This window comes from Colias eurytheme, chromosome 20, assembly GCF_061535395.1.
Source record: "Colias eurytheme isolate Ceu_HAF_F1 chromosome 20, ilColEury1 Martin Lab GWU primary, whole genome shotgun sequence".
NCBI lineage: Eukaryota > Metazoa > Arthropoda > Insecta > Lepidoptera > Pieridae > Colias > Colias eurytheme.
The window spans coordinates 1,289,681-1,549,589 of NC_142999.1; the positions used below are offsets into that span (position 1 = coordinate 1,289,681).

The following is a 259,909-nucleotide window of genomic DNA, read 5'->3' on the forward strand; positions in this document are numbered from 1 at the left end:
TAATGGTCTACATAACAGGTGCCTACACAAGAGCTGGGGCAGATATGGCAGATCGCAGCGCAGAGCATTTTGTGTTGTCAAATTATTATCGTCAGTGTCCTCATTACAATAACATTCAGAATCAAGTTACAAAAATTTATTCCCGAGGAGCATCGAAGCGATCAGGTATCATGCTACGTTTTTGAATTTTATTTTAATGAGGACAATGAGGATAATAGATTGACAATGAAAATTGCTCTGTGCTGCGCTCCGCCATATCTGCGCCGGCCCTAACTCTAAATAAAACGTATTAGAAAAAGTAATAAAACGTAGTTGGAAATTCATGTTTCAGCATTAAGGTCAGGTATATTTTCTTAATAAATAATTGACTTCCATGATATTCCAAGAAAATGGATGTAGTGAACATAAGTTTATCATGAAATTTAAAACACATTATTAATAACACATGTAATCGAATCAGCTTAAATTTCATATCATGGACTATGGGAATAGTCTAGAAGACTATGCTGTAGTGGTTTTTAAAGAAACTTCCCTACTTTTAAAACTTAGTGTTAAATTATAGTCGATATAGACAAGAATTATGTTTAAAACCTAGTGTTTAGTTTATTTAATCTATACTAATATAATAAAGCAGAAGAATTTGTTTGTTTGAACGTACTAATCTCAGGAACTACTGGTCCGATTTGAAAAATACTTTCGGTGTTAGATACCTAGCCCATTTATCGAGAAAGGCTAGGCTATATTATATCATCACGCTTAGACCAACAGGAGCGGAGCAATGCGGATAAAACCGCGGGGCACAGTTAGTCTAATCTAAAAAGTGACATTAAGAAAGGTACTTTTAAACTAGCTGATGAATGATGTTTATAAGTTACTAGCGGTCCGCCCCGGCTTCGCCCGTGGTACATATGAAAAATAGATGTTGGCCGATTCTCAGACTTACCCGATATGCACAGAAAATTTCATGTGAATCGGTCCACCCGTTTCGGAGGAGTATGCAGACTAACATTGTGACACGAGAATTTTATATATAAGTTATTTTCCATAATAAATGCAACTAAAAAAGAACTAAAATACAAAACCGCTATAACTACAACCAAATACGGCTTCAAACCTTCAATTTCCTATTGAAATGTGTAATATTGAATTGCTTTGCCTGTAACATAATAGGCCTTTATTTTCTCGAAACACGTTCAAATGTAAATATCAACTTACTAGCTACGCCCCGCGGTTTTACCCGCATTGCTATGCTCCTATTGGTCTTAGTGTGATCATAAATAGCTTAAAGCCTTCCTCGATAAATGTACTATCTAACAGTGAAATAATTTTTCAAATCGGACATGTAGTTTCTGAGATTAGCGCTTTCAAGCAAACAAACGCTTCAGCTTTATAATCTTCTTATATATAAAATTCTCGTGTCACAATGTTAGTCTGCATACTCCTCCGAAACGGGTGGACCGATTCTCATGAAATTTTCTGTGCATATCGGGTAAGTCTGAGAATCGGCCAACATCTATTTTTCATATGTACCACGGGCGAAGCCGGGGCGGACCGCTAGTATTAGTATAGAAATACAACACAGTCGTTTCTATAGGCAATTATTATAGTTACCTATCCATTGAATTTATATAGCAAAAGGGTGTAAAAACGCCTATGTAATTATTTTTATATCTTTCCTAAAGAGCCGTTGTTTGTAATACGGTCAATGACTTTTGATATTTCTATACTATAAAAAGAATAGAATAGAAGTAAGAAGCTCAAAGGAATTCCAAAGGCGTTTCATTTTGGAAATGTGAAAATTGTGTCAAAGCGTTATAGGTCATTGACATTTCATGAAATATTTGGTAACTAGATTTCCGCCCACGGCTTCGCCCGCGTTTTAAAAGAAAAACCCGCATAGTTGCCATTCCTGTGTGATTTCCGGAAAAGTAGCCTATGGGTCTGGGTCTTCAGCAACATACCAAATTTCATTGTAATAAGTTCAGTAGTATTTGCTTGACAGAGTAACAAACATCCATCCAGCCATCCACATTAATAATTTCAAAGGGTGGTTTTTACATCTACATAATAAAATAAGTTTATGGATTTTGGAAGGAATTGATAAATAAAATATATCTCAGTTGAATTCGTATTTGTTTTTTCCTTCAATTGTATTAAAAATTAAAATCCAGCTTTTTCTCTGGCTTCGCTTGCGTGTTCTTGCATATTACATAATACACATATTATCACGCAAAAGCTGTTTTCCAATGTTATTTCACTATCATGTCTTATTTAAAAAAAAGGTAGTATCAATCTATTGCAAGATCGTAATTTATCCAGACACGTTCAGCAGTTTAGACCTGAAAATGAAATAGACAGACAGATTTATTCATTTATTTGTATTATTTTATTGCATAAAAGTGATATTAGAAAGTTTATCACACATGAAAATGGCACCTTATAAAAAATAACTTTTATATACTCTTTATATAAAAGGGAATGTCTTTATTACATATACTAGCTGTACCGCGCGGTTTCGCTCGCCGTCAAACCCGCGTGAGCAAAAATTTGTACATGTTTCTATACAATTGCTGTTTCCTAGCTAGATCACTGCCAAGCAAAATAAGCAAATAATTAAATCCGATAAGCGGTTTTCTGTTGAAAGAGAAACAAACAATCATACATTCTATGCTTTCGCGTTTATAATATTAGCAGGTTTTGTGATGGCCAATATATAATTCAAAAGTGGGATGACTACCTATTAGGTAGAAAGTTAGCCTGTATGTTTGTTCATATGTTCAGTCTTATATATTACTTATAATTTAACAAATTAATCGTTACAATGGTCTTGACCGTCAGCTGGTTATAATGACGTCATAGTACATTCAACATGGCGTCATCGTGAGGGTATGAAATGATAGGATATTTTTATGGATTATTTTGATTGTTTTATTTTGTAAATATCAGTAAGTATGTATTTTTGAAAAATAATAGTTTATATTATAGCTTAGTGAGTATACGTCCTTTTCAATGCATTTTTAACCGACTTAAAAAAAGAAGAGACTCTCTCTTCGAGTGCATTTTTGTTTGTTTGTAATATTGATATATATCGCTTTAATTGGAGATATTGTTTTCTATTCAAGAATGCTTTCAGAAAAGCTCACAACGCGATGAATCGTAAGTAATATTTCCCCTTGTTTATTTCCCTTAGATCCTATATAGCAGACGTTCCACAAAAAATATATTTACAGTCGACAATAAGAAATATAATAAGCCCGTATATAAAAATGTGATCCCATTTGTCTGTCTGTCACAGCTGACGCGTGTCGTTAACACGTACCCTATTAGTCCCACGTGGATATATCTTAAGTGTTTTATATGGGAAATATCTACAGATGTCTTTGTACTAATGAATGGCAGGTTTTGATTTACTTTTGTGTTATTAGTATTACAATGTGTACTATTATGGATGTAAGTAGGTTATGAAGTAGTATTTTGTGGTATTGTAAGTAGAATTTCTATTAGGAAAATTATTATTTTTGACAATAAACTAAGCCCCTACCACCTTGACAAGCTTTCAAATAAAAAAGAATCATGAAAATCGGTTCACCCACTCGAAAGTTCCGAGGCAACAGACCCTAAAAGTACAGACGAATTAAGAACCTCCTCATTTCTTTGAAATTGGTTGGCAATTTTTTCAATTAGAAATCTGTAAAACTGTAACTTGGTTGTTCGTTGGATCGTTGCTACATACTAGCATTTTTTCTGTTTATTTTTAGTTGTATGAACTCAGTCTGACAAAGAGCGCTAATTACCTGCTTTCCCGTAGAAAATCAATTAGAGGAATGACATAAAATGTTTGACGCAAAGAAATGTTTGTAAAATGAAAAAAAAAAAATAATAAAAAGGTACTACTTATTATAGTAATACTTATTATTTACTAAATTAGAGCCCTAAAAGTTTCTTTTTTTGTACTGAATGTCCCTGACAGTAATTATAACAGTCTATCGGAATCTAACGTAGTACCTAACTGAATTCGATATTGACTTTTTTATACCATTCAAATGCTTTATAATTATAAACTTTTAAGGAAAGAAAAAAAATCGATCATGAAGCGGGATTCGAACATGCGTCTTCCGCCATTCCGAGGCAACGCCTGAACAGTCAGCCACGTGATACTCAGAATATTTTCTATTCATATTTTATAAATTTATATTATGAATGTATATTTCTAAATTTATATTTTCTATTCTATAAAAATTTATAGTATCTAACTACAAAGTGTCATTGATATATTTATGTACTACTATTAGTGCATACATTTTTTACACACTAACGTCACATTCCAAGAATATTTATCACGATATATTAACGTCTTGTGACCGTAATGGGCCAGTTTCGGCTAAAAACGGTCCCCGGGTTATCCCGGCTCAGGGCTGCCATCTATTCTCATTTAGAGGTTGTCCTTAAGATGGAATAAATGTCTCTGAGTGACGAGGTATTCTACGTATAAAATTGGTGAGCTTTCTTTAGTGCATTGTTTTGGCTTGGATAATTGTTTGTGTGTGTGTTTGTGTTTGTGTGAAACTTGGCAAATAATTAAAATACATAAGCTTGGAATATTATTCAGCAAACATGTAGTTGTAAGTTTTGAAAACAGTCCAGTTATGTTCATTCCTTTAAATATATTAATAACTAGCGTTCCGCCCTGTCTTCGCCCTTAATTACATACCTATATTGCCTATCCTACGGTGCATAAAATTTTGAACTTGTCCAGCACTTAGCACGTTCAAAAAAGTAACCTCCTCAGTTTTTATATTATTTGTATACGTACAAATTGCACTAAAATATGTACTCTTTATTATATACTGCATATATATATTTAGGTATCAATAGAATAGAAGTATTACCTACACTTTGTAAGTACATATTTTCCTGTTTAATAAACGAAGAATACTTAGTTTTTATCGCGTGCAACTGAAATTACTAGAGACCAATAGCGGAAGACACAAAAAGAAACTAAATAAACATTCGTTGAAATATTTGCTCTTGGCAAATTTTTGTATCAACATCAAACAATGCTTTGTATCAATTGTCTATTTCACTTTCTATATTATTTGAAATACGAAAGAATAATTCTTGTATTATTATCAAAAGGTTACCAATATTTCAATTGTTAGGGTTTACTGAAATTCAGTGCTGGTCAGCGTTTGTGAGTCTTTATTTTTTGATGCAATTTGTCTTGTGTTTATTTTAACATCAATTTATGAATTAATCATATTTATTTAATTCAAGAGCAGTGGTGGCTCAGTTGTGAGACCTTCGACTTCGAATCGATTAGCCCGGGGTTCGAGACCAGGCGAGCGCGCAGGAAATAAATTTATTTTTCAATTTATCTGCGCATCTGCGCATCTGCGCACCACGGTGAACGGGAACGGTGAAGGAAAACATCGTGAGGAAACCGACATGTCGAAGAATAGAAAGTTCGACGACATGTGACATCCGCCCGCACTTGGTGGTGGTGGATTATGGCCTGTACCCTCATAGGAGGCGCGTGTCCCAGCAGTGGGAAAGTATATGGGCTGATGACGATTTAATTCAAATCTTTTATATTCCCAACAATCAATTGACACCGTCTTAATTAAAATGGATTATTGGAAACTTAATAAATAATAATTTCCATCCGCCCCAAATATCAGTTCTCGGAAAATACCCACGAATTTAAAGGAGCAAATTGAATGAACTCAAAGCCACACTTATTTTGCCTAGTCCAATATTTATTCTGACAACCCTGCTATCATATTTGCCTTCAGTCCTAACCAAATACAATAAATGGCCACTCACTTTATGGTTCTGTACATAACCGCTGAGCGCACATCCGATCTTTTAGAGTGATTTAATGATCATTTTAATAGTGAAAGTGGATATAGAAATAAAATAGGAGAGTTACGAGAAAGATACATTGATTTACCTAGTGATTCCTTGGTGAGGCATCGTCAATATGATGAAGTTATTTTAATTATTTTAATAAGAACAATTAGTTCATCATTGAGGTTCATAATATTCACATTTTTGATTATTGGTCTTCGACTTATTATATTGGTAAAGGTATTAAGTTTTATGAGGTTTCGCGTCCTTTCGTTTGCTAAATATACTTATGTTATAGATGTAAAATAAATGTTTGGATTAGGAGATAAACTAATTATTGTATTCATTTTTGTTTGTTCAAAAATATGAAGGAATCAAGCTGCGGTACGTTCGCATCAGTTTAAAGTCAATGTTTCCAAAATAATCCCAACTACAAAGATTGTTTAAAAACAAACAATTGTTTGGCGATTTGTTTGTTGTTCGAGACGTTTAAATCTTTGACCGAAACGGGAATGGAAGTCGATTTATTTATACACGTTTTATTGTTTTCTCTCTACAGTCGGCGACAGAAGTAATTTGAATGGGAAAATGCCATTTCTTTGGCCTGTTTGTTCAATATTAAAGTTTTTCTTTCAGACCTGATTGCCCTGCAAATAAGTTGGAGAATGTTTTTGCGCTTTGAGTATGGTATATTTTGTGATAAAGTTTTGTGTGTGTATTCTCTGTATATGTTTATGTAAAATTAATAATAAAATATTCAGATCTATTGATACATTATTGGGAAGGAATAAAAGAAATTATTTTCTTTCTTATTTTCTTAACTTAAATGTTAACAATGATAAGCTTCCTGTATTCTGCTATAAAGAAGCTTTTTGTAGAAGTCACCAATTTTATCGAACTCAGCCCGCATGATTCTCAATCCATAGCTATCCATTGTAAAACGTACCTAAGTTTTACCTTATCTGATAACTGTTAGTTGTAAATAAAAATTGTATATAGATACATATTTTATAGAAAAATAAGTGTCTTAAAATAAATTTTAATTTCATTAATCTATACTAATAACATGAACCTGAGTTAGTATGAACGCGATTATCTCAGGCTAAACCGCGGGGCATAGCTAGCAATCAATACATTTATTATCTGCATCTTGTATAAATCCGGCGCGAAGGACCAATTTGGAATTGAAATTAATTTTGGTAGTTAAATATTATTTTTTTTACGATTTATGTGTGGAACTGTACTTTGATAATATAATTTAGGTAAATAAAATGTACAGTATAAAATTATCTATATAGTAGGAAATTACTGGATTTATTAGCGCATTAGCGCTTTCAGGATGTAAACAGATAACTGTGTATTTTACTTACAGAAAATCTTACTTAGTTAATAGGTTTACTGTTACAGACCACATATGGTCAAAGACTACATATTATCAGTCATTACTTATCTAATTAGAAATATGACAGAAGTATAAAATAATAATTATATAGTAAGTATTAACATAGCATAAAAATTATGTACTAGAAAATGCTTCCAATATCATAAAATGATACAATATTTCCTTATTTATGTGATGCTCAATTTAATATTTAATTCAATAGATTTGTAATAAATAAATAATTGAAAAGAAATAAGCGAATGAAAATATATACTTAAAAAAATTTAAATTATAAAGAACATAGACTTTGAAATTATACCAAAGTCAGCAAATAATAAAATGTATTGAAACATTCTGAGAATCGTGATGGTTTATTTCTAAGGGCGCGGGCACACGATGCGTTGCGGCGCCGCACCGCAAAGATTTCACCGTGTCAGTGGGCACACGAGCGGTGCGGCGCCGCGGCCGTAACGTTGTTATATCGCAGCGGCGTCGTAGCAGCGTTGCACAGCGTGTCCTTCCTTGTGATGCAAAACAACTGAGCGGTGCCGCTCCGACGTCGCACCGCATTCACCCCTCCCCGCCTCGTCTTGGTGGTTACAAGTCCGGTGCGGCGCCGGAGCGCATCGTGTGACATGCCACATATATTTCTATGTAAGACGACGCAGCGACACCGCTCCGGCGCCGCACCGCCGCCGCAACGCATCGTGTGCCCCCGCTCTAACTGTCTTAATTTGTAAACACCAAAACATTGTCTTGTTTTAAATTCATTAAAATGTTCACTTTTACGAATACGAGTAATTGATTTTCTAAGAATAAATAAGCTTATTATTGTAAAACTTTTAAGATTAGAAACAATCTAAACTACGAATTAATTTGTTTTTCATTATATTTTAAAAATTTCAATCATGATTTTTGAAGTGAAACTTATTTAGGCACGTTGAGAGTAAAACTTCAAGGTTCAAGGGTCAATCATGTCGCGTCATGACAATACCGTCACGTCATGGAGAAAGGCGACGATTTTGGTATCTTTGAATCTTGCCAAAGAAATTTCACTTCTGACACGTGTGCTCGGCACACACGCTATTTTTTGAAGGCAACATTCAAGGATACCAAAATCGTTGCCTTAATCCATGACGTGCCGGTATTGCCATGACGCGACCTAGAAATTTTACTCTCAACGCACTTAAAGAAGTTTTACTTCAAAAATACTCCTGTATCTAATATCCATAAAAATGGAATAAACAGAACAATTACTTAACTATTTCGCATAACAAAAGCGTTTCGTTAAGGCTGCAGTCTAGCAAAATTGCGTTTTCAACAAGTTATTTGACAATTTTTTCCCGGCTAATGAAATGATAAACTGAATTTTTTTTTCTTGTTTATCAATAAGTGTTATATACGCAATGCGCGTGAATTTTTTCACATTTATAAAGTTACTTTATGTTACCTTAATCAGGCCTTCAAGATAAGTCTATTTCCCCCAAAGACATTTCGAGCTAAGTTTGTGCACTCACTACGTTGCAACCGATTACAATTTACACAATCTGATCAGCGCATTATTATCCTTATATAGTCGTTATTAAAAACTGCTGAACACAATTGCCGAAAAACTTATGATTTTCTTAATTAGAACGTTATAAATTCATTAAATTTCCCATTTTTTGCCTTACAAAATCTATTGATAAATACTGCTAAAAGTTATTTTTTCCATTAATTTATTCGAGTTGGTTGAAGACCAATGAGTATTAATCCTTTAAAAAATTTTTTTTTTGAATTTTGATAATTCCTTAAATATTAAAAAAATATTTAAAATAATTAGGAAAAATCCTAGCGAATTTCTTTAGTCGCGCTCCTTGGGCCGGAGCGTTCTGACGTGTGCTCTACGCTCGATTTTCCTTCATACCGAAGTGAAAGTTGCTCTACTTCATTAAATTTAATATTTTTGTTAATTGATTATTTTTATCTTAGTTTTGTGCAAATATTCGTATTTTTAAACATTTGATTTCGATATGGAAAATAAACGAAAAAAATACGCGTGTAACTATCTACTAGAAAAAAAATTATCTTCGAACATAAAGTTAATGAAACCGAATAGATTGCAAAGGTGATTGGCAACAATTTCTTTATTTTACGGGGTGTCAGTAAAGGGATGTATATTTCTTTAAAACTAAAGTAAGCTCATAAATTTTCTTATAATATAATTTTTTTGAAGTTCCAAAAATGTTTATTTTTCGTTTGAGAAATACGAAATATAATATAAACTTGTATTGAGAACTTGAACTTCCCAAGTTCATCCGGGGAAATCCCCATACGGGGAAAATGATTTGTTTACTCCAAAATTGATCCGAGGTGTTTTAATTTTTTCTTCTAGTCATTTTCAACGTAGCGGCATGTTGTTTGATTATTAATTTTGTAACTTAAATACAGGATTTGAATATATATATATCCTTTGATATTAGGATGTTGGTTTTATATTCTGATCTTACAGACGCGCTGACAAATTTAGTCCGCCATTTCTAGTTTAGTCTACCAACTCTAAGTACCAATATTAAAACAAATGGATTATCATCACATCATCAAAACTCAGATGTAATGGAAGATCACAATAACATAGAAAATTCAGTGGGTGTTGAGAACTAAACAAACAGAAGTAACAGAGACGCGAAGAATAAAAAAAGAGGACGAAAACGATAATTCGTTGATGCTTTCCCTTTTCGACGTATTGTTAGGGTACATCACCAATCTGCAAAAAACAAAACTGATGATTCCCAATTGCTGATTAAAAATGAAAAACAAATAATCGACAACAGTGGTGATTTGCTGATCACAATGAAACATCCTTCAGTGGTAGCAGATTTACTCATTTCAAATGTATCGGTGAACAGCGTAAAGGAGAGGAGGACAGGAAAACATTATGAATGTGGATGGTGGATTGTATACAGGTTGTAATCGATAAGTATGTGCAGGCGATTATGACGTTATTATTGCAGGTATCAAAAAACTTAAAACTGATATCGAAATTAATGTACCTAATGAGCAAAATGACAATAATAACTTTTTATAAGTATAACGAGAAATATCTAAAAAAATTACTTTATACACTCCCATATCAAAAAGGGAAAATGGGACTAGTAGAAGTTAAATGTCTAATTCCGGCAAAAGACATGAATGCGGAAGATGCGGTTAAAAAAAATTAAATATTTGAAATACAATGCAAAAAATAACACTTTTGTCATAGATAAGAATCATGACTATTTTTTCTAAATTTAGGGACAACTAAACGTTGCAGAAGCAGAAGTCTGCTTATTTGCTGTTTGGACTGGAGTTCGTTAAAAATAGAATATATAAAAAAGTATGTAACGTTTAGGCAAAATAAAATGATGGACCATTATCAAGATTTTACATAAATTGCCTACTGTCAGAATTGATTGATTCGAGACTTCAGCATTCGATGCACATCAAGGACCCATCCTATATCATTCAAGCGATTGAAAAAAAGAGATAAATCCAGTGCAACCGATAAAGCATCAGAATGCTAGCAAAAGATTTATTAGGTTTATCAATATAAATCTATATATTACACATAATATAATAAATCTGTAGAAGACGCGAAGACTGACATCCGCGCGGACGGAGTCGCGGGCGGAAGCTAGTCAGAAATAAATATCTTTTGTTTTCATTTAACACAAACATTACATTTTTTTTATTATATACAAAATTTGTTTATCCGTTTTATTAGTTAAACTGAACAACTTTCACTAAGAAACTTAGGTCGAAAAAAATGTATAGAGTTCTGCATTTTGTATGGAAAGCTTATTTTTTTTTATATTTCGTCCAAATTTCTTTGTAAAAGTTGATCAGTTATTTAAACATGAAGTTGAAGATATCAATAGAAAGTATTCGCAAATTTTGTGTACTGATAAAATCACCCGGTGTAATTTTCACGAAAATTGTTTCAAATTGTCATTTTTGGTACTTATTACGAATATTAAATAAATAAATAAATAAAATTCATTTAATTCAGGCCACATAGCCCATAAAGTGTTAGTAAAATCTTATCCTAGTGTTAGTATTACAATTACCTATTACCTACATACATTTATTACTACAGTTTAATTTACAAATCCAATGCTTACTGATGATATTATCCGAATAATTTAACACCATATTAAATTATGCATACGAATGATTTAATTTTTAAAAATTAAGTGGAGCAACTTTCCCTTAGTACATTTGTATTATTTACATATAGGATGACAGGATGCATTTGTTTGCACTACTAGACCAAGCCCTTAATATGTCCCCTGCGTCCGAGACGCCTGATCGATCGCCGGTAATGATTTCATGCTCCACTTATATCGTAGTTCATTTCTATGGAAATATTTACTAATATTGTTACTCTAGTTGTGCCCCGCGGTTTTACATGCAATGCTCCGCTCCTGTTGGTCTTAGCGTGATGATATTATATGCCATTCTCGATAAATGGACTACATAGAATTTTTGACATCGATAGAATTTTTCCAATCAGACCAGTAAGTAGTTCTTGAGTTTAGCGCGTTCAAACAAATCTTTGTATCATCACGCTAAGACCAGCAGGAGCGGAGCACTGCGGGTAAAACCGCAGGGCACAGCTAGTGTACTCATAAAGTAAGAAAAAAGCTTTTTAGTCTGCGCTGACATTCTTGAAAAAAAGGTGAATTATTGATTTGAATTTATTAATATTTATTTATTTAAAACTAATTGTTTATCGCTCATCGCTTGTCCCATGGACTCGCGGAAGCTTTCAACGCACTGGTAGTATCGACAATAAACAGTAATTAATTTTCATTATGTCTACTTTTAACACGACGCCAATTGTTATAATTTATTAGGTAAATACATATTTTGTTGATCATTATAAATTAATTTCACCTGGTTATGCAATTTAAAATAATTAATAGTAATTGTATTTTGTTGGAGTTAATTCAATGCTAACAATTGTGTTGATTGTATTTATTACAAGTAAAATAATTTATTATTAAGAAATTAAATATTTTAACGGATTTTAAACGCGATTTATTCATTATATTATTATCGCAAACTTTGCAGCGAGCGTGGTCACGGGGAGACTGAACTCAGTCAATAATAAATAATAAATCGCGTTAAAATCCGTAAAATCTTTAATTTCTAAATGTATAATACTCACGTAAAATCACTAAAAAATACTAGATTTTATTATAATCTTATTTAATACCAATGCGTGTCGAAATTCAATATTCTCATTCTAAAGATTCTCGCCTGGATTTCAGGCTTTCAGCACGTTTCGAATATACATGTGACAAATCTGTATTGTAGGTACTGCCGAAACAATGATATATGTGCCAACTCGATGTATTGATGAACACTAAAATATATACGAAAATACTTACTATAGACAGTGTGGCCTTAACTCTTAGGGCGCTTGTGCACTACAAGGAATTTTACTGTCCGGCATTCCGATTTTTTACGGTCCGGTGTGGCATGAAAAAACCGATGAATTGCTTGTGCACCTGTCCGTCTTTACTCGGATCAGTGCGGTACAGTTCAAGGAAGTTTGGCGGTATAATGCTATCATAAATGATTGTTTTTGCATTTTACAAGAAACGAGTAAAAAATATAGAAGGTGAAATATTATATTATTTCGTTATAATAAAAAGTAAAGTTCCATAAGAGATTTAAAATGCGTGTTTCACTTATTTATTTTAATCGGTGACGAGGAGCTAAAGCTATTCCCACTTAAACTTTAACTTACCAACACTTACTTAGATAATAATTATAGGTCAATGCTTGGTCAATGTATATAAAATAACAATACCGACTTCTCAAATCTCATTGCCAACTAAAAGAAAGTAAAACAAGAGCTTGCTTTCAATTGGCATATGCAGTAATAACAGTAAAATCCAAGCAAGTGGGCATTCGAAAACAATTATACCTACAGCGACTCGTAGACACAAAAAACCATCCGGAATAGGGAAAAGTAAAATGTCGGACAGTAAAATTACGTATAGTGCACAAGCTAGTATATAGATTAAGGGCGCTTGTGCACTACAAGGAATTTTACTGTCCGGCATTCCGATTTTTTACGGTCCGGTGTGGCATGAAAAAACCGATGAATTGCTTGTGCACCTGTCCGTCTTTACTCGGATCAGTGCGGTACAGTTCAAGGAAGTTTGGCGGTATAATGCTATCATAAATGATTGTTTTCGCATTTTACAAGAAACGAGTAAAAATATAGAAGGTGAAATATTATATTACTTCGTTATAATAAAAAGTAAAGTTCCGTAAGAGATTTAAAATGCGTGTTTCACTTATTTATTTTAATCGGTGACGAGGAGCTAAATCTATTCCCACTTGAACTTTAACTTACCAACACTTACTTAGATAATAATTATAGGTCAATGCTTGGTCAATGTATATAAAATAACAATACCGACTTCTCAAATCTCATTGCCAGCTAAAAGAAAGTAAAACAAGAGCTTGCTTTCAATTGGCATATGCAATAAAAAGAGTAAAATCCAAGCAAGTGGGCACTCGAAAACAATTATACCTACAGCGACTCGTAAACTCAAAAAACCATCCGGAAAATGTAAGAAGATATAATACATGATTTCTACGAACTTATTTGTAAACTTGTAGTAGGAAAACAGGCTTATACTTATAAGGATGATAACAATTTTTGTTACTTCTTGTTGGTTGTTTGTCAGTTAATTCAGTTTGTTAAAGAATAGAAAAAAAGGACAACGAGTCGGGATCGAATCGTTCAAGGATCAAATTTTTTCTATTTATAAAGCTTTTAAATAATTAAATGCTATAAAACTAAATATAAAATTCAGTGTGTATAATAAATAGGTATTATTGTTGTAAATTAAAGCACCTGATTTGCACCTGACTATCAGTGTTTGTAACTTTGTAGTATATCTGGGTTACGTTTATTTTCTTTTATATTCCTCTTTTATTTTCCGCCCAGTGTTTCAATTTACAGATAAGATACAAATCTGTTATGAATTCGTTCAGATTTCCTTAATTTGAACGCGAGCGGTTAATTAGTGTTAAAAATGTTTGATTTAATTATTATTTTAATTTTTATTCAGCAAGTAATAAATTATCATTTCCACTTTTTATTTTAATAGTAGGTATTATTAAAGTATCTGAAGTGTTTTACAATTTTTTGCTAAAGTAAATTTTCCTACTATATCTATATTTTCATTTGTTTTAAATATTATACGTTAAAAAATTATCAAATTCTGTATCATAGTTTAAGTAAGATATCGCCAACGTCCATACCACGTTGAATACACCGGTTCTCGTCCGATCACCGAAGGTAAGCAACGTCGGGCGCGGTCAGTACTTGGATGGGTAACCGCCTGGGAACACCGCGTGATGTTGGATTTTTGCAAAAATTAATGTTGTAGTATTTTTTTTTTATTAAAATAAGCTCTAGTGCTCATCGGAATTCAGAATCAAAATAGATTTTTCGTCAACGGTATATGGATAAAAAAAAATATTTTTTTTCGCAATTTCCTTATCAAATCTTATTCCTTATGCACTTAGCCAAAATTGCCACATAAATAAACGTGTAATAGAATGAACAATAGATGTAATAGAACGCGTTTCAAGACTTGTCTAAATTTTTTCTGTTATTATATGGTTATCATCCTACAATCCCATTTAGATAGTATCACAGCAGTGTTTTTTCGCTATATATGTTAAATAATAATATAAACAGAATACGTTCTATTTTGTTTTCAATTTTCAGGCTTAAGTTTTCTGTATGTTTTTAGTTAAGGTAGGTAAGCAGTAAAATTATTGGCAGATTTTTTTGTTACCGTTCCCCTGGGAGAGATCGCCCCTTACTGAAAAGGCTGAAAGTTTTAAAAGTTTAAGGTTTTTGTATGTGTAGTTGCAAAAAAATAATCCTGTAACTCATCAATTGTTATCATTTTTTACTTAGAGTAGGTTATCAATAAATCGATATATTAAATTATAATTTACTAGCGGTCCGCCCCGGCTTCGCCCGTGGTACATATTTCGCAATAAAAGGTAGCCTATGTTCTTTCTCAGGGTCTAAAGATTATCTGTGCAAAATTTCATCAAAATCGGTCCAATAGTTTATGCGTGAAAACCATACATACATACAAACCTTTCCTCTTTATAATGTTATTATTATATTATTATAATTTATCTATAATATAAAAATAAATCCCAAAATGTGTTGGTAAGCGCATAACTTGAGAACGGCTGAACCGATTTCGATAATTCTTTTTTTATTATATTCCTTGAAGTACGAGGATGGTTCTTATGTAGAGAAAACGTAAACATGTACCACGGGCGAAGCCGGGGCGGACCGCTAGTTTCTAATACAAATCAGAAAAAACGTAACAAACAAAACACACGCTTATAAAAATCACTTCAAATTGACCTTAAGCATTCAAAACTAACCTATATAAAGACAAAAAGCTACCACTTTAGTTTATTAGACCTGTATTAATAAAACGCCCAAGTCCCCTGAGACGTGTCATATTTTAAAGTCAGCGAGGTGGAATTCTACATTGGAATTTATTAGGATTTTTCTAAGCAACTCATTAGGTGAAGCGATGTTATTGTGACTTGAGCGCTTAATATTGAGATGGGTTTAAGTGTTATGACTAGATGAACTGCCGTCTGAGTTGATAAACCTTTTAAAAATTGTGTCACTTTTGAAAAATGATACACATACATAACTTACTGCTTTCTTTAGTCCCCAAAATCAGTTAGTAGTTCTTCAGTTAATTTTTAAGACGCTCAAAAATCGTACAAATTTTGCTCTATATTATATTATTGTGGATGAAAATGTACGTAATATTTTTGTGAGTTTATTTATAGTTCGTTCGATTTTACTTTATTTTTGCATAAGTATGAAAGATCCATCAATTATATGACACTCATGAAATATAATGAAATAGTCAAATAGATTAAAAAATAAATAATTAAATATCTATAGCCAAAAAGAGATATCATTGAAACAGATCTGCCTTATAGGATTTCAAATAGAAATATGACTTAAAATAAGTCTTATAAAAATGATATGAAAACACCCTTCAATATAATTGTACTTGAATTATACCCGGCAAGGGTCGCTTTTATATTTTGAAAAGAACAACTTCGACAGTCTTGCTCGCACGTGATTATATTTGATTGTTGAAAATCTATACAAATAAATAAAATTTTGAGGTGGTTGTGATGTGATGACAACCTTTTTTACCCGACTGCGGCAGAATGAGGGTAAGTTCGTATATAAATAAGTAATGTTGTTGCTTGTCGTATTTTTTGTGAGTCAATAGATTCATCTTAGTCGTTATAGTGAGTCATAAAAATAGCCGCCAAAAAATAATGTGTAGTAAAATTTTCAGTCGAGTTTTTTATTTTAATCATATCTTAGTTAAAGCTTTAGTCCTTAATTTATAGGCTTTTTGTATGCGGAGGTTAAATGTAATGCAGACCTGTATGGAACAAAGCCAAACAAAAACTTATTGTGGGTTTTATTTGACGTTTCTTGCCATGAATTAGTTTTTTGATTGCCTTGAAAGTTGAATCGATTAACAGACATATTTTTTGTAAGAGGCTTGTTTTGTTAGCTTGTGATTTTGTTTGTAATGAGAAATAAATGTAATATATAATAATTAACATTGTTAACATTGTTGTTTGTTTAGTTAACTAAGTAAACATGTTTTGGCAAAAATTATGATTATATTTGAAGTTTGTAAACAAAACAAATACTCGAATATTTTTATAAAGAAATCTGACCAATTTGAGGCAGTGAGCCTCAAAAGACTTCTTTTGCGATTTTAAACTTAAATAATGTGCATAAGAACTTAATTTTTCATGAACTTGTAACCGCTGTTGAAGCTTTAAAGAAAATTTCCTTTCCAGAATAATAAATCTTCAAGTTTAACATGTTATTTAAACTTGACGGACTAATAAAAGTATGTCTAATCAAGTATTAAAGGCAATAACAACTTCCCGGTCACATCGTTTAAGTATAACCCGGCCGAATAAAATTGTATACGCGTTTAAAATTCATGGAATATTTTCAGCGGCTCTCAAATTATTCGGTTAATACTACGGCATCCTGAAGGTGTAATAGTAAAGAGTTCAGTACGGTTGTGAACGTCGGGGTGGGTGCACGTCTCGCTCCAATTTTTCTTGAATAATTTACGATCGGAACAAAACTTTTTCGTGGTGTGTTTTGTTCAGTGTGTTTTTAATTTTGGATTTAACTTTTATTCTGTGAAGTGGGATATTTGTGTTCAGTGCTGTTAGTAAGTTTGTTTTCAAGTAAAGTTAAATATAATTAAATAAATAATTTCATTTTAGATTGTTGTTTGATACTTTGGTAAATAAATATTTTTGTGGAATAACTGACCGCTTTTTAAATTCAATTATAATAAAGATAATTTATTTTATGGGGAAACTAGTGACAGAAACATCAAGGTCGTTGAAGCGTGTAAAAATAAATAACAGCCTTAAAATATAATTCGTAAAGCTCTACCTTCTGGTAGAGCTTAAGCCCAATAGATTTCAATATTTATACTTTTCAATTAGTTACAATAAAAAAAATTATATAATTTAATATCTTATTTACCTAGAAACTATATTTTTATTTCATTACAAATTACATAGATACTGTCTCTAATAGTCTCTACCTAGAAAAATAAAAAGAAGAAACATCATAACATAAAAGTAACTGCTTTTATTAAGTTTTTAATTAATAAACAAATAATATAAGTCATTATCATCATCATTTATAAAATTTTGAGTGTAGCTGAGTATTCTTCATTCTAGTACTTATTTTTAGCATCTACTTAGGGCCGATTTTTCAATGCTTGGATAAAACTTATCCGTCCAATAAAGTATTACACAATAATATTAAAATGTCACGTAAACTGTCAAATACGGGCAATTAGAATACGTTTTTAAAATGGTAGTTTTATACATTATTCGACGAATAAGTTTTATCCAAGCATTGAAAAATCGGCCCTTAGTAGCTTCAGGCTTAAGCGGAAATAGACCTTTTATTCTTCACTCTTTCTGATAAGTGGACTCAATTTGATTCTATTTGTTTTGTTATTAATTGTTTTAATTTCAAATTATTTTAAATTAACGATAAATAAAATAAATATTGAATGCCGCGTTATTTCTAAGCAAATGTGTTATGAAATTTATGGAGCATTTTATCCTTACATCGTGTAATATTACCATAAAATAATTTACTCCATATGATTTTATTTACCTCTGATTGCGCCTAAGTGATTTTCAATTGTACATACTTAATAATAATTGCAGTAACCTAAATTATATGTAGCCAGCAAATAGTTCCTCGAAGTCATAATGTAGGGCAGTATTAAATTCTATATTGACTTATAAGCAAATGAGCTTTGAAATCACATAAAGCCCACTTTGGCAGTTATTTCAGCTACTCTATAGAATAGACAGTTTATATGATACACTAGCTTTTCGCCCGCGTCTTCGCCCGCGTTTTCCCGGAAAACCCGCATAGTTCCCGTTCCCGTGGGATTTCCGGGATAAAACCTACCCTATGTGTTAATTCAAGTTACCCTCTATATTTGTGCTAAATTTCATTATAATCGGTTTAGTAGTCTATGCGTGAAAACCATACATACATACATACAAACCTTTCCTCTTTATAATCTTAATACTATTATAAAGGCGAAAGTTTGTATGGATGTTTGTTACTCTGTCACGTAAAAACTACTAAACCGATTACAATAAAATTTAGCACACATATAGAGGGTAACTTGGATTAACACATAGGATAGGTTTTATCCCGGAAATCCTACGGGAACGGGAACTATGCGGGTTTTCCTTTGAAAACGCGGGCGAAGCCGCGGGCGGAAATCTAGTATTACATATTATAGTATAGATATCAGGGAGATATTATGTACATTGTACATGCCTAAAACTCAAAACTTAAACTCTTTCCAAATCGGTGGTAAATGTTTAAAATATGTTATGACGATTCAAAAGTACTTCTAGAAGAAGTCTTATTGAATGAATAAATGTTTGAGTTTGAGTTTAAATGTTTGAGTTCATATACCCGAGTAGGTACGTATTATCTATCTATACATTTAAAAGTGACGATTGTTACACCCATGTTAACACCTCTGGCGCGGGTCAAACACAAGCGGCGCGGGCGCGGGCGTGCCATAAGCGCACCTCTTGAATCTGTTTTGCACCACGTCCTTCTTATACATTTTGTATGAAAGAATTTTGGAAAGGCGTCGAGGCGGCACGCCACGGTCGTGCCACGGTTGCGCCGCCTTTCCAAAGTTATTTCATACAAAATGCCAATAGCACCCGATGCACGCCGGCAGTGCGCCCGATGCGCGCCGCGCCGCTTGTATATGTCCCGCGCCTTATATCGGTCAATTAAGGAAAGCTGGCATGTTCACAGTACTCACACTTATGCAATTTCACTTACAGTATGTTCAAAAATAAATTCGACTCTAGTTTCATTTTAGACTTGAATTGTAAAATGGGTGCGTTGTAGATAAATATATTATGCAAATATAATTACATACTTATGAAAGCTCTCATAATGTACCTGTAAAATTATAATTTAAAAGTAAATCAATTGATGAAGTTAATTATTTATTCTAATAATAATCAATTGGATAAAAGTATTAGTAATCATTCAATTATCAAATAATAATTAAATTTCAGGTCATAAAAACAATACAAATAACACGTGCGCTTACTCCCAACACACGGATGGTTGTTTTGATAATGATTTAAATAACGGGCGTTTTTTTAATAATGTGATAACTCTGATTAATTAGTAATTTGATTTTTGAAAAAAAAAATGCCGATTTTAGTCAAAATTTATATTTTTCTAACAAGATCCTTATCATCCAAATTTCCACCTTAATGAGAAAAATTGACATATTTTCTAATGAAAATGAACAAAAAATTAAATGATTTTATTAAATACTGTAAAATAGTCTATAATTCTTCCATTTACTGTATCACAAAATTCTTCATAGATTTTTAGATATTCGCACTACACCAATTACATCACCCTGTATTTATAAACAATTGCAAAATATGACACATACATAGGCCGGGAGATACTGACACAAAATTTCGGGTCATTTGTAACAGAATGGCGGTTCTACAGAGGTCTTATTACGCAATGACTAAAAGAAAAATGATGGTCAGAACTCAGAACGCTGGTACCGGTGGACTAGTCGCGTGGGCGTTAGTCGAACTCGTCGGATAAATAGCGAAAGTCAAACGATTTGTAACACAAAAATTTTAGAATTCACCGATAGCCCATAAAAAAGATGTAGGCGGTAGTGTCATGCCATACTTTTCCGGTGTAACTTACAGCCCCCCATACTGACGCGATGCGTTGATTAAAAAAAAAACAATTCAAACATTTGTACCAGGCTATCTTTTGCACAGGTAATCATCATCGTGCAGACATTTACGAAAATCGCCATGCTATACTTTTCGGACGATTCCAAATGGCCACCATACCGCCGAAAATCTGCAAAAAAAAAATTTTTTTCGCCAAACAATTTGTACCAGTATTGCATTTGGATTTTTGGAGAGTATTTGATAAAATGTGACCATTATTATATTTGCCATACTTCTAGTAGGGGGAAAAAGTGCTGCCATACTTGAAAATTAATTTATTCGTCACGTTTCAAAAATACGACTGTACAATACGTAAAATATTTTTTTACAGTATAGGATCATTATATTCTGTTTGTTTGTATACAATTCTACCTAGAAAAAAATATCGCAGATTGCAAACATGGGGCGGATGATTGACTTGATTGATGTAAGACTTAAGCCAAAACGTAAAAAAAAATGAAAAGAATTGGCGATTTGTACCAGTACGGCATTTTTGGAAAGTATATGATGCAACGTGACCATTATTATATTTGCCATACTTTTAATAGAGGGAAAAATTAGTGCCATACTGCTACAAATCGTTCAAACTACGAATAAAATCTTACAATAAGAAAAAATCTTATACACATACGCCACCTCCCACAGGTATGGCATTACCACACTTCTATTTATAATCATTCAGGAGTTGTTGAAAAAAAAATGTAGGGTGGTACAAATCGTTTGGCGAGAAAAAAAATTCAAAAATTTGCAGATTTTCCGCGGTATGGCGACCATTTGGAATCGTCCGAAAAGTATGGCATGGCGATTTTAGTAAATGGCTGCACGACGATGGTTACTTGTGCAAAAGTGAGCCCGGTACAAATGGTTGAATTGTTTTTTTAAATCAACGCATTCACGTCGGTATGGCGGACTGTAAGTCACATCGTAAAAGTATGGCATGACACTACCGCCTACATCTTTTTTAAGGGCTATCGGTAAATTCTAAAATTTTTGTGTTACAAATCGTTGGACTTTCGCTATTTATCCGACGAGTGTGACTAACGCCCACGCGACTAGTCCGCCGGTACCAGCGTTCTGACCATCATTTTTCTTTTTGTCATTGCGTACTAAGACCCCTCTAGACAGCCATCCTGTTACAAATGACCCGAAATTTTGTGTCAGTATCTCCCGGCCTAACATGTGCAATGTGTAAATGTGTTGACGTTCCAGCTCTTCTTAATATACCTATAACTCACACTGATGCCACGCGGACGGTGGAACGAATTAAAATTATTTTCAGATTGTTGGGTTCATCTTCGCTTCGATTAGGAAAATATAGAGGTGTAAATGCTAGCTTATTAATAAACGTGCTAAAACAACGAATCATATTAGAGTTAACCGCAGTGAAATCGGTTAAGCCATTTCTGAGATTAACTCTCACGAATTGATAATATGTATATGGGACTAGCTGCTCCGCGCGGTTTCACCCCCGTGGCTCTACTCCTGTTGGTCGTAGCGTGATGATACATAGCCTATAACCTTCCTCGATAAATGGGCTATCTAACAGCAAAAGAATTTTTCTAATCGGACCAGTAGTTCCCGAGATTAGCGCGTTCAAACAAACAAACAAACAAACTCTTCAGCTTTATAATATTAGTATAGATATGGGAATTATTGTGTTAATAAATTTGTTTTATAATAATGTGTTCCATGAACAAAAGTCGACCACCACATTTTAAATACAGCTTAGATAAAATTGTCGTTCAGTTAATTACTGTTAATTTTAACTGTTGAGTTAAAAACTTTCATATTTTAATTCATTACCAGATTTCCAAGTTATTTCACTATGAAAAATAACATGAAAAACATTAATAAACACATTAATCCTCGAAATAATTTCTAAGGAGTGTTTCTTAAGCTAATAATTATTCAGATAGCGTACAAAATGGCCAAGGATTTTAATTAAATTTTTTCGCTTCCTCTAATTATAGGAGGAATAAGTCAGAACCGCTGGCTGAATGCTCCATAAATGTGTTACGTTTTTATTTTTTTTTTGTTATTGATATTGTTCCAATTCCCGTGTAATTTATCTTGAACTAGAATATTAATTAGTGATTGAAGTAGTTAAATTTGTACAAACTTTTAACAGACTTGGGCTTCTGGATGACATAAAAAGCGGCTAAGATAAGCCTGTAGGCTAGGAAGAAAGGAGAATATTTTCTCTGTCATTTTTGATTAAAAAAAAATATTTTCGTTTTTGACAGTCAGGTATGCCAACATAACGGCAGGGGAACTCTTTCGTGAAACGCACTCTAGTAGTATATACTATACAACGTCATGTATGTACTTATACGCAGAACTATGAAATACTAGTGGTCTGCCCCGGCTTCGCCCGTGGTACATATTTCGCAATAAAAGGTAGCCTATGTCCTTTCTCGGGTATCAAAATAACTCCATACCAAATTTCATGCAAATTGGTTCAGTAGTTTAGGCGTGATTGAGTAACAGACAGACAGACAGAGTTACTTTCGCATTTATAATATTAGTAAGGATTATTACGTATTGTAAAAAAAAGCTCGCCCAAAACCGAACATCATCGTAGTCTTCGATCGCAGTTGGTTCGATGCTCGTCGATCGTCGCACTAGATTAAATAATTTATCACCAGTCATCAACATATAAGTTCAGGAGTTGTGGGCGCTCTTGTCGCTCCAGAATCGGGCTCTTCAGCCATGAACGATGCTGCCCTAAATTATAACAATAAAAAGACGTGTGGCACTCGGGGACTGCCGCGGTAAAGCTATTGCATGCTATGCCTTCAAGCCACACCTCCGCGCCCGTCGGAGTGGGGAGCGTGAGGTTTTTTCGTTACGGAATTTCTGGATTCGGTCCCCGCGCTCAAGGCCCACGATAGAAGCTATGCAATAGCTTAATAAAATAACTCATATTACAATTAATTAAAATAACTTATATACTAAATTGCTGCATTAATAGAATTTTAACTTCGTAATTAAAAATAATGTAACTGCATATAATATAATCTACCATAGATTAAATAGGCCAACGACGACGTCGATTGTAAATCTAATAAAACAAAGCTTGCCTTTTATTTAAAAACATTCTTTGAACATTAACATATTTATCTGTAAACATCAAACTTGAAACAAAAGCTTATTTATTTGATTATCAAAGAATCTAGAGTCTAGACATTAGCCAAAAATTATTGTTTTATATCTTTTAAAGAATCTTTTGTTTAAATATATATTGACTTTTACTATAGGTTTAAAGTAACAAAAGGGCCACCCATTGGATAAATAAAAACATTCTCTTGTTCTAAATATAAAACCATAGAGCTGAATAATCGATTTTGTTTATTTACTTGCGACTCCATTCCACATTGTTCTGTAAACGAACTGTATTTTGAAAGTTCAGTTTAATTAAGCTTCAAACAAATATGTGTATTAAATTACTGATGCTGGAGCCAATTGGATTAGAATATTAACAAATTTTAATTAGGCCACTATTTGCTCATTTAACTATTGTTTGGCTGGGTGCAATACATTTTGATGATACGCACGATATATGCGAAAATTCCTAATTAATTATATTACTATAATTATAAGCTACTTTAAATGATGTTAACAACAACGGTTTTACTAATTAAATATATTTTTTTACTAGCGGTCCGCCCCGGCTTCGCCCGTGGTACACATTTACGTTTTCTCTACATAAGAACCATCCTCGTACTTCTAGGAATATAATAAAAAAAGAATTATCTAAATCGGTCCACCCGTTCAGGCGTGATGCTGTGAGTCTGTGACCAAGGAAAACGGGTTTAATTTTTATATATATATAGATTACTAGCAGTCCGCCCCGGCTTCGCCCGTGGTAGGTACATATGAAAAATAGATGTTGGCCGATTCTCAGACTTTCCCGATATGCACAGAAAATTTCATGAGAATCGGTCCACCCGTTTCGGAGGAGTATGCAGACTAACATTGTGACACGAGAATTTTATATATAAGATTTAAATAAACAATGATCGAATCTAGCTTTGTTATATCCACTCCTATACAGATTTGTAATCATTCTCGTCAACAGAACATCGTCAAAGAAATTTAAAAACGAAAACATTGTAAACAAATGACAAAAAAATAAAAGAAACGCATGTACGGTTGTAACATGCACCTTTGTCTCAAAAAGATATACAAGTTTAAAAAATTTACGATGTATGTTTTTAAAAATTGTTAAAATATGGGATGCATATATCAGATATCTGTAATAATGCCATTTTAACAATTTTTCTCAATGAGAGATAATCAATATAAAATAAAGTCAAGTTGCTAAATTCAGTAATAGACTGAAAAATTGTCCCAGAGTAATTATCTGTGTTTAAAATATTATGTACTAGCTTTCCGCCCGCTTTTTCAAAGAAAAACCCGCATAAAAAAAGAACAAAACCTATCCTAAACTGGAAAAGTATATTCATAAAAAATCATTTAACATTTAAATTGTCATCAAGAGCAAACGGCCAATATCCTATGTGTTAATCCAAGTTACCCTCTATATGTATGCTAAATTTCATTATAATCGGTTCAGTAGTATTTGCGTGAAAGAGTAACAGACACACACACACACACACACATCCTCACAAACTTTCGCATTTATAATATTAGTAGGATGGGAAATCCATCGATTTCATATAAATAAATTCTGTTTTTACCCGACTACGGCAAAGCAAAAGGAGGGTTATGATTTTGACAGGCTATGTATGTATGTATGTATGTATGTATGTATTTATGTATATATGTATGTATGTATGTATGTATGTTCATCTGTTCCCTCGTAACTTCTAAACTACTTATCAGAATTCGACAAATGACATATCATTAGAAGCGTCTTAATTGTCCGCTGGTTATAGGCTATATGGGGTTTCACAAAATCTAATGTGGCGCCCTCTAGCGGACAAAACATACAGAGTAAAAAAATAAAGTTAAGATAAATATGCCGTGTTTGGTATAATTTGAAAGCTTTTTACTTGCACATTTTGAATATATATATATTACTAGTATTTGCTTGTGACTTTACCTGTATTCATGGGCTGATTGCATATAATTCACATCTTTTCGTTCATAGCTTCTTTATTAGTTCATCAATTTAACTTTTGTTTTATACTTTTTCAGCGTCGTTTTTTGTCGTAGTTGGGTTTTAGTTGTTTTACTTTTTATCTTGTAGCTATTTCTAAACTCAAAGAATAACCAATTTCATAATAATGTAACAAATTCGTTTAAATTCATCTTTGCACGAGGACTACTTACCTAGATAACCTACGCTTTTGCTTCAAACCAGTTTCTTAGAATAAAATATATTATGAAACTTACTCAAGTTAAAAAAAAAGACAAAAACCTTCTATGTTTTTAATGCGGTTAGCAGCATCTCTTCTGAGCTTTCTTTCCTCCTGTAATAGTTTGAAGTACCGTATTCTCTTGTGGGGTATTATACCTACCTAGATATGTTTTTCTGATTCAAAAATTTTAAGTGTAACATGTTCTTTCCTTTTTTTGTTCATACCCACAAGGAATATAACAGGTTCTATGTAGTATATTATAAGTCTTAACAAAGACGTAGGGTATAACATATTTTCAAGAGAAAAATAAAATATAGCGTTTTATAAAACCTTAGCGTGAAATGCAAATATAATATTTCATCTAGTATTTTCATATTCATTTAATACAACAGTTATTTTGTCATCACAAACAGTTATTTATTTTTTGTTATTTAATATCATTACCCACGACTAACAACACAACAATCGTAAATTAATATAGTAGCACTTGAAAAACCAATAAATAATACTAAAAACAACATTCTTAAAATGTAAAACTGATTATTTAAGTGAAATTTTATAGTAATACCGCCAAGTCATGGAGTAAGGCGACGATTTTGAATCTGTCAAAGAAGTTTCATTTCTGACACGTGTACTCAGCACACTCTTTTTTATATAAACAAATACCTACGCAACATTTTTCTCTCCCATATATTAAAATCGCTAGCCGTTGATTGGTCCGATATATTTCAATTTAATTAACATTACCGAATACATGATTCAATTAATTTTTGCCGTATTCAATGACCGGTTCATTTGTAGCTCTCGGTCTCAATAATTATTGTGGTTCACCGCTAACTACAATTATCAGGTTTTAAATATCATTGACACGAATAAAAATACATTTTGGTATCTCTATCAATAATATTATAAAAAAAGAGAATGCGTGCTGAGCACACGTGAAGAAGTGAAACTTCTTTGGCAAGATTCAAAATCCAAAATCGTTACTTGACTCCATACTTGACGGTATTGCCATGACCTTGAAATTTTTCTCACGACGCGCCTAAAGAAGTTTTACTTCAAAAAAGGTGTAGAAAGGTTGAAACACATCATTCGATCTTCAAAAATGGCACACCAACGCACACACGATTAGACGTCAAAGTAAGATGGCATGATTCAATTATCGTGAGCGAAAAACTGAAGTAAAATGTCGCTTATTAGAAGCTAATTAGCCACATTTCGACGAGTCACGTGGTGTCACTCACGGAGCGCTGATAACCTATCATTTTACTCTATGATATGTTGCAGGCAAATTGTATTATTTCGCCGCTTACAAACGCTCGGCATTTTGTAAATTGTCGAGAATTCGTAATCATAATTTTTTTGTCTGGATAAGGATGTGGGTAAGGTAAGGTTCGTATTTTTTGTAACCATACAGAAATAGGAGCACCCTGAAGCGGCACTCCGTCGGCTGGCAATCGTCTTTTTGTGGACGTTTAGAAAAAGTAAATCCTCAGCATATTAAAAAATGCAGAGCGTTTATAAACGGCGAAATAATACAATTTGCCTGCGACATACATATACATATCATTGATCTCTATAGAAAAGGCGTGAACCTTCACAGGCGGCCTGTTTGTAGCTGATATATATGCTCATGATATGATGTGATCCATGTTAAGACTAATTTAATTTACATCTTATTATTATTGAGGTAAAGCAAGCTTATAACTTTGAAAGTTGTCTTCAAAGTTATTTCGTATCTATCTGTATACATCTGTGTGGCGGTTAGTGGAATTGTATATCATAAATAAAATAATATAATGTCTGAGTTTGAGTTTGAGTTCCCGCTCACACTCTCACCCCACATTGCTTCCTCAGTATTCAATACGATGCAAATAGCGAGTCGCTGTCAGCGCGTGATAGCGAATATTAACATATATCGTATAAGCAGGCTGCAGGCTTCAAACAATCGGTTATTTTGTTAATTGGTTTGCGATTGGTATTGGTTAATGTTTTAATACATTTATAATAGTGTTGAATACATTTTTAGTTTGTTGTCGATTGAGTCATTATCGAGTTAATATTTGAGCTCTACTGTTTAAATCTTATAGGTATATAAAAATGAATCGCAAAATGTGTTGGTAAGCGCATAACTCGAGAACGGCTGAACCGATTTCGATAATTCTTTTTTTATTATATTCCTTGAAGTACGAGGATGGTTCTTATGTAGAGAAAACGTAAATATGTACCACGGGCGAAGCCGGGGCGGACCACTAGTCTTATATATAAAAATGAATCGCAAAATGTGTTGGTAAGCGCATAACTCGAGAACGGCTGAACCGATTTCGATAATTCTTTTTTTATTATATTCCTTGAAGTACGAGGATGGTTTTTATGTAGAGAAAACGTAAGTACCACGGGCGAAGCCGGGGCGGACCGCTAGTACTAAATAGTTTTGTGTTTTTGTTATACATATATTTATTTGATAAAAGCAATAAAGTTTTAAAGTGAAACTTGTTTAGGCGCGTTGAGAGTAACATTTCAATTTCATGGCAATACCGTCACGTCATGGAGTAATTCGACCATCTTGTTATCAATGAATCTTGCCAAAGAAGTTTCACTTCTGACACGTGTGCTCAGCACACACGCTCTTTTAAAAGTTCTGTTTTATTAATCCTTGTTTATTTTTAAAGATGAATATTAAAAGATGTGTTATTTTTTACAGAAATAACCTAGTAGGTATTATCTAAAAATAAAGTATAATACCGAAGATCTGTAAATAAAATACTTTACTACAACTACCAGACGGGGTTTTTAATACATTCTTATTGTAATACTTCAACCCAGACGGGGTTTTAATCCAGGGGTAATCCATGTCTATAGTGTATCCCCCTGGCCATTCTAAATGACGAGAAATCATGTCTGTCCTATTGTTTTTATCCTGCAATATGTAGCTGTGTGACAGTTGATAGATTACGATACTTACTAGCTTCTCATTGGAGCTTTAATAAGCTCGACTCTGCTATATAAGTTATATGGTTCATATGTATACTATCATCTACATTCTATATCCTACTAATATTATAAATGCGAAAGTTTGTGAGGATGTGTATGTGTGTGTTTGTTACTAACTGTACTGTTGTGTTGATTAGAATGAAATTAAGCACACATATAGAGGGTAATTTGGATTAACACATGGGATAGGTTTTATCCCGGAAATCCGGGAAACGGGAACGGGAACTATGCGGGTTTTTCTTTGAAAACGCGGGCGAAGCCGCGGGCGGAAAGCTAGTTCGTGTATAAAAGAGAGTCGTGTTAGTTTCACCACTTATAACTGAAGTACGGATTTTAATGAATTTTGTTTTAATATGCCTTGTCTAGGATTAGAATAATAACTTCGAGAATCTTGCAAAAAAGTCAAAAAGAGCATACTATGTGAGCATCTAAAATTGTAAAGGGTTTCTTAATTTTATATGTTTGTCTTAGTCTTCGGAAATAATGATCAGATCTTGAAAATTATTTAACTTAAATTCTTAGGCTTAAATTCTTTCGGGTTAATCCAAGTGAAGCCGGATTGATTAAAATAAGATATATTATGTTCATTAATGTTTTGCATATTACGTCGATCATTGTTAGCGGAATTACTAGGAAAATCTGTTATGATATTTTTTATACATATAATATTTCGCGTAAAGCGTTGAATATACGTGTTCAATTAAATTATTGATTTTTATAAATATCAATTTAAAGTGATATTTAAATACTTAGATACTGTTATTAAGTTTATATGCTTAAAGTAGAGAATAATTAGAATGAAATTATGTTACGTTTTTTAATTTTGACTTGGTGACTAAAATATTGTAACACACGTAAGAAGTGAAACTTCTTTATGACCTTATTTTTCAAAAAATAATCTTTATAATATAAAAATGAATCCCAAAATGTGTTGGTAAGCGCATAACTTGAGAACGGCTGAACCGATTTCGATAATTCTTTTTTTATTATATTCCTTGAAGTACGAGGATGGTTCTTATCCAGAGAAAACGTAAATATGTACCACGGGCGAAGCCGGGGCGGACCGCTAGTTTACTATATATGCAACTTTACAGAAATACGTCGAATCACGCGTGGTAGGGATAAGAAAAAGATGGCGCGTAACGAAAAAAATGTTACACTAAATTTTTTTCCAACCCCGATAAAGAAGTTTGACTTCAAAAAACTCTTAGCGTATAAATTACTTTCGTATATTATATTATGAAACCTAATTAATCTTACAATAATTTTCATAAAAATATATTATCCAATGCAATCCGCCAGCACTATGGCCAAACCCAGCCCACCTCGATTCAATACAATGCAAATAACGGCCTCTGTCAGTCCGTGATAGTCCGCATTAACATATATTTGCCGCGCGTGTTCGTGCGATACCCGGCGGACGCAAAAATTCATGACTACACTATTATTTTTAATGTGCGGCGCGAGATAAAATTTTAACGTTACTGTTGCGTTGAAAATTTTTAGCACGTGTCAAAATTTATATTTATTTTTTTTCTGTGAAATATATTTTATTAACTGGTGGGTTAAGGGATTAGTGGGTAATTTTCGTGAGATAAGTCTGGGCTAGTTTGTTGATAAACCTTCTTTTAAAACTTCATATGTGATAAGTGATGAATGATGATGATGTATCACTTATACACTTAGCTTATAGTAACGGATGGAAATAATTATTTTCTCAATTTTGTGAAAAAAAAGGGCGCATTTCTTTGAATATAATATCTATTATGTAATTGTAATGTTTGGTTTTACAATAAGCTCTTATTACTTTAAATGATGTTTACGCAAACGAAATAGCAAAGTATCTTACACACAATCAGTAATATAACGTAATACAGATTTCCCGTATCACAAGGTTGTAGCGCTACGCCTACGTCGTAGCTCTATTCCGTAGCCAGCCTACGAGATATACGTAGCGTTATAATAATAATATTATCATTTGTCGTCTTTCGCAAATCGGGATTATAACAAGTCGTTAATTGACAACTTAATAATTAAATGTAGATATTAAAAAAATATTTTAATTTAAATATTGTTTTTTGTATTGTGTACATAAAAAGATACAGTGTAAAGCAAAAACGCTTGTAAATAAAGCTTCTCTAGTGAAATATAAAAGCGTACTACTAGTTAGATAACTCAATTCGCGGAAAGGCTTTTTCTGCAGATTGTTTTCATTTTAATCTAGCTCCGAGTTTACTCGTTTTTGTTCACAAGCACTTAAGTAATTAGTTGGAACGTAAGGCGAGTAATAAAGTTTCTTAATAAAAATTTTGTGTTGCATCCATCTGACGTACAGTTTATTTTCGTCTTAGGGTTCATTTCTCTATAGTTAGTTATAATTAGTATAGTAAAGAATAAAGTAATAACCTTTTTTTAAATGTTCAAAAGTAGGGATAAAGTTTTTTTTATAAACAAGCTTGAAATCACGCTTATATATATTTAAGATTAAATTTACAAACATAGATACATATTCTCGTAAATATTAGGTTGCTTTAAAGACGAATATACTATAATGACTATATCTTAAACTACGTTGTTGAAAAATAAAACTACTTCTTTAACCACAAATAAAGTTAAGAACTGAGACTATGTAGAGATACCTACACATATTGAAATTATAACACTAACCCAATAAAATATAAACTTATTAAATAGTTTAAAAGTAGCTTCCAATAAAATTTTATTTACATTTCGTATACGTGTTTCAAATATCATATTTTTATAAAATATTTTAATTGAACAACAATAAAAGAATACAATTTTAAACAACATGATACATAAAAATAATGAAAACTGCTAAAGCAAATATCTATAAATATGTGCATTTGGCATCCAAAAATTTAACATTTTTATCATGATATCATTTTTAAATTAAATTCCGTTTTTTGTTTCAGGTAACTCGATAACATGGATTGACACTAGTGACATTTGGCGCCAATGTAAACAAGATGGCGCATATTTTTGGCGGCAAATTGATGGTGTTGCTACTTCTCACTTTCAAATGTTCTTGTTTACGAACCAGAGCGCTCACAAATGAAGATTCAGGTATTTTATGTTTGATGAAAATAAATATGTTTATTATAATTATTTTTATATTGTTTTATTTATGTAACTTGTTTTTAAAGTTGTTATGTACTGTATATACACGCCTTAACCATTAGAGGATGCATGGGGCCACCCAAGAAGGACTTGCACCTGTTAGCAATTGCGACATCGCGCACACCTGCGATTCCTGAGAGTGTTGCGGCAATCATCGCCACCGCGACGCTGTAGTTGCTCCGCCGTGGACGACGAGCACTCTTGGTTCCAACATTGAACCGGAGGGACGTAGTTTAAGTTAGGAATAATTTATAATGTAATTTTTTACAATAAATTATTAATAAGTAAATTTCGGTTTTTTTTGCGCCTTCGCGGGCCGGTCAATATAATTGGCGCAGTCGGTAGGATAATCCTTGAGAGCCGTCTCTCGGAACGCGAAACTACAAGCATCGAGTATCGCTATTCCATCGGAGGGACGACGACGGGGATCCAGAACCTACACCATTGGCCGCCGCAACGCGAAGGGTATCCAAACATTGATACTGCAGGAAAGGCCGAAATGAAAATCCTGTAAGTACACTAATTCTCTTAGTGTCTTGCCACTCCTAGATTGTAAGTTTTCCTAGATTACCCATTCACGGGAACCGAGGAACTGTAGTGCGTAGGCTTAAAATATATTAATTCATCGAGAATTAATTGTAGAATTTTACAAAATCAATTTGTAAAATTCAAATATATAGATATTAGGTTGATAAAAGATTAATAAATTTAAATATTAATTAATTACGAATTGATTAATTTTCGAATTTTACTAATTAATTCATTTTATAATTCAAATATATTAGGTAAAGATTATTAATTTTTTTATATTAGTTTAACGAAGTAAATAAATTTAATTAAATTTAATACATTTTATATAGGTAATACAGATATTTAAAATGTCAGATTTGGATAAAATTTTTAATGCACTTAGGCTTTTGCCAGAATTTGATGGTAATGTTAACGTTTTAACAAGATTTATACATTTAAGTGACCAATTAGCTGAGGAATTTATAGATAAAGATCCCGGAAATACTTTAAAAACTGCCGCGTTATGTAATGGTATTTTAAATAAAGTTACTGGGCCCGCAGCCCGAGTTATTAATGCAAATGGTATACCTACTACTTGGCACGGTATTAGAAGCGTATTAGTTAATAACTTTTCTGACCATAGAGATGAGACCGCCCTTTATAACGATTTAGCCTTATTAACGCAAGGTCGTAGCTCTCCTCAAGAGTTCTACGAAAGATGTCAGCATCTTTTTAGTACCATAATGACGTATATAGCATTACATGAAACAGTCGTTACTACTCGTGAGGCAAAAAGGGACCTGTATCAAAAATTAACACTACAGGCTTTCCTACGTGGTTTAAGAGATCCGTTAGGCTCACGCATACGTTGCATGCGCCCCGCAACCATTGAAAGGGCATTAGAATACGTTAATGAAGAACAAAGCACTTTATACCTTCAACAACGTAATGAAACTTTTGATAGGAAACCCCACGTACCTTTTAGAATGCCATACTCGCATGAACCGTTTTATAGACATAATGATTTTAGTGAAATACATTCGTTTAGACCGCAATTTAAGCCATCAAATTTTATTCAACCATACGGACCAGCACGTCCCACTCGTACTATGCAAATTTTCCGCGCTGCACCCCCTAACTATAACCCGCAGAGCAATACGTTCAGATTACAGCCTAAATATCCCGCGCAACCGAAACCGCATCCTATGAGTGGCGTTAGCCATTACGTGACAAAGACTTTACCACCGACACCTTTTGCACGCGCTCATGATTGGTCAAAATTTGGTAATCCACCCCCGAGTAATTATTTTAAGACTAGGGAGATGAATCATAATGAATATATAGATGACGAATATTATTACTGTACCGATTTATATCCTTATGAAGATGATTATTATAATAATGAATATTACTGTACGGAATATGAACCTTATGTACATTACGAACAGACAGACGCACCTGAAAATTCTGATGAAACGTGTGACGTACGTTCAGAACACGATCAGGATTTTCCGAATCCACCAAAAATTAGAAAAACCAAAATAGAATTAAATCTACACACGCAACGTCAACTTCCTTATATTCAAATTCATAATCCTCCACTTAAATTGTTAATTGATACTGGAGCTAACCAATCTTTTCTTAGCCCCGATGCAGTACAGAGATATTTTCCTGACGTTACTCTTAATTATGATCCCTTTGAAGTAAGTAATGTTCATGCTGTAACACGTAATAATTATTCTATAACATTACCTAGTTTTCCTGAATTTAATGACCCTGACGATATCACATTTTTCGTTTATAAATTTCACAATTATTTCGACGGCTTAATAGGTTCAGATTTGTTAGATAAATGGGAAGCATCCATTAATTATAAAACTAAAACTTTAAATACTTGCAATGCTACGAATCGGTTATTAGTATATGACTCACGGAACGCTAATCTTTATGAGGACGTCATACCCGCAGGAAGTAGTAAATTAGTTAGATTACCCGTAGATGTTGAGAATGGAGACGCTATTATACCGGAACAAATTATATGTAATTGTCATATTTCTGAATGTTTAACGAAGGCGAAAAGCAATCGCGCTATCGTGGAAATTTCTAATCCAACCCGTAATGATGTAATTTTTTCAATGGATCGACCGGTATGTGCCGAGGTTTATAATAACGAGTGCACGCGCACCAAACGTTCGTCCGACCGTGTGAAACAGGTATTATCTCGCTTGCGTACCGATCACTTAAATAATGAGGAACGTTTAAATTTAGAGTCATTATGTACACAGTATGCGGATGTTTTTTATATAGAAGGAGAAAACTTAACATTTGCGAATAAAATTAAACATTCTATTAGAACTAAGGATGAAATACCGGTTTATACGAAAAGTTATCGCTATCCATTTATTCATAGGCAGGAAGTACAGAATCAGATAAGTAAAATGTTAGAACAGGGTATTATTAGACCATCAGATTCAGCATGGAGCTCTCCTATTTGGGTAGTACCTAAAAAGGCAGATGCATCCGGTAAAGTTAAATGGCGTTTAGTTGTTGATTTTAGAAAGTTAAATGAGAAAACTTTGGATGAAAAATATCCGATTCCTAATATTACAGATGTCTTACGTAAATTGGGTAACTGTCAATACTTCACAACGCTAGATTTAGCAAGTGGGTTTTATCAAGTGGAAATGAACCCGGCTGACATTCCAAAAACTGCTTTTAGTGTAGAACATGGTCATTTTGAATTCTTAAGAATGCCCATGGGTCTAAAGAATAGTCCATCTACTTTTCAAAGAGTAATGGATAATGTACTGAGAGATTTGCAAAATTCTATTTGTCTAGTTTACCTAGATGATATAATAGTGTTTAGCACTTCTTTACAGGAGCATATCGTTAATCTTGGAAAGGTATTTCAGAGATTGCGCGAATCCAACTTCAAAATACAGATGGATAAATCGGAATTTCTTAAACTCGAAACCGCGTATCTAGGTCACATTATTAGCAAAGATGGGATAAAGCCTAACCCAGATAAGATATCTGCCATCCAAAAGTATCCTCTTCCGAAAACTCCAACCGACATTAAACGATTTCTAGGTCTATTAGGTTATTATAGGAAATTCATACCAGATTTCGCTAAAATCACGAAACCCATGACACAATGCTTAAAAAAGGGTTCAAAGATAACATTTTCTAAAGATTACATTGAATGTTTCAATAGGTGTAAAACATTATTAATGAACGATCCAATTCTTCAGTATCCTGATTTCAATAAAGAATTTATTCTTACAACTGACGCGTCGAATTTAGCTATCGGTGCTGTACTCTCTCAAGGCCCCGTTGGTTCCGATAAACCAATTGCGTACGCTTCACGTACACTTAATAGTAGCGAAATTAATTATAGTACGATTGAAAAGGAGCTACTAGCAATTGTCTGGGCAACGAAATATTTCCGCCCTTATCTTTTTGGTCGAAAGTTTAAAATTATAACTGATCATAGGCCCCTTCAATGGGTCATGAATTTAAAGGAACCTAATTCCCGTCTCACACGTTGGAGGCTCAAACTTAGCGAATACGATTACACCGTAATTTATAAGCAGGGAAAACAAAACTGTAACGCCGATGCTTTATCGCGAGTTCAAATTAATAATGAGGAAACAGATTCTTTAGCGGTTAATCCAATAGAGACTAAACCTTCATTAATAAAAAGAAGTTCAGATACAATTAGTGGTCATTCCAATTCAATTAAGATTACTGCACATTCGAAATCAGATACTCTTAAAGCAAATTCCGACACCGTCACAGTTCATACTGACGCGGAGAACCCAATTCTAGATATCCCTATAACAGATGTACCGGCTGATTTACCTATTCATATCTATACTAAGAAGAAATATGGTGCTGTTGCTAAATTTAGGCTTAAGAGGGTACCTAAATTGTTACAGAATCCTTCCTCTGATCCTGTGCCTGATTCAAGCGGAGGATCCCACCCTGAGTAGCTTGGATGATGGACCCGGTATACTACCATTTAATATTGGAACTGCAAGAATTGTCACTCATTATCATTCATTTTTGCAAATTATTAATTTAAAAGATATTCGCGATAGTATAACCATAGTAAAGGATCAATTAAATTCATTAACACCTAATTTGCACGATAGATTATTTTCGCTTTATAATTCACATATCGAACACCTGCATTATAAGATTATTAAATTATCAAATCAGTTAGAAACTTTTGAACCCAATCGCAAAAAGAGAGGTCTCATAGATGGTTTAGGTTCAGTAATAAAAAGTATTTCTGGTAACCTAGACTATACGGATGCAATTAAATATGATACCGCAATTAAATTATTACAAAATAATGAAAATAGATTGGTCACAGAAATGAATAATCATATAAGCCTCAGTAAAGATTGGATAAACCAACAATCTGACATTTTAAACAACTTAATTAAAAATCAGGAAAAAATTGAAATAGCTATAAATGATTTAAAGGAAAATAATTTAAACATTACTATATACATCGATTTAATTCAACGCGTAGCAATTTTATCAGATAACATTGATGATATATCTGAGGAATTACATAGATTAGAAAATTTATTAGGTTTTATTCGTGCGAAAAGTACGCATCATCTTATGTTCAATTCAAATTCGATAAAAGAAATGTTAAATAAGTTAAACAAATTTTATGGCAAAGATCAAATCCCTCAAGTTAATTATAGAGAATATTTTGATTTAGTTAAACTAGGCTATTATTATAGTAATAGAAATATAGTTATAGTTTTTATGTTCCCGGTTGTCCTTCCTGCTACCTTTGAATTATTTAAATTATCCATAGTTCCTAATAAAGATAGTAAAGTCCTAATACCACCCTATCCTTTTGTGGCAATTCACGACGAGGATTTTATGTACATGGAGGCAGAATGCCCGAAGTCTGGCCTAGGGTATCTATGTGAGGACAAGCTGAACCATCATCGATCCAAAAATGACTGCGTGTATCACCTTATTACCACGCAACGAGTCGTCGCATCTTGTCTCTTCACGCCTGTGGAACTCGGAGCACCCGCACTAGAAAAATTAGACGACGCCCACTACGTCATCAGTTTCCCCAAGCCATCAAAAATTCACCTATCATGCTCGCAAGATCAATATGACGTCATTAAAGGAAGCTACTTAGCCACAATACCCAAAAACTGCATTCTTCAAACGGAGGCTTTCAAGATAGTCAATAGAGAAGACCATATCAAAGGACAGATAATGAAAATTGCAAACCTGCCAGATTCCAGCCAATATAATACAGATGAAGAAGTTCTGAAGTTGAATTCGATAAATTTGGATAAATTACACGCTAGTAACAGAGCTATATCAATGGAAATGCCTATCAGTACTAACAACGGATACGAGATTCTCTATATGCAGCCTTCCATCATACCGATATATGTTATATTAATAACGAGTGCAGTTGCCCTAGTGACATGGTACGTCGTACGGAGAGTGCGTACATCAAAACCAAAAACTACGAGTGTTCATGGTAATCAAAAAGAAGAAATAGAACATCAATCGGCGGAGTGTGAAATTTCAGCGATATTAACGAGCCTTGCCCGCCAATAATCGCTGAACTTCAGGAGGGAGGTGTTATGTACTGTATATACACGCCTTAACCATTAGAGGATGCATGGGGCCACCCAAGAAGGACTTGCACCTGTTAGCAATTGCGACATCGCGCACACCTGCGATTCCTGAGAGTGTTGCGGCAATCATCGCCACCGCGACGCTGTAGTTGCTCCGCCGTGGACGACGAGCACTCTTGGTTCCAACATTGAACCGGAGGGACGTAGTTTAAGTTAGGAATAATTTATAATGTAATTTTTTACAATAAATTATTAATAAGTAAATTTCGGTTTTTTTTGCGCCTTCGCGGGTCGGTCAATATAATTAAGTAACGATCATAATTCTCATAGAAGTCACATGTTGTTGTAGAAATTAATTGATTTTAATGAACTTATGTTTTGTTTTCCTTCAGTTTAATTGCTTTTCAAATCACGCGCGGTTTAAATCACGAGCCAGGAATAAGTAAAACTTAATTAATGTTCAGGTAATTTAATATTATTGAAACGAACCGTCGCCATTGTTGAAGTTTATATGAAATGGATTGTTATGGATTTATGATGAAGATACGGTATTCAAATGGAAAATAAAATAAGCTGTAAAATGAAATTGCCCTGTGTTGCCGGTTCTGATAGTGGCCGCGGGAGGTTTGGTAAATATTTATAAGTCTTGAATATTTTTATAGTCGTGTAAAGTTTATCATAAGAAACGATCATTTCTTACCTAGCAATCTATACTTCTATAGTGGCTATATAAAGCTGAATATTTTGTATGGACACGCTGATCTCAGGAACAGGACCGATTTCAAAATGATTTCAACTTTGGATGTGGACGTGATTCCTGAGTGCTATAGGCTATAATATGTATCACGGAAGAAGCCGGGGAAGCCAACTAGTAGGTATGATATGATCAAATCAGCTTGAGCTACCTGTAACGCAAGAAGACATACAATTCTAGTTTTTGATTTTTACCTTTATAAGCATCGTGTCAGAAATTAATTTAGCATAAAGTAGTTCGACAAAAGCCCAAATTTTATAACCAGACGTAGCTGCCGATAAAAAAGCATTTGACGGACCGTCTCGTAAAATATATAGAAGTAGGACAATGGGGAGAAACTGACCTAACCTAACCTATTATCCGTTTAAAACGGCGGAACGAAAAATCTTTTTTCGCAGCAAATGAGGTGTGAAATCACTCGGGATTCGAGCGTAGTCCCCGTATTGGGATAGCCTGCTTTATTCGGCTCAATAAATTGTGCAAGATAAAGGTGGAATCGAGTTTTATGAATTTACTATTTCATGCAATAATAAACAATGGACGCTTATCGACTTACGTGGTCATACCGGTGCCGTAAACTGAATCTGGATTATTATCTTGTATGCGCAATGCTGAACTAAAATTTTATTTAATATCAAGTCGTTATGCAATTTTATTTCAATCGTGTGCGTATGTCTCAAGAAGTGTCTTTCCTTATAGGTATAGGGAAATAATAAGAGTCATGATAAATAAAACGCAAATATTTCTCTTTAGTATTTATTAAAAAGTCATTAACTAGCTTGTCTGGTTGAGATCGCTTGTAGCGATAAGGCCGCCTAACACAAATAAATCCACGGGAACAAGGGCGAAGCTGCGGCAAGTATTGAAAATTACAAATGTTTTATTACTTGCAACTTTACCGTGGTCGTCGTTTGTCGTGAGCACATCCTGCCTTATAACTCATATGAAGAACCTGCCAAAAGAAATTTACCTGAAAAAAGAAATATACCAGAAGGGTTTTACGCGGCAATCTAATAAATACACCCTCGCATAACTTTTATTGAATTAGTATTACCGAAATAAAGCAGCCCACCAACTGTTTTGTACACGGAATGGTCAGGAACGTATAAAAATGTTTCCATGAATCATATATGTTGTAAAAATGTATGTGATCGAATTATTAGGATAAAATAGTGTTTACGTTGTTTCTAAATATATTTTATGATGTAATACTATGTCTTTTATATCTTCTGCTTTCTATAGGACTTAGAATAAAAATTTAAGAAAACATATTTTTAAATATTGATAAAAGTAGTGTTACCTTTTCTTCTTGTCCTAATCCAATAGAGAGCAATTCTTTCAACGTTCAATGAAATAAAGAAATCTGAAGTTCGTTTTAAAAATAAATCTACTATTGCTTTTATTATGCTAAAAGTATATTTCAACTAACTAACTAAGTAACTAACATAGCTATGGAACATTAGCCAATGCTCCATTGCTATGCACTATGCATATCGAAGAATTTAATGGTTAAGTCAATTTGCTTCAGAACCCGTACTACATGACGTAATCAGCAAATACTGAGAATGCTTTACATAGGGACCGCACCTGCATTATATAGATATGATATCTAGGAATAACTTATTATTGAAGTGAAACAGTGAAAGTGGTCGCATCATGGCAATACTGTCACGTCATGGAGTAAGTTGACGATTTTAGTATCTTTGAATCTTGCCAAAGAAGTTTCACTTCTGACACGTATACTCGGCTCGGCACACACGGTCTTTTTTAACCTCATATCTCATATCGTAGATGTATGAATAGATAATTATTAATTAGTGAATACCATATTGCAGAGATGGCTTAGAGCCATAAGGCCGCCATTTGTACATTTAAATCAATTAAGATATTATAAAATAAAACCTAATGTACAATAAAGAATAAATAAATAAATAATAAATAATACCATATTACTTTTTTAGTAGTTGGAATTAAACCCGCTCAGGAGGTAGTGCATTAAATTAGGTTCATTAATCAAATTGCTACTGTGTCGAAAATTTCTTAAAAGTTAATATTTTTCTATTATTTGAAAGGAAATTGTAGCGCATTATATATCTCTTTACCCCTAACATCGAACAGAAACACAAATAGAACGTTGTATTCCACAAAAATCTGGTAAATACCCGCAGAATCGGTAAGCAATGTGTTCCAATGTGTTCCAATATATTCCAATGCGTTCCAATGCTTATACGAACGGTGGATTATTAGAAAAATATTCAAATAAAAAACACTCCGCTGTGAATAGTAATAGACGACCTTGCGAGTAAGTTTTTTGCAAGTTTTAAATCGATGTAGCTTTATCGAGTCCATTTACATGTTACAGAGAGATTCTGGAAAGTTCTATGTGTTTTGTTAAAATTTGTTTTTGTAATTTGATTTGGGAATTATTTAGATTTTTTATTATTGAATTAAAGACGCTTAGGGTGATGTTTTATTTAATAAATGTTGTTAGAGAAAATATAGCTTTTATAATGTGCAAATTCTTACTTTACTATTATAAAAAACTGAAACCTTTCATCTTTCTTCCTTAAACCCGTCTATTCTATGTTTCATATCACAGTTTCATATTATATTTATATTGCATTCAATGTCTTACTTGTTACTGTCAGATTTTAATTTAATTATGAAATCCGATATTGTTATGGCTAGTCAAAGGCTTTTTTAACGTAACCTTTATCCTGACTTTCATGCGTTTTCAATTTCGCTTGAAAAATATACCGCGTATTTATCGTATCCAGCCGAGTTCTATATCTATGCAGATCAGAAGCGACTTAGGGTGCTCACTTCAAAAATCCTAGTTCATTTTTCAGTGTGGAAGGAAGTTTGGGGCTAAAAGCCAGTCGGGGATCTTTCTAAGCGTATTTCGCCTCTCCGATCAAATTTGCGAAGCACGAATATTCAATCAAGTTGAACGGTAAATGTCAACAGTTGTATATTTTTAAGCGGCATTTTATGGACAAATATTTTGTGAGATGTTATCGTATCTGTACATTTTGCGTATCATAATCTCAGTAATCTTATATATAAAAATGAATCGCAAAATGTGTTGGTAAGCGCATAACTCGAGAACGGCTGAACCGATTTCGATAATTCTTTTTTTATTATATTCCTTGAAGTACGAGGATGGTTTTTATGTAGAGAAAACGTAAATATGTACCACGGGCGAAGCCGGGGCGGACCGCTAGTATTTCTATATATCTAACACAAATGCGAAAGTATGTTTGATTGTTTGTTCTTTCACGTCATAACAGAGTGATTTTAAGGTATTATTTTTGTATCTGCACGTATTATGTAGTGAGGACGCTAGAGAGTAATATAAGTGATCGAAGCCACGGGTAACAGCTAGGCTAGTTTTGTCAATTGTATCCGGATTGAATGCCATGGGTTGTGAATGTTGTTTCAGGTCACCTGCATTGAAGATAGTATGCGAAAACTGTTCAATAGTATTTCTGGGACTGAAAAATATATGAACTGTTTATTGTTTTATTGAAATAGGAGAAAAATTATAAGAGAAATGTTTTCTAAAGCAATAAAAACGTAGGTGGGTAAACAAATAGTTTTTTAAGTGTTACCATCTGTTTTCTGTCTGTTTGTAAACCGAACCCAAAAAACTACTGCACGGAATGTGATACTTATTTCACGACCGTATTTCCGTACATTATACTTTAAATTAAGCTTTAAATCATATATTATTTTTACCAAAAGCCAAGTTGTAGATGGATAAACTTTTCGAGTGAAGTCGGGGCGTGTCGTTAGTGTGACATAAAATCGATCTGTTTCCAGGAGGTCTTTTGTAGCTATTTCTTGTGAATCTTCTAATAGTTGAGTGAATTCCTGAACAGAAGAGGTAGCAAGAAACCTGATAGCTCAATTGGTAAGAATATAATACTGAGTTAAATATAAAATTGATATATAATAACATATTTATTGGCTATCTACATGTTCGGTGAAGTTTCAAAGCATCTTCTTTCCGTGAACTCATTAATAGAGTGTATCTATAAAAGGCTTATGAAAAGGGTGTTAATCTTTGGTTAAAATGTAATTCCAGTGATTTATATAAAAATACACGATAGAAGATTCAAAGAAGACAATATGATAATATAATGTTCCACGCTCATATGCGTCAAAAGTATATTAATTTAATAGTGGTCTCATTGTCTGATTGGGCTCGATTCCCGGTGGAGACGAAGAAAAAAAAAATGTCTTGGTCTGGTAGGACACAGAAGGCTGATCACCTACTTGTCCCTAAAGAAAATCGATCAGTGAAACAGATCTATAATGCATCTGCCTAGGGGACATGGACTTCACATTGTCGGAAGAGAATTTCGATGGGAATTGTTGTAAGGTTAATTGAGTCATATAGAACATATCTTCACTACATTGTATTAAACAAAGTCGTTTTCTCTGTCCCTTTGTATACTTAAAACTTTACAACTACCCAATGGATTTTGATGCGGTTTTTTTTAATAGATATTGTGATTCATTTAAGTAGATAATTTATTAGACAAAGCGGGCGAAGACGCGGGTAGTAAGCTAGTTTTATAATAAACAAAGCATACATTGTCACTATTTAGTATTTACACGGTCACTATGATATATAAAGTTGTCAATTGAACTATCATTTATTTTGTACTAACTTTACACCCGCAGCTTCGCCCGCGCATTCAAAGAAAAACCCGCATAGTTCCCGTTCCCGTGGGATTTCCGGGATAAAACCTATCCTATTTCGCGGGGTAAAAAGTAGCCTATGTCCTTTCTCGGGTATCAAAATATCTCTATACCAAATTTCATGCAAATTGGTTCAGTAGTTAAGGCGTGATTGTGTAACAGACAGACAGACAGAGTTACTTTCGCATTTATAATATTAGTATGGATTGTCTAGAAACATTACACTAGTTTTTTTAAAGACTTCGCTACGAAACTGTAGACTATAGACCTATAAACTTTTTTCTTTAGGCTTTAGGCTTTAAACCTTTACAAAGGGTAAAGGTCAATGTTATCCGTTTTTGTCGATCCTGTTGATTTTTCTTATACTCTAATACAATATAAAATTGGCATCAAAGCATATTTATTTTTTGAATTATTCGGTGGTTACGATTGTATTGTACTTACTTATCCCTAGAGAAAATTGTGAAATCAGTGAAACAGATGCATATGCCCCTGATACTCCACAAGACAGGGGATGTTACTTCATTCTTCATTCTTGTCACTCATATCTAAATAATAGTTAACTACTAATAATAGTTAGACACTAATCTATACCACATATACTGCATCACCATGTCTGTAAATTATACAATTTGCTAAACCACTATCCAATCCTAAATAATGAATGCTATCTTGCTATAATCGGCAGCAAACTCTTTCGCAGCAAGCAAAGCTACGGAGGCGTCTTTGTCCCTCCACGGAAGTCTTATTACCGAGCCCCGACCGTACAATAAAATTATTCTCTCTATTTTGGTTGGGTTAACGACCTCACCTCTACCAATAATTTATAGCAGTGTATAAGGCTTTACAAATAAACGTCTATTGACACCTATGAGTTGATATAATTGGAAAAATACCGAAAGCGTATAATTAAATTCGTTTATGTATTCGTTTATGTTTATGTATGGCTTGTGATTGAATTATGTTACAATGAATTTCCAAACATTGTTATGATGTTCCAGAATTTAAAAGTTTGGAGTGTCTTCTAACACGTATTTGGCTATGTGGTGGATCTAAGTCGATTTACGCCCTGTAGGAAATTATAGAAATTATGTATGTATGTGTATGTATGTGTGTGATGTTTGAGTGGACGCTTCCGTATTTTTTTTTACAAAATCAGCTTTCTTAATAATGTGTTCACTATGCTTAATAAAATTTTAACATTATAGTTTATAACCAAAACAGGGTGTTTTCGTCTCAAATACTAATAGTACTTGGAACCTTAATTTGCGAGCTCTCGCAATAATAAGGCCTTCATCGTATTAGTACCGTAGTAATCCACTAAAATTATAACTAAATCACAATTTTCGTAGCTTATCATCAAAGCAATAGTACCAAGAAAGAAAGCAATAAAACTAAGAGGCAATAAAAGATGATACGTACGTTAAAAAATTTAAAATCTCTTCATTTTCATATCTGTTTATTTGAAATGCAAATACGGACGTGACTTATGGGAGGTGTTCCACACTCGTAATATAATCTTAATACTAGCGTCTCGTGTAGGGCTGTCACTTTCGAGAAATTACAAAAAAAAATACCTTTTCATAGCTTTGCAATTCGCATGCAGGCAAAATTTGGCGCTCTCCGATATGGTCTGGTAAATCTCTACTAATATTATAAATGCCAAAATAACTCTGTCTCTCCGTTTTTCTCAATTTGTTGCCTAAATTGCTGTACCGATTTTTATGAAATTTGGTAAAAATATAGTTTGAGACCCGACAAACGATAGTTTTTATCCCGGAAATTCCAAGGAACAGGAACTATGCGGGTATTCCTTTTTCTACGCGGGTGAAAATAATTAAACTACTACAGTTAGGACTAAAGTTAGTTAGAATATAGAGCAGTATAAATATAGGTACGTAGACGAACAATAGCGTAAAATATATAAATTATGTAAAAAAAGTTAATATTTGATCTTTAATCAGCCGTATAATATGTAATCTATTTATCTTAAACTAGATTTCCGCTCGCGGCTTCGCCCGCGTTTTCAAAGGAAAACCCGCATAGTTCCCGTTCCCGTGGGATTTCCGGGATAAAACCTATCCTATGTGTTAATCCAAGTTACCCTCTATATGTGTGCTAAATTTCATTGTAATCGGTTCAGTAGTTTTTACGTGAAAGAGTAACAAACATCCATACATCCATACATCCATACATCCATATTCCATACATCCATACATCCTTACAAACTTTCGCCTTTATAATAGTATTAAGATTTATTTTGTAAAAGTAAATCCTTTTTAAGTTAAATGTAACTTTAAAATTAAGCTACAGTAAATTTCTTCTTAAAGTCGCTCAGTATTTGTGAATTTTCTAGTCTATTTAATCTACAAGCACAGATAATATTATAATACTATATTAGTATTAACATTTAAAAAAAAAAACTTTTATCTTGACTACATTGATTTTCTGTTAGTTTGTAGAGACACTAACTAATACTAACTACTAACTAACTACTAGAGAGTAATTTCCAGCTGTGAGCCAGCCCTAGCCGTGCTGTTTTATGACATTTTACTTAGAATAAAGCAGACGAAATCGCGCACACTTTCCTTTAAAATAAACGTAATTTTTGTTTTATCGCATACGATATACGTCCTCTCTTTCATTTCGCAAAGTTTTATGTGCGGTTTGTTTCTACTATATAGTAAGTTACTTAAATAAACTTATAAATACTGCTGTATTAACAAATAAATACTGAAAAATGAATTGTTAGTAACTCTACGGGTATTCATTGTGCGTATGTTTGTTATAGGATTAATAATTCAAATAATTATATGTTAAAAAAAAGAAATAACTGAGAAATTTTAAAGGTTACTAAAAATCGATCACGATGTGGGATTCGATTCCACGTCTTTTAGCCATGCCGTGGCAACGCCTAGACGCTCGGCCGGACAACCATGATCCCGCTTGAACAATTAAATTTCTTCTAATTCAACATTATGCCACAATTATGCTTCATTTACAATGAACTTATAACTTCACTTCTAGCGACAACGAGAAGGGACGTCTACAACGCTGAGTGAAATCTGCATATTGTGATTGTTGTTATGATTTCTATTACTTACAGTAGGTAGTAAATAAAACACATTTCAACGAAGTAAATAGTACGGCTAGTAGATTTAGTTAGAGCTACACTTAATAGAACATAACTTTACACACTCAAACTTCCTCATACCTTTTATGGGTAAATAAATCTGTTTGCGGACTTCAAATACGTTCTATCTTTGTATACATCCACCGCTAATACATTAACTGCGGTATAAATTCAACACAAAATGGCCGACGGCCCGTGAGCTATCCCTAATTCCCGCCTGGACCATTAGTACACACGTTTTTACGTTGTAAAATGTTTAAATATTTACTCGAACCGCTTACGGCCATTACACCTTAATTTGAAACTATTGTAGAGTCGCTCGGTTAAATTTTAGTCCAGTGTTTTGGTTTAGTTTTAACTTTTAGGCTCGGTTCAAACTGTTTGTGGCATTCACATATGGATCAATCTGTTTGAGTGCGGCTTTATTAGAAAGAAAATAGTTTTGAGGGGTCCCTCCGGTATCGCCCGTGGCCGTGGTACATGCGTTTTCTCTCCATAAGAACCATCCTCGTATTTAAGGAATATTATAAAAAAAGAATTAACGAAATCGTTTCAGCCGTTCTCGAGTTATTCTCTTACCAGCACATTTTGCGATTCATTTTTATCAAATAGATACAACGAAAGTAGAAAAGTTGCTATGAAATAGAATTTGTACATATAACCGAGTTAGGACTAACCTATATTTACGAGGAAATCCATTCAGTGATATACAAATGTAAGCACGAAGTACCTACTTACTTAGATTCTCTGCAGATTTTCAGTGGAAACCATATTGAGCCACTGAGGTAGGTACCTAAGTATTTGCAAACAGACGCAACCAATAATAGACGAAAATATCAAGCGAAGTGAAATTCAAAATCTATCTATAATCTATTCTATACTAATATTAAAGCTGAAGTGTTTGTTTGAATGCGCTAATCCTAGGAACTACTAGACCAATTTGAAAAATTCTTACGTTGTTAGACCATTTATCGAGGAAGGTTATAGGCTATATTATATCATCACGCTAAGACTAACAGGAGCGGGTAAAATCGCGGAGTACAGCTAGTAATGAATAAATCGCGTTTAAAATCCGTTAAAATATTAAATTTATAAATACTAAACTCGGCTTTATCATCAAATATGTAGGAATGTCAAACATCTTTGAAACAGCAGTAATTAATAATCAAATAAAGGAGTTTCACTTTAGAACTTATAAATTAATTCAATATAAAGTTATATTAGAGGATAAATAGGCCAATTTCTGATGAAGTCTAAATTGAATGAAGCTTCAAATATAACGCTCTCCCCATAGGGCGTAAAGCGAATATTAAAACGACACGATATCGATACGATTTGTCGTGTCGCTGACGATATTGTATAAAGGCAATTCTACAATAGTACATAATAATTTAAGATCTATTATTATAATTTAAGATTTATTATTATTTGTTATTGCAATAAGTATATTATAGTGTTAGAATCAGAAGTGGTAATTCGTTAAAAAAAAACACGCACACGAGACTTATCCAAACTTTTAATTGTTATTACAACAAAATTAAATCAATAGTTCAAAACAACCGACAGGTAATTCGTACTGCACTTATACATTAGAAATTCAGGTAAAGATAAACGATTAACACAACACAAAATGGCTCACGTATACCGGGTAGATGTCCGTCTGCCTTGGAAGCCGCGAAACGAAAAAGGAGGATGTACTAGTTAACAACTGTTTTTATACATCTACCCGACACAGTGTTGCCATTTTGTGGGGGTATAGTTAACACGGCCTCTCCTGACAGCCGATCGTCCTCGATCCTGTTTTTTTGATTGTGATGACGTCCTAGTCCAGTAGTGGCATCGACAATCCCACTTGGCTAGGTAGGGGCGTCACTGGTCCGTCGATCTCGATGACCGGCTCCCATCGTTGACATGTTCATCAGGGAGCGACCTCCGCACGGCATCTGCAGCAGACGTTGATGGCTGAATGGTCTCCCAGGGTTCGGCTTCACCTGAAATTATAAGGAGTAGTCTACAGCCACCTGCTATTGAAGGGTTTCAGTCCAGTACTCCTGGCTAGCGATTCAAACGCTACAGGTTATGCAAGGATTCTAATACACAATGTACAGCCGTATACGTGATTTAACACTTGTCAGACAACGCCAGTGCGACTAGAGCAGTATCAAGGCTTCAGTGACTTAGTAACAATTTGCTAGTTTAGAGAACATCTGGATACTTTTCTACGCACTCGTTAGTAAAACAGCGACTTGACAATTAGTCAACGCTCAAATCCGACTAGCGAGACAACTCACTACGGAAATACAGTCGGCGACTTGACAATTCGTCAACGCTCAAATCCGACTAGCGAGGCAACTCACTACGGACATACAGACGGCGACTTGACGGTATATCTACGCTCGTTCGACTAGTGAAGTACATCACTACGATACGCCAGCGACTAGACAATACCTCAACGCCAGGGTTCGACTAGCGATTTGGATCGCTACGAGCCAATGGTACTCACCATCAAAAAATGCGGCACATGCTTCGGGACACCACTCGCCACGCCAGGGCACCATATGCTGTGCCGCGGCTTGAGTCTTCTTCCCGTAGTCACCGCTAACGAGTTTCAGCTCGTATCGGCCGCTAGGCAGGATGTTCACCACCTTGTAGGGCCCTCGCATCCCCGAATCTAGTTTGCCTGTGGACTGAGAAGTTTTTATTACGAACACGAGGTCGCCTACATTAAACTCCCGTGGTGGTCGTCTTCGACGGTTCTCACGCTCATCTTGCTCAGTCCGGTTTTTGTCGAGGAGTTGTCGTGCTCTGCTCCTGGAGAGTTCTCTGAGCGCTTCCCTGTTAGGTGACGAGTTCTCGATCGCCACGTCTCGCACTAAAGCGCGAATCACCGGAGTCGTTGCTTCGGTTCCTATGAGGAGATTTAGCGGGGAGCTTTGTACGGTTTTGTGCTTCGTTATATTAATAACGAGTTGTAATTTCCACAACGTGTTTGTCCACGATGTATTTCTTTGACTGGCTTCTACTCTAATCATGTTGAGTACGGTGCGCATATACCTCTCAACCTGGCCGTTAGCGTGGTGCATCTCGGGTGTTATATGATGCAGGTCACAGCCTAGGTCATTAACCCACTTGACAAACACGTTTGACTCAAACATACGTCCCTTGTCGGTTATCATGACTTTCGGCACACCAAATAGCGAAATCATTTGCGTGACAACTTTCCTGAGCTCCTCAGCGTCTTGACGGACCATGGGGTGTAATAAACAGTACTTGCTGAAACTATCGACAATGATAAGAACGTATCTGTACTCTCCAGATGCGGGTAGTGGCCCCAATGCATCAACATGTACTGTGTGGAAAGGCGTGTCTGGTTTCTCCCATGAAGTGATGTATTGAAGAGGTGCCCGGGGAATTCGTTTCTTCGAGATACAGGTCAAGCAATGGGAGATGTATTTGGTCACAAACTGTTTCAGGCCAGGAAACCAAAAGTGTTTCAAGATGAGGTCTATAGTTTTCTCCACGCCGATGTGCTCATGCTCGTCGTGGAATATCCGCAGAAGGCTAAGCCGATGTCCTTTGGGTATGTAACACAACAGGCGTGGTTGTTCTCCGACTGGCATGTAACGATAATAGAGAAGGTCGTCACGAGCCACATACCTGTTTGAGTCTAGAGCCCCGTCTTGTAACTTTTGAAGCAGGTCCTGAGTTTCTTGGTCCGCTTCTTGCGCAGTGTGAGCCCAGTTACGAGGTTTCTGTATGTGGTTTACTCGAGTAACCGGGTTGCGGCTAAGGTAGTCTGCGTGTGGCATAAGCACCCCTTTTCTGTATTCCATTGAGAAATCGAAGTCTTGTAAATAAATCCACCACCTTGCAACTCGTGGCAGCAGATCTTTCTTGCGCTCAGTCGCCTTCAGCGCGTTGCAATCAGTCACGATGGTGAATTTCAATCCCACTAGATAGTGACGAAAGTTTTGGAGTGCTTTCACTACGGCCAACGTTTCAAGTTCGTACGAATGGTACTTACTTTCGGCACCCTGCGTCACCTTACTGAAATAAGCAATTGCGTGCTTCTTACCATCCGGGTGGATCTGTAGTAGGACAGCTCCATAACCAACGCTGCTGGCGTCTGTATGGACCTCTGTGGGATATCTAGGGTTAAAAATGGCCAAAACTGGCTCACTTGTCAAGTACCTGATCAAATCTTGACGGACACTTTCATGTTCCGGGGTCCACGAAAATTCAGAGCCCTTTCGAGTGAGTTGGGCGATAATAGCAGTCTTAGTAGCGTATCCCTTGACGTAACGTCGGAAGTAACCAGCAAGGCCTAATAGCTGCCTTACCTGCTTGACGTTTTCTGGTGGACTCGTGTTGACCAAGGCTTCGACCTTCCGTGGGCTCGGCCTCACCTGACCCTTACTAATGATCCTGCCAAGATACTCTACCTCAGTAACTAGGAACGAGCACTTTCTTAAGTTGATAGAGAATCCTGCATCTGTAAGAGTTTCTAGCACCCTTCGGAGCAGTTCGATGCCCTCTTCAATGGTGTCACTTAGTAGGAGCACGTCGTCCACGTAGACCAGGGTATTTCCCGCGTTTATGTGCTCACGTAGTGTGTCATTGATTATCCTTTGGTAGACGATGGGACTATTTGCCAGACCATAAGGCATCTTTAAATATTCAAAGTGGTCTTCCGGTGTTACAAAACCGGTCAAGTGGACGCACGATTCTTTAATTTTAATTTGGTGAAAGCCAGAAGCCATATCTAAGCTCGAAAAGAAAGCATGAGTTCCTAGCCTGTCTATTTGATCCTCTATTAACGGGAGAGGATATCGGTCCTTCACCGTAATCCGGTTTAGGGCTCGAAAGTCTACGCAAAGCCGATCAGAGCCGTCGCGTTTCTTCACTAGTATGATTGGACTAGCGTATTCTGATGTGGAGCGCCTTATGATGCCTTTTTCTAAAAGATCCGCCGTTATTTCCCTAACCTTCAGTTTCTCTTGGTAGGACAGTTTATATGGTCGGTACACTACGGGTGTCGAGCTGGTCAGTTTGATTTCCATCTCTCCAGTCTTGACAGTAGTTTCGGCCGTACCGGTAATTAAATATTTTGAAAACTTTCTAACTACGCTAAGTAACGCTTCGCGTTCGCTACCGTGTAGTGGTGTGTTTATTTCAATGTTATCTGACTGTTCTCTAATGACGTTAACACGGGCTTTCGATGCCGAATGAGAAAAGAACTGACGATCTTTTGTCCGCACATAGGTCACACCGTCTCTGTTTAATACATCCGTCCCTATTATAATCGGGGTTACCATGAGTGAAGACGGTACCACAGTGAGGTCAGTTTCGATCGATATACCGTCGAACTCTATGTAAACTGTGACGTACGAGGTGGATACGAATTCCTTGTTCCCGATTCCCTTAAGTACGCACCGACGAAATTTTGGCTGGCAAGGGAGGTACTTCAATACAGCCGAAGAGACTAACGAAACATTTAATGCTCCACTATCTATAAGAACATCCATTGGCACCCCGCATACAACGGCGGTAGTAATGTCGCTTTTCTGAGAATAGTTTGAAGAATCCGTACACAAGTTAATTCTATGCTCGTTGCGGGCTTCCGACCGATTCTTAGTGAAACAATCTTTTTCTGTATGTCCCGGCTTTTTGCAGAATGTACAAACGATCGTGGAACTCCGAGTCTCGACGCGAGGTTTACTAGAGTCGCTGCTAGCCGAAGGCTTTGTTCTTTTAGGACAATCGCGGCGTAAGTGGCCTCGTTGGCCGCAAGTATAACACTTAATTTCTTTATCATGATAACTTGGCCTTGGTGGTCTAGACGGCGGCTTCGGTGCAGAACTACGGGCTTCCTGTTTAATATGACTATGTTTTGTGTAGATTGACAGAAATGATACTACGTTGTCGGGGTTTAAGTCAGCGTTAGCTGCGGCCGCGCGTACTTGGGGATTAACAATGCCTCTTATTACGATAAGTATGCGTAGTTCGTCGCTTAAACCTTGCACAATACGTAAACGGAGTAAGGTTCGTCGGGCATATTCAGCGTAAGTACTATATTTGTCCGAGGTTTTATTCATAGTATCGTAAAGGATATTAGCAAAGTCGAGTTTAGCGGGGCAGAGCGGTTTAAACTCACGCTTAAAGTTAGACCAAGTCCTATCGTTGGTGACCCATTCGCTAATCCACGCCTTAGCGTCGCCCTTCAAACAGTTCGCTACTCGGGATAAGCACTCATGATCTGACCACCCGTTCATTTCCCTAGCGCGGTCTACTTCTTCGAACCACACATCAATATTGTTTATGGTAGGGTCGAAGTTGGAGACGAAGTAGTTGCCCGCACGCGCGGGTTGAACTGCCTTTACTGCGTCGATAATAGCCTGAGCAAGAGTGGACGTCTCCGAACAACGCATAGTCGAATTCGTGGCGCGATCTTTTCCTATCAATCTCGATTCACGAAGCTCACCACGTTCAATGGGAAGGGCAGACCTCAACGCGCTTTGAACTGGAGTGATCAGCCGCGGTGAAGGAGTCCTCGTTTTATGGTCACGATTATGACGTCGCGATGTCTTATGCGAATGACGAGACTTTGAAACGCTACGAGATTGACGCGAGCGATAGTAGTGAGGAGATCGTTTTGTATGACGCACCGCGCTGCGAGAACGATGTACAGCGGCGCTACGGGACCGGTCGCGACGGCGGTGGGAACGTGGTACTGTATCACGAGATTGACGCGAGTGACGTGACGCGCTGCGTGCGAGTTCTGACCGACGACTATCGCTTGAGCAAGAACTACGCGAGTGCGAAAACGACCGACGGCAACTATTACGTTTATTACGAGATCGCGATACGTCTCTTTCACGCGAGCCATTTTGACGATGCCGAGTACGTCCACGTGACCTACTTCGCGGCATTATTTAGCACAAAAAGTTCACACGTACACAGTCACGTTTATTATTCGGCGGTTAAGTCAGATCAACCAAAGTAAAACACAAAAGAACAAAGGAAATGTAAAAATAAGAAAAAAAAAAAAAAGTGCACTAGAACTACCTGCCGTACGCAATGTAACGACCGTTGAACAAGTGGGCTTATGGAGTTCACTATCCCACTTCTGATGTTAGAATCAGAAGTGGTAATTCGTTAAAAAAAAACACGCACACGAGACTTATCCAAACTTTTAATTGTTATTACAACAAAATTAAATCAATAGTTCAAAACAACCGACAGGTAATTCGTACTGCACTTATACATTAGAAATTCAGGTAAAGATAAACGATTAACACAACACAAAATGGCTCACGTATACCGGGTAGATGTCCGTCTGCCTTGGAAGCCGCGAAACGAAAAAGGAGGATGTACTAGTTAACAACTGTTTTTATACATCTACCCGACACAGTGTTGCCATTTTGTGGGGGTATAGTTAACAATAGCAATAATATTTGTTTATCTGAGAACGAAAATATTTCGTGGTGATAGATCTATTTTATTAGGTGATACAACTTGATGACAAATATAAATTTTGGTGATAGAAAATATAGTTCCCATAATATAATATACTAGCTTTCCGCCCGCGGCTTCGCCCGCGTTTTCAAAGAAAAATGCGGGTTTTTCTTTAATCCAAGTTTCCGTTAATCCAAGTTACCCTCTATATGTGTGCTAAATTTCATTGTAATCGGTTCAGTAGTATTTGCGTGAAAGAGTAACAAACACACACACATCCTCAAAATCTTTCGCATTTATAGTATTAGTACTTTTATAATATTATTACGCATTTAAATATTACCATGCCTGAAATGGATTTACGATGTAAAATCTGGAGATGACTGCTCTAGCTTCGTATCTACTGAACGAATTTTATCAATAGGTACCTTATGGCAATATAACCTACATACAGATATCAGTCACATTCAATTCTTTCGGAGAAATCGTAGGTCAAACATATCATTAAGTTTATTTATTTATACTCAATATTATAAAGCTGAAGAGTTTGTTTGATCGCGCTAATCTCAGGAACTACTGGTCCGATTTGAAAAATTCTTTCGGTGTTAGATAGCCCATTTATTGAGGAAGGCTATATGTTAATTATCATAGCGCTAAGACCTACAGGAGTGGAGCCACGCGGTTGAAACCGCGGGGCACAGTTAGTCGTAGAATAATTATCATTAAAAACTAACAACCAAACAGAAAAAAAATTTTTTTGTTTGATTATTATTATTCCGTTACCTCATATTATAGAACCAATATTAATTATACTTTCTTTATACACCTTATCTATAGTGTATTTTGTTCCTAAAAGGTGTTCTATGAAGGCCATCGATTATTATAAATTGAAATACGATGTTAGACATGGTGAGACTTCTCAAACTTTATATATTAACTTGATTGATGAAGCAGATATCAAACAAATATCTCATAGTTAAGGTATTTGAATCTAACTAATATTATAAATGCGAATGTAACTCTGTCTGTCTGTCTGTTACTCAATCACGCTTAAACTACCTACTGAACCAATTTGCATGGAATTTGGTATGGAGATATTTTGATACCCGAGAAAGGACATAGGCTACCTTTTATTGCGAAATATGTACCACGGGCGGAGCCGGGGCGGACCACTAGTATTATATAATTAAAAAAATAATAAGTTACGTGTTTTCAACTACACAAAAATATATAGGTATACTCGTCAATAAATCTACTTATATAAAAACCGATGGGAAACCCTTATATCATTGACAATAATTTTATTGAATAAGGCACTTGCTCGTATTTTTCACTAATTGGACCTCACGGCTTCATACGGGTGAAAAGCAACCGGTGCTAATCTATCTCACAGATCATAAGTTTTTGCGTAATAGAGTAACAAACATACACCCTTTTAAAATTCACGTTTATAATATTAAGAAGGATCTTCTTATTTATGTAAAAGGAGCAACTACAAGAGCTTGCAAGCTTCTCTATAGAAATTGCTTTCTGAAGCGAACTATATTGAATGTAATATAAGGTGACGATTCAAAGGCGCTTTTAAAAAGTATACGGACTTATGATCAAATCTTTGATTTCGAGTTAAAAAGTCAAGTATTTGTACATTATAATCTTTTTGAAGTGAAACTTCTTTATCGGGGTTGGAAAAAATTTAGTGTAACATTTTTTCGTTACGCGTGACATTTTACCGTTACGCGCCATCTTTTTCTTATCCCTACCACGCGTGATTCGACGTATTTCTGTAAAGTTGCATATAGTAAATTATTTTTTGAAAAATAAGGTTTTAAAGAAGTTTCACTTCTTAAAAACCTTGTGTACACACGACACTAGTACCTACACGCACACATTTTTTTGTAAAAAAAAAATATGTAAATCATTTATTTGCACCATTATATCATGTTACAAAAATTTAATGACCCAGGCTCCTAATATAGTTGTAAACTGTTTTTCAGGAGCCTGTGTTCACACTAATTATTTATTATCACTGTTACAATGGTGTATACACGAATTCATTCAGCTTATTAGACATAATGTATTATAATATTATTTGTTACATTTCAGTAATTCAATCATTTTAAATAATACTAAACTCCGTTTGCCATTTTCAACGTTAAATTTTATATTTAAAGTTGCAAATGGCTACTACTCTATTGCATTACATATATATTACGTAGATATATTTTCAGTTAGATCTCTAGCAATACTCTCTGTGAAAAACGCATTTTCACCGAGAAGAGGCTATGTAAGTGTTACGTCACGCAAAAATGTTAGTTTTTGTCTTTGCTTCTGTTGTTCCAATAAGTTATTAGTTTTCATTCAATAGATACATAATATTTAAAGTACATGCCATGCTTAATGTAAAAACATTCCTATTCCGCTTTAACCGACTTCAAAAAAGAGTCCACATCACTATTATTAATGTATACTACTAACATTCCAAACTGATACCCTACAGAATATCTAGGTACTTTCCGAACTCAAAATAGATACGACCATGACCCTTAAAGGGCACAGGGTCTTACATAAGCGGGTTATTGTCTTGAACCTTTAATCAATCCATACACGCCCGTTATTAGCAATAAGGCAAACTGGAAGTTTCCTTAGTAAACAAATTACGGGCTGATACCGAGTTTATGCGCTAACTTTTACGGATTATACTCGACTTAAGGTATTGTACCTATATTGTTTCGTTTTATGGTCAGTATTTCAGTCATATGAACTTCAAATAAAATATTGCAAGTAGCAAGTAATTCGACTCTTGAAGATAATCTATACTAATATTATAAAGCTGAAGAGTTTGTTTGAACGCGCTAATATCAATAACTACTGGTCCGATTTGAAAAATTCTTCCAGTGTTTGATAGCCCATTTATCGAGGAAGGCTATAGGCTATATAATGATCACGCTAAAACCAACAGAAGCGTAGCCACGCGGGTCAAACCGCGGAGCACAGCTAGTGGTATTGTAAATGTATTTCGGCTGATTGAATCGATTTGGATGTTATTTTTTTATTTGAAAAAAAAATATTTTTTTTTTGCCAACCGTCTCTTATTAAATATTACAAGTGTTCTTGTGAAAAGTAACAAATATTTTTAGAGGTTGCATAAATTATATAGAGCTATATTTTAAATGTAAAATACATTTTTTAAGGTGGTAAGTATTTAGCATGTTGCATTGTTTATAGTAATAAGAAATAATAACATATATTATTATGAAATAACTCAGTATGTAGCAAAAGTCTAGTCAATTTTATTATTTAACTAGCGGTCCGCCCCGGCTTCGCCCGTGGTACATATTTATGTTTTCTCTATATAAGAACCATCCTGGTACTTCAAGGAATATAATAAAAAAAGAATTATCGAAATCGGTCCACCTGTTCTCGAGTTATGCGCTTACCAACACATTTTGCGATTCATTTTTAGGGTTCCGTAGCCAAAATGGCAAAAACGGAACCCTTATAGTTTCGTCATGTCCGTCTGTCCGTCTGTCCGTCTGTCCGTCTGTCACAGCCGATTTACTCGGAAACTATAAGTACTACAGTGATGAAATTTGATGGGAATATGTGTTGTATGAACCGCTACAAAAATATGACACTAAATAGTAAAAAAAAGAATTGGGGGTGGGGCCCCCCATACATGTAACTGAGGGATGAAATTTTTTTTTTCGATGTACATACCCGTGTGGGGTATCAATGGAAAGGTCTTTTAAAATGATATAAAGTTTTCTAAAAAACATTTTTCTTAAAGTGAACGGTTTTTGAGATATCAGCTCTCAAAGTCGTAAAAAGTATGTCCCCCCCCCTCTATTTTTATAACTACGGGGTATAAAATTCTAAAAAAAATAGAGGTGATGCATGCTAATTAACTCTTTCAACGATTTTTGGTTTGATCAAAGTATCTCTTATAGTTTTTGAGATAGGTTGATTTAACTGTAATTTATTATATTTGCTGCTACGGAACCCTTTGTGCGCGAGCCCGACTCGCACTTGGCCGGTTTTATTATATATAAGACTAGCTTTAGCCCGCGGCTTCGCTCGCTTTGTCTAAAAGCTAATTAATTATATACTAAAACTTTCCTCTTGAATCACTCTATCTATTAAAAATAACCGCATCAAAATCCGTTGCGTAGTTTTAAAGATTTAAGCATACAAAGGGACATAGGGACAGAGAAAGCGTTCACTTGTTTTATACTATGTAGTGATGTGTTGTATCTTTAATGGTAATGTTACTGCTAGGCTATTAATTTTACTTCTGTTAAGAAAATAAGTTAAAGAGAAATGGAATAATTTGCGCTATACTCCACAAGAGGATACGAGATTTAAACGTATCAACTCCATAATGAAGGAATAAATGCATGCTCTCCTAATAATTATCAATTAAATTTATGACACAAAAGAAGCACAAAAGCAGTAAACATCAAGATCAAGTTCATTATTAAACCAATCCATACCCATAAACTAAACACCATAAAAATAATCTATTCAGAATAAAACCTACATACTAGTCTTATATTATACTAGCGGTCCGCCCCGGCTTCGCCCGTGGTACATAATATTTACGTTTTCTCTACATAAGAACCATCCTCGTACTTCAAGGAATATAATAAAAAAAGAATTATCGAAATCGGTTCAGCCGTTCTCGAGTTATGCGCTTACCAACACATTTTGCGATTCATTTTTATATATAAGAAGATTATCTGTGCCTACATTTTGTTACTATATCTAAATGAATAAATAGTAATTACGTAACGCTACAATTTAGCACTCAAATAGTGAATACATAAAGGAATTCATGCAAAATAGAAAATTACGTAACGAAATTCACATTGAGCGGGTTAGCGTAAGTTTATTACGTTTATGTAAGAACTACGAGCGCATATATTACCGTTCATTGAGCAAGGATTAAACGTACGGTTGAGGCCCTGGAATTCTAGGCAAATAGCGTTTAATGTGACCTTGTTTTAAGTACTTAACACTTATTTTATACAGATCACATAGAATAGATATGTGATGATTGATCTTTGTAAAATTAGTATGAAATACACGATGTTGATATACATAAATAGGTAGGTACTTAACTGCTTTTTTATGCTATCGGGTTTTATTTTCGTTTACTGAAAAACCTAAAAAAATGAAAGTAACCGTCTTACAAATATTTAAAATGGCTCAAGGCCTTTAGGAAGTTTTTACACAGTTTTAATAAAGAGGTAGATGACACTGCTGATGTATATAATATACCTACTAACATATATTTTAAAATGCTCTTAGTATGAAGCTGTTTGAATAAACACACAGTTTTATATACCTATAGTAAAATGAGTAGGGTTTACAAATTACACTTTATTAGCGAAATGAAAGTCCAACTGGTTGAAAGAAAACATACAAAAATAAATTTAAATGTGTAAGTTTGGGCCACGCTATTTTAGGGCCCTGACCGCTATTGTAGAGCGAGTCCGTGTAGCTTATAATATGATTTTAGGTCATAAAAAATGCAAGTTAGGTCAGGCGAGTCGAGGTAAACGGCCTAGTTGGCCTGAAACGCTTATTCAAAGGCATTTTTTCGTATTCAATTAATGCTAATTTATGAATAAACGTCAGATTGAATGGGCTCAGTAATTTCGAGACGTCTGGGATATGCCTTTTGATTCATTATGAATAAAAAATTTAAGAGTACTTGTTTTAGCCAAAGTTTGGGAGGAAGTTTGAATAATGATCATGGATAATATGATACTAATAGATAGAACAGCTGCAAAGTAAGGTTTTGCTTAGACGCCGTGAGCAAATAAAACCCATGTTATACTGATACTGTGTGTGTAGTCTATCCTTTCCTTTGGTATTATTTTATAATTGGTCATGTAGCTTCTGAGTTTGTCGGTAATGTATAACCTTCCTAGTCACCCGGGGGCAAGAGCTATTTCACCTGTTTTAACTAGGTATACATAAAGTAAAAGATAACATAGAAGTAATCTAGGTATACATAGTAATAGTTAAGGCAAATGAAACCGATATTTTGTGTGTTTGATTTTACGCGAGTATCTATTAAAAATAAATATTATTGTTAGTGCTCGTGTATTTATATTTATCAATAGTCCTTTTCACCTATGATGATTCCTGTGACACTTCATCGTGTTCCGAATTACGAATTTTATGTTTAAAAAGTCAAAATAATTTTAGTGCATAATATTTTTATTTTATGGCGGCATTATTACCAAAAATATAAAAATGAAACATCTTAAGCTTATAAATCAAAAACAGTATTGTTTAGTTTAATATAATGAAAAATAAAATAAAATAACACAAAAATATAATACCTACGCAATTCGTGTACATGAAATGGATCGTTGAAAAATCATAGGGTTGGAAAATCATATAATCGGCGCCCATCTTGTGATCATTTGTCAATCGAGTCAATCGTCTGTACGAGTGCGTCAGCCTTGTATGCAAATTGCATTTTTATATTGATACTTTACGTGGTATTCTGTTATTGTTACTAATTGTTATTGTTGACTTTTTGTTGCTGTTGTTTGCTAAGTTTCCTTAGTTAATTGTTGGCGAAATGCCGAAAAAACTAATTTTGGTACTTTATTCAAATCGATTTCATTTCCATATAGAATATTATCGATTATCGGAAACAATTGATACGATTTCAGTAACCGACATCTCTACACGTGTCAAAAATCGATGTGTCACAGAAATCATCTTAGGTGGAAAGGACTTATAGATAGAGATCGATATACTGAACTTATGAACATTATTGTCATTTTGTACATAAAACTTAAAAAAAAAACTTTTGAAGCAGAAAGAAATGTATATAAATTAAACTAAGGTTATAATTATTTTGAACTAAGGCTATAACGAGATAGGTAGGTAATTATTTTATAAAACTGGGCTCATTTTATACAAATTACGCTCCACATTAACATAGATAACTAGCAAAATATACTAAAGTACCCATCCATATTTATATTTCCTCACAGCGTCCATTCAACTAAATCATATTTCGCCAAATTACGTCCGCATAACTAAAGCCATCCCATTACATAAGATATTCATAACGCGGGCCAGTGGAAAAACAAGCGAGTTCAAAGAGTTTCTGTCAAGCAAATCATATTAAGTGACTCCTTTGAGAACTGGCTTATTACATATCATCTATAACCGGACCACTTGTAATCTTCCGATTTTTATATTCTGTACGTACATCGGCAGCATTGTATGAATTTTTGAGCGCCTGTGGGAATTGTATCGGCATAGACGCGATGTGTCAGATTTACTCAAATTATTCGGCAGGCGCGAGGTTTATGGTTATATAGTGCTATTTGCTGTCATATATTATGTAGTTTATTTCCATAAGCTATTTATGTGACTGGCAGTGCTTCCATCATACATTCTGTTTCTTGTCGTTGAGTTCGCATCTAGATTCCTTAGAGATGTAGCTGAAACTACCACTTGAACATGGTTTGTTCAGTAAAATGTTCTATTATTTCTTTAAAATTGCATATTGATGTTGTATGGAGGGAAACATTTATTTTTATCAGTTTTTTGGAATACTGGGAATTTCGAGAAAAATATTTTCACCGTTTGGAATTAAGCAGGAATAAATCTGAAACTTTTATGTTTAACTTAGTTACTAAAATTATAACATTAGGTATATTTGTTTTTAGTTATAAAGCTACTCTTGATATACTAGCCTATTTTTTAGTTTTGCAAATGTGATTATAATTCCCTTTTTCTTTATTATACTGAATCTTAGCAATTTATTTATTGACTAGCTTTCCACCCGCAGCTTCGCCCGCGCAGTCAAAGAAAAACCTGCATAGTTCCTGTTCCCGTGGGATTTCCGGGATAAAAGTAGCCTATGTCCTTTCTCGGGTATCAAACTAATGTAAATAATATATTGCTTAAATAATAACTCACGTGAATAAGTTTAAATTATAAAATTTAAATATTTGTATGCCAATTGTTGGCGAATTGTGCGGACGTGAAATTTATTATAACTTTGCTTTGTAACCACAATTCATACAAATAAATCATTTCATTTCATTTCATTTCATTTCATTTTCATTTCAAAATATCTCTATACCAAATTTCATGCAAATTGGTTCAGTAGTTAAGGCATGATTGAGTAACAGACACTAAGTAATAATATTAGTATGGATTTTAAGTAAGTTTAATTCATCACTGGTTTAATTAGCAAAATAAATGTAAAGCTTTGATTTTCTAAGATTTATTCATTAGTTAAATTATTGTACAAAATAAATCTTTAGAGAACAAATGAAGAGAAGCTCCAGCTCGGTTACCATAGCAACCAAGTACGTCTTAATTTTTAATCTTCCATTTTTGCATTTTTTCTTACTAGTTAAATAACTGCTTGGATCTATAGCCATATATAACGATATATAACTATTTTTAATTGTTTTATGTTACTTTTGCATTAGAAGAGTCCCTTGACCGAATAATAATGATGAGGCTTCGGATTTACAATATAACAGATACAAGATAACAGAAACAAATTTGTTGAAATAAAACACAATTAATATAAATACGATTTGTGAATATAATAGTTAGTCGTATTTTATTTTAACACATTTTGTTCTATATTTTATAAAAAAATCACTCCAATCGGTCCAGCTTTTCCGGCATTACACCATAGACATATACATAGAATAACATTTACGTTTATAAAATTACCGCTTCGCAAGCGTGCAATCATATTGTTGAAATACAAAACCCTTCCTCTTGAATCAGTCTTTCTTTTAAAAACAACCCCATCAAAATCTGTTCTGTAATTTTGAAGATTGATCATACATAGAGACAGACAGGTAGCGACTGCTATAAACTACGTAGTGTCCCTATTATATTGTGTTTACGTTTTTATTCGAACAAACACCAGGAACATATAAATTTGTTAAACCTTGCACCTGCAATTACATCCAGTGTAACATACGGGGGAGGGGGGGTGTTACTGGGGGGAGGGGGTGGTCTATAAATGAAAATCTAGTGCTAAGGAAGATTAACTGTAGTCGTTTATTTCCGCAGCAGTTTTGTTAACTATATCTGATAGGATAAAAATGTTTTAATGGATTTTAAAAGGGATTTGTTATATGATTTGTTATTGTTTGTGATAGTGATAATATTGAGTTTTAATAATAAGTTTTTATTTTATTTAAGAATAAGAAGAATAAGAATAAAATACATTTATTAGGATCTCCAAAGTACCACCACCACATAAAAAAACAATAACAAAAGCACTCTTAAAGACTATAGAAAATAAACAGGGATAAAAAAAAAGAAAAAATTAAGAGCTAAAAATCTATTATAAATATTTGTGTGGCGACTGGTGACCTAAAGGGTAAGGCCACTCAGCATATGCTACGCCGCACCACGGTCGGCATAGCGCTGGTTTTCAGGGCCCAACCAGACAACAGACGCGTAAGTCTAAAGTGTCCCGAATAATAAAATATAGTTAAATAACATAAAATAAAATGAAATACAATAAAACAAACTAGAAAAATTTAAATTAATAAGTAAGTGTTTTTACTATTTATATAATATTAAAATCTACAAATTAATGAAATAAACATCAATACCTATATTACATAAATAAATAATGATAAATTATATTACATATATATATTGAATGCATATTATATACAACGCAACTAAGGCTTCCCGACGAATTCGCTAATGAGGTGTGTTTTATACTTATACTTAAAAGAGTGTTTGGAAATCGACTCACGTAGCGGCGGCGGAAGGTTATTCCAACACTTAGTTGCGTTGTATACAAAACTGCCTCTAAAAGCGGTTGTGTGGTATCTTGGCATAACCAACATGAATGTGGATGCTCTTGTGAAGTGCGAGCCATTTCTCTCACCAACCCATCTAAGCTTACTATGCAGGTATTTAGGTATTTGAGACGTCACCACCTCAAAAAGCATCACAGCAAAGTGAAGGCGCCTGCGTCGTTCCATGTTGAGCATTTTTGCTTCGATTAGATATGGTGTAACATGATCTCTTGCAGGTATGTCCCAACAGAACCGAGCACACGCGTTCTGAACCCGCTGTATTGCATTCCTGGTCCTTGCAAGCAACATTGCACCGTACATGGTATCTCCGAAATTAAATTTCGAGAGAATTAGTGCCTCACAGAGCCTTATACGTAAGGGTGTGGTAATGTAGTTCCTGATGCGATAAAGTAGCTTTAACCTGTAGAAGCAATTCGATATAGTAGCTTGGAAGTGTTTTTCAAACCTGAGATGCTCATCGAAAACGATCCCGAGATTTCGAGCTTCGACGACCCGCTCTACAGCTTGACCATCAATGTTTAATATCGGATTGAATTCAATGACTTTTCCGACCGACCTCGGTGTTCCCAAAACCATGAATTTGGTCTTTGCTGGATTAAGAACAAGTGAATTTTTCTCCGACCATTTCGATATACGCACCAGGTCTGAGTTTAGTTCAGCAATGGCATCAGGAGTTTGAGATGGATGGAATGAGATATACAACTGTATATCATCCGCGTAAAGATGGTATCGGCTATATATTATCTCCTTGGTGATATCGGCAGTATATAATATAAAGAGAAGTGGACCCAAGATAGAGCCCTGTGGGACTCCTCTGGTAACGTGTCCTTGATTAGAATATACGACCGATCCATCCTCCTTGCGAACTGCTACCGTCTGAGTGCGATTGCTGAGATAGCTATTGAACCAGCTAACCGTTTCCTTGCCAAACCCATAAAACGACATCTTAGAAAGAAGTAAAGGAATGTTAATCGTGTCAAAGGCTCTGGTGTAATCAAGAAAGACGATAACCGTGCTCATGCCCGAATCTTGCGCTGTCAAAATGTTGTCGACAACTTCAGTCAAAGCAGAGACAGTACCACGACCTTTCCTAAAACCGGATTGTAGGTCTGGTAATATTCCGTTCTGCTCCAAGTACTGATAGAGTTGGTCGTGTACTATCCTCTCGATAACTTTTGACAGGCATGGGAGAATACTGATTGGCCTGAGATCCTTTGACGTAACTGGATTTTCTTTTTTTGGTATTGGCTGCACAAGCGCTTTTTGCCAAAGTTCAGGAAATTTGTTTGTCCTAAACGACGTGTTTATAATGTGCGTTATAGCTGGCAGAGTTTTGGAAATCGTGAGTTTTATCATATCAAGCGATATGTCGTCTACTCCTACTGCTTGTGATTTTAAGGTTTTTAAAGCCTTAAGAACAGTATTTTCTGTTACAGATTTAAATTCATATTATATTGAATTTAATATTTCTTGTTGCCGATGCGTCATGCAATAGATAACTGTGTAACATACCTACTAAAATGATGATACTAAAATGAAATTAGCATTTAATACTCGTGTGCAAAGGAAAGAACACAATTACTTAAATTTATTCTGGTTATTATTGGAAAATAGTAATTGCGTTGAATATTATTTCTTACTATCTGAGTGCCGCGGTTTTACCCGCATTGCAATAGGAACAGTCCTATTGGTCTTAACGAGATGATATAAAGCCTATAGCCTTCCTCGATAAATGTGATATATATCCTCTGGGTTACCACGGTAAATGGAATATCTAACAGTGAAATAATTTTATAAGTCGGACCCGTGGTTCCTGAGATTGGAGCGTTAAAGCCAACAAACAAACTCGTCATTTATATAATATTAATATAATATTAATATAATATTAATATAATATTAATATAGATAAAAAACTATTAATATTAAACATTTGTTTATAAGCGAAACGAAATTTTAAAGTTGTTAAAAAGCAGCTAGAGATTTCATTGAAAGAAAACTCACGTAATAAGGAATAATTTAGGTTGTTTTGCTTCAGAATATGAATTAGGATTATGCGGACTTCTGTGTGGAACTTTTTTATACATTAAAACTTTTTCAAGTGTTTATGAATAGTCAATTTTAACCGACTTAAAGAAAAGGAGGAGTTTCTCAATTCGGCCGGTTAATTTTTTTCACAACCACCATACGGAGTTATTGACGAAAAAAATTTAAAATGTAGGTATAATAAATCGTGCTTATTCACGTTGTATGTCCAGTATGGTCTCATGAACTACTGAACTGATTTCAATAAAACTTTGCACAATTTTACCAAAGAATGATAGGATATCATATCTCAATTACTATAAACAATAGGTTGACTGGTAGAAATCGCTTATAAACGATAAGGCCGATCATGATAAGTTAATGTTGTCTATTTTCCATTCTGTATTAAGTAAATTGAATTGTATTTGATTTTCTAGTTCGATGCCCGAAATCTTAAAAAATGAACAAATTGTACGTCAGCATTTCTTAAACGTTTATTAAAATAATAACTACAATTGAATGAAATATAATTCAATACAACATTATTGATATTCAATACCACACACTTAGCGGTCATCTTGTTAACTTGCCAAACACGATTGCCAGCAGCCATTTATTGTGGAGTTGGTATATTTTCTATGCGAATTGCTCAAAATTGTGTTTTATATAAAAATGAATCGCAAAATGTGTTGGTAAGCGCATAACTCGAGAACGGCTGAACCGATTTCGATAATTCTTTTTTTATTATATTCCTTGAAGTACGAGGATAGTTCTTATGTAGAGAAAACGTAAACATGTACCACGGGCGAAGCCGGGGCGGACCGCTAGTTCAAAATAAATTTTAGCTTATGAGGACTAATATAGTGCAATTTGAAATAAGCTATAATATGCTGCTGAGGACTAATAGCCTTGTAATATAAACATATGAAAAAGTTTCATCAAAATCCGTCTATTGGTTTTCTAGTGGTTTTTACGTGAACCTTCGATAATAGATAAAGTTCTATAGTTCCTCTATAATATAGCGTGCTAGCTTTCCTCCCGCGGCTTCGCCCGCGTTTTCAAAGAAAAACCTGCATAGTTCCCGCTCCCGTGGGATTTTCGGGATATAACCCTATCCTACGTGCTAATTAAGTTACTCTCTATATGTGTGCTAAATTTCATTGTAATCGGTTCAGTAGTATTTGCGTGAAAGAGTTAAAAACATACACAACTCATACATCCATACTCACAAACTTTCGCATTTATAATTGTACTAGAGGTCCGCCCCGGCTTCGCCCGTGGTATATATTTCGCAATAAAAGGTAGCCTATGTCCTTTCTCGGGTATCAAAATATCTCCATACCAAATTTCATGCAAATTGGTTGAGTAGTTTAGGCGTGATTGAGTAACAGACAGACAGACAGAGTTACTTTCGCATTTATAATATTAGTATGGATAGTGATAATATAGACTACACACTAGCCACGTCTTAAAACTACATAGAGCTCATTGCTCTATCTGAAGCCGGGATTAAATATTTTAAATTTAACACTTTTAAGTCGAAGTCAATTTTATATAACATCACTCTCTAAATTATTCATGACAATATAATTAAATTATACTGAATATAATGCTTTTTCAATCATTTAAATGGATACCATTATTCATCAAAAACAATATTTAAAATTACACAAAATATACAAATGACAAAACGCAAAAACCTAGTTTTTACAATACTAGGAAATTTTTATAATATTTATTTGTAACATCACCTGTCAATCATACTTTACATGGCGTCATGTTTTGACATGCCATTTGAAAACTTTCGCTTCATGAATATTGTTTTTGTAACACCTGAGGGCAGGTCGGATTTAAACAACACGTCGCGTTATTGAAATTCGTAATAAAAATATTTTATACAAAGAAAATATGGTTAAATTCGAGCGGTTGTGTTAGTGAGAGGTTCCGTAACAAAAATACATGTAAACTTTAACCATGGCTTTAACTCAGAATATGTTTAGAATCAAAAATAAAGTATCATATTCGTATAAGCATTCTTGGAATTACTATAAAATGTTATAGTCTATTTCTTAATCTTAAAATTATGAGTTCCCATTTTGCAAATCAATATAATCTTTGTAATTTTAACATAAAGATGGTTAATGAATTCAAATATGATAGAAAAATATAAATGCTACATTTATATTTTTTGCAAGGTCAGATATAAGCATTTTCCGTTTTATAGATCGATTTGCTGTTAGCAAATAGCTGAAATCCCTACTAATATGCGAAAGTAACTCTGTCTGTCTGTCTGTTACGCTTTCCCGCTTAAGCCTCTCAACCGATTTTGATGAAATTTGTCACAGACAACCTTTAGACCCTGAGACAGAACATAGGCACCTTTTATCAAAACACCACGCGGGCGTAGCCGCGGGCGGAAGCTAGTATTTCTATAATAATCAATAGATTTTTTAAGTCAAAATTCAGAATGAACTCTACATAAACAGTTATATTCATACACATAATGTCATAATTTCTTGCCATTTAACGAATTATTATTATTAGTTACCTAATATTTCAAAAGAAGTCTTAGCTTTATTAATTCTCTACCAAAAATAACGAACCCTAAACGCAAAATACATCCATTATCGACGACATTTTTTCACATATTTTACAAGTCTTCATATTTACTGTCGTGTATAAAGGAAACGAAATATTGAGATACCTTAAATGTTCTTTATATTATGACAAGTCGATTGGCAGAAAGGTTAAATATTTTATTCAGTTCTTTGGCATATTATGTTACTAGCCTTCCGCCCGCGGCTTCGCCCGCTTTGTCTAAAACCTAATAAATTACATACTAGAACCTTCGTCGAGAATCACTCTATCTATTTAAAAAAACCGCATCAACATCCGTTAAGTATATGGTTTTAAAGATTTAACCATACACAGCAGCAGACATGATTTTAAAAGAGCAACTTTGGAGTTTCTTGCCGGTTCATCTTTATAGATACTGCTTTCCGAATCGGTGGTAAATATTAAAAATATGTAATGACGATTCAAAAGTGCTTCTAGAAGAAGTCTTATTGAATAAATAAATGTTTGAGCTTGAGTTTATTTTGATCGATTTCAAAGGCCAGTATAGTTAATTATAAATGGTTATGAATTTGATGGTTATGTCCAGTAATTGATTGAAAGTCCATTATTTATTCATACAATGAGACTAGTTGTAGGACTTTTAAATCGAATTAAATAACAATTAAGAGCAATTAGACAACAAAATTGTTTCGAAAAGTTGGTAAGAAACTGATAAATTTGTTTTTAATTGCCATACATTTACCTATTAGATGTTAAATTTTAGTTTATTGGTATATAAATAACTAATCGTTATTACTTGCCTAAAAATAATAAGGAGGTTTATGTTTTTCAAGGACATTCTATCTTCCGCATAATCCATACTTAATATTATAAATGCGAAAGTAACTCTGTCTGTCTGTCTGTTACTCAATCACGCCTAAACTACTGAACCAATTTGCATGAAATTTGGTATGGAGATATTTTGATACCCGAGAAAGGACATAGGCTACTTTTTATTGCGAAATATGTACCACGGGCGAAGCCGGGGCGGACCGCTAGTAATCATATAATATCCAAATTATCAGCTATCTGGCTTCCATAAGACAAGCGAAAAGCTTAGTATGGGATCAGATCGTACCGTGTGTGAAATTGTCCTGAAATATTTATTTATTATAAGCCATATTTATTAATTATCAGTAACACACATTCCCATTATCAGATGAAAGGCGAAAGTTTGTATGGATGTATGGATGTTTGTTACTCTTTCACGTAAAAACTACTGAACCAATTACAATGAAATTTAGCACACATATAGAGGGTAACTTGGACTAACACATAGGATAGGTTTTATCCCGGAAATCCCACGGGAACGGGAACTATGCGGGTTTTCCTTTGAAAACGCGAACGAAGCCGCGGGCGGAAATCTAGTCTGTATATATACTTACAGTATATAGTAGGAACTAGACCTCTAAAGCTTTACCAAAGCAGTACCAAGATAGTTATCGACCCATAATATCGTATAATACACGCCCTAAAATGTGAAAAAACTCCATACATATTTTAGTGTTACTTTTCTCAAACGTGAAAGGTTGTTTTCGGTTAAGTGCCGCCGTTGACCAAAACCTGCGGTCAGCTTTGTTCTAGTTATCTGTGAAATTTAATGCTAATAAGTATTTTCATAGTACTTTTAAGTCCTTAAAGTATTCGTATAATGCTTTTATTAAATCCATACTAATATTATAAATGCGAAAGTAACTCTGTCTGTCTGTTACTCAATCACGCCTTAACTACTGAACCAATTTGCATGAAATTTGGTATAGAGATATTTTGATACCCGAGAAAGGACATAGGATAGGTTTTATCCCGGAAATCCCACGGGAACGGGATTTCCTTTTCCTTCCTTTTACTTTGCGGGTTTTTCTTAGACTGCGCGGGCGATGCCGCGGGCGGAAAGCTAGTAAACTATATTTCCGCCTGCGGTTCGCTCGTGTTTTCAAAGAAAAACCCGCATAGTTCCCGTTCCTGTGGGATTTCCGGGATAAAAATTAACTTATGTCTTATTCTGAGTCTTCAGCTACCTACATACCAAATTTCATTGTAATGGGTTCAGTGGTATTTGAGTGAAAGAGTAATAAACATCCATCCATCCGTCCATCCATCCTCACACACTTTCGCAGTTATAATACACACATCAACAAAGTCTAGGAATATTTTGTATCATGTAATCCATCGTCCGGTGCGGTGAGGCGGCTTGAGACGTGTTCCGCTCATGCCGCCAACGGGAGGGAAGAGCAGGCAAACCACCTTTCCTGTTCTTGGCTTGCGCCTGGCCTGGAGATGGGCTGCCGCCGAGGGGGTTGCGGAAGAATTCTAACAAATACCCGCGGCCCCATCATTAAAGCGGCTCGACGGAACACAGTGGGATTTTAGTCGGTAAGAATCCGACATAACCCACGGGCTCCTTCCCCGGGGGCCGTGGGTATCTTTGGAAGATTTCCCCACTATAAAAAAAGGAATATTTTGTATTGTAAATATCTAAAAAACTATGAAGAATTTTGTCATATGAAAAAGAAGATTAAAGACCTTAAAATGAGCTATAATTCTACAATTTACAGTATGACAAAATTCTACATAATTTTTTAGATATTTGTAGTTTGTACAATACATATGTTTTGATATAAGGTAGCCTATGTTCTTTCTCAGGGTCTAAAGATTGTCTGTGCCAAATTTCATCAAAATCGGTTGAGAGGTTTAAGCGGGAAGGCGTAACAGACAGACAGACAGAACTTTACTTTCACATTTATAATATTAGTGGGGATTTTGTACAGTTTTTCTTAATTTATTAATAACTTTGCTTTGCTCTACCTAAGTATATAATATTTTATTTTTATGATGACTAAAAAATAAAGAAAAAATAAGTTACGACAATCGACACACTTATCGATAAATTTCCAAGATCTAAAAGATATAGAATAAAAAAATATAAGAAAAAAAGGTTTATATAGCCTAGATGTAATATCGAAATGCGAAATAAATAAAAATTTCTATAATTACCTATGACTTGTTGACGGTAGATGTGATAAGACCCATGAAATAGAAAGTATGAAAGATATTTTCTTGAAAGTAAATTTTATCTTATATACCTACGTAATATGTTTATTTCTTCACTCAAACATTATTATAAAAGAAACATTTTTGCAAAATTTTCCGTTGCTGCTTTTCTGTTATGGTTCGTCGTATTATAAAATACTAGCTTTCCGCCCGCGTCTCGCCCGCGTTTTTAAAGAAAAACCCGTTCCCGTAGGATTTCCGGGATAAAACCTATCCTATGTCCTTTCTCGGGTATCAAAATATGTCTATACCAAATTTCATGCAAATTGGTTCAGTAGTTCAGGCTTGATTGAGTAACAGACAGACAGACAGAGTTACTTTCGCATTTATAATATTAGTATGGATTTCTAGTCAAAGATAAATACTTAGACTATCCGACATAAAAACATTTTTTAATTTGAACCAGTAGCTGCTGAGATTTACTATTTATTACTATTGTTTACAATAGTAAACAATATTACTATTATTTACAAACTACAACTTACAATATTTGTATAGTCTCAAACCATTATCAACTCATAAATCAATTCATTTAACTTTAAAGACTCACCAGTCACCAATCATCACATCACATTATCAAAATCGTATTTAATCTACAGGAAAAGCCATCCACATTTTTGCAGTCGAGTTATAATCACTCAGATTAAAAGCCAACCTTTCCTGAAACATGAATTATTTGGCCTGTAAAATGGGCGTCGTGATTGTATTTGATGTAATCCCTTTGAAGTATTCTAGCTCGGTAACTCCACTTAATCATATAGCTTTTAAATAAAACCTCTGATATTTTCTAGTCTGTGTGCTGTGGATATTTTTCGGGCGTGACCAGCAACGTTTCTTGATAATGCTTCTTGTTAAGAGAATTGTTTTTTGTCTATTTTTAATGTGCTTTTATATTATTAATGCTATGGGTAGAGTATCTAAATTCGTTTGTACTCAAAAATTTTATTTTTCGTTACGCCACGATTAAGTGAAAGATGCGATCATTTTTTGTAATTATAAAATTACATCAGTAGTCTTCGATAAAGAAACAAAAATCTATTTGTTAACTTAATTATTTATCTTCATATACGTCGTATTACCCACATTAAAGAAGTATTTATTTTTGAAGTACAGAGCAGATTTTCAACCTTTTAATGTTAAATTTGTTATTCAGTCGCCAGATGACTAACTACCTGAAACTCACATTATGCACGTAAAAAGTAAACAACTTTCAAACATATTTAATAATCATCAAACGGAGCTTTCCTTAAAAATTTGAATTATATGATAATTTTATTCTAGACTCTTCTAAACGATATATAATCCAGATGAAGCTATGATGAAACAACTCATCTCTCAACTTTATATAATCTAATCTGTTTCTCTTTATTATTTTCTTTGTGATAAAATGAAAGAAAAGAAAATAAAATTTGAAATTGAACTAAATAAAAATGAACTCATTCTTATCCTCTATTCCACCATTATAATATTTATACGTCAAGAACATAAGCTATATTTTTAAGATGTCTGTACAAATAGCTTCGAACATCTCTATATATAAAAATGAGTCCCTATTTCCCTTGGTCACAGCATCACGCTTGAACTGCACCGATTCCTATAATTCTTTTTTTTTATAATAATCCTCGAAGTACGAGGACCATCCTCTCTCTTAACTATACTAATATTATAAAGCTGAAGAGTTTGTTTGTTTGTTTGTTTGAACGCGCTAATCTCGGGAACTACTGGTCCGATTTGAAAAATTCTTTCGGTGTTTGATAGCCCATTTATCGAGGAAGGTTATAGGCTATATATCATCACGCTACGACCAACAGGGGTGGAGCCACGGGGGTGCAACCGCGCGGAGCAGCTAGTGATAAATATTTACGTTGAATACGTTGTCTCTTTATCTTTTACATATCAATTTAAATAGCTATACTATAATGCCGGAGCGACATATTACAGCTGTACGATTCCCACTTCTACAAATAAATCACATCATATATCTACAAACTGACAATACCTTCACAATACCTACTAGAGAATCGCAAAAAATCCTCTCCAATAAGTCAACATGAAACCGTTCATTTATTTCAGCCGATATTTCCGAACGAACATCCTGCGTTATAAATTGCCGCAGGGGTGTGATTAGACCGTGCTGATCGGATAAAGTACGGTGAATAAAAAATTATGGGACACTTAGCACTAAACGGGTATGGGGTAATATGGTGCTTATATGATTCATGTGTGTTTTACACGGTTAGGGAACAGATAGTGTAAGGACATATTTTTGTAATATAATAAGTAGGAATGGAAAATAAGCTGTATTCATAATTATGACACGTGTCCTGGTTCAATTTATACTGCTTATTTCTAAAGAATAAATGTCTTTATTTAATGAAAAGAAATATAGTTCATTAATCATAATTTCTTCAGGACAAGAAACTTATAAGAGATCACATTATATGCCGTAATATAACAGTCAGATAATAAATAATATGTCGTTAATTTCCGATTACTATATTTTACAAAGTGTATGCATGATTGTTTTACCACATTGTACCTAGTCCTTTTAATTGTATCTCTATTCACTACTTTAAAAACCCATATAAATTGTGAAAAAAGGACACCTCTAAAGCAGGGTTGATAAAAAATGCATCAGTGCACTGCATAGTTCCCACGAAAGCATTGAAAGTGTTCTGTAGCGATATGAGGTAGCTATCCGGTCTAGACGTGGGAAAGAAAATGATTTATAGGTAACAAAAAGATAGGTTATGTAGGTAATTTTAGTTTTTTAGCTACCTACGGTGTAGTGTATAGGTACACCGCCTCCTTGGTACAGTGGCTGACGCGTGAGCGTAGAACCGAGGGGTCCTGGGTTCGATTCCCGGTGGAGACGATGAAAAAAAATTTCTCGGTCTGGCAGGACACACCTACTTGTCCCTAAAGAAAATCGATCAGTGAAATAGATGTTATGTGATCAGTGAATGCATCTGCCCCTTTCCCCACTAGGAGACATGAGGTTTGGGTGTAGAAATATGAGTATTTTTTAATATATTTTAGTTCGGAATTTGTATTATGCGCAAGTCTATATGCTACGTTTCGTATTATGAATTGATCGCTTTTAAATAAGATTGTGAAGTCATTTTAATAAACACATGCATATTTTGATGAATTATAAGGCAGATTTCCCGCTTGATGCGTGAGAGAATTTTTGGATGTCCCGGATTTTAATGATTTACGAACGTATCAAGTTTCGTACGTATTAATTGTTTTTATGAATCTTTCAGCAGAACTAATATAGCGAAGTTATAATGAAAGATTTAAAATCATTCCTTTCATTATATCTATGAATAGAAATTGTTTAAAAGATCAAAAACTTCACCATCAATGCTAATGTTTTTGGCCGGTGGTGACCACTTAACATCAGATGGACAAACTAGTCCTTTTTTCCTACAAAATATTATTAACACAGTAGGGTTTATAATATTTTGTAAGAAAAAGGACTAGTTTGTAATAATTATGTATACCTACTGAGCACGGAAAGCTCATCATTTGCCCATAAACTGTGTCGAACAGCGACAAATGTGAAATTGGTAAATGTATCTGCCATATGCGAAGCTTTTAAAAGACATATGCAAAGATTAAAATAAATATATTTTGGCGAGAAACACGTTCTTGTAATTCTACCAAAATAGCAATATTTCATAGTAAAACCGTCGAACGATATTAAACCATCAATAAAGGCATTTATCTATACATATAATAAAATCGTAGGAAAGTCAAAACTGTACATTGAATATTTTTTTAAAAGAATACATAATCCATGATCTATAATCGATATAGAAGCCAAAAACATAGTTTTTAGAATTTTTGTCTGTTTGTCTGTTTGTCTGTTTGTCTGTTTGTCTGTATGTTTGTCCAGGCTAATCTCGAAAAGTACTGCATAGATTGACTTCAAATTTTGCATGAATATTACTAACAGGTCGAGTGAGGCTTTTTTAAACATATTATCATGCTATCACCTCCGGGGGAGGAGCTGTGAACCTTTTTTTTTCTTACGTATTCCGTATATTACGACAGCGTACAATCTAAAGACTCATGTTTAAATGTTGGTTTCGGGTAAGCCATGCTATTATCTAGCTTTACACAATAAAAACTATGTCATTTACGTAATTTGGGCAGAGAATCAGTTTAATGAATTTATTAGTATACAAATTTGAAACAGCGCCATCTATGAGATTTCGTAAAAATCAAATCAATTTACATGTTAACACTACTGGACACAATGTTAAAAATTAATAATTTAAATATAATTATGTTATTTATTTTATTTAACTCTTTAACCCATATCTTCCCTTCCCTATAAGGTGCGCTTATAATTAGTGTGAACTGTGAATATACTACATTTTTAAAAGTGAGGGTAGATGTTTATTATTTTAAGTCAAACTAGACACCATTACAGTTAATCTAATATTGATTGTGTTCATTGGTTACATTTTTAAAAATCTTCGTATTTTAAAAATTCGATAACGAGGCGGGACTCGAACCAGCATTCTTTAGTGGTCGAATTTTTTCTATTCTTTATAAATTTATTGTTTATGAATTTATATTTATAAACAATAATACAAAAAGGTTAGTTTGTTGATAATTATTATTCCTTCATCATTTACATGTTGTAAGTAAAAATATACTTTGACTGTTAATACTTTTGTTCAGTATTTACCTGTATGATTATTGCTTGGTAATTAATATATTTTCATGTCGTATACCTAATTAAAAACATAAGTTTGATGTGAAACTAGCTGGATTTATTTTTACACACTCACAGTCTTATATTTTGTGTTAATGTTAAAATAGTATTAATAGTGTACAAATCATAATATTTTTTCACAATTAAAAATATTTCCTTTTTTTTGATGGTGTTGGCATCGAATTAAACCGCGCTGTCGTTTCGTTCACGTAAAATGAAGTTATGAGGATGTAGCCGCCTCAACTTACGGAAACGAGAGTAACCTGAGTTGTCTGTTAGTTATTGTATAGTCGAATTTAACGTTACATGGAAATTGGAATCTAATTATATGTATACTTATATACTTATATTAAATCTGTAGAGGTCAATTCTGTACATGAAATATATTTCCTAAATAACTATCACGAGATGATTAGGGATCGACACTGACGCCAAAAATTTTTCCGTCTGTCTGTCTGTATAACCGTTATAGAACCAAAAACTACTCGACGGATTTAAACGAAACTTGGTACAATTATTTTTCATATTCGTGAGCAGAGCAGTAACTCCATTTTTAAGCTTTCGTCGCGTGTGCAACCTACGGGTTAAAGCTACACAGAAATCAAGTATGAAAGAAATGTTCTCCATATTATATAAAAAATATCTCCCGACATCATAAAAGATGCAGAAGCTCATATAGACTGTTTTTACGCTACAATGCGAAAGAGATGCACATCCCTGGTGCGCCGTGTGCGGGACAGCCCCAATGAAATCATGCGCTGTATAGCGAGTCGACTCGACTGCTGGTATGTGAACCACTGCTGCAGACTGTCTGCTTCCTTGATAGCTCTGTAGCGGTGGAGTACATTTCTAGCAGTCATAATAAATTTTATTTTTACTAACATAATTTTTAAGATTATAATTGTTACTAACAAAATGAGTCCTGGTTACTTGAATAAATGAATGAATTATTATATTATTATTATTATAAATGTCTATCTTTTATGGTTGAGCTTAGGAGTTCAGAGCTTTCTGATTATATTTGTCTACTAGCTGTGCCCGCGACTTCGTCCGCGTGGAATAGTGACTATGGGACCTATGACCATGGGCTCAGGGTGGGGCAAGAATAATTGTTTTTATTTTCATGCTTCCACTCCCACGCCCACTCCCAGGCCCACGCCAACGCCCACGCCCACTCTTCCTACACTTCACAATTGGTACCTACCAGATCAAAGCCAGGGTAAGCGCCCCACCCAGCCCCACCGTGGCTACGCCCATGCTGAATTACTACTTAACATACAATTATTGAGTAAATACGTACTACCATAAATAATTAAAAGAATTGTTATTAAAGTTTCTTACTAAACTGAGCTAAAAAACTTACGTACCAACTTATTAAAGAAAATCAAGAAATGAAATGCCTAACCTATACCAAATAGTTACTACATAATATTGTAATTAAAAATTATGATTAGTATATAATATCGAAAATCAAAAAAAAATGCCTAACTAATTCTACGTAAAATTTATTTTAAATTATGTCATATTATTTTTTAGGAACCAGGGGGGGAGAGGAGCAAATTCTATTTCCTTCCTTTCTTAAATGGATGTTTTTAATAATGTATGGTGTAGCCACTGATCAGCTTAATCGATACTCAATTTTTATCAAATCCAGCAACAAATCCAAATTAGATGTTTCCTGTCTCACGCACGTAACTAAAGGCTGAAGAGAGAGAGAGGGAGCACGTAACTAAACCGTTTAATCGAAGAAAAGTGTATAGAAAAAGGAATAAATAATTTCATAAACTTCCCGACGATCTTTAAAAATAAATTATTATATCATTTTTTTCATTCCCACTTTTACCCCTATGTAGGTATAATAAGTGGATGAACCGATTTTGATACAATTTATCTAAGAACCAGCGTCTGAAAATATGCTGCCTAACAAAAAAAAAGCCGCATCTAATTCGGTTTACCTGTTAGCCAGCTACGGTGCCATAGACAGACACACACACACGCACACACAGAAATACATAGCAGTCAAACACATAACACCCGTCTTTTTGCGTCGGGGGTTAAAAATATAATACGACATAATTTAAAGGACATTTTATGTGGAAAATTTACCTATTAGAAGTAACCATAATGTTAATTTGACCCCGCCCCCCCCCCCCCCCCCTACTACCTCAGCTTACCCCCAAACCCTTGGGGAATTTTGATATGATCATCTGGACATGTAAAGGAATAACTGTAGCGTATAACAGATAAATTACGTTTTATCGTACACTGTACAGTGTACAATAGAATGCCTTAGCAAATGTTCGCCGTGATTACTTATAAATTGTCATAACTTTTTTATTTATGAACCGATTGACATGAATTAAACACTAAATGTTAAATGAAGATTACCACAATACATTAGTGAAAACCGCATCTAAATCGGATAAGCCGTTTCTGAGATTAGCGTGCACAAACATACATACAAACAGACAAAAAAAAATTTAACTAAAGTTTTGGGTTCAAGATCGATTTAATAATAACACCTGCTAATTTTTTTCTACATATTTTCATTGTACAGACATCGCTTTTCCACAATTTTATTATATGTATTGATGATGATGATGATTGATGATTATAACACTCTCAGTCCGTTTCAACTTAATTTTTATTCACTCGCATCAGTGCCACCTAAAAAATCTTTATATCGAAATTCGAGCAAAGATAAGAAAATGAGAAATAAGAGTTCTCAAGGATCGTTAGAGGTAAGAGGCTTACTATTGACCGAAAACAACATGTGTTATGCCGAGAACCTGAAACCGCTTCACAACGAGAATTGCGGCTCACAACTGACCGCGAACGGCATGTACTATCCTGTGAGACCGAAACCTTCACTGAGAGGGTATAACGTCTCACAGCTGACCGCAAATGACATATTTTATCTCGATAATCTGAAATTTTTACTCAATATGAAGACCGTTTGACAAATGATAGGGTGCACCATAATATTATTCGATCTCTTGAAGATGAACATGAGCATAAGCAATGACTAGAGTAGGGACGCGAATATTACCATTATTTGAGACAAGTACGATTAATAAGTTTGTTTAATGAAAGATTAAGAATTGAAACTATTTGGTCTCTTGAAACGGACGAATAGCGAGAGGCCCGTCTTACTGTAGACAGATTTCGAGTCTTAATGACTTAGAGGTAAACATAGAAGATCAATCTACGAATTCGGTGGTGTGGTCCGACAAATATAAAAGTGGGTTTGCTTATAACCTCACAATTGATTACAGATCATCTTCTGTATAGGCGATATTAACGTAGTATGTTCTTTTTGTAATGCTTTAAAGAGGAGTAAGGAGTCGGCTTTCGTTTGAAGATACACCAGAACCTTTGAAATCACTACTTTTAGAGGAACATGTGCAATCTAAACAGTTCTTAGACAATATTCGCTCTTATAGTAGTGCGTTTTAAATGATCCTTTGGTGCTCAACAATTATCAGAGGATCCTTTCATGCTTACTTTTAAGATACAAGGTCAAGTTTATCATTTGATAGGATCCCTTTTGCCTGAAGGCCAACCTAAGTTTCTTCAAATATATTTTGTATTCGACTACAACGAATAGTCGAATACAAGAAATCAATATTTCTCGAATTTAAAATATTACAATTTTTCCTACGGTAGGGCGACGAATGTATTTTCGCATAGTAACGGAGGGGAACTCACGGGGGGTCGAGTGACGCGGGCCACGTACCACAAACATCTACAAACATGCTTAGTTTGTTGTACCGAGCGCGAAAGAAAGTCATCGTGTTTTTAGTAAAATTACTATGTAAACTAACGTAATTTAATACTTAGGTACATATTATATAATGATGCGCTCAAACTGTTAATCTACATTTAATTTAGATTATTATTTGAATTACTAAGTAATGTAGAATTTAAATCAAATTCACTCATGTTTTCCTCAGATTTTCGATGTCCTCCGATTTTAAGATTTTCTTATCAGAGTATTCAATTTTAATGTAGTTAATTTTTATAAGAGACAATTAAGAACATTCAAAAATAAAGTGTCACGTATTTTTTTTAAACGACGAATGACGAAAAACGACGTAATCGCGGACGAAGTCGCGGGCAACAGCTAGTAAGTAATAAAGCGCTATAAAGTAACAATAAATATTAAAGGATGAGAAAACGCACATCAAATATAAATTATAACTCCACATAAACCTGCTGGATACTCGAATTTTACCAGCCCTAGGTAGGAAGAAGGCACAGGAGATAGCGTTTTGAAAAATGACCTCTTCCATTTCACCAAAAAATCCCATGAAACTACTAACCCTACTACCACAGGTAACCTACTACATAATATTCACCTTATCATTTTCTTTAATTAATAATTTCATACAACATCTTATTACACAATAGACTAATATAGCAATGATTGAATTATGCATGTTAGAGTATACACATTTAATCGTAGTATTTATTTTTGCCACTATTACGAAGATTACGAATCAAATCTTTTGCAAAATTAGTACTATCTTAACTAAAGGACCAACTGAACTTCAAATATATAAAGCAAACTAAATTACTTTCACTGTACAACAACAATAAATACCTAAAATTAAATAGTATTTGAATTAAAATATCACAAGCATTGCATAAACTGCAAATCGATTATATACGAAACAATAAGAATCAAATCACTCGTACCTTGTACCACGCGTAAAAAATAAATAATTGCCAGCGGTCGGAGGGCAGTACTTTTATCTTTTCCCGCGTTACGTATTTGGCTATTTTGGTATCGCGCGATTTTCAGCCTTTTATCCGTGTCCGAAATGTCTCCTGCTAATGAAATAGTGTTTACCGCTTTTATAACATTTATTTTTTGTGTATTTTATGGAAAATAAAATGCTTTATCAAGTTCTGAAGGTATTCTGAGATAGTATGGAAGACCAGCGTCAAGCTGTTCGCTTAAGTCGTTGGCTTAAGTCAAAGAATATTTCTACTCTCTAAGATTAAAAAATCATACCATAAAATAGTAGTTGAAACATGAAAGACAGACAAACAAGCACACTTTAAAATTTAAATATTGGTAAGAATAAGGATAGTAATGTATCTATAGATTTTAGAGTAAATGTTACAATAAAATGTTCACAAGGAATGGAGAAATGAAATACAAAATGGTTAATCTGGTTAAAATGAAATCATAAAAGTTACTCCTGCGTTGTTGGTATTTATAATATGACCATACTTCCTCATTTTGGTGGACTGTAGCATTTAGAATTTAATGATGAAGGTAATTATTTTTGACTTCAGACAATTCTCAAAATTTTGGCAATCAGTTCTTTGCACACAGCATTTTATGAAAATAAAGCAAAATGTACACATATTTGTATACAAAATTCGCTGTTGTGATTAAGAACTCATTCTTTTTTTGTATCGACTTATATTGTAAACATAAATATCATTTATCTAATCCCGGCACTGCGCGCTTTGATCTATTAACGTCTTTTTTAAATATATTTTTTATACATTTTCCATTTACCTATAGGTATATTTTTAATTGGTCAATTTGACTTATTCAATAAGCAAAAAATTTTGCCAATTATTTTATTAATAATGATTATAATCGTGACAAAATATACAAAATAATGCCCTCCTAATTCCTAGAAAATAACAAAATTTGTACAATTAAAAATTATCCCATTTTTAGCGTATGCAAGAATGGTTATACTAACTACTATATCTAAGTAAGAGTTAGGAAAGCAAACATACATTCAAGTGGTTGATTGTATGCACTTTTATCCATTAGCTGATTTCCTAAAAGCTTATCAAATCTTTATTTTGTAATCGATATGATAGCCTTTATTTAACTAGCTTTCTGCGCGCGGGTTTCGCTAGTTTAACCTTGGTTTATGAGAGGAAAATGTGAATTTAATATCGGTTTAAACTATGGTTTAAACTGATAATTAAAAATATCTTGTGTCTTATTAGAAAGTATCACACATTTATATACCTACTTAAATTGACTCAAAACGATGATTATCAATTAATGATTATTATAACTTAACAAACACAACATAAAAACGCACATAACCTCTATTCCATAATTTTTTTTAATAAAAAAATACAATATGTGTTATAAAACAAAAAATAAAAACTCTTTATTATTTCATGTTAATCCAATACGGCCACATGGTCCAAATCTCCAACCACTGTCACACGTGGTTACACTGTAACATCAAAATAAAACCTAGTAGTGTGAAAAAAATAGCATAATTGATACATGAATGATAGACTGCCTAGAGTAAAGTGGTCGGTAAATTTGGTTCCATTAACTGATGGCTTCCATTTTTCAGTCCGATTTCGTGGATTGGATGTTAAAATGTTACCATTTATTGCTGTTTTTTGTTAGGGCTATTTGACCATGAATCATTCATATTCTTCTAGAATATAATTCTTCTAGCGTATAAGATAGTTGTAGAAAATATGATTGATGCTGCATAGGATACACACATTAAAATAACATTATTTAAAATTGATTTTGTATTATAAATACAGCTCTATCAAGAGTTGAATACGATTTATTTATTTAGAAATAGTGAAAAATCTACATTAAGTGATAACTTTTTAGATAGAGATACAGTGAAACTTGGTTAAGTGGGACCTGGATAAGTGAGAAACCTCCATAACTGGAACTCATGCTGAGGTCCCAACACTTTGGCACTGAATTACCTCTGTTAGTGGGACGAGGTAAACCTCTATATCTGGGATTTGTTCTTTCGATTTATCATCATACCTCTGTAACTGAGATAACATTGTTTGTTTACTCATTCTTATTCAACCCACAAATTCCACACGTAATTCCAAGTACGTAAGTACAAATTTTGAGCTTCAATTACCTTCAGTTTTAGTTTCGCTTTACTATCATACAGATGTTTATTTGAAAAATGTCAAAACGAAAGCTACAATCGTTATCACCCCTCTGTAAATGAGACAGATATTTATTTATACCTGTATATCTGAGACACTGGGTAAGTGGAATACCTTTATAAGTGAAACGACATTGCAGGTCCCTTGATGTCTCACTTAACCAGGTTTCACTGTAATAATTTAGACTTCGTTGATATGTATTAAATTAATACATGTTCATTATTATTTTAACTAACATCAAAACTCAATACACAACAATAAATTCGTAGAAAACAATTAATTGTACAATTATAATTTAGTACTAATGACTGTGCCTGAATTTTGCCGCGTCGAAATAAATAATTTGATTCGATATGTGCTACCATAATTTAGTTCAGTCTCAGTTGTAGTCATGTGCAGAGTTCTTTTATCAGCGTATTTTCGAGATTATTAGCGCTATAAGTACAATTCGTTCTTTCCCCTATTAATATTATATTAGAGCTTTCGCTTTTTTCGACTCAGAACTCGAAGCACGTTCGTACTTTTTGTATTGATTAGTACTTCAATGTTACATCGTGTTGAATTTTTCGCAAGCTAACATAATTTTAGGATGAATATCTGTAATAATTTCTTATCTGTATTCCGTTGAAATCGTGTTTTTTTATTGAGACTGAGATAGGCATTTTCTTGTTAGTATTCTAAAATATAATTACGGAATAAAATTTTTAAGTGTTAGTAAAAAATATACAAATAAAATAAATTTGACGCTATTTGGACACACTAAAACTTAAAAGTGTTAATAAAATTCGATTATTCGACAGGGAGAAATAGTAGACCTACCCATAATTACAGATGGAGCCCAAAATTACTTTTTAAATAACTAGCTTACCGCCCGCGGCCTCGCCCGCTTTGTCTAAAACCTAATAAATTATATACGTACTAAAACCTTCCTCTTGAATCACTCTATCTATTAAAAAATACCGTATCAAAATCCGTTGCGTAGTTTTAAAGATTTAAGCATACATAGGGACAGAGAAAGCGACTTTGTTTTATACTATGTACAGATTACTTTCCTAGCTGATAAAAAAATGACATTACCTTCGATAATTTTGGATACTCTTTTTAAAATACCAACCAGTTTTAATTCAAAATGCTCCTAAAAAGTACAAAAATATTAGAAATCCACCAGTATCTGCCACGGTCTCTACGGCCCAATAAAACGCTCGAATTTTTATTGTACCGTCCTTGATCTATATCGTTAACCTAGCCGAGTTTGCTTCGTGACCGAACTACATGCATTAGGAATTTATAAAATGTATGACGTTTTGAGTTTGGGTTCTTATGAGGTTTGCACGAATTATAAGAACGAAGACGGTTGGGCGGGAAATTAGGGTTTTCTTAATATTGGCTTTGAAAGGGGATTCAAAATAATTTTAATCTAATTCGGAAAACAAAAATTGGAATAATTTTCCAACTTTTCAAGGCTTAGTTAGTTTTAGTTTCATCTTGTTCCTCAAATATACCTTTCTTCTTTCCCAGTTAGTTCAACAATTGGCTGCAGTGATAGATAATATTATAATAATTAGATTCTATGAATAATACAGTCAATGTATAGATTTCTCTTTACATACAAACAATTGGAACAAACATAAATAAATAACTAATAAATAAATGAAATGTAAAACAGAGGAGGTTAAATTCTATTCCAACCGAACCTAACTTACATCTTACTGTAAGTTACCTAGTAGATAAAGGTCAGTCCTTTATCCTTGCAGTTAAGGATGTAAGAAAAGGAAGATGCAGTTTTCTCGTAAATCTAAACTTTAGGATACCACCTATAATATAATATTTACTTCCTAAATTTAGTAATCGTATACCTACTTACTTAGTAGGTATGCTTTAAGAAAATAAATATGTTAAACCTTTACCAAGACGGACCACCTTCTTGGTACAGTGGTTGACGTGTGAGCAGTGAGCGTAGCACCGAGGGGTCCTGGGTTCGATTCCCGATGGAGACGAAGAAAAAAAAGTTTGGAAAATCCAAAAGTGCACGCCTCATAATTTTTTTTTAATAATTATTTATTAATTATTATTTTTGTTTATTTAATAACAATTAAACCACATCGAATCAGACTCTGAAAAATGAAAGCGTTCTATTCCTGAGCATACTCAAGCGTAAGAGAAAAAAAAAAGACTCGATTAGTAAAGTACATATTTCGGTCGCTATCGTGTTAACAAGAAAATCCTCCGCACATACAGACACACGGACGTCCAAGACAGAACTTTTTTAAACTGTTTTTTAACTAGTTTAAATAACAAAAATGACATCAAAAATATCATGAATGTTAAAAATAGTGTTTTTTCTTAATATGTGTGTGTATGTATTATCTTACAAGTGCAATGTATGATACATAAAGACATTTTAAGTTTGAAAAATCAGATGTTTTGCGCGAAGTGACAGTAGTACCCACCTCAACGCTTCGCTTATTAGGCGTGCAAAAATGTCTCGGTCTGGTAGGACATAGAAGGCTGATCACCACATGTCTGTGCTGATCACCTACTAGTCCCTAAAGAAAATCGATCAGTGAAACAGATGTATAAAGCATCTGCCCCTTACCCCACTAGGGGACATGGGACTTCACTTGCTTACTTTACCAAGACGTATTAAATATCTCATTTATTTGTCTGTTTATCACGAGACTTAAGCAGCACACAATTCAAAGGGTATTTTCATTTTTAATTAGACGCAGTTGTTCTAGAAATTACTTTCAAAGTTCACAAAGAGCTCTATTATATCAGTACAGTTAAACATTTCAATGTAATTTAGTTGGCAAAAGATGGAAATGCAGTAAGCACTATGAACCGAGAGTCCTCATAGATCTAGGTTCTTCAAATAACTAGTTTCAGTGCAATCTAAATGCTATGTATTTTTCAAATTGGCTCAATCACAAACTTGCCGCAGTTGAAAATCGTTTGGGAATATACAAAGAGGGCCTACTGAATGATAACGTCATTGGAACTTAAAACGAACTATATTTCATTACTCGAGGGTCCAAAATCGCTTGGCACACAATTTGGTATAAATAGTGCATGCGATAATGATATTTGGTTGATAAGGAATAAGGGCGGGTTTCGTATTTGGTGGTGTGGGATGCAGTTGATCGGTGGCGCGTTGCCGCTCCAATAGTTCAGTTTGAAAGAGTGATGTAATGTCCCCTGGAAGTGTTTTGAAACAAAAGTATTGCATATTGGAATATTTATTTGAAGTAACAATGTTGGACCGATTGATGTAATGGTTATCGGCTTTGGCTTCTGTTTTGGTAGGATTGAGAAGCATTAATTCTTCTTTCCTATATGAGAAGTATAAATTCTTGAATAGGAAAGAAAAATACCTACTTACTTCTTTAAATATGCAATTATTAATAATTTAATATTGATTGCTTGGTGGGTACCAAGCAAAAACAATTTAGGTTTAGTAGTCTGCATTAACTAATAATAACCATTTTAAAGTGGGTATTGTCAAATGCTCTTCATCAAACATCTTGTGTACTGCAAATGTATTTAAACTACATACCTCATGCTAAAGTTTATCATAAAATATTTATTTTTAATTAATTAACCACATCCAGTAACCTAATTCCGTGTTCCCGGAAGCCCGGCGGCGGAACAAACGCTAAACGTTCACGTTTCCGTTGATATCGGCTAATGTCAAGTCGCTATCTGATATAGTATTTATACAACCGTCGTTACTGCGTGCACATTGGCGCTTCTGTGGCAATCAGGTTTACGCGGATATAGAGAAATGGATGTGAAATTTGCTTGAAAAATAAAATTGTAATATTTATTGCCTTTACTGATTCGTTTACGAATTGCCTGGTGCTCCATTTGGGTAGGCCCAAGAGTTTATTACTTGTAAAGCAATTTTAAAATCGGTCAAGTAGTTCTTGTGGTATTCAATCAACCAAAAAATATTCATGAAATATCATAGTTTATTATTCTGAAATTTTCTGAAATTCATTAGTCACTAAATGACGATTTTGATAAGTTTTAAGTTATACGAATATGTAGTTGTTGGAAAAAGATACGCTTCTAGTTTGAAAATTTGACAATTGTGAAATAGAGGAAAAATAATTTCGTATGCGGAACAGCTATCTCACAAACTCAAATACGAGCAAAACAACGTACAATAAAATCGTATATTTGTATAAACTACCATAAAGTTACACTTTTCCTCAGCTTACATAACACCCTGTATTTGTTTATTTATAAATATTTTCAGTTTTACCTTGAACGATACACCACTTACTTATTAAAGCCTACATTGAAGGCAAAAGGTATGCCATTACGGATATAATATACTGCAAGGGATATTGAACTCTATTCATTTGATATAATGGCTAAATTTGTGTGCCGAAATTATGTCTACCTACACGCGTTTTATTTGAAAATCGACACTTTTTTATTGGACATTTTCATTAATAGGGATATTCGGAGAGAATTTTATTATGGTGTCCTGGATTTATTTATTAGATACACATACAAATTCCTTGAAAAAATTATTAATCATATCCAACTTATATTATAAATACAAATAATTTGGAAAATCCAAAAGTGCACGCCTCATAATTTTTTTTTAATAAATATTTATTAATTATTATTTTTGTTTATTTAATAACTAGCGACCCGCCCCGGCTTCGCACGGGTGCAATGCTGATACTAAATACACTACAGAAAAACTGTGAACGTTGTATATAAAAACATAGCGGCCCGCTCCGACTTCGTATAGATAGCCTGGCGGCCGGCCGGTACCGCCGCAAACGCTACGTCCCGCAATTTTTAAATCTGTAATATCTTCGAAAATATTCACTTAAATCATACGGTGTAAAGGGCCATATAGATCTATATTAAACGAACAATGTATTCAAGGTATTTAATTGGTTAAGGATTAATGCTGTATTGGTTAAAATCGCATCGAAAATTAGCCATTATTTTTCGTAAAAAGTAAATGACAAAAAAATGTTATTGTGGGTTATCCATAAGAGATAGACATATACCATCGCGGACTTTTCTTTAGACCTTTTCAATGTGTATAATACTTAGTACATTATTTTGATAAAACTCGTAGGGTTCAGCCTGCGTTTGCAATGTAAGCGGAAAAAATGTAATTTTTTACGACATCACATTAGAAACCTCAAAAATAACAGTACTTCTCCACTATTTAATGGATGTTATTATACATATAAACCTTCCTCTTGAATCACTCTATCTATTAAAAAAAACTGCATCAAAATCCGTTGCGTAGTTTCAAAGATTTAAGCGTACAAAGGGACATAGGGACATAGGGACAGGGAAAGCGACTTTGTTTTATACTATGTAGTGACAATTAAACCACATCGAATCAGACCCTGAAAAATGAAAGGGTTCTATTCCTGAGCATACTCAAGCGTAAGAGAAAAAAAAAGACTCGATTAGTAAAGTATTTCGGTCGCTATCGTGTTAACAAGAAAAAGGATCCGCACATACAGACACACGGACGTCCAAGACAGAACTTTTTTAAACTGTTTTTTAACTAGTTTAAATAACAAAAATGACATCAAAAATATCATGAACGTTAAAAATAGTGTTTTTTCTTAATATGTGTGTGTATGTATTATCTTACAAGTGCAATGTATGATACATAAAGACATTTTAAGTTTGAAAAATCAGATGTTTTGCGCGAAGTGACAGTAGTACCCACCTCAACGCTTCGCTTATGAGGCGTGCAATACAAATTTAGGAATGGATGTATGTATGTATGTTAATTCACAGGAAAACTACTGAACGGATTTTGATAATACTTGGCAATGATGTAGCTTATGTACAAGAATATATACTGTATATTAGTTATTGAGAACGAAACGATTCGTTAAAAAGAAGGAATTTCAATAACTTTAATATTTGACAAAGCAAGTATGCAATATTTAAAAATTTATCATAAAATAAAAAAGTATATTAAATATTTCTCATTCATTTTTTTTAATGTAAAGGACTTATTAAGGTTATTTCTATATTGTAAATACTTAGCTGTCTCTCAGCAGCAATGAATTTTTCAAGAAAAATTTCGAATTGTACTTTATGCAATGGTCGTCAAACGGTAAACTGAAAACTTTATTTTTATAGGACGTGCTATACAATATATATTTAAACTAGCTGTTGCCCGCAGCTTCTCCTGCGTGGAAAAGATAAATTTTCATGGTACAAACTTTCATCCCCTATTTGAATTTGAATGGGGGATGAATTTTCTAAAATCCTTTCTTAGGGGACGACAACGTTATGACATCTACCTGCATGCCAAATTTCAGCCCGATACGTCCAGTGGTTTGGGCTGTGCGTTGATAGATCACTATATCAGTCACCTTTGAGTTTTATATATATACTAGCAATGCCCTGCGGTTTCACCCGCATAGATAGCGATATCGTTACAGTGAAAAGTCTACTATAGGTCGGACTATAGGTTTAATTTTTAATCACATGAAAATCACCTTTACCCCGTCCCGCACTACGGCCTTTTTTTTGTTTTAGTGGGGAAATCTTTCATAGATACCCACGACGGCCTCCAGGGGAGGGGCCGTGGGTTATCTCGGATTCCTACCGACCAAAACCCTACTGTGTTCCGTCAAGACGCATATTGGTAGAATTCCTCCGTGACCCCCGCACTACGGCCTGCTCGAACAGTATACGTACTATTTTCTGTAGATTGACACTTTCAAATTCGTTATATCTTTTGAATGGAATATCCAATTCTTTTCATTTAAAAAGTATTTTGCTGGTATTGAAACAGTCTGTAATAAAACATCATTTAATGGGATAAGGATTAATATATGTGTATGGATAACATGGTTTGATTACTGTCGGCACTTCTATTTACTTTGAAAACGTAAGAAAGTTGTTGTAGTAACATAACTACTGAAGATGGACATATGGTATCGCGGACTTTCTTGTAGATATTGATCCATTCTATAATACTGTAGAACATTTTTTTGTTCTATCTTCAATAGATTCCGCAGCGCACGCGATGACAGAAGTTTTATTGAGGATTTTTTTACACCTTGGGTTACATTATTGCATTTTTGGTAAGGATCTCTAATTTTTTTGAAAATGCAATATAGCCTATGTTGCTCAGTAAAGATGCAGCTTTCTAATGGTGAAAGAATTTTTGAAATCGGTCCAGTAGTTTTTGCGTGAAAACCATACATACATACATACTTACATACATACTTACAAACTTTTCCTCTTTATAATATTATTATTAGTATATTTTGTGGATGGCCACTTTCACGACATGTTGTCGGTACCTTTAAATACTCCGTCTCGTATCCCACGAGAATAAAAGTATTTAGAATTCCCTTAATTAAATCGTTATTATCATGTTTTGTAAAGGTAGTTGTGTCATAAAATGTAAGAAAGGTATATAGTACTATTCGTTCAACCTTCTTCTACGTCTTTTGTTCTGTTCTTGATTCCTTGGTGCATGGACTGTCGAAATTGAATCTGGTGTTATATTTATTATTTGTTCGTCTGTAGATATTTGATGTGGCTGTAATCGATTGACTGGTTCGTCTGTTTGTGATGTGTGATGTATGTTCATTTGTTGAGATGTATGTGTTGATAGTCCTATACTTTGTGTGTTATGATTTACTACTGTGTTTATAAATACGTTATCGCCAAGTACTTTACTTAATATAATTGATGAATGTATGGCTGCTTGTTTTTGAAGAATGCTGATGTCAATAAACGTATCTAATTTATCTATATATTTTATAATGCTTTTAGCTACTACCCCTGTGGCTCCTATGACAATCGGAATGACCGTTGTTTGAGTTTTCCACAAACGATTTACTTCAGTCTTGAGTAGTTGATATTTACTTAACTTTTCTATCTCTTTCGGCCCTATGTTGTAGTCTATAGGTACTGTTATATCTATCAAATATGTTTTGTTGTTAATTTTATCTATATATATTAAGTCGGGTCTATTGTGTGTGATTGTGAGATCAGTTTGAACAGGCATTTCCCAAAGAATTTTAGCGGTGTCATTTTCTTTTACTTGTGGCTGTACAAGTGTTTCTTTCCACCAGAGGTTTGAATCTGCCAGTTTGTGTTTTTTAGCTAAGCACCAATAGACGTATAGAACGAGGTTATTATGTCGCTTCATATAGTATGTTCCTGCCAACTTTTCACACCCTGATATGATATGTTGTGCAGTTTCATCTTTGCAGGCACATAAGCGGCACTTGCCGTCTATCGGTTCTTTCAATATATCGCGTTTATGTTGTCGGGTCATAACAACTTGATCCTGTATAGCAAATATTTCTGCTTCTATTCTAGGTGATACTTTTTGTTTTTTCATCCATTTAAATGAAAGTTCTGTATCTATATTAGCCTGATCTAATACTCTTTTTGGAAACTGTCCATGTAATTGTTTACTACGCCAAATCTCATTGTGTTTTTTTGATATTGATTCTTTAATTTGTTTGTCTGTATACGTATTTTGCTGCATTAAGTGTAGTTGCTTTTCTATTTCTTGTGCTTCCTTGAATATTGAGTATTTATTTCTGTGTTTATCATGATCGGCAATTGCTTTTATTAAATTATCAGTTTTACTTTCCAAATATTGTTTATACTTAATTATCTGCGTTTTATACATATATTCTACATTCACTAATCCTCTTCCTCCTTGTGCTACTGGTATATATAATCTTTCTACATCTGCTTTTTGTTGATGGGCCTTTTTTATGGCTAGAAGTTTTCTGGTCTTTATATCTATTTTCTTTAAATCGTTTATTTTGTAGTTTATTACACCGAAAGAATACAATAGAACCGGTATAGCATATGTATTTATTCCTTTGATAAGATAGCGTGAATTAAGATGTGTATTCAGTAGTTTTTTAATTCTTTTAAAGTATTCCTTAGTTATCTGATCTCTAATAACGCCGTGTTCAATTTTGCCGGATTCATGAACTCCTAAGTATTTATATCTATCACCTATTGCAAGATTTTCAATTGTTTCCCCACTCAATAGAATATGACCTTCCCCTATTGCACTTCTTCTATGCCCTGCGTTAATGTGTAATATATTACATTTATCCAAACCAAATCGCATGCCTATGTCTTTCGTTATGATCTCTACACTATCTAATAATACTTTAAGATTATATCTATTATTTGCATATATTTTAAGGTCGTCCATATATAGTAGATGATTGATATAAATACTATCTTTGAGATTATAACCCTTCGTTTCATATTTGTTAAGTACAAATGAAAGCGGGTTGACTGCTAAACAGAACAATAATGGTGAAAGGGAATCACCCTGAAATATTCCACGTCTTATGTAAATCGGTTCTGTAGTTATTGAGTTTTGGGTGCCCCGGGCTGTCATAATCACCTTCCAAGATGGCATCACCTGCTCAAGAAATTGTTTGATTACAGATGGACATTTGTAAATATCTAGCACTCTAAGCAGCCATTCGTGCGATACACTGTCAAACGCTTTTTGATAGTCTATCCACGCCATGCTCAAATTCTTCTGAGATTGATGCGCATCTTCTAATATAGCTTTATTAACCATAAGGTGATCCTTACAGCCCCGAGCACCCCTTCGACATCCTCGTTGTTCGATAGCAATTATTTTATTATCTTCGCAGTGATTGTATAAAATGTTAGCCAAAACGGAAGTTAAAAGTTTGTACATCGTGGGTAAGCATGCAATTGGCCTCCAGTTCTTAGGATCTTCGGTGTTTTCGGTTTTTGGTATAAGTATAACTTGTCCAGTGGAAAACCAGTCTTCTAATGTTTCTTTCTGTGTTATTATTCTAGTAAACGATAATGCCAAGTACCTGTAAATATTAGTGAAATTTTTCAAGTAATAATTTTGTATTTTATCAATCCCTGGTGATTTCCAATTAAGTAGTTTTCGCACTGCATTCTTGATATGACTTTCTGTTATTTCTTCTACATCTATTGTATCAATTGTATTTGATGAAGTCTCTACTTCTTTAATCCACTCAGCTTCATTATTATATTTTATAGGTTTGGATAATATATTTGACCAAAATAATTCTATGTCTTTTTTATCCGGCAATTTAATATCTTTAAAATTGTTACCTGCTAAATTTTTATAAAGTTTATGTTCATTTTCAGAAAACATCTCATTTTGTTCTTTTCTAATATTTATAGCTTCATATCTTTTTATTCTTCCCGCTAATGCTTTAATCTTCTGTTTTAGTATTTCTTCTACGTTTTTATGATCATCATCATTTTGAATATTGTGTTTACTATATAATTTGTCTTTGATTTTTAGCATTCTACGACTATTCACGCCTCTATTAATTTCTATTAGCTGTCCTAACTCTTTTCTAAATATTTCAATTTTATTTTGTATTCGTTTTTTCCATGGTGGATCAGACTTTGTTTTAAAAGAAGTTTTAGGTGCGTATGGAACTTGATTATTGTTAATTATGAGAGTTTTAGCTGCTGCATAAATGGTATTGTTTATGTCCCTAATGGAATTATTTGCTATTAGTATTTTCGGTAAAAAATTATTTATTTTATTTAGATTTTCTAAGAAGTGTTTATTTATTTTAGCTTTTGGTAATATAAATCGATCAGAGATTGGTGTTTCTTTTATTTCGGCTAATATTTGTAGAAAATTTAGGATAAGTGGGTCCTGATCTTCATTAACCTCAATATTATTCGTGAGTCGATCTATTTCTTCTGCCTGTTCAATTGTGTATTCAGTGTAATGATCGTTAAGTTCGGTGATATTGCGTGTAAGAGGTGTGCTTTCTTCTCTTTGGTCACATAAGTCATGCTCAGGGGTAACTGCTATTTCTATAAGGCCTTCAGCATTTTTTTGAATATGGTTCAATAGTTCTTGAGACATAATATTTTGATTAATAATTTTGCGTGCCTGGTTTGATAAGGTATTTCCATTAAACTTGTGTATTTTAGGGTTATTAGGATTTCTCTCTGTAAAAAGCTGTTCTAACCTGTCTATATACCCCGGCCCCCCCGATCTTGCCTTGAAATAACAAAACATCAATTCTTCGATTTCTTCTGTTGACCACTTTCTTCTTCTGTCTTGGTTGCTTGTTACATTATTTATTGTGGTCTCTACAGATGAGCCGGCAAAGTTTGTAGGTGAACCTCTACTCTGCATAGCATCATCTGTTCCCTCCCCTCCCCGTTGATCGGCTGTAATATTTTCGGGTTCCCCGGCTCTCGCCCGCCTGTTCAGCAGAGAGCCGCTGACGGCTTGCATGCTGTCACGTCCAGCGTCAGCTCCAGACGTGCCCCGACGGTCACCCCCGGGCAGCGGCCATATACGTTCATTATTATTTAATTGTCTCTCCATAGTTTCTATTTCTTCTGCCTGTTCAATTGTGTATTCAGTGTAATGATCGTTAAGTTCGGTGATATTGCGTGTAAGAGGTGTGTTTTCTTCTCTTTGGTCACATAAGTCATGCTCAGGGGTAACTGCTATTTCTATAAGGCCTTCAGCATTTTTTTGAATATGGTTCAATAGTTCTTGAGACATAATATTTTGATTAATAATTTTACGTGCCTGGTTTGATAAGGTATTTCCATTAAACTTGTGTATTTTAGGGTTATTAGGATTTCTCTCTGTAAAAAGCTGTTCTAACCTGCCTATATATCCCGGCCCCCCCGATCTTGCCTTGAAATAACAAAACATCAATTCTTCGATTTCTTCTGTTGACCACTTTCTTCTTCTGTCTTGGTTGCTTGCTACATTATTTATTGTGGTCTCTGCAGATGAGCCGGCAAAGTTTGTAGGTGAACCTCTACTTTGCAAAGCATCATCTGTTCCCTCCCCTCCCCGTTGATCGGCTGTAATATTTTCGGGTTCCCCGGCTCTCGCCCGCCTGTTCAGCAGAGAGCCGCTGACGGCTTGCATGCTGTCACGTCCAGCGTCAGCTCCAGACGTGCCCCGACGGTCACCCCCGGGCAGCGGCCATATACGTTCATTATTATTTAATTGTCTCTCCATAGTTTGCTTAAGATTTCTCTTTATACTCTCTATTGAAGGTCATGCTAGTGCTCCGTTGGCCATCATTAAGTGTGCGCCTGTGGCTATGATGTTCCACCCCTCACGTGGCATAGGTGTTGTTGCCGGACGTGGTTATTAGTATATTAGTATTAGTATTAGTATATTAGTATATTAGTATAGATAGATGTGCCGTAATAAATATTATAATGTGGAAAAAAAACAAAAAACCATGACGGAAGAATAATAATACTTTATCTATACTAATATTATAAAGCTGAAGAGTTTGTTTTAACGAACTAATCTCAGGAAGTACTGGTCCGATTTGAAAAATTATGTCGGAGTTAGATAGCCCATTCATCGAGGAAGGCTATAGGCTTATATCATCACGCTAAGACCAACAGGAGCGGAGCCACGCGAGTGAAACTGCGGAGTGTAGCTAGTTATCTATAAACAAAATACTCGCCTTTCCACTTAGGAAAAATATTGAAAAAAAAACGCAAACTCCTCTAAAAACTGAATGCTGAGTACAGCATCAAAACATAAAAAGGACCCAGACCTCGACATTTTAACGTAAATAAGTTGAAATAATAAATAATATGTACTTGAATATTATCGAAAGCGAAACGTTCCGTCCGCGTCGTAACGTTTTACGAGTTACGAAATGTTGTGCTGATGTGTTCACTTGCCAGCTGATAATAAATTCAACTATATTATTTGTGGAAATATATTTAACCAACTGCGACAGAGTTGGTTCATTTTTTGGAGTGAAACTTCTTTATCGGGGTTGGAAAAAAAATTAGTGTAACATTTTTTCGTTACGCGTGACATTTTTCCGTTACGCGCCATCTTTTTCTTATCCCTACCACGCGTGATTCGACGTATTTCTGTAAAGTTGCATATAGTAAATTATTTTTTGAAAAATAAGGTCATAAAGAAGTTTCACTTCTTACGTGTGTACACTAGTACACGCACAAGTTTTTTTCTATAGATATTAGGTAGCTAATAATCTATACTCTGTAGTCTATACTAATATTATAAAGCTGAAGTGTTTGTTTGTTTGAACGCGCTAATCTCAGGAACTACTGGACCGATTTGAAAAATTATTTCGGTGTTAGATAGCCCATATATCGAGGAAGGTTATAGGCTATACATCATCACCCTAAGACCAACAGGAGTGAAGCATTGCGGTTAAAACCACAGGGCACAGCTAGTAAAATATTAAGGACTAGCGATATAGCCATGAAGAAAAACTGACAAAATCCTATTTAAAATATCTACGAGTTGTTTTTTAGGGTTCCGTACCGAAGGGTAAAACGGGATCCTATTACTGAGACTTCGTTGTCTGTCTGTCTGTCTCCAGGCTGTATCTCATAAACCGTGATAGCTAGAAAGCTGAAATTTTCACAAATGATGTATTTCCGTTGCCGCTATAGCAACAAATACTAAAAATTAATAAAAATAAAGTATTAAGGGGGGGTCCCCATAGTACAGAACCCTTCGTGCGCGAGTCCGACTCGCACTTGGTCGGTTTTTTTAATCTTTATATCCTCTGTTTAACCCGTGGTCAAAAATGTATGACTTGTTGAAAGTCCCTACAGCTGTGTAACGGTCAAGAATTCTAGATACTTGCTTATTCTTCGACGCCATACTATTTAAAATTGATAAGACTGAAACTAGAGCTTCCAATAATTTTATCGATTTTTCAATTTCAATCATATATTTCACATTATCCTATAACCAAAAATTTGAAAAAAACCAGCATTATACAATATTTTTGTAGTGTCGCTAGTAGGGCTTCTACAGCTTAACTTGGCAAATAAACCACTAGATTTTCGCCTGCGGATTCGCCCGCGTTTTCAAAGAAAAACCCGCATAGTTCCCGTTTCTGTGTTCCTGGTTTTATTATGAATCACTAGAGTCTATCACACATTCAATTCATACCAAGACATAGCATGCAAGTTTTAAAAAGTTATAATAACTTGAATCATTCAGAAGACGCAATTTGCTAAAGCCATTGTGGTAGTGTTGACAGGAGTGCACGTGACGTCATTGTGCTGGACTCATTGTGTTGTTAATGACTTACCTGCCTTGTTTGTGACGTCACGGGACGGTTTTTAAATTTATACATTATAGTAGAGCCATTTTAATAGGCAACATTTGACAGTTCAGCAAAATTCAACAACGTAACCTAGTAACGACGACATAGAATAACATGATATTTCGTTTTGTTAGAACTGCACATTTGCTTAACTTTTTTCAATTACGATTACATATTTATAATAATAATGACCGATGCAACTAATTTTAGGATTTGATTTTACTGATAAACCATTCTAAACATAATAAACATTTTCTTATTTAAAGAACTGACGTCGCTACAATTTTGTGTCAATAAACCTTTTTTCTTTTTAAATACCAGAGACGTTACTCTAAAAATCGAAATCTGACATCTAGAATCGAATGCATTGATTACTTGGGAATAAAAATCATCATAAATTATTGACATGTGTTTCAAGTTCGATTGACAAATGTTTAAAGTCCGCGTCGATTAATTCGCTTTAATCGATGTTTTTAAGCAGGTTACCACCCTATGAAGATAAAATTGATAGACGTCAAATGTTGCCTATTAAATTGGCTCAACTATAATGGCATGATTAACGCCCCATTTGTTTTAATAGGTTTTGCATTGTTTTTTGTTGTGTGGTTTAATTAGTTTTTGTGTAGATTGTTGATTATAATTTATTAAAGATTAGATATAAGAAAATAAAGTAATAGTTCATTTCAATTGAGAATAGGATCGATTCAGCGCCATTTTTTTAAATAAAAAGATTAATAATAATCCGCGTTAAGAAATAACGTTTGCATTTAATTTTAATGTTAGAGTCAGGTAAAATAAAATAATCCGTTCTGAATGTTGAAATAATATGAAGAGGTTTCCAAAGAAATTTTATTTTTCAAATGAAATTGACACATGAAGGTCATTTCAATCATATCAAAGGACTTTCCTACTTTTAGTAGAATTTATGTTATTTATAAGGTCAGCGATAGATTTACCTGTTAAATATATTTTTCGTACAAATAATTATTATTTAAGATAAAGTTACACATCCTACTTATATGTATTATAAATGCGAAAGTTTGTGAGGATGTGTGTGTGTGTGTGTGTGTTTGTTACTCTTTCACGCAAATACTACTGAATCGATTACAATGAAATTTAGAACACATATAGAGGGTAACTTGGATTAGCACATAGGATAGGTTTTATCCCGGAAATACCACGGGAACGGGAATTATGCGGGTTTTCCTTTGAAAACGCGGGCGAAGCCGCGGGCGGAAATCTAGTTGAAATACATCCACGAAGTAAATCATTTCCTTATTCTTTTCATACGAAAATGACACTTTGTCACAATTATATAAAGATAAAGATAATTTATAAGAAAGCTTTTATGCGAAATTTCACAGATAGCGCTGTCAGATCAACGTTCGGAAACATTTTACGATTCATTAACCGAAAATAAATAAAAATATGTAAACGAGTCTTTAAAAGATTCTGTGTTTTCGCATTGTATGAAAAACGAATAAATTTAGCGGAATTATGATTAATGTTTTAATGCAAACTGTTTTTTACGTATTTATCATGTTTTTTGTTACATTAATTTTTATTTTTATAGGTTTGATTGTTTATCTAAAACTAAAATAAACTACCCGTCCGCCCGGGCAGACATTTTACAGTTTTTTTTTATATTATTTTAGTTATTGTCCTAATCCAAGATAATCCCAGCTCGTCCTTGCTTTGTTTTTGTTGACGTCAAATGTTTGACAGATGGTAACAGAGTTGTTTTTATGAGCAAAGAATTTATGTTTAACTATTTTTCACTTTTATATTTTATTTTTCTCCATAAGAACGTGAACGACTAAAGTTGAAGTGACCACAGATTATAAAATAGTCAGTACTCTAATTTACTTGGATTATACAGATACAATTCAAACTCAAACATTTATTTATTCAATTAGACTTCTTCTAGAAGCACTTTAGAATCGGCATAACATATTTTAAAAATTTACCACCGATTCGGAAAGCAGTATCTATGGAGAAGAACCGGCAAGAGACTCCATAGTTTCTCTTTTAAAATCATGTCAGTATTACAATTTAATTTTACAAAATATGTAACTGCATACCTGTATCATTATATTGCAAAGAACTGTCTTGTGGTTCTTACGTGACAATCCTCCATGGGTTTTCATCTTCCATATATTTAAGAATGCTGTAATAAGCTCTCTGAAGTACATAGTACAATTTTATTTAAATAGATATCATAAAATTGAGTACCTACTGAGCGAAAATATTTGTCGCAAATAAAGTTAATCACGCCCCTTATAAAATCAAAAGCCACGTAACGAATAAACCAGTAATCCAATCAGAAGTAATAAAAACGGACAAAAACGTCGATCGCTCGTTCATTCGCAATTCATTTCGGTCATTCATTCGTTCATTCATGATTTATTTGCCGTAATGCCGATATATATGAGCCGATCGGCCGAGACTATAAAATTTAAAATCAGTCGCGCGGGAGAACAATTTTCGCACGAATGGCGACATCGTTTTTTTTTTTTGGAATGGAATGGTAATGGAAACAAATAGTTTGAATTAAAAAGTTTTTGGTGTATCATATTTATAGTTATTGCTCTGTTTTACACGTGGAAAACCTTTATCCCCGGAAAAATGAAGCTTATGTTTTGCTCTAGGTATTCAATTATTATTATTCGTTTTCTTTTCTTTCTTTCTTATGTTATATGTAATTTTATAACTTACTCATATCTATTATATTTATTTGTATTCACTCCTTGTATATGCACTATCTACCTTTTTCAATCTTTTCATTTTCCTATATCCCAAGGTTGCCTGGAAGAAATCGCTTCAAAGCGATAAGGCCGCCAATTTGTACGGTGAAGATTCTTTTTGTATATTATTGTATTGTATATCTGTGCATTGTACAATAAAGTGTTTTTTATTTATTTATTTATTATTCAAAATTCCATCGTTATAGACAGCCAGGCGTATCTGCCTTTTGCATTAAAATATTATTATAGATTAAGAAACCTTCTCAGAAAAAAACATGAATAAGACGAAAGCTAATTCAAATATTTCCGCCATTTTATCTTTAGAATAGTATCTATACTAATATTATAAATCTGAAGAGTTTGTTTGTTTGTTTGTTTGAACGCACTAATCTCGGGAACTACTGATCCGATTTGAAAAATTCTTTCGGTGTTAGATAGCCCATTTATCGAGGAAGGTTATATTTCATCACGCTACGGGCAACAGGAGTGGAGCCACGGGGGTGAAACCGCGCGGAGCAGCTAGTCATTAATATAAACATTATGAATGTGTATTAAATAGTGAAAAAAGGTTACGAGTTTTCGCTTATCATCACTGACATTTTAATTAATAATAAGTATACGAGAATAATAAACCGTTTCGTGATATACCAACGGCAACGGGATACCGAATTATAATAATATTATATGATGTCAAATAATGGAATCCCTACCTCAATTAATCTTAATATATATAAATCTCGTGTCACAATGTTTGTCCTCAATGGACTCCTAAACCACTTAACCGATTATAATAAAATTCGCACACCATGTGCAGTTCGATCCAACTTGAGAGATAGGATAGATTAAACATGTAGGTACCACGGGCGAAGCCGGGGCGGACCGCTAGTAATATTATATGATGTCAAATAATGGAATCCCTACCTCAATTATTAATGTGTTAATAAATAATAAAATTTGTGTGACATAATAAATGCCCTATTGCTGAATTTCTCCGACCATTTATGCAGTCATTTTAATTATATTATTATTGTTTGCAATGAAAACTTGTCCTTACAATATAATGTGTAAAATTCTCGTATCTAGAACATAGTTATTTTTTATAAACTTTTTTTGTATATATTCACTAGGCTTGAGAATAGGTCGTTACCTTTTTTTTTGCACCCCTAAGTGATAAGGGTATTCTGGCAGAACAATTTCCAAGGCAGTGATATTGTCAACATAAAGATTTGTGTTTTTTGCAGGTTAAGGTTATAAGTAGATCAAATTCAAAATTTCAGTAGAAATTTATTATATTTCTGAATAACAATACATTTTTTTCAACGCGGGTAGAGCCGGGAAGTGCATCTAGTTGTTATTGTTTATCCACAATTATTCTAAGACCAAAGATTATATAAAACTAGCTGTGCCCCGCGGTTTTTACCCCGCATTGTTCCGCTCCTGTTTGTCTTAGCATGATGATATATAGCCTATAGCCTTCCTTGATAAATGGGCTATTTAACAACGAAAGAATTTTTCAAATCGGACCAGTAGTTCCTGAGATTAGCGCGTTCAAACAAACAAACTCTTCAGCTTTATAATATTAGTATAGATTGATAGTAAAATATTTTATGATTTATGATAGTGATTCCAAAAACTTTATACTTAATTCACGAGTTGAAATTGCGGGATAAAATGCGCTTTAGAGTGTATATTTCATGTGGAAATTTCTCACACATATTCTTTGAAGTTTAAAGCTGAAAACGTGTCGTATTAAAAGTTTGCTGAAGAATGAGTCTCAGCGGACCATCTGAATCAGTAATAAGTTTTTGTTAAAGGTCACGGCTTGACAGGTGTGCTTTCAATTGTAGCCTGTAGGTTTGAGCCTTTAGGTGGGCGAATGGGTGTGATATTCGAATTCTATATTGATACGAAATATATTAATCTATTGTAATCCTGATTGCTATCACTTATAGCTTAAAGCCTATCACCTAATAAAGATGGGTAATTTGAAAAGAAAGAGTATCGTGATGCGTTGTTGCTATAATAATCCAGAAACCATACTCAATGCAACTAAAAATGCGAAGCTTTCATGCGAATGATTTTTTTTATCAGAGATATAATCTGGTCTCCTGATTTAAATATTAACACTCATACAACCGTCCTAAGTTATTTTTTTGCAAAATTATCCCAAAAAATATTTTTGTTTTAATTGTTTTTTCTATTCCGCAGATTTTTTGCCAAAAAATACTTTTATGAATAACAATGTAGATATGTATGGAACAGGTCAAACAATTGAAGTGTAGTGGACTTTGTTCCAGTGTCCACCATGGACGTGGAGGCGGTGGTGGGGCGCACCGCGTCGCTGCCATGCGATATTGAACCTGACTCCCATGAAGATAGAGTCTATATGGTGCTGTGGTTTAGACACGCTGGGGGGAAGCCGCTGTACAGGTTTGTGGATTCTTTATTTTTTTGATACTAATAATAAGTAATAAAATTATAAAGAATATAAAAAAAATCGATTACCAGACGGGATTCGAAGTCGCCATAACCGTCATTTGAATGCTATTTAAAACTAAATATCAATATTTAATATAGTAAAAAAACACGCTTAAATGTGAAACGTGAAATTATATAGTATCAATCGCTCCTTGATAAATGTATATAATTTAAATTAAATTTGTCCGTTTAAAGTGGGTCAAAATCAAGTCCAAAAGAATCGGTTATTTACAAATATGCAGGTGAAGCTAACAAAAGTGTATTATTAATTGGCGATGTCTTAATTTATATTTGAAATACCTAGAACAATAAATTAAATACACACATTATAATGTAATGTAAATATTTAAAGCAGTTGATTTTGCAGAACTGTATTTTCTGCTCTTCATCCTTAATTTGCCTTAATTTTTACTACCTACTTGCTTGTTGAAAGGGTTAACAACTGACCTTGTGTCCTATATGTTTATGATTATGATTACGTATATATTGTGATCTCACAATTTTCCGCTCATATACTTATATAGGTTTAGAGACATTTATTTTCAAAGAATTTTACAATTCACTTATTCTAAAGTTTCACAGTATTTTACAAAGTTGTACACCTTGACAAAAAAAATCAAAAAATTTGCGGGTGAGTGGAGATTATTTTGTGCAATAATATCGTCTTATGACGGTATGGCTGTGTTCGTGAGGAATGTTTACACGGATATAAAGCAACTAAATGTGACATCGATTGCATGAACTAAAATAAATATTAATAGTAAGTTTATTTAAAAATTAGAGTAAATAGTAATTTAGTGTTGACTTAGCTATTTAAAGTAATTTAATTAATACAATTTTGTTTTTTTTTTTATAATATGTATAAGTATAATAATTCATAATATGATGTAATGATTTTTAATCTTTATTATAAAATAATCATAAAATATATACTTTTTATGTTATATTTAACACTTTATATTAGTTATATTAATTTATTTTTTTGAAGTAATTTTACTTTTGATTTTTTTTAAACTAGGTAAGTAAGTATGTGATCGTTGTTATTTTTATTTATATTGCTGATTTTATTTTATTCACTTATATTTTTAAGTTGTAATTTGTATACACGATAGTTATTTCAGGGCATATTTTCATTTTGTAGTATATGAAGTTTTAATTTCTTTTTGAATAATCCTAATGATTTTACTTGTTTTATATCTGTAGGTAGGCTATTATATATTTTAACTCCGTCATGAAGTAAATTTTTTGAGCCATAGTAGGTACGGGCTGGATGGATATTTAGGTGGTCAATACATATATTTTGTCGTAGATTAGAATTTCGCTTCCTCTTAGTTAAAGTGATATCTGTATGAATTTCCTTATTAAACAATTTTCGTATCAGAATACAAGTATTATAGACGTAAATTTGCGAAATATCCATTATTTTAGTGTCTTTATATATTTTCTTTGTTGGAGTGAGATAATTATAGCAAAAAAGGGTTTTTATTAATCTATTTTGGGCTATTTGTACTTTGTTCATGTTAGTTTTAGCGGATGTTCCCCATATCGGTATTAGATAATCTAAGTGGGATTTAATTAAGGAGTTATAAATTGTATATCGAACAGTATTTGGAAGACATTTTGCAAATCCTCTTAATGCACCAGACAATGAAACTATTTTTTTCCTGATTTTTTCAATATGCGGTTTCCAGGTCATATGACTATCCAATACTAGACCCAGATATTTTTCTTCATTAATCTGTTTAATTTGTTGATTATTTATAAAAAGAGGGGCATGTGTTGGAACTTTTTTAGATTTAGGTGAGAATATAATATAATTAGTTTTTTCAACGTTAATTGTCAGTAGATTATTTTGTAGCCAAGTGTTAAGGAGGGTCATATCGTGTTGAGCTTCCGATATCAAAGAGTGTATTGACTGTCCATAGTAGAATAGGCTGGTGTCATCAGCATATAGACTTATGTCACCTTTGAAGGGAAGCTCATGTACGTTGTTTATATATACTAAGAACAAAAGTGGACCTAGAATAGAGCCTTGTGGTACTCCATAACATATCAGCAAGGGATCACTTTGACATGATCCAATTTTGACAATTTGACAACGGTTTGCGAGGTAGGATTTAATTAATTCATGTGCTGTTCCCTTGATACCAATGCATTGAAGTTTTGTTAGCAACAAGTCATGGCTCACGGTATCAAACGCTTTTTTTAGGTCCACAAAAATGCCGACCGCGATATTTCTATTGTCTAAATTACTAATAAGTTTTGTTATAAGATCTGACGTGGCTGAGAGAGTATTGGATTTGGGACGGAAGCCGTATTGTTTCTGATAAAGAAAGTTGATTGAGTCAAGGAATTTTTTTAATTGAGTATGCAAGACCCTTTCAAAAATTTTTGATATAACAGATAGGACAGAGATTGGTCGGTAATTGTTAGGGTCTGTTTTGCTACCAGCTTTAAATATAGGTACGACTTTAGCAATTTTTAGAGAGTTTGGAAATGTTCCTTCTGATATACATTTATTTATACAACACGCTAGATCATGGCTTATCAAGTCTTTGGTACATTTTAAGGCTTTAACGCTAATGCCATCTAACCCTGAGCTGGTATTTGAGTTTAGCGAGTTAATAATGTTTTTAACTTCCTCAGCGTTAGTGGGATTAAACTGGGTGAATGAATTTTTGCTATCTAATGTCACATTAAGTTGATAGTTCTGAGTATTTGCTAAAATCGAGCCAACCGAAGCAAAGAACATATTAAAACACTTACAAATTTCCTTTTCATCACTTATTAAGCCGGTAGGGGTATTGATCTGTGGAATGACAGTATCCTTTATGCTATTCCTAGATAACGAGTTTATAAGGCTCCACATTTTCTTTGGTTGTTTGTGAACTTTATTAAATTCCTTTGTATAATATTCGTTTTTTGTTTTCTGTATTATTGCTGTTACTTGATTTCTCTTTTTTTTAAACTTCTGTTCAATGCATTTATTATCTTTGTTCATTTTGTGCTCGTAGTAAATTTGATTTCTGTCGTTGATTTCTTTAATGATATCTCTGTGTATCCAGTCTTGTCTTGGTTTGTTGAGTATTTTTGATTTTATGACTTTGTTTTATATGACTATCTGTACCTACTCTTACCGTGATTGAATATATTATCTATATTTTATAGCCTACTAGCTTTCCACCCGCGGCATCGCCCGCACAGTCAAAAAAAACCCGCATAGTTCCCGTTCCCGTTGGATTTCCGGGATAAAACCTATCCTATGTCCTTTCTCGGGTATCAAAATATCTCTATACCAAATTTCATGCAAATTGGTTCAGTAGTTAAGGCGTGATTGAGTAACAGACAGACAGACAGAGTTACTTTCGCATTTATAATATTAGTATGGATAAGCCTTATATTGTAATTTTTTTTTGAGTTGAGTAGCAACAGCCATCGCTTCATCACAAAATTGATAACAATCATAAAAAATAATATAAAACTTGAAAAAAATATTCATACGCCCGTTATTTGTTCTTAGATTAATCAAAAAATGGTTTAAATACGTTTATTAACATAGCGAAGGGCCAATAACAATTAATCACAATTCGATTAGCGATAGCATCATTAATTATGATCATTCAGTTAACATAAAATCGATTTTGAAGGCGTTTTGTGTTGGCTTTAATGTGTTCTTTGTTTATTTAAAGTTAACAGGATTTTAGCGTTTTTGAAATACTATGAGTAACATACTTTTCGATGTTATCATTCAGTTAAAATGCGCAATAAATATAAAAAAAATGTGTGCGTGTACTAGTGTACACACGTAAGAAGTGAAACTTCTTTATGACCTTATTTTTCAAAAAAATAATTCACTATTATATTATGTAACTTTACAGAAATACGTCGAATCACGCGTGGTAGGGATAAGAAAAAGATGGCGCGTAATGGAAAAATGTCACGCGTAACGAAAAAATGTTACACTAAATTTTTTTCCAACCCCGATAAAGAAGTTTCACTTCAAAACAACTTTATCATAAGAATTTAATTAACATTCTTTATTTTTTTTTTTGATACAAAATTAACTCCAATTTGTTGAAATATAACAATAAAGGAATTAATTCCTTAGGTATGGGGAGTATCATTAAAGCGTTCTCGTAATCTTTTAGTTTCAGACATTTTTTGACATTTTTTCAGACATTTTGGTGTTTCTACAAATAGAAAGCACATTATTTTTTATAGTGGGAAAATCATAGACATTAATAATATAACATGAGCTTTCTCATCAAATTATTAACTAACATTAATTGCAAAACCTATTGCACAATACATAATTTTAAAAACCTGGTATTTCAATAGGTAGGTATACTTAATACCTATTCTTCAGCCATCTTTACCTACAATTACACTGAAGATTTTAATGTTTTACCCTCATACAAAAACATTCTAAAAACCGCACACTCGATGAGGGTAACCAGTAACCAAAGATCAAATACTCTTGAATTATAAGCAGCATCATCGAAAACGCGCACGACATTAATAAAACAGGCTCAGAATCATTTGCAAAATCCAATAAAGCTTATTGGACGTAATTTCTCAAAGTATAGAAACAGGTAAGACGCGTAATAAGGCCTGTGTACACGTGGTTAGAAAAATGCTTTGATCCCGCGACTCGCTATAGGGAGCGGCCGTCGTGTGTACACATCGTTAGGGGTAGGGCTGTCACACGACTTGTTTGGAGGTAAACAGATGATAGAATTCGTATGCTGCTTGTTTATGTGTTTTTATCAAATTTTATAACTCTGATAATTTTTATAATGCTTTAGTAGACAATACGCTTCTGGTTTTATTCTTATTCGCAAGCTTTATAACTCTAGATAGATAGAATTTATAAATTTACAGAAGGCAATTTGTAGGTAAATATGATTTAATTTTTGAAAGAAAGTTAATCTTTTTAGCGAATAATAACTTTTTAAAAGGTTTTATACTTAAATGTCTTTGATATCTTAATGTACAATGTTTAAGTAAAATGAAACATAAGAATATATTTTATTTATACACTGCGATGTTTGTGCTTAAAAACCTTAATCAAATTTTTGGGATAGCTTTTATTTCTATTTTTATTACGCCCGAAAAACACGTTATGAACATGACAATAAAATGTTTCCAAGACATTAACGACGCTGTTGTTTTATTGGATTTTTAAGTTACTCCCACGTGGATTAAAATTAAGCAAAATACTAATTTAGAAATTAAAGATAACCACATCTTGTGGCGGGGAGCCGCTGGAGTCAGGCCGCTGGTGATCGGTCGTTGTGGAAATCTTTGGTGGAGTCCTATGTCCTGCAGTGGACGTCCTGAAAGGCTGGAATGACAAATGAATGAATGCCTGTAATGCAATTAGCCTCCCAGTAACCACGCTCGTTGCAAAGTGTGCGAAACGCCGGGATATTAATATAATGAATAAATCGCTTTTAAAATCCGTTAAAATCTTTAATTTCTGAATGTATAGTACTTGCTTAAAACCAAACCAAGAAAATATTACGTATAATATTTTAGGTGGCAGCCCTAACAGAGCTAACGAAGCGTGCTACAAAATGGATTATCGACAGCCAACACTCACATCGCCGACAAATGATCGGCCTTCGTACATGCTAAATTGTCACATGTTGCAACATTTAACATAATTATTATATGCTGATACTTGTGCCAAAATTACATCAACTATGTTTTAATAGAAAATTGATACGTAACGGTGCATTTGCATCAAACGAGCGAATGCTCATTCTAACCCCACTATGCCAAATTATTTTAGTGTAAACAGGCGTAGAGCATTCTTTTGTTGTTCTTAGTGGGTTCGAAATGATTTATTGTTCTACTAGGTACCTAACATACATTATAATTAGGTACTGTTTATGTATTAAGACGACTTCGCTTAAATATGGTAGGTACTAAGAGACACCCATCACCGGATTGACCGCAACGCGTAGCTTGCTTAAATCTCAGAGCTTCTCTGCAGATTCAGGCTTACTTAAAATGAATTGTATTTATTCATTATTAATTTACCGAAAATTAGAAGACCGAAATTTAGCTATGATATTGACAAATAGTTGTAGCTTATAGGATAATTATTATTAATGGATCGCTTATTAATATAAAGAATACGCTGTTCCATTAGCTTGATTAATACGCATGTGATAATTATGTAATAAGTAGGTATTACAAACAACTGATATTTACCCTAAAATACTTACCTACAGGTAAATTAGCTTGGAGAAATTTTTGCGTTTGTAGTAGTGTATGGTCAGCAAATAAAATAAAACAACATTTTATTTTTAGTTTTTATTTTATACAGGGTTACTTGTAAAACACCAGCAACCTCGCAGGACAAGATAGCTAACATCATAAGTAACAACATTTGTTCTACGACTTTTGGCATATAATAACGCAATAAATTATTTTTAAATGATTTTTTAAACTTTTATTGTACTCTCCTTACATTTGTAAGTCTATGTTCTATTAATTATCGGATGGACGACGCGACGCCCCCTTCCCCCTCTCGTTCGCTTTTTGTTTACGTAATTTTTGGGAGGCGTAGAGTTTATAATATTCAGACGGAAAATTAAATGAATATTTATTTTTGTATGAAAATAAAATCTAACAAATTATCAAAAGTCGAAATGTTGTTACTTATGATGTTAGCTATCTTGTCCTGCGAGGTTGCCGGTGTTTTACAAGTAACCCTGTATATATAAGGGATTTTAAATTAAACTATATGTGTTTCTCCTCTGAAAAAGATGAGACTTTATTTTAATATTTGCACATTTAACATACATATAACTTTTACATTAACAATGTTACTAAAATGAAAAATTTACTAACCTGAAAAAGAAACGACATTTAAAGTTTAATTCTTTAGTTTGAGAAGTCAAAGGCTTGCCTCGACCATGTTTTAACACTGGAGCCATATTGAATTAACAATATAAAGTTACAACACTTACACACAAATTAAACACTAGTTATGGCCCTGCCTTCATACAAAACTGCTGAATACGCCGTTCGCACGGGAATAGAATGTGGATACGATTTCCCTTAGTTAGCATCCAAGCTTACGTCTTTATAATTATTAAACTGTATAAATTCATTCTTTAACTCCGGTCTGCATCATGGGTGTAAAAGTCTCATTTTAGCTATTAAATGTAGTTTTTAAGTACATCTGAGTTTTCATTTGGGGCCTCCGGCTGCGGGACATGTAATTCACTTCAACAAATATTATAACAATAATAACAAATAATAACAACAATCAACAAATACAAAATTTATCAATTAAACTACGTACATAATAATTATAATTTTTGAATGAAATGTGCTTTATGTTCTAACGGTACCAAACGACTGCACGTGGCACCTGCGGAGTGCGGACAGCGTAAACTGGTTTATTCTGGTTTTGTGCGTGTTTCCACTTTCCACTATCAAGTGACGATTTATTTATTTGTTTTGTTTCGTAATTATTATGGTCAAATATTAATTATGAAACAAATTATTATGGACACGATATTTTATTGTTTCACGGTAGTCGCCTTGTCGTTTGCTCAAGGACGTAAAATTGAATGATATATTTTTTTTTATAAAGTCAAAACCATTTTCTTTCAAATAAAAACTTGTTTTTATTGAAAACAAAAGTGTTGCTAGGAATAAGTATAAAATTAAATAGTAATGTTAGGATATCGAAACATTTTTGTATAGGCCAGAACGATATAGTGGAAACGCGCTCTAAGATCTGAGTAATATACACACCACTACATATGCAAAAATTTCTCCAAGCTAATTTACCTGTACTTGAATATGACAATCATTAAATTAGTAAAACATAATATTATGTAATATTAATTTTAAATAATAGAAGGTGTACATTCGGCTAAACTGTACATTATAGGGCGTGGAGTTAGAATCGTAAATTTTTTTGTGGTTAGTTATTGTCCTATGGAACCTAAATTTGAAATTTTACTTTGAGGAAACTTTTAGTTTTTGAGTTACGAATTTTTGAAAATCGGAATATTACTATAGAAAGTTACTCCATCTTGTTTTTGTTACGCATATATTATACTAGCGGTCCGCCCCGGCTTCGCCCGTGGTACATATTTACGTTTTCTCTACATAAGAACCATCCTCGTACTTCAAGGAATATAATAGAAAAGAATAATCGAAATCGGTTCAGCCATTCACACGTGATGCCGTGACAACGCGAAACGGGTGCAGACCCGCCGCCTTTTTAATTTTTAATAGCTCCCGCCGCGCAGCGCGTCGAACGCGGCAACTGATACACAAAAATTATCCTTATGGCATGATTCTGTATTCACGCGCGATGACTTATAATGGCTGGCGTCCACTAGGCGGATCGGGCCGGGCCGCATCGCATCGCAAAAATACGCCGGCCTATGTTTTGTATGAAACATCGTCCATTAGCGACGGATCGGGCCGGGGCGGGCCGCAACGCATTGGCGGATATCGCTTCGCAGGCGGATTTCTGCCGGCGGTGCGCTGCGGCCCGGCCCGCCCCGACCCGTCTAGTGGACGCAGGCAGGCGGTAGGCTTGTTGAAAAAATATCGATACATCGATATATCGATATTTTTAATTCGAAATATCGATATTTTTTGCCGATATATTGTTAACCGATAAATCGATATATCGATATAAAATATCCAATATCGAAAATTGTATCAAAAACGATATTTTTATTTTATTTATGGATTTTGGCTAAAGTCGCTAGAATTCAAAGCCGTAAAACAAATGAAAAAATAACTGTATAGTCTATGACTTGTGTTGACACCACACTTGACAGTTGACAGTTGGCACTTCACTTGACAGTTGACACTTCACTACTTCAGTTGTTCTTTTGTTTCTGGTTTCAACTTTCAAGGTTCGCGTCCGGCGTCGCTAGTAATCAAATTCAAATTCATCAAAATAACCTGAAAATAACCTAAATCTGTTATCTCGTGAATTGTTTACTGTTTTCCAAATCAGAATTTATTTTTCACGACGTAAATCATGTCATCTTCCAGCAATTCAAGCGGCAGTGCTGTGTGGAACTTTTTTAAAAAGACCTCTAAAGGTAACGACAACGTTACCTGCAATCTGTGTGATAAAAACTATAAAACGAGTGGAAACACATCAAATTTAGCGGCACATTTACGAACCAAGCATTATCATGCATACTCAGAGTTTAAAAATGCTGCTGCTGGCAAGTCGATCATGGACTCGGAACCTGACTCGAAACTTAAAAAATCCGCATTGGGTCGACAACGAATGCTGCCATTTACAACTAGTTCTCCTATGCCGTCAACTTCTTCACCTGGTTTATGTCATCATGAAGTCGAAGCTGAAAATGAAGCGGATTTGTCTGAAACCAATCCCATAAATTATGATGTAAGTTTAACTAGACTAAAATAATATTAAATATCATTAACGAGTGATGTGAAGTTGCCAAAAAGTATCGATATCGATAAATTCAAAATATCGTGTATATTTTTTTTTCAGTCTGAATTAAATACTTCCGTTCAAAATCAGCATAAACAAATACCAAAACAACCTACACTCATGGACATATTAGAAAGAACTTCAAATTACGAAGGTATTTTTTTAAATTTATGTCACCTTATTCAGTATTCTAATATTCTTTATGGCTTTTTATTCTCTAAATCTATTTTAAATTTGTCCTTATCTGTTATCACAGAAGGGGGTCAAAAAACGAATGATATAAATCAAGCGTTGATTTACATGATTTGTAAAGACAATATGCCTTTTTGCTGCGTAGAAAAATCTGGATTGCGAAAATTCGTGCGCGTTTTATGTCCACGCTACAAGCTTCCCTCGCGGGCTAAGGTAATTAAACAAAAATATTTTATTTGTTTTATATTGTCTATATTAACATTATCTTATTTGTTCATTATTCATTGTAGGTAACCAGCTTAGCAGATCAGCGATACACTACTACTAAAGCCATCTTAAAAAATAAACTTAGTGAGACTGAAAATATAGCATTGACAAGCGATATATTAACACTAACCAACTCGACAAGGAGTTTCATAGTTATGACAGCGCATTTTTTTAACGCCACAGAAGACTCTGTTCCAGAGCTAGAGTCGGTGACGCTAACAGCTCAAAGAATGTATCAAGTAAGTAAACCATAATAAACAAAATAAACAGTAACACCGTATCCACAAAAAATATCGTGTGCTTAGCGCATGTTTCATTTTTGTGGTGTATAATTTCTTTTTTTTTCTCTAGGCGCACACAGCTGATTACATACGGGAATGTTTTGAAGACATAATCAAAGAGTTTTCAATAGAAAAGACAAGTATCCATTCGATGACTACTGATGGTGGCAGTAATATGGTATCTGCAGTGAAGAAATTCTTGGGAGACAACAAGAGAATCCCTTGTGTGGCGCATCTTATCAATTTAATAGTAGATGCCGCATTGACAAAAGATAATGCACCCGTTCTGGAAATTGCTAACCAAGTCAAATCTATTGTGACATATTTTAAGCAATCTGTCAACGCCATGGACGAATTAAGAGCAGAGCAACAAAGTCTTCAAAAAAAAGAAGGGGAAGTGCTAACACTCATTCAGTCGGTCAGCACTCGATGGAATTCGTGCCTAGATATGCTAGTAAGATTTAATAAGCTGTCAGCTATAGTGGCTAAAATTTTATCTGGCAGGAGAAATGCGCCGGATATGCTAACATCATCGCAGCTGAATGTCATCCGAGAGCTAATAACACTGCTTAAACCATTTAAGCAGGCCACTGAAGACATCAGCGGTGATCATTATGTGAGTGCTAGTCTAGCAATACCAATTACTAATTTGCTGGCGCAAGGACTGGAACACGAAAAACCCTCAACAATATTAGGTATTGCCGTTAAAACCAGTTTGTTGGAAGGGGTTACTACACGACTAAGACCCCTGGAGGAAAATGTATACTTGGCAAAAGCTACAATTTTAGATCCGCGTTTCAAGAGGATTCACTTCAGTTCCGCACTGGCCGTTTCAAAAGCAATAACTGAGCTTTCAGATGAAATACGCGCAGAACACAGGCGACGAGGACAGGTTTCGCCTAATCTTAATACTGACACAATGCCTGAAACTCAAAATTCTTCATTGTCAGAATCGTTATGGTCTCGACACGAAAAGCTCCTAGCTGATGCAGCCAGCAACATTGCAGCTAATCTAGGCTCTCGAAGTAACAGAATGCCGGACCAGTTGAAGCAATTCCTAGATGCTCCAAATCTATGCCGTAAGGAAAACCCGATAAAGTTTTGGATAGACACGAGACATTATACCCCAGTTCTTTCGAATCTGGCACTTAAATACTTGACACCTACGGCTTCCTCTGTACCTTCAGAGAGAGTGGCGTCTGCCGTAAATCTTGCGGTTCCTAACAATAGAAGCCGGCAGACAGCGGAACATGTAAAGAGCAGAGTTTTTCTACTTTCACTATCGGACAAATACTGGTTTGCCTGATTTATTAAAAGTTAGAAGATCGCTTTTTTGTGTCTGATATGTATGTTGTTTTGTCTAATAAAAACAATAACTATAAAAATTCCTTCGTTTCTATTGAGATATTTGAACATTAAAATAATTTACATTTTATATAAAAACTAGCGGTCCACCCCGGCTTCGCCCGTGGTACCTACATGTTTAAACTATCCTATCTCTCAAGTTGGATCGAACTGCACATGGTGTGCGAATTTTATTATAATCGGTTAAGTGGTTTAGGAGTCCATTGAGGACAAACATTGTGACACGAGATTTATATATGCATATTAAGATAAGATTACAATTGATATTATTGCGCTAGGCTAGCTAAATACACTGTTATTTTAAAACCACTTTTTTTTTTTTTTTTTTTGCCGATATATCGATATATCGATAATTTTTCCGCGATATATCGATGCCGATATTGATATTTTTTTTAAATATCGATGTATCGATATATCGATATTTTTTTTCACTTTCGACATCCCTAGCAGGCGGATGTGAGCGGCGAGCGTCTGTTAGATAAAATCCGCCTAGGCAGTCCGCCGCGCCCCGTACAGGTGGACGCAGGAGCAAACAGCGCGTCCATTAGAGACGGCCCGTTGCGATGCGACCCGCCCCGATCCGTCTGTAATGGACGCCTAGCATAACGTATTTCATGTATAACTTTGGTGTTTCTACACCGATTTACATGATTCTTTTACTATAACCTGCCCAGGAGTATGAAGAATAATTGTGCCAAATTTAGTTAAAATCCGTCGGGTAGTTTTTGTTTCTATAACGAATATACAGACAGACAGACAGACAGACAGACAGACAAAAATTTTACTGATTGCATTTTTGGCATCAGTAGCGATCCCTTATCACCCCTTCATAGTTTTTTTTTTAATATATTTCATGTACAGAATTGGCCTCTCTACAGATTTATTATTTAAGTATAGATTTATTGTTTTGACAGTGTCAAATTTGGCGATGCATTCAACGTAAAATAATTCGAGACGTTCAGCTTGCTCCGCTCGATTGTTTAATTGCAATTACAATAATTTCATTTTCTCTCACTAAATCAACATTCAATATCCACAACACATCCATAACACTATTTTTACACTCAAATGTAGTCTCAATTTCCTAAATTTTATTCTACGTAACAAACCGGTTAAATCCAGTTACGCTGCCACTATTAGCGCTGACAGTTAACTTGCAGCGCGCTCGTGACTGTCAAACTTTGACGGCCATATTTGTGACGTCAGCAGACTCGTATCGTTGATTTTAGAATGTTTTTCTTTGTGGGGTTTTGCTTGAAGTAATATTTTTTTATTGGAGATGAACGTTTCCGTTGAATTTTTATCGTGATTTGCTTGTAATAAATTGTTACAAAAATTTATAAAAAACTCGATGAATGCGACATTTGTTTAGGTGAATTTAAGGTTACCTATTAAGAAGGCAACTTCTGATGAAAGAAAACACAAACGATATCTAAACGATACTATTAAGTTAATAATTGCATTAATATTCACAAAAACCTGCACTGTTTTTCCTGCCAGATGCATTTAACCTTATCTCCATAAATGCCGAGTTGACTAACTAGTCTTTTTTGCTATATGTTTAGTTAAAAAAGCCATTGATTGTATTTATTATTTCTATCTACCCATAAAACTTTGAAACTCAACTAAAATAACACTAAGCACTTTTACACTCCATAAACTGACCGCACAGAAAGTTGTTTCTAACGAAAAGTTTACCTGCCAACTACTTACAACAAACACGCCAAGCCTTTTGTGCATAATTGAGTACTATTCTTATAATATACTAGCCTTCCGCCCGCGGCTTCGCCCGCTTTGTCTAAAACATAATAAATTATAATATACAAAAACCTTCCTCAAGAACCACTCTGTGACTCTATCTATTGAAAAGCCGCTTCAAAATCCGTTGCGTAGTTGCAAAGATAGCGACATTGGGACGGATAGATAGCGACTTTGTTTTATACTATGTAGTTAGTGATTTGTTTGCTGATTTTCTTTGTACAAACTTACTAATAATGTGTGAGAATGGATGGATTATATTTTTAAGAAAAAAACTACTCAATGGATTTTGTTGACATTTGGCACAATATACACATACACAATAACACATAGGAAGCTATGGTAAAACCGCGCGACAGATCTAATTTTAATATGTTATTTGATTAATTCAAACCAGAGCCAACTTAACAGTTTTATGATGTTCTTTAGAATAAATAATTCCAAGTAATAATGTCTGTTAAATTACCTACTGAAAAAGGAAACTGTGACGACAATTTGTGATAATTAACTGGACTCTCTCTCTCTCTTATTATGCTATAGACTACAGTATAATAAACTACAAGGAATATAAAACACACAAGAAATGAACCAATGTAACGGTATCATTTAGTTGGAACATTTTTTATCTGTACGTTTTTAATATTATTATAGTTTGAACAGGACGGCAGGATAAACGAAAGTGGTTTCTTAGACTCTATCTTAAAGTATACTAGCATAAATTACGATGAAAATCTATTCAGTAATTTTTAAAATCTAAGCATACAGACAGACAGCGGAAAGCGACCGTGTTTTATACTATGTGATACAAACTACAAAAATGAAAAATTTCCAATTTTTGAAGTCCATAAAATAGAGTCGAGTTGCAAAAATATGCAAGCAATTGATTTGTTTAAACGCTTCACAATCATTTTTACGTTTCACATAGGTACGCTTTGTGACTCGAAATACGTTAAAGAAATATGACACGCCTCGCGAGCACGATTTAGTTAAATTAGTTATTTTATTGGAAAACCGTTTTGTTTAAGCTCTGCGTTTAATCAAATTTTGTTGTGCCGTGTGCGTAGTAAATGTGATAAAATGCAGTATATTCGATTTTTGAAACTGGTTCAACTTTTTTTCTGACGTCATAACCTATAGCTACACGTAGTCAATATTTAGTAATCTGTTCGAATACTAGCATTAAATAAATAAAATAAAATCAAACAAATAGAAACAAGAAGAAATAAGTCACGTTTTATGAACTATATTTTTACTATAAAAACATATTTTGATATTGAAAATATGTAGTTATTATAATCTATGTTAAAATAATTAATTCTCTGTTAATTTGATCGCCGTCTATTGTCTGTGGTCGTCCTTTGTCTTTGATTCCTGCACGAGTATACGCTCTGTAAGTTTTCTGATAATAATTATAACTGCTATAAATTAAAGCCAAACTATATATTTTATTTATATTATAATTGCCTAAAAGTAAAGTTTTAATAGTTTTATGTGTGTTTTTAGACTTGAGCTCTACAAGGAGTTTAACTATAGACAAGGTATATTATTTCTTTTATTATCGTTATGTATGTACTAAATTATAGATAAGTATATAGGTAAGCGATTAATATATAATTCAATTTAGTTATGAGATATGCTACCAGAGCTACGCGGGAATCCCGTAGCACATAATATATTTATTAATCAATAGTTAAAAAATGTTTTTTTTTTACATATTTATTAGTATTGTAAATTCCTTTTTGTGTTTATTTATTTGAGAGAGAGTAGAGTATACGAACTATCTCGTATTCGTTTTTTTAAATAATACATTTATATACAAAGAATTAGATAAAGAAAAAGAATATTTGACCCCAAAAATAAAATTCATTATTACTTTATTGTTACTATTTTTGAAACCAAACTATTTTATAAGACGAAGCTCACACACACCATCCATCTCTCTCCGTCTTAAGTACCACAGATATAACCATCTCATGCTACGAAATTTCGAGAATGTTCCAATTTATTGCAACCATAAATTACGTCGATACTCGTAATCAACGTTGCATCAATTAGTATCAGATTGAAGTAATGCTATCTCAATTGCAAGAGGCTTCAGTTTTGACATACCAATAATTTCTTTTGAAATTAATGACGAAAATAATTATACAGTACTTGTGTTTCTCATGAATTTGCAAAGATGAATATTGATGAGTGCCTTGTTGAAAATTGAATTATTGTGATAATAACTGCAAGTAATGTTTTGAAAGAAAATTTGAATACACAGCTACCAGGAAAACATGTTTCACAGAAGGTTGTGGTCCATCAAACAATCTATTGCAATAGATCTCTTAACCATCATCGTGATAATTGTAATGGAAATTCAATTAATTATTATTAAAGAGCCGTAGTGTATCTTAGTTCTATCCCATAGTTCTATTCCTAGCTTCATATTGCCCCACGCTCGCGATATTGAAATTTCATCGGGGCACCAACCGAGACAAGTGTCTCTTTGGTTCGTTACCTGCATTCTGTGGTGTAAAATGTAACCTTTAGCGAGTAACGTACTAGAGTAATTTACTTTAGTTAACATAACGTACTTTAGATGTAGGTAGTATAAAGAGTTTAAATGTTCAAGTACAGGTCTCGCGGTAAATTAAGAGCGCTCGGGGAAAGAAGAAGTGTAGTGACTGAAATTAGCAAGCTCCAAACTCCTAATTGCATCGAGCCATCTTTTATTGCGTGAACTATACTGGGCACTGGCCGGTTGAAGTTATTTCTCACTTTAACTATTATTATCTGTCTCTATGCACGTATCTAGCAATACATACACTCATCAAGGGCCAGGTCGAAAGTAGATTTAATATAACTTCCCCCGTATGTATAGTGATGAAATTCGACAAACACTAAAATAACACTAGAATACAGAAAATATTGTGTCGGTATTAATATATTTACTAACTATTCCATGTTTTAAACTCGTCCTCGTGACATTGTAGTACATATAGTGTAAATTAACCCTATTATTATGATTTAACATAACTGGATACGGAGGCGTAAGTCTAGTATCTATAATAAAATATATGAAGAATACAGTAATATATTTTATTACACATTTTTGCTTGCGTGGGATGCTGAATGTGACACGTGCTTAAGATTTGATGATCGAATCTTAAGGACACTACCCACTACAACGTATCATACTAGGAACGTAATAGGAACGTGATAGGATCGCAAAGCAACACGATATGCTTTACTATGCCTATTATCCTATTAATAATATTTTAAACACGAAAGTTTGCGAGTATACAGTAGTACATACGAGTATATAGTAGTATATATATAGTACGTATGGATGTTTGGTACTATTTTAAGCAATACTACTGAACCGATTACAATAAATATTGGCACACACATGGAGGGCAACCTGTATTAACACATAGGATAGATTTTTTTCCCAGAAATTGCACAGGAACGGTAACTATGCGGGTTTTTCTTTGAAAACGCGGGCGAAGCCGTGGGTAAAAAGCTAGTCTCGTATAAATGTCAAAGTCGTATGTATGGGTAATTGTTGGTGCTCTGTGGTGATGAAGGACGGGAAAATCTAGTGGGCATAAGCTCATATTTTTCAATACAAAGATTATTTTTGTCTGACACCTTCCTTTTAAGGTCAAAGTATTCACGTTGTAGTGGGTAGAGCCCTTTATTCGCAGAAATTTATTTTAAATATAATAGATATTGTCTTAATTACTCATTCCTGTTACTGCGAATTTGTTCACAAATACTAGTAGTTGGAGAGGATCATTATATTAATAAAATTTTGAATATTGTAATGACGTAACACCGACCGCTTCAATATAATTTCTAATTAGTTCTTGGTGCACAGGATTTTATCTGTTTGTTGTTGGTTTGTGAAAGCTTCAATTCCTAAAAATTGAAAAGATTATTGCCTGACAGATCGCATTATATTTTGGTTAGATAGAAGTAGCTATTATCTATTCGACTAGATTTCCGCCTGCGGCTTCGCACGCAGTTTCAAAGAAAAACCCGCATAGTTCCCGTTCTAGTGGAATTTCCGGGATAAAAAGTAGCCTGTGTATTATTCTGGGTCTCAAGCTTCCTACATACCAAATTTAATTGTATTCGGTTCAGTAGTATTTGCGTGAAGGAGTACCAAACATCCATCTTCACAAAGTAGGATAATATGACGTCACAATAAAACGCCAATACTATTTTCCGCCATCAGCTTATAACTTGAGCCGTACGAAATTCGTCGCTAGCCATGCGTTACATCGTTTGTTGAGATGCTGGAGGCGCTCAAAGAGATCTACTGACTACACGATCACACTTTGTATTCCTTCTATCCCGTATCTTATTTTCACTTCGATAAGTGAATTTGGAAATCTTACTGATATACATACATTGTTTGAGTTTGATTGGATATAAGTTACCTATATTGGTGTTTTTACCGTACCACATTAATTTATATTTTGATAGATAAAAAATATATAACATTTTCTTAGTATTAATTAGTAGTCAAAGATAAACCCGTATAGTTCTCGTTGCCGTTCCAGATTTTCGCGATAAAACCTATCTGACGTCCTTTCTTAGGTCTATCTTTGTAAGTTTTTTTTCTATATCGGTTCAATAATATCGGCTTGAAGAAGAGACAGAAAGACAGAAATACATACAGGAGTTACTTTTGAATTTGTAATAATTAGTAAGGATAACTATTGTCTAACAAGATCATTGTGCAATAGTGTTTTAATAAATTTAAATTACATTAATAATCCCGTTTTAATTCGCAAACGATCCCTCAGAGGTCGCGTTACGCTTTTAAATTTCAACAATTCAGTTGAAATTACACCACGAATAAGACTTACTTTAACCACAAAGGAATTAAGTATTAAAATTTAGAGAAGACCCCGCTTTTAACTCGGAATTAGCACTAGAAATCTAGAAAATCTAGTATTTTTAAAGATGGTATGAGACTTTTAATTCTAATGACCACTTATATAATTTACAAATACCTGGTTTTCTTTACCGCAAATAATATAATAAATAATTTATCATAATTCATCAGGAACTATCCGAAACTACCGAAAGTGCCTTAATGAAAGTAAAAGCTCTGGGAAATGCCGTGGATAAAAAGAAAACACAATTATTCAATTACTTAAAAAAAAATAGAGATTTGTATTTATAAGAAGTATTTAATAGGCACAGGATACGTTAATTCATAAAATGTATAGATGTTTTCATTATCTTTTCAATATAACACAAAAATATTTAAACTAAAACAAACATTATACTTATTTCGTACATTTAACTCAATTGTACTTGGCAGGCGAGACGAAGGCGCAGCCAAAAGCAACCAACTTTATTCCATTTTAATTAATATCTGATATTTAATCTGTGGTTTAGAACGACTATTTAGCTGTACGTGTTTCCCGCTCATTAGTGCTATAGGATGTTGTAGGTAAAGTGTATAAGTTAGTCGATTTGGAAAGTGCCTAGTTTGAGAGCAAATCTTAAAGAAAGACGACAGGTTCAGATATCTGAATCCGAGTTCGATTCAGGTTCGATATAGAATCTTTTTGTTTTGTTTATTTTTAGTGATTCTATCTTTTCGGGAAAACTCATACAGCTACATTACTTAAGAAATAGGTACCTTACATGACGGACGATTTTATAGTTGGTACCTGTATTAATATGAAATTCTTAAAAAAAATGTACTTAATAGGTACAATTTTAAATTATATTTTTCAAGATAAGTTCGGAAGAAAGCAGTCAGTTAAGATTAGGTATGATTTAAGTATTGATTTCAACAACTCATAAAAAAAGATGTGTATAAAAATGTTATTTTTATCGTTTGGTCAGAATTCCTTTTATCTTACTATTTACTGAATATTAATATAAATATTAATTTAGGTCCTATAAACAGTCGATCCCTTCGCAAAAATATATCTAGAATTTTCTAGGAAATTCGTAAAACGTCCGTTCCGTACAACCTGCGACACAAGACGTGTCGCATAGAGCAAAGTAATGAAGCATTTAGTAAATACCACGTTTCTGTAGACCGTACGCTGTAACTACGCTATATTGCTACGGCGTCAATTATTCATGGATGTAGTTTTAGGTTTTCGATAATTTAACGAGACGTGACGTAATAGGTATATTTATTAATGGCAGTAATATACGTAGATGCTAGAAGTACCTACTCTGTTTCTACTAACTCTCAAAACTATGGTATTTCTAAATACTTGGTGTACTTTATATTGTCTAAAGCAGGAAATAAGGTTCCGAACGGTTTAGGAGTTGGCAGATTTTAGTTGCTTCGTGTGCATAATGTTTTATGTCTATTTTTATACAGAAAACAATATACATATTCCTAATAGTGTATTTTTTGTCATTTCACACAATTCAAGGAGATAAACAAGATTTCAGCATCACGTGTTCAAATTTTCAAAGTGACTAAATGCATTCAACATTTTATTCAACAGTTTTCTACGTGTCGTAATGCAAGTTTAATAGTCACGGAAAATAGTGAAAATTGTAGAATGAAGACGGTACAGATGTTTGTAGAAACTTGAAATTTCTTTACCCCTGAGTGTTCTGACTCTAGCAGTAATATTGCTGTAATTTCGTTTTGTTGGTATATAACATAAATAAAGAGTGTATTATTTGATAGAGTAGTAAATTGACTCTGTTTCTTTTTTTATTGGAATTAAAAACGTTGAAGTTTCGGGTTTAAGGCCGACTTCACAACTTCTGATCAATCTGTTAAACTTATCCGTCCGATATAATACAATTTAAACTAAATAAAAAGACGTGTGGCACTCGGAGACTGCCACGGTAAAGCTATTGCATAGCATAAACAGAATAAATTAAAATTAAAATTTAAAACTGGCAAAGATCATCTCACACGAGGACATTCAAATCAAAGCAAACTTCAATTCCATACATTACTCAATAACGATATTAATTCCTACAATTTCATGTAAATTCCTATAAATTCCTTATCGAGGTACATTCTATTTATACGGAGAACTTTGGCATTTGGAATCAAATCTCTGAGGTATTTACCTAACAATGATTGGAAAGTTTTCAATTATCAATGAACAATAAAGGTTATTGTTACTTTTTTTGTAAATATCAGTTGTGAGGTATTTTGCACGCCTCATAAGCGAAGCGTTGAGGTGGGTACTACTGTCACTTCGCGCAAAACATCTGATTTTTCAAACTTAAAATGTCTTTATGTATCATACATTGCACTTGTAAGATAATACATACACACACATATTAAGAAAAAACACTATTTTTAACATTCATGATATTTTTGATGTAATTTTTGTTATTTAAACTAGTTAAAAAACAGTTTAAAAAAGTTCTGTCTTGGACGTCCGTGTGTCTGTATGTGCGGAGGATTTTCTTGTTAACACGATAGCGACCGAAATACTTTACTAATCGAGTCTTTTTTTTTCTCTTACGCTTGAGTATGCTCAGGAATAGAACCCTTTCATTTTTCAGGGTCTGATTCGATGTGGTTTAATTGTTATTAAATAAACAAAAATAATAATTAATAAATATTTATTAAAAAAAAAATTATGAGGCGTGCACTTTTGGATTTTCCAAATTATTTTAACTATTGTATCGGAGAATTTAACTTATAATTATTAGAAAGGAAAGGAAACAAAGCATAGGTAAAAATATAATAATCTATAATATAAAAATGAATCCCAAAATGTGTTGGTAAGCGCATAACTCGAGAACGGCTGAACCGATTTCGATAATTCTTTTTTTATTATATTCCTTGAAGTACGAGGATGGTTTTTAATTTTTATGTAGAGAAAACGTAAACATGTACCACGGGCGAAGCCGGGGCGGACCGCTAGTAATTAAATATAAACAGTTAACATAAAGGCTTTTGCCGCTCTACATAAAAACCCATTGAAGAATACTTCATACAATAACAAGATACTCGAAATACGATTACTGATCCTGCTTTAAAAATGTTTACGTTCTGAGTTTTCTTTATAAGTCCCATAAAAGTCTTTTAAATGTTTCTTTTACACATTAGGGTAGGGCGGGGCTAGTTGAGCATAGGGGCAAGTTGGGCAATCGAAATATCTCGCAAACTATTCACCATACGTATAGGTATCGTATGGCGGAAAGAAGAAGTCGCGGGAGGGGTAATCACCACGCGATCACTAGCGGCGGCTGGACGAACGAGTGAAGCGCCCGTGGGTTTTGTTTATTTTGTGCCCAAAAAGTAAAAACGTCGTTTATTGCAAGTTTTCGTCTATATTAATCAATTGTTGTCTGTTTTCAATCAGGTAAGTGTTAATCTTCCAGATAATTATTGTACTTTTGATATGTAGAGAGGTTCTGGGTATAACTCTTACGATTTTTTTATAACCTCACTTTTGTTCTAAAATTCCGGGTTGGGGTTAGTTGAGCTATAGTTGCTCAACTTACCCCACGACTCAAACAACTGGAAAAAGTACGACCATACCCAAAGGCTGGCCCTAAAAAAGCAGCTAAAACTAACAGAAGAAAGAGGAAAGCTGCAATACTAACAGACAATCCCGAAAAGAACGCTTTAGAAGAACAGCAAAATAAAACCACAAAAAAAATTAAGAAGCCAAAGAAGAACATGGGTAAGAAAAGGAAGAAGGGTGTCTGTAAAAAAATACTCCAGTCAAGTGAAGAAAGTGATGATAATGATTATTCCTGTCTGATTTGTTGCGAAGGCTATGCTGAAAGTTTACCAGGAGAAAATTGGATCCAGTGTCAAGCTTGCAGGGAATGGGCACATACAAAATGTGTTCCAGGTGCTGGTCTTACTTTCGTTTGTGTCAATTGCAACAGTGACAATGACGATTAAGTTGCTAAGATCTTATTAATATATTTTTTAAAGATATTTAAGTCTGATTTTAAACAGAAAGACTGAATCTAATCCTAAAGTTAGTCTTAAGATACGTTGATGTTTTGTTTATTCTATTTTCAGTTAAAGAAAATTATTTTAAGTTTTGTTTTTCTGTCACTAAAAGACTATAAATAAAGAACTGATTGTCGAACACATATTTCACTTCTCTAGTCAACATTGAACCCATGGTTTGGTTAGACATTCTTAGTGCTCAACTTGCCCCATACCCTTGCTCAACTTACCTCACCTATGGGGTACATTGAGCGTACTTGACTTTCTGCATTTAAACAGCTGTAGCTCTTAAATTCGACTTGTTACAAAAAATTACTATGGACACTTTTGCTAAGGGATAAATTACTAATCCATCAAGCCGCATAACGACTCATTGAGACTTATTATTGAGGAGCTATATCCGCTCAAGTGAAAAATTGCTCAACTAGCCCCGCCCTACCCTACATAATATTATGTTACTCTGGAAGAAATCTCTGCTGAGCTCTGCTGAGTAGCGATAAGACTACCTACCGTTTGCACATATTTTTTTTTATAGCTATAGACTATACTAACTAATTAAAAAAAATTAAGAGTTGGTTTATTTGTCTGAAAGCGCTAATCTCAGGAAATACTGGACAGATTTCAAAAATTATATATTACTAGGTTTCCTCCCGCGGCTTCGCCCGCGCCGTCAAAGAAAAACCCACATAGTTCCCGTTCCCGTGGGATTTCCGGGATTGCGTCATTTTCCCGGTATAAAAAGTAGCCTATGTCCTTTCTCGGGTATCAAAATATCTCCATACCAAATTTCATGAAAATTGGTTCAGTAGTTTAGGCGTGATTGAGTAACAGACAGACAGACAGAGTTACTTTCGCATTTATAATATTAGTATGGATTTCAGTATTTCAGTATTAGATAGCCCATTTATTGAGGAAGGCTATTTGGCTATAATTATATCACGCTAAGATCAACAGGAGCGGAGCAATGCGGGAAAAACCGCGGGGCACAGCTAGTGTTTATATAAAGTGCTGCTTTTCTATATAAATTTTGTGTGCAATAAACACAATATTGCAGCACAGTAATTATAATATGCTCATGTTCTAAGGCTGTATCTAGACTGGTTTATCACACTTAATGAGACTCGAAGACGAATCACTCGGGCTAAACTCAGGCGTTTAGCACATATATCACTGTTTGTATGTTGATCTTAATTAATTTCTCCTTATAAATGTTTAACGATGGGTATTTACTGGAAGAGAAGAGTATGTACTAGATATAATTAGTTTAGGTGATATGATACATAATAGTGCAGCTAGATGTGTTTTAATAGTTAGATGAGTAGCCAAGTCCAGTTTATAGCAATACTAGCTGCTCCGCGCGGTTTCACCCCCGTGGCTCCACTCCTGTTGGTCGTAGCGTGATGATATATAGCCTATAACCTTCCTCGATTAATGGGCTATCTAACACCGAAAGAAATTTTCAAATCGGACCAGTAGTTCTCGAGATTAGCGCGTTCAAACAAACAAACAAACAAACAAACAAACTCTTCAGCTTTATAATTATAGCAATATAACCACTGCTCGGACGAACGAAGGAAAACATCGTAAGGAAACCGGCATGTCGAGTATCAAAAGTTCGAAGACATGTGACATCTGCCAACCCGCACTTGGCCAGCGTGGTGGATAATGATCCCTTACGGGAGGCCCGTGTCCCAGCAGTGGGAACATGGGCTGATGATAATGATTAGTCTTAGATTAGTAGTGTTTCTTGCGAATATTAGTAGAGTTATTTCATTATCTTTCTACTATATAAAAATAAGTCGGGTTTTCCTTCCTGACGCTATAACTCCAGAACGCACGAACCGATTTCCACGGTTTTGCATTCGTTGGAAGGGTCTCGGGCTCCGTGAGGCTTATAGCAAAGAAAAGGTCTCTGGTGGCGAAACGGAGTTCGCCCGGTTTGCTAGTCAAGTTTAAAGACGACTAATATAATTTTATATCATAGAGTTTTAGAACTTACCTAAAATATAATGCTGCACTATAACTCTGTTATGGTCCGGGAGCCAGCAGCAGATTTTATGACCAAGTTCCTCTCAAGCGGTAATTAGTAAAATGCATCAAAGTATAGTATTATGAAGCCTCGTGAACGTCAGCTGGAGCTCGGTTGGGGGGAAGAGCGGTTGTAGCCTCCCGTATCAGCTGACGGTTTTTCCACCAAGATACAGCCAGCTGACATATATATTTATCCACAGTTACATATAAGCTATCATCAGGTAAATTTTTGTTTGAGAGGAAATAACGGAAAATAAATTTTTCTTTAAATTTAACTTTCATGTTCGAGACACCAGCTGACGTATAATACACCATGTTGTAACCAGCTGACTATTTTTTTTCGTTGAGATATTGGGTTAGCTACAATTTGACAAATTTTTAGCTGAAAGGAAATGAATGAATGAATGTATTTTTTTTCCTATGTGCGTGGGAGGCTACAACCGCTCACCCCCCCAACCGAGCGCCAGCTGACGTTCACGAGGCTTTATAATACTATACTCTGAGGCGTCTGACGAATTATCTCTTGAGAGGAAATAGTTAACCAAATTTGCACCTGGCTCCCTAACCATTATAAAACTAATCGAAATGAAGTCCAGAAAGAAACGGAACACGTGTACAATCATAATAATAAACATGTCTTCATATATTTGTATTTAAATCAATCCTCTCTTTTTAATTTAAGTACATCGTATTAAGGACTAAATAAACAAACTTATCCCATACTAGCTGTGCCGCGCGGTTTCACCCGCTCCTGTTGGTCTTAGCATGATGATATATAGCCTATATTACTCGTGGATAATGTAGCTTTCGAATGGTGAAAGAATTTTGACAATCGGTCCAGTAGTTTATGAGCTTAATCATTACAATCAAACAAACAAACAAAGTTTTCCTCTTTATAATATTAGTGTAGATATACTCGACACCATTACCATTAGATAGCAAAATAGAATACAACTGTTTACTATCGCGTAGCATTAGAAACTTATCGGGTAATTTTAACACATTCGCCATAATCTAACGAGTAAGCGGCACATTTGTGCTTCCATTTCGATTCGGATATTAACCTGTGGGATTATCGCAAATCGGCTTCGAATACGGGACGTGCTGGGGCAGGGCAGGACTTGAGAAGTCGGGCCCCAAAATTGCTCCTATTTAAAAGAGGAGGTACGCTATTTGCTAGGACACCATTTGCTTTATAGATTACAGTAAGGATGATAAATGAAATGAAAATGCGGTTACGTTTGTTATTGCTTCATTTAAATTTAAATTTGTTATTTCAAATACAATACAAATTTTACATCTACCTGTAATGGAAAAAGATACTCTTAGTACACTGTATCGATGTGTACTTTTATAATTCTCAATATTTTTGCTATATTTTCAGTCATTATTTATATTCTAAAATGATAATGTTGCAGTTGCATCAAGTAGAAATACAAACATCGCAGTAAATCCTCTATTAACTTTCCTTAAAACATTACTTCTTCAGTTACCTCGTTTATCTTATATATAAAAATGAATCGCAAAATGTGTTGGTAAGCGCATAACTCGAGAACGGCTGAACCGATTTCGATAATTCTTTTTTTATTATATTCCTTGAAGTACGAGGATGGTTTTTATGTAGAGAAAACGTAAACATGTACCACGGGCGAAGCCGGGGCGGACCGCTAGTTTTGTAATAAAAACAAATGGTCGCATCTCCGCTTACTTTCTTGTATATTATGATATTAAAAATAAATAATTTTTAAATGAAACAAATCCGTCCCTGTTGTTTTCTGTAACGAGGTGTGCCCCAGCGCTGCTGATAAACGGGGCATTAGATAAGGTTCTGTTCTTTCAACTTCGAATAAACTTCAATTGCAAACTGAATCAAGTATTTTGGTGTGAGCTGAGTATTTATGTTAATGACTGCAAATGCATTTCACCTGAAACTAAGATCTGCTTTCACGTGTTTGTGGTGGAGAAGATTTATTATTATGTTTCGCAGCTTCATTCTTTGCGATTTATATTGACATGGTGTAGTAGCGTTCCTAGCCTGAGCCTTGCACGGGGTTTTTAAAGTTATATTATTAATTTAAATTTATATTTTTATAATTTTTAAATTATACCTTTTTTTTTTTTTGTGGCAACACTTTTTACCCCTACCATTTACCCCCATCATTTCTCAAACGGTTCGTTACGATGTGTAGGTCATTCTGCGTTTCCGTGCTCAAGCCTTCGCACGTCTCCGATAAAATCATTTTTGAATTTTAAAAAATTAAAATAATTAGTGCTCAATATGGGGAAGAAAAGGAAACATGAAAAGACGGACGAAGAAATTAGACGAAAGATTAAAAAACTAGAAAATCGGCTTACCAAAAGAGCAAATCAATCTACAAGCGATTCGTCGGAAGAAAATATGATAAGTAAATTGGTAATTTTTTAAAAATACAACGGTTTTTTGTTTTGATTAATTAGTGATGCGTACTGCTAAAATTGGGCTGTTACTATCATCAACATTAATCAATGCTTAGTGATGCGAGGATACCATACCTGGGTTTCTTCTATCACAAATAAAGCGACGCGTACTGCTATACTTGGGCTGATACTGTCGCTGTTTTTAAAAAACATTTGCTTCTATCACAAATAAAGCGACGCGTACTGCTATACTTGGGCTGATACTTTCGCTGTTTTAAAAAAAAAAAAAAACATTTGCTATATAGAAATGTTTTTGCAAATGTTTTCGCCACTGAGGGACCACCAAACTGATGAGGCACCTCGACCGTTATCACCATGTCCTTTGTCACCTCAAGAAATCGCGCCACGTCCCGACTCGCCACGACCTGATGAGTTTGTTGAACCGCAACCGGGAACGTCGGTGGACAGTGATAAACGAAATGAAGAGCTGGAGCTGGGTGAAGATGTCCTTCAATTGTTAGGAGACGCTCCAAAAACCGACACTTCGCTGGGCCCTGCGATCCATAAGGATGTCGCCAGCAGGTGGCAGGACATCCTTTCCCAAGGACTTCCTAAGGAAATAAAAGATATCCTTTACAAAGAATATCTAGTTCCCAATAATTGCGATTTGTTGCTGGCGCCTGCTCTCAACCCGGAGGTAAAGGCTGCACTGCCTGAAGCTTTAATTAAAAGAGACACGTCGCTCTGCTACAGGCAAAACAACTTGGGGTTGCACTGTCTGCTCTTGCAACAGTCACCCAAATGGTCATAGCGAATGAAACGTCAAAACAAAAAATTTTAAAGTCTTTAAGTGATGCGTGTCGTATACTGTGTGACAGCCATCATGCTGAAACGAGGACACGAAGAAAATTTGTAATATCCTAATTGATTGATTGATGTGATTAACACCAAATTAAAAGACGCCCTAATAGAAACCAAACGAGATGCGTTACTGTTCGGTGAGAATATCTCGGAAAAACTTAAAGCAGCCAAGTCTATCCAACAGTCAGGTGAATCTTTAAAGAATATACAAAAACCTAAAAATAGACCTAGTGTATCTGTGTCGACTAATGAAGTCAACAAGGGCCGTTTGAACTATGTTCCTCAGCAGCGTCAGGCGGACAACAAACGCCACGACAACCGTTTCTCTCGTGTGCCCAACATGGCGTCGCGTCCACCTCCGAGCAACAGTGCACGACGACCCCCCGGCCGGACGTATCCGCCTTCGAAGACACCAGCACCGCAGCGGAGGCAATAATCGACCAGGTGCGATATGCTGGAAGACTTCAGCATTATTTTAATAACTGGCGTAATATCACTAATGATAAGATCATATTTTTATCGTGGGTTAAAGGTTATTCTATACCTTTTAAGTCTTATCCGTTTAGAACCGATAAGCCTAGTGTGTATCCTAAAACGGAACAAGAACGACAAGATTTTGATACGTGTTTGTCGAACTTATTATCTATAAATGCGATATCGCATTGTAACCATGAACCGGGCGAGTTTTTATCCTCTATTTTCCTAGTGTCTAAACCAAATGGTGACAAGAGATTTATTCTTAACTAGCGGTCCGCCCCGGCTTCGCCCGTGGTACATGTTTACGTTCTCTCTGCATAAGAACCATCCTCGTACTTCAAGGAATATAATAAAAAAGAATTATCGAAAACGGCTCAGCTGTTCTCGAGTTATACGCTTACCAACACATTTTGCGACTCATTTTTATATATAAAATTTAAAATGCCTTAACAAGTTCATTGAAACTAAACATTTTAAAATGGAGGATTATCGTACTACGTCAAAGTTGATAACTCCAAACTGTTTTATGGCAACTATCGATTTAAAGGATGCTTATTTTTAGTGCCAGTTAATAAAATGCACAGAAAGTACTTACGGTTTGAGTATGATGGAGTCCTTTACGAATTTAATTGTTTGCCATTTGGTTTATGCACCGCACCGTTCTTGTTTACAAAACTTCTAAAACCTATATTTGAATTTTTAAGAAAAACTCATCGTGTGATATCAGTCCTTTATCTTGATGTCTTTTGTATTGGTAGAACACTATTAGAATGCCAAGAAAACATAACTTTGACCAAAACACTTTTTGAAACACTAGGTTTTTTGATTAACTTAGAGAAAAGTTCGTTCTAGTACCAAAGATGCAATGCAAGTATTCGGCTCCAATAATATGTTTTTAAAACTACCCGACGATAAGAAGTTAAAAATTAAAGAAAAAGTTTCCACCGTCTTAAGTAAAAAATGCAAATTACGAGAATTTGCTCAATTTATCGGTTTATTAATTTCAGCTTGTTCCGCAATTCAATATGCTTGGTTATATACTAAAATTTTCGAACAGTATAAATGTGTTTGCTAAACCCTAGAAGCCTAATCTATATAGAACGTACATAAAGCCTTAATATACGTCTCAGAGGCGTACACATATAAAAACCCTTATTTTAGGTATATTGTTTAATTATTATTATTTTAATAAAGCGGAAATTTGAATTTGGGAAATAAATTAAAAATAAAACCACACTGTTATCAATTATAACTATAATCACAGTTGTTTATTACAACATAAAAAACAATATGCATAAATTGGAACAAAAAATTAACTTCAAAATAAACTAAAACATAAATTATTTTTATAGAGTATCAATTTTTTTTTTTTTTTTTTTTTTTTTTTTTAACGCTAATTATATATTCTTAGATCAAACATTACAACTAACCAGACTTGTAAAGGACTAGATTAACTTTAGGAACAGTCTACACATAAATCAACCTTGTGCTCGCCACACACAGATTTTTTACATTTATTGCATACTAATTTTGACATGCATGGTTGGATTAGTTTCTTCAGAGGGCCCAGATTCTTGTAATGACGCAACGAACTCAAACACCTCATTATTTTCGTTCTCGCTTTGAACGTCGTCGATAATCTGGTCATCCACAACTTCGGAATTTGAATCCTCGTAAGAAGGACGTCTTCTCCGTTCAAAATCGCGATAATGTCGTCTTCATTTAATATATTGGACCGTGACATATTTATACCTGAAACAATTCCTAAAAAAGATATAAAATACACGAATAACAATCAAAAGTAAAATCACTTAATCTTAGTTAAAAATTACACAAAGCCACATACGTCTCACAGGCGTGCAAAACACTTCGAACAGATAATTAAAATTCCAGATAATTTAAAATCGGACATGTTTTGGTGGATCCGTAATATAGATATAGGATCAACCACAACCTACACAGAACTCTGAAGTTGGTTGCCGCGAAGCTTTCAGGCAAGCTTTACTAAGGAAAGGCTTGTCACCAAGTACGGTACAAACAATGTTATCATCGTTATCTGATTCTACCTACAAACAATACGATGGCTGCATAAAGACATGGATAAATTACTTCAGTACTCACAACTATAGATACATCTCGGCATCTGTCCCTCTAGTTATACATTTTCTTACCGATTTATTTAATAAAGGTGCTAAATACGGTACCATTAACTCCTATAAGTCTGCCTTATCATTAATTTTTATCTAATTTAGAAGATGATAGAGTAAAACAAATCCTAAATATCATATAACCTGGGATCCGAGCATACTTCTCGAATATTTAGCCCAACAGTGGCCAAATAATGAACTCAGTTTGGAAACTCTTTCCAAAAAGACTGCAACTCTATTGGCTTTGGTAACAGCGCATTGAGTACAAACACTTGCTCTTATTAAATTAAAGGACCTTGATATAAGAGGCACAAGTGAAATAATAATAATGATTTCAGATTTAATTAAAACTTCTAAGCCGTACTCGTTACAGCCTCTTTTAAGTATTCCTTACTTCAATAGTCGCTCGGAAATCTGTCCAGCCAAATGTCTATTCGATTCTTCTGTAGTATTTGCTAAGTTTTACAATAGACATGTAATTACTGATCCTACCAGCTTTGCTAAAACATTGTTATCTAATAATGATTGTAACCTGCCAGAAAAATAATTAATGGTTAAATTATGAAAATAATGTGTGATTAATAAGTAATATTTATATTGATTATTGCAAAAAAAAAAAAAAAAAAAAAAAATATGAAACTTACCGAAAGTTTTTCAATTTTTATCACCATTTCACATTTTATTTACTCTAAACATCTACACCATGTCAATATAAATCGCAAAGAATGAAGCTGCGAAACATAATTGAAAATCAAACGAACTTACCAAGTGAAGTTCGATGACAATTATGTGAGCAGCTTCATTCGAAGCGATTTATAGATACCCACCCTAAGATTACAGTTAATTCGACAACAAACGTATTACATAACATTTTAATATATTCCCTGCCCTATATAAAAACAAAATGTGAAATATCTCTCAACAAATGACCTACACATCGTAACGAACCGTTTGAGAAATGATGGGGGTAAATGGTAGGGGTAAAAAGTGTTGCCACAAAAAAAAAAAAGGTATAATTTAAAAATTATAAAAATATAAATTTAAATTAATAATATAACTTTAAAAACCCCGTGCAAGGCTCAGGCTAGGAACGCTACTACACCATGTCAATATAAATCGCTTCGAATGAAGCTGCTCACATAATTGTCATCGAACTTCACTTGGTAAGTTCGTTTGATTTTCAATTAAAAATAGTGTTGTGCTTAAGTTGAAAAGAAAATATAGTAATTCGAAAATTAATTATGACATAGATAAATATGTATTTCTTATTATGTAGATAATTTTAATAATATTAAAAGGTTTTTTTATATCGGGAACCTTTTTTTATATCGGGAAGGATTGCAGGCTTACGATACAATATGTCTTAATGTAGGTGTGCAGTTCATAATATCTTTTTAATTAGTCATGTTTTCGTTTATTATTAACTAGCGGTCCGCCCCGGCTTCGCCCATGGTACATATTTCGCAATAAAAGGTAGCCTATGTTCTTTCTCAGGGTCTAAAGATTATCTAATATCTGTGCCAAATTTCATCAAAATCGGTCCAGTAGTTTATGCGTGAAAACCATACATACATACATACATACATACAAACCTTTCCTCTTTATAATATTATTATATAGTATAGATTAAGATAATAATATCAAGTAGGTACCTGTTCTATTTCTCTTTTCTAAGATTTATATCAGATTTTATTAACTATTATCATCGAGTCATAAAAATAAATAAGAAGTGAGCTTGAACAGTTTAAAGCAATCTTAACACAAAATAGAACTAAAACTATATAATTAAGTGTAGCTATTGAAAAGTTGAACTCTCGATAGATATTCAAAATTTTATTCATAATTAAAATCTATTAGAAATGAAAAATGTTTACAAATTGAGCTAGTTATGCGAACTGTTTTGATTTGGATTCCATTTCAATGCACTAACAATTTTATCTTTTAATCGATATAAATATTGCTGCAAATAATGTTCAATGGAATTTTAGTTTTTAGTGTTTTATGGAGTTATTTTGTATGTTTATCAGTTGTTTAATTTCCATCATAATTGGCGTGGTGATTCCTGTGTTGAACATTTTATTATATATCACAAAACAAGAAAGATGAACATTTTAACTATAGTTCAGTTACAAATTTGGAATTTGAAATTTGAATTCTTGGAATTTGAAGGAATTTGAAAAATTCGATCACGAGTCGGGATTCGAATTTCGCCTTAAATTCGAATTCTTTCGCCATTTCAAAACGACGCCTTGACCATCCGTATTACCATCAAAGTATGGTTCACTTACTGAATTTACCATACAGCATAAGAAATAACCACTATAAAAATTGATCAACTATCAATTCCTTTATCCAGTTTCGACGTCCGAGGCCGTAGCTTCAACAAAGCCCTGCACTGGAGCGATCCCCTCGCCTTCGGCAAGCGAGCCTACTTCGTCACCATGTCCCGCCCGTCCTGCCTCACCGTGGACTCCGTGCAGCTTGATGATGAGGGCATCTACCGGTGCAGGGTCGACTTTAAAAACTCCCCTACACGGAACTTTCAGATACGACTTAATGTTATTGGTAAGTGGCTGTTAATCTGTTAATTATTAGTAACTAGCTTTCCGCCCGCGGCTTCGCCCGCTTTGTCTAAAACATAATAAATTATATACTAAAACCTTCCTCTTGAATCACTCTATCTATTAAAAAAACCGCATCAAAATCTGTTGCGTAGTTTTAAAGATTTAAGCATACATAGGGACATATAGGGACATAGGGACAGAGAAAGCGACTTTGTTTTATACTATGTAGTGATAATGAATTAACAGTAATATAAATAATTGTATTTTTTAGAAGCTCTACGCTTTGGCGCAGAAAAATAAGTGATGCTTTAAAAATCATTAGTTTACCTCATTTTTACAATTACCTTTAGTATATTACTGCAACAATTATCATAATTTTTTAATCACATTTATTATAAAGGGCTCGTACATTTAATGGTCCTTCGAATCGGACGTAATGCCAATTCATATTATTCATCCATGCCCTGTCTCTTATCTGGAAGATAATTTTGCGTGGTTGTAAAATGAAGCATACTATTTTCTTGTTTTGAATATTCAGAGAATTTGAATACCATTTTGGTCTCTGAATATTATGGTCAGTACAAGTAAGTTAGGACTTTCTTTAAGTTTGAAATTATTTATGGTAAAAAAAATATGTATGTAGTACATAATATTATGTATTATGTAACAAATAACCTAACTAATTAAAATTCTATGTCACGTAAACTTCTTTTTTTCAAGAATATTTTGTTCACAGTACCACCACATCAGTTATTACTGTACGACGAAGCAGGTCGAGACTTGGCTGGTGTGGTCGGGCCTTTAGAGGAGGGAGGCAACTTCACACTGCTCTGTGAGCTAAGAGGGGGTGAGTGTACGACTTTATTTAAATTTATTCTTATAAGATAGGATTTTTATTTATTTCATAACATTCAAATGCATTATAAAAGGGAACTTTTGAATGAGACTTCTTATGTATTTTGATATTTACAATTGTCTAGATTTTGATGTCAATAATATTATCTTTAATATAGTTAATTCAATAATTATTAATCAAAACATAAATCTTAAAAGACTTGGAAGCGCATCGAACAGCGAATAGTTTGTATAAGTAGATAATTGACATTTATAGCACAGATTAATAACGAATAGATCTAAAGCGATTAATATATTAATACGATGAAGCTGATTTTATTAAAATTAAACATGAACGTAATATTATTGCTTCCAATAATAATATATTAATATGCGTAAGTATTCTTTATGAAGATAAAAAACCTTTTATTCTTTAATTAATATAACATATATATATATGAAATAAATCCATCCAATTTCTAATACAAACAAAACATCAATTAAACCTAAAACACGCGATACGGAAAAATACACCTTAGCACAATCGAATACAGTCTCAAATCACATAACGATAATATGATACAGATATTGCGAAAAAGATAAATTCCCGAAGAATATGATATCACTCAAACAGACAGGACAAAAGGTACACTTGAAGTTGAAATAGAAGCGGAAATAGGTAAGCAAACTATTAACGTTACAAATGGCACTTCTGTTACAAGCTCCGGTTATTTATCAAACCGGTGCAAGCGATTTTGATCCTTAAGATTCGGCAAATAATATGTTCGGGTAAACATTGACGGAAGTCTCAATTTTCTATGAAAATTGCTACGAAATGGGATTGATTCGTATTGTATTGTTTGTTGGTTGAGATTTTTAACGTTCTAGAACAAAGTATCCATTTGTATTTGTGAAAAATAAACTCATATTTTTAAAGCTTTCTTGATATAATGTTGTTGTTAAATGACTTTGTGAAAATTCATGTCTAATGTTTGTTTATTTAAATTCAATTACTATGTCTATTCAATTTGCTGCGTTGATTTGTTTTGACATTATTGGATAAATAAATGTAAATACAGTTTATATTTTATATCAATTGGTGATTAAACATTGTTTGATAAGCAGATATAGCCTATATTGACATGTGTCAAATTATGTCAATATTAAATTGAATGTATAATACATTTATTATTTTATGTTAAACTAGCGGTCCGCCCCGGCTTCGCCCGTGGTACATATTTACGTTTTCTCTACATAAAAACCATCCTCGTACTTCAAGGAATATAATAAAAAAAGAATTATCGAAATCGGTTCAGCCGTTCTCGAGTTATGCGCTTACCAACACATTTTGCGATTCATTTTTATATATAAGAAGATAGCATACCTATATAGAACCCATTAGTAATTACGAAATAGAATATATTGTGATTTTATCTTTAAAGAATATGGATTTAAATATCTCATTGAGATAAATGAAAACTTATAGAATGATAAAGTGAATGCAATTATAAAGAGTACGATTTTTTCCAATTTAAGATTTCAAAGATACTATACATATGTACAATTAGTGAGTAAATTAACCATTTTGAAACTTACATCACTTGATAACAAACGCACAAAACGTAATTTGATTTGAAATTTGAATTATTCGAGTCGTGACACCAGTTTGAAAGAAGGAAATCTTTGGAAAGTTTGTACACAGACCCGAGCGAAGACGTGAAATATTCCAAAGTTAGAAACTCGAGCATTATGATCTTATGAGATTTAGGATGCAGTAAAGCGCCATATTGGAGAATTGTACAATTTTTCAACGATTATCATATTCATGTTTTTTTTTCGAGATTTTTCCTATAAAAGATAAACAAAGAAACTCTTCTTCTTTACACACTTGGGAATTATATTACACTAGCTGTTGCCCGCAGCTTCGCTTGCGTGGAAAAGATAAATTTTCATGGTATAAGTTTTCATCCCCTATTTTACCCCTTTAGGGGATGAATTTTCTAAAATCCTTTCTTAGGGGACGCCTACGTTATGACATCTACCTGCATGCCAAATTTCAGCCCGATACGTTCAGTGGTTTGGGCTGTGCGTTGATAGATCACTATATCAGTCACCTTTGAGTTTTATATAATATATAGATTAGTTAAACACTCTACCTATTCTAGTCAAGTAGCAGAGCAATTCGTTGATATAAAAACACTTTGAAAAAATTGTAGTAAAATTTAATACTATTTAATAATCCGTGGAATTACCACATTTTGCTTAAGATAATGCCACAATGCCATGTAAAAGATAACCTTCTCTGCTCTACAACGAATAAAAGCCCTCTCCATACTATGTAAAAAGTTAACAATCGAAATTAGAAAATCCAGCGATCCGTATAATTAACGGCAAGCAATTACAGATATTTCTGAATAAAACAAAAAGCGCTTACGATAATAACTTATTACGTATGTTTCGGGCCGCAAACTGCCGACTTAGGTGTAAAATTTAACGAGCTAACATAAATAACCATTATAGTGTGAGAGCTGCTTAATTGCTTATTTATTTTTGGTGCCAATATTTTTATTAACTTATATATATTTTTGGAATTGAGTAATTTGTCTTGTTGAGTATTTATTTAGCCGCTGCTTCTTTCACGATACTTGGATCAAAACAAGGTCAAAATGATATTTTATGCTAACGTGGAGACGTATAATATTTGTCAAACTTATCGAGATCCAATCAACAGCTTTTACGTGTGCACATATGGAAAAATCTTGGTACCTAATTATTATGCTATGCCCCCCTAGACAAGTGGCTTTCTATTAGCGTAAAGTTCAATAGAATAGATTATGAATGTATGAGATTGACGTAATCAATCGTCGTCGTCGTCGTAATCAAACGTCAATCTCATACATTCATAATCTATTCTATTGAACTTTACGATAATAGAAAACCACTTGTCTAGGGGGGCTGGTATCACTGATTCAATTACAGTCATTTGAAAGTTTATGTGTTTTTTAATTACTAGACAACATAATTTGATATTATATCTCATAGTTATGACGACCGAGACATTTACAAATATGGAAGTGTTATACATTCTATAATTTTCTTTTCACTAAGTTGTTGTTAATGTGTGAACTCCGGATTATAATATATAACTTCAACCACTTCATTTGTCATGTTGCTACTTAATTATACTTGCATAGTGTTCTTAATTAACATAACATTTGATTTGTATGCAATTTAATTATTATAGAATGAAACTAATGAAATAAGTACTTTACGTGTGGAAAGAATGCAACTAAATATGAATTTGACCAATTAATAGCTATAGGTTTTAATTAAAATATTTTTAAGTGTGTAACAGTGTAAGTTGGTAATAATATTTTAAATGCAATAATCTATTTTATGTAAAAAAGTGTTGATTTGCATTAAATACTTTAACGTACAGATATAAAAAACTTTTAATTCACACTAGCTTTTGGATGCGGTTTTTCCCGCGTAAAATATACAAACTTTCGCATTTATAATATTAGTAGGATAAAAAATCCTAATTATATAAAGTGTAAAAGTGAAGTCTCGTATCCCCGTAGTGGGGTAAGGGGCAGATGCATTATGCATACATCTGTTTCACTGATCGATTTTCTTTAGGGACAAGTAGGTGATCAGCCTTCTGTGTCCTGCCAGACCGAGACATTTTTTTTTCTTCATCTCCACCGGGAATCGAACCCAGGACCCTCGATTCTACGCTCACGCGTCAACCACTGTACCAAGGAGGCGGTCAATTATATACATACTTATTTTTATAGATGTAGCTTTAAATTTAGTATAGCTCTTAGCCTACAAGTTGAGTTAGTCCAACCTACGAAATACGCTAAGCTTATTCCCTTTGATGATATCGCGAAGGGAGTTTCGGCTTTTCTTAGATTTTTCTTAACAAAAGGCTTACAGAAATCCCCTTCAAGGTTACGTAATAGCATTATCCTCACCATTGTCCAAAATGTTTGAAAAACAACGATAATTCTTATCTTTGCCACGAGTTTATTTTATTTGAGGGATTTTGGAGTTCTTCAACCGCCTCGAAGGACCTTTTACGCCGATCCATATATTTGTTGGTGACAATAAAAATGCGCAGTTAGTAATTTTGTTATGAAATGTAAAGATATCACTACATAGTATAAAACAAAGTCGCATTCTCTGTCCCTATTTCCCTTTGTACGCTTAAATCTTTGAAACTACGCAACGGATTTTGATGCGGTTTTTTTTAATAGATAGAGTGATTCAAGAGGAAGGTTTATATGTATAATAACATCCATTAAATAGTGGAGAAGTACTGTTGTTTTTGAGGTTTCTAATGTGATGTCGTAAATAATTTCATTTTATCCGCTTACATTGCAAACGCAGGCTGAACCCTACGAGTTTTATCAAAATAATGTACTAAGTATTGTACACATTGAAAAGGTCTACAGAAAAGTCCGCGATGGCATATGTCTATCTCTTATGGATAACCCACAATAACTTTTTTTTGTCATTTACTTTTTACGACAAATAATGGCTAATTTTCGAAGCGATTTTAACCAATACAGCATTAATCCTTAAGCAATTAAATACCTTGAATACATTGTTCATTTAATATAGATCTATATAGCCCTTTACACCGTATGATTTAAGTGAATATTTTCGAAGATATTACAGATTTAAAAATTGCGGGGCGTAACCGTTTGCGGCGGTACCGGCCGGCCGGGCCGCTATGTTTTTATATACCTACAACGTTAAAAGTTTTTCTGTAGTGTATTTAGTATCAGCATTGCACCCGTGCGAAGCCGGAGCGGGTCGCTAGTTGCTTATAATCTAACATGACTTTTATTCATTAAATGAGTTACATACTCTTTTGTCGAATGAAAACTTAGCTATATTTTCTACTATGAAGATTTTTCAAATTTTTTTTTATATATAAAAATTGTAAAATTTAATACACAACTCTGATAGTAATAAACAAGGCAAATTATTTGGCAGATTTTGTTTTTCTATGTATTTGGTCAGAATATTCTAGAATTAGATTTAGACCCGATAGGAACATGGATGTAATTTATTCTGTTTCCACTTACACGAAACTGAAGAAAGCACATGGTTCTAAATTATATTTAAACATGCAACGATCTAAAACATAAGTTACGTGCTGGCCACGGACAATTCGCTATAGCGAAAATTCGCGCGGCGCGACTGGCGGCGCGTCTTGCGAATGAATCAAATGTATGGAAATGTACTGGGCATGCCACGCGCAGCGGCGACCAGCGAGACGACCGGCGAATTTCCCCGAGCGAATCGCGCGGCACGACTAGCGATCGAAACAAATGTATGAGTTATTACGGCGCAGGCCACGGAGTCGAGCGGCAGACGCGGCGACTACTCCCGGAGCGAACTTAATTTAAAATAGTTTGTTTTTTTTTCGCGAAAATGGAGACGGAAGCTTTTATTGCAGAAATTCTAGCTAGACCAGCTATTTGGAAGTCTAGCCACCCGCAACATAATTTTTCATCATGCCTATATTTTTCATATTTTTGGTGGAATTCTCCGTCTGTAACACGATTTCTATTTAATTCGTGTACTCCACTATATCTTCCAAACATTAAATCTTGAGCAAAAAAGCTGCTACTCTCCAAACAACGTCGAGCTAACTTTGATAAAGCCATCTCGTCTCCTCGTCTACACTGGTCGCGGCGGGGAACGCAACTGCCCGTGGCATGCTTACCGCGCCGCGCGAATTGCCGCGCCGCCCGTCGCGCCGTCGGTCGCGCCGCCGGTGTCCGTGGCCAAGGTGTTAGCATACCAATGCACTTATAGATATGCTCTTTTATTCATTTATACCTTTACCTACTAATAAAACAGTGATATATAAAGTTAAAAAAGAGCGTGTGTGCCGAGCACACGTGTCAGAAGTGAAACTTTTTATGCGACATAATACCAAAATCTAATATACCAAAATCGTCGTCATTCTCCGTGACGTAACGGTATTGCCATGACGCGACCTTGAAATTTACTGTCTATGCACCTAAAGAAGTTCCACTTCAAAAAACTTCTACAATCTTTCAATTTTCCTATAGTTTTTCTATATTAAATCTACCTAAATGTATATTTCGTGCCGAAGTCGGGGCGAACAGCTAGTCAAATCATAATAGTTTTTCTCATACCCTATTAATATTTCCCGTCCTGAAAATTCTTAAAATATATTACGAAGTCAAGATTAAAATACCGAATAAAGCATGGATGAGATAATATCGCAAAGAGTTAATAATTTTGTGAAAATTGCAGTTTATTTAAGCTAAGTATGGTGAAATATCTTTCAACTACATACTAAAATAAATTAAAGCCGGCTCTATTATTTAAATGTTATTTAAACTGTCTAAAAATAGAGATTCATCGTTCGTTTTCTTAATCACAAATTAAGCATGTAACTTTTTTATTGCATACTAGCGGTCCGCCCCGGCTTCGCCCGTGGTACATAATATTTACGTTTTCTCTACATAAAAACCATCCTCGTACTTCAAGGAATATAATAAAAAAAGAATTATCGGAATCGGTTCAGCCGTTCTCGAGTTATGCTCTTACCAACACATTTTGCGATTCATTTTTATATATAAGACTAGCGGTCCGCCCCGGCTTCGCCCGTGGTATATGTTTACGTTTTCTCTACATAAAAACCATCCTCGTATTTCAAGGAATATAATAAAAAAAGAATTATCGAAATCGGTTCAGCCGTTCTCGAGTTATGCGCTTACCAACACATTTTGCGATTCATTTTTATATATAAAGAAGATAACATTTTTTTATAGGATTCTTCTTTAATGATGTCAATAGGTATAAATAGGACAAAATAGGACGCAAAGCAATTTAAATAATACTCTATGGACAAAGTAAAACCACTCAATGATAAAATAAATCACTATTTGCATTATTACCTAGAATTTTCACTACATACAAAAAATATTTTAACAGTGCACCGACGTCTAAAATTGCTCAACTCATATCGATAAAATCTTTGGTAATATCCCAAAAAGTTCGCGGAGAAAATTGGAAAAGTAAAAAAGCAAAGCCTTATTTCGAAGTTAATATTCCAACGCGTCGAAGCATACAGCTATGAGTGCCTAAGTTTTAACTTAAACTTGCATACTTGGATACTCTGTTTAATGAACATGGGGATAAGTTGAAGTTCTGTCACGCTATGTGGTGAATAAAACATTTATCTGGAAGATTAAATTAATATACGACGACGCGGTTGGCGCAGTGGTAAAGTAACTGCCTACTGAGCCGACGATCCCGGGTTCGATCCCCGGTCAGGGCAAATTATTTGTTCTTGGGTCTGGGTGTTATTATCTATTATTAAATATTATATTTATCGTCGCCTAGTTCCCACAACACAAGCCTTAATTGAGCTTACTGTGGGACTAGGTCGATTTGTGTAAGAATGTCCTATAATATTTATTTATTTATTTAATATAAGTAGAATCAACTCCTTTGTTATAGAGGTGTTGGTGAAGGTGATGTTTATATTTCTTTCATTCAAAAGTGATAGATCGAATTGAGATCGAATTTGTCACAAAGATAGATGTCTGTATTATACTGTAGAATACTTTATACATATTCAGATAAAACGCGAGTAAAATCGCGGACTCTAGCTAGTGTAATAATTTCATTCTCTACGAAATTAAAGCGAACGTTTAGTCACCAATAATAAATTGATCGAAAACCAAAGTCCATTTTTCTTTACACGCGTCATACATGTTTTTTTTAAGTCGTTGCGACATTAGTGCGTAAGATTTAAGTGCCATATTTTAGAGTTCCTTACTTTACTAGTGCAATGTACATGAATACCTGTATTTCTATATTTTATCTTATATATGTTACCTCACCTTACCATACCTTGTTCCCAGGTCGTCCCCAACCATCTCTCTCCTGGCTCATCAACAACACACCAGTGGAAGACCACACGATCCTCAAGAACGACGGCAAAGTCATCATCAGTAAGATCAGCATCACCGGTGCGGAGAGAAGCTGGTTGAACAGCACCGTGCGATGCCAGGCTACCAACACGGCGCTGTTGAGCCCGCATGAACGGAGCGCGCGGGTTGAAATGAATTGTGAGCAGTATAATTATGTTTTCGTGTATGTTCTGTGTGACGAAATAATGAAAAAGCATCTGTTTCGTGATAAAGTGATGGGTTATGTAATGCCTTGTCTGGTAAATAAAATCCAGCCTATCTTCTTATCAGTTTATAACATTAAGTAGCTGTTCCCCGCGGTTTCAACAGCATTGCTCCGCTCCTGTTCATCTGAGCGTGATGATATATAGCCTTTCTCGATAAATGGGCTATCTAACACCGAAAGAATTTTTCAAATCAGACCAGTAGTTCCTGAGATTAGCGCGTTCAAACAAACAAACTCTTCAGCTTTATAAATATTAGTAAAGATAGGAAGAATGACGTACAGAGGCTTTTGATTTGATGCTTTCTAATGGTAATTTACATAATATTCCTATTTCATAGTGCGTCCAACATCAGTTCTAATAGTGGAGAAGCCAGGAGAACTATCAGCTGACTCAGAAGTGACGTTGGTTTGCGTCACGCACGGCAGCCGACCGCCTGCGCAAGTCACCTGGTTTAGAGAGAATAGGAAATATACTAGGGGAAAGGTATGAATATCTAGATTGAATTGTAAATTGAATAGTTAAAGTAGTTATAATAATTATTGAATAGTTAATGTAGTAGAATAGTAAATGTAGTTGTCTAGCTGCTCGAAATTAAGTCCTTAAAAATACGATACATCTTTCAGGAATAATGTAGCGTTGAGGAGGTAGATATCGATAGCGTAAGATATAAAAATGAACGATTTCGTCTCTGTAGTATTGCAGTAATCGTGCTTTTAGTATCTTGTTTTATTTTTAAGTTCTCTATAATTACTGTAAAAATATTAAATATTCTTTCTTCAGTAGAAAAGTATTTTGTTTCTTAGTAACAAAGATTATATTTTTTTATGATAAATGGTATGTTTTACTCTCTACTAATCGTACAAAAATTGGTTTGTTTATTTGTCTTAAATATAGGTTAGTGTAAAATAGCCTTATTGTTATATATCTAGCAGTCAGCTAGTTCAAAATTTTCATAAAAACCAGCTACCTATTCCCACAGCCTATTGACCGCCTCCTTGGTGGACAGTGGTTGACGCGTGATCGTAGAACCGAGGGGTCCTGGGTTCGATTCCTGTTGGAGACGAAAAAAAAAATGTCTCGGTCTGGCAGAACACAGAAGGCTGATCACCTACTTGTCCCTAAAGAAAATCGATCAGTGAAATAGGTGTATGAATAATACATCTGCCCCTTACTCCACTAGGGGACACGGGACTTCACTTTTTTTTTATTCCCACAGCACAGTGAGCAAATTAACGAAACGTCCACAATCAGCAAACTCACCATGCTGCCGCAACCCGAAGACGATGGAGTCACCATCAGGTGCCGAGCTGATAACCCAGTGTTAAGAGTGGCGTTGGAAGACTCGTTTCGGATGAGCGTTGTTTGTAAGGATCTTGTATTTTATTGTTTTGATTTTACGCGAGAGATTTAGAAATTAAAGATTTTAACAGATTTAAAACGCGATTTGTTCATGATATTATTTCGACGTTTCGCACACTTTGTAGCAAGCGTGGCAAATTATCTTAACTCTCTTATAATTGATAATAAGTATCTATAATCTATATAATAATATTATGATGGAATTTGCAAATAATTATTGGGTAGTTCCGAGAAATACCTACTTTATTTTATGGAAATAGTTATTATATTATGTAGAAAATATTGTTAAAGATTTCCATGCATAAAAAAGATTTTTGTCAATGGTAGGATAAGAAGGAATTTATTTAAAAAAATTATAATTTTTTCAAGTTTATTTATTTATAAGTTGCGTTTCTGGGACATGGACTAAATTTTGATGAAAAAATAAGAGTACTTATCATAAAAAATTCTACATTATTTATTATATCTTATATTATTACATATTTCTATAAACTGTGGCATAATTGCTATATTTTAATTTAGTATTTTTGTCCTTTCTATTAATTAGGTACATTTTAAGAGGCAATTCGCGTCCATTATTGCCATTATTCGAACCCACTTCACGTTAATACCATAAAATTCGCACTGTCTAAATAAATAAAACGAATCAACATAAAATAAACGTAATGTCCCAAAACAACAATTCCAGTACGTGAGATCTTCGAGATAGAAAAACTAATTTTCCGACTTTTATCTAAATATCCACAATTCTCGGTCGCCCTTATCAAACTAACTGCTCTATCTTTCAACAATGGACTCATTCACCACTGCTTAGAGTTCAATTTCGCGCTGACAAACCAAAACTAAATTAGTGAGCACCTAAACTTTAAAGACTTCAGAAATCTTAGCGATCTCGGCATACACAAATAGGATATGAAATAAACACCTCGATTTCGTATGACTCAATTCTGGAAGTTTCGAGAAATTGCAGTGAGCTCGAGTTTTCAACTGTGCGGAGTTTGTGGGATTGAATTTGAACTTTTAGTGTGGTGAAATAGAGTTTACTTTCGCAGATAGACCGGTCGTTAGTATGTCCCTGGGCAGCACGTTAAATCCAAACGACATAAAGGAAGGCGACGACGTGTACTTCGAGTGCAACATCAGGTCGAACCCTAAAGAGCATCGCATCTCTTGGTACCATAACGTGAGTGAGTTAAAAATTTAATTTTCCTTTCGTATTTCTTGAAGTTGTGAGACGTATGGAGCTCGTGTTTGTATTGATTTTATAGTTCACACATCGTAGCCTTTTTAGTTTAGTGGGTAAACTGTGCATATCTTTAGTCAGTTCTTAAGAGTCGTTTATTCGATGTTGTGACCAACAAAGGTCAATGAAAAATGAGTTTTCAATGAAACATGTGGTTCCAAAATGCTACAGATTAAATCTTCATTCATTTAAAGCATTTTTTTTAATATGACAAAATCGACTGACCGGTTGGTTTGGTTGTTAGTGGCCCTGCCTTCCAAGCCAGAGGTTGTGGGTTCGATTCCCACCCGGGGCAAATTTTGTTTGATGAACATAGATGTTTGCTCTGTGTCTGGGTGTTAATTATCTATATAAGTATTTATTTAAAAATTATTTAAGTATGTTTATCAGCCATCTGGTTTCCATAACACAAGCGAAAGCTTAGTATGGGATCAGATTGTGCCGTGTGTGAATGTCCTGAAATATTTATTTATTATTTAAAAAAATCTGGCTAGATCAATTTGCATTGAAGTTTTCAGTGTATTTGCTAGAATATCCTAGATATTAAGCCAACAATATGATATGTGGCTCTCCTGAGAATCCCGTTTAATGGAATAACACTTTTATTACCTGTTAAGTAAGGGCTTTCCTCATAAATCAAATCCCACTATTGAATAAAGTATAATGGGCTAACGGTCGAATGAGCTTTTCTTTCTCCCTTTCGTATAATACTTGTTGTTTTTGTTGTGTATACGAGTATCTTTAATTATGATGTGTATTAATGTAGTGTATTAATTCATATTTTGATGACCTTTTAGCACTTCGAATAGTTTGAATATCGCGATAAACCACTTTTAGTAAAAATAATTAATAAAAAGCGTGTGTGCCGAGCACACGTGTTAGAATTGAAACTTCTTTAGCAAGATTCAAAGATACCAAAATCTCCACGACATGAGGATATTGCCATAAAGCGATCTTGAAATTTTATTCTCAACTTACCTTAAGAATTTTCACTTCAAAAGAAGCGGTAACAACAATATACAGTTTCATTAGTAGGTAATTACTTTAATCAAATATAACAATCCCACATAAAGACTCTGATAACCACCACAAATTAAACTTAGGGCAAATTTTTCAATCCTTGGTTAAAACTTATTCATCGAATAAAATTGTCCGGATTTGACAGTAATTTATAGGTGACATTTTATTATGTTCGTGTAATAGTTTATTCGACGGATACATTTTAACCACGGATTGAAAAATCGGTCCTCAGTCAAAACAACCTACATCTTGTGTAGAAACCATATGTTTACAGGATGAGCAAGTCAGTCAGAACATGTCGTCAGGGGTGTTCATAAGCACCAAGTCGCTGGTCTTACAGCGTGTGACGAAACAAGATGGCGGCCTGTATTCGTGCAGAGCGGCCAATCAGATTGGAGAAACTACCAGCCAATCGGTTTATTTGCGAGTGCAGTGTAAGTAGATTTTTAGGTTATGAAATAAAATGCACTCATTTGACTAGTTTCAATAGTAAAATGATTGCATTTTTTTATTGACTGAAGGATGTTTTTTTTTGCCAAATTGCTTTTCTGTTCTGCTCTCTTTTTTAGCCCCCCTTCTTTAATTTTCTGCCTTTACGATGGACATTCTTGGACATGCAATTCTTCTTATTGAATGTTCCATATTGCAGTGCAGTACCGTTGGAACTGTAATTGTAATTGTTTTTAATGTTTAAAATATGTAAAGAAAGTGATCCTTTTTGAGTTTTTTAATCATAAAATATTTCCAAACGCTAAATAGGAGACGAATTTCGGCAAAATCGAATAACGTGGACTCACAATTTTCTGATTAACCAAGAATATTAAATTTAGAAAAGCAGTAAATTATTTAGGAACGATACTTAGCCACTCGAAACTTTGAAAGTTGACGTTTCTGGTAATTACCAAATTACTGAAAGTCCGTGATCTGATAAGCATTCAACTGCGTATCGATTTTAGCTTTGAAACATAAATTAGATTGCGATAATACAGTTACAACTATAGTAGCTTTAGAGAGTATTTCTTTCTTCGTTGTAGGTGATGTAATTAACTACAATAAAGGCATCAGGAACAATGCTAACTGAGTCGCCTATTAATCGAAATTCGAACAATATTCATCTGTGTTTCATTGCTCTTGAAATGAAGACGTATAGTCGTACATTTGACTTATTTGTATTCAATACGAAAACAATTGGTTTTGTATCATAGCAATAAGTGAATTAATACGTATTTAAGCAGACGATGCTCTGCGTCATAATATATTCGTTTACGCGAATATTCCTAATTGGTTTCCCCCTTACTTTTCTTATGTATTGCCTAATTTAGTTGTATTTCTCTTATTAAGTGAGGATGATAAATTATAATTCAAATAATTAATCATGAAGGTTACATAATATATTGTAGTAATTACTTGTAATCCTCGAGTGAGATGTCCAAAATTGGTAGGTGATTTCCACTTTATTGCCTTGGAGATTTTTGGATACTTCCTCTACACTAAATTTTTGAAGTGAAAACTTCTTTAGCGGCGTTGAGCACTTTTTCTGTAATGGGTATAAAATCTTAAACTCGCGTCAGGACACGTGGCCTGATCGAAAAAGCGTAAGACGGATACCATTTCAAAATATCAAACATGCTCAACGTTAATAATCAAGTTTTCACTTCTGCCGGCACTCCCGGAGTGCAACCCGTCTTTTTTTTAACATTGTAAGTATTCCTCTCAAAATAAAACGATTCTTCACCAGATGCACCAACCTGTGCACAAACCACACCGGTAGTGATCGGAGCTCGTCTCGACGAGTCCCTCCGCGTGCGCTGCGCGGTCAGCGCGGATCCCGCTGATGTTGCCTTTTATTGGCAATTCAATAATAGTGGAGAGAGCTTTCAAGTCTCACCTGCTAGATATGGTAAGTTTTTTCAGGAATGTTTGTTCAATGAAACAGAAGTTAAGCGCGTCACACACGGTGAAGATACCTGCCATCCTGTTACAAATGACCCGAAACACTCAAAACACAAAATTTCGGGCCATTTGTAACAGGATGGCGGTTCTACAGGGGTCTTAGTACGCAATGACAAAAAAAATGATGGTCAGAACGCTGATACCGGATACCTTAAGATACTGTAATATTTTATAGTAGAGAATCTTAACATAAAATATTATAGTATCTTCACCGTGTGTGACGCGCTTTATGCTATGATGTCTTAGAGCAGTATTATTCACAATAATGTGTGGAAAAAAGACAGAGATATATAGGTCGATTCAAGGGTCGATTAGTGCCATCACGTTTCCATACTGGAATTGATACTGCTTTTAATCGTCATGGTAACCATTCCAGGAGGCAAATTTATTTATTTACTAGCAGTCCGCCCCGGCTTCGCCCGTGGTACATATTTACGTTTTCTCTACGTAAGAACCATCATGTTAGTGAACTTAGCAGATCATTTTTAGCAGATCAAAAAAAAATGTGAGTTCTTATCGCGTGCAGTTGAGTTCTACAGTTCCTGATACTTTTCAGAAATAGCTCTGGCGTTTTTACCTTAAAAAACGACATTTGAAAAAATGATCTGCCAACTTCCCGTAGCAGATCATTTTTAAGCAGATCAAAAAAAAAAATGTGAGTTCTTATCGCGTGCAGTTGAAATCTACAGTTCCTGATACTTTTTAGAAATAGTTCTGGCGTTTTTACCTTAACAAACGACATCTGAAAAAACCCGCCCTGGACCCGGCTTAACGTGATGCTAAGACGTAATGCTACGACGTGATGCTACGACGTGATGCTACGACGTGATGCTACGGCGTGATGCTACGCTGTGATGCTACGGCGTGATGCTACGGCGTAATGCTACGGCATGCGTGTTACGGCGTGATGCTACGGCGTGATGCTACGGCATGATGCTACGGCATGATGCTACGGCGTGATGCTACGGCATGATGCTACGGCATGATGCTACGGCATGATGCTACGGCGTGATGCTACGGCATGATGCTACGGCGTGATGCTACGGCGTGATGCTACGGCGTAATGCTACGGCGCGATGCTATGGCATGATGCTACGGCATGTTGCTACGGCATGAAGCTACGGCATGATGCTACGTAAAAAGTATCAGGAACTGTAGAACTCAACTGCACGCGATAAGAACTCACATTTTTTTTGATCTGCTAAAAATGACCTGCTAAGTTCACTAACATAGAACCATCCTCGTACTTCAAGGAATATAATAAAAAAAGAATTAACGTAATCGGTTCAGCCGTTCTCAAGTTATGCGCTTACCAACACATTTTGGGATTCATTTTTATATAATAAGATGACACTTTATTGTACAGTACCAGTAAGAAAAACATATAATTTAACATGGAATACATGAACATGGTAAGTGCACAATAGGCGGCAAATAATATAAATCCCAGAAGAAAACTAATAGTACGACGGTAACCCGTAACTAATCTACGACTTATTATTTCTATATCTAAGAGTATTTTAGAAGCAGTAGAAGCAACATTAAGGATCTGTTTTGGTTTAAAAAGACAGATTGACTAGCCTCTTTAAAACTTTACTCACATGAATTAAATAAATTAAGTTTGATTTCCATTAGAGCTTTCTCCGAAGAAGTAGGCGTTGAAACTACTGTAGTGGAACTAAAAGTTTTTCTTTTCTTAATTACCTGTCTTTAACGCCTACGCAATATCCTGAGTTCTGACCTAGAATAATTAAGATCGAATAAATTGCTTTTTCAATTGTTGCTATAAAAACAATATTAATTGTTCTTAATTTCGCTTATAATTAATTTGTTTCTAATAAAATTGGGAATAATAAAGAGAATTAGTCTCTTATTATAGTGTGAACAAAAAATATACGTGGGTAATATTATATATTTTTTCAACTAAAAAAAATTGTTTTCTTAGTAGAGTTCAAATCACAACACAACTTCCGTATAAGGTTTTGTGAAACAAAGAAATAAATAGTATTAAATAAAATAGGCGTACTTCCCTTAATGGTAACAAATATTGGCTGATCATGATGATTATGATGATGATGATAACAAATTTATATTATTTGACTGACCGGTTGGCTTGGTTACCTGCCTTCCAAACCAGAGGCCGTGGGTTCGATTCCCACCCGGGGCAAATATTTGTGTGATGAACATAGATGTTTGCTCTGTGTCTGGGAGTTAATTATCTATATAAGTATTTATTTAAAATTATGTATGTTTATCAGCCATCTGGTTACCATAACACAAGCGTAAGCTTAGTATGGGATCAGATCGTGCCGTGTGTGAAAATTGTCCTGAAAATATTGATTTTTTATTTATCTTATTTTATAATAATGTACAGTGTCCACTGGAGGCACAGCGAGCGAGTTGCGATATCGCGCAGCAAGCGAGCGCGACTACGGGGCTTTATTGTGTCGCGCGACAAACGCAGTGGGCACGCAGCATAAGCCGTGCGTGTTCCAAATTGTTCCAGCAGGTACGTATCTTTAGTTCTAGAGACATTTTATGTATTGTGAATACGATAATAATTATTGTTCTGATTATTAAATTAAATAATCTGAATATGAAATGGAATTTATACTTATAATATAGGGTTAGGACGATAGTGGTAAATGTTAAAAATACTCATGTAATGACGATTCGAAAGTGCTCTTAAATAGTAGTCTAATTGAATAAATGAATGTTTGAGTTTGAGTTTGAGTAAAAAAAGTCAAATATCCGTGTAGCTCAGCTTAAGGAAAGTGATCTTCTTTCTTATATCTAAGAAATTAATTTACATATACTACGTTAAGAGATAAACAATTAATAGTCCTGAAAAGCGAAGTTCGCGGAAATTAAATATGTATTAACAATAGTTGGGACTTGAACCTTGGGATCTATTAAAAGTTGCACAAGTAGTTGGAATATTTGTAATGTCAAGGTTATTTGAAACCACAGTTTGAATACGTATTGAAACTTCGTGGAAAATAAGCTATGGTCTGTCTGCTAAAAGGAGGTTTTAATATTTTTGTACAGGTATATGTTTATTTGTGTAAAATATATGTTTCGCTAACTATAGCTTAAATGGTCTTTAGATAATTTTAATTTTGAGCATGAAAAAATATAAATGGCGGATTTTGGCGCCAAATTATGTTTTCATAATATTGAGCTCCAAAAGTTTAAGTTTATTATTTCGGATGTTGTTTTTATTTTAAAATGAAAAAAAATCTAGGACACTGCTTTTTTGCTTCTAAAAGCTGTAAAATAAGCTATTCTTAAATAAAACTAATTAAATGAGCATTTGAAAAGATAAATCTTTTGAAAAACATGAATGTATATTTTACAGTATTACTACAAAGACCTTGTTGGTACAGAAAGACATTCTAATTTATTATAAATTGCTTTCTTTATAAAAATGTAAAACTTTTACTTGTAATTTATTTTGCGGGTAGAAAGTAAACAGTATTCTAATCAGGGTCAATATTAGACCGGACTCTCAGTGGAGTTTTGTTTGCAAAAATAGCGGACCTAAATCTGACTTCTGATGTATATTGTATAGATCCCAGACATCCTATAGACAGATGTTGCCAACCAGTTTTGTGGTCCCCCTGCCCGCACCCCGGTAATTAAATATGGCATACAAAGAAAAAAAAAATTCCAAAACATGCCGTGTGGGGTATCAAATGAAAGAGCTTATTGAGTAGATCACGAATATATAGCATACTATAACATTTCTTACACTTTCTCTAAGATTTTTTAGAAAATTTACGAAAATGCTCCATTTTTGAGTTAACTTTAAACCACTATCGATTAAAAACTCATGAATATATTTTTTAAATTATTATTTTAAATAATTAACAATAGTCCATTGTTTACTATTCAATAGTTCGTACAGTGAAATAGTTGCATGGGGGAGTGGGGGGAGCATTCAAATATGGCGAGTATATTTTCAATATATATAAGTTACAATGCCAGAAATAAAGGCCTAATACAAAAATATCGGTGTCAGGGCTAAGAATAATTATCTCTGCACTGTCGTTGTGTTTGACAGAATGAAAAATATGGCAGAAAATTCTTGAATCAGCCTCTGTGTGATTAGATTTGGCATAAACTTGAAAACTTAATAATTAATACAGAGTAATAATATTCTAATGCTTGACCCTATTATAGATGTACACAGCATTACAAGAATTGCTTTCCGCCCTAGTTCTAAAAAATTCTAAGAAAATTAAGAAATATGTCAAAATCAGAAATAATTTTTACTACTGATTTCCCAAAAATAATAACTTCAATACCTTCCACTTCTTTAAATTCACAATAATTCGGCTGTATCTCAATATGGCTCTATTGAAGAAAGTAAGCTTACATTTACATTTTAAAAAGTTTTTCAATTTGTAAGTACACACATGAAATTATGCCATTTATTGATCAGTAGTAATACCAAGTACTACTATAGTATTATATATCTGTGCTAATGGTATGGCAGATACAGTCGACGCATTTCCCGCCTAAATTCACAACGTATTCACCACGCGTGCCGAGCGCTAACATACTCTTGCGGCGCGCCGAGTTATGCCGAAGCTTACCGAAGACTGAGCTTTTTGGTTTATAAACTAGGTTATAATCTGGAAATGCTCATATACCTAATATAATATGGTATATAGATAAATATATACTTACTGTTAAATCTTAGAGATTTTAACGAAACCTTATTATTTTAATTTGAAAGATACAGTCAATCATTGTATAGTAATTTAAATTCGCATTTTGGTATTAATGTGGGGAAAATTCAGATATTTGTAGAAATTGAAGCCAAAGCAAAGTTACCACTTACCACTTAATATGATAGATTAAATTAATCAATAATGTATGTACATTACCTGAGTCTAATAAAAATGCATTTCCATTCACAAAAATCACAAAATTGAAGCTGAAAGTAAAGCTATAATGTAATAACAATAAGACAAATAACGTGAAAATAAGCTTCGCGCAACGGAAACTTTTGTTCAATATATGAAAATTGCAAACTAAATTGAATTATAAACGAAAATCATCAATCTTCCGGGAGTTTGAAATAAAGTGAATAGGTTACATCACCGGGAACTTTCTAGGCTAATTCCAGGATTTAAGTAAAAAAGTTTTTATTTCATCGTTTCGACTTGAAGACATAAATCGTGAGGGCAGGGTTGTCACTTGTAATTTTGGCGTTTTAATAATTTAATTAAAAGTTCCTTTGGTTGTAAGTTTTGCTGTTTAACTTTCGACGGATATTACTTTTTACACTTGACGTGGGTACAATATTTTTGAATACTTTTTGCTGGTTTTCCAATGTAATACTTTGTACTTTATAATCTACTGTAAATGCTGGTTAATTATTGATATTGGCACTATTTTTAATTATTTATATTAATATTTCTGCTATAAAACTCAGGTTTTCTAAATGCATAGTAGCAGAAATACATTGCTACTTCCAATCTTTAGGAAACATTTAATTAAAATTAATTAAAATGTTTTATCAATTTTATAACACCTACACATACACTTCCTATTATCAAAATTGTTACCTTCTCTTTAAATTTAAACACACCAAATAGCTCTTATTAATTACAAAATATACTACTACACAAGATTAACAGCAAAATTGTAACAATCCCAAATAAATTATAATTGTTTCTTGCGCAGTACCAACCCTGAAGTGTCACCCCTGCGAACTTAATCCAATTGGTAAGCTGGCGTCGCGCCCGGCTAATATTAACACTGCTGCCCAACTATTGATGGATCACTTTTATATTATAATGTACAACGGATAATGTAATACAATCTTACTATTTGTGAATTTGGCTCAAAATAGGTGAGGTTAAAATAGGCATTGCTACAAATGTTTTGATCAACATTGTTATAGATACGGTAGGAAAGTTAACAGATATTTTCAACTCTATAGGTACTAGCTATTTGCCCCGACCTTGCCTGCATTGATCGGGGATAAAAAACCCTACGTTATACGTAGCTTTCATAAGGTTAAACAAATTTTTAAGGTGATATAGCAATTTTTGAGTTTACTCTTTACATACAGAAACATAAATCCTTCCTCTGTAACATTTGTGTAGTTAATTTATAATTTATGAATACACTTTAAAAAAACGCACCTTATCTAGACAGGTTAATCAAATCGTCTTACTTGACAACTAATCGATTTGCAAACGATATAAAATCCAATTAACCCATTGACCACCGTAAGCCCCGATCGGGGCGCGACACAATAGATTTTCTATTGTGTCTGTGATTCCGAGGACTGATGGATTAATCGAGATTTTACGCGACAACGAGTAATGACAGTCTACTCAAGTGTTAGCTTAATCCATAAAAACTTAAGTTCAAACTCTCAAGTCTTATGACTTCGTTTAAGTTGGACGATGTCGGAATATTTTAAGATATTCCACTTTACTATCTGTCATTACGTGTCTATAAAGGGTACATTTTAGTGCAGTTTATTTTTCCAAGATCTCTTATAACTGTTTATTTATACAACAAATTATTGTATGTGTGTGTATTTATTATTGTAGGTATTTTATCCTTGTTTGTCCTAATCAAATATGTAGGTATGTATGTGTTTTTTGTATACATAGAGTATTTATGTATTTTATATCACCTTTTTTGGATGCGTCTCATGAATACATACCTATATAAAAATAGGTCCCTCTCTCCTACAAAAGCAGTGAATAGAAGCAAGATTACAATTACAATATCCATTGCTTAAAAGCACACAAATAATTGACTCGAGCAGGATAAAATAGAACAAAGCAAAAATAAACCATACTAATGAACCGTAAAGTAGCATTTCAATTGCACATTTCTCAGTGTCAATATATCTTAAAATACGAGTCTCGAAGTTAATTCGTAAATTACTAATTTTACAACTCAATTAAAGCCCCGATTTCCCGTCTTGATAATCAGTTGGGCTATTCGCAGATGGAGAAATTTATATAGTTACAAAGTTAGTCTCGGGCTAATAATTTTAAACTTTTAATATTAAATAGTTGCCTTTGCTCGTGGACATAGAAAATTAGGACAAAAGTTAGCTTTTTATTACAAACTGAAGTTAGGTACATTGAAAAAATACGAATTTGGCGATTTAAAATATGAAAATGACTGTAAAATGTTGAAGATATCCACAGAACAGTAAAAAAAGATATCGAATAGAATAGGATTTCTTCTAGATAGTTCGGAAGAAACTGGAGTGCTAGAACTTAGAAGTAGTTGAACAAATAAATGGTCGAGTTTGAAGTCAACTCTGAGTGCACTTGTAATACCCTAATGAATGGATAAGGTGTAAGGTTTTTGCAGTTACCAAATAGTATGTACTTTGTTATAATGTACACTAAAATACACATGAGCTAATGAAGCGTTCAAATTAGAGGATTTCCCGATAAAATTATACTTCAAAGAGTTCCTAACAATTAGGTCACTTTTTCCAAGGAGCAGATTCTCTAGAGTACAAGATGCGTAGGCAGTTATAGGAAAAATTAGACATGAATATAAACTATTAACTTGATGGAGATATTAATGAACTAAGCCTCTTAGCAGAAATTTCAATTAAACTTGGAATTGCTATAGGGATGCCTTTTGCGTGGATTCTAATACCACGTTTTAATATCAATTTTATCAACTATATTACAACTAATAAATGTATTACGAGGTCCGGCTTAGTCTGATTATTTTATGAATATGGAAACAGGCTAAATTGGATTTGACGTTACTGTTTCGTTATTTCTACATCGAATTGGGTTTATGGTAAGTTTATGTGATTTTCTTTTGGCTTTTAGGTCAATTTTGGAATAGTTACACATTGCTGGCAAATTACATATACCTATTAGAAAACTAGCTTTCCGCGCGCGGCTTCGTTCGCTTTGTAGAAAACTTAACAAATAATATACTTAAACCCTCCTCAAGAACCACTATATCTTGTAAAAAAACTGCATCAAAATCCGTTGTTTAGTTTTACATATCTAAGCATACAGGCATTAGGACAGACGCGGGTAGGACTTTATACTATGTAGTGATACTGATAGAATAGAAAGTAACGTCTGACTTCGACCTATACCTTAAAATCTTCAACAGCTTAGAGTTTAGAATTTTAAAATCGAAATCCTATGTCCCTGGAGGTATGGGGCAAATGCATTTCACGTCTTTCTCAGGGAAGTAGATGTGATTTATTTACAGGTGAAACGGTAATCAGTCTTCGTTCTGTCATGCCAAGATCTTTAATGATCCTAACAATAAATGTTTGTTAAAGTTCTTAACGTTATTCTAACAAATCATTGGACATGTTGTACGAAAACAGTAGGTATATTTTTAAGTTGTAGTGAGTGTTAGTAGTTTAGTTCGAGCATACTTATTTAGGCTAAGTTGAGCTTCTGGGTCTTCAAGCGTAGAGTGAACAGATACCTTCTAGGGAAGCGCGTTCCATCTTACCACATCTAAGCTTAACATCAGGCGAGATTGTGGTCAAGTGCTTCCCTTTTCCCAATAAAAAAAAACTAAACAAGTATTGAAGTAGAATGCTAATTAAATTCTGATGACCCAATTTACCAAATGAATAAATAAAGTTAAGCAATATTTAAAACACATTTCGTTTCCAAAATTTTTAATAACTTCTATAGGTAGTATTTAATGTTCAGAGTCCTTATACTTATGCAGTGGCATGAAATATTTGCAATGCCATTCATTTAAAAGTTAAATAAAAATATTTATCGCATAGAAAATTGCGAAGAAAAGAACGACAACAATGCTAAAACCGCGCTAAAACTGCTTTTAGGAAATTACAACGAAACAAAGATAAACAATTGCACAAAGTAATAGAAAGAATCTGTGTCATTTTTATAGTGACATTGTCACATTTGTATGCAATTTCTCAACATTTTATTTAAGTATACTGCTGTGAAGTGAGAAAAAAGTTCTAAAATCTAATCCATACTAAAATTATAATTGCGAAAGTAACTCTGTCTGTCTGTCTGTTACTCAATCACGCCTGAACTACTGAACCAATTTGCATGAAATTTGGTATAGAGATATTTTGATACCCGAGAAAGGACATAGGATAGGTTTTATCCCGGAAATTCTACGGGAACGGGTTTTTCTCTGAAAACGCGGGCGAAGCCGCGGGCGGAAAGCTAGTTTTACATAAATATAACCTTTACCTACTTACGTAGATGTTAACTCAAGATGCTGAACTATTTCTTCAAATATAATTTACTGTTTAAGTCCTCATAACTGAAAATTGTTATCCTTCTTTCATATTGATTAAATAGATTATAATAATATTTTTAATAGAACATATAAAGAACGAAATCGATTTCAACTGAACCAATACTCATAACTTTCTAAATATATCTGGATATCCAACAACAAGCAAAAACAAAAAATATCAAGTCAAACTTCGCAATACCAAAGTTCGTCTAAAAACATGGCAACTTGTGTGGACCGAAATATTTTAAAATACGTCCGAAGTTCAGCAAACAGTCAATAAGTTCGGAACGAGAAAACTTACATGCAATTTACAGCTTCCCTTAACTTTTTACTTAATAGATACTTACCGTTGAGTGGAATTAATCGAGACACGTGGTCACGTATAAGGCTGGTTGAGTAAAATAAGAAAAAAATCTGTTCTGGACAATTTTTTTTTACTTGAGGTATCACAGTGCAGGATATAGAATACAAGTGAAAGAAGTTTGAATTTTAGAATAAATAAATGTATTATGTAATAAACATTTCAAAAACTCATTCAAATTGAGTGTTGATTTGTAGGAAATTTCAGTAATTCTGAGTCATTTGTGTGGTCTTATGATAAACTAGCTGTTGCCCGCAGCTTCGCCTGCGTGGAAAAGATAAATAAACATGATACAAATTTTCATCCCCTATTTTATCCCCTTGGGGGTAGAATTGATCAAAACCCTTTCTTACGGGGACGCCTCCGTCCTAACATCTACCTGCATGCCAAATTTCAGCCCGATCCGTCCAGTGGTTTGGGCTGTGCGTTGATAGATCACTATATCAGTCACCTTTGAGTTTTATACATTATATATTATAGATGATAATAATTGTCGAGTAGAATTCTAATCTCTAAGAAATCCATTATTAGAGTACATTGTAACTAAGTAATCCTACACGATACTGGCTCTTATCTTGAAAATTATGTCTCTTTAGGTTGGCGATGCTAATTAGAATTTATAATTTATATTATACTAGCGGTCCGCCCCGGCTTCGCCCGTGGTACCTACATGTTTAAACTATCTTATCTCTCAAGTTGGATCGAACTGCACATGGTGTGCGAATTTTATTATAATCGGTTAAGTGGTTTAGGAGTCCATTGAGGACAAACATTGTGACACGAGATTTATATATATTAAGATGATATATTTATAATTTTGCTACGAATACATACAATACTAAATCGACATTCAGTTCTAAATCCATCATGTTTTGATATCTGATAGATCCTGTTATGTAGATCACACATTCTATATCAAGTTGCAGATACGTTCTAAAATAGGATTTGGGATCCAATTGCGAATTGATACTATGGTTATTAATTAATTCTTATTGATAAATATATATATACTTATGTGATTTTAAATTCAATTTAAATGAGATTTTGGACGATATATGTAGAAAAGTTATTAACGCAATTCAAAACATGTGACCACTTTAACAGATACTCAGAAATATATCTGACACTAGCTGCGCTCCGCGGTTTCACCCGCGTGGCTCCGCTCCTGTTGATCTTAGCGTAATGATATATAGCCTATAGCCTTCCTCGATAAATGGGCTATCTAACACCGAAATAATTTTTCAAATAGGCCCAGTAGTTCCTGAGATTAGCGCGTTAAAACAAACAAACTCTTCAGCTTTATAATATTAGTATAGATTGGCCGTATTGGTACTGCGATAGATTTTTCCTTGTAACCGTTTGGTAGAACCGTAGAAAGCCTGATTCTTCAAAATAGCTTTATAGATTTTAATCTCCTGCATAATTCTTTCGCACTGAAACAGTTTCAATGCTAGCAGAATTTAGTTCCATCCCAGAATTTCGCAATGACCAGACAAAGGCGAGGCCAAGCTTTAGTCTTTTTTATTATTCACTTTATTTGCCAGTGACTTTGAATTGTCGCGCGTCCATTGAGTTTTCCGATAGATAGCCAGGTATGATGTTGCGAAGTGACGAGGAAATGAATTGTCCTCAACTCTTTGACGTCGAGCCCTTTCAAAGGGTACATGTTTGTGAATGTACAATGGTGCAATAAAGTTCTTAGTAAAGCGATATGGACGCTTTATATGTTTCTAGATACAAATAAAATTTTAAAGTTTAAGTATGTTTGTGATTTAATAATTGTTGTTTATTTTCTACTTTTTAATGTTCAATGTTATTTCACTACAGGGACAGAGAAAGTGACTTTGTTTTATACTATGTAGTATATGTATATATATATGTATATGCTTAAATCTTTAAAACTACGCAACGGATTTTGACGCGTTCATTTTTAATAGAACGAGTGATTCAAGAGGAAGGTTTTAGTATATAATTTATTAGGTTTTAGACAAAGCGGGCGAAGCCGCGGGTGGTAAGCAAGTATATTATAAAACACACAAACAAACTTTTTAATTTTGTTTGTAGCTGACATTCATTAGAGTAAGTTCTTTAAACTTGAAATTAGATACTTACGTATGATTGCAATTTTAGTTTTGATCACTTAAAACATCAGTTAACCAAGGTCATTATTTTCTTTACAGTTATTACCTACCTATTCTATTTAATTCAATAATTTTCAACATCTTTTCTTTGCCCTTGAATATTTAATAAGTTCTCGAAAGCTCCCGAAAGTTCTAGAACGTTCTAGAATGTTCCATCATTTCAGCTCGTCCATCCCCACCAAGGAACTGCACAGCCAATCGCGTGGTGACGAAGAAGGAGGTATACCTCTCTGTGAGGTGCATAGCTGGGTACGACGGGGGTCTGAACCAGTACTTTACGTTAGAAGCAGTTGGTGACACTAATAGACTGCTGGTCAATAGTACTGCAAGTATGCATGGTGAGAATGTAGATTGATTTATTATAGGCTATTTTTGAAGTGAAAACTTCTTTAGCGGCGTTGAGCACTTTTTCCGTAATGGGTATAAAATCTTAAATTCGCGTCAGGACACGTGACCTGATCGAAAAAGCGTAAGACGAATACCATACCAAAATATCAAACATGCTCAACGTTAATAATCAAGTTTTCACTTCTGCTGGCACTCCCGGAGTGCAACCCGTCTTTTTTTATGTTGTTTTTTTGATATTTTACACACCTTCTTGTAATTGTATGGAGGAAACGCTTATATTGTGAAAACTCGTTAACTTATAAACATATTACGATATTATGTTGTGTCTTAATACCTGAATGGTGACCATTTAATATATTGTACCTATTCTAAACCTCTTGCTCATGTTTACGTAAAAATATAAGTCTGTTTCGGTAGGTATATGAACACGTATGAATGACAGAAAAAAATCTAGTTGTCGATATCGAAACTGAAATATCGAAATATCGCTGGACCAATTAGATAGAAAAACTCTGTAAACGATAAAAAATAGAAACTTCAGTCCACAATACCATTTCATACGAGGAAACTGACATTCTTTTATACGAAATCTGATGACATCGACTCCATGTGGAAATAAAATGCTTATTTCTGCTTTTCGCTTTGAAAATATAACTGACTTATTGAAACAAAACACGTTTATTGAAATAGGCAATAAAATTCCAATATTTATGTAGCTATACAGGGTGTCCCACTATTGGTATACTAAGCTCATAGGAGGTTATAGTTTTGCAAACGCTGAGTACGTAAAAAATACTTATAAAATTCCAGACGCATTTTTTTTTTCAAATAGATGAATTCTTAAAACTCTATGTGTACACCCATAACAAGCAACCCGCCCAACTTTGCCACCGGCACGTGAGCTATCGTTTAAGATTATGTTTTCATAGACAAAATGCTCACATTAGAGAAGCGGTATATGCCGGCTGCGCGAAGCTAGAGAAGAAAACATGGATTTTCAGGAAAAATTTAGCAAAAAATTTTTGACGTAATTTTGTTGTTTAAGTATTTTTTACGTGATCAGTGTATGTAAAACTACAAGTCCCTTCGCGCTTAGTATACCGATAGCGGGACACCCTGTATAGAACACTTAAGAAATACACTTAACTCATATTACCTAATACCAAATTCACAATTTCCAACAGACCTCGTAGTATGGCTGAATATCAGCTGGTCAGTGCTAGAATCGGTCAGCGAAGACGAGTTGCTGACAGTCAGCGCTCGGAACAATAAGGGCGTATCCGACCCTGTACTGTTGAGGGAACTAGTCTTTAAGGACGCAGCTAAACATACTGGTAAGTAATTTTGACCTTTTAGCTATATGGTAAGAGATTTTTAAATAGGATCTTGGAATCCCTTATGAATGAAAAATGTGTTGGTAGAGCTAAGTATGGTAAAAATATGGTTTTGTGTAAAATGATGTGAATGATCGTAAAAAGATCGATCTATAATTTATTTACCTTTTTTATTAACTTAAGGTTGAGGATGTTTTGGAAGCGGCAGCTGGATGTAATAAAATAAATAATAATAAAAATCTTTGTTTACTAAAAAAGCAGAGCATTACAGTATTATTGGAGATCCAAACTAGGCTGTTGCCTGTGTCTTGGATCTAAGAAACGATATACAGGTCTCTAAAAAGTTTAAAGTTTAGTTACATAGGAAGACTCGGACATTAAAATAGAAATAATATTTATTTAACAAAAAGTTTGATTGTTTATAAGAGGTGAGTGTGGTTGAGTGTGAGTTTATACACCTGTGCATGGTATCAATGCTTTATAGTTTTGTTCCAAAAACGGACGAGAAGAAAATTTATTAATTGCTCTATTTTCATTCTTTCGTTTAAACCAGGTCTTCTGATAAAAACATTATGTCAATAATTATAATCTGCCTTACGATGAAAAGTTTGATTAATAGTATTCAGATGAAGATATACTAATATACCAGTAATATTGAATTTGTAATACGATAGAATGATAGGTAATCATAAAGATATAATCCTATTGTACCAGTAACCACATTTTTTGAAGTGAAACTTCTTTATCGGAGTTGGAAAAAAATTTAGCGTAACATTTTATCGTTACGCGTGACATTTTTCCGTGACGCGCCATCATTTTCTTTTCCCTACCACGCGTGATTCGACGTATTTCTGTAAAGTTGCATATAGTAAATTATTTTTTGAAAAATAAGACCATAAAGAAGTTTCACTTCTTACGTGTGTACACTAGTACACGCACACATTTTTTTTAATGAATGTCTTTACCAACAGAAGAAACAACAAGAATGATGGCGAAGTTCCCAGTAGCGGGGGCATTTGCTGCCGTAGTAGCGGTGCTCACTACAGCAGTTGCTATTGTAGCTTTGGTGTTTAAGAAGTAAGTTCATAATTTATTTGCGGTTTCCTTTAGGGCCGGCGCAAACGACACATTTTTTCATATATTTTGACGCGGACACTTTTGTAGTGGCGACTAAACGTTTGCAAACCTTAGACACATATAGACCGAAAGAGTAGAATAAATTCAAAGTGGTGGTGGCAAAGTGGCCAGACGTCTCCCTGGAATGGCGAAAGACAAGGGCTCGAATCCCGCCTCAAGATTGAATTTTTTCTTCCCCTTGTACCCGTTTTTTTACATTTTTGTCATATTTCCTAATTTTATTATTACCAATAACAAATTGTAAATATAATTTTATTTTAAACTCCAGTTCAGTAAAATGTAATATTAATATCCAAAACATGTCCCAAAAAATGGATTTATACAACAATACAATTATTAAAGTTAGTTTTAAAATCTGAAAACGTATCGGCCATGTTCATTTGTGAAATAGCTTGGTCGTACGTGTTGTACATTTTATATCATTCCCAAATTGTGATGTTGAAAATATTATATTTTTGCAAATTGCTTGTTTAACCTCAAAAATATTTAATGTAAGTATTCGTCGTTTTTGATTTGTGAAAATATATTTCGTTATTATTTATCCACAGGCAATATAGAGTACTATTGACATCAAGTCTTTTGTACATAATTTTACTTATAATTAAGCTTTATATAAAAAGCCTTTTCGTATAGAGCTTTCGTATTCTTTTGAAAGTCAAATATGAAGATTAATACTTGAAAAAGCTTAGGCTAAAAAAGTATTTTTTAGGACACATATGCGTGGCTAATTAAGATTCATTGATTAATTATACTTGCTATCTAAACAAACATACTATCCAATTAGGTAATAGAGGATATTGACATAAGTTATGGTATAAATAATTATCACGGAATACTAATCCTGTCAAATAAAATCATTCCCCTTAGTTTTGGCGAAGTCAGAGAACTTAGGAATTATAAGTAGGTATTTCATTAAGTTTGGGACCCTTACATTATTGTGTAAAACATTAAATTCAAACAAATTTAATTCATTTCATTTCATTTATTAAGCTATTGCATAGCTTCTATCGCGGGCTTTGAGCGCGGGGACCGAATCCAGAAATTCCGTAACGAAAATAACCTCACGCTCCCCCCCCCCACGGGGACGGGCACGGAGGTGTGGCTTGAAGGTACGCTATGCAATAGCTTTACCGCGGCAGTCCCCGAGTGCCACACGTCTTTTTTATTTATTATCTATCCAGGCAAGCGTTGTTCTGCCTTTCATCACTGAGGGGTATGAAAATAGATGTTGGCCGATTTTCAGATCTACCCAATAGGCACACTAATTTCATGAAAATCGGTCCATTCGTTACGGAGGAGTAGACATATACTATATATTATATAGATAGAGATGTTATGTAATATGTTATATTATGTCCACCTAGATAATATAAAAAGTAAAAAATATCTTATCATAGGCGCAACGAAACCTCAACAACCAGTAAGAGGCCTTGCCAAAGCGTGGTGCAAGTAGATGCTCAAGGGAGGAGGTACCTCATAGCCTACCCCACTACACACAACCAAGAGAAGTTGGAGACCAAACCTGATATATTGAACCCAAAACTTGGTGAGTAGAAATCCAATCCAAATTGTATGAAAAAAATTGATTAGAAAATTTGACTCCATGCACAAAGAATGAGTAAAAAATTTAGTTTAAAGTATGTACAGAATAGATTCGGTTAAAAAAAGCTATAATCTGTGTTAATTATAATAATATGTTATGGGAACTATTATAATGGTAAATACAAATATTGATATAACACTGTAAAATATATTGGGGAAACGAATTCCAATAAAGATGAACCATTGTGGCGTTGCAGTTGGCGTAGATTAATTTTGGCAATGTGAAAAAAAATGAATTTGTACATAAATGTAGTGTGATATTAATTGATATAGATATCAGATATATAGTTTTATGAATAAATATAATATAATATGATGTTTAATAAAAATATTTAAAACCCTCGAATTCCAATACTTTTGAATAGGTTCTTCATCGGAATTTCAATTGAATTACATTTCAGAATTATAATTAAAATGATTATTCCATCTTATCGCTACAGTTTTCTACGAATTAACATTTACCTATTAATACCTGGAAAAAACAGATACAAACTTTGTTTTTGTCTGACAGAAATAAGACCGCCCTCTGTTTTTACTTGTATCGCTCTTGTTTTGTAATACAGAAGAAAGAAATAATAATTTAGAATTCTTTCTTTCTAATACTTACAGTACGATACAAACTTAATGGCGGCTCGGAATTTCGTACGATCCGAACAAGGGACCTGTGTGCACCTGCAACTTCCGAGCCGCCATTAAGTTTAAAACAAACTATACCCTACTAAGTGTATAATTAATTTTTATTCATTCATTAATTCAAAACTTACCAGGAGAAGGCGAAGGGCCTCGTGTTGTGTTGGAATCCAGTGACAACACGAGCTACATCATCCGGGAAGCCAACCCGCTACCTTCCGCCATGCACACACCACATGATGATATGGTATAGTTTTATATTAACTTTTCATCTGTTTTTTTTTTCATAATTCTCAGACCGGCTGAATTGATTTTGATGATATTTTCATAATAAACTAGCGGTCCGCCCCGGCTTCGCCCGTGGTACATGTTTACGTTTTCTTTACATAAGAACCATCCTCGTACTTCAAGGAATATAATAAAAAAAGAATTATCGAAATCGGTTCAGCCGTTCTCGAGTTATGCGCTTACCAACACATTTTGCGATTCATTTTTATATATAAGAGAAGATATCGTGTTAGCTAGAGACAAGGACAAGCTAAACCGGCAAACGTTGTTCTGTCAGTAACTTATCAGTTATCACTTCAGTGTGATTACAACCTTTTCTATGACTAATACAATATTTATTGGAAAAATATCATAAAAATCGATTCAGCCGGTCTGAGGATTATGACAACTAATACACTATATTATACTATGTCGCTAATATGTCATTTTGTCTATATTAGTATTGTCTAGTGTTTTATTTTACGCGGGTATTATACATTTAGAAATTAAAGAATTTTGAACGGATTTTAAACGCGATTTATTCATTATATTATTTTGCCCGACGTTTCGAACACTTTACAGCGAGCGTGGTCACGGGGTGACTGACCAGTTAAAAAGTCATGTTTAATACTTGCGTAAAATCACCCACTCCCCATGACCACGCTCGCTGTAAAGTGTTCGAAACGTCGGGAAAATAATATAATGGATGAATCGCGTTAAAAATCCGTTAAAAAGTCTTTAATTTCTAAAATTGTCTTTATTATTTAAAAAAAAAACAACCGTAAAATAACCTTGTATTAGACCGATGCAAAATGAGTTAATTCCAACTACACTCTTGGCCACGGTTACATATTTCTTTGTCATGTAGTATATTGTTAATAGAAAAGTTTTATATTATAATATTAAGATGAACACATCCCCAACATACATACTAATTGCCGAGTTCTAAGTGTTTAATCCTAGGAATTGCTAGTTTCGTGTTGACTAATCGAAATTCAGATTATCTTGTTCGCTCAACAAGTTACGGTATTCACTATTCATGTTATGTACCTATTATTACAAATTCTATACATTTAATTAATAATAATGAAATAATTGTTATTTTTAAGCGCCTTCTTAACAATGCTTAAAATAATATAGCGCATAATTATTTTATAATTAATTCTTTTTTGTATTATTCTCTTTTAATGTCATTATAAATTATTTTGTAAATTACTATCTCTAATCATTAACTCTCTTATTACTTAGGAACATTTTTTTGTAAATACGTTTCACACCACTTAAATTCTTTTTTGATGGTCTGATGAATGATACAGTTAATTTTATACTGCTGCTTCATCATACACTTACATTATCTGTTCTCTTATCATAATGTCACCTATCTGGATATTTCTTTCATATACACAATTTATGTATTCAAAAATATAATTCCAAACTTTTATATTATCGTAACAAATGATTGAAGGGAACTTTATCTCCATCTCCAAGTGGTAATCTATATCTTTAATATTTGTAAGCTGAAGTTTGTTTGTTTGGTTGAACGCGCCAATCTCAAGAACGACGGGTTTGAATTGAAAAATTCGTTCAGTGTTAGATTTCCCATTTATAAAGGAAAGTTATAGGCTTATATATTATCACAGTAAGACCAATAGTAGCGAAACAATGCGGGTAAAACCGCGGGTCAGAGCTAATCTATTATATGTATATATCTAATACTAGCTGTGCTCTGCGGTTTTACCCGCAGTGCTCCGCTCCTGTTGGTCTTAGCAAGATGATATATAGCTTAAAGCCTTCCTCGAGAGAAGGGGTTTCTAACACTGAAACAATTTTTCAAATTTCAAATCGGAGCAGTAGTTCCTGAGATTAGCGCGTTCAAATAAACAAACAAGCTCTTCAGCTTTATAATATTAGTATAGATATATGATTGAAGGGAACTTTATCCCCAGGTAGTAGGCAATAAACCCGACGTCATATCACTGTGATAATAATTTAGTACGCTGAGTGGCCCCGCGGCGGTCGTTGAAACTTCAATAAAATAATTACAGTTAACATGATTACTAGTTCACTAATATGTGGTTAAATGCTGGCTTTTTGGTACAGATTTAGTTAGTGTAAATTTATATCGATTACAGTTATGTAATTTCATTATATGAATCAGTTAATAGTGATTTATTTTAAGAGAAAATGTTATCTTCTTTTTTGTTTCAGTGCATTTATTTCGTAGCAAATTAACATTTGGAAATGTTAGCGATACAAAAATAAATATAAGGCGAAAATGGCTGTCGTTTAAAATTTAGTAAAAAAATGTTTTGCCGTGTTTCAAACAAGCAGTTTTAATGCTCTAGAAATACAATTTTATTACCTTGTTATTTTCAAAAAGTCCAGTTCTCATAAAATTGAATAAATAGTATCGTTGCCTATATTTTGGTTAAATAACTAATTATTAAGGACTAGGTTTTCAACTATATTATTGAGTCATCTAACCTCCACTCTAAGAGAATTCAGTTATTATAACGTCTAAGTTCTAAACCTAATAGTTAATTCTAAGAATTAAAATGAATATTTGTTTCCAGATGCCGCCGAGATAACATAAGGGAGCCGGGACGAGTGATGTAAATAAATAAATTATTGTAAATGATGATGCCAACGCTTAGCCTAAGTGAATTTAGACGAATTCTTCCATATCATAATGCGTTTTGGAAACACTCAACTAAATAATAATATGGTTGTTACTTGTTAGAACATAATTATATGTATTTTTTATTTATTTGAAAACAAATGCGTGTATGGACTATTCAAAATTTATTAAATGTTGTTTCTATACTGCAAAACTGTTTCTGCAACAAGTCACTTAAAGGAAATTAAAGAACCTTCAATAATCATAACGATTCTTTTCTTTACAGAAATGGTTTTACAGTATAACTTAAGAGATGGAATATTTTAAGATATTATGATCATTTAGCTTAAAAATTTGTAAATTATTTCAATAATCTTCTACTATATAAAAATAAGTCGGGTTTCCCTTCCTGACGCTATAACTCCAGAACGCACGAACCGATTTCCACGGTTTTGCATTCGTTGGAAAGGTCTCGGGCTCCGTGAGGTTTATAGCAAAGAAAAGGTGTCTCTGGTGGCGAAACGGAGTTCGCCCGGTTTGCTAGTTTATTATAGATAGTAGTCACTTTTATTTTACTAGTCATTTAAAATGACAAAAATTGGGCTTCTAATTATAAAAAAATGGTTAAGTGTTTTCAAAATTTTAAAATTAAGTGATAATTATTATGTTATTATATACATATTATGATTAATTAAATGTTGAAATAAATGCTGAGATTTTTATTCTGTTGTTTTAATTATCCTATCCTGCACGATATCATACTACTTTAGTACTTTTTTAAATCTTACGATAAGGGAGCTTATAAAAATATAATTACGAAAATGTAATGAATGAAATTCTTTTAGAAATAAATAGTTAGTACATATTACTGTACAATGTAGCCTGTTGCGGTATCGCTTAAGTTTTAGTAGGTCCTCGTCGCGTATGAAGCAGATGGATTTCATACCACGATATTCTTGTACATTCTTCATGAAAAATATGCACCGGCTAAAGTTTAAATTAATCAAGTTTTAAATTTGCATTGAGCTAAACCGCTATAGGTACCTACTTATCTAAACAAGCATTTTAAAACCGGAAGAATGTTGTGATTGAACTCAAAAACTCATAATTTCTATTACTATATTTCTACTCATTTTAATAATTAGTTTGCCATTAGAAAGCTTCAAATTATCATTTATCTATACAGAGTACAAAATACGTTATGTTTTTCCCGGGTCAATTTGAACGAACTATTGAAAACATGAAAAGATTTAAAAGTATGAGGTAGTAATATATTTGTCAAATATCACATTGAAACTTGTATCCTGCTCTTTTCCTGGCCGTTTCTATTCCTTGTAGCGTCTAGAACGTTCTAGAATATTCTAGAATGTTCTGAAATAACAACTAAGCAATACAAACCAAGTATTATTGTACCTAGGAACCGACAAAGGAACGTACACGTTCAACAAATTGAATTGTCGCCCCTGGGAGTGACCAGTGATTGGCATCCTATACTAGGAATAAGTGAAAATGTTATTATTGTGTGGCTTTCTATGAGTACTAGTTGTTGTAGATTGTTTGATTAACAGTACCTACTTTTAAAGATTTAATTACCTGAACAAACGATTGACATCATAATAGGATACGATGTCAATTGTTCTAATTTATAAATTCTAAAGCGCGTCACACACGGTGAAGATACTATAATATTTTATCTTAAGATACTGTTATATTTTATATTACAGTATCTTAAGGTATCCGGTATCAGCGTTCTGACCATCATTTTTCTTTTTGTCATTGCGTACTAAGACCCCTGTAGAACCGCCATCCTGTTACAAATGACCCACAAAATTTCGCGTATCTTAAGATAAAATATTATAGTATCTTCACCGTGTGTGACGCGCTTAGGTAATGTTTGTAGGTAAAGGCTCTTACACGCGAAAACAACTGAATGTATTATATTCATGAAAGGTACCTACTTGACAGTGATGTAGCTAATATTAAACAAAATAACTCATAAACTATAGAAATAATTTTGCCCTTTTGCAAGTGAAACTGCTTATCACATATAGTAGGAAAATAATTATTTAAATAGTTAAATCATATAGGAACATTTTATATTTATTGACTTATATACTATCTAGTATCATATGACAAATTATATTATGTGTTAAAATAATATTATCATATCCTAAGAGCTGACTTAAATTTTTTTGTCTTCCTTGTATCCTTCAACTGACAAAAGAGCAAGCGAAGTAGCCACCGCCGTCTATTATCACAATGTAGACCACGCAAAGCCGCGGGTAAAACCTAGTCCTATTATAATCTTAACTAAATACCCGATAAACAATAGCCGAAGTTATTTAAGTGGTATCGCTCCGATATCTAGTGCTTGAGACGTAAGTTGAGAAGCTACAATATATATACCTGTTTGATATTTAGTTTGAAGTCTACACCCGACTATAGGAATCAAATTGTATAGGGATCGAAGTTCCATTTCATCTCTGGTATGGTACTTAAAATTAAATACGTGTGGTGTCTATATACATATGGATAGAGGAAATATTTGTCTGTTTGTACTAAATAAGCTCCGGAACTACTGAACCGATATTTTTTTCAGCATTAAAATATTATTTAAAGTAACATAAACTGTACTTATAACAATTGGAGCGATTAAACAAAATTTGAGTAGATCATCATGATTCTTTTGAAGAACCTCTATCCAAATAGCAAAGACTAAAGAGCCGTCTCATTTTGAGTAACAAAAATAATCACATATTATATTGTATGGAAGTTATGAAAAACAATAACGCGCGTCACACACGGTGAAGATACTATAATATTTTATCTTAAGATACTGTTATATTTTATATCACAGTGTCTTAACGCATCCGGTATCAGCGTTCGGACCATCATTTTTCTTTTTGTCATTGCGTGTATTCTACTCCTGTAGAACCGCCATCCTGTTACAAATGATCCACAAAATTTCGCGTCATTTATAACAGGATGGCGGTTCTACAGGGGTCTTAGTACGCAATGACAAAAAGAAAAATGATGGTCCGAACGCTGATACCGGATGCGTTAAGATACTGTGATATAAAATATAACAGTATCTTAAGATAAAATATTATAGTATCTTCACCGTGTGTGACGCGCTTTACGCAGTCGGTTAAACAGCCAAGACGTTTATTACTTACAAAACTAAGAAACTTTTAATGTCTCATGCGTTAATGGTGTACTTATCTAATTAACATCGAAACGTGACGTCATAAGCAAAAATTAACACGATCCTTAAGTAACTATTGCAATTTTAATTAAATTTGAAATTAAAGCCTTCACACCCGAAATACAGTTTTTATCTAGTTCGGTAATAATAAGACTATTTAAATTTGATTTTATGATCATCAACACGTTTCTATTGTATTAATTAAACCAAGATTGTTTTGTAACTGAACCTGACAAATATAAAATTATAAAGAATAGAAAAAATTCGATCACGAGGCGGGACTCGAACCCGCATCCTTTCGCGCCAATCCGGGGCGGATGCCTGACCAACTGTTCTTGATAAATTTATGTTAAGCATTTGAATGCCATAATACCAAACCAAAAATATCAAATTGAACCTGACAAAACCTAATATCTATCTTTTTAATAATAGTGAAGATTTTTTTTACGAACAAAAAACATTTTTACACGTTTTTATTATAAATTGACATTATATTTAAAGTGAAACTTTTATTACATCGTCTCAAACTTTTTGGTCTGTGTAGCGCATGTCGCGTGTAGCGCGGCTGCCGAGCCGGCAGCCGACCGTCACGCGACATGCGCTACACAAAGCAGTGTTCGGAACCGTTCGAACAGTTTCACTTTTACCGTGGTTTCATAAAACCACACAACATTTTTTGTTCACACATTTCTCTTTCAAGATCCAGCTACAATACAACGATAATTTGTTTTGTACAAGACAAAAAATCACAAAAACCTATTCCGCACTCATGTCCCCAATTAACGCATTTAAACAATTAAATTGGCCCCGATAATGTCCCACATAATCCCGGGGGCGTCATAAATAAGGTCCGAAGTGTTGGCGAACCAATTGTTAATTATGGCCCATGCCCCAAATTTGTCATAGCTGATATACTGTTGAAAGATTAACCCATTTATGACATTGTAACCACATACGTTATGCTATTAAATGTACTGTGACTTATATGCTATAGTCAGAAGATGTTGCAATACATCTTACGGTGCATTTAGACCAAACAGAGCATTATTTCGTGATCCTGTATTGTAAAATGAAAACTTGTATGTTGTGTTGTTAGAACATTGCATAGAATCTTTTCGAACGCAATAAGAACAACGAAAGAATGCTCTACGCCTGTTTAGAATAAAATAATTTGACATAGTGGGGTTAGAATCAACATTCGCTCGTTGGATGCATAATAATGCACCGTTACAATAAAAATATAATAAAAATCTGTAAACTTGACTAATCGTCATTAATATGAGACGGGAACAAAATGTATTTCAATATTTTACGAACCATAATTATTAATATTTTGTTCGGGTACAGTGTACCTACAATTGAAAATATTGAATTTTCTGGTTATATAGGTACAATTGTGGAATCTTTTGTTATAACTGTGACATTAATTTCAAAAAATTTAATTAAAACCACATTAGCTATTTCTCATGAACAGTGACTTAACACGTAAAGTACAACTTCATTACTGCGAACCCAGCGAACGGCTGATCAATTATTCATGAGCTTTCTTCCGGGTGAACTCGCCCAATCGGCTATTTCACTCACTAATATACATGACACATTAATTAGATGAGATTTTCTATTTTATATACCAAAAGGTAGTTTGATTCCATGAAGGCAATAAATAAAGACAACGTATTGTATCATTACTTACAAATTTTCGATACTATATATAGCTTTTTACAGACAAAAGTCTCCAAACACACAAATCATATCATAAAACTAGCAGTGCTCCGCGGTTTCTCCTGTCCTCGATAATGGACATAGTTCCTGAGATTATCACGTTCAAACAAACGAACTCTTCAGATTCTTTATAATGTTATGTACAGGTATATACTGTGGGTACCTATATATTTCGACTTGAAAGAAAATGTTGTATTTTTAAAGTGGTAGAATTCCTAAACAGTAGACAGGGCGAATACAGTCTACCTACAGAGTATACTTTTGAAGTTTTAAATTAAAAATTAAAAAAAAAACACTATAGCAAACCGTTCAACGATGCGTAATTAAACCGAAAATAACCTCAAAATCGCACGTGTATTATAGATGAATTTGCAGTTAAAATGAAAAGTGACAAAGTAAATCCCTCCATAAACTACGTGAGTTAAATTTCATTCGGATCGCTTAATCCGAGCCGAAAAGCGTAAATAATTAAAAACGAAAATAATAATTTACAGATTAACGGACGATTTTATTTTTGAACGAAAAATAGTGAAATTTCCGATCTCGGATATCTTTTATCAAGTTAACAATCGTTTTTAATCCATTTGCGATCAAGTTAAAAGGGGTTATTTTTTGTATTGTCATTTAAAACGGGGATATTGTTGCATATATAAATATATAAACTTTAAAGGCATTTTTATAATCATATAGGTAGGTATTATAGTTCACTAACAACGTAAAGTTTTCCAATTGATAGCAAAGTTTTTCGAGATCGAAATTTTATGAAAATTTCGTAGTAGATTTGAAATTAAGAATATTTTATGATATTTGTAACTTCTCACGAAGACAGTGGCATTTTGTATATAAATAATTTTATCAGAAACTTATAGACTTCACGATAATGCTAAGAACTATAATATTATCTGTTCTAGGGTATATAAAACTAATATTGTTTCAAAGTATTACTTTTAAGAAAGGAAATAAACGAAATTTGTATTTGTGAAATACAGAACTAGAATTGGAATTAATGTCGCAAATATGCGAAATTAATTCCAATTCTAATTTAACTAGTATGTTATTTATATTGTAAAGATATTGTAGTACTTACCTAATATGATTATCAAAAGTGTGAGTAGTTTCATTTTTATTCGTTACTGCAGACTCTTTATCAAATTTTATACAGTTTCGATCAGCCTTCAAAGAGCTCTAATATATAATAAATATTATTAAAACTATATTATCATCATCATAATAAATCGCTATAAACTTAACACAACAAGGTAAACTATAAAGAATTCATCAATTCCTTTTATCGCTCAAAATCAAATAAGTATCATATTCAGAAGAAAAAGCTGAGCTTGCGAATCATGGGCAATATATTCAGACGAAACCTGACCACAAAAAACCTTTGTGCCCGTCGTATATCTCAAATAAGAATATCGGTACAAGATATCGACCCGCCTTGAATACAAATGTTAAGGTATTAAGAACAGTTTAAGCTGAGTTTAACCGACTTAAAAAATAATTGTGTAGGTTGTAATGTGTTTGTTTTAGTTATGATTTGGCGCATGAGGTGCTTAATAAATATTTTTATTTCACTAGACTAAAGTTAAAATATGGGAACAACTGGAAGGCATCAGTTAAAAAAAATCATCAAAATCGGTTCACCCAGTCGAAAGTTCTGAAGGAATAAACCCAAAAATGCAGTCGAATAATTGAACCTATTCTTCTTCCTTTTTTTGCAGTCGGTTGTAAAATATAATGCCACAGTATATTTCAACCGCGGTTTTTTTGACAAATTAGACAAAAAAATCCTTAACCAACATTATTTTCTCGCATTCTGTTAGAAGAAGGCTTCGCAGGTAAATTGCGGTTAAGAATCAATCGGTACGTGATCAGAATTCGATGGCCGTGTTTCAGAAAGTACGAGATACTGGGCAAGATGTGGCTTTATCTGTCAATCATGTATTTCTGGGGAATATTAGTAGAGGAGGGAATTTATCTTAGATACTAATATTATAAAGAGGAACGGTTTGTTTGTATGTATGTATGTATGGTTTTCACGCATAAACTACTGCAGCGATTTTGATGAAATTTGGCACAGATAACCTTTAGACCCTGAGAAAGAACATAGGCTACCTTTTATTGCGAAATATGTACCACGGGCGAAGCCGGGGCGGACTGCTAGTTTACAATAAAAAAGTTGAGTGTATTAAAAAAAATACATAAACATGCAGCATGCTGTATATTAACACCTATGTATACCATGTATACTTGCAAAACGATTTATTTAAAAATTACTTACACGACAAAATTTGTATCTTTGACAATTTTTTTTTAAGTAAACGATTACCGTAAATAATGTGAAAAAAAATAAACCGGAAAACCCGGAAAATAATTATCTAGGCAAGCTACAAGATTTTAAGTGATGTATACATTTTTTTTTAGTTTCTAGGTTTCACCTCGGGTAAAGCCAGAGCCAGCAACTTATATTATAGTACTACAAACATTATAGACCATCACAACATAAGCTGTAGCCTGTAAGGCCATTATCCTCTTATAACATGTGTCTATAAGAGTTTCTAACTACGCCCCGAAGGCTTAGGATCGCACAGTACCATTATAGAGTCGTAAATTGCTGCCGGTTCGCACTTAGCCATATTGTATCAAGATTTGTGGGAATCCAACCAATACATTTTTTATTTCCTTCCAAATTTGTCGAAAAAATGTTTTACCAGGATGGTAATGTGGAGTTATTTACTTTCCAAATCAAGTTGAGTAGAGAAATAAGATGTCTAGACAAATATTTTTGGAAGCTTCTATCTTCGTAACGGTTAAAGCATTTGATTTCTATGTGTAGGTTATTACACTCAAGAATATTATTACACTAACTAAAACAATATCTAGGTACTTAAATTATATACAAAAAACCACAAAAAATAATTGAACAAAACAAATACCATATTCAGCAAATATCATCATCGAACCCCGGACTTATTGAATTGAAGTCCGAAGTCTCGCCACTGTATATATTATAACATGTACATATTATATAACAATATAACGAACTAAAATGCGGACAAAGCCGCGAAAACGACTCAGTATCAGCCCCATTTCAATCGTGAATAACATGTATTAGAATCACTGTCAAGCTGTCGAGTTTATCCGATGTCATAAGTGACGTCACAATTCATAAGGCCCCTTGTAAGGCCCTTATAAGAATTAAATTTAAATCTCACATATTCACAGAAATTATATAGATGACTAGCGGCCCGCCCCGGCTTCGCCCGTGGTACATATGAAAAATAGATGTTGGCCGATTCTCAGACTTACCCGATATGCACAGAAAATTTCATGAGAATCGGTCCACCCGTTTCGGAGGAGTATGCAGACTAACATTGTGACACGAGAATTTTATATATAAGAAGAAGATATTAAGAGGGTTAGAATGGGTTAAGAGTGTTGTAAGGTATGAATAGTAGACCCTTACTGGACTTTTACATAGTGTACTTTTGCACATTGTACAACTTGTAAGAATAATAAGTACTTATATTATATCATGTCTCTGTAAAGTAAGGTTTTTCGTGGTGATCGTCTAAATATTTTTTCTCTTGAAGTCCCTATAACTTATTATTTTTCTTGGCATAAGAATCTATGTTTGTCGGTGTTCAAAAATGTTATAGAAATCGCATCAATAATAATATAAGTACGTTATTAATTAATCATATTAAGAGTAAAACAATAACTCGTCTGTTTATAGTTTTATATTAATAATATTGAATTACTGCAATTTCATATTAGTCCGTTTTCTTATGGGCATGCTTGTATGGAAAGGTATACATTTTTGAGTAAAGCAATGCCATTTGGTACGAATGTTGTACTCGTCCACCTAAGCCCAAATCGCCTGGTAGCCAGTGTCTACTCCCCGGCAGAAGGGAGGGAGGGGGGGTTATAGAACAGAGCGCCCGGCGCTCGGAAAAAAAATTCTGGCGGATTCATTTGGCTCTTTGAGTCGAGTTTGGTGTCGTTATCAGGTAACTAGATGATGCCCGATTCATTCCCCATACCAGTTTTTTAGGGTTCCGTAGCAAAATATGTCACAATCTTTAAAATAATAAACTTTTGGCAGTGGCAAAATCCAAACAAACCAGTATATTTTTATATTTTTGTATGAAACTTGGTTTAAAAAAACGTTCGTCAGCGCAGCGTAGGGGACGGCTAATAGACCCGAAAAATAAGCAATAACATAAAACAAAAACCAGTCAAGTGCGAGTCTGACTCGCCCATCGAGTGTTTCGTACTTATTTGTCCTATACCTGCATGTTATCTTGTCTGGTAGGACCTGGTTAAGTGATACACACACACTTTCATCTTTATAATATTAGTGTGATTTTTAATCATCTTTAAATTATAAACGAAGTCAGGTAACATTGTTAAAAATAAAGATATATAATAATAGAACGTTTTTGTATTAATAATAATGACAACCACCTCCACAATTACATAATTCGGTACATTTGAGCTGGCGTATAAAACACTTCAATCTGGAATTGCAAGATTTCACGCACCGACATCTTATCAATTCAAAGCTTCTCTTTTCTTTGTATTTCAGATGGGCAAGGAATATTTTGATTTTTTTAGGTCCCTAAATATATACAGCCTGTAAAACTGCCCTTAAGGTGTGTTGTTTAAGGGCAGCTTCTGTGGGAGGCAAAATTTTGATTTGCCTGTCGTTTTTTGTTAAAAATTTGTTTGCGACCCTCATTTACTGTCACAGCGGGGTACAATGTAAAAAACAAACATGTACTTATAATAATTATAAAAAAAATATAAGTTCTGGATAAGAGTCTCCTTAAAATATCGTGACCGTCCTTACCTATCACGCATTGTAATCACAAAATTTTCAATTTCACTGTCTGCATAATGCATATTTGCCACTGTAAAGTGCTTCAAATCCTCGTATGACATTCGGATATACCTTCTATACCTTAAATGCAGGTGTACCTATAGTTCTTTTAGACCTTCTAGCTTTGGAACACACGATATAGTAGTAGTAACCAAAATAATGTTAAGAACAGTCGACAGATATGGCTAGTACAGAATATCATGTATTCCAAGGTAGAAGGTCTAAAAGAACTATAGGTACACCTGCATTTGAGGTATGGAAGGCATATCCGAATGTCACACGAGGATTTGAAGCACTTTACAGTGGCAAATATGCAGACAGTGAAATTGAAAAGTTTGTGATTACAATGCATGATAGGTAAGGACGGTCACGGTATTTTAAGGATACTCTTATCCAGAACTTATATTTTTTTAATAATTATTATAAGTACATGTTTGTTTTTCACATTGTACCCCGCTGTGACAGTAAATGAGGGTTGCAAACAAATTTTTAACAAAAACGGACAGGCAAATCGAAAATTTGCCTCCCACAGAAGCTGCCCTTAAACAACACACCGTAAGGGCAGTTTTATAGGCTGTATATATTTAGGGACCTAAAATAATCAAAATGTTCCTTGCCCATCTGAAATACAAAGAAAAGAGAAGCTTTGAATTGATAAGATGTCGGTGCGTGAAATCTCGCAATTCCAGATTGAAGTGTTTTATACGCCAGCTCAAATGTACCGAATTATGTAATTGTGGAGGTGGCTGTCATTATTATTAATACAAAAACGTTCTATTATTATATATCTTTATTTTTAACAATGTTACCTGACTTCGTTTATAATTTAAAGATGATTAAAAATCACACTAATATTATAAAGACGAAAGTGTGTGTGTATCAGTTAACCAGGTCCTACCAGACAAGATAACATGGTATAGGGTAACAATATATTTCGGGTCTATTAGCCGTCCCCTACGCTGCGCTGACGAACGTTCCTGTACTTTCTATAATTTATTTCACATTGAAAATGGTAAGATATATGTTACATGTTAATGTTTTTATAATCTGCATGAAATGGCCTTTCAGACAGTATTTTTTTTTAAACCAAGTTTCATACAAAAATATAAAAATATACTGGTTTGTTTGGATTTTGCCACTGCCAAAAGTTTATTATTTTAAAGATTGTGACATATTTTGCTACGGAACCCTAAAAAACTGGTATGGGGAATGAATCGGGCATCATCTAGTTACCTGATAACGACACCAAACTCGACTCAAAGGGCCAAATGAATCCGCCAGAATTTTTTTTCCGAGCGCCGGGCGCTCTGTTCTATAACCCCCCCTCCCTCCCTTCTGCCGGGGAGTAGACACTGGCTACCAGGCGATTTGGGCTTAGGTGGACGAGTACAATATTCGTACCAAATGGCATTGCTTTACTCAAAAATGTATACCTTTTCCCATAAGAAAACGGACTATATTACACATAACACAGCACGTGCAAAACAATAAAAACCTTAATGTACCTATTAGCAAATAAATTGTTGTCCTTATTTGCTATTAGTAATCTTACAGGAGTAATATTTTATTCCATCTTTATCAACATTATTCAGTAATGAGAAATATGAGGAAAATAACATTAAACAATAAATAATAAGTAACGTACATCGTAAACAAATAATTAATAGCTATTTTTTATATCCAGGAAAAAGGCCGAATGGCAATGAACCCAAGAGCCATTGATAATATTATGGATATAATATGTATATTAGATTATCAATGTATTTGTTTAGAACCTTATCCTATGTAGTATCTATTGGCTTATTATGAGTGAAGCATGCTTGAAAAGCAACTGCCCTAAACCTGAATGAGCAACGTCGCTACACAATGCATCTTTACGATTTATTTTTGTTTTTATTTTACTTATTTAATATGGTCTGTATATAAAAATGAATCGCAAAATGTGTTGGTAAGCGCATAACTCGAGAACGGCTGAACCGATTTCGATAATTCTTTTTTTATTATATTCCTTGAAGTACGAGGATGGTTTTTATGTAGAGAAAACGTAAATATGTACCACGGGCGAAGCCGGGGCGGACCGCTAGTCTTTTCTTATATATAAAAATGAATCGCAAAATGTGTTGGTAAGCGCATAACTCGAGAACGGCTGAACCGATTTCGATAATTCTTTTTTTATTATATTCCTTGAAGTACGAGGATGGTTCTTACGTAGAGAAAACGTAAATATGTACCACGGGCGAAGCCGGGGCGGACCGCTAGTCTTCTTATATATAAAAATGAATCGCAAAATGTGTTGGTAAGCGCATAACTCGAGAACGGCTGAACCGATTTCGATAATTCTTTTTTTATTATATTCCTTGAAGTACGAGGATGGTTTTTATGTAGAGAAAACGTAAATATGTACCACGGGCGAAGCCGGGGCGGACCGCTAGTTACTTATATATTAAAATCAGTCCACAAACAATCAGTTACAAATTCTTTATAAACTAACCTTCCTTCTATGAAAGTTGAAACAGACTTAATAATCTAAGAAATATTTGTATTCCTAGAACTAATTAATTGAAGACTGCTATACAGTGCACAAATATACATCTATGAAGATGTTCAATTTTCTAAGAACATCTTAGCCAAGGTATTATTGTATATTTACTAACCCGTTTAAGAAAACAATCTTATCTTAATACTATTTAAAGGCGAAAGTTTGTATGGATGTATGGATCTTTGGATGTATGGATGTTTGTTACTCTTTCACGTAAAAACTACTGAACCGATTACAATGAAATTTAGCACACATATAGAGGGTAACTTGGATTAACACATAGGATAGGTTTTATCCCAAAAATCCCACGGGAACGGGATGCAAGTACCTATCAGTCAATAACGTTTACAGTTTTTTACTCGAAGGGACTTCTACTATTATTTAAACTATCCCATTGAAGAAAACAATACACTAAACATACATATATACATATTTACTTCTACAAAGTAAGTAACTAGTAGTTGCATTAAGAAGTATAAAGAAAACACCACCATCATTTAATCATTTAATCCAATGATTTAGGGCACTCTTCCACTGGGACACACTTGCCGGATTTCTTGTCTTTAACAGTGGGCGGGTCGCAGTAGCATGCTGTGAAGTCGCAGATGATGCCCTTACCAGCTACCGGGCTGAGGTCATCACAAGTTGGCTCTGGTTGCAGCGTACCACAGCCCGTGGTGTATGCGTGGGTGCCTACTTCACACTCGCGCTGACCTGGGAAATAATGGAAATTTATAATATACAATCTCTGAACGTCGTGAACATTTTTTATTGCTGTCCTCCTTTAGTGTATTTTTTTATGTTATTTACGTTGATGCTCCGCTTGTATCAATGGTCGTAACTTGATTTTCTATACCTAGTCGATATAGTACGTTACTTATTTAGTTCATTACGTGATCACTATTCAGTTAATTATGTCCTAAACTACGATAGTACACAAGTCTGAATAATTTTAAAGGATATTTATATCAACACTTTACACTTCTACAGAGTTTTTCCAATTTACAAAATGGCTGAACAAACAATAAAAAGGTTAAGTACTAAAAACTTCTTAGTATTCGCATGTGCATACACAGTATTATTTACAAATTGAACATTATTTATCTGGCTATTAATGTGTTTACCTAAACATCTCTCGACCTATCGATAACCGGTTGTAACGAGTTAGTCATATGCCTGAATTTGTATTAAATTGGTCATTATATTTTTATATTGTGATAAATTATTAAAAGGTCACTTGGTCATTTGTGGTCTGATAACCTGATTCCATTAAGAATGAGTCTAATGACCCCTATTGAAAAGTACTAAGTTTGTATTTGTCTATTTGTTTTTGTTTTGCATTTAATAAAACATTTTAATTTAGTGCCAACTAAGAGCTTTCAAATCACTTAAATAATATATTACTAATAACTTACTTAAAGAAAAATAAATTATGCCCCGCGTACCACCAGAAATAATCTATCTACTCTTTCAATACCAATACTAAGATTAGATTTTGGAAGAAAGTAGGCTATGTTGGATGCTGAGTCTTCGATATTTTAATTGAAAATTTAGTCCCAAACACTGCTATTATATAGTCTGATCTCAATTAGATTGAAACTAAGACGACTGGAAAAAAATTTCACCGATTTTAACGATTATATAGAGCTATGTTTTTATACATTATTATGTATCATCATCATTATACATGTATCTGTGTTGCGGCAATAAGGCTCGTTTTTGCATAAACTGTGTTTTTGTGTTGAAATGAAACGTCTTTCCTCTATTGAATCTGTTTTATTACTGATTGAAGCACACAATGTAATAAGTGACGTCTTAGTCGTGAACGTAATTAATAAAAAACCGAACATACCGCCCACCAAAGGACTACACTAGTCCTTTCAAATAAAAATTAGTCTCCTTAACTTACAAATAAAGCGGCATGCTGTATGAATTAACAAATAACACCTTAAATCAATATATACCTTAAATTTGAATGTTATATACTTATTACATTGAACATATTTTGTTTACAATACTATAACCTTTACTTTAAGTTTTAATAAATTCATCAAATACACAATCTTTGCAGGCTTCGTTATTTATATTTTACTTTACACACAATTTTATACATTTTTATGACAGTTTTATATTAAATATTTGTGTACCTATACACATAACAACAATACAGATAGGTTTTACATTTTACATTACACTTTATAATAAAATTAATCAAATACACATACATATACCATAGCAAAAGAACAATTACATGCGAAATGAATTGACTCGCTTGTTTTAAATGATTAATTGATATCTGTATTGATAGGAAGATAACATAATTTAGATACACTTCTTTTTATTATACTATCACCGCTCTTAACACTATAAACCCTAGTGAAACCGTCTGGCCCCGGGTGTTTGGCAGTGATACGCCCTAATGCCCATTTGCCAGGTGGCAAATTAGGTTGTTTAATCAAAATAACATCACCTACTTTAAATTCATCATTCTTCTTCAACCATTTTGTTCGCTGTTGCAAACTGGTCAAATATTCAGTTTGCCAACGGCACCAAAAATCATTTAACATTTTTTGACAATATTGCCAACGAGATAAATGTGTTAATTTAAGAGATTCTAAATTTGGTTGCGGTACAGTGATAGGTGCTTCCCCGATTAAAAAATGTCCAGGAGTAAGTGGATTCAAATTATCATCAGTTGAGTTCAGAGGACACAAGGGTCGTGAATTAAGACAGGCTTCGATGTCACACAATACTGTAGACATCTCCTCGAACGTTAAATTGTTGTTAACAATGCGCTTCAGATGAAATTTAATAGACTTAACGCCAGCCTCCCACAGTCCTCCGAAATTCGGTGAGTATGCTGGAATGAAGTGCCATTGCGTACCATCGTTAACTAAAGTGTCAGCAACATCATTGGGCAATTGCAGTTTCGCTTCTTCCCAGGCTTCCCTTAATTCCTTATCAGCCCCAATGAAGTTACGACCTTGGTCACTCCATAAATTTGCACACCTTCCTCTTCGAGCACAAAATCTTTTAAATGCACCTATAAATGCTTGTGATGTTAAATCACCAACCAATTCCAAATGGATTGCCTTAGTAACCATGCATATAAAGATGGAGATATAGGCTTTTGTGGTCTTCGCGCCTCTTCCCTTGTTTATTAAGATCTGAATTGGACCGCAAAAGTCTACGCCAGAACTAAGAAATGCTCTTGCAGGTTTTATTCGAACACTAGGCAAATCCCCCATGATTTGAGTCCTTGCCTTAGCGTTTTCTTTAGCACATATAAGACAACCGTGAATGTGTTTTTTTATTAAACCCTTTGCTCTAATGATCCAATATTTTCTTTTAAGGTAACACATCATTAATTGTACACCTCCATGCAGTGTCTTCATATGAGCTTCAGCAACAATAAGAGGAATAAGAGAATTCTGCTTTCCGATAATTATGGGATGTTTAACGTCTTCTCTTATGTCTGCATTTCCTAGCCTTCCGCCCACCTTGATAATTCCATCTTCATCCAAATAGGGATTTAGTGTCTTAATCTTGCTGTTTTTCTTCACCTGTTGTCCTTTTTCTAATGAATCCATTTCTTCTTCGAATTCTTCTCTTTGTACTATTTTTATACAAGTATTCAATGCCTCATCTATGTCTTCAGTTGTTATTTTCATGTCTTCTTTATTCTTTTTAAAACTTAAAAATTTCTTACAATAAGCTATTGTTCTCAATAATTCTTTTAATGTATCAAATTCTTCAAATTTCAATGAAATTTTATCTTGTATAGTATTTGCTAGTGTGACTGTATTAATAGGTATCTTCTTTTCTTCTAAATTAGTTTGTATAAATTCTGGTCTCTCTAGTTGTAGTTCATCGTTTCTTAACCACGTGGGACCTTTCCACCAAATCTCACAGTTTTTAAGATTTATAGCAAGCATTCCTCGCGAAGCTATGTCTGCTGGGTTATCGTGAGATTGTACATGATGCCATTGTTCCTTGTTTACTGTAGAAACTATCTCAACTACTCTATTTGCGACGAAAGCTTTCCATCTTGAAGGTTCACCAAATAGCCAAGCAATAACAATTGATGAATCTGTCCAAGCAAAAACCTTGGATGTTGGTATACGCAGTGATTGTGATACTTGCTTCAAAAGTTGAGAAAGTAATAAAGCTCCACAGAGTTCAAGTCTAGGTAATGATATCGTCTTAAGTGGTGCAACCCTTGTTCTTGCAGCAATTAGACTTGTAGTATAAGTTCCATCATCATTTCTAACACGACAGTAAACAACTGCAGCATAAGCTAATGTCGAAGCGTCTGAAAACCCATGAATTTCAATTGTATCAAAATTTGTATTTACTGTTCCAAACCATCTATCTATAGTAATATCCTTTATGTTTTGGAGATCATTGCGAATATTCTTCCACTCTTCTTTTATAAAAATATTAAGATCCTCATCCCAGTTTGCTTTTTCAAGCCATAACTTCTGCATTAAAATTTTAGCTAAAACAATGCAAGGTGCAATCCATCCTAATGGGTCAAATAATTTTTGTATATCAGAAAGAATATTGCGTTTAGTTATAATAACGTTATCATCTATTGATTCTAAACTATAATTATACTCGAATCGATCCGTTCCCAAATTCCATTGAACACCTAATGCCTTGACAATACCATCTAATTTAATATCTAAATGCGCCTTTGTAGATCTATCATTTGCTTCTAAAGATTGTAGAAATTCTGCACTATTAGACGACCACTTTTTAAGATCAAAACCTCCTCTTCGCAATAGTTCCGTCAAATCTTTTCTTAGTTGAATACATTGTTCTAAATTATCACCACCAGACATGCAATCGTCTACGTAAAAATCTTCATTTAATATTCTAGCAGCTTCAGGAAAATGATGACCTTCATCAGCAGCAAGTTGTTTAAGTGTTCTTACAGCTAGGTATGGAGCGGATGCTGTTCCAAAAGTGACGGTAAGTAATCTCATATCTTGTATATTTTCAGTTGGATCATTTCGCCAGACTATTCTTTGGTAGTCCACATCATTCCTATTCATCCATATCATTCTGTACATTTTCTGAATATCTGATACGAAACAGATTTTGTGAGTTCTCCACCTCATAATAATGTTTCTAAGATCTTCTTGCAATACTGGACCAGGTAAGAGTTCATCATTTAATGATATGTTGTTAGTACCTTTACAGGAAGCGTCGAACACAACCCGTGTCTTCGTGGTCTCCTTATCTTGGCGTACAACGGCGTGGTGGGGTAAGTAAATTGATTTTTTATTTATTTCTTTTTCAGGTACTTCGTCAATGTGTTTTAATTCTTTGTATTCTTCTATAACTTTCAGGTATTCATTTTTCAGATCTGGATCCCTTTTAAATCTTCTTTCTAATTGCAACAATCTTCTTACAGCTACTTCTCTCGTGTTTCCTTCAGGTGAAAGCAGCTTTTCAGTTTTAAAAGGTAATGTAACTATATATTTTCCATTACTATCTCTCTCATGTGTCCTTTCATATATATTTTCACATAGTTGTTCTTCTTTAGTTAACTTTCTATTTGTATCAATATCTATCTCCCATATAGTTTTAAGTAAGTCATTAATATTTGAATCACTAGTTAAATTTGTAACCATTAAAGACTTATGTATAGTGTTAACTTTCATATTAATTCCACCCATAATGATCCAGCCCAGGTTGGTATTTTGAGCACATATAGTACCTGAGGGACCCTTGATTAAACCTTCTTGTAGAATTTTTGTGTATTCATTTACACCTAATAAAAGATCCATACAACCCGACTCATAAAAGTTTGGATCTGCTAAATTTAAATTGTTAAAGTGTACAAGCTCATGTTTAATACTATTTCTCGAAGGTAAGTTTATTTTTAAATACTTTGACATCACGTAGGCGTGTACTGGTAACTCAAACTTAGGTTCCCACCGAGACAAAATATTTACCTTGACTTCATTCTTTACATGTACCTTCAAAGACTCCATGCCAGTAACTACCATATTAACCGGCTTGAGCTGTAACTTTAAGACTTGTGCAGCTCGTTGAGTAATAAAACATGCCTGTGACCCTGAATCTATTAGTGCCTTAAGAGTAGTAGTGTATCCATTTTCACCTTTAATGACTACTACCGCAGTTGCCAAGAGACTTACCTTATGTTCACCATCTCCTTGACTATGTAAAGACGTCATTGTAGTATGCACCTTCTTCTCATCTACATCGGTCCGCATTGATGTCGACGGTTGTGTAGTAACCTCGGATACCGACGAATCTGTTCCTATATTTGATCGGTGTAGAAGAGAATGATGACGCTTTTTACATATGTGACACGACAAAGGTATACGACATTTAAATGCCGAATGACCTGGGGCCAAACAGTTAAAACACAATTTCTTACTTTTTACATATTCAACACGTTCATTACAATTCAGTTTTGCAAAAGATTTACATTTACATAGATTATGATTCTCATTACACATTATACAATTACATTTCACAGAATTCACGGACGTACTCACATGAAAAACGCGTTCTTTAGTGGACCTTACAGGCGGTGTAATTAATTCTAATGTACGAAATTTAGACTCCAAATACTGTTTTAAATCTAACCACTTCGGTAACTCTTCACTTTTTGTGTACGCAAATTCCTCCCACGCTTTATGAGACTCTGGGTCTAACTTCTGCACTACAAGAAATATTATAATCGGATCCCAAGAGTCGATGGATACATTTAAATTTTCAAGACTATTTAAAACTTCATTAGTAGTATCTAATAATGATTTTAACTGTGAAGCAGTTTGCGACATACATTTTTTCTGAGAAAAAAGTCTTTTTAATAAAGAGTTAACAATTAAACGTTTATTTCCGTACCTTAATTTTAATGTTTCCCAAGCCTGTGTATAATTAGCATCGGTAATTCTAATATTACGTAATAAACTTTCTGCCTCGCCTGATACACTGCACTTAAGGTAATGTAGTTTTTGTACCTCGGAAAGCGTGTTGTTGTTGTGCACTAAACTTAGGTATAAATCATTGAATGTCGGCCATTCCTCATAGCTCCCGGCGAACGTAGGTAACTCAATCCGCGGCAACCTCACTCGATCGTTGATGTGTACCACGGTGCTGTCATGGCTGGACTCCAGGGCTGCTGCAGTGGATTCCATGTTCAATAATTTATCCTTCAAATCAGCGAGTATGCATAAATAAAGGTCCTCGTGAATGTAAAATTCTTCGTTGACGAAGTATGGTAAAAGCGCCTTTTGTTCACGCGGCGTTATCTTAACTAAATCTAAGTGTGCGCTTTGAAAGGTTTGCCAATAATCCTCCAAATGTTTAATTCTCGATTGTATATATCCTTTAGATAGTCTTTGTTTAGGACACTTAGATATGTTAATTTGCGTTTTTTTGATGAGTTCCGCCGTACTTTCCAAAACACGTATGATTTGTTCCGTATTATTATTCGCCATCATAAATAATATTGTCTTTCAATAACAACTTCGTAACAAATAACTTTGTATAATGAGCGTCTTATCGCGATCAATTGCACGGGTGCTTCTTTTGTTCTTCGATTGTAGCTCAGATAATCCGGTACGAATGCGACCATATGTTGCGGCAATAAGGCTCGTTTTTGCATAAACTGTGTTTTTGTGTTGAAATGAAACGTCTTTCCTCTATTGAATCTGTTTTATTACTGATTGAAGCACACAATGTAATAAGTGACGTCTTAGTCGTGAACGTAATTAATAAAAAACCGAACAATCTGCTTTTTTAAATATATCCTCTTTTTTCCTTTTTTATAGTGCTAATTGTAATGGTGCACATTTAAAGTGATTCTAAAATTCTATCAGTAAGCGCGTCCCCAACATGAAAATACTATTAAAAACACACGCTGGATATACCAATAAATGTCGTGTTATTCACATGCTTTTAATATTTAAACTAGCTTTAAAACCGTTAAAAACTCACAGTGTCCGTTAACATAGATACATCCCCTTGGATACAAAACAGTGTCTGCTAGCGATAACCCGACCACGGCGAAAAGGCAGGCGACGATAAATAACTTCATTGTGCTTTTCAATTTAGTCGGGTTGCAATCTTGGTGAAGACGCCGATTATACTGACCAGTCTCTAGATGGGTCAGGTTTTATATACTTGTTATTGTACTATTATTTATTTTTAATAGTGTCAATGATGATGTTCTTAATAGCCGGGTTCTGTATATATTTACTTTATAGTCCGGGATACATCGCCCATTTTTGCAAGTGATTACTATCAAGCTAATTTTTCGTGAGTAGCTTTATTTTGATGAGATGCCCAATAATTTCATGTACGAAACTCTCGATTGTGGTAGCTTACAGAGGTAACAAGGATAAAAATTTTTGATTTGACGGTTCTCAAATATTTATTACGCAATTTGTAGGACAATATGTCTGTTGAATTATATAAGTATTAAATAAGTCAAAATAAAAAAATCAGCTTGTTAGTAATCATTTATGATGACTTCGTTATCGATAAACATTGGAAAGGGGGACTCTTTGATCAAACCATAGATTTTGTAGGACAAATATTTTTTCGAATAATTTAGATAATTATCTTGAGATTGAACAAAAAAAAACATTCAGTTAGTAATTAATATTTGAGAATCATCAAATCAAAATATTTTATCCTTGTTTTCTCTGGTAGCTACCACAATCGAGAGTTTCATACATGAAATTATTGGGCATCTCATCAAAATAAAGCTACTCACGAAAAATTAGCTTGATAGTAATCACTTGCAAAAATGGGCGATGTATCCCGGACTATTAGGTACCTACATGGAAATATTTTTAACAGAATTGGTAGAGAGCCTTAATGTTCCAAAATAATATACATAATATAGCAATGAAAACTTTTTTAGCATTTAATTAAATTTACATAATATTACTCATACAGTCTTAAAAATTAAAGAATATCTTACACCTTCCCACCTTTAGGATATGCTACAGCAGGTAGAGTCACTACTTGGGTTCGAATTCCTCATCATGAACATTCTTTTGAATCTTTCAAAGATTTTTACACAACGTTACAAGGAAAGGAACTTTGATTAAACCGTATTAAAATAATTAGATATCTGTAAGATTAGATGTCTTGATTATATGTCGATAATTTATTTCCTAACTCCTAAATAAAAAAGTAATTAACAGGCATAATACAAGAATATATAAATGGCGGACTAATGTTGATTTTTCGAATTATACAAATACTAGTGGTCCGCCCCGGCTTCGCCCGTGGTACATATTTCGCTATAAAAGGTAGCCTATGTCCTTTCTCGGGCATCAAAATATCTCCATACCAAATTTCATGCAAATTGGTTCAGTAGTATAGGCATGATTGAGTAACAGACAGACAGACAGACAGAGTTACTTTCGCATTTATAATATTAGTATGGATTATGTAGAAATATATGTCATTCCAATTATTATTTACTAATTATTTATTTTGTATCATTTTATTAAGGGATATTTACTAAGTATTACACGATAATATTAAAATAAGTATTAACCAAGAATTGAAAAATCAGCCCTAAAAAGTTACAGTAAATACGACAGTTATACAACTGTCAGAGTTAATAATTTATTATGTTTATTTTTACATTTTATTAATTATGTCTAAAGATTTATTATTATATTATTGTCGTTTCAGTAGCGACCATGTAGCGACCCATTACTTAATGGTGACGTCACTACTGCAACAAAAGATGCAAACTCAAACTCAAACATTTATTTATTCAAAATTGGACTTCTTTTAGAAGCACTTTCGAAACGAAACAGTTTTGACTTCTGCAAAAAGTCTGCAAAAAATACGATGATCACTATAATCATCTATAATATAAAAATGAATCCCAAAATGTGTTGGTAAGCGCATAACTTGAGAACGGCTGAACCGATTTCGTTAATTCTTTTTTTATTATATTCCTTGAAGTACGAGGATGGTTCTTACGTAGAGAAAACGTAAATATGTACCACGGGCGAAGCCGGGGCGGACTGCTAGTTGTAAATAATATCTACCCGGTAGAATACCCGGTTAGATAAGGTTGTGTTAAATTAAATGTTTTTAACTAGTTTTAACTCAAGAAAGATAACAAAACAAACACACTATCGCATTTATAATTTTAAGTAAAGATTACTAGAATAAATATTTACCACCGGTTCGTAAAACGTATTCTAAAGTAAGTAGGAAGGTATCTATAGGTGTTTGAAAGGACAACATTTTGGGACGCTTTACTTATAGTTTACTAGCTTACCGCCCGCGGCTTCGCCCGCTTTGTCTAAAACCTAATTAATTATATACTAAAACCTTCCTCTTGAATCACTCTATCTATTAAAAAAACCGCATCAAAATCCGTTGCGTAGTTTTAGAGATTTAAGCATACAAAGGGACATAGGGACAGAGAAAGCGACTTTGTTTATACTATGTAGTGAAGATCATCCCAAACATATAAAATTTTGAAAAATAAGTAGTTAAACAAGACTTGTTGTCCTGGTAATGAATAAATTTAAATAAACGTTATGAATACAAAGATGTATCATTAGTGACAATAAGGAAAGATCGATTTAAAATAAAATTAGGCCATGAAATGAGCAATTTTCTATGGTAATAGTTAGATAATAGTATTATAATTAATTAATTATATTCCGCGTAGTTGTTTGAAAACTTGTGCTACATGCAGTATTTAATATGTTAATTCAAAATATTGATATTCAATATTACATATTGAGTTAACGTACTATTATTGTATATGAAATGCACTTTCTAAATTTTTTGTTGCGGTTAATTGTCTTCAAGTTGCATACAGTTATAAAAAATAATGTTATATATATCATATTTTTAAATAATGTAAAATTTTCAATTGAATGTTCTTTCATGGTGACATTAAAAGAAAAAAAAATCATTTAAAGAATGAACTTTGGTACAAAAAAATAGTCTGGAACAAAACGAATATGCACAACTTTTTTAACCAAGTACGTCCATGATGCCGCAGCTGGCCACCTTTAGTTAGAAAAATATTTACTTACCATTAATATATAATCCGCCATTTTCCTGGCCCGACAGATAAACTAGCATAGAACCAGTCTGCGATCGTGACCTGCTTCCAATATTGATATACCATTGTTTATTGTTTATATCTTGTTAACACGTGATCCGAATCATAGGAAATATCGATTTGAATGTTAATTTTGTGACAGTTAGTTGAATGTATAGGATTTGGATAAACTTAAGTTTGGGGTTGTAATTTCAATATAAAATATGTTGTTTGTAATAGCGCAAAATATGTTACATACTAGCACTTACCTGTGGCTTCTATTTCGTTCAAAGTTATAATGTAAATCTAATCTATCATGACACACTAAAAAATATATTAAAATCGGTTCAACCATGGAATAAAGAAATTCCACAAACACAGAAGAAATTATGTCCAGATAATGCAGAATTTTCTTACGGAAATCGCATTTCAATACATTTACAATTTTTATAAAATTTCAAATAGAGATTTATTGGGGTTTTAAACAATTTGAGAGGGTTTTTGAACTCTTGTATTTAATAAAACCACAGCATTGATATTTATAGAGCAAATGCGCCAATTTTATATAAAAAAAATATGTTGATAGGCACTGTATAGAATGTTAATACACTAAATTGTGACTATGGAAACAACTGATTTTAATCATCTAATTTAGTCCTTGACCACGATAAAGACATCTTATTTGTGGCAAACTACTACTACTACTACTACTCCTGTGGCGCTGAAACCCCGAAGTGGGTCTTGGCCTCCGAGACGAGAACTCTCCACCTTCCCCGGTCCTGAGCGGTCTCTTGCCAATTGTCGTTGGCTTGGAGCTTACTCAGGTCCCTGGCGCGATCAAGTGGAGATATTTGTGGCAAAGCTATTAAATTTTAAACGCTGTCTATAAAACTTTCGCCAAGTTTAAAAATAATAAACCAATTGAAAACAAGATATTCTCGTTCGGAATCGCAAATAGCCGATTTGAATTCCGTTATATTGATAATATTGAAACCAGTTGAATCCTTAGCCAACAGAGTAAAAAAGAAAAAAATATATTTTTTATAACATGCAATAATAATAAAACACTTAAACCCTAACGTTGTTTATCTTAAAAGCTTTATTCACAACCATTTAAGTACAAAATAATATTACACACTTATTTACCGTAACGTGGATTGTAGCAGTAAATTACATTTGTTATCAAAATTTAATGCCTTTCAAATAAATAACTAATATCAATTTAGAATTTCATGAATTTTGCATAATAAATCATCAGGCGCATTAAAATGATTTAAATCTCTTTGTATCTTTATAAATGAAACATGGGCTTTACATCTGATAATCGACAAAAGGTTATTTACATGACTCTAATTTCAGAGTATATTTTTCAGAGTTAAATAAAAATGCGTGTAATAATTTTAATCAGTCTGTATTTTTAAATAACGTATCCATACAGTTACAATCTACTTGAGGCCTAGCTTAAATCAAACTTAGAATTATAATCACATTATTGGAACACAATTTTACACACATTTAGGCGGGGGTGTTGCCGAGAGCCATGTTCATACTGTTCAAAATGTCACCATTATCTGCGTCGATTTCCCAAGCGAATAAACCTCCCAAATAGTTCTTCCTAACGTATTTGCCTTTTTCTGTAACTGACCTCGCGTTATCGTATGTTATTAGGTCCCCTGTTGATGGCCTAAATACGTATGGTGCTTGGGCTACGTTGTCATAGTGGAACTCCCATTTGCCTTGTGCAATTTCAGTGGCAATTTCTCTGTAATCAACCACACCGTCCTGCCATGTACCTTTGCAGGGTCCAGTCGCGATTCCAGTGAAGGGGTTATTGTCCGTATAATTATGTACTCCGGTCCACCCACGTCCGTACATAGCGACACCTACAACAATCTTCTTGGGGTGAACACCTTGAGCTAATAAAAATTGCACACCGAAGTCGGTTGTGTAAGTTTCTTTGGGATTCCATGCAGGGGCATATAATGCAGTTTGATGACCTAAGGTGTCGTTTGACCAGGCGCCTTTGAAGTCGTAGCTCATAAGGAAAATGTGGTCCATGTAGGTTTGAGCGGCTTTGTAGTCGATCACTTGGATCTTGTCCCAACCAGCGCTGATAGCTGATGTCAATTCGTACTTTCTGCCGGTTTCAGCGGACAATTCGTCTAACATTTCACGGAGCTCCTTCATCAATGTAACGTATACATCTCCATCTTTAGGGCTACCAAGGTCAGGATTAGCTCCCTTACCTCCAGGGAATTCCCAGTCAATATCAACACCGTCGAAGAATTTCCATGTCTGGAGGAAGTCCTTCACTGAAGCGATGAAACGGTGTCTCTTAACTTGGTCGTCGAAGAAGAAGAATGGATCAGCGAGTGTCCATCCACCAACGGATGGGAGAATCTTCAAGTCTGGTCTAGCTTGTTTCAATGACATCAATTGGCCAAAGTTGCCTTTGTAGGGTTCATTCCATGATGAGAGACCCTTCTGTGGCTTCTGTAAAGCAGCCCAAGGATCGTGAATCGACACTTTGAAGTCTTCACGGCCGCTGCACGAACGTTGTAACGCTTGGAAACTTCCTTCAATTTCCTTTAAACTGTCGTTGATGCCATCACCACCACAAATTGGAATGAAACCGTAGAGCAGATGAGTAAGATTGGGAATAGGTACGCGATCAACGGGGTACTTTCTTGGGTATACACCCCATTCAACGAAGTACGCGCCAACAACTTTTCCAGATGTCTGCTTGAAAGGCTTGTGCTTCTCATCAATCGTATAATCTAAAGGCGGCAAGTGGCTACCATCTGTATCAGCTACGATAATTTCAGTAGGATCGCTGGAGCTGCAACCATCAGGATTACATAGCTCTACTTGCATCTTATAACGACCACCCTTCTTGACTTTGAATGTGGCAGTCGCTGACGCGCTTGACGGGCCAGACCAGTATTCCTTTCCATCGAGAAGCACCTTGGCGGTTTCGGCTGAGTCTCCAGACCACACGTTCCAGCTGACTGTGACGTCAGCAGCATCCTTCCTCGTCACCAATTGGTTGTAAGCCGTCGCGGCTTGGTTGACTTCTACAATCGCGAAGGTTCGCTCTCCCCACCCGAGTGTAGGTTTCCCTGGAGGGGCACACTGCGCCGCGGCGAACAGCCCGAGGGCCACAATCAGCGCCTGATGCCTCATACCGGTTCCTACAAAAAATAAATAAGTTAAAATTCGGGCACGAACCTCACATTTAAGCCTCGGCCGGGCACTGATCTCTCATCTCATGTGTTATCATTTATATACGGAGGGTATTGTAGGCCAACCGCTAACACTCAACAACCCGTATGGAATGTCATAGTGGTGTTTAACGTAATAAAAATCGTTAGCACCGTTTTCTATCCCGGTCATTGGGTCGGTCAAGGTGACGGATGGCTTTTAATTGTTTCTCCCTAATGATATGTTTTGTCTCTTAATGAGCCGAGCCCGTTATGACTAAGATGTGGAGCGTCGAATTTCGGAAATACAAACAAAGGTAAACGTAAACAAATATATTAGGGTTTATGGCCAAAAAACGGTATGGGATTCGATGGAAATAAGGTTATGTACATTACTGTAACGTCCAAATCTCTGAGTAGTTAAAAATGCAAACAATGAATATTTGCAATGCAAAACAAAGGCTCCAAAATAGAAACAAAAAATGCCGTTATTCAATTTAAATTTACCTCTTAATGAACTCGAATTAAGATCTAGAAAGCGACTCTATCAAATAAGAATAGTCCAATACAGAAAGTTATAAAAATAATCTTTAAATAGAAGTTCCACAATATCAAATCCACGATCACTACATAGTATAAAACAAAGTCGCTTTCTCCGTCCCTATGTCCCTATGTATGCTTAAATCTTTAAAACTACGCAACGGATTTTGATGCGGTTTTTTTAATATATAGAGTGATTCAAGAGGAAGGTTTTAGTATATAATTTATTAGGTTTTAGACAAAGCGGGCGAAGCCGCGGGCGGTAAGCTAGTATGTCTATAACTTGCAATAACACCAGTCTTTTAAAAGCTGTTAGAATAATATTCGCATGTATGTGTGAAAACAAATTAATTAATGTAGCCTATCACATATTATTGTGAATATTCTCTTTGTTGTAATAGTCAGAATATATTATATACTAGCTTTCCGCCTGCGGCTTCGCCAGTGTTTTCAAAGAAAAACCCGCATAGTTCCCGTTCCCGTGAGATTTCCGGGATAAAACCTATCCTATGTGTTAATCCAAATCTAATACCATCTATATGTGTGCTAAATTTAATTGTTATCGGTTAGTAGTATTTGTGTGAAAGAGTAACAAACATACATACACATTCATCCATCCTCACAAACTGTCACATTTATAATATTAGTAGGTAGGATAGGATGCAATATTTAATTAGAATTGTAAGTGCCAGATTCACAACTATCTGATAAACTTACTCAAACTCAAACTCAAACTCAAACATTCATTTATTCAATTAGACTACTATTTAGTAGCACTTTCGAATCGTCATTACATAGTATTTTTAACATTTACCACTACTACTGATACTCTATATATAACACTTTTGGCTTAGATTTTCATACATACTCAGGTAAGCAAAAAAACCTAAACAGTTATGCAGTTGCATAGGCCTATACTTTGCTGTGTTAAAATTATTATTGAGCAAATATATATTATATAGGTATCTATAATAATATTGTAAAGCTGAAGAGTTTGTTTGTTTGATCGCGCTAATCTCAGGAACTACTGGTGCGATTTGAATAATTATTTCGGCATTAGATAGTCCATTTATCTTGGAAGGCTATAATTATATGTATCATTACACTAAGACCAACAGGAGCGGAGCAATGCAGGTAAAACCATAGGGCACAGCTAATCAATATAAATAATAAAGTGATGATAATGAAAAAAAAAATCTTTAACGGTTATAATTTTTGGTATCAAAAATATTCATAAAAGTTTTAAACGCATAAAAATAACGTATCAATCTAAGGTATCAATATTAACGAGCTATCGTATTATCATCTTGATGCTCCCGTAATGTTTTAATGCAAAACCAAGTAAAATTTTCACTTACTTTTAATATGAGGAATAAAAGATAACTTTAAGTAACATACTTTTTATTATTTTTGCGTATTTATCCTATAAAGGCTATACTAAAATTTATTATAATATTATCTACATTTTATACATATTAATAATTTTGTTGCATATTAAATAGACCATCTTAAAAAGTCTTAAAATAGTTATTCTTTCTAAATTGTAGTATCTATTTCTACAAAAGAAATACGTCTCACAAAATATTTTATCATAAGCAAACATAGACGAACAGTAACCAAACTGATTAAACTATAAAATATTAATTACCTTTAACATGTACGGTATAAAAAATCCACTCATTTATCTATGATCAATGATCTACCGAACAATCGATCTATTTAACTGTAAAAGAAATTGTGCTTGACTTTAAGTGCATTCTAAATCTTATCAGGTAACTGGTACATAATTAGAGCTTCCGTTTATGTCTAGAACTAGTGCCATACCCCGACTTCGCACACTAATCATGATGGAAATTTCGTGGAAATTTCGGATGAATACTGACTTTGTATGTAATACATCTTTGAAAGAAATAATGTTTATTTAACCCCACAAGCCAATAAAAATAAATAATAATACATGTACAGGGTGGTAAAGAACCTCCGCCTTTCAAGAAGTCGGTTAAAAAAGTAAGCGTGGTGTTAAAAAGGGTATCTGCGATTTTATTTATGGTAAAACTAGCTGAGCCCCACGGTTTTACCCGCAGTGCTCCGCTCCTATTGGTCTTAGCGTGATGATATATAGCCTTTCTCGATAAATGGGCTATCTAACACCGAAAGACTTTTTCAAATCGGACCAGTAGGGATTTCTGGGATTAGCGCGTTCAAACAAACAAACTCTTCAGCTTTATTATATTAGTATAGATATATCATTTTGGAACCTATTACTTAATAATAAAATTATGTATTTATGCAAATACAATGCCTTAGGTACTTTCTGACAAAAATTAAAAAAAACTTTTATTTTAAATAGAAATAACATACCAATTCATTTACAGTCATTTGAATATTCTGAATGCATTCACTTTCATAAAATAAACACAAATATTATCTCTGCAGATATATAGATAGTGCGAAATTAACAACCATTGAATAATTCATGAATTTGTTTTGTAACAAGTTTGTGTTGAGTCCTAGACCTTACAGTGTCGGTCCCTTGAGAAATGTGGCGAGCAAGGTGAACGAACTATAGGTCTAAGAGCATAATAGTATCGAGTTTTGTGTGTAAAATTTAAATCAGTATTTATCTTTCTGTAACGGTGCGTTTACACCAAACGAACATTAAGAGCTAGAGCCTAGAGCTAGAGCATTCTTTCGTGTTCTTTTAGTGTAAACGAAATCGTATTCAGTGTTGTTCAGTATTAAAACATTGCATAGAATCTTTTCGAACGCACTAACAACGAAATAATGTTCTACGCTTGTTTACACTATAAGAATTTGACATAGCGGGGTTCGAATGAGCATTCGCTCGTTTGATGTAAATGCACCTTTAGGAGAATTGGCAAAATAATAGAACTATATAGTTACTTGAAACCAATCTACAGACTTATTTCTTAAAAAAAGAAAAACGATCCTTAAGTATATTATGTACCACATTTACAACAGAAAGGGACATATTAGTAATTCAGAAGCTTTTGTGTTATTCTGATTCATAACCTACATTGATCATCAAAATCTGTCCATTGTTTTACGCATGAAGAGCAATAAACAAACATACGTACAATTCTTACAAACTATCGCGTTTCTAATATTATTAGGATACTAGCGGTCCGCCCCGGCTTCGCCCGTGGTACATAATATTTACGTTTTCTCTACATAAGAACCATCCTCGTACTTCAAGGAATATAAAAAAAAGAATTATCGAAATCGGTTCAGCCGTTCTAGAGTTATGCGCTTACCAACACATTTTGCGATTCATTTTTATATATATAAGATAAAACGTGTCAAAATTTCTTCTGAAACATCAATACAATGAAATGTATTGATTATCTTTGTATAAGTGTTTGATAAGCAGTGAATTTCCTACAAAATAATCTTATCTAGATCTATGTTTTATCAACTACAGTAGCGTGCCGTCAATATAAATTAATCCATACTAATATTATAAATGCGAAAGTAACTCTGTCTGTCTGTCTGTTACTCAATCACGCCTAAACTACTGAACCAATTTGCATGAAATTTGGTATGGAGATATTTTGATACCCGAGAAAGGACATAGGCTACCTTTTATTGCGAAATATGTACCACGGGCGAAGCCGGGGCGGACCTCTAGCAGTATAATAATATTATTAATTATGGCTTTATCTTTGATTATATACTCACTTGTCTAGCTTATATGAATTTTTTTTTATGTGTTACATAGTTGTTATTGCAGAAATTTTTATTATGTGTGATATTAATTTAAGCAAAGAACCTATAAATTAATACTTAGTAATCCTTTTTTTATGTTTTTGAAAGATTACTGTTGCCCTTGTTGGTATTTTTTATGGATTTTCTAAGACTTCACGTAGCGACGTATGGACACAGATTTTTAAGATTAAATTTAAGTATTTTTAAGTTTTTGATTACTCACCCTTAAATACGATATGAATGAAATACTAATATCAATAACACTTTAGTTTTAGAAAGTATAATAATCACAATAAACACTTAAAAGGATTCTTACATACATTAGGACATGCGGGCAAGTATTTAATGACTGACATACTTAACAATTAGATCGTCAATAGTATCAATAAAAACTATAATTAGGGTTCCTTTTGTCAATAACATTTTTAATATTACCGATGCGTTATTTAGAATAATTTCCAATACGCTCCTATCCTGTATCTTAATGGATCAAAATTAAACGTTAATAATTTAAATTAATAAATTAAATATAAAGAAAGCATTAAAACCTTATTTATTAGTTATCGTGCTTTCTTTTTATACTAAAAAAACATTGTTTTTAATTGTGACGTAAAATTTTAAATATTGTAAAGTAATTTTGAAATAAAATAATATCTAAACAAATTATTATAGTGAATTTAATGATTCACATTTCACTTGTTTTAATTTGCATAATTTTTAATGGATGATTTGAGCTAAATTTATTACTAGTTTTGTATGAAATATAGTCCTGAATTTTGTTTTCTACTTTTTGAAGTGAAACTTCTTTATCGGGGTTGGAAAAAAATTTAGTGTAACATTTTGTCGTTACGTGTGACATTTTTCCGTTACGCGCCATCTTTTTCTAATCCCTACCACGCGTGATTCGACGTATTTCTGTAAAATTGCATATAGTAAATTATTTTTTGAAAAATAAGGTCATAAAGAAGTTTCACTTCTTACGTGTGTACACTTGTACACGCACACATTTTTTATAATTAGGACGGAACCACATAAAGGGGAAGTATATAATCTCCGATTGATTTTATGTCACATGTCTTAATCGTTTTTCAAATTAACCAAATGATTCAAATCTAAACTATGAAAAATACGTCACGTTGTAAATATTTTGATAAGAAATGTTTGTTTTGAAGAAATATGAGTAGTTCCGATTAATAGAAATGCAAATTTCAAGTAATGTATGAAATGTAAGGAAATTTATGAATCCAAATGATTTGGATTGATGTCATTTGCTCAGTGAATTTGTAAACATACAAGTAATTTTTTGAAAAAAAATATATATCAGTAATTCTAATGTTTCTGTATTTATTAGGAAAATTATAAATTTTTAACGACTGTAAACCCTACCTTAAAAACAAATAGACCCTTCTACTTAATTTATCAGAACGCATCCTTGGTAGGTACAGTGGTTGACGCGTGAGCGTAGCACTGAGGGGTCGTGGGTTCGATTCCCGGCGGAGACGAAGAAAAAAAAAAGTCTCGGTCTGGCAGGATACAGAAGGCTGATCACCTACTTGTCCCTAAAAGAAAATCGATCAGTGAAACAGATGTATAATGCATCTGCCCCTTACCCTACTAGGGGACATGGGACTTCACACTTAATTGATCAACGATTATCTATCCTAACACCTTTATCGATTATTCAAACCTATCGACATAACAAAATTAACTATTACAACGAAATGAAAAACTCCACATAAAACAAAAATACAAGGTATCCCATTTCATACATTAATTTTTTGACTGACCGGTTGGTTTGGTTGGTAGTGGCCCTGCCTTCAAAGCCAGAGGTCGTGGGTTCGATTCCCACCCGGGGCAAATATTTGTGTGATGAACATAGATGTTTGCTCTGTGTCTGGGTGTTAATTATCTATATAAGTATTTATTTAAAATTATATATGTATGTTTATCAGCCATCTGGTTTCCATAACACAAGCGAAAGCTTAGTATGGGGTCAGATCGTGCCGTGTGTGAAAATTGTCCTGAAATATTTATTTATTTATTTAATCATTATCCCCAAGGAATATATAAAAATTTAGTAACAAATGCAACATGCAACAAAAATCAGATATCGAGTTCAAAAACCTTCGCATGTATCCATAATATTAAATTACAATATGTTCAAACGATGCATTTTTAAATTTCTTTTAATATGCCAAAGACCCCTGTTTTGAGTGGAGTATGGGCAGGTGCGTTTTATTATAAAACGATCAAGATATGTTTTAAATTACGTTAAAGTGTAGAAGTTCAAAACAAAAAATACAGGTATAATATTGTTTGTTACTTTGTAATACTAAATTTAATAAAAAACATGTCTCATTGTAGGTAATAGTTTCATTAAATAACGAAAACCATTATCATAAAAGCATATTATATTTAAGCGCGTCACACACGGTGAAGATACTATAATATTTTATCTTAAGATACTGTAATATTTTATATCACAGTATCTTAAGGTATCCGGTATCAGTGTTCTGACCATCATTTTTCTTTTTGTCATTGCGTACTAAGACCCCTGTAGAACCGCCATCCTGTTACAAATGACCCGAAAATTTCGGGTGAAAAGAAAAATGATGGTCAGAACGCTGATACCGGATACCTTAAGATACTGTGATATAAAATATTACAGTATCTTAAGATAAAATATTATAGTATCTTCACCGTGTGTGACGCGCTTAATAATTTATGTCAACTCAGAAAAGCTAGTAAAAAATATAGCGTTTGTAACCTTTATTTTAATTGCCAAAATAGCTTATACATATTATCTATACTAATATTATAAAGCTGAAGAGTTTGTTTGTTTGAACGCGCTAATCTCAGGAACTACTGGTCCGATTTTAAAAATTATTTCGGTGTTAGTTTGTCCATTTATCGAGGGATGCTATAGGCTATAAATCCTCACGCTAAAACCAACAGGAGCGGAGCGATGCGGGTGAAACCGCAGAGCACAGCTAGTGAAATATGTAAGTATGTACTTATTAAAATCGATTCAGTAATTGATTGTTTTTTTTCGATCCTAACAAAAAAGGAACAAACCGTCCAATCTTCCCTCCATAATGCATAATTAAAAAAAAATAACAAATCTATTTTTTCTATTTATTTACAAATTATTAGAGATTTCTAAAGGCAATGCATTGCTGACCTGTATTATGTATAACGGGTCATTGACCTGAACTTGAAAAAACCGCCCACAAGGCATTGTATGCAAAACAGTGACACACAAACATTCTTATTGTTAATTGTAACAAATTCGATCGCATAGCTTTGCGGTTCATTTACAAAATGAAATTATGTGAATGACTAATTTTTGTCGCATTGTTATTATTTTCTTGTGTGGAATTTTACAATATTATAAGGGACTTTTAATATTTAATCAAATAAAATAAAGATAGTGAATTTAACCGGCTTTGTCTATTAAATTATGTTGTCGTAGTTATGTATGTATTTAAGTACTTTATTATAAGCAATAAAATACATATTTGTCTGTATATGTCAACAAAGTTGCGAACTTCAAACTTCTACATGATAGCAAATAACATCGCCCGATTTTTATCGATTCATAATTAGCGTATGAAAAAAGTAGAAAACATGTAAGTATATTATGAAATCTTAAAAATAAATATATAATATATTATTTAAAAGAGTTCTAATAATCAGATATTTCGCTTTTTAAACTCAAAAGCCTACAGTTTCCATATAAACTACATAATATTGAGAAAGGTCAAAACGCATCTCAATTATGAATAGTACCCAATTAAAATCCAATCAAGGCATTTGAAATCCGGTTGAAATAACAATATACAAAACAATTTAACGTTGGTCTGTCTCCGATAATATACAGACAACACGACAATCGCAGAATGTCGAGGATGAGACCTTTTGTTTATAAAAATTAAAACCCTACTAATATTATAAATCCGAAAGTTTGTGTGGATGTTTGTTACTCTTTCATGCAAATACTACTGAATCGATTGCAATGAAATTTGGTATGTAGGTAGCTGAAGACCCAAAATACAACATAGGCTACTTTTCATCCCGGAAATCCCACAATAACTAGAATTACGCGGGCTTTTATCTGAAAACGTGGGCGAACCCGCACACAACAACTAGGCGACCAAATGAAATGTCCTGTCTTTTTTTAATATTGCCCTGATGTATGTGGCTCTTACAATAAATCGTATTTTTAAAAAACTGAAGGATTTATTCAATCAAAGTTCTGTAACAAGCGCTTTGGATTCGTCATGTAGCAAGGTATCTTTAAGACCATCGGTACAGAAAGTAGTGTCTGTAGAATCAACTATGTTCTCTGTCTCTTTTACTTTCTAATTGTTTGATATCGGAAAGAAAAGATTAATATAATATTATAATTAAAGATTATTATAATTGGTTGAAAAGATGCTGACAACATTGACTCTACATAATATTATAAGAGATGTTGTTGAAAAGAAAATATATTTATAAAATTGTTAATTATAGAGAGATTCAAAATTCTGTGTTATATCTCGATAGTGTAGTGTCGTCTATCTGGGATAGCGTAGAGTTGCGAATGGGGAACAAGAATAAAATCTAAAAAGGACATACGATTTATAAATATTAAGATTAGGCTCATGCTCATACTTTCAATCTAATTATTTTTCTTATAGTAATAGCATATTATAGTAAACAATTTAAAACAATTCCAACAAAAAGTCACTAATAAACAGGATTAACTAATAATTAAAATATGAATTTAAAACACAATAACCCGTATTCACGTCAATCATATCAATTTTTTCATTGATAAAACCGTAGCCTTGTAATTTTTACCATTCTTCCATCATGAATACGGGTCTTAAAATCATATTTAAGGCCTTACAAGGCAAAGATTTTGAGCCATTTTAGATATAACTTCAATTATATTGCACCTGTACTTAGTATTGGCCTGTATTTGACGCGGCTTAGCTTTTAACAGACTTTATTTAAGTGAAAAAAAAGGTTTTTTTCACTGTTATTTAGTTTAATCTAATTATTGAGTTTTAGCTAATTTCAATAAGGATACTGGATATAGAATGGAATTTCTAATCTAGTTATTTTTTATCATGATTTTAAGCCCACGCAATAAATGTGAAAGTTTGTGTGCTTGTTTGTTTGTTACTCCAGCACGCAAAAATTGCTGAACCAATTTTCATGAAAATTGGCACACACATAGAAGGTAACTTGGATTAATACATAGGATATTTTTCCCGAAAATCCGACTGGAACGGGAACTATGCGGGTTTTCCTTTGACAACGCAGGCGAATCTGCGGGCGAAAAGCTAGTTAGACATAATATATCTTGACGGGCCACTTCCGGAGCGCTAATAACCTATCTACACTTTTTTTACTATTTTTATTAAAATATCATTGGCTTCAAAGATCTATTTCCCATAGCGATACATTAAGACCAAACGCGAATGCCCATTCGAACCCCACTATATGTCACATTATTTTAGGGTAAACAGGCGTAGAACATTCTTTCGTTGTTCTTAGTGCGTTCGAAAAGATTCTATGCAATATTCTAATACTGAACAACACTGAATACGAGTTTTCATTTACACTAAAAGATGAAAGAATGCTCTTGCTCTAGCTCTATGTTCGTTTGGTCTAAATGCACCGTTGTACAGACGATTCGTTGATATAAACAAAAGCATAAACAAATGTTAAATACGGATTCAATATAATAATCATAACTCAAATACAATTGTGTCATAGAACCTTAACATATAAACCTACATTTATTGCCACGTGTGTTTCCATTGATTTAACCGTACTTAATAATTTATAAGAGTTTGCTTATACAAGGAGGAACTAAATTTATTTTTTGATTCGTTGTAAACAGATTATGATTCGTTTATTCTTTCATAATATACTAGCTTTCCGCTCGCGGCTTCGCCCGCGCAGTCAAAGAAAAACCTGCATAGTTCCCGTTCCCGTGGAATTTCCGGGATAAAACCTATCCTATGTCCCGGGGTAAAAAGTAGCCTATGTCCTTTCTCGGGTATCAAAATATCTCTTTAATTTCATGCAAATTGGTTCAGTAGTTAAGGCGTGATTGAGTAACAGACAGACAGACAGAGTTACTTTCGCATTTATAATACATATTAGTATGGAAGTATGGATTACCTATTTGTCAGCACAATAATTATTATTAATTAGTCAATAAAATAAGGTATTTTTCGTATAAATAAACGAATTTGCGAAATTCCGTTGTATCTTAAATCGCCGGTTTAAAAGCAATTTATTAAAGAAACAAAATCTTATCTAACGAACAAGATGTGAACAGATGGATCGTGAAATGTCACAATTACAATATAATTATTGACTTTTTGCACGTGGTTGCCATAGAAACCATGTTACTAATACAGATAATATATTCTATACGAACACTACTTAGTGCTTAAGATAATCTTCTTATCTTCTTTCTTCTTCTTATATATAAAAATGAATCGCAAAATGTGTTGGTAAGCGCATAACTCGAGAACGGCTGAACCGATTTCGATAATTCTTTTTTTATTATATTCCTTGAAGTACGAGGATGGTTCTTACGTAGAGAAAACGTAAATATGTACCACGGGCGAAGCCGGGGCGGACTGCTAGTAATTATATAATTTTAATTTGTGAATTCCCACCATTTAAAACTGTGACATTTTTTTGCTCATCCCCACCAGGAATCGAACCCAGGATCTTCGGTTCTAAGCTCACGCGCTGCATACCAAGGAGAGTGTTCGAAATATTTGTAGATAGTAATTAAAATAGTAATTTTATAATTTAGCCATATTTAACCATTTTCATTTAATTGATTATGAGCAACACAATTTATTTAAATACTATTATTATTTATGATAAACCTTGTTTTCAAATGTAAACATTCAATTATTACGTGTGCGTATTTACGATACATCATAAAAAAGTATCAAAACATTAATTATCATTGTCTAAAGAAAAATCACGCGCCGAATTGAAAATAAAAAAATATGAAGAAAACAACAAACAAATAACATTGCAAATTCATTGCATTTGTTACATGCAAACGGGTTCATCGTTGTTTATATAAGATCATTGACTTAACAAATTCCTTAATAGTCCAATATCTTCCTTATCCTATTGAATTAAGGTGCAATTTCTAATAAATTGCATCACAATTGCTTTCATAAAGCAAGGGACACATAACGGTTGTTAACAGTTATAAAATGAAGTAATAAGCCAAATCCTTTACTGAATTTTTAGGGAACAGTAGTTTCTCATAAGTCATTTATAACATAAGATAAAAATAGAGTTCAAGCCATTTATTATTAACTATAAAAAAGTAAAAATTAATTATTTCGAAATAAGAAAAGAATAGAAATTAGAAATTCTATATACATAATTTTATGCAATAAAAAATCTCTGATGAACAACGTTTTATTGGCTCGATATTCGATTATTAATCCCCTAATAGACATTGTTTTTAAGTTATTTCTTTGAACAAAAACTATAATATTACGAACAAAGCGAATAATAAACATATTAAAAAAAATCTACAAGCAATGTCGGAAATAAAAACCAGTTATAACGATATAATACGAAACGAATCCTCGTAAAACACAATAACAGTTCAAATAAGTCGGTTAATCACATTCATCGCTCCAAATTCATTCAAAACTAGAACTGAATAAATTAATCAGTACAGTCACTTGGAAAAGTCGTTAATATTTAATTTAATTTTATTATCGAGTTGTTTGATTTACACTTGTAGGGAGAATCGTGGTTTGTATGATTTATAATATCTTGGTGATAATAACAAACAACAAGCTTACCGCCCGCGGCTACGCCCGCTTTGTCTAAAATCTAATAAATTATAATATACCTTCCTCTTGAATCAATCTCTTAAAAAACCGCATCAAAATCCATTGCGGAGTAAAAGATTTAGACATACAAAGGGACATAGGGACAGAGAAAGCGACTTTGTTTTATACTGATTTAGAGGCACAAAAACATTAAGAATAGTTTTGTCTTCATACATTTAGTATCGCGTGGTTATTAAAAAATAATTGAAGTAAAAACTAATTAGGTTTTAATAATACATGCGCAACACAGATAAAGTAAATACTGGATTAGATATATAAAACGTAATTGTTTATTTAAGCAAAACGTAACATTTTCTTCGGTACACGGCAACAAACTTCGAATCTCCAGACGGATGTTAACAAAAAATTTATAACTTTTCTTTTTCAAAATTATTACCAGAGTATGTTTCTCTGATACAAAACTTTTCGTAACGATTGTACATTTTTGTCTTTGTTAAAAAAATACCAACGCAAATCCTACGTGTACTTTGTTTTTGTTTATCTTATAAGCTTATAATATTTAGTGGTTTTCATTTGGTTTTTAATACATTTTGGTATTTCAAAAGCTATATAATATATAAAATATCTTCAGTGTCAAGGCTACATTCACTCATTAAATTTAATTTATATTTAAAAAACTACTGCCGCGGCCGGTTTCGGAACGTCTTGCAAAACCGGTCATATTTTGAGTTTTTTTATATCTAAATCTCTAAAATGCAAGTCCATCAAGAGGTAAAAATATTGGAAAAAATACAAAGTATTAATTATCTAGCCAAAGAACTTTAACTCACAAAACTTAACAAAGATCACATAAATTAAAATAAACACTTATCTATCTCACTGTACATGAAAAAAATAATACGTACTGTAATTTTGTATGTATGTGCGATGCACCTGCGCGCGCGCCGGCCCTATTGCTACTGTGCTCTATGTCTCGGGTAGATCATAATGATTCAAAAGGGACTTAGACATTAGTATTACAAACACGTCTAGTTGACATTGCTGGCCGTGCCAATGAAAATGGCGTTCAAAAATTACGATTATTTTGTTTTATTCTTTCCTCAATAGTGTTAGTAGTGCACTAATGAATGTGTGAGTGAAGTTCCGAGTCCCCTTCAGTGGGGTTTAGGGCAAACGTATGGGGTTTAGGGCATAGTATCAGATTGGTACCAGAGTTGATAGTTTTTAGCTCAAATGCTGTCTGTAGGCATCAAATGAAATATGAATTTTCTTCTGCTTCTTATATTCTTCTTTCTTGATTTTATAATTATTCTTACCCGACTTTAAACTTTTTTTTCAATCATAAAGTCGACCCAGTAATTCACACGTAACAGGGAACCATACATACAAAACGAACAACTATTCAATCAGTTACCATCGCACATTTCAAAGCCTTTTTCAATTGAATCAGACAAATCAGTATTGTTAAATTTGAATCCGTAACGAATTCAAACGAACCGCTTCACAAAGGTTTCATTTGGTTCAATGCATTCGCGCCATCTAACTGAATCATACAAAATTATAGTTAATGTCCAATTGTTTAGGGAAATAGTGCATTTGCTTCTTATTTAATATTTAATCGAGGATTTTTCGTGACGCTCGCCTAGCTCTCTAGCCAGCGTACCATGTCAAAAAAGTATCGACTTTTTTTGTTGTTATAGTCAGTATGTTTGTTTTAAATAACGTAGGCAACAAACAACCGCGCAGACAAAAAACCCAAAAAAATCAGTCATTTTAAGAACCTCATTTTTAGAAGTCGGTTAAAATCGTATGGTCAGTTTGGACGCCACATTTTTCGTCACAGACTACACTCGCAGGTCTCTGGCCGCATTAGCAGCCAACACACGGACGCAACACGGAAACATTGCATCCAATTCTTGCCTGGAGATAAACACTATTTTACTGCATACAATATTGTGATTATTTTTTTAACAAAAAAAATGAAAGCTGCCAAGTGGTCAGAACTGGACAGAATTTAAATAAATCCAACCGATAGGCAGTATTCTTCAGATAAAAAAGTTTATCAATTTTTGAAGAATAGAAAAAAATTTGATCACGAGGCGGGATTCGCAACCAGCATCTTCAACCATTCTGTGGCGAAAGACTCGGGTTCGAATCCATCCTCGTCGTCGATTTTTTCTATTCTTTAAAAAAATATATTTATAAGCATTCGAATGCCATAAAATACTAAATATCAAATTAAAAAAGTGTTAAAATTTCTGAGTCAAAAGTTCTGAGGCATCAATCCCAAAAGACACACAGTCGAATTGAGAACCTCTTTTTTTAGAAGTCGGTTGAAAAATCGTATGGTCAGTTAGAACACATTTCACAATTCTTACCTGGATATAAAATAAATAATAAACACCGCAGAAATGTGTTTTTATAATTACTAGCGGTTGTACACATTTACATACTTGATTAAACAGCTCTTAACTGACCACTCTGGCGCGAGGTGGTACATTAATTGCCCGTCAGCTTTTTTTTGTACTTACTTTCAAAACATAAGCATTAATTAATTTACTCATAGGTTTTTATCATACAAAAAAGACACAGTTAAAAAATAAATGTAGACCAATTCTTATATCGTTTTAATATTTTCCTTTTACTCCTTATATGTGTGTGTCTTCCTTGATTGCTTTCTCTTCGAGATCGTTCATAATGCACAGTCAAGACTATGGCATTTTCTATTCATCTACCTGCTAGGTCCTCTTATTTCATACTCCCACTCTACCAAAACTCGACCTTTACCATACAACTTAATTTATATAAGCACTAGCTTACCGCCCGCGGCTTCGCCCGCTTTGTCTAAAACCTAATAAATTATATACTAAAACCTTCCTCTTGAATCACTCTATCTATTAAAAAAAACCGCATCCAAATCCGTTGCGTAGTTTTAAAGGGACATAGGGACAGAGAAAGCGACTTTGTTTTATACTATGTAGTGATAAACAATATCATATCCTACTAATATTATAAATGTGAAAGTTTGTGAGGATGGATGTGTATGTGTGTGTTTGTTACTCTTTCACGCAAATACTACAAAACCGATTACAATGAAATTTAGCAAACATGTAGAGGGTAACTTGGATTAACGCATAGGGTTATGTCCCGGAAATTCCACGGGAACGGGAGATATACGGGTTTTTCTTTGAATATGTGGGCGAAGCCGCGGGCGGAAAGCTAGTGTTCAATAAAACAAAATCAGAAAGCATCACGCGTCAACAAAACAATTACTCATTAAACATAAAGGTAGATATATTAATTCGCAATTGCTTACAATAATCAGCGCCTTTGTCCGTCTGTTTAAAATGCACAACGTGATACGGAACCCAGTGGCTGTGTGTTTGATGGCGCGGAAGTAAATTGAGGCCGAATTATCAAAAACTATAAACTAGCTGAAGACCGCAGCTTTACCCGCATAGTAAAAATAAAATCTTGAAATTTTCACCGTCTTCTGCTATCTTCTTATTCTTCGCAGAAACATAACAAAATTTTAGAGACATGTTTAGAGAATAAATATGTTCCTTGTTTCCCTTTTCAAATCCATACTTCTTATACTAAAATTCAGAAGGCTAAAAACACAGCTCTTTTTATGTCACATTCGGGTAAAAAACACGTAAATTAATAATTAGGTCCATGATACTATAAGATTATGATATTATACACGACGCCATTTCCTTAGTAAGCCTCTATAATGATTCTTTCAGTATTCGATTATTTCCCAACATATTCTAAAAAATAAAAAAATACTTAAAAAATAATATTTTTAAATGAATCTATTATCCATACCAATATTATAAATGCGAAAGTAACTCTGTCTGTCTGTCTGTTACTCAATCACGCCTAAACTACTGAACCAATTAGCATGAAATTTGGTATGGAGATATTTTGATACCCGAGAAAGGACATAGGCTACTTTTTATTGCGAATTATATACCACGGGCGAAGCCGGGGCGGACCGCTAGTACTATATAAATCAAAGGTCAAATATGCAGCTCAAAATTGTTCCGATGGTAAATGTGCAATTGGACACATATATGCAATTGGACACACACATGCAATTCGCTGATCAAAGCTTTTTGTATATCTATGTGTCCACATTGTTTCCCCGACGCTTTTTACTTTTATAAAAATATATTAGAGTCAGAAGTGCTTATCGGTTAGCCTAAGTAACAAATGTTGTGAAAAATATTAAAAAGTATTGAAGAAAAGGGCTATTATTATTTTAAGACCTTGGGGCAGAAGCGCTACTCTATATTGACGACCCCGACTACTCTACAGAAAACATAGGCTACTTTTATCAAACGTTACCTCCAAAGTATTGAAAAAGTATGTAAGAGCATGTGTGAAATATTTTACGCGAATAAAACCGCGTGCACAGCTTGTATTATCATAAATTCGGAAATAAACACAGATTATGCTAACGTTTACAAACAATAACACCATTTTGCATTCCAAATGCCTTGCAATGCGGAAGGAAGCTGTGGGAACGCGCTGAATCACAATTTTCCTTACCTTGTAGACTGTAGTACGAATTCATATGGAACTTTATTCGTTTTTTTAGAGAAGTCGGTTAAAAGATAGAGACTCATTAATTGAAAAATGGCAGATAATCTATACTAATATTATAAAGCGGAAGAGTTTGTTTGTTTGTAGGTTGAACGCGCTAATCTCAGGAATTACTGGTCAGATTTGAAAAAAATCGGTTTTTGATAGCCCATTTATCGAGGAAGGCTAATAGGCTACATATCACCACGGCCACGCTAAGACCAACAGTAGCGAAGCAATGCGGGTAAAACCGCGGGGCACAGCTAGTGTTATATATGTATACCTAAATACATGAAAGGTTAACATTCATAGTAGAGGGAAAACTAATACGATACTACGCAACTATTTAGTAATCTGTGATTCTCCGATATTCAAACTTTTTTTATAATGCAAATAAAACAATTAGTATCGTGAGTAATTGTGGTTGTAATATAATATGATCTCACTTATTATATAGATGTTACAAAATTACATTTATCGAATAAAAATAAAAACAATTTTTTTTTTAATTTCGCTTTGTATATAGAAATAAGTATAATAATTAATAAGGTTAGCAATCACTGCATTTATTCTGTAGTATGTGAATCCATACTAATATTATAAATGCGAAAGTAACTCTGTCTGTCTGTCTGTTACTCAATCACGCCTAAACTACTGAACCAATTTGCAAGAAATTTGGTATGGAGATATTTTGATACCCGAGAAAGGACATAGGCTACCTTTTATTCCGAAAAATGTACCACGGCCGAAGCCGGGGCGGACCACTAAATATCTAAATATGATACTAAACATTGTACGTGAACCAAAACAATCATTTATAACAAGAAAATATAAGGAAGTGTCCAGAAATACTCAGAACGAAATTATTAACATATCGTACGCTTGTGTGTACGTATATTATTTCTAACATTGTGTATGTGTGCGTAACAAAATTTCTTGGATTGATGGATTGGAAAAAAGTTGTTTCGCTTTTAAAACTGTATTTAATGCTTTGATTGATGGATTACCGTGGGATTTACTTTGATAATTACTTTAAATGTCACAGGAAGCCAAAAAACAGACGCGCCGAACAGAAAATCCTGTCCATCAGTTAAATGAAGACTGTAGGATTGTTGGATTGAAATTATCTTTATGTTTATGCAGTGATTAGTATTATTGTATGTATTTAAGTGTTCGGAATATATATCATACTAGGTTTCGGCCCGCGGCTTCGCCCGCGCAGTCAAAGAAAAACCCGCATACTTCCCGTTCCCGTGGGATTTCCAGGATTGCGTCATTTTCCCGGGATAAAAAGTAGCCTAATTCCTTTCTCGGGTATCAAAATATCTCCATACCAAATTTCATGAAAACTGGGTCAGTAGTTTAGGCGTGATTGAGTAACAGACAGACAGACAGTTACTTTCGCATTTATAATATTAAGATATATGTATGTTTTTATACTACAGCTACGTTTTTCTTGAAAACTTATCTTTTCTTGAAGGAATAAAAAGCGGGAGAGTAAATTTACTTCGACATAATCATCATTACAGTATACTTTGCAAACAAGGAAAGCCATGGAATCAACATTGGTTATTTGTATATTTATTATGTATCTGGCAAAGGTCTTAAATATATCAATATCGAAAAAAGCATATTTTTCAGATCTAGCAACTCAAACGTAATATCCTAGCAACACTTAAAATTGTATGGTCATCCGATACGACACGATATCGTGTCGTGTGTATTGCAATAACAATATTAAGTGCGTCCCTTATCAGTTCTTATCAACCATCGTTCGGAATGCGACTAGTGCATAGGATAGCTCTAATAAGCATAACGCTTCCATCATTAAGAGCCCTTTATACTGAAAGTTTAGGCATTTTTGGGCACTGAGATGGCTCGCGCCCGCGTTGCGCAGGAGCCGGCGCGGCATGAACTCCGGTGACCTATGAAGGCGGGCGATTATGCCACAGTATAAATAAATCAGTAGTTCGATTTTATTTGCTATCGTAGGAATGTTGTTGATAAATAAATTTACTACTTATCCTATACCATTAAACGAGCAATATTTGCATATTTATATATTTGTTTGTATATATACAGTGTGGAAATTTTCGATGTGCCCTGAATGGAAAGTACTTGAAATACTAGGGATAGCAAATTTTTCTGAAAGGAAACATTCCTTTTTCAAATTTTATTTTATTATTCAAATCGATAGAAACAATATAAAAGATAATTTATTGTTAATTTCTCGTAAAAATTTTTTGGTCTATTTTATACATACATTTAAAGTTTAAAATGAAACTCTCGTTCTGGATACATTAATTTATTTTCTTCTGAAAATATTGGTAATAATAATTAAAAGTAAAACAAATAAAAAAGGCAAAATAATAATTGAATATAAGTATGTAATAAGTAAGTTAGTGTATTCAACCAACTTAAAAAAGTGTGACTATTTTACAACAATTTGAATAATAATCAATTAATGATTTGTATTATTGTACACAATATCGAAGCTTTTTAAGAAATGTATAAAATACTTTTTTATGAATTATTAATTATTATCATACATCATAATATTATGTTACCGGCAATATATTAAACCCTTCTTAGTAAATGTATGTTATTCCGAGAAACGGTCGGAATGAAATAAATTATATTCGTCACATTACCTATGATATCTTTAAATCTGAACTTTTCCTAAGTAGCAAATGTGGGTGGTTTTTGGGGTAGCGATTAACCAATATGAGGTCAAAACTAAAATCCAAGATGGCGCCGACGAAAATTTGAAATGTTTTCGTCATGGGTGTCATTTTCAAAGAGTTGGAGTAGCTATTAATCAATATGAGGTCAAATCTAAAATCCAAAATGGCGCCGACGAAAATTTGACAAAATTTCGTCACGGGTGTCATTTTCATGGTTTTTGGGGTAGCTATTAACCAATATGAGGTCAAAACTAAAATCCAAGATGGTGTCGACGAAAATTTTACATCTTTACGGCATGAGTTTCATTTTCAAGGTTTTTGAGACAGCTATTTACAAATCCCCAATGTTACCGTCGATAATTTGGTATATTTTTCTTACAACCGTTTACATATTTTTCGAGCAGAATTCAGAAACCTTGAAAATGACACCCGTGACGAAAAGATGTAAAGTTTTCGTCCGCGCCATCTTGAATTTTAGTTTTGACCTCATATTGGTTAATAGCTACCCCAAAACCCATGAAAATGACACCCATGACGAAAAGATGTAAAATTTTCGTCGGCGCCATCTTGGATTTTAGTTTTGACCTCATATTGGTTAATAGCTACCCCAAAAACCATGAAAATGACACCCATGACGAAAAGATGTAAAATTTTCGTCGGCGCCATCTTGGATTATAGTTTTGACCTCATATTCGTTAATTGCTACCCCAAGAACCATGAAAATGACACCCATGACGAAAAGATGTAAAATTTTCGTCGGCGCCATCTTGGATTTTAGTTTTGACCTCATATTGGTTAATAGCTACCCCAAAAACCATGAAAATGACACCCATGACGAAAAGATGTAAAATTTTCGTCGGCGCCATCTTGGATTATAGTTTTGACCTCATATTCGTTAATTGCTACCCCAAAAACCATGAAAATGACACCCATCACGAAAAAAGTCAAATTTTCGTCGGCGCCATCTTGGATTGTTGTTTCATAAAAATAATATTTGTCATACTCATTGAATACAGATCAACCAACATCATAATAGTCTTTCTACTAGTACTTCAAAACTTTGCCGCTATTCCTATTCAACAACCCATAAAAAAGAGGATCTCAGGCAAGGTAATTTTTAAAACATAATTTTAAATCACTACATAGTATAAAACAAAGTCGCTTTCACTGTCCCTATGTCCCTTTGTACGCTTAAATCTTTGAAACTACGTAACGGATTTTGATGCGGTTTTAATAGTTCTTTCGATTCCCGGTCGAAGAAAATGAATTTTTGAAAATCTTTGAATGCAGTTCTATTTCTTTTTAAAAATAAAGGAAATTTGCTATCTCCAGTATTTCTAGTACTTTCACCCAGGGCCCATCGAAAATTTTCACACTGTATTTACAAACAAATATATTAATATGCAAATATTGTTCGTTTAATAGTATAGAATAAGAAGTTAATTTATATTTACAACAATAATCCTAGGATAACTAACAAAATCAAACTACTGATTTATTTATACCGTGACATGCTCGCCGTTTTACTCGCCGCTCGGTTCTAATACGCGAGCGGCGACTGCAACGTGGTCGGGAGCAAAACTAGCACAGGTCCTCCCTCGATAACGTCCGGCTGGACTCTGGCTGCACTGACGTGGTGCGCGCGAGTCGCATTTTACGTATTATATTTTATATAGAAAAAAATAAGGGCTAAATTAAAAATCTATCCAAAAATTTCCCTGTAAAACCTGATTAGTAAATGAAATGTCAAATTTTCATAAACATAGCGTTCCCCTAATTCTCTTAAAACTGATTATGCTTTTAAAATCGATGTTACTTCTGATTTTTTTTTGATCGAGTCAAATGTTTAATATTGTGTTTTTATCCAAAAAAGTCACTAGATCAAACGTTTATCTGTGCTATATATTTTTTTAGGATTTTAAATATGATGATTTCTATCCAAAAACCATGATTTAGAAACATACATTTCGTAGCATGGCCCCTTAACATCATTACATGTAGGGTGCCTTTGATTTTGGAGATACTGGGATATATGCAAATAAAAAAATGAAAATACTTTAGAATGTATAAGCATGTATGTCACAGTAAGATTATTTTTTTTTTTATTTTTTTTTAAGATTATAATTTTAAAACCTACAGTTTACATTATACCTCGTGCCATTATCTGCCATTATTGTTAACCGAACCATTTAGAATGTACCAATATACGTCCAATAGGCTTTTGATGAGCAAGTTGAGTTAAGAGCAGTGGTGGCTCAGTGGGGAGACCTTCGACTTCGAATTAATAAGACCGGGGTTCGAGAGCGCAGCCAATAAATTGATTTTTCAATTTATCTACGCATGTCGTAACATCACCACTGCTCGAACGGTGAAGGAAAACATTGTGAGGAAACCAACATGTCGAAAAATCAAAAGTTCGACTACATGTGTCATCCGCCAACCTGCACTGAGCCAGCGTAGTGGATTATGGCCTATACCTTCATAGGAGGCCAGTGTCCCAGCAGTGGGAACGTATACCTATATGGGCTGATGATGATGAGCAAGTTGAATTTCGTGTCAATTCGTTTTCCAAGAACCAAATAATTAAAATTATGTGTAACACCAACGAATTTACTAACCAGCGTGGTAAGTTAATCTTCCCAGCACCTTTCTATTGATATTTCAGGACCAATGCAGTTTATAACTGAGTTTTACGTTTACCTATTTATTTTAATAATCCTCATATACATTTATTTTATTAAGGGCTGATTTTTCAATCCTTGGTTAAAACTTATTCGTCGAATAATGTATAAAACTACCATTTTAAAAACGTATTCTAATTGCCCGTATTTGACAGTTTACGTGACATTTTAATATTATCGTGTAATATTTTATTGGACGGATAAGTTTTATCCAAGCATTGAAAAATCGGCCCTAAATTCACAATATACTCATTATCAATACATTTAATTACCAAAAACGATATCCACCCTCTGCAGTAGTTGTTAGGGGCTAGAGCAAATTCATATTAACGCTAACGTTACGTGTCGCGTAAAGCGCTACAAAGCGTAGGCGTCTAACAGTTACAGCGTTTACAGCGCTTGCAATTTGCACAGCTACTTACGGAATATACAGCGCTAAGTCGTGGAAATAAACGCGGCGTTTTGGTTGATAATAAAACTAAATAAATTTTGATGAATAAAACTTTTGAACAAGACAAAACTAATTTTCCAATCACTTCAAATCTACAACACGGTAAGTATTTTTTATGAAAGAAAGAAAATTACAGTAAAGTGTTACGTAAACAGTGAACGTCAAATACGATTTTTAGATTAATACACTGATACGATTTTTAGTTTAAACGATATTGTAAGTATCAAATAATTCAAATATAGTATTTTTAATAGAATATAATAGAGTATTTTAAATAGAATAAAAAATGTACTTTTATTGAGTTATTCATTATGTTTATAATTTTTATATGCTTAATTTCTGCAGGCGTTTTAAAATCAGCTGCGAACTATTTCTTAGGAATTTATTTTGTAAGCATCATCATTTTATAAACGCACGAGGTCCAATCTATTTCCCATACATAAAAATATTTGATTAGCTAATAAAATAAGAAATATGTAGTAATATCATATTTTCAAGTCAACACCGCTCGCAGCAAACCCCCGTATGTTTCCAAATACTTAGCAGCGTTATGACTATTTCAGTGCACTATTATTATTCCGTTTAGACAAACACTATTCCTATTACCATGAAACAATTGTACACACTATTGTTACTAAGATCCTAATGGTAGGTCCGTGTTTGGAATCACGATTAAAGTTAGAAAAGTAAGGCGGTGGAAAAACTGATCCTACTATGATATTTTTTCTTCTGCTTATTCTCTTTTTATATACTACTAGCGGTCCGCCCCGGCTTCTGCCGTGGTACCTACATGTTTAAACTATCCTATCTCTCAAGTTGGATCGAACTGCACATGGTGTGCGAATTTTATGGTTTGGGAGTCCATTGAGGACAAACATTGTGACACGAGATTTATATACGATAAGATGTGAAAGGTTAGGAGAACGTTTTTATGTTTTGATGAAAATTCGCAAAGTAAATGCAATTTTTTTTAATTAATATAGTAGAAAATATCGGTATCTATTATGATGAATAACGATCGTACCACAGTAAATAGAACACAAACAGTAAGGCAACTAAGTGTTTTTGTTAAAATTACCTTGTTGAAATAAATTTTCTGTCGTAACATTTTTAAGGAAGTTTTTGTATTGTTCGTATTCTATTTACTGTGATCATACTCTGTGTGATTTTTAGTATAATCTTAAAGTAATACACAGTATTTTTGTTTATTAAAATGTTTATCCATTCGCTAATGCTTCCTAATCTACGAAGTTCGAATTATATGTATGAAAATGAATACATGTCAGTGTCTTAGTTTATATATATTACAAATAGTCAATTGTTTTATTACAATAAATACCTATTTAATGTCAACAAGCCCACTTGAATTAGAAGTATATCGGTCTTAGGTCTATTTGATGGCTCAAGGATCACTAAATATATTGTATTGAAGACTTTTATGACCTGGAGATTTCTATACATCAAACACGAGTAAGCTAAAACCATTATAATATGAGCAAAGGGATAAATTTTTATCCGTGTACTATCTTTATTATATTTATTATCTGTGAAAATATTTAAATAAGTAATTACTAGGTACTTATTTAAATATTTTTATATGTAATGTGTTTAATACACAACGTAAGAAAAATAAAGATGGCACAAGCGATGCTAACATTTTACTACAAAAGTAGGTTTGAAAATAAAAAGAGAAAAAAATTTAAAAGATTTTATTTAAATTCTGTTTATATACTACAGTAGAACCTCGATAAGTTAAAGTCCAAGGGAAACACAAAATATTTTTATTTATTTATTTATTTATTAATTCTTTATTGCTTGCTATTGAAAGTTACAATAAAACTTAACCTAGGAATACATACAAACAATTGGCGGTCTTATCGCTATGCAGCGATTTCTTCCAGACAACCAGACGTACGGAGAGAAATTAAATTAAAGGAAAGGAGTAGGGCAGAGCAATTAGCAAAAATATATAATATAAGTATTAACATAATATAGGTATAACACAGACACAATAATATAAAATATACATAATAAATAAATACAATATAATACATACATTAAATACATATATATTTACAATCGAATAAAAGAAAAAAAAAATACATAATAGTAAACATAACGGAGTATATAATATTAAGTACAGCAAGAAAGGTGATAATTGCGTAACATTACTTTAAAACTATTTAAGGACTGTGCATTCTTTATAGGTCCAGGTAAAGCATTCCACAATTTGATTGCCTGAACGGTAAACGAATTATCGTAGAAGCTTGTGAGATGTGGTGGCATTCGTAGTCGAAGCATTTCGGTAGACCGAACAAGTACATCGTTGTTGCCTCTAAACACAAATTTTTCTTTAAGATATTCCGGCATTTTTGGACAAAACAGAACCTGGTAAAGAAGATGCAGCACGTGTGCATCCCGGCGAAATCGGATCGGTAGCCATTTGAGTTTAGACCGAAACTCAGATATGTGGTCGTATTTCCGTAGACCAAATATGAATCGTATACAAAGATTTTGTAGACGATCAAGCTTGTTTAATTGGTCCACGGTGATATTGACAAAGCTTACATCGGCGTAGTCGAGTATGGGCAAGAGAAGGGATTGTGCTAACAGAATTTTGGTTGGGAGAGGGAGGAAATTTTGTAAGCGTCGCAAAGAAGCAACTGTGGCATAAACTTTCTTACTTACCTGTTTGATGTGATGCCTCCAGGATAGAGTATTATCGAAGTATACCCCAAGGTTCCTTACAGTTTCGCTATAGGGAATTGCGATACCGTCAACGATAATAGGCGGGAGGTTCACCCAATTAACCCTTGCAATTAAAGAAGGACTACCAATAATTATAACCTGAGTTTTTAACGGATTTACTTTCAGGCCATATGCCGAGCTCCAAGTTAAAATGCTATGCAAATCCTTGTTAGTTGAATTGATAGCCTGGTGTAAATCGTCAAGGGTTGATTGGGTGTAGACTTGGAGATCGTCGGCATACATGTGGTAGTCGCATGAGAGTTTACTTGAAATAGTGTTAATGAAAATGGAAAATAGTAAGGGGGACAAGACCCCGCCTTGAGGAACACCAGCACTGACATCACACCACGATGATACAACCTCATCTATGCATATTCGCTGACGTCGCCCGTGTAAATAACTGGAGAACCAGTCAACTACAGGAGTCGATATGTTGAGGCAGCGCAGTAGACTTAGAAGCACATCATGGTCCACAGTGTTAAAAGCATTACTGAAATCTAGTAATGTTAAGACAGTGAGCTTCTTATTGTCCATCCCGTATCGAATGTCGTCGGTAATCTTGACTAGTGCAGTGGTCGTACTATGACCGGAGCGGAAACCGGATTGGAGAGGATTAAGAAGATTGTGCAGGTTGAGGAACCGTTGCAGTTGTTCGTGCACTAATCTTTCAAGGATTTTTGAAAGAAATGTCAGGATAGATATAGGACGGTAGTCAGAATAGGAGGATGGATTAATTTTCTTGGGCAAAGGTATAACATGGGAATCTTTCCAAGACTTAGGAAATGTACTTGAGGATAAAGAAAAGTTAAGGATGTTTGTTATGGCAGGAATTACGAGGTCTAGGATAGGAAGGATCATTTTACGACCAATACCGTCACAACCAACCGCATTCGACGCAATGGACAATATGCTGCGTCTAACATCACACTCGGCAAACTGCTTAAACACAAAGGGGGGGAAATCCAGTGCTGGTGTTTCTGAAACCGATTTTAATGTCATTTGCTTATTTATATTATTAAATACACAATGTGGATTGGAAAAATACTGATTCAGCAGTTCAAGATTTATGTTGGCAGTATTTGACACATTGCGTTGCTTACCAATGCCTAAGGTTTTTAGAAATTTCCATATTACAGGGGGATCACCACTCTCGACAGAAGCATGGAAATAACGTCTTTGTGCGTCCCTACAACATGTATTACAACGATTCCTTATCTTGTGATATTTCTCTCGACTCGCATCAGATTTCACACGCTTAAATTTGGCCTTGGCACGAGCTTTGGCCTTCAATAAAGTTTTCAATTCTTCCGTAAGCCAGGGCGCAGGAAGATGCTTCACTTTTATTCTTCTAAACGGTGCATGCACATCGTAAAGATTCGTTAAGCAGGTGTTAAAATAGGAGACCTTTTCGTCTAGAGACGTGGAAGTTAGGAGAGGAGACCAATTAATCTTACGGGCATCGTTTTGGAGCGCATTGTTATCTATACTGTTAAAATTGCGCCGCAAGATAGTTTTGGGCTTATCTTTTGGTGGACGGATATTATATGATAAATATAGGAGATGGTGGTGGGAAAATATGTCAGCAGGGAGTTGTCCGTGTTTGCACACCAGATCGGGAGAGGAGGTAATGATTACGTCGAGGAGAGAAGGAGTACAGTTCGGGAGGTGGTGAGTGGCATCGAGTGGAAGGAGACTAAGGTTATGCGTGTCAACTAAAGTTAAAAATTTTTTGGAACGACTATCTTTCTTTAAGAGGCAAGTATTGAAGTCTCCCATAAATATACATTTATCAAATAAAGGTATGTATTTATCAAAGGTAGCATCTAAGGAGGAAAAGTAATCAATTAGCAGGGAGGGACTATAGAAAACGCCAAGGAGTATTTTGGAATGGGATAGGATAACTTCAAGGAGAAGATGTTCTGCAGCATCGGTAGGAGGAGGTTGGGATGATTGGTTAACAACGGAAAAAGGTATATAAGAACGAAGATAGATCGCAACGCCCCCACCAGTTTTACCGGTACGGTCGTTGCGAATAAGTTGATAGCCGGGGAGAGAATAAGAAGAAGAGGATAAGCAAGGTTTGAACCAGGTTTCGGAGACTAGGATTGCGTGGATATTACTTGACTCGAACGATGTAAGCATGTCGGTATAGTGCGCCGGAATGCTTTGTGCGTTGATATGGACAACGTTGAAGGTTTTTCGGGTATCAGAGAAAACATTTGATAGTTCTACATTTAAGGGGACAAAACTTGTGCTGTAGTAGCTACCGTCGCTATCAGAATCCACAGTACAATACGACACATTACTGGAAGTATCAGTAATGACCGACATCAGGCAATAACGATTGCAAATATAAAATAGAATACAAAATTCAAATAAAATACTTATATAATAATAAATTTGTTATATATATATATATATAATAAAATGTAAAAATATATATCAATAACGTTAGTTTGTACTGACCAGCATCTGAAAGAAATATTAACAACAATTGTAAGACATTGCAAAAAGACTTGTAGCCACAACCTTAAAAACTGAATGACATATGACAGCTGTTGATGGTTGACACTTGACAGATAAGGAAATAGTTTACAAATAATGATCTAATACGTAGTAACTAATACTTAATCTGTGGATCTAATACTGACTTCTAAGTTCTAGTAAACAAAATAAATATATTATTTTTGTATCTACCTGCCATCTTAAAAAGCTAAAATTAAGTGAAAGTGAAAGTAAAATTTAACATCTTAAATGAAATTAAATGTAGAAGTTACTTAATTTAAAAACATACAGCTGTTTAAAATAAAGACAAACTACTAACTACAAATTATTTGAGAAACTAACAAAACATGTTGGAAATTATATTATTAAAAAAAAGATAGTAATATACCAAACAAGATTACTTTTTCTGGGCACGCCGTGTGCGAATATTTGTAGCCACTTGATCTTTAGTGTTATCTTGCTGTGGGGCACGAGCAGGTATTGGAGCAGAATCAGATACAGGACCCGGGATAGCTTCAAATTCCATTTGGCAAGAGATTTTGTAGCGCCTGCCTTGGCTGGTTATGTAAATAATTCCATCCCTTGTCCAGCAGTTAGAAATGCCAAACCGCTGACGGGCTGCCATGAAAATGTCATGTCTTGGTTTAGTTAAAAATTCGGATAAGGTTATGCCGGACCCTTTGAGGTTGGTTTTTGAAAACCAAATTCGGTTTCTGACTTCAAGATCCTTAAACTTTATAAGAACAGGTCTAGGTTTATTATTAGTTGCACGACCAATTCTGTGGCATTCATTTAAATCTTTGGAAATGTCAGTGATGTCACCATGTTCACCGAGTGCCTTGGAGACAACATTGGCAGTGTTCTCCTTTTGTGTCTCAGGAACACCATGTACCAGAAGTATTTTGCGCCTGCTTCTCATCTCCTGCTTGTCGTAGAGTTTTGAAAGCATATCAACTTGTGATTGAATACACTGAAGAGATGACATGACAAGACCTCTGAACATGTAAAATTCAGATGAAAGATTGGCGTTGGGATTTCCTGAATTTTGTGAGGTCATATCTAGCTGACGTTGAAAATCTTCCATTCTGTCCTTAAACATTTGTGACATCTGTGCTACTGAGTGTTTAATGTCATCCATATTTTATCTCTTATAATTTTAAATGTAGTTGCCAAAAAGTGATGTGAATTAGTAGAGGATATTTATACTGGTATGTACAAACTTTTAAACCAGCATTACACTAGTTTTACCATAAAAATGTAAATAAATACTTATTTTAAACTTTTAAGTCTGAAGAAAAACGTGTGCTCTTTTTAACCATCTGAATAAAAAAATAAAAATATTTTAAGTTATAGAGGTTTTAAGTTATCAAGGGTCTATCCATTTTTCACTGCTTCTATAGCTTTTAATTTATCAGCATAGGTGAGGGTTGTTAGTTTTTTTTTGGACTCATTTTAAGCTAGTTTTATCACACAGTAAGTAAAGTGATGTTTCCAGGACAACAATCAAAAACTTAAGATGCAAGTAAGTTGTTGTCATAAAGCTAACCGCCGCAAAGCTTTGAAGAATTTCGATAAAGCAAACAATAGGTAATGTATTGTTTACGTTAACAATACATAGTAAACACGTGCAAGCAATAAATACCGAAACTTTTTGTTTTGACACTCTTTCAAAATGACTCATTGACAAATAATTTTATGTTATAGAGGTTGTGGAAACATTTCTTGAAGTTACTGAGGGCCAATACAGAGATTATTTATTTAAGTTATAGAGGTTGCGTATTTTAAGTTAAAGAGGTTTTGGGCTCTGATGGGAAGGGAACACATTATTTTTTGAAGTTACAGAGGTTTTTATGTTACCGAGGTTTAAGTTATCGAGGTTCAACTGCAAGCTTTCCGCCCGCGGCTTCGCCCGCGTTTTCGAAGAAAAACCCACATTGCTCCCGTTCCCGTGGGATTTCCGGGATAAAACCTATCCTATGTGTTAATCCAAGTTACCCTCTATATGTTTGCTAAATTTCATTGTATTCGGTTATGTAGTATAGCGTTAAAGAGTAACAGACACATACATATCCATCCTCACAAACTTTCGCATTTATAATATTATTAGTAGGATAGGATAGGATAGGATTCAACTGTGGATTCAACGTTTTTAGATGCTAGTATACTATTTCGAGTCTATCCAACGATCCTTTCTATCATTACTTTCACTAGAGCTATTTACTTAACACAGTAGGTATATATCCAAAACTTCATCAAAACAACCCCCTAATCCTCACCAATTTGCGACATCGAACTACTTATTCAATAATCGATTCCACATCGAATTAATCCGATGATCGATCAACTGGGCTGAGATCAAAAAACTTTTCTCATTACGACCATACTGTTCATTTGACAACTTGATTCCGAAGTTTGACAAATAAATCCCATCTTGAAATTCATAGAGCCAACCAAGAGCCAACTCAGCGTACGTTTGGTTATATTTTTGTAGTGATAGAAGATAGTACTGCAGAATCTAATGAAATGAAATAAAATAAATTTATTTGTCCATTTTATGTTTTACAATTAATGTACGACAGTGGATCCCAAACTAAGTGAAATACTTGTGTCTTGGGACCCTGAGTTATAATTTTTTTAATTATGTAAAAAAATTATAACTCAGTATGTAGTAATTAAAATTAATTTAATTATTTAGTTTAATACTTATATTAAGTTTTATAGCATTCAAGTCACTACGTCATATTAAGTCGCTGACTGTCCTCTCTATGTGTGCTTATATCTTGAAAACTGCGAAACGGATTTTGATGCGATGTTTTAATAAAATAAAAAAAAAAATAAATAAAAATATCTTTATTTCACAACCACAATTACAAAATATACAAAAACGATGGTCCTGTACTAGACTATAGTCTGTATTACGGGTACCGATGTCCTTCCATGTTACAGTTGAGAAATATAGTGACGTAATTTAAACAGAGAATAAAGTAAAAAATATATATATATAATGTAAAAGTTGTGTCTGTGGGTGTGTTTGTGAGTGTACGAGTGTGTGAGTGTGAGTGTGTGTGTGTGTGTGTGTGACATGTCTTACGTGTGTGCATGATTGGAGGAGTGTGGGTTCATGTAATGGTAGAAGAGCATAAGTAGAATGTGTTTACGTTTGAATAACTTATATAGACTCTCACGTTAACAGCGGGTTTTAGAGATAATTACATTTTCTGTGTAGTAGTAATCCTTTGAGAGCAGCCATTTAGTTATAGTTTTTTTACTTTTATATCGTGATAAATTAAATATTTTCAACTCTTTATTTATTACATTATATAAGTGTGGTCCCAAATATAGAAATTGCCTACGGAAAAAGGTCGTATTGAAAGTTTGATGTTTTACTACATCTCTAGTTGAACGCTGAGTTAAGTTTATGTTACAGAAACTTACATTAATGTTTATTAGATTATGGAATTTAAGGACAGTGTCTAATATATAGAGTTGTCTAATAGATAATACATTGAATAAATTATATATATCCTTTGTGGGAAAACGAACTGGCTTAAAAGCTGACACCTTAAGTATTGACCTCTGGCATCTCTCTAAAGGTAGAAGAATAGTTTTATGAGTGCCACCCCAAGCTACAATACAATACCTAAGTATACTCTGACAGAGAGAAAGATAAACAGTTTTAAGTAGGTTAAGTTCAGCTACCTGTCGTAGTTTTTTAAAGGTCCAGATCAGTTTCCGAGTACGAGAACACAAATTATCGATATGCAATTGCCACGTCAGACGGGAGTCTAGAATAACCCCTAGGTACTTAATATTATTAGCAATCTCAATTGTATGACAAGAACACAAACTTATGTTGTTATAATTACAAGTATGAGCTTTGATTGAGAGGTCGATCGGCAAAACATCATTTTTTAAACTGAAGTTAATACACTTAGTTTTTTTAAGGTTTATTGTGAGCTTATTACAACGAAGCCAGTCCAGTATGATTTGAAAACCACTTTGCGCGTTGTGAAAAACATGCCTCCAGCTTGTACCATTAAAAAGCAGGACCGTGTCATCCGCGAATGTAATTATTTTACAACAGTTTAAATTTAGAAGACACAGATCGTTAATGTAGGCTAAGAATAGACTAGGTCCGAGTACACTGCCTTGCGGAACGCCATAAAATACAGGCATATCGGTGCTCACAAGATTATTTATTTTAATTCTTTGAGTTCTGGCAGTTAAATAATCAGTAAAAAGATCAAGTGCAACCCCGCGTATTCCAAAACTTTCCAATTTAGACAAAAGGATGGGAACAGAAACAGTGTCGAAAGCCTTGGTTAAGTCGAGGAAAATGCCTATACATTTTTCTCTTTTATCTAGCCTATTGGTTATATAATTAGTTAAGTCCAATACTGCTCCCTCTGTAGATTTATCCGCCTGAAAACCAAATTGATTTTGAGCTATAAGCTTGTTAAAAGTGAAAAAGTTCATTAATCTCTTATTTATAATTTTCTCGAAAATTTTACTGAAAACTGGTAAAACTGATATAGGTCTATAGTTTTCGACACTGTTCCTGTCACCGCCCTTAAATACCGGGGTTATGAGAGATTTCTTAAAATAGTTAGGGAAACTACCAGTTTCAATGGTCATAGGTTAATACATAAGGTTGTTCTCTAGGAAGGTTTTATTATACTTTATAAATTGGAAAAAAAATATTTCGGACTAAAAATTATGATGTAGGTAAATAATAAAGGTTACAGTAACAGAACTTCTATATAGTAAAAATATAAGAAAATAAAAAGCCAGACACTTCAAGTAAGCTTAACATCCTCTCAAAGGCGCGTTTCCAGTCCCTAAAAAACATATGCTACGAATTGAGAACCTCTTACATTTTTGGGAACGTCGGTTAAAGAGTTAAGAGGGTTTTTCGTTTAGCGAATAAATCTGTGAAATTAGTTGATATAAGCTTCCATAAGCTCATACTGTAGATTTTTAAAACATATTATTAATAAAATAGTGATGCCTTCTTCGTGGAATACAAGAGAAAACTACATCAAAATTGATCTAGCTGTAAAATACAAACATACAGATTTTCACATTTCTTTTATTTAATTATACGTGTTTAATATCATTTCTTTACTCCTAATGCTTATATGACTATTCTAATATTTATTTCACACACTAATTTCGTCACTAAAGTCACAGCCTCCGTCTTAAGATAAAATATTAACTGATTCTCTAATAATGTTTCACCTAGTGACTAAAAACTTCTGTCAAAGTGACCAAAGTAAATATTTAAGTGACTGAAGTTAGTAGCGACTGAGTGCATCGGAAGTTCAGCTAACTGCTGATTAGAGCTAGACCTTAATATTTTATTTTAGTCTTTTAAAATAAAATATACTTTAAAAAATGCTTTAATAAGAAAAACACATGATTTTTTTGGTTTAAAAGTATTTAAAAGTTTTAATGAAATTAGTGTATTGATCCTTGATTGTGCAAATTTTAAATGATGTCTGTTCATTTTAAATAGGTTTAAATCGAATCTTAAGGACTCGGTTATATACAAACATAGAGGTGAAACTTGTAAAAGTGTGTTAAAACCTAGTAAAACGAATAATGCAGCTTTCTATATCCAAAGAGTAAAGAATTTTATAAATTGCTAATAATTCTTAAAAAATACAAAGTAACTAATCTTTCGTATTAATAATATTAGTGTAGAGAAATATGAAAAGTAACATGCTACGCTATTTATTAAAAGTTACTAAATACTATAGTTAATATTTCATTTCCCTTATTCCAAAAAAAAAATACAAAAGTGTACATAAAAGCACATACGAATCACGCCCGATCAAATGCACTTCATAGACTAAAAAACATTTAGAGCTGCACAATTGAATAAAATAAATGATTTCAACGATCTGTATGATATGCACAAATATAAAAGGCGTATTAGATATCAAAAGGACGTAAACAATACGGCAGTCGGCAGTCGCATTACGGTTAGATAATGGCGCATTATCTGAGATCGATTACAGTTATCTGTAATAAGATCTTATTCCGTGCTACCACACAATGAGCGAGCTTTGTCCTGGCTGAAGGGTGTGGGTAAAATGCCGTTATTGAAATGCGAATTCCTATTTAGGATTTGCAAGGGAATTTTTTTAATAAAAATCGTATTCATGTACTTTTAATTTCTATAGTTTATAAAACAAAAGGATAGTATTTTATCGTTGACAAATTATTAATATGTACTTACTTATGAATTTAGAAAACAAAAATTTGTCTTTGATTTATTCTATTTTGTAAAAAAATAAGTTTTGTTTTCTAGATAACGTTGCTTATTTTGTTTAATTTATCTGATTTTCTGAGAATAAGGTTTTCTTGGTTTCGTACGTGAAAACTCTATCCAATTTTAATTAATTCTCGTTATCATCATAATGCAGATCTTAATTTATATCTCAACGACCAAACTTTTTCAAAAGAAATCGCAACTATACTTAAAAAAAATAAAAATAAAAACGTATCACCGAGCGCCATTTTTGCGTTGCACTCGTCTAGTTGAATAGAGGTCCTTCTCATTAGCATTTCCAAGTTAGCAAAATGTAAAGCTCAAGACTGCAGCGGACCAATGAAGCTATTTATATTCATTTATCCTACAAAGGTATTAATTACGACTTAATTTTTAATGGCTTTGATGGTTGACAATTGTGCCCGCTCTAGACGTTATGAGGTCTGTGTTTATTTTTGTATTAAGAAAGTATGTCGTATAATTTAACTGTTTTTTGGTAAGATTTTTAAGTTCTTTAAAATTCATTCATGATGCTAATAGAAGACGGAGACCACTCCAAGAAACATTAAAAATATGTTAATTTGCTCTACATTTCGCTTTTAGTTAATGATAGATAGAATTTTAAAAAGCAATTGAAAAAACATAACCTTATTTACACTAAAATTTTAATTATACGAAAATTTGAAAATATTCGAAGTTTACCTCTGAACTGAACCTTAAACTACATGATCCTGGTTTTAACCACCAAACCATCACACTCATAAGTCATACAAAAGTAATATGTAATTTCTTTTTAACCGTCACAAAACTTCTCGACCCCTAAAGCTGTATAATTGTTCCAAGTTTTTCAATCCACCAACGTAAACAATATGTACACGGTACGAACAACAGAATACATAATTTTCCCGTAATTAGCACATGCTAAATTCACCCATAAGCCTACATATTAAGAACGATATTTGTATCAACGAATTGTCATGCAAAATTCGTTCTATACAACTCGTCGGCTGTCGGCAAAATGATTATTATCTCTTTAATTTCGCAAGCTATCGTCGCCTTTATTTTTATTGGGTTAAGGGTGTTAATTGCGTGTGGGTATTATTGTATAAAAAATGGAAAAGCCCGTACAAGTAGTCGGATGGCCACATTATTTATTTAGGCCCTCTCTAGGGCTTTCAGAGTCGAAAGATTAATCATTATCAAATAAATTTTTTTGTTTGTTCGAAATTTTTCACGATGAATGAAGTTTTTTAATAAATATAATGAGTTTAGTTCTTTACTACTTAGGAAAGGTTAAGACTGGATTATCGAGTTTAACAGATAGATACATACTGGTAAAGCCGCCTTGTTTCCTTTTGTTCTGTTTTCTAAGGGCTGATTTTTCAATCCTTGGTTAAAACTGTTTCGTTGAATAACGTATTAAACTACCATTTCAAAAATGTATTCTAATTACCTGTATTTGACAGTTTACAGGTGACATTTTAATAGTATCGTGTAATACTTTATTGGACGGATAAGTTTTAACCAAGGATTGAAAAATTGGCCCTAAATGAATATATATTTTATAGAATATAGAGTTTAGTAGAGAGAAAGAAATAGAACGTTTATTCATATACCACAATACTAAAACAAGGACTTAAAACATGTAAAAATAGAATGTAACAGCGTGGTACAGAAAGGGAGACATCTCAGCATATGCTGCACCTATAAATTAGATGCAGCGCTGATTTTCAGAAGTTCCCAGTTATGTATTCAGTTTACGTATTCATCATTTTAATACAATTTTATATTGTAGTAGGTGTACTTATACCATTGGTGGTGCAATCACAAAAGCTCAATGAAAGTCCATTTAAAACCAGCAAACATAGATCTCTAAAACACACGCTTAAACATATATCAAAAGGATCTATCTACACTGGATAGCAAAGAAAAGCTCTAATATTATTGGATTTAATACCTTCATTGTTATTTAGCGTAAGTAGCCCTACAGTATGAAAGCCTGTTACTTATAGCAGTATTTTTCCCAGCGTGGGAAAGAGATGGCGCTAGACGACCTATATAGCGCTGTCACTTTCCTACACTGGAAATAATACTGCTTTAAGACAGGATAAAGGGGTTGGTACCAGAGGCGGCTCGCCCTAAGGAGCGCTGGTGCAGTGAACTCCCATAAATAATTATAATAAAATCATACTCCTTAATTTCATTATTAATATTAATTATTACTATTTAAAATCAATCGTAATCGTAAAAAACTACTGTCAATACCAATGAATATATCCATCATTCCATCATTCCATACACCTGAATAATACTGTATCATACAGTAACGCGCGAAGCGGAGCACTCACGATTGCGCTCCAATGAAAAAATATTTAGTACATTTCCTAATACGAAATCCAATAGGAGTGAAAGAGAGGGTTTGCCAGTGCCCTGCGCGCGTGAAACAGAAGATTTTCTATGGAAAAATAGCAAAATTCGGAGCGCTGCTCCCGCAAACGTTGCCGGTTCGTTTTTACCGCCGCGCCTGAGCGCCCGTACACAGGACAGAGCAGGACAGCGATTGAGCGCGACGTTGCCACTCTCTATATTATAAAATATGTATAAACAAACACTCGACTCTCGAGTCAACTTCAATGCACGCGCGCGAATGCAAATTCGGGAATTTTCTAATTAAAATCTTAAGATACGTGTTGAAATAGTCTGTAGTTATCAGTATTACTTGTGAGTGTGAAAATGAACAATTATAATGTGGCGTTCATTAAAAAGTGTGTTAAAACGTTACAAATTCGGCTTGAATTGAAAGCTAAGGGACTGCCACGGCCTGAACTTGACCTTACGCAAAAATGTACGACAAAAACGAAAACATATACGCGTGTGTTAGACCGGGAGATACTGACACAAAATTTCGAGTCATTTGTAACAGGATGGCGGTTCTACAGGGTTCTTAGTACGCAATGACAAAAAGAAAAATGATGGTGTGAACGCTGGTACCGGCGGCTTAGTCGCGTGGGCGTTAGTCGAACTCATCGGAAAATAGCGAAAGTCAAACGATTTGTAACAGTATGGCACTTATTTTTCCTGTAAGTTTGAGGATCAACGAATATAAATACAAAATTTCAAAGATCTAGGTGTTGGAAATCTTCACTTATATAAATTAATAATAAATTTATTTTTCAAGTATGACAGCACTTTTTCCCCCTACTAGAAGTATGGCAAATATAATAATGGTCACATTTTATCAAATACTCTCCATAAAGCCAAATGCAATACTGGTACAAAAGGATAGGCGAAATAAAAAAATTTTGCAGATTTTCGGCGGTATGGCGACCATTTGGAATCGTCCGAAAAGTATGGCATGGCGATTTTCGTAAATGGCTGCACGACGATGGTTACCTGTGCAAAAGTAAGCTTGGTACAAATGGTTGAATAATTGTTTTTTTTAAATCAACACATTCGCGTCGGTATGGCGGGCTGTAAGTCATACCGGAAAAGTATGGCATGACACTACCGCCTACTTCTTTTTTATGGGCTATCGGTAAATTCTAAAATTTTTGTGTTACAAATCGTTTGACTTTCGCTATTTTTCCGACGAGTTCGACTAACGCCCACGCGACTAACCCACCGGTACCAGCGTTCACACCATCATTTTTATTTTTGTCATTGCGTACTAAGACCCCTGTAGAACCGCCATCCTGTTACAAATGACTCGAAATTTTGTGTCAGTATCTCCCGGTCTATGTTTAAATCCGAACAATATTATGTGAAAACACCGTGGTTGTGTGGTTGTGATGAAAGCAACAACAGACATTTACGAATGTCTTGTCGCTTTAAGTTATAGATATTTTTGCACACCAAAAAGAAAGACGTATGTATTTCCTTTATAAGTAATTTTTTGATAAATGTACTTACTGCTTTACACCATGTATTTTCAGTGTTTTATTTCAAGTGAACACCCATAAAATTTTGTCACGAGCCGCCTCTGGTTGGTACTACAATGAAGTCAATTATGCCTCATATAATTGCACTAGCCTCATACTTTATTAACAATCCAATTTAATTGCGTTTTCCTTTTATTTTTGTACTTCGTTAAAATAAAACGTGAAGTATAATTGAAATAATGTCGGGTTAGTTTATTCTCGGAGATAAAAAGGAATTTCTTTGTAGTTTTTGTATCTTAAACTAAAGATACTAGGATCACGTAGTTACTGATAATCTGTACTTCAATAATTTATATTAGAATTATTTGTAGTTTTGTCTTTCTTTCACGTCGCATCGGAAGAATTTTAGGTTGTGATTTTTGTGTCTGGACATAGTTAGGAGACTAAAGAGAGGTACTTTTTAGTAGGGATGTAACGATACATGATTTTGCCGATACGATACCGATACCGATATTTGTAGTAATGTATCGGCGATACCGATACCGATACCGATATCGATGGCTTGGTAGAAAAATAAATAGTGAATTATGCATAAAAAGTTACCAACATTTAACAGAGACAACTGTTAATCGTATTCTTTTAAATAAAAATGCCAAATCAAAAAACAACAAAACCATTTATTTTAGTATTATTATTTTACGAAGTCAGTTAAACTTTAAGTAATACACATACAATCAGTACCTAATAAAAGTTTACTATTCTGCCGTCCTTTAACTAGAAAGCCGTTAAGCCCACGAAGTGAGTTTCGAGTGAATGGCAAAAAACACGGAAATCGTTATTTCTTAAAAATTATGACACTTACAATAATTATTGTGAGATACATCGATCGACATTTAATTATATATAAATATTAGTTTTTACCCAGAAACTGTTATAATTTATTTTTAAATTCACTTTTTCTCGTTTAGTTCAGCATAATAATCTGAAAATTTTAACTATTTACTGGACAAGACGGCCGTTCACATACCATAGCGACTTTTTAGCTAAGTAATTTAGTATTTTTATTTTCATTTTGTGATTTTTTTTTATTTAGTAATAAAATGCTTACCTAAAACGTCGTTAAGCTACTATAACTACTTTTAAGCTATGACTTTCGTTTTAATTTAAATTTCAAAAACTTTATAATCAGCGTTTAAGGGTTTTTGGATGCTTTGGTACTATGATTCTATATAGTTGTACTAAATTTTAATCTTACTAATGTTAAAAATTTGCTGCTGTCTGAGGCTTTGCTCTCGGGAATTACATCCTCTAGGTCAACCATCAACCAATGGAAAGGAAAAGGATCAAAAGCTTTTAGGTTTAAGTATTAAGGATTTAAACACTATCTAAATTAATGGTTTTAGCGTCTTATTGTGAGTAACAAGTATTTTAAACTCTTTTACTAAATGACTCTTTTAAGTTTTCGATAAAATTAACCTTTATTTCTCGTCATGTTCACGTTTATTTCATTACAGTGGCTCATTAAGGGGTTAAGATTGAGATAAATCTTCTCGCTTTTCTTTTTTGGAACCGTATATTCATTTAGAATTGCAATTTTAACGTTATTTTATAAATATTCTTCTGCGAAGTTAGTCTGCGAAGGAGTTAAGATTGAGATAAATCTTCTCGCTTTTCTTTTTTGGAACCGTATATTCATTTAGAATTGCAATTTTAACGTTATTTTATAAATATTCTTCTGCGAGTCACGGATATGTGAGTACATATAGAACCACAAACATATAAACATAAATCGTTTCCTGAAAAAAAAAATTAAGACTTGTGCACAAGGTTTTTGAAAAAATAAAACCCTGGTTTCAATAGGGCTTCAAGCTCTTACATGTGGGATGCTCTTAATAAATAATGTAGAACCGCTTATCAAATGATTAGAAGACTCTTTCATCCACATTCAGAAAATATAATATACCAGAATATGTGGAAAATAGCAGGAGGTAGAAAACTTTTTATTTGCTACTATGTAAAAAATACAAATCTTAATAATCTAATACATATAAAGATAAGAAAAAATAGCAATAGTTGCAAAATGGACTCCCCGTCAGCGGGTCAAAGGTAGTGTACTCCTAACAATTTTTGTATCACCATCTTTAGTACATTGCTTGACAGTCGATTACTAATTCCACCCAAGGGGTAAATTACATAATTAATAAATAGCTTTAAAAATTAAATAGTACAGACTGTCTTTCTTCTCTTTCTCGGTTACAGAGACAAATCAGAGTCTAAACAGAGAAGTACGATTGAAAGTTCGCACTGTCGTAACCATTACCTACCAAATTTTCGTAACTTTGACTTGTTATATTTTCCGTAATTTAGCTGCTAGATTGTTTAAAACTTAGTAAACCTGATCAGAAACAATACGTCTTGTAAAAGAAAATCAAAAACAATCGGTACTCTGCTTGGGAGCGACATTATTTCATCATCACTCTCATCCCCAAAACTGATGCATCACCAGAATCGGATAACTGCCTTTTAGCTTAAAAATGAGGGTTAGCTGCTTTGTAGCTAAGCAAAAAAGTGTTATTAGAATTTTTCCTAAATAAAATTACTTAACTAAAAAAGCGTTAAGGGCGAGTAACTGCAAATAAGGTAAGGATTTCCATTGGAATCGTTATATGAAAGCATATCATAAAGCAGTTATAGTCCTTTTGCGTCCCTATAGTCAAGTACATATAATCTGATAACGTACTTTTAGTCAAGTAAAAAGCTAAAAAATAATTATTAAATCTGGCGGTTAAGGTACTTTTAAGGAAATTTAGCGAAGTAGTGTTGGTTAGACGCTTTCAAGTTATGGAATCGCTGAAAATTGTGTTACTTAACGGCTTACAATATTTTCATATATTTATAACTATTAATGCTAGAGAAATGATTCTTAGACAGAAAGATAGAGAATTCTGAACTCTATCACCCTACATTTAAAACTGAAAATTGACCATTTGAGGGTTAACGGCTTTTTAGTTAAAGGACGGCAGTATTGGTAGAGTTTTTTCAGAAAACAAAGTGCGCACGCGCGGGCGGCCTCCCGCATCGTTCATTGGGCGCGGATTTTTGAATTATTTGATATCAAAAAAATTGGATGTTTGTAAAGTAGGTTTACGATCGAGATGTTTACGTGATAACATAATGCAGTGGCAGCGCTCGAGATGAAACGGGAGATCGGTCCGTCTCTCTCTCGTTATACATGCGATCGCGCTCGTGAGGTTTTGGTGTGACACAAGTTTATGAACATATCACCCGACTAAAACGATTTTAAAAACGTTATCACGTTAAAAATTAAAAAAATTCAAAATTATTTATTTCTTTCCTTTACATAAACAAATTTGTGATTGGAACACTCCTAGTAAGCAAATAAAATGCTTGTGTCAGGAGGTTCCGCTCTTCCTTAACACTATTACAGAAACAGAAATAAAACAATATGAATTAATACAATGCAAAAACATAAAAGAAAAGAAATAATTTAATAAAAAAATATCGGTATCGGTTGATTTATTATCGGCGATACCGATATATCGGCTTGCCGATATATCGGCCGATATATCGGTATCTGTATCGGTATCGTTACATCCCTACTTTTTAGCAAATCATATCATCATTATGTACCTAATTAGGTAGATATTAATGTACCTATATGGCATGTAATCTTAATCTTAATATATATAAATCTCGTGTCACAATGTTTGTCCTCAATGGACTCCTAAACCACTTAACCGATTATAATAAAATTCGCACACCATGTGCAGTTCGATCCAACTTGAGAGATAGGATAGGTTTTATTCCGGAAATCCCACGGGAAAGGGAACTATGCGGGGTTTTCTCTGAAAACGCGGGCGAAGCCGCGGGCGGAAACCTATAGTATGGCTAATAAATCTTAATTGCATATTTAGGCAATTTATATTTTAAAGGTTGACTCTTTATTGTAAAGGAAGATCAATAATGTATCAGTCAATCACAATGAAAGGTTTTTGATTTGACTATTTGTTTTTTTTTTACTTTCCAGGAAATTGATATGAAAATAACAAAAGGGAGAACACATTCAAGAGGAAAATATTCAAAAAACGAAGCGTTATTATCAAACACAAAAGCCAGGAATCAGAATACAATACCCCTCTTTCTATACGTCGGGTAAATGTTATTTGGTGAAATCTTATAAAGGCGATAGAGGGAACAAATCGAATAATAAATAAATCAGGCCGATGTAGAAACATATTTTGGCGAGCCGTAAAGGGCGTCATAAAAATGACCCAAACCTCTTTGCTATGAACCTTTTTATAAAAAAGAATATAAGCAGATTATTTTACAGAAAGTGGTAAAATTCTAACTTTAAGCAATCCTAAATAATATGAAATTTTTTGACTGAAAAAAAAAACATAAGTTTCGACAAGCATACACAGAAAATGCTACTAAATATTATAAATGCGAAAGTAACTCTGTCTGTCTGTCTGTTACTCAATCACGCCTAAACTACTGAACCAATTTGCATGTAATTTGGTATGGAGATATTTTGATACCCGAGAAAGGACATAGGCTACCTTTTATTGCGAAATATGTACCACGGGCGAAGCCGGGGCGGACCTCTAGTATGAACTATGAAATATGTCTGTCAAAGATTGTATCTTTAAAATATACTTAATACATATTAAACAATATATTATTAAGTATCTATTTGGTAGAGTATGTTATAAATTTATAATACAGACCGACACAAAGACTCGACTATTTTCTTCTTTTTGGAGATTAAAAAATATATATAAAAGTCTGTATACTAAACTTTCTTTATAAGGAGCTTTTTGATACAGGTAATCATTGTGTACGGAACATTACACATTATTTGAAAGAAACATAATATTGTGTCGTTATCTAATTCAAATTAAAATAAAATTCTATTAAGGGCCGATTTTTCAATCCTTGGTTAAAATTTATCCGTCCAATAAAGTATTAAACGAATATTTTCAAATGTCACCTGTAAACTGTCAAATACGGACAATTAAAATACATTTTTTTAATGGTAGGTTAATACGTTATTCGATGAATAAGTTTTAACCAAGGATTGAAAAATCAGCCCTAATTCAGACTACGTGCAAACTCTTTTGTTTGATTTTACGAGTATAATTCATTTAGAAACGGATTTTACCCTCACTGAAAAGTGTGCGAAACGTCGGGATAATAATATAATGAATAAATCGCGTTTAAAATTCATTTAATTTTTATACCTGCAAACTGTCAAAGATATTTAAGTTCCATTTCCACTTCTGCACTCGTCTGTACAAAATAAACAACGGCTGTAATACGTCTAATAGCAGTATCTCACGAGATAGTAATTCACAACATTTCATTTTTTATAAGGCCATGAAAGAAAAAAACCGTTTCTTTATTTTGCTCTTGCGATTACAGAAAAAAAATTATTTCATTTTTTAATCGCATATTTTAAGAGAAATTAAATAAAAACGATAAATGTGATGATGACGTCATACATACGGAGGAATAAAAATACGCCTTAGCCTAATTTAAAAAAAGCTAAAAAAAAACTATCACTGACATTTACAGGGTATGGCATGTGTCAAATTTCATATTAATGTCATTTTTGTGAATTATTCATGTAAACAAACTTTTAAATCGTGTTATTGTGTTTTGGTTTTCTAATTTAATCTCATTAGCGTGATGTTTGTTTGATTGGAGTTGGACCAATTCATTTATATTATACAAATAGTGCCTATAGTGTTCATAATTTTCTTGAAATAAAAGACTTTGTTTACTTACTAAAAGTTGTATTTATTTAACACTTTCCAACGCTTTTGGGATAGTATATTTGTTTCCCAGAAATGTTCAGTATCCCATAACAAATCCTGCATAAAGTCATCATCATCAGTACTTGTAAATAAGTTTCTTTTGTTTAAAATTTGGATCAGCAAATAATAAATAACAATATTTACAAAGCTTGACAAATCAATGTGACAAATGTGCCAAAATGTCAACTGCCAAGATTTTTTTTTAATTTAAACTAGGTATGTGGCAAAGGAAAAAATGTATTCCTCCGTATGTATGACGTCATTTGGCGCTTACGACATTTTAGAATGAGATGATTTTAAAACTCAAAAAGATGAATGAAAACTTCCATATTTAGAAAAAGCAAAAAATACATGTATCATAATTTTTGATCTAGTTTTCATTAAAATAAAAAAATAAGTAGCTTAAAATTTTGAAATGTTGTCAATTAGTACGATTCGGTCTAGACCACACTCAGCACATCACTAATTGAGCATGATGTTAGCAAGCTTGAGTTTAAGTGTACAGTCGGGTGGAAATTGAGAATTCTTTTGAAGTGAAACTTCTTTAGACGCGTTGAGTAAAATTACAATGGCAATACCTCACGCCATGGCAATACCCACACGTCATGAAGTAAGGCGACGATTTTGGTATCTTTGAATCTTGCCAAAGAAGTTTCACTTCTGACACATGTGGTCGGGACTCTCTCATTTTCTTTTAAGGTTGTATGTTGTCTTACCGATAGAGATAATTATAAGTGTCAAATATCTCCAATACGAATACAATACTTTTAAACAATATTTTACAATAGAATAGAAAAAAAATTACCGCACTGCCAAATATCATCAAAATCAGTTCATAAGGTTTCGCGTAAAAGACTAACAAACATACTCTCCTCCCTCCTCACAAACTATCTCAATTATAATATTACTAGAATGTAGATAAGACCATCTTCTTCCAAGGACACTTCTGCGATTCACGATCAATATTACTGTTGACACAACGAAACTGTAAGGAAAATAAACAAATTATATACCATAAAATAATTATAAAAATAAAACTTACAAAAGCATTGTCTCTGAAACTGTACAATTAATTTTCTTACGTGGTTAGCAAAGCTAAGATCGGTTGAAGCCAATTGTCAAATGTGCTATACTGTGGAATTCTTTAAGTAAATCCTCATAATGATAATAAAAGCTATTTTTCATATTGTTTATTAATTTAAACAGAGGATATAATATATTGATTTGCTTACAGAGTAAAAGCACATGAGTAGATAATGTGGTAAAAGGTAGTAAAAATATAAAATGACAATAAAATATTATCTGAACATATATAACTACAGGTTGTGGTAAATTATTTGTCATTATACATAGAAATATAGACAGCATCCTAATGTGGTTTAAAATTAAACAAAACATGTATGCTAAGTAATTATTAAACGATTTTGTACATTCTTTGTTACAGAAAGCTAAATTTTTCATTACAGGTCAGCTGCAGCTTGCAGACAATCAACTAATTGCCGATTTTTCAATGCTTGGATAAAACTTGTCCGTCCAATAAAGTATTACACGATAATATTAAAATGTCACATAAACTGTCAAATACGGGCAATAAGAATACGTTTTTAAAATGGTAGTTTTATACATTATTCGACGAATAAGTTTTAACCAAGGATTGAAAAATCAGCCCTAAAACAAATAGGTTATTCAATGTTCAATTCAATCCATCTTTTTCGAAGTCGGTATTAACATTTCACCAAACTTCTGAACCAAGTTAATGACCAAAGACCAACTTGTTTGAACTATGAAGTCAAGTTTAATTAAGCGGTTATCTTTAACTGTGTGTTTAACATCGAACTTAGGCCTTTGTTTAAGGATTACTAGGAATAATAGCGGCGTGTATGCGGGCTGTTTTATCTTTGGGTTTGCGGCCGTATTATGGGAATAGGAATGCTAATATAGTAAATATTTTAAGCTATTGCATAGCTTCTATCGCGGGCCTTGAGCGCGGGGACCGAATCCAGAAATTCCGTAACGAAAAAACCTCACGCTCCCCACTCCGACGGGCACGGAGGTGTGGCTTGAAGTCATAGCATGCAATAGCTTTACCGCGGCAGTCCCCGAGTGCCTCACGTATTTTTTTTTTTTTTAATATTCCAGGACAATTTTCACACACGGCACGATTTGATCCCATACTAAGCTTTCGCTTGTGTTATGGAAACCAGATGACTGATAAACATATATATAATTTTTATTAATACTTATATAGATAATTAACATTGTGTCTGGGACACAGAGCGCACATCTATGTTCATCACACAAATATTTGCCCCGGGTGGGAATCGAACCCACGACCTCTGGCTTGGAAGACAGGTCCACTACCAACCTAGCCAACCGGTCAGTCCATATTACTTTCTTAATGTCGCTATCAACTATTATATGTATATAGCATAAAATATGAATCAAGTACCTACACGTTATTCTACAACCATTAGAACGCTTCAGATGTTCCGCTGTCAGCTCAAAAACAGCCTAAAAATGTCGCAGCACCGTATCACCTTTGAAAAGCCGAGGACTATTGACCAAAAACTGATTATTTTTATACATAAAATAGACTAATTGTAACCATCACTGTTAAATAAACATGAGTTAGCGCGGATGAATTTTTTTTTGCTTTTTCATACAAAAGCATCTGATCGGATTTGTAAAACTTATTATGATATATATTAGTACAACGGAGAAAAGCCAGTCCAATCAATCAGTCCATCATAAAAAGATTAAGATATGTATACAGACATAATATACAGTATAGCTACATCCAAATCGACATCCGACAGAAATCAGATTTTCGTTTTAAAGTCGTTAAAACAAGTTAACCGGTATCAGAATAAGCCCGCGGGTGGATATCGCTATCACCAAAACTTCGCCTTTGAGACGTTCTATTTTATCTGAATAAGTTTTGAAACTTAACTGCTGGACCGTTTCGTGCATATTTTCAAGTTCCATTTGATAATTTGACTTTTGGCGTGGTTTTTTAATTTGATGTTTGCATTATCTGGATTAAAAATAGTGAACGAAGTCTTTCAGAATATGATTCAGATACTTATTCTGTGATAACATCAATATTTTTCTTATTAAATGTAGTTGTAACTCGATGCAATTTATATCGACTAAAACTGCTTGGAAAAAGTTATATATTTGGAACTTCCATAAAAGATAAAACGGTTCAGTAACATTTAAAACATAGGTAAACCCATTGGTTTCTATCTTAAGTCTTAACATCAACATGGATACGAATTTCCCATAAAATTTGACCTCCCTACTCCAGAGTCCAGAAATATAACCCCTAATTGGCTGCCAAAATACTAGTTTCTGACTCGCATCTTAGCATCTCGTTACAATATAACAATAATGACAGAGCAATTCTCATTCCGGACACAGAGCTTAACTCCTGTGTCGATGAATTTGTTACTAGTTAATTTTCTACTTCGACGGACAAAGCCCTGGATGTGAGAAATGTGACGCATCCATTATTAAATATAATATCTTCTAAGTAACTCATACAATAAAACTTGTTCAGAATAATTTAGCTTTATAGAAAATTTTAGAAGCTTCGGGCAGAAGTTACCCAATCGGTTCAGTAGTATTTACCGGCATTTTTATATTGGTGAAGATAAATGTAACAGCAAATGTTTATTTAAGAATAAGATGTTGTAGTTCTATTCAAGGGCTGATCATTCCTTGAAATGAAGGGAAATGAAAAATACTTAATTGTACACTATAGACACAATTTAAACAAGGTAACATAACCAATAGGTTTTACCCTTGAAAATTAACGCTTAGTTTTCTATAATTATCGTTCTAGTATATTCTATATACGCAAATAGTCAATTCAGTAGAAGTGGCTTTCCTAATTTTTATTTCCTCACAAAGTAATTATTAATAATTTCCGCGGTTTTATCCACAGTGCTCCGCTCCTGTTGGTCTTAGCCAGATTATATTATATAGCCTATAGCACACTTCGATAAATGGGCTATCTAACACCGAAAGAATTTTTCAATTCGGTTCCTGAGATTAGCGCGTTCAAACAAACAAACAAACTCTTCAGCTTTATAATATTAGTATAGATTCATATAAATTGTATACCATATTATCTAAGTTTCGCACATCCGTGAACACGTCTCACTCTGTCTGTAATTAGTCGCTCGGTCCCGCACTTCCGACATTTACGAGATCAACTAAAAAACTTCGTAATGTCCTTTGCATTTCGCTCCAAGTATTGATGAACGGATTAATATTAAGTTGCATTTGTTTACGACGTTTAAGTATGAGTTTTGATTTTTAATCAAGGATTGGTGATTAACGTTGATTTTTAAACGTAAAACTAAAACAATTTAGTGAGAAAATAAATTCTAATATGGAATTATATTTTCATTTTATTGAATTGTGTGAATGCAAATTTGTATTACATTTTTCCTGGATTCATGCCATGCAACATCACGAAAGTATTTTTTTGACCTTTCAAAAAAATACTTTCGTGATGTTTGAATTTTTGCAAAAAAATGCAGATCTTTTAAAATAGCAGAACTTGACTATAGAGACCCCACCCGACTGTTAATACCTAGATATGGTATGGATTTATACCAAAAAATACTAACGTTACGTGCACAAGTGTATTCAATTCAATTCCCAAATCCCCGAGGAAATTGCCATTTAATAACTTTAAACGTAGCTCGAAAATATAGCTTATTGAAAAATGTTTTTTACGACCTCGGTTGATTTTGTAATAAAAACCTTGCGTCATACAAAAAAAAATTAGAACGATTAGATTATAAAGAGTAGTAAGGCTCAATAGTTAAGAACTAACATTTAATAGAATAAGTAGGGAATTAAGAAGAAGTATGATAAAACTACAATGTATAAATTTATAAAGAATAGAAAAAATTCGATCTCGAGGCGGGTCTCGAACCCGCATCCTTTCGCGCCATTCCGGGGCGGATTCCTGACCAATTTTTCATCGAATTTTTTCTATTCTTTAAAAATTTATATTTATAAAGCATTTGAATGTTATAAAACCATAAATATCAATTTCAAAACTACAATGGTTGTTAAAATATTAAATAACCATCATCGATAACACTCAATATAATCGGTAAATTAAAACGTTATGAAACAACTGTCATACAGAAATACAACTTCGATGACTTGTAACATCTGCCAACCCGCTCTTGCCAGCGTTGTGTCTTATGCGCCTATAGGATTATTTTCCTGCAATGAAAAAATTCATATTCACTTGTATATTTCCTGATTGCTTGTTACCTTTTATCCTGGTTGCCTGGAAGAGAACACTTATAAGTGATACGGCCGTCAAATAACTTGTAGTTTTTCTTTTTGTAAGTAGATGTAAGGTACAACAGTATTAAAGTGTAAAATAAATAAATAAACTTTGACCCAGTCTGTACTATGTACCCATTCTTTGGACAACAAATCCTATCTGGTCCCACTAGATAACTAGATGTTCATAAAAATAAACAGTCATATTCGCCCATATCTTACAATTGAAGGAAATAAATTCCAAGATTTAGGGTCACATAAAGACGAGGGCACACAATGAACGGGCCTGCTAATCTGCGGCTTGCAGTGTGCTCAGTACCTTAGCTATCTCTAGGGACGCCTACTGATTACCCGGCTCGATACATACAGATGGAAAGAAAAATATTATTTGTAAAAATTAAAGATACCTAAAAACATTTTTATGTACAAATTATAGATACATAGGTTTATTATTATGATGAACTCTAAGAGCGTATACGCACTATGCGGGTAGCCGCATTGCGGGTAGCCGTCCGGCTGACCGCAAGCACAATTATGTACGGAATATTCATTTCTATGCGCACTGTGCGGTCTGCGGTAGCCGCATCGCAGTGCGCATAGAAATGAATATTACGTACATAATTGTGCTTGCGGTCAGCCGGACGGCTACCCGCAATGCGGCTACCCGCATAGTGCGTATACGCTCTAATAGCAGCGTTTTGTTGTTTGAAAATTAATCATGACAGAGTTTTGCATCAGGAAGTGGTTCGTTAAAATATTAAAAGATATTAAATTATATAATATTAAAAGATATTGTAAGATATATAAAAATTGTGACACTAAAGTTTATATAAATCTTTATCTAAGCTTAAAATTTCACCTATTCTATTTATTTTACTTATCTTACAAAGTAACTAAACACCGTATTATAACCACCACCGTAAACCACCAAAACCTACGCAATTTACCAATATTACCAAAATATAACATATTTAATTGCCTACTATCCAATACATCAAAACTTGCCCATACCCGTATGTCCCAACCACTTGATAAGAGTAGAAGAAATTGAAGCAATATTACCAGTAGTTACTTTGTTTGTAGAAACAGCCGCGAACATTCCACAATCTTCATTGCGAGCCGCATAATCCTTGCTATTACATAGATTTGGATTTTTCCTCCTCCAGCGCTCGTATATCTTACCCTTGGAGTTTATTTGATAAAAGGTTCAATCAGGGAATGCATGCGATATACAGAAATAGCGCTTTTTTATTCTGTAGCCCGCAGTTTCTTGTCAAAATAGCTTATACATATCTATACTAATATTGTAAAGTTGAAGAGTTTGTTTGTTTGAACGCGCTAATCTCAGTAACTACTGGTCCGATTTGTAAAACTTTTTCCGTGTTAGATAGCCCGTTTATCGAGGAAGGCTATAGGCTATATAATATCATTACGCTAAGACCAACAGAAGCGGAGCCACGCGGGTAAAACCGCGGAGCACAGCTAGCGTATAATAAAATGGGGTGTTATAGTTTAATTGCATAGGAAATTTCGTCAAAATCGATTCAGTAGCTCTATTAAATAGAAATATATGAAAATCTATTTAATAATCGGCTTCTCAATTTATGAAACAAATACAACAATGAAGCGAACAAAGTCTTAATCAGCTACTATTTTCTAAAGCGAATACTGGATAAGATGTTAGTTCGAACGTAAATATTCCACCTCAAGGGTTAATTAAAGACGACGCTATTTCCTTAGCGATTCTAAGAAAACTGCATCAAGACAATCAGGAGCGAGATAAACAACAAACAACGCTTTTTCAACAAAAAGTTGTACATTCAATTATACAATAAATTACAAAGTTTCTTAGAACCTTTTTCTACATGAAAATAAATAACCCGTGCTTCATTTTACTTTAGCGCCTCAGGTTCTGTTCTAAGCTTAGAACCATGTAAAAATATAAAGAGAATCTTCTCGAAAGATTATTGTTGGTACTTAGTATATTATCTAGAAGTATTATAATATTATATTGTAATACTGTGGTAGTAGGTACTTACTACTATGTACAATATGATAGAACTAGGATTACGCAATTGATTCCGATATGGAAAGATATCTTAAAAATATCTGTGTTGTTTGTTACATTCTTCCATAAAATATGTTATTGACAATCCTCTTAAATATAAATAACAAAACTTGGTAGTGGTAGTTTAGTGCAAAAGTATTTCTTTTGTCTTTTCTGCTCTACACTTACATATTTTAAGATTACTGTGCTTTGCCAGCATTTAAAATATCAGCTCTTTTCTACAATGCCTGAATGATCACTAAACAGCGCTAGCGGGGTTGTTGATCATCTTCAGTATCATCTTCTGCGACAAGGGTCTCCTATGAAGGTTAGGTATAGACTTGAACCCTTATTCCTCCCTCACCCTCGAGTGTCAAAATCACCAACCGGGTCCAAAGTCCAAATATCCAAAATCATTGAATATCCGATCTAATCCGGTCCACTAATGAGCTCATTAGAGCTTGATAACTCGCAATTAAATGTTACATAGTGGCCACGTATAAGCGGATTGCTTACGTATTTGCATTTGATGGAACCTAGGCTAATGAACGTTCATAGGTATACAGATACTCCCGTAAAGTATTTTACAATTGACACCAGGAACAGAGCTTTGCTGGAGTTGATGTTTTGGTGTGTCAAATGCGATGGTGTTAGTGGTGCTCTTGTTTACTAATTTTTCAGTTGCTTTGTATCAAATTGAATTGTAATGAACTTGAAACACTTTATATAAAACAATCTGAAAGAAGTAAATAAGAAAGGACATGCCTAATTGCTTTTGTTGAGAGCACATACGGAGAAAATTGTAAAAATAAGTATGTCCGGCAAACACTACTCACCAAACATTACTTACCACCTTATTCTAACAAAAAAATCAAATTAAATCCCCAAAATTGACCCTCAAAATTCAATTTTAGCATTTAATAATTACAATTTTGGCGGCGATAAACGAAATGACGTCACATGCAGAACCGTCGTCAATTCGAAATTGGAAGTTAAAGAAAAATGGCCGCCTCGATTAATTAATAAGTCGCTGATTCAGCAGTCTGGGGGATGGAAATTTTTAATTAGTCGGAAATCGCATGTGTTCAAATAAATTGTTGCGTTTAATTCGGTTACCGATGTATCGGAGGTTTCCTTTTTATTTTATTATACAAGATATAAGTAGAGATATTATTTTCATCTTTGCTTGCTTTGAATTATAGTTTGGATACTTTTGAATCTCTGGATTGTTTGTAAGAATTATTTTATTGGATTGCACATGATTCAAGTGGTTATATGTGACTTTTGTTATATTACACGTATCTATACTAATATTATAAAGCTGAAGAGTTTGTTTGTTAGTTTGAACGCGCTAAATTCGGGAACTACTGGTCCGATTTGAAAAATTCTTTCGGTGGTAGATAGCCCATTTATCGCGGAAGGTTATAGGCTATATATCATCACCCTACGGCCAAAAGGAGTGGAGCCACGGAGGTGAAACCGCGTGGAGCAGCTAGAAAAATATATGTTGATAAGGCGCAGTTTTTATCCCGATCCCGTTGGAATTGTTAGACTTACTTCTTCTTCTCTTTCTTAAATGGCAATTCCCGACCCCAGTGAGGACGGATTCTGCCAATGTCCAGTTAGGACAAATGATCAGAGACTAGCTATCGTTTACGTTAGTGCTTGTGTTAAGCGTATTCTTAGACTTAAAAATTACCTTAATTTGCCATTTTGCTCAGCACATGAAAAAAATCGGAAATAAAATAAAATTAAAATAAATATTGTTGATACTTGATATCGTGTGAATCAATTACACACTACACTGCATTTCACGAAACAAATTCATTTTGTAATTACAGCCTGACACTTCAATAATTATTATACAGTACGAATGATAAAAAAGCTCATGTATAATAAAAATTGTAGGTAACGCTAAATTCATTTTATATTCCGGTAAATGTTGAAACAGGCGCCATTTTACGAATAAAGTAGAATGTAATATCAATTTCGTGAGTGCCATACAACACGGACACTTTGCTGATTTCCCGTTTGTATTAACATTCAAATAATATTTGAATCTGTATAGCTTTAATCAATCAAAACATTTTAGTGTCGTATATGATAACTAGCTGTGCCCCGCGGTTTTACCTGCAGTGCCCCGGTCCTATTGGTTTTGGCGTGATGATATATAATATAGCCTTCCTCAATAATTGGGCTATCTAACACCGAAATAATTTTTCAAATCCCACCAGTATTTCCTGATATTAGCGCGTTCAAACAAATAAACTATTCAGCTTTATTATACGAGTAAAAACAGATATTACGATATGGAAAGTTAAAAAGTTTAAAGTTATGTTACATTAGTTATTACCTACTTAATAAGTATTTGTAATCCACGTCTTTTTTATTTATTACTTTTCAATGATATTTAGGTTCTTTAACCTAAATATCATTGAAAAGTAATAAATAATATAACATAATATAGCAATAATAGTCAGTAAGTGTTATTTTTGATATACAAAGGTATATCAAAAATAACACTTACTGACTATTATTGTAGGTACCTTAAGCCTGTATCCGACCTATCGATAATATACATAAGAAAAGCATTCGGAACGCTTTGCTTACAACTTTACAAGCCTTTCAAAACTCGAATTGCTTTTATAAATATATAACAACGTAAAACAACACCTGTAAAGTGCGTCATATCTCGCAAAATGCACACAAACGTACATATTGTAAATAAAGTCGAAATCTTTAGAGTAATCCCAAACCTCTAAACGACACTTACGTTCTTTATGTCTCTATACAATGGGACATATATCGTTACCCCCTCCACCCTTTGTTCACGCACAATGTGTCTTAGAATAAACATCCCAGTGATAATGTGTTTCTATATTATTCGCTTTTACACGTAAATGTGTGTGAACTTCAATTTCTGTTGAATTAAATGGTATTGTGTTTGTTAAATATATGAATCAGGGATTTGCTTTTAAGTGGATCATTTTGCAGGATTTATTTATTAAAACACTTTATTGTGCTGCCAACAAAGACTACAAAAAAAGAAAACATAAAAGACTTGTGTCTCAATCCCGACGATGATCCCGACATACATAGACGCATTATCTAGAATTAACTTATTAGAAATAGCGTTCCATCCCTATTAAAAAAATCATCTCGTAGTTATTCCCAAACAAAATAATTAAACTCAAATGCAAATATACATATATATTAAAAAACTATTATAAACATATAATATTTTACATTCGCTATAAAAACGTCATATATACATAGAAAGTAGAAACTGTTCACCACGAGTTCAGAAAACAGAGAAGTAGGTACTTGCAATACTAGAAACAACCACAATTTCAGATTCAAAATTACCATCGAATAAAGACATAAAAATGACCTAAAAATCCGCCCCATATTCACAAATAATATATCAACGCGATTGACATTATTCCCAACCATTTTGTTTTACTTCCAAACGCATCAATTACATAGTTTGAAAAATAAGCTCCGTTTACGGGGACCTGTCGGAATTTTGTAAAATTTCACCGGATTCCTTTAGAAGTTTTTCCTCGAGCGAGACGCTCGGGCTGAGTTGACAATATGATTATGTGGAGCCTAATTTTGAGGCTGAAGCGGTTTTAAGTTGTTAGAAAATACGCATTTCTCAATTATTCTAATGTCTATTTTGTTTTATTAGTTGTAATGTAAAAGTATTGTGTGTTGTTAAATGTATTTATTGTATTATATTGTACTTATTTTATAATACCTAAAAAATAAAAACCATCTTGTGGGATGTGGCTATAACGTAATTAAAAAAATTGATCTGTTATTCAATTAGTAGACCTATCATCGGTGAACATAGAATATGTAGATTAGAAAGTAGAACCTCCTGTAGACATTGTTTAAGAAAGTATTGAGGCAAGAACCACGGGGAATGTAGATAATTATAGATTTAGGTCATTCTATAATAAAAGTATATATCTCCACTTTATATGTTTAATTATAGTATGCACCCACTATCACAACATAGTATAAAACAAAGCTTTTCGCCGTCTGTGTGTCTGTAAGCTTAGATGTTTAAAATTGCAAAACCAATTTTGATGGAATTTTTTTAAATAGTTAGAGTGATTCAAGAGGAAGGTTTTAGTATATAATTTATCAAATTTTAGACAAAGCGAAGTCGCGGGCGGAGAGCTAGTTAAATAAATGTTCAACTTCGTCGCTCGTAACTTGGACGGTAACGTATGAAATTAGCGAACAATGGCTGTTTGTTTACCGGAGGCAGTAAGTTTTGGTAATAATGTGAACTTTACAGTTTACGGCAATTGAGATTTTGCGGCCATTTTGATATTAAATCGCTTCGAAATCCTATTTACGAACGGGCTTATAGCAGTGCAATTGAAAGTTTTCCGATTATTATTGTGATTGAGAAATAAATCTAAATTTTTGCAATGCCGAGTTTAGCCTAGTATATAATATGTATCTAAGAATAATAATAAATATGTTACTAGGATAGGATTCGATTCCAATATGTATAGTAGGTAGTTTTTTAATTTTTTGTTAATAATTACATAAATGAATGGCTATACCTATATGAACGTATATTGTACTAGATTTCCGCCCGCGGCTTCGCCTGCATTTTCTTAGGAAAACCCGCTTATATCCCGTTCCCGTGGGATTTCCGGGATAAAACCTATCCTATTTGTTAATCCAAGTTACCCTCTATAATGTGCTTTTCATAGTAATCGGATCAGTAGAATTTGCGTGAAAGAGTAACAAACACACACACACATCCTCACAAACTTTCGCATTTATAATATAGGACATGTATGCGCCTGTAATGAGTCAATTCATTTTTCACGAATTATATAAAATTGACAAGAATAATACATTTGTATTCGTATTATTTCTTCAGCCTAAATACACTACCTACTTACTTATTAATACAATAGGTACTTTACAATACGCTCACAAAACAAAACCGACGAAGCCCGCCCAATAAAAATATGTCGCCAAGCTCCTAAAATTATTTCTCTACGTTTTCCACAGAAAAATAATGATAAATAAAAAGGAAATATTTTCTACGAGCCATAATCTGACCACGTGCAGACTTAAAACTTTTCTATTTTGACGTCTACATTGAACGTACTCATTTATTTTACGTCCATTATTTGAGTTCAAGCTTATACTTAAAACTCTATTAAAATTAAACAAAAATTAAATAATACTTTTTTTCATTATCTTATAAAACAGGCCTATTAGTATGTTTGTAAACTTAGCAGATCATTGTCCAAATTTCCAACTTGGTGAGAAAAATTAACAATTTTAATAGAGACCTTAAAATTATCTATGTATATAATAATTCTTCCATTTACAGTATGACAAAATTCATCATAGATTTTTAGATATTCGAACAATACAAAATATCTCTAGACTTTGTTGATGTGTGTAAATAGTAGGAACTGTAGAACTAAGCTGCATACGATAAGAACTCACATTTATTTTTGATCTGCTGGACAATGATCTGCTAAGTTCACTAACAATCTATTTGTCGACTTTCCAAATTGAAAAATAACAAAATATGTAAGTAAAATTATAGTAAATCAATCAAGAAAACTAAACAAGACCTAAAGTGCCTTTAAAACAAGAAAATTTGTTGTGAACCACATATTGTTACGACTTTATTACCTTCAACATTAAAAAGATAAAACAAAATTTCACAATGAACAAACGACTTTAAGAAACCACGAGAGAAGTCCCTTAACGACTCTTAAAGAGTATATTTCAAACAGCAAACTAGAAATTAGCATAGAACTTAAAATTCGTGAGATAGGCAAAGCCGCGGTAGATCGCTAGTTAATTTGCAAGCTTTGTGCGTCGCTGATAAGAGATAAGCCACGATTTCGATACCAGTGTTTACCTTATCGGATTTGCTGAAATTCGTCTTGTCAAGGTAAGCCTGATAGAGAGTGTTTTAATTTTACCGTTTCTGATAGAATAATGACCAGGGAATCGAAAAGCTTGCTTTGATGTTTGCTTAAAACAGGTTTTAAAATCATATTTTATGAACTTTTAGTGTTCTCAAATGAGTTTGAAAATACTGTTATGTGACATTAAATTGAACTTTTTCATTTTATTTAGTATAGAGAAGATAATGTTTAATCTTTTACTTGAAAAAACGTTAAAAACATCCTTAATGATGTTATAATCATCATCAATCAATACATATAATAAAATTCTAGAAAAGTGGTGTCTGTACAATGAAAATATGTAAAAAAAATTTAGCAGGGGTTATTACTAAATCGATCCCAAACCCAAAACTGTCGTTAAAATTTTTTTTGTCTGTTTGTCTGTTTGTCCGTTTGTCTGTTTGTCTGTATGTTTGAACACGCTAATCTCAGAAACGGCTTATCCGATTTAAATGCGGTTTTCACTAATATATTTTGGTAATCTTCATTTAACATTTAGTGTTTATTTCATGTCAATCAGTTTATAAATAAAAAAGTTATGACCATTTAAGTATTCACGGCGAACATTTGCTAAGGCATTCTATGGTACACTATTATACAGTGTACGATAAAACGTAAGTTATCTGTTATACGCTACAGTTATTTCTGGTGGTGGGGGTGGGAGTGAGGGGGTAAGCTGAGGTAGTAGGGGGGAGGGGCAAATTAAAATTATGCTTATTTTTAGGTAAATTTTATACATAAAATGTCCTTTAAATTATGTCGTATTACATATATTTTTAAGCCCCGACGCAAAAAGATGAGTGATAAGTGTTTGACCGCTATGTGTGTCTGTGTGTGTGTATCTGTTTGTTCCACCGTAGCTCACTAACAGGTAATCCGAATTAGATGCGGTTTTTTGTAAGGCAGCATATTTTCCGACGCTGGTTCTTAGATAAAGTGTATCAAAATCGGTTCATCCATTTATTATACCTACCTATAGGGGTAAAAGTGGGAATGAAAAAAATTAAAGTTGTCGAATCTAAGTCATATATATTAAACTAGATTTCCGCCCGCGGCTTCGCCCGCGTTTTCAAAGGAAAACCCGCATAGTTCCCGTTCCCGTGGGATTTCCGGGATAAAACCTATCCTATGTGTTAATCCAAGTTACCCTCTATATGTGTGCTAAATTTCATTGTAATCGGTTCAGTAGTTTTTACGTGAAAGAGTAACAAACATCCATACATCCATACATCCATAAATCCTTACAAACTTTCGCCTTTTAGTATTAAGATTAAGATGAAAGTGAACGTTTTATCAAAATCGGTTCATCCATTTATTTGATATAGGGGTAAAAGTAGGAATAAATAAATGAATTTTATCTGAGGAAAATTCGTATAAGTCAGGAAAATTTTTCTAAGTCCGGAAAATTTCCATACGCCAGGAAAAATTCTATACGTCGGGAAAATTTATACAGATGAGGAAAATTCGTATAAGTCAGAAAAAATTTTCTTTGTCCGGAAAATTTCCATACGCCAGGAAAATTTCTATACGTCAGGAAAATTTCTATACGTCAGGAAAATTTATATAAGCCAGGAAAATTTCTATACGTCAGGAAAAATTTCTATAAGGTGGAAAAGGATAGGTTAGGTTAGGTTAGGTAAGGTTAGGAAAAATTTTCTAAGTCCGGAAAATTTCCATACGCCAGGAAAATTTCTATATGTCAGGAAAATTTATATAAGCCAGGAAAATTTCTATACGTCAGGAAAATTTTCTATAAGGTGGAAAAGGATAGGTTAGGTTAGGTTAGGTTAGGTTAGGTTAGGTTAGGTTAGGTTAGGTTAGGTTAGGAAAATTTTTCTAAGTCCGGAAAATTTCCATACGCCAGGAATATTTCTATACGTCAGGAAAATTTATATAAGCCAGGAAAATTTCTATACGTCAGGAAAAATTTCTATAAGGTGGAAAAGGATAGGTAAGGTTAGGTTAGGTTAGGTTAGGTTAGGAAAATTTTTCTAAGTCCGGAAAATTTACTATTTTTCGATAATATATTACCCATGTTTTATACCTAACCTAACCTTAACACACGCACACACACACACACACACACACACACAGAAACCTAACTATTAGTACATTGAGGTACCTATTTTTGTTGTTGAATAGCCGAATTTTTTTTCGAATTTTCTGAGAAAAGAGAAACGAAACAGCTAATATATATATAGTTTTAAAAATTTACTAACCTAACCTAAACACAAACCTAACTAATAAATCGTCACACAGAAACCAAACTATTAGTACATTGAGGTACCTGTTTTTGTTGTTGAACAGCCGAATTTTTTCGATTTTGAAAAATTTCGAATTTTCCGAGAAAAGAGAGACGAAACAGCTAATATTACGATTATAAATTTCGTGGCCAGAAATAATTTAGTTATAAAAAGCTAACCTAACCTAAACACAAACCTAACTATTAAATCGTCACACATAAACCTAACTATTATTACATTGAGGTTCAAATTTATGTCTATCAAAAATTAACGCCCTCTTTTGTTGTTGTCGTCGTTGTGTTGATTCAGCTTCTTATAGCTTTTTGTGTATCAGTTTGTTTGTTTGTTTGAACGCGCTAATCTCGGGAACTACTGGTCCAATTTGAAAAATTCTTTCGGTGTTAGATAGCCCATTTATCGAGGAAGGCAAAAGTAACTCTGTCTGTCTGTCTGTTACTCAATCACGCCTTAACTACTGAACCAATTTGCATGAAATTTGGTATAGAGATATTTTGATACCCGAGATACATAGGATAGGTTTTATCCCGGAAATCCTACGGGAACGGGTTTTTCTTGGAAAACGTGGGCGAAGCCGCGGACGACGAGAAGACCCCTTTTCATCGGAAAAGGGGTCTTCTCGTCGTCAGATAAAGACATGTATTATGTTTATCGAAACATAATACATACACACGTATCTGTGTTTCCCTACAGCCGTTAATAAGATGTAAGGTGATAATTCTTAAGGGTAATTAGCCTACGTGAGAAGCTGTGTATACATGGAGAGTTACATTACCCCTTGATAGTACAGTCGTGTACAGAAGTTAAAATAAAACAAAAATATATTTTTTGTTGACGACAAATAGTGTTTAATTATATAAATTAATATGACTAATTCGAGCAGAGATGTTCAAAGCTTACGCATATAAATATTATCAATTTTAAAATCTTATGAAATAAATAAAAACTAAACACCTCATTCACATAAAAAATTAAAGTTCCGGATTAAAATCTTGTAAACACAAAACGAATATATTTACTTTGTCCACTAAACAAAATTCATCCCACTTAACAAGTATTCCATTCTTAGATGCCATCTAGACATTTTAAATTACTAAGCGTGCCTCAAAGGCGTACTTACTGAACTTTCAAATAATTTCAATCTGCTAAATGGAGTCAGGACATTCAGAAGTAACTCCTCTGATTGTGAAATTTCCATCCGCATTATATATCTGCTATCCCGAAGATTCTAACAATTTTAGTAAAATATTTGACTTCTTGCATTCACTGATCATTTCTGAAATCAGACTGATTTTTCGTTCTATTATTTACGTTGCGGGAATTCCTCACAGAACTTGGATGGAATTTATTCTTTATCTTCAGTATTACGTTTTAAAGTTTTACTAGTTCTATGTCGGACTATTGGTTAAGTTTATAAATGGAGATGGTCACAGGTTCAATCACGGATGAAATGAAATCAATACGTCTTTATTTCAAAGATTGCCAAAATTCGGACAAGAAAGCTTTAACATATTGAACCATTTAAATATAGAATAAGGAAATTTGTTCACATTCTCAGTAGAGAGGAGACCAATTTATATACATAATAATATAATTGTAATATTTCACGAGACAAAACAAACACAAAGAATTAAATCTAATTAATGTGTGTAACATGATGTAAGATATGATTTTGCTTTAATTGTCTTGAACAATATTGATGCTATCAACAATGCATGCTCTATAAACATTGTACAAAGAAATTATATAACGACCATTGTGATATTAATTGCTAATATAATTAAAATGTGACTTACCTTTCTGCTAAAAGTTAACAGTTTTTCGATAAAAACCTAAGTAAGTCTGCTTCTGGTTTGAAAGTAACTAAAGCACACATTTGTCAGTGAAAGCTCCATGAAATCCAACTGTATTTTCCTAGCGTATAGAATAGGATACTGTGATGATACACAGACAAGAAAAATAATAAACTAAAAAGAAATTATTTTTATTGATAACTAGCGGTGCGCCTCGGCTTCTTCCGTGGTGTTTACGTTATCTCTCCATAAGGACCATTCTCGTACTTCATGGAATATTATAAATAAAGAATTATTATAAATTCATATTTAAAAAAGTATTAACAAAATCGGTTCAGCCGTTCTCGTGCTCTGCGTTTAGTTAGCAACACATTCGGCGTTTCTTTTTTAATAAATAAGATTTACATATTCTTTTCATTCATCTAATCGTTAATAATACTAAAAAACTTCAATAACATTAAAGAATGCGTGAAGCTTCAATTGTTCTGATACTGCGATTCTAAAATGTTACAAAATACTTCCCAAAATCGAGCAGAATCCCCGAGTTTCTGTGGCTTTTAGCTTGCAATCAAATAATTCGTAGTCGAACCTTTCAAAGTGCTTCTTGTATTTAGATTTCGGTTTGACGGTACATTTTAAATTGATTACATTGGAATCGTCATTATATGTTTTATTTCTTAAACACTTATTTTGATAGGATATACAAGAACATAAATAGAAATATCACTTTATTAAATCAAAGATTACTATCATGTAGTTATTTAACAAAAACTAATTACTTATATATAAAAAGAGCGTGTGTGCCGAGCACATTCAAAGATACCAAAATCATCGCTTTACTGCATGACGTGACGGTATTGCCATGACGCGACCTTGAAATTTTACTCTCAAAATTTTACAATATAATATAAAAAAAACATAATATTATAACCTAAATATTAATAGTTGCGAATATGATGATGTGTGATTTCTATTTATTTTTTGTCTATTTTCACAAAAATGAATAAAAAGTAAAAAACACATCTGACCACGACTGTACACTCAAGTACAACTTAAATTAACTCGAACGTATCTGCAGTTAATCTCAACATCTACATGTCTTCTGACATCTGTCCTTTTTCAACCCCACATTCTTGTTATGTCTATCTCTCTCTAATATATGAGTTTAGATGTAAAACTACTAGAATGTCGAATAGATGTGAGTTCGCTAACGAATTCGCTTCGAATGTTTTGTTTCGGTGCTTTAACATGAAATTACTATTAAAACTTCGGTGGTATAAAATTTATTGTTACTATCGTTTGATTGGTCGTTAGATCTAGAATAGCTTACAAGTTACAACTTAATCTTAATATATATAAATCTCGTGTCACAATGTTTGTCCTCAATGGACTCCTAAACCACTTAACCGATTTTAATAAAATTCGCACACCATGTGCAGTTTGATCCAACTTGAGAGATAGGATAGGTTTTATCCCGTAAATCCCACGGGAAAGGGAACTATGCGGGGTTTTCTCTGAAAACGCGGACGAAGCCGCGGGTGGCAAGCTAGTATCACAGACTAATAATAATATACTACGCTAGTATTATTATATATCCCCTACAATATAACGGGAAAGTTATGAGGATATAGACAAATATTCTTAACATAACAAGATTTCATTCCATAGCACTTTCCTTTATAAAAAGGAACAATAAGAAAATGTTGAATGAATACCATAATTTAAAACAAGTGTGGATTAGATCTTATAAATAAATATTAAACATAGTTTTTTTATACATACACAGCTGTAATAAATACTCAAACTATACGTCGAATATCTTCTCGTCTAGGTAGGTACATAGTATAAAACAAAGTCGATTTTCACTATCTTTTTGATTCGATGCTTTTTTTTTAATAAAAAGGTAGAGTGGTTCAACAGGAACGCGGGCAAAACTGCGGGCGGAAAGCTAGTTTATATAATATGTATTATTATATCATTTATAGCTCTAAGATGCCTTTCAGAACATATTCTTAAGGCTTTCAAATGCGCTAAGTGGCTTATAACTGAGGGATGCATGTTTACTTGCATTTAATTAGTCTAATTGCTTCTATAATTAGTGAAGCACACACGTATCTATCAATTTATATAATATAGAATCCTTGGAAATAGGTGGGTAGTAGATTCGAGACACCGGTTTAAACGATACGATATTTTATTTGATAGAGATAAAGATCGAACGGAAAAACTTACAAATCGTGGAGTGGATTGAGTTTCATTGAATGGAAATAAAATAAAGAACATAATTTTACAGATACTTTA

The 259,909-nt window shown here is 33.7% G+C and overlaps 5 protein-coding genes and 1 non-coding gene across 6 annotated transcripts; 4 read left to right on the plus strand and 2 right to left on the minus strand.

Moving 5' to 3' along the window:
• Positions 1 to 14,519: 14,519 nt before the first annotated feature.
• Positions 14,520 to 14,638, plus strand: LOC149899470 (5S ribosomal RNA). Its single transcript, XR_016457933.1, has one exon. It is a non-coding gene; the product is annotated as a 5S ribosomal RNA (ribosomal RNA).
• Positions 14,639 to 17,403: 2,765 nt separating this feature from the next.
• LOC149899471 (neural cell adhesion molecule 1-like) lies at positions 17,404 to 169,946 on the plus strand. The gene is made up of 18 exons (XM_090113528.1): positions 17,404 to 17,547; positions 31,917 to 32,067; positions 102,641 to 102,788; positions 135,343 to 135,551; positions 136,287 to 136,397; positions 144,304 to 144,510; positions 144,916 to 145,061; positions 145,795 to 145,942; positions 146,990 to 147,120; positions 148,475 to 148,634; positions 149,939 to 150,100; positions 152,528 to 152,662; positions 162,078 to 162,251; positions 163,446 to 163,595; positions 164,567 to 164,672; positions 166,130 to 166,278; positions 167,102 to 167,211; positions 169,805 to 169,946. Exons 2-18 carry the CDS (start codon positions 31,971 to 31,973, stop codon positions 169,817 to 169,819), a joined length of 2,358 nt encoding a protein of 785 aa, XP_089969654.1. The 5' UTR covers positions 17,404 to 17,547; positions 31,917 to 31,970; the 3' UTR covers positions 169,820 to 169,946.
• LOC149899472 (uncharacterized) lies at positions 32,156 to 38,540 on the plus strand. The gene is made up of 2 exons (XM_090113686.1): positions 32,156 to 32,631; positions 36,570 to 38,540. Exons 1-2 carry the CDS (start codon positions 32,621 to 32,623, stop codon positions 38,239 to 38,241), a joined length of 1,683 nt encoding a protein of 560 aa, XP_089969812.1. The 5' UTR covers positions 32,156 to 32,620; the 3' UTR covers positions 38,242 to 38,540.
• On the plus strand, positions 111,865 to 114,339 carry LOC149899473 (E3 SUMO-protein ligase ZBED1-like). Its single transcript, XM_090114000.1, has 5 exons — positions 111,865 to 112,242; positions 112,354 to 112,447; positions 112,550 to 112,698; positions 112,776 to 112,991; positions 113,104 to 114,339. The coding sequence occupies exons 1-5, from the start codon at positions 111,865 to 111,867 to the stop codon at positions 114,337 to 114,339; spliced, it is 2,073 nt and encodes a 690-aa protein (XP_089970126.1).
• A 12,745-nt stretch (positions 169,947 to 182,691) lies between the features above and the next one.
• On the minus strand, positions 182,692 to 190,339 carry LOC149899474 (uncharacterized). Its single transcript, XM_090113926.1, has 2 exons — positions 190,180 to 190,339; positions 182,692 to 182,913 (listed from the first exon to the last, which is right to left on the minus strand). The coding sequence occupies exons 1-2, from the start codon at positions 190,277 to 190,279 to the stop codon at positions 182,705 to 182,707; spliced, it is 309 nt and encodes a 102-aa protein (XP_089970052.1). The 5' UTR covers positions 190,280 to 190,339; the 3' UTR covers positions 182,692 to 182,704.
• A 4,332-nt stretch (positions 190,340 to 194,671) lies between these two features.
• LOC149899475 (uncharacterized) lies at positions 194,672 to 209,613 on the minus strand. The gene is made up of 2 exons (XM_090113657.1): positions 209,492 to 209,613; positions 194,672 to 196,467 (listed from the first exon to the last, which is right to left on the minus strand). Exon 2 carries the CDS (start codon positions 196,457 to 196,459, stop codon positions 194,792 to 194,794), a length of 1,668 nt encoding a protein of 555 aa, XP_089969783.1. The 5' UTR covers positions 196,460 to 196,467; positions 209,492 to 209,613; the 3' UTR covers positions 194,672 to 194,791.
• Positions 209,614 to 259,909: the final 50,296 nt, after the last annotated feature.

Excerpts from the sequence above, each read along its gene's own strand:
- LOC149899471 (XM_090113528.1), top strand. The coding sequence starts at position 31,971 with ATGGCGCATATTTTTGGCGGCAAATTGATGGTGTTGCTACTTCTCACT. Across the intron at positions 144,511-144,915 it reads CGCGCGGGTTGAAATGAATT|TGCGTCCAACATCAGTTCTA; the intron begins GTGAGCAGTATA and ends CCTATTTCATAG. Across the intron at positions 162,252-163,445 it reads TAGTACTGCAAGTATGCATG|ACCTCGTAGTATGGCTGAAT; the intron begins GTGAGAATGTAG and ends AATTTCCAACAG.
- LOC149899473 (XM_090114000.1), top strand. The coding sequence starts at position 111,865 with ATGTCATCTTCCAGCAATTCAAGCGGCAGTGCTGTGTGGAACTTTTTT. Across the intron at positions 112,243-112,353 it reads CCAATCCCATAAATTATGAT|TCTGAATTAAATACTTCCGT; the intron begins GTAAGTTTAACT and ends TTTTTTTTTCAG. Across the intron at positions 112,448-112,549 it reads AAGAACTTCAAATTACGAAG|AAGGGGGTCAAAAAACGAAT; the intron begins GTATTTTTTTAA and ends CTGTTATCACAG.
- LOC149899474 (XM_090113926.1), bottom strand. The coding sequence starts at position 190,279 with ATGAAGTTATTTATCGTCGCCTGCCTTTTCGCCGTGGTCGGGTTATCG. Across the intron at positions 182,914-190,179 it reads TATCTATGTTAACGGACACT|GTCAGCGCGAGTGTGAAGTA; the intron begins GTGAGTTTTTAA and ends ATTATTTCCCAG.
- LOC149899475 (XM_090113657.1), bottom strand. The coding sequence starts at position 196,459 with ATGAGGCATCAGGCGCTGATTGTGGCCCTCGGGCTGTTCGCCGCGGCG.